At 48.3% G+C, this 268,347-nt stretch overlaps 8 protein-coding genes, 1 long non-coding RNA gene and 1 other non-coding gene across 22 annotated transcripts; 7 read left to right on the forward strand and 3 right to left on the reverse strand.

Moving 5' to 3' along the window:
• Nucleotides 1-5,241: 5,241 nt before the first annotated feature.
• Nucleotides 5,242-29,219, reverse strand: COMMD7 (COMM domain containing 7). 2 transcript variants are annotated; one of them, XM_043479107.1, is made up of 9 exons: nt 28,816-29,216; nt 20,266-20,319; nt 20,066-20,168; nt 8,662-8,718; nt 8,542-8,579; nt 8,021-8,111; nt 7,657-7,706; nt 6,985-7,033; nt 5,242-5,994 (listed from the first exon to the last, which is right to left on the reverse strand). In XM_043479107.1, the coding sequence occupies exons 1-9, from the start codon at nt 28,897-28,899 to the stop codon at nt 5,918-5,920; spliced, it is 603 nt and encodes a 200-aa protein (XP_043335042.1). In that variant the 5' UTR covers nt 28,900-29,216; the 3' UTR covers nt 5,242-5,917. The 2 variants fall into 2 exon arrangements, with proteins under 2 accessions (XP_043335042.1, XP_043335043.1); XM_043479108.1 differs by lacking the exon at nt 6,985-7,033 and having other exon boundaries at nt 5,242-5,977; nt 28,816-29,219.
• Nucleotides 29,043-38,437, forward strand: LOC122448103. Its single transcript, XR_006271501.1, has 4 exons — nt 29,043-29,170; nt 30,550-30,651; nt 33,437-33,493; nt 37,399-38,437. It is a non-coding gene; the product is annotated as an uncharacterized LOC122448103 (long non-coding RNA).
• Nucleotides 37,837-37,941, reverse strand: LOC122449010. The gene has a single exon (XR_006271831.1). It is a non-coding gene; the product is annotated as a U6 spliceosomal RNA (small nuclear RNA).
• A 2,635-nt stretch (nt 38,438-41,072) lies between the features above and the next one.
• On the forward strand, nt 41,073-76,050 carry DNMT3B (DNA methyltransferase 3 beta). 8 transcript variants are annotated; one of them, XM_043479100.1, is made up of 22 exons: nt 41,073-41,204; nt 53,448-53,628; nt 54,361-54,422; nt 55,884-55,991; nt 56,882-57,007; nt 57,641-57,850; nt 58,833-58,991; nt 61,283-61,390; nt 62,221-62,362; nt 63,933-64,058; nt 64,171-64,215; nt 65,306-65,385; nt 65,688-65,800; nt 66,160-66,343; nt 66,826-66,910; nt 67,783-67,928; nt 68,233-68,323; nt 68,635-68,783; nt 69,803-69,888; nt 72,310-72,379; nt 73,075-73,193; nt 74,481-76,050. In XM_043479100.1, the coding sequence occupies exons 2-22, from the start codon at nt 53,454-53,456 to the stop codon at nt 74,620-74,622; spliced, it is 2,526 nt and encodes an 841-aa protein (XP_043335035.1). In that variant the 5' UTR covers nt 41,073-41,204; nt 53,448-53,453; the 3' UTR covers nt 74,623-76,050. The 8 variants fall into 8 exon arrangements, with proteins under 8 accessions (XP_043335035.1, XP_043335036.1, XP_043335037.1 ...); XM_043479101.1 differs by lacking the exon at nt 41,073-41,204 and adding an exon at nt 41,309-41,502; XM_043479099.1 differs by lacking the exon at nt 41,073-41,204 and adding an exon at nt 52,839-53,282 and having other exon boundaries at nt 53,448-53,610.
• A 5,660-nt stretch (nt 76,051-81,710) lies between these two features.
• On the forward strand, nt 81,711-109,682 carry MAPRE1 (microtubule associated protein RP/EB family member 1). Of its 3 annotated transcripts, none has more exons than XM_043479125.1 (7): nt 81,711-81,824; nt 86,079-86,202; nt 96,593-96,738; nt 98,408-98,615; nt 101,176-101,297; nt 106,081-106,233; nt 107,970-109,682. In XM_043479125.1, the coding sequence occupies exons 2-7, from the start codon at nt 86,082-86,084 to the stop codon at nt 108,024-108,026; spliced, it is 807 nt and encodes a 268-aa protein (XP_043335060.1). In that variant the 5' UTR covers nt 81,711-81,824; nt 86,079-86,081; the 3' UTR covers nt 108,027-109,682. The 3 variants fall into 3 exon arrangements, with proteins under 3 accessions (XP_043335060.1, XP_043335059.1, XP_043335058.1); XM_043479124.1 differs by having other exon boundaries at nt 81,720-81,858; XM_043479123.1 differs by lacking the exon at nt 81,711-81,824 and adding an exon at nt 83,965-84,081.
• On the forward strand, nt 105,405-167,318 carry EFCAB8 (EF-hand calcium binding domain 8). The gene is made up of 29 exons (XM_043479122.1): nt 105,405-105,416; nt 107,571-107,578; nt 110,812-116,537; nt 120,813-120,864; nt 123,567-123,735; nt 128,204-128,322; nt 129,834-129,937; nt 130,410-130,545; nt 133,694-133,799; nt 134,032-134,116; nt 134,677-134,801; nt 136,727-136,800; nt 138,884-139,014; nt 143,554-143,621; nt 143,945-144,096; nt 146,001-146,138; nt 147,466-147,579; nt 148,730-148,957; nt 150,366-150,436; nt 151,468-151,672; nt 152,494-152,706; nt 153,646-153,780; nt 155,873-156,094; nt 156,638-156,775; nt 159,588-159,756; nt 163,317-163,449; nt 165,032-165,241; nt 165,326-165,419; nt 166,672-167,318. The coding sequence occupies exons 3-29, from the start codon at nt 116,449-116,451 to the stop codon at nt 166,936-166,938; spliced, it is 3,747 nt and encodes a 1,248-aa protein (XP_043335057.1). The 5' UTR covers nt 105,405-105,416; nt 107,571-107,578; nt 110,812-116,448; the 3' UTR covers nt 166,939-167,318.
• A 7,155-nt stretch (nt 167,319-174,473) lies between these two features.
• Nucleotides 174,474-196,609, reverse strand: SUN5 (Sad1 and UNC84 domain containing 5). The gene is made up of 13 exons (XM_043480458.1): nt 196,432-196,609; nt 194,605-194,663; nt 194,343-194,411; nt 193,308-193,374; nt 191,075-191,136; nt 187,428-187,477; nt 186,146-186,180; nt 185,224-185,332; nt 178,010-178,088; nt 176,982-177,097; nt 176,309-176,476; nt 175,719-175,805; nt 174,474-174,649 (listed from the first exon to the last, which is right to left on the reverse strand). Exons 1-13 carry the CDS (start codon nt 196,515-196,517, stop codon nt 174,518-174,520), a joined length of 1,119 nt encoding a protein of 372 aa, XP_043336393.1. The 5' UTR covers nt 196,518-196,609; the 3' UTR covers nt 174,474-174,517.
• A 4,736-nt stretch (nt 196,610-201,345) lies between these two features.
• On the forward strand, nt 201,346-219,503 carry BPIFB2 (BPI fold containing family B member 2). The gene is made up of 15 exons (XM_043479916.1): nt 201,346-201,457; nt 204,717-204,810; nt 207,098-207,202; nt 208,354-208,500; nt 209,912-209,972; nt 211,665-211,725; nt 214,262-214,353; nt 214,628-214,813; nt 215,044-215,097; nt 215,655-215,829; nt 216,318-216,381; nt 216,551-216,596; nt 216,898-216,961; nt 217,328-217,404; nt 219,354-219,503. Exons 1-15 carry the CDS (start codon nt 201,346-201,348, stop codon nt 219,393-219,395), a joined length of 1,380 nt encoding a protein of 459 aa, XP_043335851.1. The 3' UTR covers nt 219,396-219,503.
• A 2,226-nt stretch (nt 219,504-221,729) lies between these two features.
• Nucleotides 221,730-242,116, forward strand: BPIFB6 (BPI fold containing family B member 6). 3 transcript variants are annotated; one of them, XM_043479725.1, is made up of 17 exons: nt 221,730-221,783; nt 226,423-226,436; nt 227,102-227,209; nt 229,823-229,922; nt 231,008-231,112; nt 231,566-231,715; nt 231,874-231,937; nt 232,347-232,407; nt 233,213-233,304; nt 234,215-234,388; nt 235,525-235,578; nt 235,929-236,102; nt 236,846-236,913; nt 239,753-239,798; nt 240,385-240,448; nt 240,859-240,935; nt 241,916-242,116. In XM_043479725.1, the coding sequence occupies exons 3-17, from the start codon at nt 227,110-227,112 to the stop codon at nt 241,946-241,948; spliced, it is 1,362 nt and encodes a 453-aa protein (XP_043335660.1). In that variant the 5' UTR covers nt 221,730-221,783; nt 226,423-226,436; nt 227,102-227,109; the 3' UTR covers nt 241,949-242,116. The 3 variants fall into 3 exon arrangements, with proteins under 3 accessions (XP_043335660.1, XP_043335659.1, XP_043335661.1); XM_043479724.1 differs by lacking the exon at nt 221,730-221,783 and adding an exon at nt 221,991-222,085 and having other exon boundaries at nt 226,379-226,436; XM_043479726.1 differs by lacking the exons at nt 221,730-221,783; nt 235,525-235,578 and adding an exon at nt 221,991-222,085 and having other exon boundaries at nt 226,379-226,436.
• An 8,816-nt stretch (nt 242,117-250,932) lies between these two features.
• Nucleotides 250,933-265,380, forward strand: BPIFB3 (BPI fold containing family B member 3). The gene is made up of 15 exons (XM_043480373.1): nt 250,933-251,044; nt 251,763-251,919; nt 252,347-252,451; nt 252,888-253,028; nt 254,592-254,655; nt 256,738-256,798; nt 257,568-257,659; nt 257,785-257,964; nt 258,927-258,980; nt 260,163-260,333; nt 261,258-261,325; nt 262,741-262,783; nt 263,572-263,635; nt 264,241-264,317; nt 265,130-265,380. Exons 1-15 carry the CDS (start codon nt 250,933-250,935, stop codon nt 265,157-265,159), a joined length of 1,419 nt encoding a protein of 472 aa, XP_043336308.1. The 3' UTR covers nt 265,160-265,380.
• The last annotated feature ends 2,967 nt before the right edge of the window (nt 265,381-268,347 follow it).

Here is a 268,347-nt window from a genome sequence, read left to right on the forward strand (position 1 = left end):
TTTGGACTATTTGGGGATTCTCCTTGTTATCACCTTTTTTTTTTTTAAACATCACTAGAGGAAAAAGAAACAACGGTTTCAGTTCTTTCAGAACTGAAAGAACAGGGAACGCCCCCTTCCATCCCAACCAGGACAGCCTTTCCCGTCCAGGGAGAGAATACACGTCTCTCTGGTTGATCTTCTCTTGGCCTAACCACTGCCATTTTAAAGAACACCATGCTCCAAAAGTAAATAAAATATAAACGAGAATAACCTGCAGCCAAAAACTACCCTAACGGATAGCAGATTTCTAATAAGAATAGGAACAAGAGGGGATCAATGCAAAGATGAAGTGCTAACAGTGAAAAAGAATCTGCTCATAGCACTTCGGCGAAACCCCTGCCCTGCTGTCTGTGGCCTTGATCAATGCGCCTGACCCAATAGCTTATATTCGTGATGAAATTCCAATACAATCAAGGGATTGAAGTAGTTCCTGGAGTTCATGATGGAAACTGAACTACAAATGGAAGTGAGGATATAATCGCTTTCAGAGAAATAAGGTCGCTGAAAAGAAAGGGTCAGTTCTCTGTATGCACAGCTTATAGCTTGCTCCCACAGGGCCTGGTGGAACTCTGGCCCATAGGAGGCGCTCCAAGAATGTTTGTGGAGTCAGGGAACAAGGCATTGGAAGATGGCCCCCGGAAGAAGGGTGCTCAACCCAGCCTCTTCACGCTAAAGACTCATCTACGATCCATGTTAAAAATGATCAACAATCAAACGGGCTTCCCCTGATTTATTCTAAAGCCATGCAGGGAATTGCTGCATGGTCCAGGGGTTAAGATGCCATGATCCCACGGCAGGGGGTGTGGGTTTGATCCCTGATCAGGGAACCAAGATCCCACATGCTGCAGTACAGCCAGAAAATAAAAAATAAAGCCACGCAGGTTTGTTAACAGTCTGCCGTGGCAGGCCTACACAGCGTCATTTCAAGGGTCTACACAGCCTCATTTCAACTAACAACAGGTGAGGGGAGGGACACAGGGAGTTTGGGATTGACATGTACACACTTCTATATTTAAAATGGATAAACAATGGAGGACCTACTGTATAAGCCAGGGAACTGTGCCTTATAACGTAAGTTCCTATTCTACGTAACTGTTAGACTGTTACGTAACAATCTAAATGGGAAAAGAATTCGAAAAAAAGAATAGATACGTGTATGTGTATAACTGAATCATTTTGCTGTACTCCTGAAGCTAACGACAACGTTGTTAATCAACTGTACTCCAGGGACTTCCCTGGTGGCACAGTGGCCACTGCCGAGGCAGGGGGTACAGGTTCAATCCCTGGTCCAGGAAGATTCCACATACTGAGGAGCAACTAAGCCCAGATACCACACGACTGAGCCCGAGCTCTGAGGCCTGGGAGCCACAACTGCTGAGCCTGTGTGTCACAACTACTGAAGCCCGAGAACCCAGAGTCTGTGCTCTGCTGCAAGAGAGGCCACAGCAATGAGAAGCCTGCGCTTGGCAACGAAGACTGGCCCTGCTCAGTGCCACTGGAGAAAGCCGGCGCAAAGCAATGAAGACCCACAGCAGCCAAAAATAAATAAATAAAATAAAAATGACCCTCTAATATAAGTAAAAAAAAACTAACAACAGGGCCTGTTACCCCATTACCAGATAGGGGTAGGAGGGAGTAGAGCTGACTGATACCAGGTGTTGGCATGATTGAGCTGAAAAGCAAACTTCTTATCAAGAAGTTCACACACTAGTGGGCAAGAGAGTTCTGGAAGCAATGATATTAATTTGATAATGAAGAGCTGACCGTTAGTCGAGCAGACATTGTGCTAAGTGGCCTGTCCCATAACGTTGAAAGGTAAGAATCATACCCATTTTATTTTTCAAAAATTTTTGGCCATGCTGGGCAGCTTGCGAGGTCTTAGTTCCCTGACCACGGATCCAACCCATGCCCCTTGCAGTGGGAGCATGGAGTCTTAACCACTGGACTTCCCAGGAAGTCCCAGAACTGTACCCACTTTATTATTTTTTTTTAATTTGGCTGCACTGCGTCTTCGTTGCTGCATATGGGATCTAGGTCCCCAACCAGGGATTGAACCTGGGGCCCCTGCAATAGGAGCTGAGTCTTAGCCACTGGACCACCAAAGAAGCCCCATATGCCCATTTTAAAAAGAGGAAACTAAGGTTCTGAGCGGTTAGGAGCTTGCCTGAGGTCACACAGGCAGTGAGTAGAGGGGCCAGGAAAGGAACCCAAGAGACGTGACTCCAGGACCGGCACTCCTGGCCCCTGCAGCCAAGCGATAGGGAGCCGAGGCCTGGCACCGTCAGGGGAGGCCCTCAGACCTGTCAAGAATGCTACATCCAGAGGTGTGGGGAGGCACTGGATCCCAAGGGCCGATGGTCTCATGGTGGACCAGACCCTCTGGTGTAGGACCTTGCCAGGAGCCAGAGGAAGTGGAGCTGTGGGAGACACAAGCAGGGCCAGACTGCCAGGCTTTCGCACTTTATCCAGGACCCCAGCAGAGCCATGAGCTTTGGATCTGTTGGTTGTGAGTCTTGCCCAGGAGAATGCTCACATAGGGACAGGCCAGGGTATAGAAACTGGAAAGCTGAGAACTGGGGTGGAACCAACAGGAAGCCACTGTGGCGGTGCAGGTGGGCAGGAGAGCCTGAACTGGGCAGGGCCAGGAACTCCTTGGTCAGAATCCACCCAGTGGAGCCAGGTTCAGGTCTTACAGAGATGCAAACCAGCCCTGGGGAGTTTGCTGGGCTGATCCTCTTGGGTCTCTCAGGATTCTGCTGTTTCTGAACCAGGCAGACCCCATGGTTCAGAGGGCAGCCCAGACCACTGGCCAGCAACCAATTTCGCTCTCTAGTCTGTTTCCCCTTCTGTAATACGAATGGATTTAATTAGATTGCACTTTAGGTAACTTCCTGTTCTGACATTCTGTGAATTCTTTTTATATTAGATTCCTATGGTGTCAGGCACACGAAACCTCATGGACACATTTGTAAGTTCTGTTCAAAGGCACTGACTTGCTCTTCCTTGGGACCTGTGGGCAGTGATCTGCCATAAACTGAACAGGGCTTCCCTGGTAGTTCAGCTGTAAAGAATCTGCCTACAATGCAGGAGACCTGGGGTCAAACCCTGGGTCAGGAAGACTCTCTGCAGAAGGGAATGGCAGGCCACCCCAGCATTCTTGCCTGGAGAATTCCATGGACAGAAGAGCCTGGCAGGATACATACTGTCCATGGGGTCGCAAGGAGTCAGACACGACTGAGCAACTAACACACACACTGAAAAGGTGAGTTTGCCACTGTGATGGTTTGGTTTGTGTGTTAACTTGGCTGAGCCACTGTGCCCAGATATTTGGCCAAACATTATTCTGGATGTTTCTACAAAGGTGTTTTGGGGATGAGATTAACATTTAAATTTGTGGACTTAAAGTAAAGTAGATTCCCCTGCATAATGTGGGTGGGCCTCATCCGATCAGTTGAAGGTCGTATTAGACCAAAGACTGACTCCCATGCCTCCTCCCAGCAAGAAGGAATTCTGTCAGCAGACTGCCTTTGCACTGGATCTGCAACTCTTCCCTGGGTCTCGAGCCAGCCAGCCTACCCGACAGATTTTGGATTTACCAAACCTTCATAATCCTGTGAGCCAATTCTTAAAATAAATCAATCCTCTCCTTCTCTTTCTCTCTCTCTCTCTCTCACACACACACAGCTGGTTCTGCTCTCTGGAGAACACTGACTAATACCTGCACTATTTATCAAAATTGCAAATGCTGGTTATAACCCATCCACATATCAGAATACGCTGTAGTCACAGAAAACGATGCAGTCTATTTATGTACTGACATGGAAAGATCTCCAAGATATATTAAGAATAATGTGGAAAAAAAAAAAAGAATAATGTGTACAGTGTGCAAGCAACAAAAATATTAAAATTCCTATTGCTTACATGTGTGTGGAGGGGAAACTCTGGAAGGATAGCTAAGAAACTGACAGCAGGGTTACCTGTTGGGAGGACGGCAGTGGGGTAACTGAGTAATGGGAAACCAGACAGAGGGGCTTTTTGCTTTATTCTTTCTACCTTCTTTGATAAATGCACGTATTCTTTGACCCAGCAATTCCATATCCGTACGTTGGCGGCTCAGCTGGTAAAGAATCCACCTGCAATGTGGGAGAGACCTGGGTTCAATCACTGGGTTGGGAAGATTCCCTGGAGAAGGGAACGGTTACTCACTCCAGTGTTCTGACCTGGAGAATTCCATGGACTGTATAGTCCATGGGGTCACAAAGAGTCAGAAGAAACTGAGCAACTTTCACTTTCACTTTCATGTTTACCTTATAAATACACTTCGTCTCATGCAAAATGGTATTTTATGTATTAGAAAAAAACACCCAGGGGATTTCCTTGGTGGTCCACTGGCTAAGAATCCACAATCCCAATGCAGGAGACCCAGATTTGACCCCCGGTTTCAGGGAACTATTAATAGATCCCACATGCCGCAAAAGATCCCTAGTGCCACAACTAAGACCTGGTGCAGCCAAATAAGAAAAACAAAAATAAATATTTTTTAAAAATTCAGTGTAGCATCATTCATAAGAATGGAAAGCACCTAAATACCCCATCAGCAGGAAAGCGGTTAAATAAATCATCCATTTGTTACAAAGAATGAGGCTGCTCTCTTTGTTCTGATGTGATTTCCAAATGAAGTGGGAAAGAGCAAGATGCAGGATGCTGTGTGTATAGGATGCTACCATCTGTGTACGAAGAAAAGTCAAGCTCTGTGCCTATACATTTGCAAATGCATGATCACAGAATAAACTAAAGACAGGGCTTCCCTACAGGGATGGAAACTAGGTAAGTGGGGAGTGGGCAGGAGAAGGAATTACTTTACACTGTATTTTTCGAATCATGGGCATGTATTATCCATTCAGAACTTTAAAAAATTTCTGAGGCGGAGGGGAGAGGTAGGAGGAAGAGAAGTCACATGCCAGGTTGGTACTAAAGTTATCTGAACACAAAATATTCATCTACTCCACTTTTCATATTTTTGACCTGAGTTTCCCCTGAACTGCTCTTACAAACGCCCACTTGGGACTACAGTGAATTTCATGGAAGACCCAGGGCCCTCACTAAAACCAGGAAGATAATTTCTGAAGATGAGAGCACTAGTTCTCTGCAGGGCAAATGACTCTTTAATCCACGCATAGAGACAACCGGATGCAGACCTGTTCTTCAGAACCTTTTTTATTCTTCATCTAACCACCACAGAAGGTCAGCTTGAACCAAAACAAGCTGAAATAACCTCAAAAGGCCCGCCTCATTACACACAATGGGGCAAAACCTGAAGTGAAGCCTGTTTTTTTTCAGAGCAGACCCAGCCCATACTCTTACACAGGTGTCCACTAAAGACCAATCAGCAAGGCCCCACCACCACAAACTCCTGTAGGAACTCTGCTGGGACCTCCTTTTGGGTCATTCATGAAATCCACCTCTTCCTTAGTCATAAACAAGCCCTTGCTGTCTTGTGGGGAAGGTCATCAGTGTTGGTATCTTGAGCAACAGACTATTTGTGTACTCTGGAGCTTTGAAGGGGAGGTAACTTGGCTTACTTCCTCCCCTGCATCTGAGATGCAATCACCTTTCTGACTATCTAAACAGTGACCTGGGAGATAGGCGGTGGAGGGTGCCTCACGAAGACTCTTCAGGGTCATCCTGTCCGGCTCCTTAAGAATTTAGTCCTTTGTTTTTCAGAAACCTTTGCACCTGGGCTCCCAAGAAGCAGGAAGGCCCAGAGGAGAGGCCACAGGCCTGGGGGCCACGCAGCCTCTCAGAGCGGGTCACCGGGAAAGAGGAGGAGGGGGCAGGGAGGGGGCGAGGTGGAGATGCTAGGCGGGGACAGAAATCAGCTGAAACACTCCATGCTGGTTTTGACTCGCTCCATCTCGTGCAGGAAGCTGTAGAACTGGGGCAAGGTTAATTCTGGGGAGAGAAAACGCGGCTTCAGGTAAATGCTTCCAACTCCACAGAATCATCCAAGAAAACGAATTTCCACCCAGAGACTTCCTTTTTATTTTTTGACTTAATACTTCTAAGCAGTTCTGGATGGGTAATTGATCATAATAAAGAACTGAAGCCTTGAACACAGAAAGTTCTCAGCTCCATTAAAAAAAAAAAAAGTGGAGGAGGAGATTTAAAATGGCATTAACTCCCCAGCACAAAGGGATGAAAGAGTGCCATTCAGGACAGCTGATGTGATTCCCATAGCCCCAGAGCTTCTTGCTCTTAGAAATTCACCATTCCTACCCCAAGCTTCCCTGATGGCTCAGTTGGAAAAGAATCTGCCTGCAATGCAGGCGACCCCTGTTTGATTCCTGGGTCGGAAGATCTGCTGGAGAAGGGATAGGCTACCCACTCCAGTATTCTTGGGCTTCCCTTGTGGCTCAGATGGTAAAGAATTCACCTCCAATGTGGGAGACCTGGGTTCGATCCCTGGGTTGGGAAGATCCCCTGGAAAAGGGAAAGGCTACCCACTCCAGTATTCTGGACTGGAGAATTCCATGGACTGTATAGTCCATGGGGTCGCAAAGAGTCAGACACAACTGAGCGACTTTCGCTCACATTCCTACCCCATCCTTTCCTGTTAGCAAAAAGTTCATTGACTGTGGGGTCTCCAACTTGCTAATGGCTTATCATTTAGGAGAGCAAAGTTGGCAGAATGGAGATTCCACAGTCCGATTATAACTTTTTTTATGGAAAAATGATTAGTGGTGGGCTTCAGGAGCCTAAGGAGAAGGAAACCCACTCCAGTATCCTTGCCTGGAAAATCTCATGGACACAGGAGCCTGGTGGGCTGCAGTCCATGGGGTCGCAATGAGTCGGGCACGACTGAGCAACTAACACACACTCAGGAGCCTAATGACTGAAGAAAACAGAAAAAGTGGAAAGACTCAAATGGGAATTTGGACTCACCTATGTATACATTTTCAGTTTGATTTCCTTTCTTAATCACCAACTTTAACTGAGCCAAAAAAGGAAAAAAAGAAATAAAATATTTAAATTAAAATGATGACAACTGGGCAAAGAAATTCCTGAAACCTGAACTTTCATGGAAACATTAAAGCATCCAGTGTCTTGAGAGTTTTACTCGTGAGCAGTCTAGATTGTCCAACACCAAAGCTTCTAACAATTCCCATGATGACAGGAACAATCAAAACTTTCAAGAACAATATCCAGATCCTATTCATCTGAAAGAAAGCGTGTCAGTAATCACATCTTTGGCTGACCACATTGCTCTGAAATACACAAGGCACTTCAGTGGAACATCCGTTTAATTGGATATTAAAGAAACCCAAGGTAGGTTTGTTGGGTTAGATGGTAAAGCATCTGCCTGCAATGCAGGAGACCCAGGTTCAACCCCCAGGTGGGGAAGATCCCCTGGAGAAGGGAATGGCAACCCACTCCAGTATTCTTGCCTGGGAAATCCCAAGGATAAATGAGCCTGGCAGGCTACAGTCCATGGGGTCGCAAAGAGTTGGACATGACTGAGTGAGTAATTGTATTAGAATATTGTAGAATGTAGATTTAATACTTTATAACCAAGTCAAAAATCTCCCAATTTTCAGAGATCAGAAAAAGACTTACTTGTAAAAAAATACTTCCTACTTTTTCCAGTTCGCTGCTCCCAGACGTCACTGTGACACAAAAGAGAAAAATAGTAAGTGGCTGGTTGAAGACCAACTCTGAAGAGCCCAATCTTGCAAGTTGTAAAGTAGGAGACATGTGGGGGCCAGGATGAAGACAGCAGACTGTGCTTTTCAGGAAGTGAACTCACGGACAGCCGTGGGTAGAAAGAGCTGCTGAATGTGGACAGTGACACAGGGAAGCAGCTGCTGGACCCAACCATCCTAGGGGACCGAATCCCGCTTCCCCAGTGAAGTCATCTGAGAGCCTCTGCCACCCAACCCTGCATCACCCAAATGACCCAGGACTGGCTCTAACTGGTTACCTCCAAATTTCCATTCCATATCTACAAGCTGGTTAATCATCAGAGTCTGACCTATGGCCCATCGAGCGAGGGTGGGGGCATTCTGCTTCCACTGGAACAAAAGCAGAAAGCCAAAGTCATCACAATGGAAAAAAAACCCCTCTTCATACTGCCCCCAATGCAGCGTGTTTAGTCTTTACACAGACAGTGGGCAGAGTGTAGAGGCATGGGCTCAGCCTGTGTGCACAGATCCAGGTCGAGAGGGGCAGCAGGAATCTTCTTTTATTTCAAGATTTAATCCAGGTTGGAACAAAAACTGTATGATATTTATATTTAATCAAATCAGAGGGAAAATATTAGATGCACAGAATAGTTTTTCATGCATGTATGTCCTCTGCATGAAACCAAGTGAAAAACTTGAAGCTAGGAAATGACATATGATGATGGATGGTTTTTCCTTGGTCGGTGTTTTCCATTTGTATGTTTTCAGGAAATAAAAGCAAACAATCTTAATTCACTTTGATTAAGAGGGATCCTGATACCTTTTCAGAAAAGTAGATGGCTTTCTCCTCACTGAGACCTGGAAGAGAACAGAAGGGAGACATGACCACAGGGAAGGGCCGCAGGGCCTGTCACCTGAGCAACCTGGGGTGGTCACCTACCCAGAGTCATGAAGTCGGCCCGGACCTGCTCGGCTGTGAGACCCTTCTTCAAGGCACCTGGGAGATGAGAAAAATCAGTCAGAGAGGGCAAATCAATCAGTCTGCTGGCAGGAAGTATTTAATGGGCACAACTTAAATGACAGGGACGACAAAGGGAACACAAAGACTCAACTCACTCTGGCATGATCTCGGTCCAGCCAGGCAGGAAGGAGACGAGGGGGAACAAGGCAGCATGTTTTAGGGTGCGTTTTTGGCAGATTCCTGAGTAGCTCAAAACAGCAAAGAATCTGCCTGCAATGTGGGAGATCTGGGTTCAATCCCTGGGTCGGGAAGATCCCTGGAGAAGGGCATGGCAACCCACTCCAGTATTCTTGCCTGGAGAATTCCATGGACAGAGGAGCCTGGCATGATACAGTTGCAAAGAGTCAGACATGACTCAGCAACTTCCACTTCACTTTAGGTACCACACAAGCATTGGCCCCTGCAGAAAGTATAGATGAAGTTACAGACAAAACCAAAGACTGTCTGGACTTGGGGAGGGGGTGACTCATCTGAGGAAATAAGGCCACAGACTCCTGGAGCCAAGTGGGGGAGTTCAAGGTCAGACGGGCACAGGGGTAACAGCCCGAAGCTGGCACTGTGCCATCTGTAACCACCAAATGCACATGGCTCTTTAACGTTTTCTTTTTTGGCCTTGCCACATGGCTTGTGGGATTTTAGTTCCCTGACCAGGGATGGAACCCAGGCCCTTGTTAGTGAAAGTGCCAAGTACTAACCACTGGATCGCTAGGGAATTCCCCTCTTTAACTGTTAACGAATTAAAATGAAAGGAAATGGAGTGTTCTGTTCCTCAGCTGCACCAGCTGCTCCAAGTGCTCAGGAGCCACACAGGCCCAGTGGTCACAGCACCGGTTAGGGCGGATTACAGAGCATTCTTGTCTTCATACGGGACAGCCTGCCCCAGAAGGTCAGCCCTCAGGAAGCAAACCCAGATGGACTAAGCAGTTCAGCCTCTATAGCTGCCAAGTCACTTGCAGAGGGGCTTGACAGCCCCTCCCCTCAGGAGCCCTGGGAAACCCCACCCTCCTACTCCTGCCCTGCACCCACCTCCTTTGTTCTGCTCGTAGGCTCTCATTTCTGAAAATAAAGTGCTCCCAGCAATCTGGGTCTTCTCAACCTTTAACCTGCAGGCTACAGCCTCCAGTCACGATCTGGCAACAGCTTTAAAATTTTCCACTTCTTAGTCCTCCAGAAGATGACTAATCAAAGAATAAGAAGTTGTCTACCACGGTCCAGGGAGGGCCCTGAAGTAACACCCTAAACCCGAGCCCCTACCCCCATCCCACTCCAGAAAAACAATCCTAAAGGCTGTTGTCCCCTGCAAAATCAACGGTGTCAACAAAGGGAGGAAACCTTTTATCTCCAAAATCAGACTGAGCAAGGAAGCCACAGGGAAATAAAAAAAAAGGCGAGACCCCAGGAAACCTTGGCCATAAAAGCTCTCCAAGAAGGCTGTTACATCCAGTCACTCCAATCGACTCTTGGCATGCCGCTCCTTAGTTTATACCCAGTTCAAATCCAACATTCTGTCTGATGATCCCCAAATACTCCAAGGTGGAGAATACCATTGTAACTTTTAATTTACCAGGAAATTAAAGATGAGAAAGGTTAAGCTTTGCGGGGAGAGGATCTGGCAAATCCAGAGTTGACAACGGCACTGCCAAGAGCTCACTATAGCTCTGCCCCCCACCCCCACCCCCGCCCAATACACTCAGATCTGCGAGGGAAGCTCTTTAGCAGTGTGGGCAGGAGAGAGGAAAACTCAGGAACAGTCCACTGATTTTGGTGTGTCCACACGAGTAGCCTGGGCGGCAAGGTGCTTTTGTTAAAACTTAAATCAGACCGTGTCTCCTCTCTGCTCAAAACCCTCAGATGGCTCCTGTTCCACTCATTGTAAAACCCGAAGTTCTCACGACGCCCTGTGGATCTGTCCTTCTGTAGAACCCTCTGCTCTCTCCCTCTTACTCAGTTTTTCCCATTATTTGCTAGGCAGGTTCCTACCTCTATGCATTCACCCTTGCAGTTCCTCCTGCAAGAGACACGCTTCCTCAAATCTGCACAGGCTCACTCCTCACTTTCCTCAGGAATCTGCTTGAATTGCACCTCCTCTGAAAGGGTCCCTGACCAATTTTCAAGTATCCTTTTCTGCATGGCGTTTATAACTACCCAACTTCATGCTACATATTTATTGTCAATTTTCTCACAAAAGTCAGTTTGTTGAGAACAAGGACTTGGTCCGTTTTGCCCACTGCTGTGTCCCCAGTTACTAAAAAAAAGTGCCAGGCACTGTTCATTGGTTGGCCCTCAACTCATTAAACACATGCTGAATGAAAGAATCCGTACAACGGAATGCTATACAAGGTAGCTCCTGACCTGCCTATTTGCAAAATATAATTAAAAGAAAAGAAAAGCTAAAAACAGTCTGCTTAGTGTGGTCCCTTTTGCATAAACAAAGAAGGGTATATTATCTATTCTTACTTATAGCTTTAATTACATGCTTATCTTATGGCTAAATTGAGAGATGTAAGGTACATTTTTGGTGAAAATATCCACAAAACAGAGGATACCTTTGAGGAAAGGGACTGAGTGGGACTTTTTTTCCTTGGTGTCATTTAAAAACATCCTAGCTGCATGTTACTTCTTATTTAATAGGAAGGCAGTAGAACTGTGAGTCATTTTTGTTTTCTTTCCTGTGCTTCTCTATAATTAAAAAAAAAAGCCCTGCCCCCCCCCGCTCCAAGAAAAAAGGTTAAATGTATTGCCCAGAGCCACGAAGCAGGCAAGTAGCAGAGAAAGTAGCTTATGGGGCAGCTGATCCCCAAATTCAGGCTCTTTCCACTCCAGGTCATTCTGAGATGCTGTCGGGGAGTAAGACCAGGCCGCAACCAGACAGTGACTGACACCTGAGGCTACTGAGCTGCAGGGACCAAAGCAAGTTCTCTGTCCTGATGGCACCTCCCTACCTGAGACAGGTAGGAACCATACTCTAGAAACATACATAGAGGGATTTCCTGGGTTATCCAGTGGCTAAGACTCACACTCCCAATGCAACGACCCTGGATTCAAACCTTGGTCAGGGAACTAGATCCAACATCTTAACCAAGAGTTTGCATGCTGCAACTACAACCCAGGGCAGCCAAATAGATGAATAAAGATTTAAAAAAAAAAAGCCATGATCTTAAAAAAAAAGAAATACACATATCTGCATCATGTTAGGCCTCAAGCCCTTAGCTTCTTTTTCAGCTTTTTCCTTTGGTGATTCCCCTGTCCTGTAAGCACAAGACAGGGCTGCAGCCTTGACCCCATGTCAGTCCGAAAAATCTGAACTCCAGGGCTGTAGTCACTAGAACATGTCACTAGGGTAAATCTGAGAATGTCCTTTAAATACAGATAACCATCTGGGATGGTTTATAAGTCCTTGAGCTCCACTTTTCACTGGAACAGTTGCCTTAGGCAAACCCCCACTGCCATCAAATAGTGTGGGTGACAAAGCAGAGGGTTTCAGGAAACGGCTGGAAAGTTAGCAAACACTATTCTTCTAGCCAAAACCTACGTAACTTTTTCAGAGTAGTAAGGGAAGTCCAAGGAACAGAACCAAGCCTTGGTGAATCAGATGGGAGAGCACGTGAGTCCCATTCATTCAGTGATTACTGACCCTGAAGGCTCACCAGCTGAATCCAGCCCTGCGAGGTTCACGTGCAAACAGAGGTCACAGTCCCTGTATACAGATGTCCTGAGACTGCCATGTGCCAGCACTGAGCTGGATGTTGGAATGCATGAAAAACTGAACTCTATCCTCCTGAGGCTCACAATCTTTTGGGATATAACACATATAATACATTGTAACAATAAGGTAACAAGTAGGTAAGTCATACAGTGAAAGTGTTAGTTGCTGCTCAGTCATGTCAGACTGGGCTCCTCTGTCCATGGGATTCTCCAGGCAAGAATACTGGAGTGGGTTGCCATGCCCTTCTCCAGGGATTCTTCCCAACCGAGGGATCGAGCCCAGGCCTCCTGCATTGCAGTGGATTCTATATAGAGTATTATTCCATGTAGAGTATTACTGAGAAGTGCCACACAGAAAATAGAGCAGGGTAAGGTTGGGAACCCGCAGAGAACTTAGTCCAGCATTTGATTAAATACCATTTGTGACTATTGTTCAATGCTGACTGTTCCTTTTTTGGCCCAGCCAGATAGATTCCTTTGGGAGTGGGAAAAGGGAGTTATCACTTTTTCTTTAAAAAACAAAAACAAAAACCACCAACCCGTGGAGACTTCCCTGGTGGTCCAGTGGTTAAGAATCCTCCCGCAATCCAGGGGACATGGGTTTGATCCCTGGTCTGGGAAGATTCCACATGCTGAGGAGCAAATAAGCTTGCACGCCACAAGAGAATCCCTTCGCATGACGAAACTAAGACCTGGCGTGGCCAAATAAATAAATGAATAAATAACAACCAGTTACTGGGCACCCACAAGGGCCAGATATTAAAGTAGAAACCAGCTTAAATTATGACCCTACAGCAAAGTTATCTGTAACCTTTTCTAGGTGACAACTCACAATGATAATGACAATCAATACTAACAGCAGTAAAGCTACAACCACTTACTATTGAAGCAAGCACTTTACATTTATTATCTTTCTCCGTTTTTTTAAAAGAAATTCTTTAAAAATTATTTTTATTTTTTTTTGGTTGCATTGCACTGCTTGTGGGATCTTAGTTCCCTGACCACAGACTGAACGGGACCCCTGCCCTGAAAGTGCGAAGTTTAACCACTGGATTGCCATCTTTCTCCACTCTTGAAACAATATGAACTACTAGTATTAGCTCCATTTTATTCCTGAAGAAACTGATTCTCAAAGTGGCTACATGACTTGGCTCAAGGTCTCAGAGCTGTGAAGTAAGCATACAAGGGCCGCGTAGGAACCAAATGCAAGGTGGGGGCCTTATCTGGATCTTAATGAGAACACTTACAAACAAAATGGATGAGACAATGGGGAAGTTTGAACTCTGACTTTGTATTTTAATTTTAGATATGATCATTGCATAGTGGTTTGATAAGGAAGAGAAAGTCCTTTATGTTTTAGAGATACATAACTAGGAATTGAATGAAACGATAGGATGTCTGAGATTTGTTTAAAAATAATCCAGTTTGGAGAGCAATGAGTTGAAGTAGGCAGGGCACAGGTGAAGCAATCTGGATATGAGTTGATAATGACTGAAATCAGGTTTTTTTTTTTTAAGAGAACAATTCTTCATGGACTTATTTTTATTTATTTATTTATTTTAGTTGTGCTGGGTCTTTGTTGCTGCAAGGGCTTTTCTCTAGTTGCAGCAAGCAGGGGATACTCTTTCTAGTTGCAGTGCGTGGGCTTCTCATTGTGGTGGCTTCTCTTGTTGCAGAGCATGGGCTCTAAGGCACATAGGCTCAGTAGCTGCAGTAACCAGGCTCTAAAGCCCAGGCTCAATAGTTATGGGCACAGGCTTAGCTGCTCTGCTGCATGTGGGATCGTCCCAGACCAGAAATCGAACCCATGTCTCCTGCATTGTCAGGTGGATTCTTTACCATTGAGCCACCAGGGAAGTCCTCAGGTGCTTTTAAGAATTACATACTAAAGAGTAAAAGAAAACATTAAAAAAAAAAAAAAACAACCCCAAAACCCACAAGCTTTGAGCTAATCAAGGAGAGTGCAGCAACAGCTTTTCTTCTATAAGATCTAAAGCAAGTCACTTCCCCTCTCTAGGGCTCTGTTTCTTTATCTCCAAGGCAAAGATCAGACTAGATCAGCACTTTACAAAGCTTGTACTTAACCCTCCCCTTGTCCACTCACTCCTGCCCCCAAAAAGACGAGTTCCAGGGTTAACTGTTTTGCAGATACTGGTTAAGCAGGTTAACCAGTTTACTGCCGGGCTTTTCAGAGACTGAGATATGTTAATATGTGTGTGAATCTCCAAGATTCCAAGGCTGGGAGGTGCAGGGACAGAACTTTATGACCCTGCCTGGCCACTGAAGTCTTTCCTGGATGAAAACACCGATTTGGGGAAGACTGATCTGGAAGGTCTTTGGGGTCCCTTGAACTCCAACAAGCCACACCTCAGCGAGGTCTTACTGCACAAGCCACACCAGGATGCAGCAAGGAGAAGGCAAAGAGGGAACTTTCAGACTAGACAGGGGAAGGCCTCGAAGCCAAGTTAAGGACTGCAGAGTCCATTAGGCAAAGTAAACAGTTGAGAGGAGCAGCAGGGTCCAAGCTGTTCTGTATTCCAGGGCAAACTAGAATCTGGATGGGAAACAGAAGTGGAGAGGCTGCTGCCATAACAAGGCATGAGGCGCCGAGAATTTGTTCTGGGATGGCAGCCTTTGGGACTGAAAAGATAATCCCTCATCAGGCCAAGGGATGAGGAAGAGGCCAAGAGACTTACAAGCTACCTCAGATGATTAGCAGATGCTTTGGAAGAAATGCAGCATTCTTGAAGTCTGCAGGAAGGGGAAAGTCAGAGTGCATGAGAACAAAAAAAAAAAAAGAGTAAAACAAACAGAAATTGTTGAGAGCTACTGAGGAGTTCAGCAAACCTGAGACTTCAACTCTAGAACCTGAAAAGCTTGAAAAGCTTTGGGGCATGACATCACCAACTGGAAGGACATGAGTTTGAGCAAGTTCCAGGAGTTGGTGATGGACAAGGAAATCTGGTGTGCTGCAGTCCGTGGGGTTGCAAAGAGTTGGACATGACTGCCTGAATGAACTGAACTGAACTGAACTGAATTGAATTAAACAGTCAAGAGAATTCAGATCCTCTCCATTAAGGGAAGGGATGTTTTATCTGGTGATTTGACATCGAGGCACAGAAGAGAAACTAACTGAACTGTCAATAAACAATGCAGGGCTTTCCTGGTGGCTCAGTGGTAAAGAATTTGCCTGTCAGTGCACGAGACACCAGTTTCATCCCTGGTCCGGGAAGTTCCCACATGCTGTGAGCAACTGAGCCCATGAGCCACAACTACTGAGCCTGTGCTCTAGAGCTGGGAACTATAGCTACTGAGCCTGTGCTCTAGAGCTGGGAACTATAGCTACTTAGCCTGCTGAAACTACTGAAGCCTGTGCGCCTAGAGCCTGTGCTCCACAACCACAGAAGCCACGACAATGAGAAACCCACATGCCGCAACTAGAGGGTAGCCCCTGCTCACCCCAGCTAGAGGAAGCTTATACAGCAATGAAGACCCAGCACAGCCAAAAATAAATAAATAAACAATGTAAAGTTCAGTAGGCATGGTATAGGTGCTTTATGGATACTAACTCATTTATTCCTAAAGCCATCACCATAAACTGCCCTTACTACTCCGTTTTTCAAATAGAAACCAAGGTCCCAAGAGGCTGATTTGTCCAAGGCCGAATAGCTACCTAAAGTGATATGTCCAAGACTCAAATCCAAGTAAGCTTGCAAAGCCTGTCCCTGGAACTCAGCACACCTCAGTGTTCTCTGGACCTACAGAAAATGGTCTGCTATAAACAGTGCTCATCAATCCTGCTTGAAGAAGATACACCCAACATCCCCTGGGAGGGTCACAGGGTCTCCCAAGTTCAGCTCAAGTCACCCAGCATGAATCAAAAGCTCTTGTTCTATGTCATCATTTTACTTTTAACTGCGGCTTAGGAAAGTAGTACAGACCCGCCCATGACTTCAAGGAACTATCTGTTAGGGCCATGAGATAGATACATACAAAACAGCATGATCAACAGATGACTAAATGATTAAGCTTCAAAAAGGGCTGCAGATAAAAGAATCTATCTCTGTTGTGGAGCGGAAGGGGAGGTCAGCATGGATTGAGATGGTTTGGGAAGACTTTCTGCAGAGGTAGTACTGGGGCTGGAGCACAGAACTGAGCAGAATTAAGGCAGTCTGGCAGGAGTGAGTGGGGGCAGGGAGCAGAGAGGATGAAGACCGGAAAGAATGGAGGCAGGGACAACGGACAGAGGTCTCCTGAAAAGTCAGTGCCCACAACAACTCACAGGTCTCCTCATTCCCACAGGTCTAGGCTGGACAATGAGAATACAGAGGATAAAAACTCCTGGTTCTATAAGCTGGACACCTGTCCTACAGAAATGCTCACACATGCTAAATACATAGATTCCCTAAGGATTTTCACTGCGGTACAGTACAGTTCTAAGAGTGAAGGGTCAGAACTAAAATGTCCAGCAATAGGAAATGGTGTAAGTAAAAGAAGATTAATTCAGTTCAAGGTCCACTGCAGTCACCAAAAGAATGAAGTTGATGTGGGGACATCTCCACAATGTACTAGGTATGGAAAAATGCAAGCCGCACAGCAATTCTGTGGTTTATCGCCACTGATGAAAAACAAAACTACATGAATATATATGGCTCTGTCTGTCGGTGTACATAAAAATAGAAAAGGATACATGCCAAAATTATACTGTGATTATTTCTAGAGACAAGAGTCGGACGAGAGTAAAAAGGAAATTTCCCTTTTTACTGTCCAGAGCTCTGCAGTTTTAAGTTTGCAATGAAAATTAATTCTTGTGTTACGTGAAAGTAAAAGTCACTCAGTTGTGTCTGACTCTTTGTGACCCCACGGACTGAAGCCCACCAGGTTCCTCTGTCCATGGAATTCTCCAGGCCAGAATACTGGAGAGGGTAGCCTTTCCCTTCTCCAGGGGATTTTCCCAACCCAGGGATCTAACCCAGGTCTCCAACATTACAGGCGGATTCTTTACCATCTGAACCACCAGAGAAGACTGCAATTCCCATCCAGCCTGTGGTTCTGATGCTTTTAACTGCCCATGACTGCAAAGAAGGCAAGAATCTCACAAACAGAGGAGCATAAAATTCCACAGCTGGAAACCTCAGGGATCTTCTAATTCACACCCTGAACCCTCAGGAGCACAAGACAGGGCAAAGAAAAGGATCTGCACGAAGAATATACCAGAAGGTACAAACAAATCAAGTTCCCAACTTTTAATGCACCATTAGGCTGAGATCTTGGGAAGATCAGCTTATTACTAATTTTTAAAATATGCAAACTGGGGATGCTGCTTTACCTTCTCTCAGCCAGGTCAACATTTATTCATTCTTTAAGCCTGGGCTCAAATGTCACCTCTCTTTAAATAAAATTAACTTTTAATTAAATTGCCAAATTAATTCTAGCAACTTTTAAGACAATACTTAGCTAAAAATAAACAAGTAAAATAATCTGCAGTCTTATCACCCAGACAGAGCCACAGTTAACTTCTCTTTTTTTTTTATACAAAAATAGGACTGTGGCAGACAGAACTAAACAGAATATTGTGAAAGGTTTTCCATATCATTACATTTTTCTCAACAACATGTTAAAAAAATTAATATTAGTACATAACATGAAAAATAAGAACCTTTTGCTGAGGAACTGTGCTAAGCATTTTATTTCAGTTCAGTTCAGTTGCTCAGTCATGTCTGACTCTTTGCGACCCCATGGACTGCAGCATGCCAGGCTTCCTTGTCCATCACCAACTCCAGGAGCTTGCTCAAACTCAGGTCCATTGAGTCGGTGGACATTTATTTATTAATATTTTTTCAGCATTTTATTTCTATTATCTTAATTAATCTTCAAAACAACCCCATGCACACACCAAAAACAAGCTTAGATGGAGTGGAACAACTGCTGGGGGAGGGTTATTGCTAGGGATTGAAAGAGACTGGGTACCAAAGCCACACTACTTATCAAGGGTCAGACTGGGGTTCACACCCAGTTCCTACTAACTCAGACTGAATTCTTGATCACTACCATGCGTGTGTGCTACGCTGCTTCAGTCGTGTCCAACTCTTTGTGATCCTCTGGACTGTAGCCCACCAGGTTCCTCTGTTCATGGGATTCTCCAGGCAAGAATACTGGAGTGGGCTGCCATGTCCTCCTTCAGAGGATCTTCCCGACCCAGGGATTAAACCTGTATCTCTTACGTCTCCTGCACGGACTGGCAGGTTCTTTACTACAAGCACCACCACCATACTCCTCTGCAAAACTGGACCACAGCACATCACACCAATTTTCAACAGCTGGGTAACTGGACTGCTTCTAATTTTTCTGTGATAAACAGTGCTACGACAGATAACCCTGCAGTTCAACCTTTGTGATCACCTCCCTCCTGGCTAGAATCTTTCCCTGATTGCTCTAAAGCAAACCCCATTTCTCAAACTATCTGCATCAAAAAACCTATTTTAAAAATTTTCAATCTCCCATGGACTGATATTTTTGTACCATACAATGAAAATTAATTTCTAGAAATATGAAATGAAAAAAACGCTTACAAAATATAAGCCCCAAATAACTCTTAGTGAAATGTGAATACACATCACAGATTAGATAGAAGTGTTAAATCAGTATAAACTTCCTGCTTTTGGTAACTGCATTGCAGTTATGAAAGAAAATGTTCTTGTTCTTACAAAATATGTACTAAAGTCTTAGCAAGGATAAGGGTGAGGATAACTGAGCTAGAGACTCATCCAATAACTGGATCAAAAAAAAATTTTAAATTCAGATAAATTTCTATGCCATGATTACCCTAATAAATCATTAAAAGATTGTGAGACTCTCATTAAATGTTCAGGTTTTTGTTGAGCTGCATTTAACTTCACTTTTGTTTAGCAGGCATGCTACCCTGCTAGAAAAAACTTTATGTATCCAAAACTGGCCACAAAACATGTACTGATTAATGTTTACACTATGGGGAAACAAAAAAGCTCCAAATGGTTACAATGGTCAATTATATGTTACATATATTCTACCACATTAAAAAAAAATGCAAACCCCATTTTTTAAAATTAGTAGATTCAAGAAACTTTTTCAAGGGACTGCCCCTGATGGTTCAGTGGTTAAGAATCTGCCTTGCAATGCAGGGAACGAGGGTTCCATCCTCTGTCGGGGAACTAAGATCCCAGGTGCCACATAGCAACTAAGCCCGTGCACCACAGCTAGTGAGTGTGTGCCGAAATGAAGCTCCTGAATGCTGCAACTCGGACCCAAGGCAGCCAAAAATAAAATAAAATAAAATATTTTAAAAAGAGAGAAACTTTGTCAAATTGCTATAAAAGTTTAGAAACCCTTACTCTCAATCTTGCACCTACCACGTAGAGGAAAGGTAAGCCTGGGGACCGAAGTGGGGATGCAGACTACAATTATGCTCTCCCACGGCTGTCTGTTTACCTGGCTTCCCTGCCTAGACTGCAGTCCCGCCCATGTCTGGTTCCCTACCAAACGCTCTGGCTCAGTGCCCAGAGCATGCCTGCCAACTCGGTGGATTGAGGGAATGTTCAAACAATGTCTCTGGCCTCGGCTGCTAGGAGGGGCTACTCACCATTTGGAACCAGGAGGAGGCTCTTCACGATGCTTCTCAGGGGGCCAAGACTGATCTGGTTGGTGGTGGCAAATTCAGAGAGCTGAGCCAGAAACCTTTCCACCTGCAGGCGGGGGACAGCACAAACCAGGCCTTCACTTCAAGCACCTCAGGACCGCAGACCCACACTTGGGAACTCTCCTTATCACAAGATACTTTACCTCTTTTGGCTCAGTTAGAAAGTGGAAGAGCACTTCAGTCAGGGCTGAGAATTGCTGTGAAGAGAAGAACACAGAACATCAGAAAATTCTACTCCTGATCAGTGTTCCCTGTCCTATCCAACCACAGCCCCTTAGAGAAAAGGGAACTTCCATGGTGGCTCAACGGAAAAGAGTCTGCCTGCAAATGCAGGAGACACAGGTTTGATCCTTGAACTGGGAAGATCCCACATGCTGCGGAGCAACCAAGCCCATGCACAACTACCGAGCCTGTGCTCTAGAGTCCAGGAGCCACAACTACTCAGCCTACGTGCTGCAAGTACTGAAGCCCCCTAAGAACAAGAGAAGCCACCATAATGAGAAGCCTGCAAACTGCAACTAGAGAAAGTACCCACTGTTCACCACAACTCGAGAAAAGCCTGCTTGGCAGCACCACAGCCCCTTAGAGAAAAGGGAACTTCCATGGTGGCTCAGCGGAAAAGAGTCTGCCTGCAAATGCAGGAGACACAGGTTTGATCCTTGAACTGGGAAGATCCCACATGCTGCGGAGCAACCAAGCCCATGCACAACTACCGAGCCTGTGCTCTAGAGTCCAGGAGCCACAACTACTCAGCCTACGTGCTGCAAGTACTGAAGCCCCCTAAGAACAAGAGAAGCCACCATAATGAGAAGCCTGCAAACTGCAACTAGAGAAAGTACCCACTGTTCACCACAACTCGAGAAAAGCCTGCTTGGCAGCACCACAGCCCCTTAGAGAAAAGGGAACTTCCATGGTGGCTCAGCGGAAAAGAGTCTGCCTGCAAATGCAGGAGACACAGGTTTGATCCTTGAACTGGGAAGATCCCACATGCTGCGGAGCAACCAAGCCCATGCACAACTACCGAGCCTGTGCTCTAGAGTCCAGGAGCCACAACTACTCAGCCTACATGCTGCAAGTACTGAAGCCCCCTAAGAACAAGAGAAGCCACCATAATGAGAAGCCTGCAAACTGCAACTAGAGAAAGTACCCACTGTTCACCACAACTCGAGAAAAGCCTGCTTGGCAGCAAAGACTCAGCAACGCCAAATAAAACAATTCATCTTTTTTAAAAAAAGAGAAGTAAAGAGAACATTGATGTTGATATCAGTTTTGATTATCTTAGAGTTACAAACATTTGTAATTTGAAAAGATATAAGCACATTAATGTTCACTGCAGCACTAGGCACAATAGCTGAGATACTGAAGCAACCTAGGTGTCTATCAACAGATGAATGGATAAGGATATGCTCCATACATACAATGGAATATTATTCAGCCATGAAAAGAATGAAATCTTGCCACTGGCAGCAACATGGATGGATCTAGAGGGTATTATGCTAAGCGAAGTAAGCCAGAGAAACACAAATGCCATATGATCTCATACATAGAATGTGAAAAACCGAATAAAACAAAAATAGACTCATAGACACAGAGGGGAGAGGGGTGGGGTATGAAACAGGCTAAGGGGATTAAGAGGTTTGGACATTAGCCATAGGGATGTAATATACAGCATAAGGAATATAGTCAATAACACTGTAAAAAGTTAGCATAGTGACAGATGGTTACTAGACTTACCATGGCGATCATTTCATAATGTATGCAAATGTCAAGTCAGTATATAGTTCACCTGACACTAACATATTCTATGTCAACTATATTTCAGTTAAGAAAAGAAAAAAAAAAGTTACAAATATTCACAACACCCACCAGCAGTGTCCATCTAACCATACCACTCGATTATCTGAAAAACTCATGTATTTTGTTGGGATGCTTACAAGATAACATATTGAGAGACTGAGTGCGCACACATGTTCACACATAAATCTCAAGGGGTCAAATACCTTCTAACACCTCCCCCAAAACAAGATCTGAAAGGGAAAATCACTGAAATAGGTTTTTATTTTTTTTCTTCTCTTTTTATTTGATAAGGCCCAGGTGGCTCAAGTGCTAAAGAATCCACCTTCTAATGCAGAAGACATAAGAGACGTGGGTTCGATCCCTGGGTCAAGAAGATTCTCTGGAGGAGGAAATGGCAACCCACTCCAATATTCTTGCTTGGGAAATTCTGTGGACAGAGAAGCCTGTCAAGCTACAGTCCACGGGGTTGCAAAGAGTCAGACATGTCTCAGCGACTAAGCACATATACACTCGCTCTTTTTGCTTATACTTCCACATATTATTCAAACACAAATCAATCCAAATATATAATTTTTCCCATTTTCACTCTCACAAATGGTAACATACTACACGAACTTTTTCTCTACCTCACTTTTTTTTGAGGGGGGGTCCTGCATGTGGGATCTTAGCTCTCCGACCAGGGATTGAACACGAGCCCCCTGCACTGGAAGTATGGCGTCTTAACTACTGGGCCCACCAGGGAAGAGGGAAGCCCCTCTGCCCTGCTTTTGAAAGCAGTTGCTTCTGTGTGGCAAGATTTTAGGTGATTTTTATTTTCTTCTGTTTTGTCTATCCATGTTTTCTGGGTTTCTCTCCCCCACAACAAACATCTTGTTGAGTATGTGACAGAACAGCAAATTTTAACACGTTATTATACATTATCTTAGTGAGTGATAGTCACTCAGTCATGTCTGACTCTGCGATTCCATGGACTGTAGCCCGCCAGGCTCCTTTGTCCATGGAATTCTCCAGGCAAGAATACTGGAGTGGGTTGCCAGTCACTTATTCTTTTGCGCATGTGAACCTCTTTATCAGCACTATATTACTAAGAACTGAATATCTGTGTGCCCCAAAATTCATAGGTTGAAGTCTGAACCCCAATACTACTGTATTTGGAGACAGCACCTGTGAAGAGGTGACAAGGTTAAAAGAGGTCATAATGGGGAGGGAAGCGGGAGGGGGGATCGGGATGGGGAACACATGTAAATCCATGGCTGATTCATGTCAATGTATGGCAAAAACACCACTACTATATTGTAAAGTAATTAGCCTCCAACCAATAAAAATAAATGGAAAAAAAAAAAAAGAAAATATATGTGAGAGCCTCTTGAGAAGTAAAGTTAAGAAAATTCTTTAAAAAAAAAAAAGAGGTCGTAATGGTGGGGCCCTAATCTGGTAGGGCTGGTGCCCTTGTAAGCACCAGGAAGTTCTGAGGAAGTCACCCCAGAGCTCTTTCTGTGAGGCACACGTTATGAAGACACAGCGTGAAGAAGGCAAGCCAGGAAGAGAGCTCTCACTAGGAAATGAATCTGTGGGCATCCTGATCTTGGACTTCCAGCCTCTGGAACTTTGAGGAATAAATTTCTGTTGTCCAAGCCACCCAGTGTGTGGTATTTTGTCACAGCAGCTCACACAGACTGAGACATTTACCATTCCTTTCCCATGTTCTCTCCTGATGGACACGGTGTGTGTGGCATGGTGAAGGAAACCACGACACAAGAGTTTAAAAGGCCCAGATGTGGATCACTGTTCCTCTGATCATCCGGGTGACCCTTGGCAAGTCACTTAGCCTCACCGTGTCTCAGTCGCCATCAGAAAGACAGAGGTAATAATACATAGCTTCCAGAACAGTACTAATTGGCTCGTACAAAGCCTCCAGTACAGTGTCAGACGAGAGGTTCAACAAGCCTCTAGTATGTATGTATGTATGTGTAGCAGTTACCACAGCCACAGTTAAAGTCACTATGCCATTAGATCCACCTTTAACATTTAAACAAAAGAGACAACAGGCAGATATTGTGGCTCAAAGCCCCCAAAACTGTACATATGACTGTCAAATGCATTTGCCCCTTTTCCCATGACATATAAACTTTACACAAACCCCTGGCAAGGCTCTGTATTATTTTATTCTAAAATGTATTCTATTTTAAGATATAAAACTAGTCTTTGAAAATGTAAAAGTAATATACATGCAAGGTTCTAAAAAAGACCCACCCAGGTAGCATAAAAGAATATATAAATAAAATGTCTCACTCTCTCCCTGCCCCCCACCTCAATCCCACTACCCACAGGTAATTATGCTAACAGCCCTGTGGCCTTCCCATCATTTCATTTTTCTTTAGTTTCTTTTAAATATAAATGGGATCATACTGAACCCACTCCCTGCACCTCACCTTTTTTCCCACTCAATTACACTTTAGAGATCAATCATGTCAGCATATATAAATCTACTCAGTTCTTTTAACAACCGCATGGCATTCACCTGTTAAGACAGCAGAATTCAGCTCCCTAGAAATGAACATTAGTGTGTGTATGTGCTGATCTTATGTAAACGATGCTGCAATGAATATCCTCCCACATCTTTGTGAAATATGTATATGTATGTCTATAGGATGTATTCTTAAAATGTGTTCTAGGTGAAAGGATACGCTTTAAAAAAATTGTTTTTTTGGCCATGCCATGCCATATGGCAGGTGAAATCTTAGTTCCCCCGTGAGGGATCAAACCTGTGCCCACTGCAGTGGAAACACATTCTTAACCACTGGACTGCTGGGGAAGTCCTATATACATTTTAAAAATTGAGGTATAGCTGATGTAAAATATTATATCCGTTTCAAGTATACAACACAGTAATTGCTAAATTTTAAAGGTCATATCTATTTATAGTTATTATAAAATGTTGGCTATATTCCCTGTATTGTACATTATATCCTTATAATTATTGTTGTTGTTTAGTTGCTAAGTCATGTCTGACTCTTTTGCAACCCCATGGACTGTAGCCCGCCAGGTTGCTCTGTTCATGGGAATTCCCAGGCAAGAATACTGGACTGGTTTGCCGTTTTCTTCCCTGGGGGATTCTCCCGACCCCGGGGATTGAACCCGTATATCCTGGATTAGCAGGCGGATTCTTTATCACTGAGCCAAGAGGGAAGCCCATCCTAACGATCGCTTATTTATTTTTTACATAATAGTTTGTGTCTCTTAACCTTCTGTCCCTATCTCCCTCCCCACTCCCCTCTCCCCACTGGAAACCACTAGTTTATTCTCTAAGATACATGCATTTTAAAATCTGAGAAAATATTGCCAAATTGCCTTGTAGAGGAGTTGCATGGACTTACACTCCCACCAGCTAATGGTATCTTAGAAGTCTCTGCTTCCTCAAAACTCCATGGATATTCCACAGAAACACTTTAGCCTTGCTGGTCCAGGGTTTTTCTTTCTGTGATATTTATGATATTGGGTATCAGTCTTGCACAAATGTTGACAGAGTAAAAACAAAAATAGTTAAGACTAGTTTGAGAATGGGTTCTCAAACTGAGTTTTGCTCTATTCCTTTAATTTTTTTTTTTCTACAGATCTGTGGAACTGTCACATTTTTGGCCAACCTTGTTTCCTATACCACTAGGGCCTTTAAAAAAAATGGGGTGGCTGAGAGGGCCTCCAGCTGCTCTTTCATTTCCAGGCCTCAGCCTAACACTCAGGATGGAGCTTCTTGTGCGACCTCATCCCTGCCTTTCCTCCCATGAGCAGCCTCAAGCTACTCTGGTCTGTAGGCTGTTATCAACCCCCACCCCTATCTCCACTTTTCCAAACCCTCCTTATCCTTCAAAGCCCTGCCCAGATACCAGGACTCTCCCAACAAGAAAGGGACCTACCCAGATTCTTAACTTCTGAGGCTCCCTCTTGGAACCTCACCTGGGGGCACTTAGAATTTTCAATCTTGATAAGGAGTACAAACCTGTCTTAACAAAGAAGGTTTCTCCTCCGGCTTCTTAGGGTCATAGTATCTTAATTATTGTAAGTGCATAGTTAAGTATCTGTTGAACAAATCTTCTCTAAACACTTTCCCCATTCTTTGCCTTTGTACCTGCATAACTCTCTCTCCCTGGAATGCTTACCTGCTCAGGACTACCCATGAAATCAAAATCTTAACGAATTCTCACCAGTTAAACATATGAAAAGATGCCCAAGATTATTCCAGATGAGAAATGCAAATCAGCAGAAAAAGGAGATACCATTTTTCATTTGTCAGATCTTCAAAACTAATAGTCTGATGGCACCAGGGTTGGAAAGTAACAGATGTGATTGCACACTGTTGAGAAGATAAACTGGAGCAAACTTTCTGGATTACAATTTGGCAATCCATGTCTAATTTTTCAAATGATCAAACCCTTTGACCTAGTAATTCCACTGCATGAAGCATACTCGTCAGAGATGTCCCAAAAAGTAAACCCAGACATAAACAAGGCAGTTTGTTGACAGCAACAAACAAAAAAAAAAACTGGAAGCAACTGAAGTGACTATTAACAGGGGACTGGTTAAATTATGCTATATCCATTTCAAGGAATATCACAAAATGCCTTTACTGTAAAAAAAAAAAAAAAAGTTTTTAAAGGATACCCATAAATGTGATGGCAGATGCAGATTTTTTTCTTTAAAGATATATGAGAAACTATTAAAATGATGATTTCTGGAGACAAGAGAAATAGGCATTTTTATTTTAACTTTGTATCTTTCAGTACTCTCTGAATTTTCTGAACTTGTGTGCTGCTAGGTGAGAGATTGTCAACCATTTGTTTCCTTCTTTATATTTTTTCTTAATTTCCTCTGATAACCATGCTAAAAATGATTATTTTAATCCCACCTACTCTCAAGGCTCCATGTTACCTAGAACTGATCACAGCATCACAGAAAACATGCAGATTCACTTAGTAATGTACCATGTCTCCATTTTCTGACCTGCCACAGCAGATCACAACTTTCCCAGCACAACAGGCCTCATTCATCAAGACTTCGTAAACTTTACTGGGTTTAGCGGCTATTTGGTGCATAGCAGGCATTCAGATAAACATCTATCAAATAAGCAATAAATAGTGATGCGGACATTAACACAATGACTCTTTTTCTCCTTGAGGCCTAGGTCTCAAGTAAAAGGCTAATGAAAGTACTAGCTAATAGAAATAGCTAATAGCTAATAAGTAATAGCTAATAGAAATAGCCAGACTAGCAGCTAATGAAAGCCAGCTAATAGAGTGCCTACTCAGAGAAGTCTGACCACCCAAGAAAAGGAGGGAAAATGGCCCAAAGGGCTTTGATAAGGGCTGCGTGCTCTTAAACTGGTCAAATTATTTCCCTAAACCATTTTTTCTTATCTGTAAAATGGGAATGGTAATAGTACCTGACACCTAGGTAGTTGCAAGAACTCAGTGACTTGATACACATAAAAGCACTTAAAACTGTGCTATATAGTACAATGGTCACTAACCATATCGAGCACTTGAAAAAGGCTAATCCAAAAAAAAAAAAAAACCTAATCCAATTTGAGATGTGCTTTAAAATACACACTAGAATCAAAAACCTTAATACCAAAAAAAGTGAAACGTCTCATCACTATTTTTTTATGTGGGTTACACATTGAAAATGATAATACTTTGATATAGTGGATTAAAGAAAGCACATTAAATTCATTTCCTCTTTTAGTTTTTAAATGTGGCTACTAGAAAATGTAAAAGTAGACCTGCGGCTTGTAGTTTATTTCTCTTGGACACTATGGCCGTAGAACATGATTGCCATCACAGTTAGTGTTCCTTCATGAGAAAATACCAAGTTGTGAGGTGCTGAGATGATAGAGAGTGGCCCCACCTCCTGGGAAGTTACAACGCAGTGGGGGGAATAGATGCAGCTTTGCAGTGATCCTGAGACCTGTCATTTTAACTTGCTTAATTTGGCTGCCTTGGTGGTAGGAAAGGGACATCCCAAACAACACAGGGGCAGGAAGCCTTCAAGGTTGACTGGCTGGCACCTGCAGCCTGAAGAGTAAGAAAAAGCCTTTGACAGCTCCACTACCATCAAGGACTTGCCCTCCACTGTATAGGGTACATGGTTCTTTCCTTGGGGACTACAAGCGCTGTGCTGTGCTTAGCCGTGTCAGACTCTGCGAGCCCACGGACTGTAGCCCCCGCCAGGCTCCTTTGTCCATGGGGATTCTCCAGGCAAGAATACTGGAGAGGGTTGCCATGGACTACCAGTATCTCCCTTAACTGGGGGGTGGGGGTGGAGATGAGGAAGGGATGTCATCACCAGCCTGCCCACAAAGCCACTCTGGCTTGGCCATTACCTGCACCCACATCCCATCCCCAGATGCCACTCCAGGCAGCTTCTGCCCCCTTGAGATCTTAAGACCCCCCTCAGTCTCCCCCAAGATCCCCCTACCCCCGTCTTCCTACTAAACATCTCAGTCCCTCACCTGACCTACCAAATTCCACGGCTCTCCCAAACTCCATCGGCCTCCCAAAGCGCTTAGTGCATTACTTTAAACTCCTTTCGGTCACATCAAGACTCCCCTCAGCCCCTCTTCCGGGATCCTGCAAACTCTTCTCGTCCCCAGAACCCCCGGAAGTCTCCTAGTACCATTTCTGGGCCGCCGAGGTTTCCCTGGGACCCTTCAGCTTGGCCTCAGGCCTCCCTTAATCGACCGGCCCGTAAAACTGGCCTGAGACCCTTAACTCCCCTCCGCCCCCCTCCGAACCCCTCCGCCCCCGCAACCAGGATCACCCCGCACCGCGGCCTGCCGCGGCCTAACCCGCCAGCCCTCCCCGGGCACCGCCTCGGCCCCGCGCCGCGGCCGCCCGGCCCACCTGGGCGCCCAGCTGGTTCAGCTGCTGCATGTCGCCGCCCACGGCCTCGGGCACGGGGTCCTGTGTGCAGTGCAGCCGGCCCATGGCGTCCGCCCGGCCCCGCAGGCCCCAGGCTCCCGCGCCTCCCCCGACTTCCTCCTTCGCGCGGCCTCCCTGGCCGCGCTTCCGCAGTAGCACTTTCGCCACCGGCGCGGGCGCCGCCGCCGCGCTCCTCCCGGGCGGGTCCCCCGGGGGAGCCCTGGCCGAGCCGCGCACTCGCGCGCGGACCCCGGGTGGGGCAGGGCAGCGGCGCCCTGGTGGAGCCCAGGATACCAGCGATCACTGTGCCCAGGCCAGGACCCTGAGCAGCAAAGCGGTGAGACCCGGACTCCCAGCGGGGTCTTCTGCCGCCGCTGGATGACCCCTGTGCACTGCGCTTGCCCGTTTGGAACTTGCTTCACTCTCCGAGTAAACGATCGCGGGGGTGGTGCCCTAAATGAGCTAACCCTCCTAAAATATTCAGAAGATAGCCAAGCACACTGAAGGTCCCCAATCAATAGCTAGCTGCTATCATTATCATCGTTATGATGCATTCAGCATATATTCAGTGCATGCCTCCTCTTAGATGCCGGGCACTGGCCATAGAAAAGTGAACAGACAGGCCCAGTGTCCCTGAGAGAGCTTGGGTCAGAGCAGAGCAAAGCAATAAAATCTCAAACTTGGACTTGCACCAGCGTCATCTGGAGGGCTTGCTATAATGCCAATTGCTGGGACCCACCTCCAAAGGCTCTGCTTAGAAAAGCCTGGGATGGATCCTGAGAATTTTCCATTTCCAACAGCTTCCCAAAGACCACACTTGGGGAAACTCTGGCGTGGAGGAAATTGACCCACAGAAGAGGAAGGTGGTCAGATTGGTGGAGGGGAGAGTTGGGGGACAGTGACAATCACTGCAGTCCTTGAAACACTGTAACCCCCATGTTCTCTTCCCAAGGATCCCTTGAAGTCCCAGGTATTACCTGATTCCCATTGGGCAGATGGGAAAACAAAGGCATGCTCCTTGGAATCTAGGTCCTGACACCAAAGCCCCAAAGCATCTTCACCTGCCTCTTAGCCCAGACTTGAGAGTAGGGAGTGGGTGCCTAGAAACCTGGGTAGGGGAGTGTGGAGAAGACTGGCATTCCTCTACCCTTCCAAAAAAATCCCTTCTGGAAAGGTATGAACAAAACTCCTTCATGCATTTATTCAACAGATAATCCGAGTGAGTGCCACCCCTGGGGCACATGTCCTGACAGGTGCTGGGACTCCACAGTGACAAAATCAGATGTAGTGCATGACTTCTAGAAGAAGTCAGAGTGTAATCTGGGAGACAGACACACACGTGTGTGTGTGTGAAATTATTAACTGATGCCAAGAGGAACAAAGTGCTTTGAGAATGTATACAGGGCACCTGTCCAAGTCCGAAGTACCTGGAAGAGAGTAAACCTTCAAGTTACTGACAGACAGGGACTGAGCTCAGACCCCCTGACTCACCGTCCAGGAATTTTAATTTTAAAATAGTCTTAACCTATTAAAAATGATCCCTGTCAGGGCCTTATATTTATTCATATCTTTGAGTATTAAATCAACTTTGTTCAGGTGTAATTTATATACAGTGAAATGCTCCCATTTTAAGTATGTTTCTTTAAATTATTTTTAACTTAAAAAAAAAAGAACCTTGCGGAAACCACTAGATTTCCTTCATTTCTGCTTTCACAGTGGCTGGTGCTGAGGCACTCAACAAATATTCGTGGAATTGAATGTGACAGAAAATAGATAAAGGGAAAGACATTCACATGAAATTGCAGCCCAATACCATAGGTGAGACAATAATTGTATTGTTTTCCAGTCTTTTTCTACTTCACAGGTCACTGGGGCTTCTGTGATTTGTTTCGTTTTTACATATTTGGGGCTCTCCCACTTTGCCAAGCTATTGGATCTCTGGTACTCAGAGTGTGGTCCTTGTACCAGCAGCTAGGACATTACCTGGAGAGTGGTGGAAATGCAGATTCCCAGGCTTAACCCAGACCTGCTGATCCAGCATTTTAAACTAAATCCCCAGGTGACTCATGATCACATTCAAGTTTGAGGTACAAATAATCACCGTTTTAAAATGCCCACCACATGCTGGGCTTTATTTTAAGCCCCCAAAGACACACCTTGTATGAGATTAATACTTCCAATTGTCTACGTCGTGTCCCTCGTTTTATTTCTGCTTTAATGTTTATCACATTGTGTTTTTGCTATCATTTATACATCTGTCTCCTCTGTTTACTAATTATGTTGTCTTGAGCAAATTACTAACCTTTTTGTGCTTCCCTTTCTTTTTTCATTTGTACAAGTGGAGACAATGGTAGAACCTACTAGAAAAGATGAAATGAGATAATGCTTGTAAAACACTTGGCACAGCAACTGGCCTACAGTAAGTGCTCAGCAAATGCTTGTTAGGAATAGTATTCCAATTTTTGAATCTTATAAAAAGAACATGGCAATAAGCATGCTGGTACACATTCATTTTTCACATCTGATTATTCCAAGAGGAGAAATTCCTAGAAGGTCAAAGGATGTTATGCTCAGACGTTCAGGGTTCAAAATAGTGCTAGGATGACAAACTTTCTTTTTGTGTGTGTGTGTGTTTTTTTGACAAACTTTCAAGTAAGGGACAGACTAGACAATGATTGAGAACACCCGGAAATTAGCATTTCAGCCTGAACAGAAACCTGGCTTATTTCCCTGAAGAGGACCCTGCTTCCCTAACCTGCATCTCTCAGCCCTGAGAATTCCAAGTCCTCTAAGAGAAACCTCAAAACCTCACACAACAGCATCTTGGTTTCAATTATAAATGCTACAAAAACATCATCATAAAATGCGGCATAATATTCTACTGAGTGAAAATATGCTCGTAACGAATCCCCATTGGTTGCCTGTTCAGGTCTTTACAATTTTTCAATTTTATTAAGAATTTGGCAACTAACAAAGACAATAGATAAAAATTATCTTTCCAATGTTCTCCTTCACAACCCACTCAGACAGAAAGGAGTGGTGATTACTGTTAATGAGATAACTTTGTAGCAGGAAATGCAGACCTGGGGCCAAGCCTCCTTCTAGAGAACCCCCGCCCCAGCAGCTCCCATTTCAGCCTTAATGAGGGACCTTGCTCCCTCCATTCACTTTAAAATGTCCCCGCGGAGGGCAAAAGAGGCCCCCAACCCCCACCCCTGCAAGTGAAAGGGGTTCATTAAGAAGTCCTTTCTCAAGCTAGAGGATTCCTGCTGGGAATTTCACCAAGGGGCTAGGTTCTCCCCAGGAGAATGGTTGACACTTCAGGCTCTGATATGCCAAAAGGCATCTTTAAAAAAAAAAAATTAAACTTTTTATTTTGAGATAATTGTAGATTTACTTACACTTGTAAGAAATCATAGAGAGAGACCACTGTACTCTTTTCCGAGTTTCTCTCTGTGCACAGATCTCATCTTGCAAAGCTAGAGTGAAATCTCCCAAGCCGGATACTGACTTTGGCACAAAGATACAGAACATCTCCATCACCACAGGGATCCTGCATTTTAACAGAAGGAACAAACTCCAGATCCTTCTTCTACCAAAAACTAGGGGGAAAATGCTATGGATATTTTTATGTTTCCATTGGTGATTATCCTCATCATACTTTCAATATTATCTTCTTTATTATAAAAACATGTAACAAAAGCCACAAGACTACAGTTACCCTAGACTCTTCAAAACACCTATGTTATGAAAGTCATCAGCAAAGGAAGGTGCAGGAATTTTTCCATATTAAAAGACACTGAAAAATACAAAGTGATTACATAAATGCAATGTAAGACCCTGGGTGGAGGTAAATGATTGCTATAAAAGATATTATTGGCACAACAATGTGAATATCCTTAACACTACTGAACTGTACACAGAAATGGCTAAGGGAATCTCCTGGTGCTCCAGTGGTTAGGACTCCAAGCTTTCACTGCCAAGGGCCTGGGGTCAGTCCCTGGTTGGGGAACTAAGATCCCACAAGCTGCATGGCACAGCCAAGAAATATTTTAAAAGAATGAAAGAAGATGGTAAATTTTATGTGATGTGCTTTTCTTTTAACCACAATTTTTAAAAATGACATTATTGGAACAATTGATGAGATTTGAATACAACTTATAGATTGGATAATAATATTGTATCAATGTTTAATTTCCTGAATTTGATCTTTTTGTTTGATTTATGTAAGATAATGTCTTTTTTTCTTAAGAAATACAAGCTGAATGTATTAAGGTAAACAGGGATAAAGTGACTTAAGAAATGAGGAGGGGATAGTGCAAATATGTCAAATGTTAACAGTTGGTGACTGGGTAAAGAATATACATGGATTCTTTGTATTATTCTTGCAACTGTTTTGTAAATTTCAGTTTATTTACAGAATATATTTTAAAGGATTTTTTCTCACATCCTGTCAGATGATAAATTATTTTCTTTTTTAACTAATATATCTTTGAGTACTCATTCTGGGTGAGGTGCCTGGCATTTATGCATTTTCTTCTTTAATCCTCGCAGTAACCCCACCAGGAAGTCTTAACTTAACCTTGGTCTTTTTTTTTTGTAGAAGGGGGGATGCACTTAGAGAAGAAAGGAGCTAATCAAGGACACTTGCTGATTAAAGGTAGGACTGAGGTTGAAACCTCCCAAAGGTGTTCTCAGGATCCTTCTGGAATGGCCTAATAGACTTCTTTCTCCATATTTTTTTTTTTTTTTTTTAACCATGGACTCATATATACAGAGCTTGCTAGGTGGTGCAGTGGTAAAGAATCTACCTGCCAAGCAAGAGATGCAGGTCTGATACTCTGGAGAAGGAAACAAGCAACCCACTCCGGTATTCTGGCCTGGGAAATCCCATGGACAGAGGAGCCTGGTGGGCTATATAGTCCACGGGATCACAAAAGAGTCACAGTTTAGCGACGAAACACACACACACACACACACACACACACACAGAGTTTACAGCACTTAGCATCTTGCCTTTTCACTTAGCAGTATATCTTGTAGCTCCGTCCACATCAGCAGAGGAGCCTGGTGGGCTATATAGTCCACGGGATCACAAAAGAGTCACAGTTTAGCGACAAAACACACACACACACACACAGTTTACAGCACTTAGCATCTTGCCTTTTCACTTAGCAGTATATCTTGTAGCTCCGTCCACATCAGCATTTACAGACTTGCTATTTCCTTTAATAACAGCTGTATAGCCTGGATAAATCCTACCTGATTTAACCAGGCTACCACTGATGGACACTTAGGGTTTATCCATGTTTGCACTATTACAAACTTAAGAACAAAGCTAGAGGGGACATTCCTACATATACAGATAGCTGCTTTCTAATGAGTGGAATTGCTGGGTCGGTACCTTTTTTTTTTTTTCGGTCAGGGCACTTAGGGTCAGGCCCCTCAATCCCTGTGACCAGGGATTGAACCTGGGACCTGGCAGTGAAAGGGCCAAGCCCTACCCACTGGACGACTAGGGAATTCTCACTGGGTCAGTAGCTTCCATTTTGGAAGGATTTGCCAAACGCCCAAGAAGGTTTGGAGTCAGTTTTGTGAATACATCTGTCCATTCATGGGACACATCTTCACTGAACACCTATTATGCGGCATAGTGCTGGATGCTGGGGCAAAGCAGTGAGCTAGGCAAAAATGCCCTGGTTGGGAGGCTATTAAGGGCAGAGGAAATAAAGAGCTTAAAATAGAAAGATTTAAAAAATAGAAAGATAGTAAATCAGGACCAGGTAGGGAGCAAATTTACTAACACATGGGGCATTGGAGGCATTACTGATTACTTTTTAAATGGGCTCTGAGCTTGCTGGAAGCCAGGGGTGCATGCGTGCATGCTGAGTTACTTGAGTCTGTTTGCGACCCTGTGGACCAAAGAAACCTTGGGAGAGGAGTCATTCCACTTTTAGTTTTTTATCCTTATGCATGTAAATGAATGTAAACAATACTCTATTATTAGACTCCCAGGACAGTTTCAGTTTTTTTACTTTTATATAGGATGTGGTGATGTATTAATACTTAACTTGTCTGTTCAAAAATATTTCTCTAATAAATCTCAAGATTTTTCCTTGAGACAAATTTGAGAAGTGGAATTCCTGGGGTAAAGTTTAAACCTGTTTAAGATCCTCAGCATTAGCTCCAGTGGACATTTACACTGTCCCCTCCAGAAATTTGCTTCTTAAAGGGCCCTTTGGCACTTCCTAGTTTTGAGGGTGGGGGTGATAATGCCTCTACCCTTTCGGAATCTCACCACTTATTTCAAATTCAAGGTGGGATTCACTTTGCTTGAGAAAATGAGGCCTTGGATCCCTATTGTCTGCTTTATTTTTCTCCTCAGGATGATTATAAAGTGAATGCCTGGCCTGGGCCCCAATTTAGGACTGCAATGCAAATTGCTGCTGGGTGTTGTGAACACAACCTGGGTGTAACCTTGGAGGAGTCCCTGGGGAACTTTCTCTTCTAGACCATTTTGATTATCTGAAACCTGGAGGAGCCTACTGATTCTTTGAAGTAGCAGATACTCTTTTTTTTTAAACTTTTTATTTTATATTGGAATATAGCCCATTAACAATGTTGTGTTAGTTTCAGGTGGACAGCTAAGGGACTCAGCCATAAATATACATGTATCCATTCTTCCCCAAGGCAGCCCTGTGCTAGGTGCCCCGGACATAGCAGTGAACAAGACAGGCTACTGCACTGCCTCCGTGCAGCTCCCAATCTGATGGAGGAGACATGCTGTATTTTTGAAGAGTCACTTTTTATACAAGAGTCACTTCCTGGATAAATCCCAGGAAGACAGTAGGAACTTGTGGGCAGGTTCAGTGAGGACAGGGGTAGAAGAAGCCAGGCATGAGTAGACAGATGAAAGTTAAGCAGGGTCCTCAGGCCTTGAACATATGAATTAAACAACCCGATGGAAGTCCTGGGGCCCTAAGCATGTCACCCAGCCTTTTTCACTACTCCACAACTCACAGTCACTTTCCAAAGCCCAGCCTGCAGGCAGGGTTATCGCCACCCTGTATGTATAGACTTCCTGCAGATTGGAGGGAGAGGGCCTGCCCAGAAGAGATAAGGGCAGGTCTGGACAAGGGGATTCCATCTTTTCTATGCTTATCCTGAAATAAAAGAGGAGGCAGAGTCCAGATCCAGAGCAAACTCAGGAAGTAGAATTCTTCCTTTCCAGTCCCTCAACAGCAACAATAATTGTTATTATTACTACATATCAGATTGTGATGTTCTATATCTTGATAGGGGATGGGTTACACAGGCATGTGTGTGTGTATATGAATGTTCAGCAAATGTACATCTGAGATTTGTGTGTATCAGTGTGTGAAAAATTTACCCTGGAGACAAAGCAACTGTAAACAAAAATAAACTCCCGTTAGTGATATGCAGGTTGAAATGTTTAGAGGAAGTATACTGATGTCTGCAACTTATATTTTGAAATGCTTCTAAAAGTAAGATGGATAAAAGTATAGATGTGTAAGCTGGGTGGTAGATATAAGGGAAAGTGAAAGTGAAAGTCACTCAGTCTGACTCTTTGCGACCCCCATGGAGTATACAGTCAAGGGAATTCTCCAGGCCAGAATACTGGAGTGGGTAGCCTTTCCCTTCTCCAGGGGATCTTCCCAACCCAGGGATAGAACCCAGGTCTCTGCATTGCAGGCGGATTCTTTACCAAATGAGCCACAAGGGAAGCTTGGTGGGTATAAGAGTGTTCTTCATAATTTCTTTCAACTTCATTGAATACTTGAACGTTTTCATAGTAAAATGTCAGAACATTATAAAAATTAATAAATTGTTATATAGTCAGTCACCTGTGACAGTTTAACAGTAATTCTTAAAACTGAAAATGTCTAGGAGCTCCCTGGTAGCAGGTCAATCAGGGAAGAAGTCTGGGTGTTCCTGTTGAAAAGGGAAGGTGAGGAACCCACTTTGCAAATGAACGTGGCCTCTAATGACACTGCAATTAAGACTGAGTACTTTACAATGGGGTTCTTTCACATACATGGGCTCTGAGAATCCCCGCAGTCACTCCTGGAAGTAGGCATCACTATTATTATTATTCCAATTAGAAGGGGAAGACTGAGGCTCAAACTCCTTAGCATAGCACACGAGGAGTTGGGGGGGGGTCACAGTGAGTGGGGGTTGAGCGGGGAGTCTAGTCCTGAGCTGCCACCCACCAGCTGTGGCTCAGCCTAACGACCTCACTACGCAGTCTCATCTGTAAGATGGAGCTCATCCTACTAGACTCCGCTCGTAGAGGTGAACTGGGCTGGCCTCAGCAGCTGGGAGCCTAAGGGACTGGGTTGTGTGACCCTGAGGAGGAAGGATGGATGTTCATCTCTGTACCAGCCAGGGGCCCAGTGTAGCACATACTCATCATTAATAACAAGGTAGTTTTATAATTTAATAAGCACTTTTATGGTCGTTTACATGTTCAAAATGCCTCCCATGTATTAACCCATACAGATCTTCCAACAACCCTGTGAAGGAGTTACTACTTTCATTTTACAGGTGAAGAAATTGAGGCACACAGAGATGAAATTACTTGCTGATAAAAATACCGACCATAGGGACTTCCTTGGTGGTCCAATGGCTAAGATGCACCGAATGCAGAGGCCCCGGATTCCATTCTTGATCAAGGAACTAGATCCCGCATGCCGCAATTAAGACCTGGTGCAGCCAAATAAATAAACAAAAATAATATTTAAAAAATACCAACCAACCAACCAACAAACAAAAAAATACCGACCATATACGGAGAGCCTACTTGGCATCAGGCACTTTCATGTGTTATGGAAAAGCTGCAGCTGCTGAAAAGAGGATGGTACAATTCCACACATACAGAATATTTAATCTCAACACAGGCAAAAATCCATCATCCGTTGGTTTATTAGCATGAGGGCATTAAGGGTGTAAGGTATGTGTGTTTTTTTCTTTTTCTTTTTCTTATTAAATATGGAACGCTTCACGAATTTGCGTGTCATCCTTGCAGGGGCCATGCTAATCTTCTCTCTATTGTTCCAATTTTAGTATATGTGCTGCCGAGGCGAGCACTGTTTTTTTCTTTTTAATGTCAATTTTTTTAGGAGAAGGATTTTAAAAATTTGAGATAGTTCCTAATTTACAGACTAGCATAAGGAACTCAAGAATGTCTTTTTAAAGCAGATTTTCCATTTGTTTACATTTTTGCCCCATTTGCTATCCACTCTCCCTCTGCCATATATATGCATATTATTGTTTCTGAACCTTTTTATAGGCAAATTGATGATAATATTGTGCCCATTTATGCTTCAATACTTTCCTGTTTATTTCCTAAGAGTATTCTCTTCCCTATGTTATTTTGTTGTTGTTTATTTTTTTGACCATGCCTCTTGGCTTGCAGGATCTCAGTTCCAGGAGCAGGGATTGAACCCAGGCCAAGGCACTGGAAGCCTGGCTTTCTAACCACTGGACCACCAGAGTACTCCCTCTTATCTATCTATCTATCTATCTATCTTTTTGAAAACAAATGTACTTTAATCACAGAATTTTTGTTGTATCCTTAATAAATACTGATTGGCATCCTACTCAGGTGTGTTTTAATCATCTGAGTCAGAACGTGGCTTAAATGGGGACATAGCCACCACAGCTTGGCCCCTGTTACTTTTTCCCGCCTTACTCCCTATGCCCTGGCCACGTTGGCTTCCTGGCTGTCCCTCCCACACGCCAAGCTGGATCCTGACCTGGGTCTTCCCCTGGCTACATCATTCCAGTCTCCATTTTATCTTCTCCCCAGATTTAGCTACCCTCCCCAACCATCAGGTAAGCTCTGAACCTTCCCTTCTGAATTCCTAGTCAGGTAGTAGGTGCTCAAAGTCAGGCTGCATGGCTGACTCACTTCACACAAGTCCTTCTATTCTCTGGGCCTCAGTCACCTAATCTGAAATGAGCACCCAATTCTCTCTGCCCTGATTTCTCGTGGAGTGGCTGAGAGGCTCAAAGGAGGTAGTGAATATGATCAATGAACTTTGTAAACTGTAAAGTTCTGTGCCACAGGGAAACATGCCATTTTTGTTTCACTTCCTTTCCAAATGACAGGACAGAGACCACTTGCTTATTCAGACCTTGTCTGTTTTTCTTCCTGGAGTTAGGCACGTTGATGTCCCCAGAAATGTCTGCCATGTCCCCCTGAACCCTACTCTTTGTCATCTTAACTATACCTTCCAGGCATTCCCGGTGGTATACAGACATCCTTTGACACATGGAGGTCTTAGAGCTTATGGATCAGAAAACAGAGACCCAGCAGCCCTCCCCACAGACCCACCAGCTTCATATATAATTTCTTTCCTCTGAAGACTTACCCCAGATGGTGGTAACAAGCGACAGGCCCTCTTGAGAGATCTTCTTGCACCAACTGACTGGAACCCAGTTTTGGATGCTTGTGCCAGAAGGTCAAGGAGTTCCTGTCACTCATTTACATGAGGCTTGCCTGGTCACTGAGCCCATCTCACTTTCACATTTCCAACACCAAATAGCTATACGTGCTACAGAGAGAATGAAATAGGCGTGAATGAGAGGACTATTCAGGTTGCTTAGTCAGAAAAGTCTGTCCAGAAGGTGACATTTTGGGAGAAAACTGAATGGTAGAGATCTGGACAAAGAACACCCAGAGCCAAGCTAGATGCGTTTGAGGATCAACAGCAAGGATTAGAAGATTAGAGTGAAGTGAGGGAGGGATGAGGATAGGAGATGCCTGGGAAGGCAGGCAGGAACCAGCTCACCTAGGGCCTTTGCAGGCCATCGTGTCATCATTCATTTGCTCTCTCATTCATTCAACATTTATTTGGCATCTACTGTGTGCTAAGACATACTGAGACACTGCCCTCACGGTCAGATACCTAGACACATAACGCGCTGTGCGTAATGGCTCAGTCATGTCCGACTCTTTGTGACCCCGTGAACCGCAGCCCACCAGGTTCCTCTGTCCATGGGGATTCTCCAGGCAAGAATACTAGAGTGGGTTGCCTTGCCCTCCTCTAGGAGTTCTTCCCAACCCAGGGATCGAACCCAGGTCTCCTGCATTGCAGACTAACACAAAAATAAGCAGGTAAGTAAGTGCAGATGCCAGGTGTGGGAAACATTAGGAAGTGCGTTTTCCAATAGTTCAATGCCCCTTTTGGAGAAAGAAATGGCAACCCACTCCAGTACTCTTGCCTTGAGAATCCCTTGGACAGAGGAGCCTGGCGGGCTACAGTCCATGGGGTCACAAAGAGTCGGACACGACTGAGCGACTGACACACAATGTCCCTTAAAGGGCAGAGGCCATCAAGACCTGCTAACAGAGTGGGGCTTCTCCCTCAAGTAATGCCGACTGTACCCCAGAAGCCAGCCAGGGACCTGACTACCTTGGCTCCTCCGCTCTCCCTCCCCTCCGCTCAAGATGGCCGACAAAGGGCCAGCGCGGTGGGAGGAAGGGAGAAAGGACTAGTCTGAGGGTCCAGAGCGGGTTGACTGACCCGCGGGGGCACCGCAGCGCCCAGGTGGCCTTGCGACTGGGAGTTGGGGTAAAGGGGAGACCCGGCTGTTGTGTGACTCTGTGAGGGGGAGGCGGGGGGGCTCTTCCTTCTCCGCCCCCCACCCCCGGACATCCAGAACGGCGCGTGTGTCCGAGGTCGGGGTGGGGGCCGGGGAAGAGGGGCCCCGGGAGGAGTCTCGAGACTTGGGCGACGTCTGCGGGGTCCCCAAGACGCGCCTGTTATCCGGGTGGAGATTTAACCGACCAGTGTGTGTGTGGGGGTGGGGGGGGGCCGGGAGGCGGCGCCTGTGGAGGAGGGGCGAAGGGGAGGCCCCGGAGCGATTTCAAATTTCCCTCGTCCCCGCCCCCCGCCCCCCGCGCCCGAGGCCCGGCTCTGAGTGGCTGCGGCAGGGGCGCCCCCGGGCGGGGGCGGGGCGAGTGCCGGGCCGGGGTTACAAGGGGACTCGGCACCGCCCCCTCCCCACCCACTCCTGTTGCCGGGTCCTGCCCGCGCCGCTTCATCGCAGCAGCCGCACCCCCTCCCTAGCCCGGCTGCAGCTGCCCTCGTGGACGCCCCGAGCGCCCCCCGACGGACGCCACCGGCTCACTGGCAGGCAGGCAGGCAGGCAGGCAGGCAGGCGAGCGGGCGGCCGCGCCCGGCCGGCATCGCGGGGGTTAAGTGACCCAAGTAAACGTAGCTCGGCGATCGGCGCCGGAGATTCGCAAGCCGAGCGCTTTGCGCGGCCGCCCGCCGGCCTCCCGCCCGCCTGTCCGAACCCGCGGCTCGACCCGCGGAGCCGCGCCCGAGCCAAGCTCTCGGCAGGTGAGCGCCCCGTGGCCCCCGGGGAGGCTTGCCAGACCGAGGGCTCCGTGGGCTGGTGGGGGAAGGGACCGTGGAGGGGTCCCGGCACCGCAGGGAGGGAATCCCGTTCCGGGACGTCCTGGGGAGGCGGTTCCCGCACGACTGGAGACCGGGCATGGTTGGGGAGGAGAAGTCCCTGATCCTACTGCGGGGAAATGGGCAATGAGGATAAAATTGGCGACGGCGAAGGCATGTGTCTTACAGGGAGACCAGTGGAAGGGATACTTGCGGTGTTCCGGAGACCCAGAGGAGGAGAGAGGTTCGTCCCCAGGGAGGGCGCCGGGCGGCCTTCCCGGGGTCTAGAGTCGAGGGGAGGAGGTCTCCTACTGGTGAGAAGTGGACTTAGTGAAGCAGGGGTATTCTTACCTGGCCTCGGCTACAGAGGGAGTCTACTTGGGAAGGGGGACGGAGCAGAAGAGAGTTCTGCCGAGGAGACGAGCGTCCGTCCTTTACAACTGGGACTTGGGGGTTCAGCCAAGGACCTTTTTTTTTTTTCTGCCTCCCGGGGACAGGGGAGAGGTAGTGGATGGGCGCGGGAGAGCAGGTGGACCGGTATGTGCGCGCTTCCCAGGGGCATGTGCCAGAGGGGCGGGCTCGCGTGGTCCCCCCTGGGGGACCTACGGAGACCGAGGTGCGGCGGGGTTGCGGGGATGCCCTAGGGAGAGGCTGCCTTCACGCTTGTGCACACCTAGCCGGGGAGGAGCCGGCCCGGAGCGGCGCGTCCCTACTTGGCCACGCTGCCTGCCCTGGGGCCTCACTTTCCATTTTTCCCCCCTCTTCCAAGAGTCAGCCTGGTCCCACTTCGCAAACTTGCAAACTGAGGCCTGAAAGCCTCCAGCGCTACCTCGGTGCCCAGTGAGATTGTTTGCCGCGGGTGGGTAGGTTTTGAGTCCCACTGTCAAGAGGAGAAAGGAAGTTGGGGAAGAGCCGGCAGAGTTAGCAAGTTAGCAACAGAGTTGCTTGCTCTTGCGCCTGGGTTTTCCTGCTGGAGTCACTCACCTGTGGCAGGGAAGGGCTGCAGGAGTTCTGGGCCCAGGCCGGCTTGTCCACGCTGCCTCCTTCACTCCCAGGCTGAAAGAGGTTGGCTGGGCCCTGATGCTTCCCCGCCCCGAGCAGAGAGGTGTATCCATTAAAGAGAATTAAGGACAAGGTTACGATGTCTGACTTTCTGCCTCCTGATTTCTGGATGCTGTGAGTTTTGGCAAACTGGTGGCAGTTGTTTTAGGGAGCCAGATCCCTGCTGGGGCCCCCATTTCCAGGATCCAGGACACTGAAATGCCTCTGTTCACCAGGACTGCTGTGACTTCTTGCACCCCAGCCATTGGAATCCCCAGGTGCAGACTTGGTCTTTCCAGCTTTGAAATGATGCTACCTATTTTATAGGGCTGGCATACAGAAATCCCCCAATAAAGTCTTGCCACTCCTTATCTATCATGTGGGATAAGTAGGCTGCTACCTTTAGGGGGATGCATAGATCTTTGCCATGTGTTTAAGTCTGTCCATGTAAACCTGCGGCCCTCTGTGCCTATTACATTTGTGAAATAGGAACAGGCATATTAATATCTCCAAGTTGGGTAAGAAGGAAACCAGTTTTATACAATTTAAACTCTAACCCTCTGTGTTCCTCAGATGATGTGATAATTCCTATCACATTAGGCTTGGGTTAGGACTCAATACTTTAGTGCTTGGTATAGCAGGTGGTGAATGGTATTGTATTAACCATTAGCCCCTCTTTTTAGGGTGGCCATTAATGAGAATTGGGGAGGATGCAGGCCAACTCTGCCATCCCCTTCTTCTCTCCTCCCACCAAGGTACTCCTCTCAACTATGGAAGGTTTTCCGAATCATTGTCCTCGATTTGGAAGTTGGAGGAAAGTGTGCCTTTGTTCCTTTTTGAAAGGAGCAGGTTTTTGTCTTATGGGTTGGGGCCATTTTTACACCCCCACCCAAGTTTGGGACCTGCCTTGAGGGTGCAGAACCATGGGAGAGCCTTTCCTTTTCTGTTAGGGTGGAGAAGGCTGAGACAAGGGCTGGGGCTGGGGCCGGGGCCGGGGCCTGCTCCATCCCGCTCCTTAAAGCCATAAGCAGTACCTCCACCCCTGCAAAGTTTTCAGGGAGGGTAGGAGGATACTTGGGAGCTGCAGGGGGTGCAGGGGAGGAGCCAGGGAGGGGGCTGTGAGAAGCTGCTTCCCCTCCTTCCTTTCCTCCTGCGATGTGGGGCCTGCAGCCCAGAGGGGCCTGTCTCCCTTTCTCATACTACAGCTCCAAGCTCCTTGATGGAGGGTTTGGGTGAGTTCTTCCCAGAAAAACTTCCCCGGGACTAACTCCTTTGTCTGAGACCAACTCTCCTGCTTGCTGTCCCTCCAGGCTCAGATACTTTTCCATTTCACCTGAGATGATCCTCGCTAAATCTGAAAGGCTGCTTGGTCTGACACCATGGCAAGGGCCTATACCCCAACCCTTTGGAGGTACAGGCACACTCTTGGAGTTTTAAAATCGTGAATTTAGGGTGATTTTTTTTTTTCCAGTTTCATGGCAGATCAGGGCTGCAGGAGTACCGAATTCTCATGTTGTCAGCACTCTCTTTCTAAAGCGATGGGCTATGTTCTCACAGGGTCAAAAATTTGCCGCTGATGGAACTCGAGAGTTGCAGGTACTTCGGCAGCCTGCTGATGAGTGCTTTACAAGCTTTCACATCTGCCACTATCCCAGGACAAGAGTGATCCTCCAAAAGGGAACAAGCCAAGTCCAGGTGTTCAAATGTATCTGGCTGTGGCTAGCGGGAAGTGGCCTCCTAAATGCAGAGGGAGACCACATGTGGGGACCCAGTGCTGATTACTACCTGTATGTGAAGTGAGTGAAGGTATACATACCCCCAGTAGAGTTGGAAGGAGGATGAAATGGAATTCAGCAGCCTTTTAGGACTTAGGCCCTTTTCAAAATAAGTTAGGTGGGGGCCCCTAAGTATTGTAAAAAGTCTGTTATATTGTAGGTGATGTTAGTCATTGAAATCAACATACTCGTGCGGCCTGGGCTGCCGAATCAAATCAGGATTTATATCCAATTCACTACATTTATAAGCTAGTGACCTGAGCCTCAGTTGCTCCATCTGTAAAATGGGGATGCATTGTTGCCCAGTTAAAGGGATGTTGAAGTCAGTTGAGATCCTATTAAAAAGTGCACATAATGAGGATTTGATAAATGTCACATTGTGTAGTCAATATTGAGATGATGGCTAGTGGTCATTATTTACTTGCTGAGAGAAACAGTCCTAGTTAGCATTCCTGAGGAAGTAAGTGAAAAATGAGGAGGATCTGTTTTGTGTAGGGAATTGGAATATTTCATCAAAAGGATTTTCATTGTGTTTGATACAAATGAAAATCAAATTTGCCATCTTCAGATGTAAAGAAAAAACAGATCATGGCCTGTAATCTCACAGTTCCAAGGTAATCAATGTTTGGGGGCCTTCTCAGTTTTCTTCCAGAAGTGGAGAAAGCATAGAGAGAAGCAGCAGTCCATCCTAAGTAAAAAGACAAGAACCCAGGGAAAGTGCGGTGTGGGGAGGAAAGGCCCTCCACTGGCGAGGTTTCCCAGTGCACTGTGGTCATCTTTGGGGCCAGCTCCCCAAGTGAATGGGAGGACTTTTAGAGAACCATTGGCCTCTGCTCTTTTCCCTGCTTAGCCTGACCAAGTTTTTCTAAATAACTTCACCTGCAGAGGTTTTTCTCTCTTTTTTTTTTTCTCTTCTTTTTTTAGAGTAACTTTTTCACCTTCATATATATATTTAAAAAATTTTATTTTTGGTTGTTCTGGGTCCTTGCTGTGTCGGCTTTTCCCTATTGTGAGCGGGTACTCTCTTCTAGTTGGTGGTGTGGGCTTCTCATTACAGTGGCTCTAGAGAGTGTGAATTCAGTAGTAGTAGGGCTTCTGACTCAAGCACAGACTCAATAGTTGGGGCACAATGGGATTAGTTGCCCTGTGGGATCTTCCCGGACCAGGGATTGAACCTGGGTCTCCTGCACTGGCAGGCAGATCCTTTACCGCTGAGCCATCAGGGAAGCCCTGCAGAGATTTCTCCATTCAAAGGATGCAGTCTATGGACTGTGCCCCAGGCAAGCTGTTGCCTGTGGTGGTGTTCCCCCTGCCCCCCCTCCACAGCCTTTCAGTTTTTTGACACAGGGATCATACTTAGATCTTCTAGAAAAATGGCCTTTAATAGTCTATGAAATTTGTGGGTAGAGCATTAGTCATTGAGAAATTATGAGCAGGAAATTAAAAATGCATTGTTAAGAATTGATGGGTGGGAGAGGTCCTGGGGAAATGTTCTTAACCAATTAATTTCCTCTCGGGGATAGATGATGCTGACCAGGTGTGTATGAGGAGATGGTATGGGAGGAGAAGGGCTCAGTGTCACTGAGGGCTCCTATCCTAAAGTTGAGGGAATAAATTTCCTTCAGCTATCACACCCCTTGTTTTTTGTACTCTGTACAACTCATTCATCAGATGCAGCCCCTCCTGGCCTGGTGGCATTTTGGCCATTTGTTCTTAGTTCTGCCTTCTGGTGTCCTCAGCTTTTGTGTTTTGAAGGGTTCTTGTCCTAAGAATTTCATTTGTAATGGTTTCTTCATCTTGTTTTTGGACACATCCTTTATCCCCTTGTCTTAATTTTAGTGTGTAGAGCTCCATCCAATATTTTTTTTTTACTGTTTTTGTTTTTCATATTTTAGTCTTGAACTGTATCTCCATATTGAGAAGGGTTTAAAACTGGAGGCTTACTGTGGGACATGGACTGTAACTTGTCTCTGGGTCTCCCAAAATCTGAAGGTAGCTCTCTGATATTGGTTTGTCTTATTCCCCATTCCCTGGAGCAGAGGGATGGTCCAATGCCCTGCCCAGTGCTACAGGTCTGGCAGCTAGAAAAGGGACCAGGGAGTTCTCAGTCTGGCATTAATTTTTCCCCTCAGTCAGGTCTCTGGTGTTGCAGCCTGGGTGGAGAAATGACCACCTATTTCTTCTCCGTCCTTTCCTGTACTTCCACCTTCTGAGGTTAATGGGGCTTCCTAAGCAGCATTTATTTCCAGTTGCATTTGTTTCTGGTTGCAAATGGCTCTTCTGGGGTCAGAGCCAGGGCCTTCCACTGCCCTTCAGCTCCTGGAGAAGGGATGGTGCCTTCCCAGTGGATGTTCCCAGCGGCCAGCATGGTGCTGGGGCACTTGGCGTCCTGGCTCCGTGAATGTGTGCTGGGTGACACCCAAAGCAGGCCCTGGACAAGCCTGGGTGTCCTGTAGCTGAAGCACTGGAACCGGAGGAGACACTGCAGGTGAGCAAAAGGAAACCTCACCTGGGACATAGGGAGATGTGCAGTGTTAGGCGAGATGCCTGGATGGGCAGGTGCTGTCCTCAGGGATTTTCTTGGTTACCAGGGAGGCAGCGTGTACCTGGACAATAGGATATGGACAGTTCTGAGCAAATGTACATAGAGGTATGGGTGAAATTGAGAATCAATGAAGCTTTAATGTTGGCAGGCTTGTCCAAGCAGATATGAGCATTTATTGTAAAGGTATCGTGATTAAAAGAGGTGGCAAGGGCTAAATACCAAAAAGAGAAGGGAAACCAGAAACATCCCATGTATATAGGGGAATCATATAGAGGAGGTGGAGTTAGGTCATACTAGTCATTGTATGTCTGACTTTCCTTGTAGAGAAAATTGAGAGTTCTACCTTATACCATTCAAAAAAACTTCAGATTGACTAAAATGGTCATTTTCAAAAGTGACATCTTAAAGTTGACTTTTTGATTGTAAAAGTCACATGGGGATATGGTTGTCAGTTCTTCCACAAGCCACCTTCCTGAGAAGTTAAAAATTGCTGGAGGAGCATGGCTTAATATACACAGTAACCTATTAAATGCGATTGTATTGTTAGGTGGACTTTTTCACTTTACATGGTTTCATCTAGCAACAGCTGCCCTATTCTTTGCCTCTCGGTGGTCTCCCCAGTGTGGCTGCATGTAATTTAGACAGTCTCCCATTGATCATTTGTTGGTAGCTTTTACTTCGACAATGAAAGCAATGCCAGTCTTGCCCACAGATTTTGGGAAGAGCTTTGCGCTGAGTGGATTCCTAGCAGTAGCATTCCTGTATAACAGGATATGGACACTTGGCACTTGAGGTCATGCTGTCAGATTGCCATCTTCAATACTGAATCAGTATCCCCACAGCATACATACATTGGTATGTAGATGGGCTGAGGTTTTAGGCAATGGTAGTAGCAAGAGGTGCAGGCTGCTGCGAGGGGCAGAGCTGAGGGAGTGACCTTGAGAATAGCAGTCTCCTTTCTTCCATCCCTGCTGGGAAGAGGGCAGAGGACACTTTGGCTGGATTTTGCCTAGAGGAACAAGGCCACAGGAGTGGGTAAAGCAGCTCCCAAATCCTCGGCCTTAGGATGCCCCACTTGGCATTCTGGGTGACCCATGGGTTCCCTGTCTCCATCTGCATGACCTTCCTAGGGCTTCTCAAATAACCTGAAGGCAGAAGGGGCTAGTTGCTTGCAATTTGTTTCCATAGGGTAAAAAGTTTGACTCCAAACTCCAGTTGAAGCTCTCATTTCAGAGGTTTCTGTAAGTTCCTAGGTTTTCCTGTAAATTATCTAGAAGTTTAATGGTATATAATTTTATTACAGTCTATTGACAAATATCCAGCTGTACCGATGTTTCTTTATTATTTTGCTATTAATGAGCAGTGTTGCAAAGGAACATCTTCATAGACAGCTTTTCTCATACTTGCCCAGACTGACTACTGGGGTCAGTCCTTATGATGATTCTGATAAATATGCCCAGGCCCAACTATTACCGTACAATGGCAGTGGTGCATGTATCCATGACCCAGAGGCACTGAAAAATTCTCCAAACTTGAGTCATCATGGATGAAGGGATGCATCCCTTTGTGAGCCTAAACTGGGAAATCTGGCACGACAGTACACAAGACTGTGTAATCTCCAGGTTTTAAGGGTTTGCCATCTGCTTTGGGATCTGTAGCACCAACCACCTAGGGAATTAGATGAGGGCACTTCATTGCCTAGGCTGTATGACTGAGGCTTGAGAAGGACAATGAGGACATTTTCTCCCTGCTTCCCTATGAACCTGATCCTTTTTATGGAATTGACTGGAGATTCCTGATCAGGCACAGGGACCTGGGACCCTGTGCCCTGTCCCCAGCCAGGGGGACAGCTGTTTCTGTCCTTGACTCTGCACTGTCTCCCCTGCCTCCCTTCTCTTCACCCACCTGGACGAGCTGTCCCTCCCCGGCCTTAAGCTTTTTCAACTGTTTAAACTTAAAAACTGTGTGTACTGCATTGTTTTATGATGTCTTTAAGATCTGCCTCTTGGATTAAGGCCGCAGTCTCCATCACGCAGTCACTCTGGGAACCTCATCAAGGAAGCCACCTATCTCTTTCCTCTGAGCTTGATTCCCCATCTGCAGAATGGGGATCATAAGAGTAACTAACTCTTCTGCGATACATGCTGAGTGCTCTATCTCAGCCATTTTGGGAAACAGCTAAGAAATACTTGAGCATTTCAAGGGGAGGAGTCAGGAGTCGATTCCCTTCCCACAGCCCGAGGAGGAGCTTTTTAAATAGGGGAGGTGGGAATGTCTTTCACCCTCTCTCCCTTTTTTGCTTCACAAATCTTTAAACCCTGGGTGGACAGAGTGGGACAGGGATGCCCAATATCCTCCCCACTGACCTCGCCATCAAGCCCACCATCACCCCCTTCCTGCACTGTAAGTTTAATTAATGCAATTAACATTTACAGGGTGCCAGGAAATAGTTCTGTTGCTGGTACCAGCCTGGAGGAAATGAATGACATCACTTCTCAGGTTTATAGCTGGGTTGTGGGGAGTCCCTGGGCCTCCTCCTCCCTGAGTCTAATTGGGGGTGCCACCCACCCTTCTGTCTGCCACATTGCATTTGGACACGTCTGACCTGGTTCAGTCAGGACACAAGCATCCTGCACTAATGAGGCAGGGTCTTGCAGAGGGAACCTTGCCTGTGAGCCCACCCGGCACCGCTGACTACCCCGAAGTCACGTGCTGGACCCCAGCCTCTGGGAAAGGGTCAGAGTTCACCTGCGTCACGAGGTTGGACCACCACCTCCTGTGAAGGTGAACACTCAGCTGGTGTTAAGTCCCTCAGCCATACAGCTCCTAAAGCTCCTGGAACGGATGGTTCATTGTTCACAACTCTTCTCGGGCACAACAGTTCAGGCACGTGCCCTGGATTGCCTGGGCATGAGTTTGGCACTGCCACTTTGCTGGGTGACTTAATTCATCTGAGCCTGTTGAGAGCAGGTAGATGAGAGGACTTGCCTCGGGTTGGGGTGGGGGTTAAGAGGTGTCAGTTCTGCCTTTAGCAGACAGGAGGGGCCTGGGACGTGCTAACAGCCAAGTGGCAAGTGTCCTGGAGCTGGTGTGTCAGCCCCTCTGGGAAAATCCCTGGGAAAGATGCCACCTCTCAGGGTTGGGATCCCTCTAGATAAAGGAACTGGCTTGTGTTGGGGGCCACATTATCTGGGAAATACCAATTTTGACTCATTAGAAGCTAAACAACTTCATGAGGGAGATGTATTATCTACCATTACAAACCAATCCCTGGTGCTAAGATCTTCCTGTTGCCAAAAGCATGTGGTTAAAATTCACACCTTCTTCCCTGGGAGCATTCTTTTGAGTGAGTACGTATTATGTTGCCTAACCTCAGTTTGCTCATCTGTTATACAGGGATAACATTAATGTTATGTAAGGATTAAGTGAATTCATACAGGTAAAGCACAGAAGGGTGCCTGGCATATGGTAGTAAATACTGAGAAAAGTGATCAAGATTTGTGGATCTTCTTGAGGACCAGATGATTACTTATGGAAGCCTTTGAGAGAAGCCTTCCTTGTTTTGACCTGTGGTTTCTGAAATCTGAATATGTGATGGGGCTTCCAGGTTGAGGGCCTAACAGTAGCACATGCCTGCAGCTGTTTGGGTCATGTATATAATGTGGAGGAGATATATAATGTGGGTAAAATGTTGAGGAATCGAGCTGGGCATCTTTAAATCTTGCCAGTTCTGGACTCAGGTGTGTGTGTGTTGTAACTAGTGAAGTGAAAGTGAAAGTTGCACAGCCGTGTCCGACTATGCGACCCCATGGATTATACAGTCCATGGAATTCTCCAGGCCAGAATACTGGCATGGGTAGTTGGCTTCCTACTCCAGGAGATCTTCCCAACCCAGGGATTGAACCCAGGTCTCCTGCATTGCAGGTGGATTCTTTACCAGCTGAGCCACCAGGAAGCCCAAGAATACTGGAGTAGGTAGCCTAGCCCTTCTCCAGCTGATCTTCCCGACCCAGGAATCTAATGTCATTGCAAATTCTGGTTGGTGAAAACTACAGGGAAGGAACTTTTAATGAAATCACATTGAATGATGCCACTGGAAGTAAGAATATTTTACCTACCTAGCTCACCCCAGGGCACCCAGGTAGTTGGTCTTAGAGCAGGTTGGTTTCCTTCCCTGAATCTTCCTCCAGTCCCTGTGGGTTTGGTTCTAGGGGCAGAATTTTTCCTGACTGTTGAGATCTGGCTTTGGGAAGGAGCTCTGCTCACCTGTCCATCCCTCCAGCAGGCTGGCAGACAAGTTGGCACTGCTGAGGCCCCAGGGAAGCCTGAGGTGGTTAGTCATAGTTAATCATTGTCTGCTGTGGGCTGCAGGCTCCAGATGGGTCTGTCTAGGAGGGAGATTCCTGTTGACCCAGGTGGGGACTGTCTGAGGGAGCTCTGAGCCCCGCATAAGAGGGAAGCCTTGTCCCTAGACTTCAGCTGCTGACCTGCTCCCCGCTCCTGACCGAAGCCCTGTCTTCAGTCTGCCCCTCTCCCCTCCCCAGAGCTCGCTGTGGAGCCTCCTGCTGTCTTGCACCCCACAGCCAAGTCTCCCACCCTCTGCCGGGCCATCGAGGTGACTTAGTTCACTGGTTTGGCCTGAGGCAAAACACTGGAAATTAATGATTACTCTGAACTACACTCCAGCAGTTTTCCTGAGATACTGGCCACTTGGACTGACAGGAACTGGTCATGGGGTCAGACAACCTGTTCTTCCGGGTCAGGGCTTGAGAGTAAAAAAGGGCTAGAGAAGCAGCTAATCAGGCTGGGTCAGGCAGTCCTCCCTTTCCTTGGGGCTGGTAAGATTCCTTAATATGAACTGAGTGAAAATACACCAGGAACTGTGAACCTGCACACTCTGGACCACTTGGGTTAGTTAAACGCTCTATTATCAGTGTATGCGTTTGTGACCCAGGCAGTTTTGTTTTTTTTTCCTTTTCATTGATCTGCTCAAAATCCAGCTTGCAGAATTTCTGTCAAACCCCGGGCTCCACAGCGAAAGAACTAACCACTGGACTGCCAGGGAATTCCAAGGCAGTGTTTCTTTAACTTGCATATTGATTACCAAGGGATCCTGTGAAAATGTTGATCCTGATTTAGTAGGTGCCTGAGAATTCTGCAGGATGATTCCGTGGTCCCTCTGCCTTGTGGGGAGTATCAGGTTTACTTACCTGGGGGATGGACTGGTTCCCAGTGTGGAATTGAGAATCCATGGTGCTGCTAAGTCGCTTCAGGCGTGTCCGACTCTGTGCGACCCCGTAGACTGCAGCCCATCAGGCTCCCCAGGCTCCCCCGTCCGTGGGATTCTCCAGGCAAGAATACTGGAGTGGGTTGCCATTTCCTTCTCCAATGCATGAAAATGAAAAGGGAAAGTGAAGTCGCTCAGTGTCCGACTTGTAGCGACCCCATGGACTGCAGCCTACCAGGCTCCTCCATCCATGGGATTTTCCAGGCAAGAGAACTGGAGTGGGGTGCCATTGCCAGGACATTGCATATCCACCCGGGGGCGCTGAGAAGTTCATCAGTGAGCCCTACAGCGCCCCCTGGTGGGTGTGCTGGCAGCATCCCCACTGCAGCTCACAGCCCTGTAGCCTAGATGACGGTTCTAGAAGGTACCCTGGGAGGCTTGCTTGGGTCATTGGGTACTATGTGGTGAGTCTGTCTCCATGATAGGGAATACAGGCCAGGAGTGCTCAGCGCCCATAGGCAGCTGTTAGCTGGGGAAACTTCACAAGCAGGGTTCCAGGACCAGGAGGCTGTGGCACCAAATACTTCACCTCCATTTGGGGCTTCATCCTTCCTCTTACATGTGAGGTTTTTATTTTTGATGTTAAAGACTGACCAGGTCTGTGGGTCAGTTTACCTGTTCTATAAAATGGGCCCACAATCACATTAAGAGGAATAAATGAGAGCAAGGTGCATGTTCTTGAGGCCAACATGTTGCAGGCAGTAGGGTCAGGTCAAAGGTAGCCCTCCAATGCATGCCTGAAGACCTGGCTGGAGCTGGTCTTAGCTTAATAGCCTAGTGATGATGCACTTACCAGGGTGGACAGGGGAGGGGAGGCAAAGGCCCAGAGGTGGGGTGGGGTTGGAGCAGATGGGGAACATGTTCCTGGATAACCCGTCCCAGTCCTTCTCCCTGTGTCTCCTCCATTCCTTCCCTTCTTGGGAACTTGGGACTCTGAGCCCCAGCTGGTAAGGGAGGAGGAGAGTGAGCGACAGGCCAGCAGACCAATGGGCCCCCGAGGTTGTGATGGGGCGGGGCTTGTGCTGCCATGGAGAGGAGAGAAGCTGTTCTGTGGGGGAGGAGGGGACGGTGGGAAGAGGACCTGGAGATTGAGGGGAAGGGAGAGAGCAAACAAAGGGGTCAGGAGGGAAAATAATGCACTGACTTCCCGAGGCCCTGCAGAGACTGGGCAGGGAGAGCGCGCCAGGGGCAGAGGGGACCAAGGCTGGCGGCAGGCAGGCCGGCCTTAGATGGCATTGTTTGAAGTGGCCGGCTAATTGCACAGAGCAGCCTGAGCCTCAGACCACGGCCCAGCCCCCTCTTCTGTCCTGGGTGCTGGCTTCTGAGCCTTCGGGTCGAGTGGCCACATGGAACCAAGTCCCGAGCCTCCGAGTTTGGTGAGGGGGGCAGGCTCTGGGGGGCGGCCTGGGTGGGGTCCTGAGAACCACTGACAGGCCCTCTCTTGGCCTGAGGACTTGGCTACATTGGCAGAGGTTTGGGGGCACACTACCCCCTTCCACCCTTGCATCTCTGCTACCCTCCTCACTCTGGCCTTCCGACAGGAAACAATGAAGGGAGACACCAGACAACTCAACGGAGAGGAGGACGCCAGCAGGAGGGAAGACTCCATCCTCACCAATGGTGGCTGCAGCGACCAGTCTTCTGACTCCAAGGATGCGCCCTCGCCCCCGATCCTGGAGGCTATCAGCACCCCTGAGATCCGAGGTGGCAGAGGTGGCAGAGGTGGCGTGGCCTGTGGGCAGGAGGGGTGGGGAGGGTGGTTATGGTGGACCACAGCTGGGACACGGGCCCCTGAGCAGGCTCAGGGCAGGCTGTGACGACCTGTGCCTCTGACAACTCCTGCCCCAGCCCCAGGGAAGGTAAGAGCTGCTGCCTGTTCTCCTGTCCCCTCCGCTGGGACAGAGTAGGTGACCCCAAGCCAATGAGCCCTTCTGTTCCAGACAAGGGGGTGGACACAGCACAGGTAGACTGGGGTCTTTGACACTTCTGTGGGGGACACCCCTCTCCCCTTGCAGCTTGGCCTGTCATTTTTCTGGGAGGAAACAGGCAGCTAGCATCCCAGGCTTGCTGCCAGTCTCCCACCCTCTCTCTTGCCCTCCCCTCTGCTGCTCCCAGATCACATCACCTGGGATCCTCCCTGCTGAGATTTTCTGGCCCAGCTGGTTTGGAAATCCCTGTATTGTCTCATCCTGCTGTCAAGCGAACTCTTCAAGTTACGCCTTCCCATAGAACTTTCTAGAGTGTGAAAGTATTCTCTTTCTGCATTGTTCACACAACAGCGAGGAGCCACATGTGAGCACTGGGTTGCTCCTTTAGTAGAATTAGTGGCCACTGATTTGGGCAGCATAGGAAGGAACTGTTCAAGGGCTAGAAGTTAACCCCTGAGGATGTCAGTGGGTTTAGGGAGACCAGGAGAGCCCCTTCCTCACAACAGACTCTGGTTCTTTCTTCCAGGCCGCAGATCAAGCTCACGACTGTCCAAGAGGGAGGTCTCCAGCCTGCTAAGTTACACTCAGGTACTGGTTCTGTGGTCACGTTTCTGGGATTCAGGGGAACTCTATGGTTTGCATATTAAGTAGGGAACCTGAGGCCCACTTAAACTGGTGGCTAGCAAATACTTGCTGAATGAGGAATTTCAACACTGCTAGGTACACAGAAGACTTAGAACAACCTCACTTAGAATGGCATTTGCTGCTGTCACATGCTGAGTTTTTGAAATGAATGTTTTTCTCAATCTGGATGATCAATTGGACTGATAAATTTATACTGTAACAAGATTTTTTTTATCCCCGAAAGGAATCCAGCTTGCTCATGGTATGTTTTGAATTTGATCTATTTTGGAATTTAACATCTATTCATGAGTAAAATGAATGTATGATTTTATTTCTTATAATACACCTGTGTCTGGTTTGATAGCAAGATTGTGGCCCTGTGGCCTCAAGGACTTTTTTTCCTTTTGGAAAGAACCTGCCTGCCTTATTAGGGGATTTTCAATAATCACTGAAATCTTTTACCAATGTTGCAATGGCAAGGTTTCTACTTGATTACTTTTTTCCAAGTTGTAGCTTTTCCATGTTTTTTTTTTTATTCCTGACACTATTTATGCCTTCTGTTTTCCTATGAATCATATTAGAGTTTTGTTAATTCAGTTAATTTTTTCAAAGGATTGGTATCAGGCATTGGGGACAAAGTCACGGTTGAAAGTTTTAGACAATGAAAACTCCCCCTCATACGGCTTGTCTTGTCCTCATGGAGGACCACCAGTGGGCACCCAGATAATGAGGATCAGGAGCTGTGGGGACCCGGTAGGGACAGCACTGGAACAGAGGCTCAGAACAGCTATTCTGATCTTTTGGAACTTCCTCTGTGCCCTGCCTTGCCAAGCATGCATTACTTGATTCTCACTATAACTCTGTTGTGCTATAAGGGAAGAAACATTGTACTAGTTTTAAAGAGAGGAATGGATCCACTCAATACCTTAGTTGGCAAGGGAAAAGTCAAGTTCTTCACACGCTGGCCAGACATGGGGCCACTCCCCACCTCTCTGGCTCTTGTGCTCAGTTTTTGTTGGGTTTGGTGTGCAGCATGGGACGTGTACTTCACACAGGACTGGTGCCATTTCTTCTTGGTTATTGTATCAGGAAGCATCTTCCTCAAGCCTGTTTCTCCCAGATGCTGTTAATTGTGGAAACTGACCAGGTCTCCCTGCTGGGCATAGCAAGTTAGTCTAACCATGAAATCATGATTTTTGAATTCAGGAGAAACCCCAGTGGAATTAGAAAACTAAAGAAAAGGTGTCAATGCAAAGGGCATCGTGAAGCCTTTTGTGCCCATACCTATAAAATCTTTTGAACAAAATGAGGTTGCAGATCTTTAAAGTCACTCAGACCAGTATTGCTTTCAATATGATTGACTCTTCATTTTTAAACTATTTCGGTTATACGACACCTAAAATTCACAATTTTTCACTTATAAAGGACCTGACGGGTGATGGAGATGGCGAGGGAGAAGACGGGGATGGCTCTGACACTCCAGTGATGCCAAAGCTCTTCCGGGAAACCAGGACTCGGTCTGAAAGCCCAGCTGTAAGTGTCTACCCCTGAGCTGAGGCACTTCAAACACACACATGCCTGCATTGAAAGCCTTGTCTAGGATCTCCCTGAGGAACTTTGAACAAGTGTTCTGAAATTGGAAAATGACAGCAAACCTCATTAATTATGATGGTGATGGTTTTCACATGGCAGTTCTCTACTTTTCTGGGGAGCATTCTAAGAAGTGCCGAGGGGTATAGTTTACAGGTGGATGACTGTGGTGCAGTTACCTTTGGGACCGAGTTGCTTATGTAGGTGGATTCTATGACTAAAAAGTCTGGAAATGGGAAGGCAGTTATTGCTCATGGTCACCCAGCCTGCTGTTAGAAAGCAGACTGACACTTGGTGACCATGGCATGTGCCATTGATAATCTTATCCAGCACATGATGTGTATCGTCCTGTTTTTTTTTACAGATGACAGAAAATGTCAGTAGTTTACCCATGGTTAAGCATTAACTCTTGTGTGCAGGATTTGAACACGGTTTGCAACACTCAGGCTCATGCCATTTTGAGAAGAAAGCCTGAGGGAGTTCTCATCTGTCTTGAAGAATGCAACAATTGTAATAATGCTTGCAGAAAAGAAGTCTTTGGGAATAAATGTGGATTTTATTTGTCAGTTCAACTTGCAGGTGCCAGTTTCAGCTGTACCAGGCCAAGTGGGACCTGCTGTGGATTGTCAGGCAGCCCTGCCAGCCACGCTGCCCCCTTATTCCACTTACTAGGGTATTCAGGGGTGGGAAGTGACCAGACCAGAGCGACTCAACCACTGCCTTCACTCCTGTTGGCCTGAGGCGGCCTCTCAAGTCTAGTCCTCTGGGCCCACGGGCTGAGCCCCCTGCCTCCATTCACCAAAGGCCTTGTGCTTATCCGCTCTTGCTTCCAGGTCCGAACCCGAAATAACAGCAGTACCTCCAGCCGGGAGAGGCACAGGCCCTCCCCACGTTCCACCCGAGGCCGGCAGGGCCGCAACCACGTGGACGAGTCCCCCGTGGAGTTCTCAACTACCAGGGTTGGTTTCCCGGATGCTCAGATCCCTAGCCCCCCGCCCAGTCTCTTAACTGGAAACTCTGCCCCTTTCACCATGCCAAGTGGCTGCTATATATTTAACCTGCTTCCTTTCTTCACACTCCTCTCCCTTTCAGGTTCCTGCCTTTCCTTTCTCTCCTGGGAGCTGGCTAAGCTCTTCCTAAGCCTGATGACTTCTCTCCTGGCCTAATCCCTAGATGGAACCCTGGTGGGAAGTACAAGGATTTCCTGTGGACTAGGTCCTTACACTTCCTCAGAATAAGCTCACACCGCTGATTTCAGAACTATCTTGTCTCCCTAGTATCTTCAGTAACTCTTTTAGAGCCAACCCCATGGGTAACAGCAAGTCTCAACTCCTACGGCAAGGCTAGGCACCAGGAAGCCCTCTCTGAGCATCACTTGTTATCCTGTCTTGGTCCTTAATTCTGTCCTTGTTCTTCCGGAAGTTGTTTCTCTCCCCACCTAAGAGACACGTACTTGTTCCTGGGAAACTATCCCTGTTGGTCTCTGTTCCATGAACTTATGTCTTCACTCTGCTTCACTTCTGCTGGCGCCTCTGTCTTTGGTCACCGCCCCGGTCTGCTGTGGCCCATGCTGTGCGTCCTTGTGTTCACAGTCCCTGAGGCGACGGACAGGATCCTCTGCAGGCACGCCGTGGCCGTCCCCTGCCAGCCCCTACCTCACCATCGACCTGACAGACGAGGATGTGGTTCCGCAGAGCAGCAGTACACCCTACGCCCGCCTGGCCCAGGACAGCCAGCAGGAGAGCATGGAGACCTCGCAGGTGGATGCAGAGAGCAGAGATGCAGACAGCACTGAGTATCAGGTACTACTGGGAAGGGCTGAGTACAGCGAAAAGTTACCCAGAGGTGACTTATGACTTGTCACTTTCATCACAATAATTGATTCATTCTCCAAGTGTGTTTCCATGTGTTGAGTGGCCCTTCCTGTATCCTTATCTTGACATTAACTCAGGCACCAGATTAGTTTGCCTCCTATTTTTTTCTGAACATTATTACATCTTTGTGCTTAGAAATGTATATACATAGATAATTCATAATTCTATTCATCATGTATGTGCGTGTGTGTATATATATATATAAACACAGTTTTTGATTGGCTTCTTTTCCTTAGGAACTGAAGTTACCTCACTTTCATGTCTAATCCATCGAGTTTTGTTCATCATCAACCAGTTGAGCTTGTTGGCTTCACTCAGGCTTTGCTACATATGTATTTCCCTATGTATGTACATATAGAAATCTGTTTTCTGAGTACATGACTTCAGAGTAGATCTTAAACATTTTAATAGCTTGCATGATTCCATGGGCATCTCCCCTTTTTTTGTTGTAGCAAGTATTTTATGTGCAAAATTTTTCTTTTTTCATTTTAATGACTTGTACTATCCCATTTGATGGCCTTTGGGAATATCCAGGATTTTTGCTGAATTCTTCCTGTGAGTTTTCAGGTTTTTTTTAGTTTGCAGTTTAACATGTTTCCCAGATACAAAGTCAGATGTTACAGGTGACATACTGTAGGTCCAATCTGTAAAAGCCCATGTTTTTGTCATGCAACAAAACCTGCCCATCCTCTGCTCCTTATTTTCAGGCAGTTCTTCTGAGTTTTCAACCAGGAAGTATTGGAGGGGGTAGGGAATTTCCTGAGGAACTCTGCCTGCACTTGCAGGAAGCCCTGTGCTGGACTCTTAAGGCAATTACCATCAGGGTCAGTGGAACAGGGAAGGTTTTTCCTCAGTCCAGCCAATCTGTCTCATTGTGATTTTTTTGTTCATGTGGTGTTTCTTCTTGCAGGATGGGAAAGAGTTTGGAATAGGAGATCTTGTATGGGGAAAGATCAAGGGTTTCTCCTGGTGGCCTGCCATGGTGGTGTCCTGGAAGGCTACCTCCAAGCGGCAGGCAATGTCTGGCATGCGGTGGGTCCAGTGGTTTGGTGATGGCAAGTTCTCTGAGGTGAGTCCAGGGTGAGATGGACCTTACTTAATGGGCTGATGGACAGAGCCAGGGTTTCCTTCACTTACTTTTACAGTTGCCCTTTAACACAACAGCCTGCGCTCTGCGCTGGATGTGGCTCAGTGACTCCATCTGTCCAGAGGTTCACATCAGCTCAGAGCTCTGATCAATGACAAATTGGCCTCCGGTTTATTTCTCTGTGGCAGTCACCAGTATAGGTTCTGAGGGGCGAGAGTGGCCACCTGGGAAAATACTCTCAAAGTATTCCATCTGAGAAGCCTGAAAGAGATAGGAAGGGGGTGTCTCTGACTCATTTATCCCTGGGGTCCAGGGCATCCCTGGCTGGGTTTATTTTTTTATTTTTATTTTTTTTTTTAAGGGTTAATTTCTTTAATTTATATAAAGTACAAAGACAACCTATTAGGAAAATGAACAAAGGATAGCAACGGGAAATACAAAAACAGAGAAAAAATGATTAACAAATAAACATGCAGAAAAAATGTTCTGCTTCACACATGATTAAATACATGCAAATTAAAATAACTACAAAATGCCTCTTCAGTATGTTAGCTGCTTGGTCATGTCTCTTTGCAACCCCATGGACTGTAGCCAGCCAGGCTCCTCTGTTCATGGAATTCTCAAGGCAAGAATACTGGAGTGGATTGCCATTTCCCTCTCCAGGGGATCTTCTCAACCCAGGGATTGAACCCAGGTCTCCTGCATTGCAGGCAGATTCTTTACCAGTGAGCCACCAGGAAAGCTCAAAATACCTCTTCTGATGATTAGATTGGCAAATTTTTTCCCACTATTTTTTTGTTTTAGAATGGTATTGTTGTTGTTTAGCCGATAAGTTGTATCCAACTCTTTTGTGACTCCATGGACTATAACCCACCAGGCTTCTCTGTCCATGGGATCTTCCAGGCAAGAATACTGGAGTGGGTTGCCATTTCCTTCTCCACCTGGCTGGGTTTAGAGATGAATCCAGGGTTGCTTGGTGACAGTTATGGGAAAGTCGTTTGGAGATTTCAGCGTTTCTTAATTATTGATATTAGCCATTTAAAGCTTATTTTTCTTACTGAGAATCTGTGTTGGGGATGAATCAGGTTGATTTGATTCTTCCACCTTTGAAGACATCTTCTTAGACCCCAGGTTTTGATTAGAATGCAATGAACAATACTTTTCCTGTGATGTTGTCTTTAGCTCATCCCTCAGTGTGTCCAGAGGTTAGGTGAGGAACAAGTTCGCAGGTTGGCAGGGATGGAGGCAGATCTGGGAATGAAGGACCAGCTAGTAAGTTGAGACTCTGGTTTTCTCACTGGATCTTTCCCATTAGCAACATTGTTCTCAAAGGGTAACAATTATGACCTGAAGTCTCCCTGATAGGGAGAGTTCACATGTAGAGGTCCTCCTTGGCCAGCAGGGGGAGCCAAAGGACAAATATCTGGGACCTGTGCGCCCCCTGAAGCATCTAATTCTAAGAATGTGGACAATGACTTGTGTGAAATGAAATGAAAAGAAACATGGAAAGTTTGTAATTTCTTTGGCGAGTGAGACATAAAATCAGACACAACCGCATCTGATTCTAGTAAGATGCTGTTGTCTTAGCATTACAGGATGTGATTGCAATATGGGGCCTGCTTAGGCTGTAGGCTATATTGAAACAGTTTGGCCTTGCGGTGGCACCTGCATTTCCATGCACAGCTGTTGAACCCCAGTTTCTTTTCATCAGTGGTGATGACAGCCCTATGGGTGACCAGACTTAGAAATGTAAATAGAGGTGATCATGAGTGCCAGCACTGAGGAGAATGAGACATTTTATGTCTCTTGAGCTCTGAAACCTGAATGCCCAGTTTCATCTCATCATTGGCAACCTGAATGGTTCATGCATGACCTGGGGACGTGGGAATGAGACTTTTAGATCATTAGCCCCAGTGGAATTCATGTATCAGCAAATCATAATTACTAAAAAGAGCTTAACTGTGTGCCAAGTACTATTCTCTAATCCCATCCCTTAGCTCAATTAATAAATGGCTGAAATAAATAGTAAATAGTAATCATAGCTATTTGTCATGCTTAGGAAGGAGGTAAGAACATGTGCCAAACCCTTTGAAAGTTGGAGCATCCATGGCAAATAGTAAAACTGAGCTGCAAGGGGGCCACGCCAGGGACTATTTAGGTCATTTGCTCTTAAAATATCTGTAAACTTGATCCCCAGAGATAAACTCAAGAGAAACCAAGGGCACCCCAGATACAGGCTGTGGGTGGATGTTGATGACAACTTTCTCTTCTAGATTCCAGCAGATAAGTTGGTGGCATTGGGATTGTTCAGCCAGCACTTTAACCTGGCGACCTTCAATAAGCTGGTCTCTTACAGGAAGGCCATGTACCATGCTCTGGAGGTAACTTGGCAGTGGGTGGCTGGCCTGGCCCCAAGAATGGGATTAAAGCAAGAAACATACAGAAAGCCAACTCAATTCACAGTGTGGCCAAGAATGACTTGGAGGGGACCTGGGCAGCCAGTGGGAGGAGGTTAAAAGACAGTGGTCTAATGGGCTATGCTGAGAAGAAGGAAGGGGTTTGAGACTGTCCATAATTTCCCAGCGCTGCCCCTGTGTCCCGCTGGTGTCTGTCTGAACTGTGCTCAGAATGAGGAAGGAGGAGCCCTGGGAAGGAGGAGGCGATATCAGCATTAGTGAGCAAGCTTTTTCAGAGCTTGTGGTTCAAAAGGCCAAGACTATGCAGCTGCTGAGGTCAGCTGCTTCCTCCCCTTGTCCTTGGGACCCGTCAGGCTCTGCCTTTCCTCTACCTTCACTTAGGATTTGCAGGCATCAGAGTCATCTGTCCAGCATGGGTGAGACCAAGCACTAGGCTTAATTAGACATCATTAAGGCTTCACCTCCACACCTTCATTAATAACTTGGAGCTTTCTCAGAGACCATGAGCCAGCGCTGACTGATACTTCTCCTGTAGCGAAGAGTGGCCCAGCTAATTCTGAGCTGACCATCCAGTTCTCTACAGGGAAGAGATCATGTTTGGTGCCTCTGCGGGGACACTGTCCCTGCTCCTCCCTCCCTGTCACATACCACAGCTCAGGACAGCTGTCCGACTATGAAAGGGCCCAGTGTGAAGGGGAATGAGGCCCCAGCAAGGGGAGGCCTGGGTGGGGCAAGCCAGGCAAATACCCACCCCTCCTATTTATCAGATTCTATCTCTATCTCTATCTCGGCAGAAAGCCAGAATCCGGGCTGGCAAGACATTCAGCAGCCCTGGAGACTCACTGGAGGATCAGCTGAAGCCCATGTTGGAGTGGGCCCATGGAGGCTTTAAGCCCACTGGGGTTGAGGGTCTCAAACCCAACAACAAGCAACCAGGTGAGAGTGAGTCCCTGTGGCACACCCCGCCGCTGCTGGTGAGGGCTTCCTGGGCGGTGCAGCCACGCCTGCTGCCTCTCACCTCACCCCGGCTTCCCAGCAGTCAGCTATCCCTGGCTGGCTAGTTAGTTTTTTCCCCCAAAACAACCCAAACATTTCTAGTTTCACTGGCTACTTTTCCTGCTAAACGGTCAAGTACAAATAACAAAGATTGAATCTGTTCTGAAAGCTTCAGTAAACAGACTCAAGGTGGAATGTTCACTAGCACCTTATTTTTTTTTTTTTTAAGGGGAAAAAATTAAGCTCTGCATATTGGAGAAAACTAGACACCCCAAATCTAGGTCACCTCCCTTTAGGAAGGGGCACCATCTACCCTCATGTTGACCAATATCGCAGTGCCTCCATATTTAGACAGCTGCTTTCCTGTTGTCTCTCCAGAAATCCAGGATGTGTCTTCTCATCCTTCCATTTAACGCAGTGTTCTCTGTTCTGTTTTGTCCCTCCCCCCCAAAAAGTGGTTAATAAATCGAAGGTTCGTCGTACAGGCAGTAGGAGCTTAGAAGCCAGGAAACACGGTATTCCTTCACCATCTTTTGACTATGCACTCTTTTCTCTGCACTTTCTTTCAATCTGTTTGCACATAAAGTACTCTGAAAATAATCAAATCTGTTTAAAAGTCACCCTGAACTCTTACCTCCCCCTTCACTCCAACCCTCACAACTGCCTTCCAGGTGACTGTGGTTGGGTGTGCACCTCCTTCCAGCTCTTTCTATACACTGGTTGGATTCCTGCTTTCCCTTCATTTTTCAATATTTATGGTATAAGCACTGTTAAATGTCATTTTTTCACTGAAGTGTCCTTATGATATTAATGGCTGTGTAATTTTCTCTCCTAGGGACAGAGTCAAATTAAACTACGTCCCTTAATAGATTATGCTGTGTAGCTTGAATAAAACATAGAATTTATAGAAATAAAAACAGTAGCCACCTCAAAAAGCTTAAAGTGAAATTAATATTGATCATACACTTAATCTGTTTCCAGCATTTAGTATAAAAAATCATAGTCTATTTTCCATAGCTTATTAAGTGTCTTAGAACATCTCAATTGGGACACTTGAGTTTTCATCACAAACAGTTGATCTCTGTTTTCACCAATGTCCAACTTGTTCCAAATGGACTAGTTAATGGGATCTATCAAAAGTTTTAAAATTTGCATCAGAATTAAATTAAAACCCAGTCCCTCAGCCACACTGGTGAGATTGCCAGTTCTCAGTAGCTACCTGTGGCTTTCAGCTTATTAGAGATCTTGGGCAGAGTCGGTTACATCTGTAGACTGAGCTGTTTTTACTTCCCTTGTGCTGGATCTAGAGGAGGTATTTTGCACCTATAGCTGTTTGAGGTCCTGTTCATTGGTTAGGCACGTGAGTTTCAGATAACTCATCCAAGTTGTCCATAGAGGGGCCATGTGACACCCAGCGGGTCACAGCCGGGTGCAGCTAGCACACAGGGTCCTTTGCTCCCAGCACCCTCCTCCCACCCAGCCACGGCTGCCTTCTCCTCACCTTTCACAGAGAATAAGACGCGGAGACGCACAGCTGATGACTCAGCCACCTCTGACTACTGTCCCCCAGCCAAGCGCCTCAAGACAAATTGTTATAACAATGGCAAAGACCGAGGAGAGGAGGACCAGAGTCGAGGTGACTATGGGGCAGGAGGCTGGGGGTCCATCCAACCTCAGTTGGTTGTGGGCAGGTAGGGAGGAACAGCCCGCACAAGGCTCTCTGACCTTACCTTGTCTTTTCTTAACAGAACAAATGGCTTCGGATGTTGCCAGCAACAAAGGCAATCTGGAAGGTAACGCCCTCTCCCTTGCTGGCTTCCCTTCCTCAGTGGTGCTCCCAGCTAGTGCTCCCGTGCTGCTGGTCTGCCCTGCCCTGCAGAAGTTAACCCCAAGCCTCGACCTTGGGGCGAGGTGTAGACACCTACCTTACTCAGGTGCTACTTAGAGTGAGTTGCCCGATTTTCACAGAGGATGATTCACGAAGGATGCTTGGGGACAGGAAGGAAATGACACTTGGGCCAGGAGAGGCACAAACCTGAAACCACGATCTGTGGCCTCTTGAGCCCCCTGAATAAGCACTGCAACTGGCTCAGAGGTGGAAGACTGTCATTCTCAAACCAGCTCTGGTTCCTTTGCCCTGGCTGGGAACCCAGTACACTTCTAAAGGACCTCGGAATGTGTAAGGAAGGCTATCTGTTGCATCCTCAGCCCCATGTCCTTTAGTCAACATATGAAATGGTTAGTCACTTCAGGGTCAGAAAACCACAGTTGCTGACCCAGGGAGTCCACCTTTGGAGCAGACCCTGACAATCCTTAGGACGCGGACCCATGATCTTCCCTAGCCCTCAAGACTCCTTCGGCCATCTGTCTGCTTCCTGGACTGGCGTGGGGTGAGGGTGCTTGGTATTCGATAGGCCTGGCCCACTTGGTCAGATCTATAAGACCCGCTGATGGGACAGGAGGCAGGAAAGCCTAATAGGAAAAGGACCCTGGCTCTTGAAATCACAGATTACAGGCTGTGTGTAGGATTGGTCACAGGCAAGTCCTATCCTAGGACAATGGGCAAATTGGCATGACCACAAATTGAAGTCCCAGTCTGTGAAGATTTTCATACCAGACTCTCCAAGCATATGCCTCTGCTGGTGCAGCTACTTGTTCTTTGCCCCCCAGCACACCTAGGTACCCCCCCACCCCCGCCCCCTGCGTCTTCCTTCTGGGCCGATCCTTTGCCTGTCTTGTGGCACCTTCTGCTTGGAGCTGTTGATTTAGCCCTCTCCATGTGGGATCGAGGATGGTTCCAGAGACAAATTGTTGCATAATCCTAGCATGGAGTAAAGCGCAGTGAGACCCAAGGCTTTAGCAGCGGCCTTGTCTTTCTTACAGATAGCTGTTTGTCCTGTGGTAGGAAAAACCCCGTGTCCTTCCATCCTCTCTTTGAGGGTGGGCTCTGCCAGACATGCCGGGTAAGTCCAATCCCCACCCTGAACTTTCCTGCCCCTTGCCTGCTCCGTGACTTCCCACACTTACTCAGGAAAAGCCTCCCGAGTGTAGGCAGCAGGAAAGGTTCTAGGGGAGCCGATCTCCCTACCCTTCCCTCCCAGGGGTGCTGGCCTGCAGACCCGGCCAGTTGTCCCTGTAAAGAGCACCAAGCCGCCAGGTCACCAAGCCACTGTTGTGTGGCTGCGTCCGAGGGCAGCTGAGCCAGCCGGGCTTGGCTGGCTGTCCCCAGTCTCCGATTTCACAGGTGTTTCTCTCTGGCTGCCAGGACCGCTTCCTTGAGCTCTTCTACATGTACGATGACGACGGCTACCAGTCCTACTGTACCGTGTGCTGCGAGGGCCGCGAGCTACTCCTATGTAGCAACACTAGCTGCTGCCGGTGAGCCACAGAGCTCCCCCACCGGGATCCAGGCCTGGGGACCAGCGCCTCGCTAACCTGGAGCCAGGACCCGGAGGCAGGATTATTCTGTGGGGTCCTGTCCTTGAAGTGCTTGTGCATCCCTACAGTAGAACTAGGATGTAGGGACAGGCTTGGCATGACTCTCCATCAACCCCAGAGCTCAGCCAATTCTGGGGATGGCATGGGTCGCCAAGAAAGACACAGGCCTTCCCGCCCATGGGGAGGGCAGTTAGGGGCCTGAGAAGGTTTCAGCCAGCACGAGCCATCTCCATGGGGAGGGTGGGTTTGCAGGAGAGCCATCGGATGACAGGCACCCTCCTCCCCGCTGCCTGGCACAGGTGCTTCTGTGTGGAGTGCCTGGAGGTGCTGGTGGGCGCGGGCACAGCGGCGGAGGCCAAGCTGCAGGAGCCCTGGAGTTGCTACATGTGTCTCCCGCAGCGTTGCCACGGCGTCCTGCGGCGCCGCAAGGACTGGAGTGTGCGTCTGCAGGCCTTCTTCACCAGCGACCCTGGGCTCGAATACGTAAGCCTGGCGTCCGCCCCAGTCTGTCAAACAAAGCTCCGCTGTCCAAAGGAGCATCTGAGAGCTCAGGCTGGAGACCTGGCTAATGGTCCCGGGTACAGTTCCCAGGCGGCTCTGGGGTTCATCCCTCCCTTCCTTGGCTTGGGTTTTCAAGGGCCTGCTGAAGAAATAAGATGGAATCGACCCAGTCTTAGTTTTAGTAGAACTGCAGCGGGGAGGGAAGCCTTAGACTTACTCTCATGTCTGGCAGAAAGTGGCTTTTCCTGGGCTGCATGCTGTGGTTCATGGAGGAACACATGTCTGGAGTAGTGTCAAAGTATCATTACTCCATGTCCTAAGGGTAGAAGGGTCATCTGTGCTGAAGCTCCTCAGGGCATCCCAGCTCAGAAAGGTTAAAACACATGGCTTGTAGCCCTTCAGGAAGGCCAGCCCCACCTCCACAGCTTCACCTCTATGACCTCTTTTTTTAATTAACCTGGCAGGAAGCCCCCAAGTTATACCCTGCGATTCCTGCAAACCGAAGGCGGCCTATTCGAGTCTTGTCACTGTTTGATGGAATTGCAACAGGTGAGTTTAGAGTTCACCTAGAGATGTTTACCTGCCTCAGGTATCTGATTTCAATGTTAGGAAAGACTCCTGGGATTACCCATTGGTCACCTGTTCTGAGAAATCCATTGGTTCCTTGTTTCTCTCCTTGAACTTCTCCATCATTTCACCCAACTGGTCCTCCTTTAAAGGCATGGATTTTATTTTTTATTATGTTTAGCAATCTTGGGAAATTATTTTCTGTTTCATATCATAGATATATTGGAGATTAATTCTGAACTCATCACCTAGTATCTTGAGTCTTGGTTCCTTCCCATTTCCCCCAGGTTTCCCATGTGTAAAATTAGCATAGCCAACATGTGTTGCCTCTGGGGGCTTTGCCTGATTCATTTCTCAGAAGTGCCGTGTAATATATTGTTAGGAACATTTGCCTTTTACCAGAGTAGGAAGCAGTGGGAATCAGTTGCTGTGCATTTAGCATCACTTGTATCAATATGTATTTTTGTTCACCAGTGTCCCCCTGCCTAAAATACTGACAGCGTTAAAAGACTACCAGATCATCACCAGTGGCTTGTTTTCCCCTCCTATTTGTGTTTGTACAATGGCTTATTCCCACTATAGCTCGCCAGATTTGAGGCTTTGCCTTGCATTTGGCTATGCACCAGTCACTTTTATTACATAACTGCCAGTGGACACAGCAGAGGGTCTGGGGAGCCCAGTTTCATTGCTGTCAGCACGGGTTCCCTTGAGGACTGCCACGATCTTTATGTCTCTGGTCTGAGTTCTGAAGACTGTCTGGAGATGGCTTCCAGACAATCACTGGAAGGATGGGCCCTGGGCAGGACAATCCTGACTCATTTTCTCTCCCCCTTGACAACCCCCCCACCCTATAGGGTACTTGGTCCTCAAAGAACTGGGCATCAAAGTGGAGAAATACGTGGCCTCTGAAGTGTGTGAAGAGTCCATTGCCGTTGGCACCGTTAAGCATGAGGGCAACATCAAATATGTGAATGACGTCAGGAACATCACAAAGAAAAACGTGAGGGAAAGACCCTGTTCCTCTTCTCCCTGAACCCCACACATCCTTACAACCAACTGGTCACCGCCTACCTGCCCAGGGTTGTGGCAGAAGAGCAGCTTTGGTTACAACTTGAAAATCCTTCAGATGTAAATCAATCTCAGAGAAGCCTGAGCTTTTGGATTTCTTGGGTCAAAAGTGAAGTTAGGAAATTTAAATGACCAAGCAAGACTTGGAAGTGGGTTTTCTTGTAGCTAGTTACCTGGAATCCAGGCTGTTAATCTCTCCATCCCCAGCCCCAGCCCTGACTGTTTTTCTTCTGCAGATTGAAGAATGGGGCCCATTTGACTTGGTGATTGGTGGAAGCCCGTGCAATGATCTCTCCAATGTGAACCCTGCCAGGAAAGGCCTGTATGGTGAGCATCCCTTCTCACATAGACCCCAAGAGACCCTATGTCCCCTGACTGCTGGATAGGAAGAGTGCCCTGAGGAGGAACTGTTATCTTCTGGCCAGCTGTACTTGTTGGCTTTGTTCATGCCTCATTGTGACTCCTCAATTCCCAGAGATAAGAATGAGTCTCACACTGCTGATGTGTCTAGAGGGTAGCAGGGAGAGGGGACAGTAAGTCATCAGCATAGCTAGTCCTTGGGAATACATTGTTCTTACTATGGAAGACTGGGCTGAAGGGTTTGAATCTGGCTTTGCCCTTGTCTTTCGTGGACTCAGAGGGCACAGGCCGGCTCTTCTTTGAGTTCTACCACCTGCTGAATTACACTCGCCCCAAGGAGGGTGAAGACCGGCCTTTCTTCTGGATGTTTGAGAACGTGGTGGCCATGAAGGTTGGCGACAAGCGGGACATCTCTCGGTTTTTAGAGGTGAGGATGTCTGGAGTCTTGATTCTCAGGATAACACAAATGGGAAGGCCCTGCTGGCACTGGGGTGAGGGTTATTTCCAGGGTTGGAATTGATGGTTTCCCATGGAGGGCGTGGCTAGTTCTGAGAGTATGTGGGAAATGTTTGATCTCTCGCCTCACTCCAAACCCACTGAAGTCAAGATGATGAAACTAGCATACTTTTGGAGGCACCATGAGAGCGGACCAGACATTTTTACCAGAAATTTTCTCTCCTGTATGTTCAGAAATTCTGCTTTAGGGATCATAAGCAAGATAATTACCTACTGCTTAGTATGCATCAAGCATTGTAGTAAATACTATAAATGTATATATATATGTGTGTATATATATAAGGGCTTCCCAGGTTGTGCTAGTGGTAAAGAATCTGCCTGCCAATGCAGGAGGTTTTGATCCCTCAGTCAGGGAGATCTTGAAGAAATGGCAACCCACTCCAGTATTCTTGCCTGGAAAATTCCATGTACAGAGGAGCCTGGCAGGCTACAGTCCATGGGGCTGCAAAGATTCAGACAAGACTGAGCACACATACACACACACATATACACTTACTTCCCCCCGACTTTAAAGCCTCTGTTCTGCTAGGGAGGTTCTGGAATTGGTTGGTCCATTCCTCATGCCTTGTGAACGTTGGCCAATCAGTGACAGAAGGCAGATTTTGCCAGCACTGCATTTCCATAACCAGGACCGCATCCATTTTGCTGGATTTCAGTTTTGAGCTGCCTTCACCACCCATACCCAGAGCTTCTGTAATGATCTGACATGCCAAGGAAATACCGCCTCTTAGAGTAGCCAGCCAGTCTGATCTGGTCTCTTGCCGCACCATTAACAGAGAGACACAAGCTTGGTCCTTCAGACTTTGAGGGGTGGTCAGTCCCTTGCCTGGCAGGAGTCATAGCTCCCCCACAGTCAGGGACAGCCATGTCTCCAGTGCTGCCTGCATTCTGCCCTGGGCTCCCAGCAGCTGCCCTGCTCTCTCCCCACAGTGTAACCCAGTGATGATTGATGCCATCAAAGTGTCTGCTGCTCACAGAGCCCGATACTTCTGGGGCAACCTGCCCGGGATGAACAGGTAACAAGGGGCTCCCAGTGGGACCAGTAACAGCCAAGTTAAATATAATGGTTTGAGCCATAACCACCAACTCTTAGGAGAGAGACACATTGGAACCTTGTATAAAGAGCTGCTCTGCTGAGAAAGGCCTCACCCTCTGCTTCAGACCAACCCTTAGTGTTACTGTTGAAGCCTGTTAGGTTGTAGAGCAACTGCCTGAGACTCAGGCCAGGATTCCACAATATACTTTTCTCCTGCTCTGCCCACGAGCCTGGTGTTTAAACCTGGTAACTATGTGCTGGAGCAGGCTTTGTTGCAGCCAGGGACACTGATGCTTCTCCACTTCCCTGTTGTGGTCCATTGGGAAATGAACTTTCCCAGTCTCCTTACCTCCAGGATGAAGTGATAATCCCTGGACCAGACCTGAGGTAACCAATCAGGTGGCAGAGCTGAGCTGAGATAACCATCAGTAGCCCAAAGCCTGTCTTCTTTGGTTTTTCTTAACTGAGTTCTTTACCCAACTTTACATTAGTCCTGTCATGTTGAAAGCCAAAAAACAAGTGGCATGACTGACGATTAATTATCTCTTTCATGTAGCTTCAGGGAGAACAGTCTGCTAATTAAGATACCAAATGTGATGATGATAGGACTTGCAAATGAATTAGCTTCACAAAAAAGATTCTTTAAAAGGAAGTGTTGGAAGCATAACTTAGGCATTTACGCAAAGTGTGGACAGAGGTGAGAAGGTACTGGAATAGCTTGGAATTTCTATTGGGTATATTACATTTTCATTTGGCTAATCTGCCTGTCACATGGAACAGTGTCCAGGTCGGGAACTGCTTCTTCATTCCACTCCTTCGCTCTCACTCTGCCAGACGCTGTAGTCCCTGCTGCCAGTTGTTCAGTGACAATGCCAGTCTTGGCTCTAACAGAGCTGACCCTACCAGTGGGGTAGGCACAGGGAAGACAGATGAATTCAGGGTCAGGGCTGGAGGGGGCACTGGAAAAGTTGATGGGGAGGCTTCTTATCCCAGCAGGACCGGAAGAGGAGGAGCCAGAGGCATGAAGTTCAGAGTGAAAAGGTCAGGGATCGCAGTCCAAAAAACAGTGTTCTAGGACTCAGGAAGAGGAGGGTGAAATGGGCCAAATTACATGAGGCCTGTAGTCATGGCAACAGTTAAATGTACTCTGGCTCAGGGAGTTCAGGTGAGTTTTTCGGTGCATGAGATGTGTTTCTTGTTCTCTGGGATTTCTGGTGGAAGAATAGACTATTATGAGAACAGACGTGGGGAGGCAGCTCAGACGTGTTTCAGAGGAGGACAGCTCTGTGCTTGTGTCGGTACCAAGAAGTACCATCCACGTGCACTAAAATCGGTGAGCGTGGCGTCCTGTGCAGAGAGGGGTCAGATTCTAGATACTGGGATTTGCAGAACTTCGAGTTGGGATGAGCAGTGAGCTGCTACAGTTGGGATCTATAGGATCAGTGACAACATCAACCGTAGGTCACAGACCAAATCTAGCCCTTGGACTAAACACCTTGGTTTTTAAGATTTCAGTCCTAGAATCAACAGAATGTAGGGCAGGGCTGTGAACCCTTAGCTCCCTTAGTCCATGGAAGAGTTGGGAATGGAGAGAGGGTGAGGTCAGTGCGGTATTTCGTGTTCAGTGGCTCCTCTTGTGGACACCATGTCCAATCTGACATCTGATTTGTTTTTGGCCTCTTGAGTTCCTTACCCAGGGATGCTGTGGTGGTCATCACCCCTGTGCATTCAGACCTCTTCCTAGTTTTCTGCTTTGGACCTGCTTAACCACTTCAGTATCTAAAGTTCTATCCATTCTCCTTGTCAAGCATCTGTTTGCCTCTCTCTGCATTTGCAGGTTTCAATGGTGAAAGTTACAAGGGGAATTGTAGCCCTTAAGTGAACCTCTTAACTACTGTCCTTACCTGGGCCCCACTGTTAAAGCCTCCTGAAGCTGTGTTCCAGCAATAAGCCACCAAATCATGGGTTTGATGTGCTACTTGTAGTGAGTAGACCCACAAAGACTTCATCCAGGCTCCTGAGGCTCAGAGATGGCAGAATTTGCTCAGGGTCACTCATTCAGCCAGTGAGCAGTGGGGCTGAGACTGAGGTGTCTCCTGACCCCTCTAACCATATGCTTCACCATCCTGCTCTCCTCAGTGAAGGAGCTTGGACTACTGTTACCATTGGGTAGGGGGAACATTCACTGCTGCACCTAGGGCTCCCTGCCCCAAGCAGCTAGCCTGTCCCTGAGTTGACAGCCAGGCTTGTGCTCACGCCTGGGCCATTTTTATCATATATCTGTAGCAAGTTTACGGCCAGAGCACATTTTGCAGCTTGGGCTCTCACTCCCACCCTGGGAGGCACCAAGCCAAGGCCCTTTTCCAGGAGGTAGAAAGTAATGGGTTTTGGATGTTCCCAGGCCTGTGATAGCATCCAAGAATGATAAACTCGAGCTGCAGGACTGCCTGGAGTTCAATAGGACAGCAAAGGTAAGCAGTGCTCTGTGCCTGGCCCACCACTCGGTGACCTTTCCATGGGACTTGACCTTGGTGTCCTCCCCCCACACGACTCCCTGGTGCCGGGCTTCCTTCCCCACACAGTTGTTCTATCCCATCTTCAAATACAGAGTAGGAGAGGTTCTTGATAAACAAAAATGAGAGAAGGCAACTAGAGTTTCCTCTTGTGAATGCACACTCCATGGAGACTCCCAAGTGAGAAATGAGTACACTTTTGCAAAAAAAAAAAAATCTGCTATTAAGTTATAAATAATTCTATTAATATCTCCAGAAACTTAATTTTCAAAGCTTCCATTAAGCTAAGTTCCATTCATTCAAACCCTGCTTGACCATCCTCTATAATCTGGGGGAACTTTTCCTTTTGCTTAATCTTGCTTGATCAGTAACTGTTTCCTTGACGCCCATCTGATCTCATTTATGGTCACTTTTTGTTTATCTCTTTGTTCTCTCTGAGGCTGGTCCTTCCTGCTCATTAACTTCTTGGCTTTTGTGGGAAGCACAGAGTGTGTCCTTCATCTCTCAACTTTTCTCATTCCCTATCTGAGTCTGGCCCTGCCACCCTCTCTCCCCCACCTGCCCTCCCTCCTCCACCTTCCCTAGGTGCTTCTGAGCCTTGACCCAGAACCGTTCATTCTGTGCTCACTCCATGATGTCATTTTGTTCTCCAGTTAAAGAAAGTACAGACAATAACCACCAAGTCGAACTCGATCAGACAGGGGAAAAACCAACTTTTCCCCGTTGTCATGAATGGCAAAGAAGATATTTTGTGGTGCACTGAGCTAGAAAGGTGAGCAAGGATGTTCATGGAAAGGGAAATCAAGCAGACAGAGAGAAAAGGGGTAGAAACCATGGTTAAAGCCAGCAGCGTGTTCCACGTAGTCTTGCTGACCTTCTACATTAGCAGGGCTGGGAGTAACCTTTCCAGTTGGTGCTTATTTCCTAGCAGAAATGGCAAAGGGCTGTGGTGGTGAGGAATCTGAAACCTGAGGCCATGAGACAGTACATCTGTCTCATCTGGCTGTGTTTCCCTGGCATTTGCCTGCCCTAACATGCTGGGACGCTAGGATGTATGAGGATCCAGCTAAAGGAAGTTCTACCAGCAAGCCGTTGCTTCTTTCTCAGGATTCCTCCTGAGTTGCTTGTTCCCTTATCCGTTTATTTGGCTAAGTCGGAACTTTATCCGTTTTGAAGAACCAACTCTTTGATTTAATTTCTCCTGTTCTGCATTTAACTTTTTTCTTTCCTCGTTTTATTTTGTTATTGTGATGAGACTGTAGTAAGGGTTGTGAACACTACATTTTTGGCAGTGTCTTAGGGTTATTTTGATAGAGTATTTTCACTCCAGATAGTTTAGTTCTATAACTGGATGTATTTCTTGGTTTAATTTGTAGTATAGGACTGTAAACCTGGGAAAGAGTGAGGTCCAGTGTATCTGTAGCCTCTTTCCAGGCCTGTACCTCTTCTGTGGTAGAATTCCACTCAGGAGGCTGTTGGTATATTTCGTTGCCATCTGCCATTTAAGTCCAGCTTGGGCCTTGATCCAGCAATTTGCTTTGAAGAGGGAAAGAAAATGCAGAATGCTTCAGTTTACTCATGGTCAATTACCTGAGCATCTGATGATTGGAAATAAGCTCTGTTTTGTGAGAGTCCCTATTCCTTAGTAAGGCAATGGCTTAACTTTCTCACCTTTTGTGATGTGAAGATAGGTACTTGTCTGCTGGCTGGCTGGCCATCTTGGCATTCATTCAGTCATTCATACAAGAAAAGTCCAGCGAGCATCAGCTCTGTGGCAACAGTACAGTGCAAGTGTGGGGGCGTGCACAAAAAAAGGGGGGTCCTCAAAAGAGGGACCATGCCCTCCTGACGGGTATCTGTGAGCCAAAGACCTGGTGGACTTGACCTTGGGGGTCAAAAGGGGGCTCATGGGAAGGCCTGGCGGAAGGGAAGGGTCAAAGGGCAGGAAGAGCAGAGAGCTACATGGGCTGCCACAGCCAGGAGTCTCCCAGAGGCGCTAAGCACGCTGGTGGGGGCGCATCTGACTCCCCGTCTTTTCACTCTGATACCCCGCCCCCAGGATCTTCGGCTTCCCTGTACACTACACAGACGTCTCCAACATGGGCCGCGTGGCCCGTCAGAAGCTGCTTGGGAGGTCCTGGAGTGTGCCTGTCATCCGACACCTCTTCGCCCCCCTGAAGGACTACTTTGCCTGTGAATAGTCCCCCAGGCACCAGGGCGGGTGGGCAGAGCCACAACCCAGGAGGTGCAGCCTGGCTCTGCCCTTGCCAGCCCAGCTGTGCTTGCGGGGTCGCGCCGAGTACCTCGTTGGGAGCAGAGCTGCCTGTCCCCTTCCTGGCCGGGGGACCCCGAGGTGCCACCTCCTTCTGCACAATACAGACCTGGCCGCTCGGAGTGGCCAGACATGGTGCTCGTTTTATCTTCTCCTAAAACTTTAAAACTTGAAATAGGTAGTAAGATGGCTTTTTTTTTTTTTCTCCTTTCTGGGTTTACCGCTCAGAGAAACGATGGCTAAGATACCAAAACCACAGTGCCGACAGCTCTCCAAGACTCAGGTTGATGCTGAAAAATCACCCAAGACAGTTACTGCAAGACTTTAATTTTTTAAAATGTCTGCAGCTCCTTGTTTCCAGGAGTGTGCAGCGGTAGACAGGTAGCTAAGGGACCTTTGAAGGGCCCAGTATGTTTTTTTTTCTAGGGCTAGCATGAGAGGACATGATGTCCATGTCTGTCTTGAGTTTTCCCTGGCTCGTCGTCCACCCCTCTTCCCCCGCCCCCACCTCAGTGTAAAGGGCTGGGATCTCTGGCCCATTTAGAGTATTTTCCACAAGGATGATGATTTCAGCAGGGATGACATCATCATCACATTCAGGGCTATGTTTTTCCCATAAATCCGAGGGCAGGGCTACCCTTAGCTAAATCCCTCCCAGTGACTGCAATAGAACCCTCTGGAAACTCAGGAAGGGGTGGGCTGGGTTATAAGCTGCCATATATTGGTATAGACAGGTATGGCTTCTCACTGTCTTCCCCCTTTATACCCATGTGAGAGGAGGAGGAAGCTTACATAAGACCCTCCCCCCACCCCACCCCGCACCCCTCCAGGCTACTCTGCAGGCACAGGTCCCCAGTATGACACCCCAACTTCTCAGCCAGGGGCAGAAGCACAGTCTTCGCACTTTCCCCTTCTCTAAGAGACTGCAGGGGGAAAACTGCAATAAAAGCTCAACCCTCCCTCCCTCCTGAGATTTTAAAGTCCTTTTTTATTCCAAGGTGAATCGATAAATCTTTTTTTTTTTTTTTTAGGGGGAATGGGAGGTCAGACAAGCTGCATTTCAGAAATGCTGTCGTAATGGTTTTTAACACCTTTTACTCTTACTGGTGCTATTTTGTAGAATAAGGAACAATGTTGACAGGTTTTGTGGGAGGATTTTTTATTCACTTTTTAAAAAAAAATCTCAGACTTCTATTTTTGTTTAAACATTTTCATAATTTTTTTTTGTAACTGGAGCCACGTAACAAGTATGGGGAAAAATTGTGCCTTGTTTCAACAGTTTTGCTAATTTTTAGGCTGAAAGATGACAGATGCCTAGAGTTTACTTTATGTTGAATTAAAATCAGTATTTCTCTAACAATCTGGTGTCCCTTTTGTTCTTTTGCAGATCAAATGGGTGGGTGGGGCATGTGAGGGAAAGTGGAAAGATAGTTGGTTGAAATTACCTACCTTCAAGTCCAGTGCAGAAGTTTCATGTGCATGCGAGCTGAGTTGTGCATGCATGCTAAGTCGTTTCATTCATGTCCGACTCATTTGCCACCATATGGACTATAGCCCACCCAGCTTCTCTGTCATGGGATTCTCCAGGCAAAAATACTGGAGTGGTTGCCATTTCCTTCTCCAGGGGATCTTCCCAACCCAGGGGAGTGTCTCCTGCATTGAAGGTGGATTCTGAGCCACCTGGGAAGCCCTTTTAAGTACCACAGGTGCCCCCCAAGTCTAGTACAATGGTCCCCAAACTCCAACATCTCCTGTAAGGCTTGTTCAGTGGAGAACAAGACCTACCCCCAGAGTTTCTGATGCATTAACTCTGAAGTGGAGCCTGAGAATTCCTCTATGCCCAAGGATCAATCTGGGATAGTGAATGGATATCTAAACCTTGTTTCCCCAAATAACAAGTTCATTGAAAGCCTTGATGTCTGGAACAGTCATGTCCAGTTTACTTCTCATAGCTATTGGGTAGCTGGTTGAGATGAGTTAAATCCCAGGGTTGACCGTCCAGTTCCTTGTCCCTTTGTAGGCTTCTCCCGCAGTTTGTTCCACTGCTCCTAAGTTGTCATGTCATAACTGAGCCATGGTTAGTGAGGGGAGTTGGCTCCAGTGAGGGAAGACTCCTGGGGAATGACCCAGGCTCAATTTTTAACACAGCTGCCTGTGGCCCCCAACTCTTTGGGTGGACTGTTTCTTGCCGTTGTAAGCTTAACGTTGCAACTCCCTTCAGTAATTCACCTGGGCCCACCCAGCCAGGTTTCCCAAAGCTCAGAGTCCATCATGTCATAATTCTTTCTGTGTCACTACCTCTAGCCTTTGGTTAGTGAAACGGTCCTGATGAAGATTCCAGTAGCTTTCCAGGGGTTAATATTGGTCATCTGGTTCCTTTAAGAGGAAAGAGGGATGCCCTTGTGCATCAGTTGAATATCTCAGTTGGCATGACTGAGCCTCAGTATCTTCACATAAGCTTGGCTGTAATCACTGCCGTTCAGTTGCTAAGTTGTGTCCGACTCTTTTGCAACCCTCTTATTGTCGCCCACCTGGCTTCTCTGTCCATGTGATTTTCCAGGCAAGAATACAACAGTGGGCTTCCATTTCCTTTTCCAGGGGATCTTCCCAACCCAGGGAGTGAACCTGCATCTCCTGCATTGGCAGGCAGGCAGCTCCTTTACTACTGAGCCACCTGGGAAGCCCACTATTGGAGTGATGAGCCTTAATAACTCAAAAGCAAGTTCAGAAATAATCTGGCCCAGAGTTGGAGTGGAGCATGAGAAACTGTTTTTAGGCACCACTAGGCTAGAACATGGAGAAGGAAATGGCAACCCACTCCAGTGTTCTTGTCTGAAGAATCCCAGGGACGGGGGAGCCTGGTGGGCTGCCGTTTATGGGGTTGCAGTTGCACAAGAGTCGAACACAACTGAAGCAACTTAGCTTAGGCTAGAACAGCTGGGTGCAAGTCACCATGGTGAGACATTGGCAATTAGCAAGCCAATCCTGCTGGTGCTCTGCTCGGGTGTTCAGGCCCCAGGGGCCTTGGTTGCCTTATTAAGCCATCTTGTATACAGTGCTGCACCAAGTGCCAGGACAGGATGAAGCGAAATAAACAGCCTCGGCCTCGAAACCCCAAGAGAGGAGATGGACTAGCCCTCCAGGTGAGGGGTGTTGTGGCCTGCTTGTGAGCAGCCTTAAGGGGAGACCTTGGAGGGTCTGTGGGGGGAAGTTCTCTGTTTTCTCAAGATTTGGATCTCAGGGGCTCCTAGGACCAGGACCAAGTGGAGAATGTGATGGACATTCTGATCTTGGGGAAGCAGCTGGGGTTGATACTACAAGTAGACCTTTTCTAAAAATATCTTCTGGTTGCCTGGGGCTGTATCTGGGGGCTCACATGTTGTATCACTTTGGGCAGGTGACCCTTGGAACTTTCCATCTCTAAAAGGTGAGGATCATAAATCCTACCTGCTTCCTAGGGCTGCTGTGAATGTTCAAGGCTGTAACCTGGGTAAGTTGTTTTGCCTGGTGCCTGGCACACAGTAAGCCCTCACATGTACTGAATGGCATTGTGATAACAAAACCCTTATAGTGATGGTAACATCCAATATTAATTATTAGTAAAATCTTAAAAAAAGAAGGACAGGTAATTTTCATCTAGGTGTTGCAAAAGAGCTGAGCAACAGCTGTATTTAGTGCTGAAATTGTGTCCATCAGCCCACCCTCAACATGTTGGGGTCCCCTTGCCCCTTGTTAGGGAGAGTGAGTATGGGTGGCTTTGGAGTCTGGTACCCCAGAGATCTGTGGAAGGGATCTTCCCTGGGGGTGCTTGACTGACCTCTGAACAGTTCCATGGTTATTTGGTGGGGGACCGGCACTGGACAGAGGGGGTCCCCCACCCTACCTCAGTCCCTCTGGTTTTCCAGTCAACCGGCTCTTGAGTGATTTTCTGTTCCAGGCTTGTGCTTGGTTGGTCCTTACCTCCTTCCTGCAGCCAGACTGGATGCCTCTCCTCGCTTTACTTCCTCCTAGCTTGTGACCTTGAATGTGCTCCGTAGCCCCTCTGAGCCTCCGTTTATGCAGCTGTTAAGACAGGGATAATAACTTCATAAGGCTGATGTGTGGATCAAGTGATTCAGTGTGTGTGAAGCACATGCAGACTGCTTGTGGGTAGTGAGTGCTAAGTACACAGCAGCTGCTTTATTGTTTACTGTCTAGAGTCCTCCCAGCAACCCTGAAGTGAGGCAGTGGTTACCATGATCCCAGGTAAAAGAACTGAGACTCAGAAGTGAGTACCCAAGGTCACACAGCCAGTGCAAAGAAGTTCTGAGTTGAAATCTGTTTTGTGAATCCATTGGTCTCCCCTGCATCTGTGTATGTGTGTATGTGTGTGTGTCTGGATTCTGAAATTACCTGCTGCCCTTTGCAGCCTATGATACAATTGACCTTTCTTGCTTCCTTCTCTTACTTTTTTCCAACTTACCTTCCTTCTCTCCTTTCTGCCTTCTTTCCTTTCTTCTTTCTGTTTAACTTTATTAACTGGATTTGGTGGCTGCTTACTGAGTCTTTGCGCATGTTGTTCTCTCCCCAGAACAGCCTTCTCCCCTCTGCCTGGTCCTTCAGTTCTCACCTCTTCCAGGAAGCCTTCTTTGCCCCCATTCTAGGCAGCACTAAGAGACATCCTCTAATCTGAGCTGTCCTTCCCTGTGGACTGATAGAAGAATATCTCAGCACAAAGTACTCTGTATTACTTATTTTTGTACCCATCTCTTCCATGAGCTTGTGAGGTGCTCAAGGCAGATGAGCCCTCCTAACACCAGTTTTTAGTTCAATAAGCTTGTCATACATTTGGAAAACTCAGGTTTGAAGTCATAGTTTTTTATTTATTTTGTTTTCAGGGAGGATACTTACAGTTTAGAGATTACCACATATATTAAAAGTCACTTAAAAGCACATAGTAAAATCTCCCAACTTTGTCCTACTGGATGGAAATTCTTTTTTCTTTTTACCCTCTGGTCTTTCACAGTTAGAGCTTAATGTGACTCAGACAACCTTGGCTTAACCCCCTTCTCAGATAGGAGGGTGGAGCCTAAGTAGGTCACGTGGCCCTTTCTCATCTCTTTGGGTTGCTGTTGTCTGGGAGGGCAGATGAGTTTTATTTCTGAGGCTCTAGCTCAGAGACCTGTGATGTCCTGTGTCTCCAGAATCAGGTTCGAATGCTAGTCCGACACCTGAGGCCCTTCTTGACTTGACTTTCATCTCCCACACCCATTCCTCCCCCACCCCAAATGGCTTTCAGGTACTGCTGACAGCATATCAGTTGACAGAAATTGAATATTGACATCAACTGAAAGGGACTTTGAAATCATTAACATTGATTGAGCACATACTATGTGCTAGGAGTGGTCTAAGAACATTATATACATCTCATTTGATTCTAACCCCTAGCAGAGTCAGGATTTGAACCCAAACTTGGTGGCTTTGCTACTTACAAAATTTACTGAAAGCATTGGAAACTTAACATCCTTGTGTATAAGTTGGGGGTAATTAACACAAATGCCCAAATCACTTATGACTATCTTTATTCAATTATCCATATAGTGCTACTATTACTACTATTACTATAATCATTTGTTATAGGGTTCTTTGCTGCATCCTTTTGTTTGTCTTTCTATCCTAACTCTCGCTAGGTTAACATCTTATATTTTAGGGCAAGTATCATCTCTAGGAAGCCTTCCCACACTGTTTAGGTGAGGTCAGGTTTTTTCCTGCTATATACTCTTGGAGCACTACTAACCAGCAAGACAACCCAGCAGTACTGGTGGTTAAAATATTGAAATGCCTCCAGACCAGTTGATAAATAGCTCCTGCCCCAGCTCCCTAACCCAGTCTTCCCTGAACATTTCCCCCTGCTTCAGCAACTACTTGGGTGAGATCCAGCCCAGAAGAGGCCTCTAGGCCCCTACTCCTTGCAACGCAGGTGCTATCTCTCCTGCCACAGCCCGTTCCTGTCTAACTAAGTCTGGTTTGTAATTAAACACGCTCATTGTGCTTAGTGGTGTCTGACTCTTTGTGACCCTTTGGACCGTAGCCCGCCAGGCTCCTCTGTCCATGGCATTTTCCAGGCAAGGATACAGGGGTAGATTGCCATTTCCTCCTCCAGGGGATCTTCCCAACCTGGGGATCCAACCAGTGTCTCTTATGTCTCCTGCTTTGCAGGCTGGTTCTTTACCGCTGAGCCAGCAGGGAAGCCCTTGTACTTAAATAGTGATGTGTAATTAGTGATGTGCTTTGCCTTCCCTGACAGATTGGAAACTTTAAGAGCTCAGAGGCTATGTCTGTTTCTTGGTTACCGCCAAATCCCTAGGGTTTGATTAATCAGGGAAAAGAAATATTTGCTGAACACATGAATCAATGATACTTTGACAAGAAAACCAGCTGAAAACTTGGATCAGTCTTTGTGATGCAGGGCAACGGATCTCTCTGACACTCAGTTTTCTCTTCTGTAAAGTGGGTGTAACTCATTCTTTGAACAAGTCTCTAAGACTCCAAATATCAGGCTCTTGGACACCGTGGTAACAGGATTGAGAAGATTCTTCTTCCGTGGAACTTACGGAAATGCAGACAATAAAGGCATAAACAATTAAACGGGATGACTATACTAAGAAAAAAACGGATGATGAGATTACAGGGTCATTCTAGAAAGAAAAGTCACAGAATATGTCTCTAATGTGACTTTTAAGTCCTTCCTCAAAGCTACTATCGATTTTTTTTTTTATCTAATAATCCATTTTTTGTAGAAATTCATTGTAAAACCAATTTTTTGGCTACTGGGGTGGAGAATTTGTAACTGGATCCCGCCTTCTAGGCGGGGTCACATTTGCCCAAGGTGGGATCTCATTGGTTGCGGCAGACCTCGCGCAGTTGCAAGGCCCCGGCAGCCGGCGCCCCGCCCCTATGGCACTCCAGCCGTCGATCAAGCTTCGGGCTCCGCCCTCAGCGCGCGGCTTCGGCCCTCTCTATAAAAGGAGCCGGCGGGCGATGACGAGCCTTTACGTCGGCGCGTAAGGGGGGGGTGCGTGTGAGGTCATCGCGCGGGCGGGCGGGCGGGGTCAGGCGGTTTGAACGAGACGAAGACGGAACCGGAGCCGGGTACGGGCAGCGGACGCGGTCCAACGGAGAGCCGGTGAGCCGGCTAGCGGGCACGGGACGGTGGCTGGGGGGCGGCTGGGCGGGCCTCGAGCCGAGCCGAGCGCCAGCGGGTCTCGCGGGCAGTGCTCGGGCCGCTCCCCGCGGCGGTGCGGTTCGGGCCGGGTGGGGGAAGGGCGGGGCCGTGACCCGGCGAGCGCGGGCTGGGGGGCGCGCGCTCTTCGCTCCGCCGCGGGAGGGGGCGGGCGGGGCGTCGGGCCGGAAGTGGGGGCTGCCCCTCGGCGGCGTGGGGGCTTATGGGCCGCGGCCTAGGCGTGGAACCGGGACAGGAGGCAGGAGGTTCCGGGGTGGTTGGGCCGGGTAGGGGGCGTGTGTGGGGTTGGAGTGGGCCTGCTGGAAGTTCTGAGGACCCCCCCACTGTAGGAGACGGGGCCGCCTGATGATTTAAGAGTCCAGGTTTTGGAGTATTGACCTCCCTGCTGTGCGACCTTGGGCAGGTGCTTTAACCTCTCTGGGCCTCAGTTTCCTCATCTGTAAAACGCGGGAGAAAGATAATACTACACGTAGCAAGGTCTTGTCCCCGAGTATGGCGAAAAGCAAGCCGGCTCCCTGGACTTCTTCCTTTCTTCATCAGTATTTGTTGAGCGTCCATTGAGCTCTAGGCACTGTGTTAAGCACTGGCTATACCCCCAGGAGTAGGAGGGCAAAGACCTGCTTTCTAGTAGTCTACACGGTGGTGGGGAGACCGAAAATTAAAAAATACATGGAAATGAGAAAATTAATACATGGGAAAGAATTTCATATGATCACTGGCGAGACAGTGTAATAGGGTGATATGAACAGTGCTCTTTCAGTCCCTGTTTCACAACTGATCTGGGGTGCTGCAGAGCAGAGCTGGGCCTCTGCTCCATTTTGGGAATGAAACTCCTGAAGTCCATTGAAGGAAGATGCACCAGGCCTGCCATCCGCCTCTCGGATGGGGTATCTCTAAGAAAAGTGATAATAGCAGCTCTTTGCTAATTGGGCACTTGCTGTGTGCCAGGTGTTCTGTGGTTTTATGTCATTTAATATTGTGCTTGTCTTTTAACAGATTTTATCTTCATTTTACAAATTAGGGGACCGAGACTCTGAGAGGTTATTTGCTTTATGGTGTCCAGCAAGTGGCTGAACCCAAGTCTGTGACTCTTTGAGTCCAGGCCCTTAATCTCTGTATTACGCTGCTTCCCTGAGGTCCAGATCTAGACAATGTGTTTCCAGTGTGCCCTTTATGATGGTGTATATATGTATACAGTTTCTGTGGCTAAGAAATGTATAGCGGTTTCTGGCACATAGGGAAGCTTAGGACATGCTGTGTTTTTCACTTAGAGTCTTAGTTAATCCTCACTGCCTCCTCGGGATGAGCAAATGAGCTATTTGTGATCTGGAAAGGTGAGGTATTTACCTAGGGCCACATTGCTTTTTTTGGGGGGGAGGGGTTGCCCCCCCATTCTATAGTGCTCAGTATGGTACCTTGAAAGTAATAAGTGCTCATCAGCCAGCTTTGAATTGGAGTGGGCTTGGGAGCCTTTAGGAGAGGGTATATATGGAGAGGTAAGGGAATGCTTTTTCAAGGAAGTTTAAAGGTGGATCAAGGAGGGGTGAGGTTTGTGTGGTGATCATGGGGTCTTTCTTCCATTGAGGCCAAGCAGAGGAATCCTTATGAAGGAAGAGAGTGAGCTGTCGCTAGCTGTAGCTGAGGCTCTGAGAGCTGGTCTCTTTTGACTGCTTGGAAGAGCAAATTAAATAGTTGAGTCAGTGGATGTTTATTGCACATCCACAGGGTGCCTAGCCCCATGTATTTAGTGGCTGCTGAGTTTGCGGAGCACATGGGGCCAGGTATTAATGTGCTGCTAATGAAAGAGTTTTAAATTTATGATGAGGAAAGACCATTAATGTTTACTGAGCTGAGGTGTGGTCAAGAGACACACGTGGCTTTACCAGCTGCTTACATTTTATGGCAGCATGATACACACAGTATCTGATGGATGTATGTATGAATGTTGCCAAAATGGATTACAGGTGCCCACCCTGGGACTGTGGTGGTTTTTGTTTGCATGTGTCTCTCTTTGGTACCACACAGTCTGCATTTCTTTTCTTCCTTTAGGGATTTTAAACACAGGAGTCACTTGGTCTGATTTTCGATTCAGAAAATTCTCCTTGGCTGCTGTATAAAAACAGTTTGAGACAGAGGCTAATTTGACGTCTGTTGCAGTGGATGGAGGTGAGAGATGGTAGTGACAGGTCTCAGGTGCTGTTTTTGGCCCTGTAGATAGGATAAATGAGACACATCCCTCTCCTGGACTTGTTTGTTTAATACCAAACCATTTTTTGTGCCTTACCTCATTTAAACCTCACCTCAGATGGGGGGCATTCACTCACAAGATAAGTGAGGTGTATTGAAGCTAAGTAACTTGCCCAGGTTCATACAACTGAGTGAGAACCTCATGTTCAAACCCAGGCTTCAAATATTCAGCTCTTTCCTTAGTGCAAATTTCCTACTGGTTCAGATCCCATCTGGGAACGATTCAGAAATGAAGAGATAATGACAGTTGCAGAGGTTTGAATGAAGTGCTGTGGGAACATAGGGATTAATTTCCCAGTGGAGTCAGGAACTAAATTGTATTGACTTCTTGTATAACATGGTTTTATCATCTGAGTTTAGGTAAGAGAGTTGATAATTTGCTTTCTGAGACACATTTTTCTCTCTTTGACACTGGCCTGCGAGCCTGAAAACAAGTAGCCTTTACTGAGCCCACTGTGTGTAATGTGCTGTGCCAAGTCCTCGGGGGAAGGGGGAATGTGGGGTGTGAGGGCACAAACCTGATAAGTCAGTTATCTCTCCAGGCCTGTTGCTAAAGAGGAGGTTGTGTGGTAGATCTCCATCATTTCCGGCCCTCACATTCTGTAGCTGTTTGACTTGTGAGGTGTGCTGGAGACGCAAGGGAAGACTAGCTAGTCCCTTGGTGGAGGAATGAAGTGCCACAGGAGTGCTCAGAGTCCCATGGTGATTCCAAATTGTCCTGAGTTTTTCTTCCCCCATTGATCATATTGATGTCACATGAAATGAGGAAAATTACAAGTGTTGGTCATTGTGAAATTTAGTATTTTATAGCAGGAGTCCCCCACCTCCAGGATTTAATGCCTGATGATCTGAGGTGGAGCTGATATAATAATACTAGAAATAAGCGCACAATAATGTAATGCACTTTGAATCATTCGAAAACCATCCTGCCTACCCCCTCCCCCCTTTCCCCAGTCTGTCCATGGAAAAACTGTCTTCCACAAAACCAGTCCCTGGTGTCAAAAAGGTTGGGGACTGCTGTTTTGTAGTCATGAGTCCTCATGGTAATTGCCCAGGAATTTCATTTAGATCGGGATCCACCTGCCCTTATTGTTTGAATCTTCTCTTCCCATTATCTATTCACCAGCAGTCGGTGAGCTTTTTCAAACTTAAATAAGAATGTGATTCTCCCCCATTTAAATCCCAGCAAGGCATTCTTGAACAGTTACGGGATAACATCTGAACTCCTCATCATGCCTGCAGAGTCCTAACAGGATCTGGCTTCTTCACTTTTCCCACTTCTATTCCTCCTCATCCTCCTGCTCACAGGGCTGTAGCCACTCTGCTTAAGCTTCTCACTTAGCTTAGCCAAGTGTTTGCTAAGTTCCTGGTTCTTAGTAGGCCTGCAGATGGCCTCCTGTCCTCAGTAGGTTCAGCAGAGAATTTTACTAAGGACTCTGCTCTGTGAGGTATTTGCCACCACCTCTGTAGTACTTAGGTTATAGCAAAGGTTACTTTTTTGATTGTAAAAGTGGACATATTTAAGAAAATTTGGAGAACCTCGTAGTGGAAAATATAAAGAGAAGTTAATAAAAAGCCCACCATCTGAAGAAAACTGGTGTAAACATTTTGATACATTAATGGATAAATGAATTGACGTTTTCTAAGCAGAGCACATTTTTATACCAATCATATTAAAATGGGGCCTGAATTTTAGGCTGGCTGGTGTTGAGCCATTCATTTCAGGTCTTGTTTACTCCTGGAAATCTAGGCTCGTGGCTGGAATCCTAGGTCTTTGATTTGACGTCTTGGGGAAAAATGGGGGTGAGGCTTCCAAATTGAGTGTCGTTATACTTCTGCTCTGGTGACTCCAGGAAATGCTTGCGCTTTCTTACTGCCCAATAATGGGATCCCTTCTCTTTTCTCACATGCTGTAGAAGATGGCAGTGAACGTGTACTCAACGTCGGTCACCAGCGATAACCTCAGTCGACATGACATGCTGGCCTGGATCAATGAGTCTCTGCAGTTGAATCTGACAAAGATTGAACAGTTGTGCTCAGGTAAGAGAAGTTCAGTAGACCCCTTTCCCCAGGAAAGCCTGCGAGTCCTTCAGGGATGCACAGGTCGGTCCATGTTGATTGCAAAAGCCACAGGTTCGGGTTCTGTTTTAGGGCTGCTCTGTTTGTATCAGTCCTGCCTTGGTTACACTTGTGAGTGGGACTGCTTGAAAGGAGCCTGCTCTCTTCTGGCCTGTATGTCCACCGTCTTCCGCTGTAGCAGCTCCATTCCGAGGCCTGCAGCTTAGCCTCAGCTGCTCCATCTGCAATGTTTACATCCAGATTTGAAGTGACTTATTTGAGGACAATAATTGTAATTGTTCTAGTTCTGTTATTAGTTTATCAGTGGCGTTTCTTACTCCCACATAACTCAAGACCATAGTCAGGCTGGTTTGCCATTTCAGCCACAACTTTACTGAACTACTGTTTATTAAGAATCCGACAGAGAAGTGCTGATTTAAAACAAGAACATACATTATGTGTTAGGGTTATCAAAATTGGATTTACCCTAGATAGGAGGTGGGGTCAAGAATATGATGAAGAAGGAGGAGCTGTATATCCTGCTGCTACTTGAATTCTTATCTTGATCTTGGGGTGGAGAATTAGAATCTTCAGCTTCTCCTAGTAATCATAACAACAGTTACTTAATTGAACACTTGTGTGCGAGGGTTATGTAAGTGCTTTCAAATATCTTTTTATCACTGTACCTCTGTGAGGTAGCCTCTTGATGAAAGTGAAAGAGGAGAGTGAAGAAGTTGGCTTAAAGCTCAACATTCAGAAAACTAAGATCGTGGCATCCGGTCCCATCACTTCATGGCAAATAGATGGGTAAACAGTGACAGACTTTATTTTTTGGGGCTCCAAAATCACTGCAGGTGGTGACTGCAGCCATGAAATTAAAAGATGCTTACTCCTTGGAAAGAAAGTTATGACCAACCTAGACAGCATATTAAAAAGCAGAGGCATTACTTTGCCAACAAAGGTCCATCTAGTCAAGGCTGTGGTTTTTCCAGCAGTCATGTATGGATATGAGAGTTGGACTATAAAGAAAGCTGAGTGCTGAAGAATTGATGCTTTTGAACTGTGGAGTTGGAGAACTCTTGAGAGTCCCTTGGACTGCAAGGAGATCCAGCCAGTCCATCCTAAAGGAAATCAGTCCTGAATATTCATTGGAAGGACTGATGTTGAAGCTGAAACTCCAATAGTTTGACCACTTGATGCAGAGAACTGACTCGTTTGAAAAGACCCTGATGCTGGGAAAGATTGAAGGCGGAACGAGAAGGGGGCGACAGAGGATGAGATGGCATCATCAACTCAATGGACATGAGTTTGAGTAAACTCCGGGAGGTGGTGATGGACAGGGAGGCCTGGTGTGCTGAAGTCCATGGGGTCACAGAGTCGGACACGACTGAGCTGAACTGAACTGTTAGGTGGGGATGTTTATTAACCTTATTTTACGGATGAGAAAATGGACTTAGAGAAATTGAATAATAAGTATAGGGTTAAACAACCAAGAATAGATTTGAGGCTTGAACCGTGTTTGAAATCAAGAGCCCATGTCCTTCAGCCTCTGTACCGTACTTGTTCTTCAGACTTTTCTTTTACCAACTAGTGCCATTCAGATCTCCTTAGAATTATTGCTTTCATTTAAATGAAAATTTACTAAATGAATTCAGCTTCTGTACTTCCTTACTTTGTAGCTGAGTCTTGGTCTTAGTTTCATTTGCTGGTCTTGTTACTTCCCCTGTGAGATTTAATCCCAGTTTTATAGATGGTCAGAGAGGCTCATTGTGAAGTTGTACAGTGAGACAGGGGTGCCCAAGAGTCACGCCTACTAAACGTCAGTTGCACTGTTAGTCATAGGTGCTGTTAGATCTGTGTTGCTTTTCCTCTAGTTTCATTTCACCACCACATCCCCTTTTCTTGGAGGCTTTTAAAGCTCTTGTTTGCCCCGTGATTAATGACTAATGGGGGGGATGAGGTCATCTTAATTTTGATTGGAGCCAGCTTTTTCACCAGCAATTTTTCCCTGAAATTTGCCTCTTTCTATAAATACACTTCAAGATGTATTTCACTTAATTAAAAAATGAGGTCTCTTTTCATGTGTAGGTAAGGTGTACGTGTGCTGATCTGGCTCCAGGTTTCTCTCAGTCAGTCAGGGAGCTGTCGTTGGTAGTCAGGGCTGGGCACGAAGAGACCGCAGTCTGCTCTGAGCCATGTGACTTTGGATGGGGCCCTGATGTTCTGATTCTTCATCTGTAATCTGGGATAGTAGGATCTGATTCACCTGTTGGACTGTTGTGAGACTCACCTGTAAAATTAGCTCTCAGATACGGATTCTGCACCAGCCCCTGGGACAGGACACATTCTTGTTTTACAGAGGAGAGGAGCCTGCATGGGGCACAGCTTATGCATTATAGAGCCTGATCTTGCATCCAGATCTTTCTGGCCACATAGCTGGTACTCTTTCTGCTGTGTACATGCTTTATCTTTTTATTTTATTTTTTTGACTGCACTGGGTCTTCATTGCTGCCCATGGGCTTTCTCTAGTTGCAGTGAGTGGGGGCTACTCTAGTTGGGATGCACAGGCTTCTTGTTGCCATGGCTTCTCTTGTTGCAGATCGTAGGCTCTGTAGTTGTGGCACTTGGGCTTTGTTGCCCTTGGCATGTGGGATCTTCCCAGAGCAGGGGGTTGAACCTGTGTCCCCTGCGTTGGCAGGCGGATTCTTAACCACTGGACCACCAGGGAAGTTCATCCATGCTGTATCTTTTGAAAATAAGCATTTGGAAGAGAGGTGAACAAATGTAAAATATATTACCAATTATAGTGATATTGTTTCATTAAAGATCTGTGAAGAGTTTGAATTTTGCCTGCTGCCTGCCATTTTTCTTATTATAAAGTGCTTTTTCCCAGTGAAACATTCAGAATACTTTCTGTGATTTAAAAACAAACTTCTGTTCACAGCTTGTTCCCCCATTGAGAGTGGTGTGGGGCTTTTCTGAGTATGTAGAGGTTGCATTGTGTTTCATGTTAGTGTTTAGGAAATGGGGTCTCAGCTTCCAGTATGAGACTAAACAGGATGAACTGTGGACATTGTGTCCCTGAAGAAGGTCTGCTCCCAGGGGATTGGAATCAGAGAGAAAGTGAGGCTCCTCAGATCCTTGTGTTTACTGAGGCCTGAGGAGAATCCCAGGGACCTTTATCACAGGTGCCTGGTCCCTCCTGATCTTACCTTCGTTAAGCAGAGAGCCATGCACACCGGAATTCTCTGACCATGCACAAGCTTTGAGAGGTAGAAATAGATTTTTCCCTTGAGAGGGCAAAGCCCTGAGTTTCTACACTGTTCATGTGCTGGCTGCCTGTGAAGTGGCTGAGTTTTATCAGCGTCTTGGGCTCCCTACCTCCAACGATGAAAGGAACCTCTGCTTGGCTCTTGTAGTGAGATAAGGTGCAGAGGACTTCAGTGATAGGGTTGGCTGGTTGTTTCAAGGTTCGTTATATTCTGTAGTCTCTCTATTTTGGAGACTTAGTCATCAAGTATTTTGGAAAGATAGTTATCAAGAAAAAAGACCCTGATCACAGAGAGTGATTGCGATGAGGGATCGCTTATGTCAAAAGGGGGATTCAGGAAAGGAAAGAAAGAAAAAAATTTCCCTGGTAGATTAGTGGTTAGGATTTGGGGCTTTCACTGCTGTGGCCTGGGTTTAATCCCCGGTTGGGGAACTAAGATCTCACAAGCCTGGTAGCAAGGCCCAAGAAACGAAAACCAAAAAACTGGAGTGGGGAGAAGGGGTTGAAGAATGCTCATTGCTTTCCATTCCATTCCTGTCTCCTTTCGGTTCCAGTCCCTGATCAGGCCCCTCTGCACTTTTCCAAGGGCCCAGCGTGGTGCTCTGAGCGTGAATGTCCTCAGATCTCCCTTCCTTGCCTTCTGTCCGGGCCAGCCAGCTTCACAGTTCCTGCGCTCTGCTGAATGGGAGAGGTGTTCAGGTGCTCCCAGGCAAATGCTAGATTTCCTTTTTCCTTAGCTTACTGTGGGACCTTGGTGGCCCTTGAGTTTATATAAAACAGCTTGTCAGTCTTGTTCTGGAGCCGTTCTGAGAGTGAGACCGTGCCCCTGACCAGGCGTCTCCTACTTTGTTTTCTCCTCAAATTGACTCCCTTTTCCATTTTGGACCTTAATTCCACCATTCTTCCCATGTCTCAGGCCTGAGAAGCATCTTTTGAGGCTGACTCAAGAGTTCTCTCGGGCTTCTGCAGGGTCTTTTGGCTGTAGCCTTTTGTCAGTTTGCAGGCTGCTGCCACAGTGGCCCCCAAACTGGGCCCTACACACCTCTCTCCTTGTCCCGTGGTAGCCTGGGCCCTTCACGCCTGTCTCCTTGTCCCGTGGTAGCCTGGGCCCTTTACACCTGTCTCCTTGTCCCGTGGTAGTCTGGGCCCTACACACCTCTCTCCTTGTCCCGTGGTAGTCTGGGCCCTTCACGCCTGTCTCCTTGTCTCGTGGTAGTCTGGGCCCTTCACGCCTGTCTCCCTGTCCCGTGGTAGTCTGGGCCCTACACGCCTGTCTCCCTGTCCCGTGGTAGTCTGGGCCCTTCACGCCTGTCTCCCTGTCCCGTGGTAGTCTGGGCCCTACACGCCTGTCTCCCTGTCTCGTGGTAGTCTGGGCCCTTCACGCCTGTCTCCCTGTCTCGTGGTAGTCTGGGCCCTTCACGCCTGTCTCCCTGTCCCGTGGTAGTCTGGGCCCTTCACGCCTGTCTCCCTGTCCCGTGGTAGTCTGGGCCCTACACGCCTGTCTCCCTGTCTCGTGGTAGTCTGGGCCCTTCACGCCTGTCTCCCTGTCTCGTGGTAGTCTGGGCCCTTCACGCCTGTCTCCCTGTCCCGTGGTAGTCTGGGCCCTTCACGCCTGTCTCCCTGTCTCGTGGTAGTCTGGGCCCTACACGCCTGTCTCCCTGTCCCGTGGTAGTCTGGGCCCTACACACCTCTCTCCTTGTCTCGTGGTAGTCTGGGCCCTTCACGCCTGTCTCCCTGTCTCGTGGTAGTCTGGGCCCTTCACGCCTGTCTCCCTGTCTCGTGGTAGTCTGGGCCCTTCACGCCTCTCTCCCTGTCCCGTGGTAGTCTGGGCCCTACACGCCTCTCTCCTTGTCTCGTGGTAGTCTGGGCCCTTCACGCCTTTCTGCCTGTCCCGTGGTAGTCCGGGCCCTTCACGCCTGTCTCCTTGTCCCGTGGTTGTCTTCGGCCTTTTGGAGAGACCATTTTTATTGAGTTACTCTTCTGCTCACGGAACTATCTCTTTAAATTTATTTTTGCTTAATTAATTCTTCAAATACCTCTTTGTGTTAATTGAAGCAGAAGACAAACTTATTTTCTTCTGAGTATAAGTAATTAGGTCTTCTTTATAGAAGTGTATTAAAAAAGAAAGCTAGCTTAAAGCACAGCGTTAAAAAAGCTAACATCTTTGCATCCTGTCCCATTACTTCATGGCAACTAGAAGGGGAGAAACTGGAAGCAGTGACAGATTTTATTTTCTTGGGCTCCAAAATCATTGCGGACAGTGACTGCAGCCACAAGACTAAAAGATGCTTGCTCCTTGGAAGGAAAGCTGTGATAAACGTATACAGCGTATTAAGGAGCAGAGACATCACTTTGCCAATAAAGGTTCATAGAGTCAAAGCTTTGGTTTTTCCAGTAGTTACGTATGGATGTGAGTGTTGGACTGAAAGAAGACTAATGCCAAAGAATTGATGCTTTGGGAAATGTGCTGGAGAAGACTCTTAAATCTGTTGAAGTGCAAAGAGATCAAACTAGTCATTCCTAAAGGAAATCAACCTTGAATACTCATTGGTAGGACTGAAGCTAAAGATCCAATACTTTGGCCATGTGATAAGAAGAGCTGACTCATTGGACAAGACCCTGATGCTGGGAAAGATTGAAGGCAAAAAAGAAGAAGGTGGTGGCAGAGGATGAGATGTTTAGATAGTGTCACTGACTCAACGGACATGAATTTGAACAAACTCTGGGAGACAGTGAAGGACAGGGAAGCCTGGTGTGCTGCAGTCCATGGGGTTGCATAGAGTCGGACACAACTTACCACTGAACAACAACATAGAAACAAGAATAAAACTGTTATTTGTTTTATTACAAGTGATAATCACTGTTATCTTTTAACTGTATTTTTCCCTCTAATTAAGGTTTTATTTATTGAGCTCTTACCATAGGTCAGGCACTTTCCAAAGTGCTTCACCTGTGTAACCTGGAAGGTAAGGTCTGTCATCCCCATGTTATAGATAGAAAAACTGAGAGAAGTTAACTAACTTGTCCAAGGTTACTCATTTTAGCTGTATTTTCAGTATTTTCCATAATTTTAAAACATAATTGACATACATTTTGAATAACTAAGTCTCAAAATGCTTTAGAATTCAAAAGAAACAAAAAGGTAAACAGTGAAAAGCCTTCCTGTGAAAAGAAAGAGCAGAAGTAACCAGTGTCATCAGCTGGGTGGCCTCCAGAGAGAGTGTAGGAGCAGAAACATCCATCTGTCCACATCTTGTGTGCGTGTTCTTCTCTTTCCCCTGTTTTACACAAGCAGGGGCGTATTTGAGCACATTGGACATTCTGGAGAGTGTTCCCTTGTCCGTGCAGTGTGTCACGTTCTTTTCTTTTGTGGCTCTGTAGTACCATAATTTCTTTGAATCAGTCCCCTGTTAATGGACATTTCATGTATTTCCAGTCTGTTGCTGTTACAGACTGTTGTAGTAGGTATCAAATACAAGCACACAATGTTGTACATTGTCTTTCTTTTAAAATAAGGTAGTTTTTCTCATGTTAAGATGTCTTCAGAGCATTAATGACGCCTCACAGCCTTCCATTTCCAAATTGTTTTGGTTATTTATTTTTTTTGATGCCTGGACAGGGACTGTTTCCAAATTGTATTCATCGTTTAAAATGACTTAAGCTTCACCTACTCCTAAAGCCTGAAGGCTTTTGCATTTAAAGGAATGTGTTTCCTGTGTGTAAAACTTTGGAGAGTTCTTAATGTGGAGTTTTCTGATAGGGCATCTGTCTTATGTAGAATTCTTTTTTTTTTTAATCTGTTTTTCCCCTCACTCTTAGTTATGGTGATGACTCTTGGTCAGACTCTCAGACCTAAACTCATTTTAAAAAAATTAATTTAATTGGAGGATAATTAAAATATTGTGGTGGTTTTTGCCGTACATCAACATGAATCATTTTTTAAAAATTAATAAATTTTTGACTGTGCTGGATCTTCATTGCTGCTTGTGGGCTTTCTCTAGTTGAAGCAAGACGGGGACTACTCTCTGGTTGCCATGCAGAGGCTTGTCATTGCTGTGGCTTCTCTTGTTGCAGAGTATGGGCTCTAGGGTGCACAGGCTTCAGTAGTTGTGGCACCTCTCCGCATGCGGAATCTTCCTGGACCAGGGATCAAACCCTTGTCCCCTAAATTGGCAGATGGACTTGCCAACCCCTGGACAAGTCCTGGCCTGCATAGATTGTTGACTTCAGCTTCCATCTAATTCTCCAAGGGGCCTTGGCCCAAAATGGTTGCGAGCCTGTGCACTTGAGATAGTGCAGGCATCTGGCGCAGGGGCCGCATTGTGCCCGGTGTGTTCTCTGCTTGTAGCACAGATCTCCGTAGGACGGGGCTGTGCTGGTCAGCGGGGACCTGGTGGTTGATGTCATGACACATTGGTCCCACCCTAAGGCTGTCTGCATCTTCCAGCCACAGGTTACGTGAACCTGCTCTCCTGCCCCAAAGCATTGAGACAGCGGTCATCTGAGAGCAGTCCCCTTGTGCTACTTGTGTTGCCAGACTTTGTTATTAAGGCCGAGACTGGAAGGAAAACCCCTTTGAACCTCTTCTGTACCCAGTTGAGACATATACAGGTCAGGAGTTTTGAGCCCTTTTGTAAAAAACCACCTGACAGACTTTTTCCTTTTAAGCATTTATCTTCTTCTTTTGTGTGCTTATTATAAAAGTAATTTTCATTTTATATAATTAAAAAAAATAATATATTCAGTACCACCTCCCAGAGATGGCCATGTTCAGTCATATTTGATCTCCAAAACAGTAACCTTGTATGGTTTAATACATTGTGCTTTCTCCCAGTTTTTTTTCTATACATATAAAGATGAATGTTTTTACATATATGAAGACATGTTATAGATACGTTTTTGTATCTTATGTTTTCTTTTAACATTAAATCTTGAGCTCTTCCCCCAACCCCCGCCAAAAAATGGTGCTTTGATTGCTTGCATAATATTCTCTTTAAGAATTTATGTAACTGATTGCTCCTACTGTTGGACATACAGGTTGCTTCCATTTTTTCCTCTCGTGAATGAAGTTATACAATTTTCATGTGTAAATCTTTGCTAGATGTATTTTTAATGTGTATTACTTTATTAAATTTACTTTTTTTCCCCTTTCTTGGAAGTTTGCTTTTTTTTCTTTTTCTTGGCTGCACTGTGAGTCCTAGCTACTGGATTGCCAGGGAATTCCCCTTGCTATATTTTCAAGAAAAAGAAATTATTCCCTTAGATCCCTTAGGTTGGATCCCTGTGTGTTTATTAGGTATTTACATTTTTGTATGTGTGAATTGTCCAATTGATTTGTCTATTTTTATTGGAATCCTCGTGTTTTTCTTCATATATTAACTCTGTTTCAGCCAGCTAGAGTGTAGCAGCGTGGTATATACCTCTTTCTTCCCCGAGCCAGGAAATGCTTTAGTCTAGGGTAGGGTGTTCTAAGAAAGTATATAATGACATAGGAAAGAGCAGTGGACAGGGAGTCAGAATACCTGGGGTCTGGCTCTGAGCTTGGTCTCTGGCCTCTGTGGTCTTGAGCCACAGTTTTTGGTCCTCAGATTTTAAATTTATAATGGCTCTAAGGATTCTTCTAGCTCTAAAATAAAAACTGAAAGTTCTTCAGGCAGGTTTTTTTAGAGGAGCAGATGACTGACGCTTTTAAGTGGTTTTGAATGGAAAGTCTCATGAATGGTTTGAGAAAACTGTGTATTTAGTAAATGTACTTTATTTTGCTGGTTCAGAAAAAATACCTTTCATATGTGAAGCGGTGCTGTAGGTATAGATACTTCATAGATTATCTTCTTTGTATATGTGTGTTTTAAGTTGATTTGTATGTATCAGGATCCAAACCAGATCTATATATTGCAGTTGGTAAATTATTGCAGTCAACAAAAAGTTGACTTTTAAATCTCTTAAAACATAGCAATCATCTTCGTGCTACTAACTTGTTAAAGAGACTGGGTTGTTGTCTTATGAAATTTAGGAAGCTATTAGTGCCTCCATTTAAAAAAGCATAAATATTGCTAATTCACTGCCTGGTACATAGAATTCCCATAGTACATTTTTGTTGGATGAGTAAATAAATCAAGCCACCTCAAGAATCAGGCTTTCACTTTCTAGTGCTCCTTTCTACTAAGAATGTCACTCTGATCACTGAAGTGTTTCTGCTCTTTTTGCATCTTTCCAAAAATAATGATAATGGCACTCTTTGTGCCAGATCTGGCAGGAAGCCAGTTTGGCCTGATGTAAAATAAGTTGAATATGCTTATTAAGGCTGCCTCATTCTGCAGAACACCTATCGCGTAGTTGCTGGATTTTTTGCCTCCTTTTCCTGAAAAGGCAGTAAGTGTACATGGAACCTGCCCTGTATTAGGAGAGTGCATTTTAGTAGGCATTAGAGAAATTGCATTCCTAAATTTTAAGTGCCAAGAAAACACTTTTGGGGGTAGTGATGGATAAGAATGAACAAGTGGAGGAAGGAAGAAATTGGGGAGCAAATGGGATGAACTATATGCAGTAATTTCTTATAGTGGCCTTTAAAATAGAAAAAATTTAAATGGAAGAACACAAAGATTCCTTCTGTTCAACTTTGTTTATAAATTGATAGGTTAATTAAGTTTACTTAGAGATGTAAAAAGCCCAGGGAGGCAGAATCGTAGGAAAAACACATTTTTAACCTAAGTCAGAGGATGGATCTTTGATCAGAGGATGGATCTTTGCCATATTGGGGAACTCCTCCTCCTGCTGGCATTCATTTTTCTTTCAGTTGTCATTTTATTGTCATGCCTGTTTCTTACAAAGAATAGTGTTAAAATTTCATAGGAACATTCCTTTTCCCTTCATCATGGGATTTCAGGTTGCAAGTATGTTGTAGAACTTAAATAGAACCACAGTTCTGTTACTGATTTCAAAGTCAAGTGGAAATGACGCTTTGGGATTTTGTAGGTACACTTCCACAACTTTTCAAATTGTATGGGGGTTAAGCGAGTTGGTAACTTTTTACCCTTCTTCTTTAATAGCTAATGCATTTAATGTTCGGGTGTGTATTTTCTTCTTCTTTTACTCATTCAGGGGCTGCCTATTGTCAGTTTATGGACATGTTGTTCCCTGGCTCCATTGCCTTGAAGAAAGTGAAATTCCAAGCTAAGCTAGAACATGAATACATCCAGAACTTCAAAATACTACAAGCAGGTTTTAAGAGGATGGGTGTTGACAAAGTAAGTAAGCTTTATTCTTTCATTTAGGGTATTTCTTAACTCGTCATAATTACCAAGGCTACCAGTGCTGACCCATGACTTTGGATGTTTTGTTTTTCTTTTCCCAATTTGTATAGTTATCTTTTCTCATGTTAACAGTTTACCGGGAGCAATGTGTCCCTCTGTTGTCCTATCCCTGGTTTCCTTGTGGTCATCTCTTCATCGTGAAGTTGGCGGCTCTCTGGAAAATCAATCTGTAAATGTACCCATTTTTTTTTAAACTGTTTAATATATTAATCTGAGATCTAATTCTTTTAATCTCTGAATTTACTTCTGTAAAGCATACCATATGGTAGAATAAGTAATTCTAATAGAGAAGATTCTAGAACTACTTGACTTTTTTAGTGAAGTATAAAACCAAAGTATTAACTACAATATTTTTATAGCTAGTAGGTGCTGGAAAGTTCCCTCTTGCCCTCAAGGTTACATGAAGCTATAAGAAACAAGGTCCACCAGGCTTCATTGGAAAAAATATCTCTGTTTTAGTAGATAATACGTTATTGCACAATTAAGCAATTTCCCCCCCATTAAAAGGGCTTATCCTTTAAGCCATTTTGAGGGGGGAAACATTTTTCAGAAAAGCTTGTAATCACCCCCTAATTATCTTGCTTCTATATCTGATTTTTTATTTACTTTGAAATCAGTCTTAATTTTGTCTCTGCAATATATAAAATGTGCATTTGTATTGTAAAGATATCATTTAGTTATCAAGCATGGTTTAAACTAGGTTTAGCTTATACACAGTACTTTTTCTTTTTATGGAATTAATTTTTTTGAATAAGGCAGATTCCTAGAGTATATAAAAGTTGAGAGAATAGTGCAGGGATCCCCCATGTACCTCAGTGATTATCAACTCAGGGATATCAACTCATATATAACTCTATTATACCCCCTGTAGTCCTGGATTATTTTGAAATAAGTTCCAGATAAAACTTTATTTGTTAATGTTTCATACCAAAAAATTAAAAAAAATTTTTTTGCTCATAGGGGTGGATAGTTAGATTGTAACTGGAATCCTTGAGGAGTTAAAAGATAGTTAAGCTCTGACCATTTAAAGTAATACCTGATATCACAGTATTCTTATACAATAAAAACCTTAGAGGGTCCTTTAAAGTATGTTTTAATAGGATTGTAATTACTTGAAAAACATGCATTTTGTAGAAGTCTATCCCAGGATTGATTCTGTACCTTGACCTATTTTTAAGATAATTTTTTTTTTTAACACAGTTCATCATGAATGCTTGTTATTTTGTGCTCTGGACTTGGTACCTTGTGTCAGGCACTGTGGCCCTGCAAGTTCCATGGGAGGTTTACTTTTTACAGTGGAATGACATGTTTTAAAATGTGTTTGGATGTGTGTGTGTGACTTCTATATGATACTTGTTTCTTTTGCATTTCTGATTTCTTTTGATGGACTTGAACTGTGGGGATTGGCTGTTGTTAAGTTCTTTGTGGAAGGTAAATTGAATGAAACTTGCTCTACAACCTTCCAGGGGCTTACTGAACATTTAGTTCTTGCCTCTGTGTCTCCTTTTAGCAGACTTTATACTGATTTTGATGAAGGTGAACACCTTTGATGCTTGCCAGAAACCTCTTGCTTTGAACTAAAGAATCTTATGTTTTTCTGCAGATAATTCCTGTGGACAAATTAGTAAAAGGAAAGTTTCAGGACAATTTTGAATTCGTTCAGTGGTTCAAGAAGTTTTTTGATGCAAACTATGATGGAAAAGAGTATGACCCTGTAGCTGCCAGACAAGGTCAAGAAACTGCAGTGGCCCCCTCCCTCGTTGCTCCTGCTCTGAACAAACCGAAGAAACCTCTCAGCTCTAGCAGTGCAGGTAAAAAACAAACCAAACCGCCCCTGCCCACAGACAAATAATGCCATTTCCAAATAATGGTAGTCTAGGTATTTATTCATTCATTCAGTATTCACCCAGAAGTGTTTGGGTAGCCATAGGCTTAGGGATCTTAAGTAGCATAATCCCAGCCTTATGGCAGGAGCATGGATTGTGACATCAGGGCCCTGTGTTTGTTCTGAGATCTCTGGAGCCTCTATAAGCACTTCACCTCTGCCCTGTTTCCTCCTCTGTAATAGGGGAATTTCAGTACTGGCCCCAGAAGTCTGTTCTTGAAGCCTGAATGAGTTACTGTTCGCAGTTTTGCCAACACTCGTTGGTTGTATGGAATAGAAATCCCTCAGGTTAGCTCACGTAAAGGAGAGTTAGTTGGAACACAAGGACATTTCATCTTAGAGCCCTGGGTTGGGAAGTTGCAACCGGACCTGAAATCTCAGAAAAAAGAGCTTTCCAGGTCCCTCGGGGGCTGTTCTTGGTTCTGCATTGTCCTCCTGTCTGCAGAGCAGCTACCTGTGCTTACTCACGGCTTCCCTGCCCTTCCTAGAACCTCAGCTGCTAAGTTCTGTGATGCCAGCAGAATCTAGGAGGCAGGGGAAGGCTGTTTTTAAGAGACTATCTCTTGAAGTCCCGGCCTAGTGGGTTTTCCCAAATGTGTTTGTAGTGATACACTCACAGAACGTGTGTGTACCTTGTGGAGCGGTGGGTGTTCTACAGACGCTAACTCCTCTCCAGAAGGTGGTAAGAACATTAATTAAAGTTGCATAGTACCTTGAGAGAGGGCCTGATCTATCTGGTAGGTAGAGAGGGATGTTGCGTGCTTTGTAATTTTTATAGCTTTATTGAGCTCTTGATTGACTTACTATACAGTTCACACATTTAAAGTATACAAGTGTACAATTGAATGGTTTTTAGTACATACATAGGTAATGTTATACTATTGCCATGATCAGTTTTAGAACATTATCATTACCCCCCAGAAGAAACCTCATATGCGCCCAGCATTAGTCACTTGGCATTTCGCCCCAAAACTCCCTCCCTGACAGTCCTGAGCAACTGCTGATCCTCATTGGATTTACCTATTCTGAATATTTCTGAATGGAATTATAGAATATGTGGCCTTTTATGTCTGACTTTTTTCATTTAGCATAATGTTTTCAAGGTTCATCCGTGTTGTATTATGTTATCAGGACTCCTTTTTATGGCTAAATAATATTCCATTGTGTGGCTGTAGCACATTTTATTTATTCATCAGTTGATGGTGATTTGAGTGCTTTCCATTTTTAAGCTATTATGAATAGGGCTGCTGTGACCATTCATATACAAGTTTTTGTGTGGGCATATGTTTTTATTTCTCTTGGGTGTGTGTCCAAGAGTACATACTCTTGGAGCAGAATTTTTGGGTCATGTGATAACTCTGTTTTAACCTTTGGCAGAACTACCTGACTGTTTTCCAAAGTGGCTGAACCATTTTATTTTCCCAAGCAGAGTATATGAGGGTTCAGATTTCTCCAGATATTGAATACTTTGATTCTTCAGCTTCTTAGAATGGGGAATTGCATAGATAACCCTGTGCATTTCATATTTCAGATGCTGCTAACAGGCATGTGGAGACTTGGATTAAGTATTTAGTCTTCCGTTTAAAAACATATGCTAGAGATCCTCCAGCGGAAATGCCTGTTACTCTGGGTGGCCTTAAGGTCATATGGTTGTTGAATAGTTTGGAATGTTAGGAAGACTGAGATATTTCTAAACCTGGCATAATATATAAACTTTGCAAAATATTTGTTGAATGAATAACTAAAGTCATGAATGATAAATTTGCCTTGAGGTAGCCCATTCCTGATTATTCTTTATTATTTTAACTTATCAATAGATTCGCCCCTTTACTGTTTTTTCCTTGTCTTTGCTCTGGTCATTCTTACTGAGAGAAGTCTTTCCATCCCAGTCAGTGTGCTGCTTTTCTCTCCTGACCCTCTAAACACCTTCTTAACAGGAATCGGGAAGGGGTTTTGAAGCCATTAGTGGTCAGAGCAGTCTCTACCCGCTCGCTCATCTTCTCAATCCAAGGAGTGTGAGGTTCTGAGTTAGGAGACACCTTACTTTCCAGATGGGGTGTCATGGGTGCCCCACAGCTGGGGCTGTGAGCTCCTGACGTGAAGTTTCCTTTTGCTCTGTGAAGCTGCCTGTCTGTGCCTTTAGTTGGAGCTGGGGTTCAGGTAGTTCATCAGTTTGTACCAGGTTGACTTTGCCTTTTTCAGATGATAGTCCAGCTCACCCCAGCGGAAAAAAGACCACACCTAAAGACTTATTGCCAGCACGAAAGATCATGGCTAAAATTGGTACTTCCCTGTGCTGCCAGGATGCAGAACCACTTTGGGTGATCATGGGGTGTAATCTTGCATGCTGGGCTCTCAGCGGTGGGTCTCTTCACTGCATAGCTGTGGAGAGCAGTTTGTCACAACCTCCTCTTGTTGTCTGGTGGGTTCTTTTTGTCTTGAAATTTCTGCTCTTGGAACAAAAGCCAACTCTGTTCCTCTCTCAGCTCCACAGAGGCCCATTGCAACACACAGAACTACTGCAACCCCTAAGGCTGGCCCGGGTGTGGTGCGGAAGAATCCTGGTGTAGGGAATGGAGATGACGAAGCAGCTGAGTTGATGCAGCAGGTAGGCATCTCCTGTGTCCACAACAGGAACCCTTTGGGGGAAGGGGCGCTTGCTGCCCTGAGCGGGGAGCTTGGTCTGTGTTCTTGTGGGAAGACCTGCCTTGTCTGTGTATCACAGCAGTGCTCGTGACATGTGTCAGGGCTTTGGGACCTGTGTGGGGACTGTGAGTGTGGACATGAAGGTGGAAGAGGGGGGACTGGAAGCTGTTTCTAAGCTTGATTGTTTCTATTAGAAACCAGTATCTGTTTGGAAATGCACGCGTAAGGTAGAATCCTGTTGAAAGTCTCTGGAACACTGTCAGGGATCCTGGGGTTCAGAGAATGTCTCTTGAATTTTGGCTCTGACAGGAGATGATGTAGAGCTCCTTTCTAAGTAATAATTAAAAAAAAATATTCTGCAGTGTCCCTGCTGAAATCCTGGGTCACTGGAGAATCGAGTGGAGAGTGGCAAAGCCTATGGCTTTTCTGTTCTTAATAGGTAGATGATTTAAAACGTCTTCTTTTGACCTAGTTAAGTATCTGAAGACAGTCGGTAGAGGTCTCCGTAGATCAGAACAAATTTTAGATTTTTAAACATTTTCTCACTAATTCTTATAGTTGTTTTGTTTGCTTTTGGATGATCCTTGTAATTAATTCCAGATTTAAAAATCAAGGATGCTCTGTAATTCTTATGTTTGGGAATGAACCTTTTCACTTTGCTGAAAGCCAAGTCCTAAAGCTTGGGGGAATTAGCCTCACTTTAATCCAGAACCTCTTGTGACCCAGACCATACTCTGAGGAAATCAGGACATAAAAGCCTGCCCCCAAGATCACATTTTTTTTTTTTCGTTCTTTGATTTGTGTGTGCCCATGGCGTAGGTGCCTTGAGAGGGTGGAGGTGACTGGGTCGGCATCCCCGTTGTTGTGGCGGCCTCAGGCACGCGGTGGGCACTGTGGCTGTGAGTGCAGGAGTCCTTGAGGGTGAGGAAGCGTCCCCGGAGCTGCTGGTTTCCAGGCACAGGTGTACACAGAAAGTGGTGTCAGAAGTAGAGTAAAGGGGTGTCAGTACTGAGACTCGGTGGCCAGCACAGGGTTGGCCTCACGCTCTCCAGAAGAAGACGCAATGGATTCCATGGGACTGCTGTGTGAGCGAGCACTGGATTTAGGGGGGTGTAGATTTGCAGCTGGTCCTGACTCTGCCACTTCTAACTTGGGGCGGGCGAGTCACTTAACCTCTGAACTCACTCCCTCATATGCAGCGGGGCCAATACTTTACTCTCGGTGGTTGGATGGATTTTACAAGCTGTTGTTTTGCCAAGTGCCTGGAAGGGTTTGGAGTAAATGGGGTAAGTGGGGGTGGATGAAAGACAGTTGTGATTATTATGGTTCTTGTCTGTGGTCTTGATAGAGTGAAAAAGGTTTTGAAATATGTTTTCAAAGTTCACAGGAGTCAGATTTTTTTTGTGTGTGTGAAATATACAACTGTTAACAGCAAAAACAAAACTAGCATTTTTAGAGTGCAGGTGCCAGTGCTCTCCTAAGCATTTTGCTTTCGCTTTTGCAGCATTTCTGTGAGGGTTTCCAGAGAAGGACAGCAGTGCAGCTCACATCCAGCCTGTCCAGCCCTGCTTCAGAAATAACATGTGTGGCCAGCACAGGGCTTTGATTTTTATCATTATTATTTTCAATGTGAAGGATTTTAGGTTCTTTGCAGGTTATCAAAGTCCTGTGCACACACTGTTACTGACTCCCATGGCTCATATACATGATCTCTCTGACCCTGAGAGTATTTAAAGTGGTGCACTTGATAAAGGGATGGAGGTCTGGGGGACATGACCATATTGGTCCTGAAAAGTGGAGCCTCATGGGCTTGGTGGGCAGTGTTTTCTACACAAATTACCTTTTGGTGTTCATAGCCTTAGGAGAGCTTCAGTGATTCCATATTCGTTTTTTTAAATGTAATGAATTTTTATTTTTGACTGCACTGGATCTTCACTGTTGTGCGTGGTTTTTCCCTAGTTGCGGAGAGCTGGGGCTGTTCTCTAGTTGAGGTGCACAGGCTTCTTGTTGCAGGTGGCTTCTCTTTTTGTGGAGTACAGACTCTAGAGCATAGTCTTTAGTGGTTGTGGCACATGGGCTTAGTTGCTCCAAGCCATGTGGGATCTTCCCGGACCAGGGATTGAACTGGTGTCCCCTGCCCTGCAAGGTGGGCCCTTGACCCCTGGACCACCAGGGAAGCCCGATTCCACATTCTTAAGTCATCCTGGGGAAGTGTACTGTTAGTTGACTCTAGTCCAAAGTAACACAATTCAGTAGAAATAGAATTCAGTAGAAATAGAATGTAAACTGGAAATGTGAGACATACATGTATAGAACTGAAAGTTTTCTGGTAGTCACACTGAAAAAAGTAATAAGAAACAGGTTAATTCTAATAACACATTACTTGATATATTTAAAGTATTAGCATTCTGACGTGATCATTACAAATAATTATCAGTGAGATGTTTTACATTTGAACACTGTACTGGGTCTTTGAAATACAGTGTGTATTTGATAGTTACAGCCTGTCTCAATTGCACCGGCTACATTTCAAGTGCTCAGAACACCACCTGTGGTTCATAGCTACCGTATTGGCCAGTGCCAGGTCTAAATCATTCTCCTTGGGCTTCTTAGGTTCCAGCTGTTACTTCACTGTAAGAGGATTGTATGCTTGTTGATTGTTTCCTGTGGGTTCATGGTTATTGAGGGATGTCAGGGAGGGTTGCTGCCTTGGCCTTGTGGGTGGGGCCTGTTGGGCTGGTTTCTGGTGCCCTGGATGGTTTATGGGTGGGAGAAGGTTCCAGGGGGCTTATGGGGGAGGCACCGGTGTAACGTGCGTGTACACGTGGGCTCCAGGCTGCGCACTGTGTTAAGTGCTTCCCTTTCCTTCTCATGTGATTACAGGCCTCTTCTCTCACTCGGGGGCCTTGGGCTGAAGGTCCAAGCAGCTCTCACTGCTGGGGATAGTCACCTCTGATCCTTTTGTCCCCTTCTCCCCCTCCGCTTTGGGAGTAACTGATAGTTTAAGGAAGGGCTACAAACAGCACTTAAAGCAGGGGTGGGGAGAGTGGGGGCGGATGAATTGTTTTGCAGGTGACTAGGTGGTGTTAGTACTTTATTGAAACTTTTTCAGTTATTTTTATTTATTTTTAAATTATTTATTTGTTTTTGGTTGTGCTGGGTCTGTGTTGCTTTGTGGACTTTTCGCTAGTTTCAGAGAGCGGGGGCTGCTCTCTTGTTGGGCATGTGGACTTCTCATTGCAGTGGCTTCTCTTGCTGCAGAACACAGGCTTAGTTGCTCTGCGGCATGTAGGATCTTCCTGGATCAGGGATTGAACCTGTGTCTCTTGCGTTGGCAGGGGATTCTTTACTGCTGAGTCAGCAGGGAGGCCCCTCAGTTATTTTTAAAAGTGATTCCTGTGGTTGCTAGAGGAATAGTGAGAGTGTCTAGAACCTTGTTTCTAGAGCCTTGATTCTGGATCGATCTGTTCAGGCCCTTGATAGCAAACACTGAAATTAAGTCTGACAAAATGGTCCTGGTGGTTCCAGTCACCTGCTCCTCATCTCTGGATGCCTCTCAACTGCAGGTTGTGAGGGGGCGGGACCTGATTCCTTTGGTTGGGCCTGGCTGCTGCTTCAGGCGGTGGGGAAGCTGGATGAGCTGTTTCAGTAACTAGACGTTCAGAAGGTGGATTAGATGCCTGTAGTGCTTCTGGCTCTCAGAATTCCACTGCCCACATTGTTCTCAGCAGCTGCACCTTTGATTCCCTGGCTGGGCTTTCCATGGCCTTAGCCTCTAAGGCCTGTGAAGATTTTATATTGTACCATTTGCCATGTAATTTGCATTCAGTGAGAGTCATAGTTGAATATACTGGAATGAAGACACACTGGACAGTGAGAGTTGTTTTATGACTTTTATTACTCTTGGCTGAACAGAATCCTGACCCATTCACTGAGATGTGTTTTGTCATTGCCTCTTTGTGGAAATTAGAGTCCCTCAGTGGGGCTCCTGGAAGATCCTGTGGCATGAGTGGTGAGCTGACGATATGCTCAGGGATCTAGGGGTGGAATATGGTGGGGTGTGCCCCTTTCGTCTGCTCTTGTCTCTCCCTTTTGAGACTGTCTTGGGGGAGAGAGTGACGCAGGGACCCTTTCATCATAGGGTGCTTTTCTTTTGAGCCATGGATCACACCCTAGCCCCAAGATATTGGGGAGAGAAATAACTATTGAGTTTCTGTGCCCAGGTCCCCCTCAGTACTAGCTATCTTTGGCCTGTATTAGTTGTCTTTAACTAGTTTTGCTCTCCTGCTCATCATTTCTACCCTGCTCCCTTGGACCAGACCTTCTCTTACCGTTGACTTCAGCTTGCAGAAAGTCCTGGACTTGACTGACCAAGTGTCCTGGTATGGACTCAGTATATAATTGGCAGCCACTCTGCTGGGCCAGGTTGTGGATTCTGCTTCTATATTTGTCTCAGCACCCATGCCTTTTTCTCTTTGATCTTGTCTTAGTCTCTGAGAAGTGCCTGCATGTTTCCTCATGTAGCCTGTCCTTTCACGGGAATTGTTATAGTCAGAGTGCCATGAATAAGCCCATGCTATTGATCTGGGGCTGAAGAAAATTGACATCAAAATAAAATGGGAGTTTTGTCCTTGTTAGAGAATTTGATGAAAGATCACACATCTCCGTTCGGGTTGGAAGTTTAATCTGATGTCCTGTTGGTGTATGAATTCTAGGTGTCTCACCCTTTCTAATGTTTTGTGCAGGTCAACGTATTGAAGCTTACTGTTGAAGACTTGGAGAAGGAGAGAGACTTCTATTTTGGAAAGCTGAGGAACATTGAGTTGATTTGCCAGGAGAACGAGGGGGAGAACAACCCTGTGCTGCAGAGGATCGTGGACATTCTCTACGCCACAGACGTACGTGCTGACTTGGGGATGTTTTCTTGCCATTTTGCCACCTAAGAGAAAATATATTTTATCTGGTGGTTTTGGCAAGCTCAGTACTGATGCTTGTTGTGTTTCAGCATAGCATTCGTTTAAAGACTTCATTGTTGACCCTCAGAGTAAGCCAGAGGGGGGTACTTCACCCGCTGCCTTGAGGTCTGAAGCCTTTGAGGCTGGCACAGGACGGTGAGGTGGCCGGCTGCCCTGCTTCTGTAGCTTGTGGCCACTGGTAGGTCACGAGTGCCACCAAGTGCTCTTAATCCTGCCGTCCCCGCTCCACCCCGCTCAGCTTGGATCCCTCAGTCTGAGTTGCTGCCTCTTTTTTATATGGCCCCAGGTGTGCCCTGGAGAACCAGGCGCATGGCCCCCGTTTGATGTCTGCTGCCCACACTGGAATGTGCCTGGTTCCCATTTCTCCACACTGTCTTGTGGTCAGGTCTCTTGGGAGTCATGTGTATTCTATAGCTGAATAGGAAAAACTCATTTTCCCTGGATTTAGGATTTGACATTTTGCTCTGTCCACTGTTTAATGGCTATAATTACTAATAATTCTTTTGCCATGCCCATCAGTGTCTTGAGGATCAAGCTATAGTCTGTCTTATCTAAGTGTTTCACAGTATGTGGCCATGTACAAATACAAGGTAACATTAGTGTTATTAGCAATGTCCTCTAAATGTATTAATCGAATTTGGGGTTATTAAGACTGATGACTGAAAAGTTGATAATTTGTTCAATAAATCTGTATTTCAGGCTTGTAGTGTGCCAGATAATGCAAACAAAGGTAATGATGATATAGGTGTCTTTGGGTTTAGTCCAAGTATTATTTTAGTGGAGTTATACATTAAGTAGATTTAGCCATAGAGGTTTAGTTTAAAAAAAAGATAGTGGTTGAAGGGGGAGTCTTAAGTTTTTATGGTGGTGTAGCCATCAGCTCATGCCAGATGCCTGGAGTGAGTGTGAGGTGGGAGTCACACATCCGAGGTTTCCCTTGCTGCTCGTGTTTGGTCAGCCTTGTTAGTTGTGGGTAAACAGACCACCCACAGCACCTGCAGTAGCATGCAGGTTCCTTCTTGTTGTTCAGTCAGTCATGTCTGACTCTTTGTGACCCCATGAACTGCAGCACACCAGGCTTCCCTGTCCTTCACCATCTCCTGGAGCTTGCTCAAATTCATGTCCATTGAGTCAGTGATGCCATCCAACCGTCTCATCTTCTGTCGTTCCCTTCTCCTAAGGGGGATGCAGGTTCCTAAGTGCAGTCAAAAGAAGGCATGAAGGAAAAGCTGGCAGTGTGGACAGTTTATTGAGAGGAGATGATCTGGTACTATTATGGTGACTTAAGGGATTTTTGAGGGTCAGTTTTCTTAAATAGCTTTATTGAGGTTCATTTGGTGTAATGAACTACATGTATTTAAGTCCAACTTGATGTATGACATTGCCATCATCAAGCCAGTGGACACATCCATCACCCTGAACAGTGTGAGGGTGCGTTTGTGCTCAGTTTTGGCCTTCCGGGCGATGTGGCTCCACTGCCTCACTAATAGAAAAGCAGCCACTTGATCTTGTGCCATTCAGTGCCAAGTGTGTGGTAGAGACAGGAAGAACCATTGACTTTCAGAGGCTTCAAATATGAGGAAAGGGAACTTACAGTAGAAACTGATCTTTCATTCAGTGTTGAATAATCACTTTCCCCTCTCATCTTCCCATTTCAGGAAGGCTTCGTGATACCTGATGAAGGGGGCCCACAGGAGGAACAGGAAGAGTATTAATAGCCTGGACCAGCCGAGCAACATCTGAATTCTTCACTCCAAATCATGTGCTTAACTGTAAAATACTCCCTTTTATTATTCTTAGAGGACTCACTGGTTTCTTTTCATAAGCAAAAAGTACCTCTTCTAAAAGTGCACTTTGCAGAAGTTTCACTCCTTTTCCAATAAGTTTTGAGTTAGGAGCGTTTACCTTGTAGCAGAGCAGTATTAACATCTAGTTGGTTCACCCAGGGAACAAAGAGGCTGACCATGGGGCTCACTTTGTGGATGCTGGTAGCACTGATAGCTGGAGAAGGTGGAGACCTCAGTAGAGAAATGTAAAGACTGATTTGAATTTTAAGTTAATGTGAAATCTTGGCAGAGAACGTTTTAATAAATAAATGCCTTAAGAGTATTTAAAAGATGCTTCCATATTTCAAAATACAAAATGTGTGTTTGACATTGTGTCTGGGAAGTATGGGCTGGAACCTGGAGCCTTTGGGACCTGCTGTTCCCAGCCTTCGCAGGACTGCTTGATCCTCATAAGCCCAGACGTTGGCCCAAAAGCAAAATTTGAAAAGTTATTTTGTAAGCCATTTTGATGTCCTTGACCAATATAGCATGCCTACTAAGAAGCAAGAGGCATTGTTGCCTGGATGAATAGAGGGTGTGTTTCAGGCCTGAGACGTCTGAGTCAAAGAGCTTGATTTTCATTGAGCATTTCTCTGGTGATTTTTCCAGTTATCCCTGATAATTCTGTGTACTGTGTGTGTTTTTTTTTTTTTTTTGGAAATGAGGTGTGTCCAGTTTTTAAACCTAACAACTACTTTTGGGGACTTGCCCACATCTCTGGGATTTGAATGGGGGCTGTGTCCCATTTTACTGTCTTTTAAGTTTACATTTAACATGTTCCTCTTCTCTGCTCCCCTTGCCCACTGGGGACTCCTCTTTGGCTCCTTAAAATTTGCTGCTTAGAGTGGAAGTTCAGCAGGCAGGTGATCATACTGCAAGTTCTTTCTGGACCTCTGGCAAAGGGAGTGATCAGTGAAGGCCACCACTCCCTTGGGATCTGCAAGGCTGGGTGTTTTTTCGGTACCTGCTGTCCACAGCCCTCCACTGTTATCAGAATACTTTGCCAGTGCACTAATCTCTTTGGAGATAAAAATGTTAGCGTGTTACTAAATGTTAATTTTCTTTTGCAGAAAATATAGTACCATGTCTGAATTAATTATTAATATTTAAAATATTTCATTCCTTAACTCCCTCATCTGCTTTGCTCACAGCTGACTCAGTTCCTTTGGCAGAATTCTGCAACATGTGTGTCACCCACTACTGAGACTGTTCAGCCCCTGATGTATTTGTATTGATTTGTTTCTGGTGGTAGCTTGTCCTGAAATGTGTGTAGCAAGCAGGTATTTTATGATAAAATTGTTGTGTAGTGCATGCTCTGTGTGGAATTCAGAGGAAAACCCAGATTCAGTGATTAACAATGCCAAAAAATGCAAGTAACTAGCCATTGTTCAAATAACAGTGGTGCTATTTCTCTTTTGTGGCCTTTTAGACTTTTGTTGCCCTAAAATTCCATTTTGTTGGGAACCCATTTTCCACCTGGTCTTTCTTGACAGGGTTTTTTTCTACTTTTAAACAGTTTCTAAATAAAATTCTGTATTTCAAGAGTGTCATGTCTTCTGAAATTTGTCTTGCCCTGGGTATATTCTTTTAGGTTCAAATGATAAGGTAGCCGGCCATGCTTCTTCCTTAAATTAGGGCTGATCTTTTGAAATCCTTCACTGTTTTTTTCAGATGTGCTTATTTCTAAGGCTATTTCTTTTTTCTTCATTCAAACAGGACACTTCTAAGCCTCCTGCTGTTTTCACACTTTCATGTTACTGTGAGAGGGCTTTCAGAAGTGTGGGGCTTGGCCTCAATGCCATGAAGCTTTTTCAGGCTGTTTCCTTCAGAGAAAATCTTCAGGACCGAGCTTGGTGGATACCATGGGGCAGTACTGTTGTATTTTTTCCCCTGAAAGTGTGTTTCAAAGTCAGTAAACGCAGCCAATCTATAACAATCCAAAATCATCTTTAAAAATTCTGTACTCAGAAATGAGTTGAGAAGGTGATGTACTGCTATTTTCAGTATGAAATAAATGGGCAGAAGATAAGTTTTCTGTATGATCTTTAGGGTACCAACCACAGTTACAGATGATCTGTGAACCAAACTTCATGATTTTCACTAGGATTACATCCATGTTACTTCCTCTAGAAGTTAACAGTATGATATCTTCACTGAAATGTTACACACTTCTGTTACACAGAAGGAATTGGATACCATGTGTGTTGATTGATAATCTGTAAGAAGATATGTCCAGGAGTGCATGGAGTTTGTGAATAAAATGTTGAGTATTGTCAGCTGAGAAGTTACCTTGGAAAGAGTGAAGCTGTTACTGTGTGTACTTCTGACCTAGTAGGTCCATTGGCCTGGCTCTTTAGGCTAAGGCACGTAGTCTTTAAACCGGTCTCATTTAGGTTAGGTCCTGGGTACCGTGATCTTGAATAAGCTGCTTGGTTTGCTTGGCAAGGTCTGTGTTGTATGCAGGATAGGTAAACAGATGGCTGGATTTGGATTTAGGATTCACTCATGCTGGTGGTCCTCAGACTGATGGGTTTCAGAATCACCTGTGGAACTTGATTGACATAAAATTTCTAAAGTCCGATTGACAGAAATTCTGAGTTAGGCAATTAGAAATCTGCATTTTTGCCGGGTGCGGTGGCGCGGGCCTGTAGTCCCAGCTACTCGGGAGGCTGAGGCTGGAGGATCGCTTGAGCTCAGGAGCTCTGGGCTGCAGTGCGCTATGCCGATCGGGTGTCCTCACTAAGTTTGTCATCAATATGGTGACCTCCCGGGAGCGGGGGACCACCAGGTTGCCTAAGGAGGGGTGAACTGGCCCAGGTCGGAAACGGAGCAGGTCAAAACTCCCGTGCTGATCAGAAATCTGCATTTTACTGTGTGCCTCAGATGACATGGTTTAATGTAGTCTTCAGAGTTAATTTTCGTCTTAACATTTATCTCTGCAAGCTCAAATGTAACTGGCAGGGGGGTGTCAGGTTGGAGTCCTTGTAGATTCCTCCTAGCTTTGTGACTTTTAAGCTATTAATAATTGATCTCTTGTTCTGACCTGCAAAACAAGGATGGCAGTGTTGACTGCAGTGCCTCCCTCACCGGGTGCTTGTTGACATCAGATGAGCTGAGAACCAGAAAAGGTGACCACAGCGTTAGAAAGCGCTGCTTGGTTCTTCGGATTCAGTTTGAAGTTTATGATCAGAAAAGCTTAGGCCAGGGTTTTTGTATCCTGAGAATTCAAGTAGGAGGTTCTTCAGATAGGCTTTGAGTATTTTGTAAAAATTACAAGTAACAAGTTCTAATTTTTTTTATTTTCCCCCCAGCTTGGACAATTGATGAGTGCAGCTCCTTTCTTTTGAGATTATCATTTTCATCCCTTTTTTTCCCCCAAGTGAAATCATGGTCTAAACACACCTTTCACCTTTTTCTTTTGAAGGAAGATTCAGTGATTCAGTAATTCAGATTCATTGATTTAAAGATAAGTGTTTTCTTCAGGATATAATGTATTGGAAAGGAAGCAGTTTCATTTCGCTATACCAAGATAAGTATAGGGAAGTTTTTCTTTAAGGATTGTTTTGAGATTTGGTATGAAGAACTCCTTTTGTGATGGTTACCATAGTTCAGCATAGTCTACAAACAAAACCTTAGCTTTAGGCCTGATCAGCCTGATCAGATTAGCTTGCTAGTATGTGGGTGACCCAAATCTGACTGCTACCAGCAGAGTGGAAATGATTGCTTTGAGCCAAGCTGAACCTGAGCCTGAGCCTGTCTGTGGTCAGTGTTCTGAATCACCAGTCATTTTGCTGGTCTGGCACTGTTGCCATTGATTTAAAATCAGGCGTATATTGTAGTTTTGAATTCATACATTACAGTTACAGAGTTTTAAAACCTGATGAGTTCATGTTTATTTCGGACACTTGCTGCTCTTTTCTCAGTTTTCACATGTGAGATTTGAGTATGCAGAGTCCTTTTCTGAAGGAAAGCCCACAGAAGAATTCTGTGCTTTTACACTGAACCTGACCATTACCCCACATGCCTTTAGCCAGATTGTTAAGCAGCTATAATTTGTGAAGGTCTGTTTCCCTTTTGGCTTAATCTGAGTTGGAAAGCAGTGTTACCTTAGCCTAGCATACAGCTTTCTGTTGAGGTTGTGGTCAGGTTGCTTCACTAATTTCGTTATCTAGATAAGCAGGTCTAACCTTAGAGTTGGAATTCTGGGCCCCTTATTCCAGGACTATGTATATATACATATAGAAATTTAAAAAATTAAAATAACCTATATTTCTTTTGAATTGGAGGCTCCGAGGTTCTGAAATATGAAATGAACGTAGCCTTCACAAACATGTTTCTGGGGGTAGGGTGAGAAAAAAAAATCTTTATCTTGTGATCATAGGAAGAGCAAAGCAAGTTAGCCATCAAAGCCTAGAACTTCGTAAATGGCATTGAGAGACAGAATTACAGAGTGATCTGTCAGCAGTTTGAAATTCTTACCTTTAAAATTCAGAAAACAAATTGTCCCTTCTTCCTGGACGACTGAATATTTTTCACGGTGTGTGTAGGAATTGGTGAGGCTAGGCTGGATGCAGGTATGAAGAAGAGGAGAAAGAGCAATTTACTGTATTTGCTGATGTTTTTAATTTTCACTTCTAGTGGGAGAATGAGATTTGGGAAGCTGGTAGTGAGGTTCAGTCCACCAGGGTAGATCTTAACAAAAGCTGTCTTTATGTCTCTTACTAGTTTCCAGCAGGGACAAAGATGGGTTTCTTAAGACAACCTTCATGGATGATTCACAAACTGCAGTGTAGACTATTATAAAGTTAAGCCAGGCTCAAGCGTGCAAGTGGGTGGACTGAATATACAAAGGGAGTATGTGTCTGGAGCCCTTTTCTGATCTTTATCAAGATGGACGAAGGAGAAGTGCTGTGATCAGGAAGCCAAGGGCCAGGAGTTGAGACCAGTGTCCTCTTCCAGGCCCTGCATCCCTGGTCTGCAGAGCTTTTCTTTGCCTCAGTTAGGAGATGAGTGAGGATGGTTTCCCTGGGATCCCTTCTGAGCCAGGAAAAATTACTTAGATCTGTAAAAGCCAGCAGGATACCAGAGCCAGAAAGAGTGGGAGGCCAGGTTTCATCAGTTAAACAATTTTGGTTCAAAAAAAAGCACAATGTTTTTCAGCACCAATGACATTTTGTGTGTGAAATTTTGAAAAAACTCGCACTGACAATGAAATGGTTTGTAAAGTGTACATCCTTTTGTGTTTTAATAAAAGTTTTGACCCTGAAAGACAGGTGAAATAAAAAGTGGCTCAACACATGAGTTTGGCTCTCTCTCGCCCCCGCCCTCCCCCCATAGGCTGCAAGCTGCAGGGAAAGCTTTGCTAATATAGCCATTCCTGGCCCCCCATATAGTGCAGGAATCGAAATGTATTGTTTCCAGATCTGTCACGGTTTATCCTTGTCTAATCTTGAGTGACCTTCCTCTTTCTTTCCTCTCTTGCTTGCTTCACAGTTACTTTATCACCTTCTTATTTTATATTTCTCCTGATCGGGCTCATTTATATATTTTGGAGTAGTTCTAATGATTTTAAGATCCAGCATACCTCAGGGTCATCTGGGTTTTTCGCATTCTAAAGGTTTCTCACCTGATATTGCCTTTTTTTTTTTTTGTATTTTATGTGTTTTTCTACAAAATAATGTGAGTTAAATATGTGTAATTATATATGACTGCTGTTTTTACTTTGAAATTTAAACGCTACCAAGAAGAATGGAATAAACTTTTTTTTACAGGTAGCTGTAGGCAAATCCCAGCTTGCCCCTGTGTGTGCCCCTCCCTTCCTACTAATTTTAAAGGCGGAGAGAAGACACAATTATGTTGAATGAAATAAAGTTATTTTAAAAAAAATTCCCCAAGCATCTGTAGCTCTCTTGACTTAATTTTTGTTTTTCATTCTTTTTTGGGAGGAAGTGGGTAAGTAGGTGGTAAACTGCCCAAAGAAGCTACTATTTTCTTTTTTCTTTTTTTGAAGCTACTGTTTTCTTGAATCATGAGTGGTATTTTGAAATCTTTGGTATTTGAACTGGGAATTCTTTCTGGCAGTGGGGTGTGGTGGGAAGAGCATTGTTTTAAGTGGCATGTGAGCTGAGTTGTTGGTCTCAACTGAAGGTGTAATCTTAACATTCATTAATCCTCTGGGTCCTCTGCAGTTCCCAACAGTCACTGGCTTCTGTCTTGTTTATTTGATTTTGAAAAGGAAAAAGCCTCTCCTTAGCATCAAGTTGCACCTTAAAGCTTTTGATACATTTTATAAAGCTGAGGATACAAGTTTTCACTTTTGTTAGCTTTATTAAGGAATAAATTTTTTTTAAAAGTATGTTAGGATACAACTTTTTAAAATTAAAAATATTGTTTTGGGCCACACCGTGAATCATGAGGGATCGTAGTTCTCTGATCAGGGATTGAACTTGAGCCCCCTGCATTGGAAATGTGGGGTCTCAACCACTGGACCCCCTAGGGAGGTCCCAGGATACAATTTTGGACATTTTAAGAACCCACAGTGGTAAAGCTGAAGAGAGCAGAGTTGGTACCACTTCTGAGCAGAGCTCAGAAGGGCCACCTTCCCTGGATGAGTCAGCTGTGTCCTTGAGTGCCCTTGAAGCCTTCTGGCAGCACCCATCACATCTCCATTGTTAGGGAGCAGAGTAGGGTCTCCTTGGCATTGGCAAGTGATGCCTGAACTTGTAGGCACTGAGTAGGACTTCTCTCCAGGATTGTTTTGTACAGAGGTTTTATTTAGGAGATTTTTTTTTTTTTTTTTTCTTCAACACCTTCCCTCCTGCTTCTGTTTTTAAATGAGTTACTGGTTATCATGATTTTATTCTTTTTAGGTGGGGGTTTTCTGAAGTTTTTCTTACCTAAAAAATGGAATGCATCTTAACTAATTTCCCTGTTCTCATGTTTCTTGTTTGGGAAGGAAAATGATACTGTGAATGAATCTAGCATACCCATGTAAAAAATGTGGATAAACACGGACAGCTGTAAGTAGAAATGATAACATTGGATTGGAAAATGAAAGCCTCAAGTCAAAAAAACAGTGGGGAACAGTCAGATGTAGCACCATCAGCCTTGTTTCTGTTTTTTCTTTTTTTTTAATTTTAAATAAACCCTTCTAGTTTATTAATACCTAATTTAATAAAACTGGTTTAAAAGACCTGCGTCTTTTATGACATTTCATTGAACCACTTTACTTCTCATGTTTTACAATATGATGAAATCTTTTGTCTTCACTGTTGATGAAATGGGAGCAGGAATTTTTTTCTGTCTGCGGGTGGTCTCTATGTGGTGAAGGTCTGGGGAGGGGGGTCTTGGCTTGGTGGTCAGTTAACATTTTGGTAACATCTAGGTGATCATGAAATGTGACTCAGCGTGGAATCCGTGTCCCTGTTTGAATTCTCCCCCAAGAGATTTACCTTTGGCCAACTGATGTTGCTGAATTGTGCCAGGGGCAAGACTGAACAGTGCTGCCTCAAGTCCAGGCCTGCCATGAAGTCTGGGTTTATAAGACCCTCGTGTTACACACGTTTCTCTTGTCACCTTCCTCTGTTTTGGAGCTCGGGATTTCCCTGGTGGTCCAGTGGTTAAGAATCCTCCGTGCAATGCAGGGGACACAGGTTCAGTCCCTGGTTGGGGAACTAAGATCCCACCTGCCACAGAACAACTCAACCCACGTGCTGCAACTCCTGGAGCCCTTGAGCTACAATAACTAGAGCCCTCGAGCCGCGACTAAGAGAGTTGGTATGCTGCAACAAAAGATCCCACCAGTGGCAGTGAAGATCCCGCGTGCTGCAACTAAGACCCGATGCAGCCAAATGAAGACTTGGAGCTTGTGCAGCTCATGTTAAGAGGGCTGCTGGGCCTTCCACTGTCTCCCAACTGTGGGGCCAGTTGGCCTTCTGGATTTATCGTTAGACTTGCTGGCAGTTTTCCATGGTTTCCATGGCAGGTGGGTTCTCTGTGCTGCCTTTGTCCTGTAGATCATCCTCCACTCATGTTTGTCCTGGCTGCAATTACTGGAGCTCCTCCTGTCGGCTGTCTGCTCTCAGCTCAACTTCATCAATAACAAGAATGTCTCAGATTGGAGGAAAAATGGCCGCGTGGTAACTGTTTGTGGGATGGATTCTGATGTTCCATTTTGTGTTCTGTATGTGGAATTCTGTCTCATTTTCCTGGTTCTAAGTGTGGACAGCTGACTCTGCAGTCTGTGGAGGCCCTCGGAGTTCCACAGCAACTTCACAGAGGAGCCACTCTGGACTTGGGGGCGGCTGCTAAGATGTCTCAGTCGAGAAGGAAGTTGAAAACCGATAAGTCTCCGTTAAATGCAATGAGCAGTATTAACTGGGGAGAGCAGATTGGGTCAGGGTGAGTGTCTGGGGTTAGTCTCTAAAACACTGGACCCCTGGGCCCTAAGATCCAGTTGTTCAGTCACTCAGTTGTGTCCAACTCTGTCACCCCATGGACTGCAGCACACCAGGATTCCCTGTCCTTCACTATCTCCCAGAGCTTGCTCAGACTCCTGTCCATCCAGTCGGTGATGCCATCCAGCCATCTCATCCTCTTGTGTCCCCTTCTCCTCCTGCCTTCAATCTTTGCCAGCATCAGGGTCTTTTCTGATGAGTCAGTTCTTCGCATACCTGAGACTCAGGGCCAAACAGGAGAGCTGAGCCTATCTCAGCTCGATTTCCAGGGCAGTTTTACTGCCCTTGGTCTTCAGTCACCCGCTGCTACAGATTCTTACAAACAGGAAACCAGTTATTCTCCCATTCCCTGCCTGCTCCCCTAGAGGCAGTTCTAAGCTCTCAGCCTTGTTTCCAGGTTTGTACCAAAGCCCCCTACCCAAACCCAGCCACCTTCCCTTCAGAGCAGGCTTCCTCTCATCTGCTCTCATCCTATATGGATATTTAACTCTCCAGCTGAATCTTCTTTCCTGCCGGTACTTCTCTCTGCTTGTGCTTTGCTCTTGGGTATCTTTAATTGTCTTCCACCAGTGTTTTTTCCCTTTTGTGGCCTCAGTCCTTGAACACAAACAGAGCTCCCCTCTTCTGGTTAAACTCATATTTCTCATAAAGCTTATAGTTTTGAAATAATTAAGTTTTAAATAGATTTAAGAATAGTATAAAGAACTCCCCTTTACCCAGATCTTCTAATAAGCAGGAAACAACATCAATATCACCTAAAAATGTAGTCATGTTTAAATTTCACTGATGGTCCTAATGGCCCTGAGACCTTTTGCTCCCCTAGCCTATGATCCAGTTCAGATCACACATTGCCTCTAGTTGTTACCTGTCTCTCCAGTCACCTTCAGTGCGCTTTAATCTTTGTCCTTCATGACACTGAGATTTTTAAGAGTAAAGCCCACTTGCTTAGTAGAATGTCCTTCAGTTTGGGGTTGTCAGGTTATGGGTTTGTAGGGGATACCACAGAAGCAGTGGTCCAGAGTCCAGCACACCATGAGGCATGGCCTTTGGTTCCCTCATGAGTGATGTTGACTTTAGTTACTTGTTAACCCAGACTTTAAAGCAAAAGAAAATATGGTCATTTTCTGTATACCTACCCATGCTTGCCTTCTTAATATAGATGGGATGATACATGTGCCTTCTGTTAGTGCAGACTTTTTGTATTCCTTTATTTCTGGCCCACCTTTTTTTTGCCACATTGGACCCCTACTCTCCATGATCCATATCAACACCCTAGTTTCTATGCTCATAGTTTTGTGTGTACTGACAGTACAGGAGCCCCTTAGACCCAGGCCAAAAAGGCCCCTGCCCTGAGCCAGGCAGCCAACTCTGTCCGCTCTGACCGTGTCCCTTCCTACTAGATGAGGGAGGTCCCAGGGGCTGAGAGGATGGCTGCTCAGCCCTGCTGGTCCACCGCCCCTCTTCCCCACTGCTCTCAGTTCTGGAATTCCCTGCCCAAATCCCTTTGAACCGGATTCCAGAGTCTGGGGGCCTATTCCTCAGTGCATCATTAAAACCTTTTTAAAAAATTCTTTTTACTTTTTTGGCTGTTGCTTGTAGCATATGAGAACTTAGTTTTCCAACCAGGGATGGGACCTGCACCCCCTGCAGTTGGATGTGCAGAGTCCTAACCGTTGGACCACCAGGGAAGTCACTCAGTGCATCGCTTGAGGGCAGCCCTGCCTAGGCTTGCGGTGGCCGTGGAGCCATGGGATGTATGGGTGTATGGGTGACGGTGGCCGTCCACATGCCACCATTTACAAGCCCCCCCCCCCACCCAGCAGGAATGAGAGGGCAGCAGGACAGAGAGCTTGGAGGTCTTCCAGGTTGTTAGGAAAAGTATTTGTGAAGGCACATGAATGTATTTTATTTCACAGTATATTAATCTATGAACATTTTAAGTAACTAGACTTGCTGTGTGGACCAGTATTTGTTCTTTTGCCCTTAGCCCTGTAACAATTAAGGGTAGACCTGTTTACAGACGTGTGTACATGTACACGCACATTCTATGCATCAGCACGTACCTATTCATCATCCTTTTGTAAATATTGGCCTCATTCTGTGCACTCTTTTCTTTTGAGTATCTCCTGGAAATTCCCCCTAGTCATCTGCTGAAGGTCTGATTCATCTTTTTGGCTCCTGAGTGCAGGTGCCCTGACTTATTCAGCCATTCATCTACTAGGAGTCGTTCACCGTACTTCTTGGTGCTGTGAATGACGCTGCCGCCAGCACTCCTGTCCCGTGATCTTTCACAGATGCGTAAATTGTACCCACCATTCATTCTCTTGAAATAAATCTTCAAGATTACCATGAATCTTTTCTGAATTAAAAGCTAAAGAGAAATACATGGTTTTATACTGTAGACATTCTCTTTGATCTCACCTTCCAGAAATAGCTGCCATTACTTTTGGAGTATATTTTTCCAGGCTCTCTAGGCACGTGCCAACACCTACATGGAATATTCTTGACAGAAATGGACTCATGAATACACCTCTGCAGCTTTCTCACTGGTGACCTTGCGTCGCCATGTTCAGTGTCCTGCATTATCACCGTGGCTCATTCTGGAGCATCCCAGACTTCTAGTTGACCCACCCTGTCGTCTGTGTGGTCCCCCCCCCCATCCCCTCAGTGCAGCCATTTTTCAGTCCCCATATTTCTGGGAACTTGTTTTTTATTTCTAACTGGACGGCCTAGCCAGCATCACGTGCATTAAACCACTTTCCCTCATTGTCCCTTTCCTGGAAATGTTTCTGGCGTTTCCCTCTGTTACTTGGTTCCTGGCTTCCAAGTCTCCTTTCCTTTGGCTCTTCTCGCCCCTTTGGTCCTTATATCTGGGCTGTCACTGGGACATGGTTAGGTTAGGACACCATTGGCCAGTATCTAGTCTTCTTCCTCCTCACTCCGCACATCTTATGCTGGTGAGTTTTCATAACTGCCCTTCATCCTGTTCAGACTTCCTGGTGAAGGTATTTAAGATTCTGCTTCCATTTTTCTCCTCCTTCCTCTTGCACTATTCCTCTCCCCACCCCACCCCAGGAGCCATTTGTCAAGCCAGACTGGCTCATTTGCTCTGTCCCCCGAACCTGTCTGGGACTCATCTCTTTCCTGGCCATTCCCCTGCCGTCCTGGAATGCCCTCTTGATTCCTGCTGGTGGCACTTGCTGGTGGGGTGGATGGATGCTCCTAATAACCCAACACAACACTGTCTTCCATCCTCTGTGGAAGTCTGTTGACCCAGGGCAGTGTGCCCTTTATATTCTCAGAGCAGAGCTCCATGGAACAGACCTCTCCCACACACATCCAACCAGGGATGGGACCTGCACCCACATTCATGTGCCTTCACAAATACTTTTCCTAACAACCTGGAAGACCTCCAAGCCCTCTGTCCTGCTGCCCTCTCATTCCTGCTGAGGAGGGGAGCTTGTAAATGGTGGCATGTGGACGGCCACCATCACCCATACACCCATCCATCCCATGCCTCCATGGCTCCACGGCCACCGCAAGCCTAGGCAGGGCTGCCCTCAAGCGATGCACTGAGCGACTTCCCTGGTGGTCCAACGGTTAGGATTCTGCACATCCAACTGCAAAGGGTGCAGGTCCCATCCCTGGTTGGAAAACTACCCCCCATCCTGCGTGAGGGAGTCCTGTCAGCTCCCTAAAGATGTCCTGCCTCCAAGGACATCGAGGGCTGGGCGTGGGGGTGCCCATTGTGGAGAGTCAGGGGCCCTTCTTGTCCCACCTTTGGTGAATGGAAACCTTTGACCCTCTGGAAACATGCTTTCCCCGGACCTTATTTCCCTAATCTGTGGGATTACAGTTGGACCCCCGCATGACCTTCTAAGCCTTTTCCACTTCTGTAAAATGGGTGACTCCCTTTAGGAAGCTGCTGGCATGAAGCCAGGAGTATAGTAACCTGAGAAGCCTCAGGTCATCAGGAAGACAGCTCTCCCATCAGCGGAAAGAAGGCTTGCAGGTATAAGCTCTGGAAAAGCTCTGTATTGGAGGAGCCCCAGTGGGAAGTGGGGTGCTTGTCAAATGCTAGTTGGGGGTCCACAGGCCTAGGGCAGCCACCTTCTCCCTTGACCTTGACTTCTTTTCCATTCTCCTGTGATGCAGCTAGTTCAGCCTCATGGTCCTTACAGAGATCAAGAGTTAAAGCCACTATAATTCCCTATTCTAGGTCGAGACCTGTGTCTTCTGAGGACTTAAAAGACAAGCCTCTGCCTCAAAAGGTAAGAAAATCCTCAGAGTTGATAATGGGATGGGTATTCCAGAGATGCCAGACATCATCCTTGAGCTTCTCCGTCTGTTGATTATCAGGTTATCAGCCTCCGCACCGGGGGTTGCAAGCTTAGATATTTATGAAATGTTGATAATTTAAGTCTAAGCTGCAGTAGGCTGGTTTTGCCTTTTAAAGCACTTCATGAGCCAAATGCAATAAACCTGAGGTCACCAATTTGTAGTATCTACTTGGGCTCTACTTAATTTTGTCCAGCCAAGTTGTGATAATGGTGGGGTGGGCTGTACGGAGTACTATCAAGTCAGATGAGTATTCAGTGTCCATTGTGTGCTTGGGGCTGGGAAACAGAGAGAGAACTAATGTAGATTAAATGAAGATAAATTAAAATGCCCTGGCCTTCAAAGAACCCACTTTGGTACTTCCCTGGGGGTGTAGTGGTTAAGAATCCGCCTTTCAATGCAGGGGATGTGGGTTGGTTGGATCCCTGGTTGGGGAACTAAGATCCCATGTGTCATGGGGTATCACAACTGCTTGTGATACCTGCGTGTCACAACTACTGAGCCCATGCACCCTAGAGCTGGTGCTCCACAGCTAGAGAGGCCCCTGTGCACCCAAACAAAGAGCCCACGTGCAGCAGGGAAGACCCAGTGCAGCCAAAAACGAATAAATAAAGAGCTCACTGTGAGATGGAGAGAAATAACAGTTCTCATGGATTGTGTAATACAATGTGGTGGGGCTTCATGTGTGTTCAGGTGTCATTTTGTCTCACTACAACCCTGCAAGGTGGTTATTAGGGAGAGAGATTCTGCAGACAAGGCAACTTGTGGCTCAGAGAAGTGAGGTAATAGCCCACACCAAATGAGCCTGGGAGCAGGGAGCCAGGCAGAATCCTAGTCCAGAGATTTGGGACTCTACCATCATGTTTCCCATCATGTCTTGCTGCTACATGTATGGATAGACACGCACAGGAGTCATGCATGCATGGCAGATGGGAACAAAGAATTTGGGAGCACAGAGGTGGCAGTGATGACTTTCACCTGAAAGTCACTGAGGAGCTCCTCAGAGGAGGTGCATTTGAGCCAGACTTTGAAGAATGGGTGGGACTTCACCTCTGGAGGTGGTGGTCTGTGCCGCAGAGAGGGAAAGACATGAGTAGATGTGGAATATTGGCTGTGATTGTGGGGCGGTGGAGAGCAGTTGGTGTGCCTGAATCGTGGTGTGTGCTTTGAAACTAGAGACAGGTCAGAGCTGCATGGCAAAGGGCTTTTAGTGGCATGCTCAGGAGTTGATAGGGATGATGGGAGTATTCTGGAAAGCGTCAGCTGGGGTCAAGTCACGATCAGACTTGCCTTCCAGAAAGAAGATTGGCTCCAGTGTTGGGAGGTGGATTGGAAGGGAGAAACAAACTCTGGTCCCAGTTGGGGAAGGGCACTGCACTTGTCCCAGCAGAAGGCTAGGGCTTAAGGTGGGGCAGGGGTGGGGGAGAGGAGGGTTTAGATGTAGGAACTGGATCACAGTAAGAAGCAACACGAAGGTCAGTAAGAATGCAAGGGAGGCAGAGGGAGGAGCCAAAGATGGTGCTGGGATGTCTAATCTGGGGGCTGCATGGCTGGTGAGAGAATTAACCAGCTCATCTGCTGGGCTCCATGAAGGCAGGTCTCCACTCTGTTCACTGGTGTGTTCACAGTGTCTGGTACTCAACAAATGTGCACAGACCCTGAGTGAATGAGGGCAAGTTCACAGTTGAATTTGCAGTTGGATGAGCTCTGTGTTTGGTGCACTTGGGATAGGGCGAGTGAGTAATCCAACCTCCGCCTTGTCTTTTGACTTTCTGAACTGATGTCTCCTTGACTGCCCAACACCCAAAGCAGTGTATTTCAGTGGGCAACACTCAATGGTTACCACATAGTCCACACCTGGAGTCATCTGGGAGAGGCAGCCTTTGATGACCTGAGCCTCCAGTAACCTGAAACACTGTTCTGAGTGTCAAAATGAGTCTCGTGTAGGGGCTGCAGAGAGGAAACGTTGTGGAGGGCTGAGAGTCCCTGGTGGTGGGGACTGCGTGAACTTGGCTGTGTGCACAGGTGATCTGATCTGATCTAGGGTGTCTGGTCTGGTCAGGACAAGATTGTGATAGCTGGGGAAGATGGAGCTGGACTCTTTGGGGTCTTGAATTCTGACCACTGAAGATGTGGAACTATATAGTTACCAAACCGAAGCACCTTATAAATTAGAGTCCTGTGATGTGTGAGGTGGGATCTTGGCTGTGGGCACTAACCTCTAAGCCTCAATCACAGCACATGTGTAAAAGAGGAGCAACAGTTAACTCCTTAGAGTCAGGGGACGCAGTTAGATCTTCCTTGGACTTCTTAGGGCTAAAAGTGGTTCAGATCTACTTGTTTGCATCAGTAAGTAACACACCATAACACTATGTACCCCACAGATGTTCTCTTTCTTTTTTCTTTTTAAATAATTATTTTTATTTGGCTGCGCTGGGTCTTAGTTGCAGTATGTGGGATCTAGTTCCCCGGCCAGGGAACGAACCTGGGCCCCCTGCATTGGGAGCACAGAGACTTAGCCACCGGACCACCAGAGAAATCCCAGATGTTCTCTTTCAATAGATGTGCTTAAAACTGTTCAGCTCTGGAAGTCACCCCTTTCAGGGCCTGGTTCTTGTCATCATCTGTGTTCCAGGTGTCCTTTGCAGGTGGACCTGGGAAGAACAAGGAGGTTCTCAGCTCCCCAACACCATCCATCTCCGTTAGCCAGACGTCTGACTTCCAATATGAGTCTCAGCTGTTCACTGAGGCACACCTGGCTGAGATGGAGAAGACATTTCACAGCAAGGTCAACTCGACTGGAGGTGAGGCTATGTCATGGGCCCAGCCTCTGGCCTCTGCACAGGGTGGGACCCAGGACCCGGCCTGGGTGGAGGGTGTAGGCTGCATAAGCATTTTTGCACCCTGTATGTCCTTTAAAACTTTTCATCATTATGCTCTGTAAGTATTATAAGCCCACTAGAGGCTATTTGGGACTGAGGGAAAAAATACCCTTAATCCAGACACTTGGGTAACCACTGTCAGCATTTCAGCATGTTTGCAACTGAACAATTTCATATGCATGGCTTGCTAACTATTGCTGTGTAACAGTATTTCTACAAAATTCACGGCTTAAGTCAACACACTTTTACTATCTCACCATTTCAGTGGGTCAGGAGTCTGGGCACAGTTTAGCTGGCTCTCCTGCTCAGGGTCTCACTAGGCTGTGATCAAGGAGTCAGCTGGGGCTGCAGTATCAACTAGGCTTGAGTGGGAAGGAGTCACTTCTTTTTTTAAGAAAATATTTATTTGTTTATTTGGCTGTACTGGGTCTTAGTTGCGTCATTTGTGATCTTTAGCTGTGGCATATGAACTCTCAGTTGCAGCATGTGAGATCTTTAGTTGGGACATGTGGGATCTAGTTCTCTGACCAGGGATCAAACCCAGGCCCCCTGCCTTGGGAGGTGCGGAGTGTCAGCCACTGAACCACCAGGGAAGTCCTTGTGAAAGATCCACTTCTAAGTTTATGCAGGTTGTTGGCAGAATTCAGTTCCTTGAAGCTAAGGGACTAAGGGCTCTCATTGTGTCCTGGCTATTGGAGGGCGACTGTCTTCAGCTCTTAGAGCTGCCTGCTTCCTGGCTTCTGGGACTCACCAACATGGCTGACTTCAACACTCAGGCCAGGTGGAAACTCCAGCAGGAGGTGTGCTGCCATCGCGTAGTCCTGCATACACAGTCCCGAACATCCTGTCACCACTGCCGTCCTTTGTTGGTCAGAAGCAGGTCACAGGTTCCACCACACGCAAGGGGGCATGAATGCTAGGAGGTCTGCCATCATGGGGCCACCTTCAGTCTCTTTGCCCCAGATGACTACACGTGTTTTCACATGTCTGTAAACCATATTCTAATTTCACACCCTCCTTTTTCTCTTAATGTTAATTCCTTAAGGGTTTTTTTTCATATGTTATGTGATCTGCTGAACCATCATTAGCAGTGAATGCAAGGGCTCCAATGGTTGACTAAGACATTTCCCTGAATGAAACATTTAGTTTTTTTTTAAACACTTATTTATTTGTTGTGGCTCTTGGCATCTTTGTTGCGTCATGCGGGATCTTTCCTGGCGGTGCACGGACTCTCTAGGGGTGGTGTGCAGATCCTGGAGTACAGTCTCTGTAGTTGCAATGCATGGGCTTACGACATTCGGGATATTAGTTCCCTGACCAGGGACTGAACCTATGTCCCCTGCATTGCAAGAAGGATTCTTAACTACTGGACCACCAGGGAAGTCCCCAACTTTTAGATTTTTACTAAGTTTAAATAACATTGTGAAAAACATCCTTTGTACATGAGGTTTTTTTTTTTTTTTTTTTTTCTCTTCAGAGCTTGAATTTTCCCCTTGGGAAAATACACATAAAGTTTACTTATTATTCCTATTGGAGTTCTTTAAGGCATCTTTATTTCTATCCAGTAGACTCGGAGCACCAATGCTGGGGCCATGGCTACTTGCCCCGTCAATTTGAGTTTGACAGCCACACTGTGATGTGGGCAGGAAGGGTAACAAATGGCCTGTTTAAAAAGAGCAGAGTGAGGCTGGGGAGGGATGGTTTGTGTCTGACCTGAAGCTGAGATGCTTCATCCTCTGAGCTCTTTGAGTGTTGGTATTTGGCTGCCAGGAGGTGCCACCACTGTCTTGGAGGACCCAACAGTCCCAGTTTTGGCCACAATTTTTATTGTATTTTGTTTTGAACAGGTAATATATTTACACAGGTAAAAATTTAAAAAGTGCCATCACTTCACCCTCTTTTTGAAGTAGACCATTTTTTTTTTTAAACAATAACAGTAAAAATAACAGTATTTTTACAATGCTGATCCTAGGGAATGTATTAAAGGTAACCAGGCGTCCCTGGTGGCTCAGATGGTAAAGAATCTGCCTGCAATACAGGAGACCCATGTTTGATCCCTGGGTCAGGAAGGTCCCCTGGAGAGGGAAATGGCAACCCACTCCAGTATTCTTGTCTAGACAGAAGAGCCTGACAGGCTGCATACAGTCAATAGGCTCACAAAGAGTGGGACATGACTGAGTGACTCTCACTCACTCACTCACTGCCTCCCTCCCCAGGGACATGATATTTTCACTTTTGTGCTTCAAGAGCTATTTTTAAACATTATTTATTTATTTGGCTGCGTCGGGTCTTAGTTGTGTCACGCGGGATCTTTCCTGGCAGCACACAGACTGTCTAGTTGCGTCACCAGAGCATGCGGCCTTCAGTAGTTGCAGCATGTGGGACTCGTTGCTCCTCGGCCGGTAGAATCTTAGTTCCCCAACCAAGGATTGAACCTATGTCCCCTGAGTTGCAAGGCAGATTCTTAACCACTGGACCATAAGAGCTATTAATGAACCATTTGTTCATTATACGTGTGAGACTGGGTGAGCATTTCCTTTTAGCATCAATGTGCAGGGGACCTGACTGGCTCCCCACAGTGTACCCATCCTTTCCAGGACACCATTGTGTCTAGTCTTTTGTTCTACTCAACAGTTTTTTTTTTTTTCCAGTAAGCTGTTTTTAAGAAGAATATGAAAGTAATACGGCAGTGAACAATATATATAGGTTCTTAAAGAGCAATGAAAGGACTCTCCCTGTAGTGCTGTCAAGAGGAGTTTGTTCATTTGTTCTGCACAAAGGCGCTTTGACTGCCAGCTCTTTCCCGAGGGGACGGCTCCGAGCTCGTGGGCTGACATCCGTCTGATACACAGAGGGACCGTTACGTGTCACTCAAACGTGTAAGGCTCTTGGCTATCCCTTCAGATGAGCAGGCTGGATCTTTCTTTAAGCAGGGCACCTTTTGTTCAGCCTTCCATTTGTTCCTCAGTCTAGCCGTGAGCGATGACAGTTGTCACTTTAGCACAGAGCGGGTTGTTTTATGAGGAGCATGGAGCAGGGTGAGAGCGTGACCCCAGATTGGGGGAAATGGCTCGGTGCCACCACTCACCAGCTATGTGACCTTGGGCTCACACCCCCCCTCTTTGCGTCAGTTTCCTCATGCCCTCCTCACCCACGCCGCCACCATCAGGTGGTCAGTGTGAATAAACTCATGATACTGGTGCTCAGTCATCATCATCGCATCCCCCAGTGCTGAAGGAAACACTCAGGGAACAAACGTCTGCTTCGCACAAGGACTCGGTCATGGAGGGGACGGGTTTAGCCCTGTCCTCCCTGAGCTCATGGCCAGGGTGATAAGGAAGGTCAGGGGGGCAGTGGAACCAGGCAGGGTGGCGTGCCGCCTGCTTAGAGAGTCTCTGGGAAAAGACTTCCCTGTGGAGGAACCAGGCAGCGCAAAGGCCTTGAGGTGACAGGTGCGGAGACATGGTGACTGCAGCAGAGAATGAAGGGGACGGTAGGGGTGGGGTGAGGTCCTAGAGAAGAGCCTTAAGGCCGAGGTGAGAGTTCCATGTATTTGGAGCGGGTTTTAGAAGCACTTAAAAAAATGTTTCTACTTATTTTTTTGGCTGCAGTAGGTCTTAGTTGGGGCACTCGGTATATTTACCTGCAGCATGTGGGATCTAGTTCCCCGACCAGGGATCAAACTGAGGCCCCCCTGCACTGGGAGCATGGACCACCAGGGAAGTCCCCATAGGAGCGTGCTTTTTAAAGATTGTGATTATTTTTTAAAAACCTAGACAGGAGTAATCAATCCCTCTGCAGACAGATTCCCTTGTAGCCACAAAACCCAGCAGGGGAAAAAAAAATTGGTTCTTGTCCTTCTGTTCCTTGTCCCTCTCCCCTTTTCATCTTTCTCTCCAGCCCAAGGTTGTATTTTATTTTATTTTTATTTATTTTTTTTTCCAAGGTTGTATTTTAATTGCCTCTAAAAGATGCACATCTCTTTTCCCTCTATAGCTTTGGATTTATTTATGTCTCTTTGTTGCCATTGTTGAAGTTTTTCTCCTTTCCTATTTATTTATTTATGAGTTTTCATCAGTTTTCTTTGTCTCAATGCCTGGTCTGTCTTATTTGCTCAGAAATGGGATCTGATCTCAGATCTGATCTTTTTTAGTACCTGTCCCCCCTCACTGCTCTGGGGCCACCACATTGCTCTCATGCAGCAGGTATGGAGCCAGGATTTGTGGGTGATCGAATGTTGAACAGATAAGATGGAAAAGATGACCCAGCAGCGTGACCCTCTGTGTGTCCCGCCCCTCCAACACCCAGACGTCCAGGAACACTGTGGCTGGTGATGGGGCCAGGGGTCTTGCGATGAAGTGGACGGTGTTCTCCCTTCTCTCTCTTGAAGCCCTGGACATGAAGACTTTCATTAAGGCTGTGAAGAAGATTCTGAGCAATATGTCAGAAGAGATGCTGGAGGCGCTGTTTTTGAAGGTGGACTTGAACTGTAACGGCTTCATCACCTGGGTGAGGAGGGCGCCCCTGCTGCCTCAGAGAGCTGGGGAGAGGCTGAAGGGCATGGGCCGTGGCTGGTCAGAGGAGCACAAGGAGGGCTGAGGATCCGGGGGGCAGATCCTGGGGGACTTACTGGGTAGAGGGAACACTTGGAGCCTTCAAGGGAGCCCTCTTGAGACTCCCGAGAACTGGACTTGCTGCAGCTTGTTCCCCTCCAGGGGACAGGAGAGTGTGACAAAGGCCAATGACCCCTGCATGAAGCCGGCTGTGCCCCCAGCGGTGAGCAGCAGAGGCCTGCAGCTGCCATGTAACACGCCCGTTTGACTAAGGGGGCTCCAGCCAAGGCCACAACCGTCTCGTGGCCCTCGGTGCTCACTCAGTGTCTGTTAAATCACAAAAAGTCAGAGTTTTAGAGCCTAATATGCCCTCATGCAGCATACCTACCCCCTGCTCCAATTTTAGATGTTCTACAATGAGCATATACAACATTTAAGAATGCAAAACACAGTAAAGTACAAAAAAAAAAAAAATCAGTCTGATGTATTGATGTAGAAATGCTGACAATGACAACTAGCCTTTACAGCAGAATTTATCTAAGCAGTCTAAATATTATACTCAAACCTCGCGGGAATCCCATGGGGTAGGTGCTGGTAATGTACCTCTATTTGAGAGACTAGGACACTGAGGCAAAAGAAGAATAAACTGGCCCGAGCTTACAGAGTTACTTTAGCTGAGTCAGTCTTCAGACCTAGGGATTTTCCTTCAAGAGTCCATGTGTAGTCAGCTCTGTCATACCTCCCCCCAAGCATAGACGTACATTCTGTTTTTATGTGTGGTTTTTGCTTTCATTTCTTTTTTTAAATTTACTTTCAATTGGAAGATAATTGCTTTACGACGTTGTGTTGGTTTCTGCCATACAACAATGTGAATCAGTCATAAGTGTACATATGTCCCTTCCTTCTTGAACCTCCACTGCCCATTTCTCTTAATATTCTATACTAAGCATGTTTCTAGCACTCTGTCATCTACACCATGGTCTTTCCTCATAGCTCCCTGTGTCTTGTTATGGCTTCACTTGGTGGTTCTCTCTGGCCTTGGCGATATTTTCGTGAGGCTGCTCAATAGAGCCTAGAGTTGTTGTGGCTTAGGGGTGCTTCCCTGCTATTGACTTGATATAAGAGCTGGGGCAACTCATCTATACTTATGTGGGTCTCAGTCTTATTATCTGTACAGCGGGAGGAATAAAGGGACTCTGAGGAGATGCCAGCTGTGGAGCGAGGTGAGGATCATGTAGAATTACAGACACGAGATAAGGTGGGAGGTACTGTTGTGCCATCTTCACCTACATGTGCAAATAGGCCCTCTGCACAGTGTAGATCCAAGAACAGCACCGGTGCTTGACAGCCTCCCTCCACCAGAACCTCCAGGGGCTCCTGAAGGGGCTGGGGGAGAAGGGGAAGACACTGGAAGCCTTGGGTGGGTTTGGCTGACACCCACCCTGCTGGCGCTTCTTTCCGAGGCAGCAGGAGTACGTGGACTACGTGATGCGCGAGTTCCAGGGGAAGGAGAAAATGATGAGGGGCCAGTACCGCCTACGCTTCCACCTTCCCATGAGGATCATCCCCCTGTAAGGAGCCTCTCCCTGGGCTGAAGGGTGTGTCTGGACAAGGCTGGGGCCGGCCTGCACCTGCGCCCCTTCCTGAGTCCTCTCTCCATCTGTAAGCACTAGAGTTGTGGCTGGATACACTGTTATTTCGCAGTTTTCATCACAAGCCCACTCTACTTGCCCTCCGTGGGCTGTTTTTCCCTTAAAAGAATGTCTATTTCCAGTCTCGTCTGGCCCCTCCCATCATGAAGAAGCTGACTGGCTATTTCATGGGTTAAACTTATGACTTGGGATCCCCGTGTCACCGCAGCATCATTTGTGGGTCTCCTCTCTTTCTGGCCACCGTTGTTAGTGGTGACAGTCCCCTGGGGGAGAGGCAGAACCTGCGTCTCAAGGAGCGAGTTTCTCTGGGTGCGGGTGTGGGAAGCTAGCCTGTCCTCCTCTGGGCGTTTTCCCACTTTGGCCTGGGCTCCCCTCTCATCACCTTCCACAGGAATCACGGGTGTGAGATAGTGAAAGTGGAGTTCTTAGTCCAGCGGCTCAAGAAGATTGGGCATTTCCTGACTGTCACCAAGGACGGCATCCTGCAGTTCTGGTCGGAGTCTTTCACGCTGACCAGCTCCTTCAGGGTGAGCGGGGCACACAGGGGTGGTCGAAGAGCCTCTGCCTTCACGTCCAGCAGGCTCCTCTTCTGGGCTTGTGGGATAGGCATCCATGCTTGCGGGCTAGGCATCCGTGCTTGCTCTTGGGGGCAGGTCTGGCTTCCCTGTGGGGCCATGAGCCTCACACTTCTCTTCTGAGACTAGGATACCACCTGGATGTCCACTGAACTTGTATGCCCAACAGACACCCTCAACCCACTTGGTCCAAACTGACTGTCACTGTGGCCCACCTTATCCACCAGACTTCCTTGTCCTGTGACCCCAGGGCAGTGAATGGCATCACCATCCACCAAGGTTCTTGTGATCAACCTCCTGTCCCTGTCCCACCCGCTCCACCACCAAGTCCTGCTGGTTCAGATCTGCTTGGATCAGGGAGGAAGTCACAGTGACTACGAACATGGGCCTTGGAGCCCAACTGCCAGGCATAGAGCCCTGACTGCACCATCTCTCAGCTGTGTGACCTTGGAAGTGACTAGAGCGCTCTCCATGTATCAGTTTCCTCATCTGTCAAATGGGCCTAGTAATAGCAACCCCTACAAACAGGGCTGCCAGGAGCATTATCACAACATAATCCATGCCCGGTGCTTGGAGCAGGGCAAGGCACACAGCAAGCACCCAACCAACATAAGCCGACATTGTCATCACCACGGTCATCTGAGCTGTTGGCTCCCGGCCCAGTGCGGTGAATGATAAAACGCTCAGAAACACCCGCTGCGGACTTGGCATTGCCAGGCCAGTCCAGCCTCCTCCAGCAGACGAGGAAGCCCTGCTCTTCAGAGGAGGCTGAGTGAGCATGTTGTGTGCCTGCAGAGTGTTTCCTAGTTGCATCGGGGGTCATGTCATCCTTCGGGGCAGGAGGATTCTAGATCATCCCCCCATCCCTGGTGGCCGAAGGAGGGAACCGAGGTCTGTGGAGTTCCAGGAACTCTCTTGGGTGCTCCCGGAAATTTGTCCCTGTGTTCCTGAGGCTGGGGTTTCTGGCACATTCCACCCTCTTTTTCTCTTCTGTCCTTATTGGGGGAACATATTATAGCCTGAGATTCTGCTTGTGGCTCTACATGGTCACCTCAGCGCTCCCAAGGGCCACAGCCTGGGAGGGACAAAGAGGACAGAGGGAGGGTCCCCTAGAGGGCCGCAGACGTGGGTCTCCTTCCCTGAGGGGCTGCTTGGGCAAGTGGATGTTGGCAAGAGTAAGCCACCAAACACCAGCCTCACACACTCACTGTAGGTCCACGGTTGTACAGACTGAAAGCCCCAGAGTCTGGGCTTCACTTACCAGCTGTGCAAGCTTGGGCAAGTCTCTGAGACTTCCCAGGGGTCTGTTTCTAGTCTGAACACCAGCATGTGTGTATGTGTATGTAGTGGGGGGGTGTGTGTGATGGGAATTACCATCACCTCCATTGCATGTGGGTGAGACCCTAGCCTAGTGCCAGAGAGGGGCTTCTGGGGCCCTGGTCCACTCGCTGTCAGTGCAGGCCCCTGCTCTTGCTGCTCTGGGTTCTGATGGGACAGTTCAGAGCCTGCGTGGCATTATTCAGGGAGTAAAATACAGATTCCTCCTCTTCCCTGGATAGCGCAGCTCATTTCTGCTGACCCATCTTTGCATGGGGTGTCCCCCGCCGGGAATGCCAGCTCAGGTTCTGTCTGTGTAAGAGTTGTGCGAGGCTGGCACCAGGGCGGGAGGCACCCCTGCCTGGCCCAGCTCCCCCCAGTGCCAGGCAGCACTCAGATGCTTCATCTGTCATGGTTCCATTCATTCCTCACAACCTGGCAGGATGGTTTCTCGTTAATAAGCCAGGTGACACTGGCAGATGGTAAACAAGATTCAGGCAAAACAAACAGAATGAATACCAATGTTAGGAATCAATTATATCTCAGTAAAAATCGGAGAAAAAAGATTCAGGCATTGAGGGGCAGGTGTGGAAAAGTCAGTTTCTCTGTCTCTCTCCGTTCCTAATTCTGTTCACTGGAGGCAACTGCAGCGACCAGCCTGTACACACCCCCCACCTTTCTATTTAAATTCACAAACGGTAGCACATTAGAATGCTGCTTTTCACCTCACTTTTTCACTTAATAACAGATCTTGGTGACTTTTCTGCCTTGCATGTACACAGCTCCCTCATTCCTAATGTCTGGGCAGCGAGCGGTTGGTGTGTGGGTTTATGTAGGGCATCCTTTCCAGGCAATGTCTGGCCTGTTGCTATCATAGCTGGGCAGCAGTGCCCGTTCCTGCTTACACTTCCCTGTGAATACCTGCAAACACATCAGTAGATGCCTCTTGGAAATGGATCCCAGGATCACAAACTGCACATTTAAAACTTTGATGAGCTTGTCAAACTGCTCTAGAAAGGGGTTGTGAGGCTAAGTGTTCTGTAAGCCCAATTTTTGTTGTTCAGTTGCTCAGTTGTGTCTGACTCTTTGTGACCCTGTGGACTGCAGCACGCCAGGCTTCTCTATCCTTCACTATCTCCCTGAGTTTGTTCAGACTCATGTTCACTGAGTCGGTGATGCCATCCAACCATCATGTCCTCTGTCATCCCCTTCTCCTCCTGCCTTCAGTCTTTCCCAGCATCAGGGTCTTTTCCAACAAGTTGGCTCTTCACATCAGGTGGCCAATATTGGAGCTTTAGCTTCAGCATCAGTCCTACCAGTAAATATTCAGGGTTAATTTCTTTTAGGATAGACTGGTTTGATCTCCTTGCTGTCGAAGGGACTCTCAAGAGTCTTCTCCAACACCACAGTTCAAAAGCATCAATTCTTTGGCACTCAGCCTTCTTTATGGTCCAACTCTCACATCCATACATGGCTACTGGAAAAACCATAGCTTTGAGTAGAAGGACCTTTGTCAGTGCAGTGATGTCTCTGCTTTTTAATACACTGCCTAGGTTTGTCATAGCTTTTCTTCCAAGGAGCAAGCATTTTACAGACATGGAAATTGATTTTTAAATTGGAAGCTTATCCAAGGCCCCATCATTGTAGTTGGTGGTAAGGCTGGGCTCCTCACCAGGTCTGTGCCCGGCTCTGGGGCCTCAGGGGACAGGAGAGGGTTTGTGGGGATCCTGTGCTCTTCTGGTGAGCCGCCCCAGACCAGGTCTCCTCTGTCCCCCTCTGGCAGCTTTACCAGATCCATCCGTTCCACAGCCAGCAGATGTGGGTCATTGACATGGTGTGTCTGCACAACATGAACCTGGTGGCCATTGCGTCCACGGACCAGAAGATAGGTGAGTCCCCGCTGCTCCCCAGGCCTGCGCCCGGCCACTGGGAGCCATGCATTTGCACTTGGAGAGATCTGTCGCTCAGCCAACCATGAGCTGGACTGGAGTCCCCTGGGAGGACTGCTGAGTGGTGACTAGTGAGGCTGCTCACCATCACCAGAGATACCACCCCCCCACCCCCGGCCTGGGACACAGGTTTGGGTTCCCATGCGGGCCTCCTCCTCTGTCTCTTCCCCAGAGTTCTTTGATATCAGTAGCCACAAATGTGCCCGGGTCTTCACCTTCACCGATCTGGACAGCTGCGTCCTGACTATGAACTACTGGTGAGAATCCTGGGAGAGCGCTGCAGGGTCTTGGCAGCAGCCGCATCACTCAGTGGGGTTGGGGTCTCCAGAAAGCCTCTCTGGAAGCGGCTCTGGAGTGACCCCACCCTCTGTGCCTGTGTCCTCTTTCCCCCAAGCCGCTCCTCTTTTGGGCCCCTCTTCGGGGTCACTCAGACTGCAGAGTCGTCGTCAGCTCCTCTTCTTTCCCTCCCGCACCGGGTCAGCCGTCAAAGCTGGCCTGTCCTGCTGTGGCCTGAGGGCTCTGAGCACGTCATGGCCCATCGATAGGGTGACCTGGCAAAGAGCAGCCGAAAGACCAGGGAGCCATTTATTTTGCTTTTTTAAAAATGTGCTGATTTCTCTTGGACCTGGTTCCCTGATGGTCTGGATCCGGGTGGCTGGGCCCATGTTTGTTGGCTGTAGGGGTCCAGGCTGGAAAGCTGTGTGGGCTCTGCCCTCCCTCCTGAGGTGGAGGAGGGCCTCAGAAGCCAGGGAGGGGTGGGCGGTGGTGCCGGATGTGCTTAGCTGCTCCGCGGTCTCCTCTGTCTCCCTGTTCCCAGGTCGGACTATCATAGGGCTGTGTTCTGCTATGGGGACACCAAAGGCAATGTCATCATCTTCACCTCTGATGATGTGACCACCGGGCTCTTCAACCCCCGAGTCCTCCCCAGGACCTCCAAATGGGGTAGGGAGACGTGGGGAGTCGGAGGAGATGGTCCTGTCCTGGGAGCTCCTCCCTGTCCCATCCCTGGGGAGGTGGTACACCTGTGTGCTCAGCTCAGAACCACCTATAGGGGGTAGGGGATGGGGGACAGCGGGGCAGGGACAGGGCTGAGGAGACGGGCAGTCTCTCTGAAGGTGGGGAATTGTGCCTCTGAGAGCTGGTTTGGGGGCTGAAGCAGGGAGTCTTCAGAACCCTCCTCATCCCAGGGAGAGAAAACCTGTGGCAGCTGTGTGACCCCTCTGGGCCTTGGGACAGGGCATGCTTCCTCCACCGTGTGAGCAGAGTTCTGCTCCCTGTGGCTGGGAGCTGCCTGTGGGTGGGCAGTGGGGCAGAGCTGAGAGGCTGCCCTGAAGGTGGGCTCTGCGGGGCCCGGAGGAAAGCCCAGCTCCCCAGCATGAACCAGCACGTGACTTTCACCGAGCCCTCGGGGGCTGAGCACCTCCTGCAGTTCACCTGCGCCAGGAGGGGCTGATGTTTCACCGTCGGCTAAGGGAGGAGCAGGGGAGGCTAAAGGGGGTGAAGGCTTGCACAGGCCCCACAGTGACGACTGAGATCCCAGGCAGGCAGTCTGCCCCAGAGCTGGCACTTGAGCCTCTTGCTGGGCTGTATCTCAAGCTGACTAAATGCTGGAGGGTGCTGTTTGGGGATGCTCTGCCAAGTGGCAAGGGATCCCACGGCCTCGGAGCCTGGGGCTGTCCGGGGCTTGTCTGAACTGGACCCTGGCCAGGATTGAGGCTTCGACCCACAGTGTCAGTCCTCCAGGCCGCTCCACATCCATCTAGGGGAGGCGGAGGCCACTAGGGGCCCCAGCCCCCAGGAACACTGACTCCCCTCCATCCAGGACTCCAGAGCGGCCGCTTGGGCTTCCATTCGGAGTTTCTGAGCAGGACTCTTTCCAGGGGCTCCCAGGCCTTGGTGACACCTCCTGCCTAGCTTGCTGGGCAGCATCCACCACCGGCCAGGCAGAAGACGGGTCCTGCCCTGGACGCAGAAGGGGTCTGGCACCCCATGTGCTTGCCTCATCAGCTTCTACCCCTGCCCTGAGCCAGCCCACCCTGGTCACTCTATGCCACCCTGCAGATTGGCACAGGAAGCTGTGGTGGTCTTTGAGCTGAGTGGTGGACAGGAAATTGGAAGGGAGGCAGATGAGACTGGAGTGTTGGACGGGAGTCTTTCCACGCCACATGCTGCCTGGAGGCTGGGGACAAACAAGAAGGGGCATCCAGCAGTGTGTTGACTTGGGAGGGGCTGGACAGACCAGTTCTGTGTGACCTGGACCCTATTGCTTAACCTCTCTGTGCCTCGGTTCCCTTATTCGAATGGGGATGAACACATTCAGTTCATGGATTTGCTAGAAGGTGGAAGGAGAGAAAGTGTAGGGGCAGGGCTGTGCTCACCACACATGCTCCAGACATGCTTGCTTTACGACGCATGCATGCAACTTCTTCTTGGAACTTGTGTTTGCCAGACAAGATGGGGCATGTAGTTTGAAGCAGAATGACAAACTCCCAAATGACTGTTTTCAGAATGAATAAGAGCCCAGGATCTCAGTTCATTCTCTGCCCCTGCAGAGTCCGAGCTCTCTAATGGAGACTCAACAGGGGAGAGTTGAGTCTCTAAAATCTGGCTCCAGCTCTGCCAGGGGCTGACAGGGGGATTCTGGGCAGCGGTGTTTATCGGCTCGGGTCTGTTTTCTGGGTGCTGAGTTCAGTGTCTGCACTGAACTTGCCAGGACACAGGGAGGCTTGAGCGAGCCTTTGTAAGGGAATGCCTTTTGAGATGCATGGGAGTTGCAAACCAGCTCAAGGGGTCTTGCTTTTGAGGTCTTGTTTGTGCTGCAAATGGGAAGACCTGGTGACCTGGGCCTTGATTTTCTCCCCTATCAGATAACTGGACCAACGTTTCTACCCGGAGGCTTCTAAGTGAGAATTCCCCTATGTATAGAAGTTACCGGCTGAAGGTAAGGGGGCTCTTTCCTCGGCTGTTTCCATGGTAACTAGCTGTACACATGTACCACTCAGCAATAAACACAGCAGGTGGATCTTCCCTTGGGTCTGTGGCGTTGGGCACTGGTATCCGGGGAAGGAAGGGGTGGAGGCACCTGCTGGATCCCGCCCGGCTCTTTCTGCAGAATCCCCAGGCGAGGCTGGTCTCTCTCACCACCTTCCTTGCTCAGACACGCCCCTCCTGGGTGGCTTCTCACCATTGCCCAATTCCTTTCTCCACATGGTGCTTTCTGCATTCAGCAACTTCAAGAAAGATGAGCTAGAAATATAGTCAGGTCACTCCTTTGCTCAAAATCCCAGTAGCTGTCCTGTTTGAACAAAGTCTCAAGTGCACCCACGACCAGGACAGGAAGGGCTCTGGCCCCTGGCTTGTTTCTGGTCTTGCTCTCTACCCCGCTTCTCCTCCCTCTGCCACAGAAGTGCCAGCAAACTTTGCTGTTCTCTGAGTATGGAGCCCTTCCCACTGCAGGGCTTTGACACGTGCCATTCCTTCAGGCTACCATGTTCTCTACCCACTCACTATACGCACCCCTCTACTTCCTTCAGGTCCTCCCCAACCAGCCTCGCACAGCCCTGCTCGCCATCCGCCTCTGCCGTCATCCCCTCACTGCAGCGCTAATAGCAGTGGTCCCCAACCTGGCATGAGGGAATGGTTTCATGGAGGACAGTTTTTCCATGGACTGGGGTGGGGGATGGTTTCAGGGTGATTCAAGTGCATTACATTTATTCTGCACTTTATTTCTATTATTGTTACATCAGCTCCACCTCAGATCATCAGGCATTAGATCCTGGAGGTTGGGTACCGCCTGGCATATAGGATTGTGGCACCTGTTACAATGATTGTTTTTCTCCCATACCTCTGAGCTGTTCTCTGACATGAGCTGGCTTTCCTACAATTCAACTCAATCCTAACACTGTCTACCCAAAGATAGCGTCAGACCCTGCGGGTTAAGGGTCCCACGAGACTGCCCTTCACTTCCGATGCCAAGTGCAAGTTCAGGTTGTCACCTGTGCTTCTGACCCACCAGCATAAATGAGGTTTCCATGACCCGCCTCCTTGGGTTCAATTAATTTGCCAGAGCAGCTCGCAGAACTTGGAGAAACGTTTTACTTTACTAGATCAACGTTTTGTTTTTTTTTAATGAAAAGATGTAATTTAGGAACAGCCAGGTGGCAGAGATGCAGAAGGCACGGCAGAAGGGGGGTGGAGCTCCCACCCCTGTCTGGGTCCCCACTCTCCTTGTATGTGTTCTCCAGCCCAGAAGCTTTCTGAATCCTGTCCTTTTGGGTTTCTATGGTGGCTTCGTTACATAGGCGTGATTGACCGCTTCGCCAGCCGTTGGTAATCAAATCATCCTCCAGCCTTCACTGTGACAGGCACTTGGTGAAACAGCGCATGTGAAACCCAGCTGTGCCTGACGACCCCTCCAGTCACCTTGTCCATTCTTGTCCTGGAGAGGGAAATCTCCCAACTGGAAGGCCAAGCATGGGGCCAGACCTCAGAGTGCATCCAGCCAGGCCATGCCCTTGGCCTGTGGGTTGCAGCCTTTTTTCCACCCAAGTGGCACCAGATAACATCCTCATGTTCTGCATACCTCGTCCTGACAAACACGAGGGGGGTGTGGGGGAGCCGGGAAGCACTGTCGACTAGGGATGAGGGTGGATGACAGGGACTGTGGACTAGGCAGACTTGGATCCATCCTTCCTCCCACCTTCGGATGCGGCCACAGAGAATGGTATTAGTATGCACTTGACCTAGCCTGTCCTCTTAATCTGTAAACAAGAGTTCACGTGACAGGAGATTTCAGTGCTTCTCACCTGTTCCATGGACAACTGATGGCCATACTGTCCTGGTCACGACCCGGGCTAGAACTGCGGGGCCAGAGCACTTTGTTGAAGGCACTAGACTCGGGATCTCCTAGCCCCTCCAGCCCCCGATACCTGCCACTTTCTGGGAGCTGGGCCTGGACGAGGTGGGGCTGGGCCTGGACGACTGCGCTTGGGTTGTGTCTCCCACCACCACCGCTCTCTTTCCAGGCTCTCCACCTCAACTGGTGTCAACAGGTCAAGTTCATCCCCCAGCTGAACCTGGTGGCTTCCTGTTCAGCCATTGACAAGTCCTCTCTGGTGCTGACAGTGTTGCCATCCAAAGTCCCAGAGAGCCTCAAGTAAGGGGCAGCCACTTCCAGGCAGAGGTGGTGGGGCTGGGAGGGGGTGGGTGGTGACACTGACTCTGGGATGCCGGCTTCACTTTAGCCACACGTGGCCGTCGCTGCTGAGAGGTGGCCTGCCTCCAGGACAGTGGACTCTCCTGTGGGCAGTACAGAGGCCTGTGGATCAGGCTGGGTACGAAGGACCACTGTGTGTCCTGAGAGCCAACAGTGGGCTGTGGTGGTTGGAATGTGGGCTCTGGAGTCTGTTTTTTTTGTTTTTTTAATTGAGATTGTTAGTTTTGAAAATTGACATACAATATTATATTAAGTTTCAGGTGTGCCATAGAATGATTTGATACTCATATATAATTTGTGAGGGCTTCCCTGGTGGCTCAGTCAGTAAAGAATTCACCTGCAATGTGGGAGACCTGGGTTCGATTCCTGGGTTGGGAAGATCCCCTGGAGGAGGGCATGGAAACTCACTCCAGTGTTCTTGCCTGGAGAATCCCCACGGACAGAGGAGCCTGGCATGCTACAGTCCATGGGGTCCCAAAGAGTCGCACATGACTGGGTGACTAAACACATATGTTGTGAAATGATCACAGTCTAGTTAACATCTATCACCACACACAGTTACACCTTTCTTTTTTCCTTTCCTGTGATGAGAACTTTTATGGAGTCTGGTTTTAACCATTCTGGCATTGCCACCAGCAGCAAAAATATAAGGTCTCTTTTATCCACCTATCTATACACAAAATTCAGCACAAAGGCTGGCACATAGTATGAGACAGTCAGAAAAATGTTTTCTGAGTGAAGGGATGAGTGTGAGTTGCTTCACTTCTGTGAACCTCAGTTTCCTCCTGTTGTCAAAGGGGACAATAACAGCTCTTCACTTACCTCAAGGCTTACGTGAGTGAGTGCCGTACGTGGCCTGTGTTCAGTAGTTGGCCACACTAATTCTTTGGAGATGGTTCTAATATATTTCCTTCATTTTTTATTGCTTTACCCCAGAGGGAATATTTTCTTCTGCTGTCTTTTTTTATTTTTTGAAAATTAACTGTTAGGAATTACCTGGTGGTCCAGTGGTTAGGGTTCCATGATTTCACTGCTGAGGGCCCAGGTTTCATTCATGACTGGGCAGCTAATATCCCACAAGCTGCAATGTGTAGCCAAGAAAATAAAATCAACTGTTAGTCACACAGGTATATGTATATATGTAAAAAAGATTCAAACATAAATGAATCTGGAATCTTGTGGGGCCACCTCCCCATTCCCTTATCCAATCCTCAAGTCCTGGAACTAACTCTAGGCTGGAGGAGGGGAGCATATCCCTGAGGTGTTGCAGAGGCTTCCATCTTGCTTTTTGTGCTTTGAGGGGAGTGGTGTGGTGGCATTTTGCTTGGAGCTGGTTTGTTGGTTTGGTTCCTCTGATTTGGTGGGAGTATTACCTCATCTTGGTGATCTGTCTTTCATTCAGCTTCTTGTTTTATTGGGCCTCAATGGCAGGAGGCTGTCACGGGGCTGTCACGGGGATTACTGCGTTGTGGCCACGAGGGCCTCGGTGGCTGGCCCTGCTGCCTTTCCACCCCAGCCACACTGGCCCCCTCGTGGTTCGAGCATGTTCCTGCCCCCAGGCCTTTGCATTGCTCCTCTCTGCCTGCTTTTTTGTTTTTTAAACATTTTTCCTTTTATGAAAGATTTTAAACACATAGAAGTAGAGAAATAGTATAATGCTTTCTAAATTTAATCCCTAGGTTGAGAAGATCCCCTTAAGAAGAGAATGGCTACCCACTCCAGTATTCTTGCCTGGAAAATCTCATAGACAGAGGAGCCTGGTGGGCTACAGTCCATGGGGTTGGAAAGAGCTGGACACAACTGAGCAACTAACACTTTAATATTCCTAGTACTAGTCCAAGTTAATCTTTACCCAAGTGTCTCGAAAACATCTTTTTATTATGATTTGGAATTAGATGGGCAAGGTTCTAGGACGGTTCTGAGCAGAGGAATGGTGTGGTCTGACATGCGGAGCATCTTTCTGGCTGCTCTGTTGCAAGTGGTGGTCGTGGTGGTATTAGTCGCTAAGTCGTGTCCAACTCTTGTGAACCCATAGACTGTAGCCCGTCAGGCTCCTCTGTTCATGGGATTCTCTAGGCAAGAATACTGGAGTGGGTTGCCATTTCCTTCTCAGGGGATCTTCCTGACCTAGGAATCGAACCCGTGTCTCCTGCATTGCAGGCAGATTCTTTACCGACTGAGCTAAGAGGGAAGCCGTATATGGGCAGGAGGGGAAATAAGGACACCAGTAAGGACACCACTGTATTAATTCAGGGTACACATGATAGTGGCCTGGAGTCCGCCAGGAGTGGAAATCGAGATATATCTTAGGGGTGGATTGCAGAATATATAACACAAGTGCACAAACCCCATTTCATGTGTGAGTGCAGTTCACACTCTGGCCAGCAGGTGGCACCATTGACTGCTCTTGTTCAGTCTCTCAGTCGTGTCCAATGCTGCGAGCCCCTGGACTGCAGCACGCTAGGCTTCCCTGTCCATCACCAACATCTGGAACTTGCTCAAACTCACGTCCATTGAGTCCGTGATGCCTTCCAATCATCTCTTTCTCTGTCATCCTCTTCTCCTCCTGCCTTTAATCTTTCCCAGCATCAGGGTCTTTTCCAGTGAGTTAGGTGATACCCTCTTGGGGCATGGCCTCTGCAGGTGGGGCCGGCACTGTCAACTCAAATTCTGCCTCTGGAGTGGCCTTGTGGACTTCTTCCCTGAGTCCCACCCTGACCTTTCAGTCTCTTCTCCACACAGCAGTCTCCTGCAGACCTGGTCTCCTCCAGCTGTCTGTTTATTTCCCTGCAGGACTTGCCATGATGTGTATATGCCCACTTCCTTGTCTCTCTATTCTTTACTCGCTTAGGCGGTTTTCCTCTAGAAGGCAAGCTCCAGTGAAGGCAGGAGCATCCTGTCTGCTCATCCTGGAAGGGCATAGGAACTGGGAAACCTTGGTTGAATAAATGGGTGAATCAGCCTGAAATAATTTCTAGTAACATTTTGTGACAGTTCTTCCAGAATATTTCTTTGCACACATATGCATGGAGGGAGACATATGTGGTTTGACAACACAGGTGTTTCATATCCTTTTCTTGAACTTTTGAGTTTTAGAGGAATCCTTCTGGCTGTGGAGTGGGGAGCACAGGGAAGTGGGAGAAAGGCAGGAGGTTAAGAGCCCCCACCCAAGGAGGCTGATAACAGAAGTGAAGGGGGTCTGGGCCCTGGTGGGATGTGGGCAAAGAGGATTTGGGGCTTGGCTGAATAATGGGAATTCAGGAGAGGGAGCCTCTACAGTGATAAGCAGGTTTAGGCCCCTGGGTAGTGGCAGAGGAGCAGTTCAGGGTCCAGTTTGGTTGAGAACATGCTGGAGTTGAGTTTATTTACTTAAAGCTGTGCTGGGTCTTCGTTGCTGTGTGCGGGCTTTCTCTAGTTGCTGTGAGTGGGGGCTACTCTTCATTGCGGTGCGGGAGCATCTCGTTGCGGGGGCTTCTCTTGTTGCAGAGTACAAGCTCTAGTACATGGGCTTCAGTAGTTTCAGCACATGGGCTCAGTAGTTGTGGCGCATGGGCTTAGTCATTCCACAGCATGTGGAATCTCCCTGGACTGGGCATTGACCCGTACCCCCTGTGTCGTCAGGAGGATTCTTATCCACTGTGCCACCAGTGAAGGCCTGGAGTTGAGTTTTGAAGGGAGAGTTTGAGTGGAAAGAGTTGGTGGGGCAGGATGTGTGGACATGAGGGAACAGCATACGCAAAGGCACAGAGCTTCTAGGGCTCTGGGGCCTGTGAGGCCGTTGGGCTTGACTTTCTCCCTGACCTTCCCAGAACCCCTGCCTGGGCCAACCTGCCCTCCTGAGCACCCCCTGAACCCCCCTGCCCTCCAGCCCTACCGCACCTCTTCCTTTCCTGGGGCTCCGGTTCTGAGCCTCCTGCCTCTTCCTGTCACGCCCACGCTGGGTCTGAGTCCCGACACCCCGCCCCCACCCCCCCACCCACCTCCTTGGCCAAGCTCCTTCTTTCCATGTCCTCATCGTGGCTGCTGACAGTCTTCAGGGTTGTGTGAGGGTCCCGGTGACTCACAAGACGGTACCCCACACAGGGACCAGCAGGCAGCAGGAACTTTATTCTCTCCCCTGAGCCTTTGGGGGCCCTCCCCTCCCCCGCCTTTGGGTTTGCGTCCTGGGTGGGAGGACCCTCATCCCAGGAGAGTGAAGGTGCCGATGGAGTGAAGTCTCCTACTCTGGGGGCTGCTCTCACCTTCACATGCAGGTGGGGGTAGGCGTTTCTTCCAGGCGCTGCTGGTTCCCGATGAGCTGGGGGCTGCAGGGTGAGCCCAGGGCAGGGTCTCAGGGGCTGCTCCTCTCCTTGGATGGAGAGGTAATGACTTGTCACTGTAACCCCAACCCCCCATGGCCCTGCCTCCAGCTCCTCCCACCCCAGGCTCAGAAGCTCTCCCAAGGCCACTGGTCCCAGCCTGCCTCCTTTGCTGTTGTAGGGTTTCAGTGCTGAATTTGAGAAAAGGGATTCTTTGCTTTGATTATTGCCCAGGAAAGAACGTCCTGGGTAAGTAACCTTTGTATCACGTGGAAGGTGCTGGTCTGGCAGAACTAGGCTGAGGGCTGCTGAGGGTGTGGGACCCATCAGAGCTGAGGGGGAGGCCTCCTGGCACCTGGCCTCTGGCTGCTCTGGTGCCTGCTCTTGGGCACCTGGGGTGGAGTGGTGACACGGGCTTGCTTGGCTTGGTGGTGGAGGGGATGGGGCGGGGAGGGCACGGATGCGTCGTGACAACAGCTATTATCTGCCAAGACTGGCTGGAGTCTGAGGCCTGCCCAGGACAAGGTCCCAGCACAAGCCCCTAGTGGCTGATACCCAATTTTCAACTCCAGTGACTGGTGGCTATGACCCCCTCATCCGCCTGTGGAACCCCTTCTTCTCAAGAAAGCCTGTGTGGATGATGAAGGGGCATCAGACTTCGGTGACACACATCGTTGTGAACAACAAGGACAACAGCATCCTTCTCAGCGTCTCCAAGGACAAGGTGTCCCCCTCGGGGAGCCCAGCCCTGACGCCCCCCTGCCCATAGTTCCTGTTTCCCAAAGATGCTGGCCCATGGATAGTGAGCTAGCTCAGTCAGCCAGGGGGCTGCCAGTTGGCAGGGGCCTGAGGCTCAGGGAGTGGTGGGACCTCCCTGCCCATGGTCCCACCCCTGGCCGAAGGCCTAGAGGAGGGTGCCCAGGTGGCACCATGGGCCTCTGACCACCTCACCCCCCACCACAATAGAAGCCTGAGCCCAGCTATGAGCTGCTCACCAGAGCTGTTTCCATGTAGCCCAGCCTGGCTACTTAATTTGTGGTCCTGGGTGGGGCCCTTCGCTTAACTGGGTCTCAGCCTCCCCTCCAGAGAAGGGCTGTTGAGGGGTTTAGAGGAGGTCAGGTGGTAAAGGAGCAGTGGCCTGACTGGCACATAGTAGGTATACAACACAGGTGAGCCTTTCCCCTCCCCCAGACCCAGACTTGCTGCCCTCAGCTCTCCCAGTGACCTCTCTCGGCTGCCCTGGCTGTCAGGGCCGGACTGGACCTTTTTCAAATGCCTGAGCTCCTCTGCTCAGGTCCGTTATTCTGCTCCTCTGAACTATGGGTTCAGGGTCTCTCCCCACTTACTGGGGATTGCACATCAACAGTTGCAGGTGTCTTCCTGCAGGGGACAAGGTTGTGTCTTCTGGGACTCAGTAGATCAGGAGTGGGCAGGGCCCTTGGGTCACCAGGACATGCTCCCCAGCACACCCCACACTTGTTATTGTCTGGACTGCTGCTGGCAGTGCCGTGAGCTGGGCATCGTCACCTTTGATGAAGACTCTGAGGCTGGAGGGGTGGGGAGACAGAAACAGACGCTCACGGTCAGTGATGAGCAGAGCCAGGGTGTGGATGGGGTCTGTGGGTTCAAGCCCCTGCCCTGTCCAGCTTGCTGCCAATGCCCTCAGGTGAGGAGTGTCCTGCAGGGACTTCCATTGGCCCCTCTGGGGACACTTCCTCAACCTGGAAGGAACCCAGGGGGACAGGCTGGCCTTTTGGGCACCTATGTTGGCAGTTCTGTCTCTACCCCACCTGGCTTTATTGGAGGGAGGCCGGGGTGGGAGCTGAGTGTCTGGGGGTGGGGCACGGGCGGCCTGGTGAGGGCTCCATCCTCAGCTGATGAGCAGCAGGTGCTCAAGCAGGATAGACACCTTGGGAGGAGGAAACTGGGAGTAGTGTGTATCGCTCAGCTTCCTCATTTGACCATAAGCAAGAACTGATGCTGAAGCTGAAACTCCAATACTTTGGCCACCTGATGCAAAGAACTGACTCGTTTGAAGAGACCCTGATGCTGGGAATGATTGAAGGCAGGAGGAGAAGGGGATGACAGAGGATGAGATGGTTGGATGGCATCACTGACTCAATGGACATGAGTTTGAGTAAACTTCAGGAGTTGGTGGTGGACAGGGAAGCCTGGCGTGCTGCAGTCCGTGGGTCTGCAAAGAGTCAGACATGATTGAGCAACTGAACTGAGCAACTGAACTGAACCTGAACTGAACGATGTTTCTGGGCTTCCCAGGTGGAGCTAGTGGTAAAGAACGCGCCTGCCAATGCAGGAGATGTAAGGGATGCGGGTTCGATCCCTAGATAGGGAAGATCCCATAGAGGAAGGCATGGCAATCCACTTCAGTATTCTTGCCTGGGAAACCCAATGGATGGAGGAGCCTGGCAGGCTACAGTACGTGGGGTCGCAGAGAGTCAGACACGACTGAGCAACTAAGCACACATGCACGGTGTCTCTGTCATAGGCTTGTGGTCTGTGGCAGTGACTTAGCACGGTGGCTGTGCCCCCAGGAGCACCCCCAGGCCTCGGGCCAGCCACATCCCTGAGGACCCACTCTTGACCTCCCTGCCGATTTTCCACCCCCAGAATATTCGCGTATGGGACATGCAAGACTACCAATGCCTTCAGTCCTTCTGCGGGAAGCATTTTGCCCTGGGACATTGCCCCATCACCAGCATCTACTTCCACAAAGAGGACAATTCGCTCATCTGCAGCACCTATTCAGTGAGTGATGTGCGGGAGGGAGGCGGGCTGTGGCTGCACAAGGAGGGGAGGGGCCACGGCCATGGTCTCTGACCCACGGGACACCGAGGGGTGGTCACATCCTGTCCGGACCGAGACTGCCTTATGTCATGAGGACAAAGCTGCTGGGCTCTGTGGCCTGGCCCTCAAAGCGCTGTCCCCTGCGATTTCCTGGAGGACCGTTTCTAGGCCCCCAGTGGTCACCCTCTATGTTGCTCTTGCTGCTCTCTTGACCTTTGTCTCCTCCAGTCTCTCCTTCTGGAAGCCCACCTTGACTCCCAGGCTAGGTTAGAAGCCTTCACTCCAAGCTCCCTTGCCTGCCCTGGATCACAGCCCTTATAACTGTTCTGTCAGGGTTACATGACTGTCTTTCCTGCCAAATCGTGAACGCCAGGAGGGCAGGGCCCACACCCACACCCGAGCAGTCCCTCTGAAGGCAGGAGGGACCTACCGTGAGGCCTGTCTGTGAGCCATGACTTAGCTGGCGCCCATGTGAGGTCTGCCCTGAACCCCTCAGGACGGGACAGCCTGGGAGAAGCACAAGGGGCTGACTGTCCAGGGTGCCGGTTGGGGAGGGCTGTGACCAGATGGAGGTTAGGGGGCTACAGGGATGCTTGGCAGCCAGTAGAAGAGGTTCAACCCAGAAAGGGAGACGAGGGTGTCATCTGTGGCTGAGAGGAAGTGGTGGCTCTTCTTCCCTCTGTTGGCAGGTGACACACAGTGTCCTTGTGCCCTTGGCTGACTCCCCCAGATGGCAGGTGTCCTGAGAAGGGGGTTGGTGGGTTCCTTCCCCTCTGCTGAGTGTCAGGACGGCTGTCAGCGCTTGTTGAATTCAACAGACCTTTGAAGTCCATTTCAAAGCAGAGAGTATATTAATTAGGCACTGGCCCATCCCTCAAGGAACTCATGGGGGAGTAGCATAACAGATAATTTTAATAGAAAATGCTGTGCGTTATGATGTAGATGTGGGCTGGGTGCTTCATGGAGCACAGAGAAAGGATCTTGAGCCTGGCTGGAGGCTAAGGCAGTCAGGGAAGGCTTCCTGGATGAGGGGACATCAGATCAAGGCCTTGTGCTTTTCAGAAGTTATAAAAGGGACCTTCGACTTGGGCTTTGGGGTTGTAGGAGCTCTAGGGTTTGGAAGCTCTGATCTCAGGAAGTGCGGGCATGGAGTTGTGGTCAGGTATCAGCAAGCCTGCATGCAGTCGAGGATGTCTTGGTCTTGGTTTACTGGAAGTTTCTCCCTGGGGCCAGTCACTGACAGCGGGCCCTTCTGACTGCCCAGCCGTCTGCCCCTCTGCCCCTGCAGATTGGAATCCTGAAAGGGTACCTGGAGACACACGGGCCTGGGAGAGCAGAGGAGAAGACCACGACCTACAGCACGCCCCTGTGCGCTGTCCTCTACAGCAAGGTTTTCAAGCAGGTCAGCGGGCAGCAGCCCATCTCCAGGGCTGGCAGCAGGCACCGGGGGCAGGGTGGGGCAGCGCTCTGAGAGTGTGCGTGGTCATACGGAGCAGCGGGAGGTCGGCGAGCAGCCGTCTTGCACCGGGGTTGCCCTGGGGAAGACCGGAGCTCCACCAACTGGCCTTTGGGTCACCAAACTCCTCTGAGCCTGTGTGCCCCTGGCTGCCACCCCAGGTCACTTCTGGATGGGCAGCCTTCTTTCCATTGTGTGTGATGGGACACGGGGTGTGGGCTGCTCTTTGAGGATCCTGGAGTGGGTGTTGCCCCTGGAGGTCATTTCCAGAGAAACAGTGGTTCGACTTTGTTATGGAAGGGGGAGGGAGGCCCAGGCTGTGGTCCTGAGCAGAGATCTCTGCATTGGGCAGAGCAACTGGGCGTGTAGATTCTGACGCGTGGGGACAGGAAGGGCTCCTGGGCCCTCTGCCCCCTCCCACTGGTACCCATTTCCTGGCCCGGGCTCTGGGTAGGGCGGCTCTGTCGGCTGCAATGTGGCCTTGGCAGTGGGAGGCCAGCGCTTACCTCTTTGGGTTTCCCTCTTGTTCTGGCTCCTGTCACCACACTCCCCATACCTTAGGGCTCCTCAATGCCCTTAGACAGTTAAAAAAAAATCCCCCTTGTCCAGCTTTTCTAGATGTTCTCAATGGGAAGGTTAGTCTGAAGTAACATCCCCTGTTACTGTTTCATCATCACAGTCGTGATGTTGGTTCAAGTGGGGTGACCTATCTTTACCCAACATTTCCCTGCTTAGGGGGTCGTCAGTGTATTTCCTGTTGTTTTTTTCCTATCCTCCATTGTTAATGCTTTTTCAGTAAGTGTCTTTTCTGGATTAGATATGATTTTCTCTGGAAAGATTCTGATAAATTCCATTTCAGAGTTAAAGGGGATTTCACCAGAGCGGTTCCTTCTAAAAGAACCGTGCCAGTTTGCACAGGGCAGAGGAAGGCCTGTTTTCAAGAGAGGGTTGTCCTGCAGCAGGAGGGCCCAGAGCGCCTGTCTTCTCAGCACATTGAGTGGTGGCCGGGCTACCAGCAGTCATGCCAGCTGGCGGCTGCCCTTGGGAGTGGGGGCCTTCCCCTCCCCAGGAGCCCCGGCTGTGTGCTCCCCTGCAGGTGGTGAGTGGCTGTCTGAGCGGCATGGTGAGTGTGTGGGAGGTCGTGACAGGCAGGAGGCTGATGGAGTTCTCAGTGACGGGGGACCAGCAAGTGGAGCTGACCGCCATGTCCCTGGATGAGTCAGAGGGGTGCCTGCTCACGGGCCTGCGTGACGGCACCGTGAAGATGTGGAACTACAGTGTTGGCGAATGCCTGCTGACCTTCCCCAAGGCGGACCAGTTAGAGGTCAGTCTGGCCCATCAGCTGGGGCCGGGGGGCCCCTCACAGCTCCTGTGACCCCAGCACGTGCTATTTTCATGTCTCCCTGAAAGGCTGTGCACACAGACTCCCTGGCATTGTGCCTTCCTGAGCCTTTGTGCATAAAATGAAGATAGTTGAGACTTCCCTGAAGGTCCAGTTGTTAAGACTTCACCTTCCATTGCAGGGGGTGGGGCTTTAATCCTTGGTTGGGGAGCTAAGATCCCACATGCCTTGAGGTCAAAAAAACCAAGACATAAAACAGAAACAATATGGTAACAAATTCAATAAAGACAAAAAATGGTCCACATAAAAAAAATCTTAAATAAAATGAAGATAGATAATAGGGCCTGTCCTCCACAGACGTTCTTCAGATGTCAGCTACTCTTACTCTTTTAATGTGTTAGCACTACTCATCTTATATCTTGAGAGGATTTTCCCAGGTGGCTCAGTGGTAAGGAATCCACCTGCCAATGCAGGAGACTTAGGAGGTCCTGGGTCAGTGGGTTCGATCTCCGGGTCAGGAAGATCCCCTGAAATAGAAAATGGCAATTTGCTCCAGTGTTTTTGCTTGGGGAATTTCACGGACAGAGGAGCCTGGTGGGCTGCGGTCCATGGTGTCGGAAAGAGACATGACCGAGGAACTGAGCACACAGGCACCCCATCTTAGGGCTTTAGGTGGCATTGTTGGCAGTGGGGTCATGTGATTCAGAACCACCCATACCCCTGTTTGGGAAATGCTCACCAGGGTGGTGAGAAAGGTCTCTGGGTGTGTGGCAAAGTGCAAAGCCAGCAGTTCTTCTTTGGGACTTCAGCCTATTACAAGCTTGTGACATAGTTCTTTAAGAAACTCAGAAGGAGCAGTTGGCCAAGAAGCAGGGATTAGGGGCTGGTCCAGATCCTATTCCCTGGTGGCTCAGACAGTAAAGCAATGCGGGAGACCCGCGTTTGATCCCCGGGTAGGGAAGATCCACTGGAGAAGGAAATGGCAACCCACTCCAGTACTCTTGCCTAGAAAATTCCATGGCTGGAGAAGTCTGGTGGGCTACAGTCCATGGGGCTGCAAAGAGTTGGACACGACTGAGTGACTTCACTTTCACTTTCCAGATCCTATGACTCAGTTGTGTGACCTTAGCCAGGCTTGACCTTGGCTTCCCTCCTGTCCCCTATAAGATGGACATGGACACTTACCCAATCTGCCATCTCCAAGTCCATCACATGGATAATGGGATGTGAGAGCATTCTGAAAAAAAAAATGGTGGTTTCACTGCTAGGGAAAGTCTCATCATCATGGAACATTTGGATTTCTTGCTTGGTACGGTTAGGAAGACATTTGGGGCCTGGGGCCATTTTCTCTGAGGTACCTTAGAGTTCTGTTTCCTTTCCTCTTCAATAGATTAGTGGGATTGTCCACATGAACAAAGTGTTCTACACGACTGGATGGAGTAAGAGAATCACTTATTACACGTGAGTAGCCAGGGCGCAGGGCTTCCCTGATTTGGCTCAGACAGTAAAGAATCTGCCTGCAATGTAGGAGACCCAAATTTGATCCCTTGTACGGGAAGATCTTCTGGAGAAGGAAATGGCAACCCACTCCAGTAGTCTCGCCTGGAGAATTCCATGGACAGAGGAGCCTGGCGAGCTACAGTCCATAGGGTTGCAAAGAGTCGGACACGACTGAGTGAGGAAATCACTACCACCGGCCAGGGTGCATGTGGGAGGTGAGGGCAGCTGACCCTTCTCTCTTTACTAAAGATGGGTTCCTCCATCCCTAACTTTGCTGGCGGTTGGAACACCAAGAAGTTAGTGTCGGGTGAGGTTTACTGCTTCGTCCTCTCATCTATCTATTTATTCATCACTCCATGAGGCCAATAGGCTTTGTACTAGGTGCTGGGAATGGATATAAGCAAGAACATGAAGTCTCCATCCTCCTGGAACTCAGACACTAATCAAATAACTTAATTTATAGTGATAGTCTGCTCAGTGCTATGAAAAAAAAATACAGGTTTCTATGGGGAGGGGACGAAATCTGATCTAGTGTCAGGGGCCATCAGAAAAGGGTCATCTGAGGTGACATAGATGGAGTGGGATCTGAAGAGTGAGCAGGAGAGGTCTTAGTGAAGCAGTGAGGGGCTGGGGACAGGAGCGACATTATAGGCAGAGGAGTAGCAAGTGTAGGGTCCCGTCCTCTTCAGAGAGCCTTTCTAGAGTCATGGTTTCCCCTTCTTTCAGCCTGAGGTCTTACTCAGGTGTCTGAATGGGGCAAATCTGTAAGATTAATGTATGTGAAGCCCCTAGGACCGGGCCCTTACAGCAGGCACATAGCAGATGCTCAGTTAATGCGGTCAGCAGGGCAGAGCTCCAACTCTGCTCTACGCCTCCTCTGGAGGGGTCCTTCTCTGGGTCAGTGCTTGGGATCCTAGAGACTTCGATGTTCTTCTCCCAGGATACCAATAAAGCTGAGTGCTCCATCCTCCTGCCTCTGGGCACATGTGCAGGTTCCACAAGATCAAGCCGGTGCTCTTGTGCTACCACTGGCAGACCTTCCACACGGAGGATGTCCTGAGCATGGCCAAGTACCAGAACCAGTTCATCGCCACCTCCTCCTACAATGGGGACATCCTGTTCTGGAACATCGGCACCTTCAGGCCCATCCTCAATTTCAACGCCTCTCAGAGCCCCTTGCCCTTGCTGCCCAAGAGGGTACGGTCAGCAGAAGCATGCTGTCCTCTTCGCGCTCTCTCAGCTGTGGGCCAGAACCATGTAGGGCTGGGGGGTGGGTCAGGGACACCCTGGGAAGTGGAAGGGAGTGATGGTGACTTGTTCTGAAGGAGTTTGGGAGCTAGGGAGGTAGGTGGTAGTTCTTATAATTATCCTCACTTGACAGATGAAGAAACAGGCACAGAGAGGTTAAGTATCTCTCCTGAGGTCACATAGCCATCAAGTAATAGATCCAAATCCAGGCTGTCTGTCTCCAGAGTCTTGTGGCTCTAGTCCTATTCTCCCAAGGAGATTACTCTCTCCTTGAAGGTGGCTCACATTGACCCATCGCTACTACAGATTACTGCTCTGGGCTCACTGGGCTCTTGGTAGGACATGGGAAGCCCCCACAGTCTCTGAATGACTCTATCTTTGCAGATTAAAGCTGGAAGGGGCCTTCAGGGTCACCCCGTCCAGTAGTTTTCCAAACTTGTGGAGAGAGGCTTGGAGGCTATTACAGCAGCTTCTCCAGAACACTTCAGCTTTTTGTCTATTTTACACTTTGGAGTTTCCCTTCAGACTAAAAGCTACCTCAAAAATACTTGGAAAGCACTGTCCACTTACAGATGGGGAGACTGAGTCCTTATGGTCACTGTCCCCTGCCTGTGGGTGCCCTGGGGACAGGTTCTAAGCTCTGGTTTGATTCCCATCTGGGAAGCAAGCCCAATGCACCCGGAGGGCCCCATGGTGTTGGCATTGGGCGGGGAGGCCTCCCTTCCATCCAGGACGCAGCAGCGCCTCACAGGTCTCCCTCCCATGCACAGGTGAAGGATGTGGACGACTGTGTGTTCGATAGCCACAGGCCCAGCAAGCCCTGTGTCGAGCAGGAGAAGTGGGCTTACAAGCCGCACCCGCAGCCCCCGGGCCTCGGCACGAAGGCCACAGTTGATGCCAACCCGCGGCGGAACCTGATGTCAGCGCCTCCAGTGATGAGAGACCCCAGAGACAAGGAGCCGGCAAAGCCAGTGCCCCTAAAGGTAGCTGCCCTGTGTCCTCACCATCCGAAGAGGCGCCTTGGCCAGGCCCGGGTGGGGTCCCTTCCGTTCAGGCCCATGGCTGCCTTGGGCCTGGGCCCAGTCTCTTCCAGGAGCACGGCCAGTACAGACCTAGTGTCTGCAGGCTCGAGGGTCAAGGGTACAGCTGAGGTTAAAGCCTTTCTCTGTCCTTGGGCTCTCATCACCCAGGCAGAGATGAGCCACCATGCCTCCTGCCCCAGAGAACGAGCTGTGGGGGTCTGAAGCCCAGAGGCAGCCGCTACTTCCCTCCTCCTCTGAGTCCTGGCCTCTGCCCCAGGTTAACCTTCCCAGGCTTGTCTGACAGCCCTGTTTTGGAGTGGGGGAGTTGGAAGGAGGGGCAGGGGGTAGCTATTCTCTCCTGCTGACTCAACATGCATTGGCCTCTGACCCTTAGCCACAGAAACCGTGATCTCCAGTGAGGGGCTTGAGGGACCAGTCAGATTGTCTCAGCACCTGCAGTCTGATTCCCATTCCAGGGAGCTGGGCAGACCCAGAGGGCTTGTGTTGTGAGGCGCAGGACAGTCTGCACCTCGACCCACACAACCTGCTGGATACATGCACACCTGTCACTCTGAGGCTCTCAGACCATCCTTGAAGTGTCAGGGTTGCATAACTACATACACACCCCTTGATCCTCACCTCTAGCCACAGTGTCTTTCCCAGGATGAAGGAGGGGGCTTCCCCAAAAGCCAACTGTGCTCTCTGCCCAGAGAGCAGATGCTGCCGGTAACTTAAACCAGAGCTTCTCCAGCGTTGGAGTGTCTTTATGCCCAGGATCCTTTGTACACCCAGCTGTATCTTTTGGGGTGGGGTGTCCACTCTTTTCAGCATTTGCCTCTGTCTCTGTTCCCCAGAGATTGTCTCAACCTGAACTGAGAGGTCCATTTATTTTTTTTCCAGAAACCTCTCAGTGCTAACAGCCTCAGTCAGTCAAGATTATCCCTTGGCAGATACTTAACTCTCAAAGAGGTTGAAAGGAAAAAAGCAGACTTCCAGAAGACGATGTTGCTGCAGTCCAATGCATCGGTGGAGAAGGTTGGCCATGCTCAGGCAGGGGCTGGGTTGGAGCCAGGGGCTGGACAGTTGGGATACAGACTGGAGATGTGGCACCTGGAGGTCTGGGGGCCCAGCCTCATTCTCCCAGGACCTGGAGAGGCCTGCTGGAGATGATGGCAGTGCTCAGGATCTTGGCTACGGGGCTGCCATTTGGGGGGTGTCCCCAGTGTTGGGGGGCTGTCTAGGGAGGGGGGCAGTGTTCCTTCCTGGTTGGGGGGCTGGACTGGGAAGTAGGAGATGTGGCATTTTCAGAACCCACTGGTGAAATGCCCTCCTGAATTTTGTGTGACATGTGAGTGGGGACCGGGTTATCTCTGTTCTTCCTCCTCCTGTACCTTCCTCCTTTCTGAGCTTGGACACATCTCCGTTTGCTGTCACCCCTGGGTAAGGTGACCTCTAAGGCCCCTTCCAGGTTTAATCTGAAATAATAGGGTAATTCTATATGGGTCTCCTAGGTTCCTACCATGAGCCCAGTGAGAATATAATTAATAGCTGTAGGTTGCAGCAGGGCTGCTCCATGGCCCAGTTTCTGGGACTCAAGAACAGGGGAGCAGTGTCCTGTGGGACTGGGTCCTGTGGAATGGAGCAGAGAGCCACCAGTGGCTGGACCTTCTGTCCTTCAGGTTCTGAATGTACTCTCCTCTGTTTTAAAAAAATGGCTTAAAAAAACCCTCCAAAACTTAAAAAAGTAGTATTGGTTAAAAAAAAAATAGAAATATGTGTAAAGCAAAAAATAAAAGGTCCGTGTTTCTCACTGTGTACTCCATCTCATCCCCCAATAGCAGTAGTCACAATCACTGCTAACAGGTTGGTTTAGCTTTGTCTTTTTTTTTTTTAAGGCGAGTGATGTTAAATTATATAGCTATGTGTATTTGCTTTTTAAATTTAACTATACTACATTATAGATATGTTTTCTCATTAGTAATTTGGATTCAGCTTAATCCCAGGGATGGGGTCGCACAGAGTCAGACATGACTGAAGTGACTTAGCAGTAGCAGTAGCAGTATCCCTTTATTAGGTTAAAAAATTATTTTCATAAATTTCCATGTCTTTAATAGTACATGAATCTGCATTTGTCCTCACACTAAGCCAGTTCTAGACATCAGCCTTGTCTTCATTTCTGCCAGTCTGGTAGGTGGAAAATAGCATTGTCTTTTGATATTCCTTTGGTTATTTGTGATGTTGAGCTTTTTGTAAATTTGTTAGACATTTGCATTTCTTCAGTGGAATAAATGTATATTCATATCCTTTTCCATTCTTTTTTGTGTTAATTTCTTAGAGCTGTCTATATGTTCTGGAAATGAATCTTTTGCCTGTTGTGTCTTGGAAATATTTTCACCTTATCAGCCTTCATGGTGTCACACTGAGGTTTTAACTTTTTTTTAAATTAGGTAATTAGTTTTATTTTTGGTTGCTTTGGGTCTTCATTGCTGTGACACAGCACAGGCCTTTCTCTAGATGCGGTGAGCAGAGGCTACTCTTTGTTGAGGTGCACAGGCTTCTCATTGCATTGGCTTCTCTTGTTGCACAGCATGGGCGCTAGGGCACGCGGCTTCAGTAGTTACGACTCATGGGGACTAGAGCACGGGCTTAGTAGTTGTGGCGCATGGGCTGAGTTGCTCCGTGGCATGTAGAATCTTCCCGGACTAGGGATTGAACCCTGGCATTTCACTGTACAAATATATTAAGGGGAATGAGTTTGTTCTCTACATCATTCAGTTGAGTACAGGTCTGTAGAATATCTTGTTTGAGCCTTCGGACCAATCAAACTTGTATGTCTTCATTTGGTAACCATTCATCAATCTATTATGATGTGTCAGGCAGTGTCGTATGGGATAAAGTCGTGAACAAAAAAGATACAAATCCCAGTCCTTGGGGAGCTCATATTCTGGCCAAAAGTTCCTGGTCACCAACTAGGTAGGTAGGGTGGTATTGCATCACTGTTCTCACTGGGCGTCTAGGAAACTGGGTGACCAGGCGGGTGTGGCTCCTTGCCCGGGCGTCTCAGCACTGTGCCACAGGGGAGCTCCGGCTCGCAACACCCCTGAGCGGGTTCCCCTCTCTCGCATAGATAATCTTCTTACAGACCAGGCCCCGCTTGCCGCACTCGGCGGCCCTGCTGAGCAGCTGCATGGACGGTCACATCTATGCCTGGTCCATCCACGGGAGCGGAGGCCTGCTGGGCAAGTTCCCTGTGGACGCTGTAGACAAGGGGGACGTGGTTGTGGGTGCCATGGCCACGGATCAGAATGACTGGATTCTTGTCACAGGGGATTGCAAAGGATGCATCAAGGTGAGGAAGAACTGGCGCTGGGATCGAGGGGCTGGCGTGAGCCAAGCTCTGGCCACCTCTTTGCCATCTGTGGTCCTCGCCTAGTCCCTACGCCCTCTGGGCACTCGTTTCACTTGTGATGCAGTGGGCAGTGGGATGGGTTACCTCAGAGTCCCCTCCTGCCCTTGTGGGCCCAGGGAAGTTGGGGAGGGCTTGGTCAGGAGGCCCCCAGCCCAGAAGCTCTCCTATGGGTCCTGTGCTTTAGAATTCTCTTCCTGCTACTCCCTCACCCCCAGCTGTGCATCTGATCTGTGATCAGCTGTCTCAGCAGCTGATTTCGTGCTTTGTGGTGACGTGAGGTGTGACTGTCCCGTCCTTGGGTCGGTCACACTCTCCCTGTATGCTAGCTAAAGGTCTGGCCTAGAAGATGCTGTGGTCCCCTCAGGGGTGTGAGTAAGAACCAGCTCCCTGAGGTGAAGAGAAATGGTCTGGGAGGGATCCTCAGAATGAGGAGGTCTTGGGGGTCAAGGAGTGCTGGGCTACTAATCCACGCTTTGTGCCTAGATCTGGGACATCAAGGATTACTGCGCACATTCTGACAAGCAGACGAACCATCCTAGTGATATCAACAAGTTTCGGTTCTTAATTTCTGAACGGATTCAGGTCAGCCTCCCAAACTACAGTCACCCGGAGGAGAAAAAGGTAGGATGATTAGTGGACAGTTGCTGAGAAAAGTGCCTCTGAGCCCCACCAGAGTCCCACACTGAGATTCTGAATCTTTCATGTTTTTCTGTTCAAGGTTGTCTGGTTGGTGTGGAAAAGGTTTTCTACTCATCAGAAGTCACTATTAACCAGTGAAACATAAGTATACGCACACCAAATAGTCATGTGCATATACATGTATGCACACATGTATATACATATATGCATATGTACACATATGCATACCTTCCATGGGCTTTGATCTTTGCAATGAAGGCCCTGAGGTCATAAATTCCTTTAAAAAATAATGAAAATATTTATGTATTTTCTTGAGTAGGTAATGCATTTGCATGTGCGCTAAGTCGATTCAGTCGTGTCCCAGTCTTTGTTACTCTATGGATGTAGCCTGTCAGGCTTCTCTGTCCGTGGGGTTCTTTGGGCAACAGTACTGGACTGGGTTGCCATGCCCTCCTGCAGGGGATTTTCTCAACTCAGGGATCAAACCCATGTGTCTTATATCTCCTGGCAGGTTCTTTACCAATAAGGCCACCTTAGGAAGCCCAGATAACGCATCTACATAGTTCAAAAATCACTTGATATTTCCCTGATGACTAGTGAATTTGAGCACTTTTTCCTTAGTTGTCAGGAAAATGCAAATTAAAACCAAAAGGTGATATCACTACATATCTACCAGAATGACTAAAACTGAAAGGACAGGCAATGCCAAATATTGGCAAGAATATAGGTCAACTGGTGATAAACCATCTAATTATGTTGATGGTCGCAGCTCTGAATATATGAAAAGCCACTGAAGCCAGCACTTTAAATAGATAAGTTGTATGTGAATTGTATTTCAATAAAACTGTGTTTAAAAGCTATAGAAACAATAGGGCAGATATTCTTTTTTGTTTTGTTTTGTTTTTTTTACAAATCCTTGTTTGTAGTTGTTTATCTACACATCTGGTAATTTATCCCAAGGAAGAGTAGTATGTAAAAGGACATAAATCTAAGGCCTTTAATGTGTACTGCCATACTGCATTCCAGGAAGTTTATATAGGTTTTCACTTTATTAGTTTGTTTTGCTTTATCCTTGACAGCATAAAGTTTTTATCATTAACAGTGTTTATCTGAGTGAGTGCCCCCTGATAGATATATAAGGCATTCAATAAATAAATGTTTAAAGTAAAAAAAAAAACCTTTTAGCTGATTTTTAGATATAAATAGTTTCTTTTGATTTTATGAAAATAGTTTTGCTTATGTTGACATCTGCCCTTATTTTATTGGCTATATGTATTTTGTAAACTACCTCTTCATGTCCTTGGTCCGTTTTTCTTTTGTGGTGATCATCTTTTATAAATGATGTACAATCATCTTAAAATATATTAAAAGATATTAGCTCATTGCCTGTCATATCTATTACAAACATCTCCTCCCCCCAGTTTGTAATTTGCCTTTTAATTTATGATGAGTTTTAAATTACAACATATTTTTTGGTGGTCAATTTTTCTTCCCATTGTGATATTTCCTGTTGCTTATCACTTTCTTATCAGAGATAATAATTCAGAGATAATAGTTACTCATTCTTTCTCTTCAATGTTTTTTGGTTTCATTAAAAAGGATTCTTCAACCCTTCTAGTGTTTACTTATAGGGCAATGAATTAAGTTTTACTACTTAGTTTATCAGGACTTCCAACACTGTTGATTGAATCCTGTTCTCTATTACCACCAATTTCCTACCATTCTTGTCATTTATCAATGTTTTAAATATATATGTGGATTGGTTTCTGAGATATTGTCTTCCATTGTCTAGTTTTTATTACTGTGATATAAAGCACTTGAGTATGATAAAACCTGTCCTCCTTCGTTCAGTTCAGTTCAGTTCAGTCGCTCAGTCGTGTCTGACTCTTTGCGACCCCATGAATCGCAGCACACTAGGCTTCCCTGTCTATCACCAACTCCCGGAGTTTACTCAAACTCACGCCCATTGAGTCGGTGATGCCATCCAGCCATCTCATCCTCTGTTGTCCCCTCCTCCTCCTGCCTCCAATCCCTCCCAGCATCAGGGTCTTTTCCAACAAGTCAACTCTTCTCATGAGGTGGCCAAAATATTGGAGTTTCAGTTTCAGCATCAGTCCTTCCAATGAACACCAAGGACTGATCTCCTTTAGGATGGACTGGTTGGATCTCCTTGCAGTCTAAGGGACTCTCAAGAGTCTTCTCCAACACCAGAGTTCAAAAGCATCAATTTTTCTGTTTTATTTGAAAATAGTCTTGGATATTTACACTCGTTTTCCAATTAAGTAAGATTTTATTCTTTCATAGTGCAATGTGATATATCACTCCATTTCTCACCCTATTCCATGCCTGATGCCCACCAAATAGCTTGAAAAAAAGACCTGGGTTCTTGTCTAGCCCCATCACTTTCTAGCTGTGTGGTTCTGGACTGGTTACTGAATGTTTCTGACTCTCACTTCTCTCCGCTCTGCAGTGGTGAGACTCATACACATCCCATAAGGTTATTCTGATGTTCAAATGAAATAATCTGTACACAGGAAGCTGGCAAGCAATACAACAATATGCAATTTTTTTTGTTTGTGTTTAATGATTTTACCGAAGGGACCAGTGAGGGCCAGAGAAATGCTTGGATTTACCTAAGGTCACCAGAAAGTTCATGTGGGGGTGTATCTAGAACTAGAACCCTGGCCCATTTCCCAGCTCCTTCCAGAAGCCTCTGCTACCTCCAGCCCTGGGTGCCCTCTGATGAGCCAGTGTCTTGGGAGTTTAATTAATTCTCTTGCCCTGTCCCCTGTAGGTTGAGGCCGGCCAGACCATTTCCCTGATTCCACCCCAGCTTCTGGTTACCTGGAAGGCCCATTTGGATAGTGTGGCAGACATCCTATACGTGGACAGCCTCCAGCTGGTTATCAGTGCTGGCCAGGACCGGGATGTCAAGGCTTGGAAACTCTCTGGTGATGCCATTGGTACGGAGGGTCCTGCTGAAGCTCAGTCATGCCCCATGGCCCTTCCTGGCCCTGGCCCTGACCCTGTTAGAGCACAAGCTGGCATAAACCTCATATCCCATGGGGTGGGAGTTTCAGACCACAGCAGCTGTCTTTCCTCAAGTAGTATCACAAGGTGTGAGTCTGTCCAATTGTCCATTTAGCAGTCTGTCCATCTGCTCATTCACTCATCTGCGCAACACTATTTGCCTTTGCATATCAGATCATATATCTGATAAGGTACATTACAGTCTCTTTTTAAAAATAAACTTAATTCTTGAGGTATAACATATGTAATGAAAAGCACACAAACCAGGAGTGTTTTCAGCTTAGTGAATTTTCAGGAAGTAAACATATAGCCATATAACCACCATTGTATCAAGAAACAGAACATCACCAGCACTCAGGGCTTCCCTTATCTCCTGACCTCTACTGTCTCTACCTACTCCTTTCCAAAAGTAACCACTGTTCTGATTCCTAAATCCAAAGCTTATGTTAGCCTGGCTTGAACTTTGTCTAAATGGAATCATTTGACAGTTTCTCCTTTGTGTCTGACTTCTTTCTCTCAAACACCATATACTTGTGCTGTTTAGCCATTCATTGACTGTAGTCGCTCATTCATTCTTACTGCTGAGTGGTATTCTGTTGTTGGTACCATACTTTATCTATCTGTGCTACTGTTGGTGGGCATTTGGGCTATTTCAGGCTATTAAAAACAAACACTGCTATGAACACCCTCATACAGGTTTTTTTTTTTGAACAAGTGTATGCATTTCTGTTAGATATAATGGAATTGCTGAACCACAGAGTATACACATTCAGTCTCAGTAGATACTGCTAAACTATCTTTCAAAGTGCTTACCAGTTTTCAGTCTTTCACCAGCTGCATACAGCAACTCTTACTGTCTCATAACTTTGTAGACACTTGGTATTGTCATTGCATTAAATTTTAGCCATTTTGGTGAATATGTAGTGGCATTTTATTGTGGTTTTAATTTGAATCCCTGATGAGTAGTGAGGTTGAACATCAATTTATGTATTTATTGATCAATTATGTATTTTATAGTTGCCCCATGTCTCTCATTCTCTCTTCTGTTCTTTCCATTTTTTTTCCTATCTCTGCATTCCAGTTTGAATATTTTCTACTGATCTGCCTTCCAGCTCATTAAACTTGTCTCCTGTATGCAGCCTGCTATTAAATCCATCCAGATACTGTATTTTTTAGTTCTAGAACACTCATTTGATTTTTCTCTACAAATTTCGATTAATGGTTGAAATTCTGCTTCCTTTCCTCCATTCTGTTCATATTTTTCTTTATTTTATTTAACATTTTTACAGTAGTTGTTTTAAAGTATTTACCTATTAACTCCAATGTCTGAATTATCTGTGAGTCTGATTCTATTGCCTATTTCTTCTTTTGATTATTAGTTATATTTTCCTGCCTTTTCACATGTCATGTATAGAAAAACTCCAATGAAACCAAATCAAACAAAAACCCAACCCAAATCAAGCTGAACTTTCCTGAACTTTGTAGAAAAGAAACTGTCAAGACTGAAGCTGGTATGATTTTCCTCCAGTGCGTTGCTCTTTCCTCTGCGTAGCGCTTCTTGTCTCAATGCAGTTAGGAAGTGAGCTGGGTTGGGGCTGGGCTGCAGCTTCAGGAGCCCTAGTTTACTTCTGTGTTCAGTTGATTCCAGGGTAAAGCCTGTTGTGTTTGTTGTTGCCGTCTTCCTCCAGTGAGACTCTTGACTCCTAGTGAGCTCATTCTGTCTTTCTAGCCCAACCCCCAGAACTTAAGCAACCGCAGGCCCCAATCTTCTTTCCATGCGGCAACTGCTCATTTGTCCTATGTATCTCTAAGTCTGTTTTTGTTTGTTTCATTTGTTTGTTTTGGTTTTTAGATTATATAAATGAGATCACGAGGCATTTGTCTTTCTTTAACTTATTTTACTTAACACAGTACTTTCTAGAGTCACCCATGTTGTCACAAATGGCAAGATTTCTCTTTTTTTATGACTGAGTCATACTCTCTAAGCTCTCCTGTAGGGAAAACAACCGTGCCTTTGGGACTCCACTAGACTTAATCTGTCATGCCAGCCAGATTGGCTCTTAGAAACTCTGCTGGTTTCCCTATCTTCAGGTATCTTTCTTCTGCTAAACGGAGCCTGATTCTCACTCACCATGTGCCCATACTCAGAAAAATGCTCCCAGAGAAGAAAGCAGTTCCCAATTTTAGTTCTTCTGGAAAGAAACTTTCTTTTCTGTAATTTTGGTTTGTCTAGTCTTCTTTGCTTCTATAGCTCCCCAGTGATTTTTTTAAATACAGTTTTTAAAGGTTACTTTCTATTTACAGTTATTACAAAATATTGACGGAATTCCCTGTGTTGGGCAGCGTACGTCCTTGAGCCTGTCTTATACCCTATAGTTTGTACCTCCCCGCTGGTAATCACTAGTCTGTTCTCTGTATCTGTGGATCTGCTTCTTTTTTATTACATTCATTAATTTGTTATATTTTTTAGATTCCACTTACAAGTGACATAATGTTTGTCTTTGACTGACTGACTTATTTCACTTAGCATATAGCCTTCAAGGTCCATTCTTGTTGCCACAAATGGTGAAATTTTGTTTTTTCTTTACAACTGAGTAGCTTTCCATTATATATATTGATATACATACCACATCTTCTTAGGTTGCTTCCGTATCTTGGCAATTACAAATAAAGCTGCTATGAGCATTGGGCTGTGTGTATCTTTTTGAATATTTTTTTGGATGTATACCCAGGAGTGGAGTTGTTGGATTGTATGGTAGTCCTATATTTAGTTTTTGAGAAACCCCCATGCTGTTTTTCACAGTGGCTGCGCTCACTTAGATTCCCACAAATAGTGTACATGGGTTCCTTTTGTTCCAGATCCTCACCAACATTCATTATCTGTGTTCTTTTTGATGATGGCCATTCTGATTGGTGTGAGGTGATATCTTATTCTTCTCCAGTAATTTGTAAAAATATGACTTTGTAACACATCTGTTTTGCTTTTCTTAATTAAAAAGAATTCTGAAGCATGAAAATGGCCTACAACTCACTATACCCTGCCCAGAAGTAGGACTCATATTTCTCTATTCTTACTACCTACTTTTTACTCTAGCCTTGATCCTCCACAGACCCATTCCTAACTTCACATCTGATAGGTGAATGATAGATGCTTGACAGTCTTGTACCATTGCCGTTTTATATGTGAGCCAGTTAAAGCCTGTCTGAGGACTATTCAGTCATTGCCATAGCACCCTCTCCATCTTAGCCTATATGTGTGGCAGGATGCTTTAGGCCTGAACTCCAAGTATATCCTAGGGTTAGGGTCTGTCTCCTCCAGATATTTGCCAAGTAGCTAGCATAATGCCTGGGATATGTTGGGCAGAGTCAGATGTAGGCCAGGAATAAGGGATTGCTGGCTACCTCTTGAGGGTGGATGGTGAGGGACAGAGTGTTTAGAGGAGGGAGGGGCTGGCCAGTCCTTGCTATTGAACTGGGTCTGGTTAAATCACAGGGACGTTTGGCCTGAGTGTTTGGAAAAGGCTGCAGGATACCCCAATGATGACTGATGGCGAACTAAATGAAAGATTAAAGAAGGAGGGTGACTTCTTCAGCCCCAGTGAGAAGACTTTCCATCTAGAGCTGCAGTGAGTTATCACAATGGTCATTCATTGGTCATTGGTCAACTGGTCAACTCTGGTCTGGATCCCAGGAGGCATCCCTTGTAGGGTAGTACTGGGCATATTTAGGTAGGGCCTTCAGAATGTCACAGGCATGGGAATTGCAGGTAACTTGACTCTACAGGTGGTGGCTGTGGCCTCAGAGCCCGAGGCTCTGTTCTAGCCCAGATCAGCTGTGAGATTGAGCAGTGAAAACCAGAAAATATAAAACCCCAAGTCCTTAGATGGGGACCCTGCTCCAGAATCAGGCTCTGGAGGCTCCTGGTGGGAGAGCCCAGGGTTCTGGTCTTGACGTGTGTGTTATTTCTCTGAGTCAGGGGAGGCAAGTTGCTTGCTACATGTTCTTTCCTCTACAGGTTCCTCCTCCACCTATGCTATATCCCTATTCCTGACCAAGTCTCAGATAAATTTTTTGTTGTTCAGGTGCTAAGTCATGTCCAACTCTTTGCAACCCCATGGACTGCAGCACACCAGGCTTCCCAGTGCTTCACTATCTTCCAGAGTTTGCTCAAACTCATGTCCATTGAATCAGTGATACCATCCAACTATCTCATCCTCTGTCACCCCCTTCTCCTCCTGCCCTCCATCTTTCCCAACATCAGGGTCTTTTCCAGTGAGTCAGCTCTTTGCATCATGTGGCCAAAATATTGGAGCTTGAGCTTCAGTATTAGTCCTTCCAATGAATAGTCAGGACTGATTTCCTTTAGGATTGACTGGTTTGATCTCCTTGCATCCAAGGGACTCTCAAGAGTCTTCTCCAGCACCATAGTTTGAAAGCATCAATTCTTTGGCACTCAGCCTTCTGAGAGATGGTCCAACTCTCACATCTGTACATGACTACTGGAAAAACCATAGCTTTGGGTCATTCAAAATATATTTATTGAAGTCCTGCTGACTGCCAGGTTGTGCTAGGTTCTGGACATCCAAAACTATCCAGACATAGGTCCTTCCTCAGAGAACTCCCAGTCCTCTGAGGGAGAATATGTAACTCATGGCAGCAGTTCTATGTGGTGAACAACAGGACTATTAAGAGAGGCTTGGCTCAGAGGATAATCACCTGACTGGGTAGAGCAAGTAAGGAAGGCTTCATAGAATAGAGATTTTGGAGTTGGATTTTGACATGTAAATAAGAGTTTGGCAGGCACCATAGAGTCCTTGTGGCTCCTATGCTCCTATCAAGGCTTAGGCTTTCACAGTCCTGTCAGGATATATCAACAAGACAGAGGCAAGGTTCCCCTTGCAGGGAGAGGAGGTTTAGGTGTTCTGCAAGGGGAGGCCCAGGGGAAGTCTGGATGGGGTGTCAGGCCTCCATAGAAGAGGATGTCGGGTGGTGGGAGGTGTCGCAGGACTTGATGGAGGCCAGGATAAGCAGGGCTTTGTTAGTGTTAACTGAACACTTGCCCACTGATGGGCCCTGGGCTGTACAACCTCAGTGGAGGGATGAGAAGGTTGGAGAGGATCCAGCCCAGAAAGGAGAAACCCGCCTGGGGAGGGATGTCCCATCATGTGGTACAGAGGGCATCCTGTGATGGAAAGCCCCTCACATCAGGGAGGAGCGAGATCTTGCTGAGGCCCTGATGTACCAACGGCGGGAGCAGGTAGTCCTCTTGGATCTCCTGAATGGGAAGGCAGACACGGAGGCTAAAGCCTGGGCCAGGCTGCAAAAGATAACCCCGACATCCCCATGGATTGGAAAGCGCTCCCCGGAAGACATTGAGGATACCTGGTGCAAGTGGGAATCCAAGGGCAAGCAGGTGAGGCTGGGTGGGGCACTGAGTGGGTAGGGAAGCCCTCAACCCTCAGCCCCGAGCCTTTGCCCTTGCCTGGGACCCCTGCAGGAGAGCAAAGTCCTAGGAGCAGCATACAAACCCAAGGAGAGGTCACGGAGCCCCGGACTCCTGTTTACCAACGTGCAGTACGGCTGGATGAAGCACCAGGTGAGTCAGGGTGGAGTTCCTCCCTGAGAATGCTGGGCCTAGAGGCTGGGAGACCCACCTCCATCATGCCCACATGGCCCTCCAGTGGGGGTGAGGGGCGCACCTTTCCTTAACAGGATTCTGGGCCATAGGCAGCTCTGGGATGAAGCCGCTCTGGCTGGTTTGTTTGCCAAGGCCCCGCCTGAGGCCATGGACACAGTTTTTGTCCTTGGGGACAAACCTCATCGAGCCTATGGGAGGAGGTTGTTTGCGGACCTGGAACCTGTTGATCGCCTTCAAAGCACTTCCCAGAGTCTGCTTGTTTTTTGGGCTTCCCTTGTAGCTCAGTCAGTAAAGAACCTGCCTGCAGTCCAGGAGACCCCAGTTCGATCTCTGGGTCAGGAAGATCCCCTGGAGAAGGAAATGGCAACCCACTCCAGCATTCTCACCTGGAAAATCCCATGGACAGAGGAGCCTGGTGGGCCGCAGTCCATGCGGTTGCAGAGTCGGTTCACTGCTCGTGTCTCCACACTGGGTGCCATTCTGGAGCAGACACAGGGCCTCACGGTGCTAGGCACACAGTCAGCAAGAGACAGCGGGAGTGGAACAGGCCTGTGCTTGGGGAGAGAAAGGGACCAGGGACTTTGGAAAGAACAGCCTGGAGTCCCATCCTGCCTCTTGCTTGGGCAGATCCCAGCCTCTCCCAACCTCTCTCTCCTCCTCAGGGGAGCTCCCATCCTCTGGGGTATGGACTCAAACGCAACCTCCTGGCCCCAGGCTGGGGAGGGGTCAGTGCCAAAAAGGAACTTGGCTTCCTTGCCCTTTCCTGGAGACGGGCCTCCCAGCACATCATGGCGAGTGCTGCCGGGAGAAGGGTGGGCAGGTCTGGAGAGTTCCTTGCATTCGAGCCCCACTCAGGGTCCAGCTCGAGGCTTCACTGTAAGACGGGGATGGTCCAGCACTGACCTCACAGGACCGTTGGCAGCACCAAGAGGAGGGCGGGGGGCTGGGCCTGGTGCCCAGGGGGCTCACTGCTCAGCCGAGTGTGGTCATCACTAGTGTTGCTGTTCAGTCGCTAAGTCATGTCCTAGTCTTTGTGGCCCCACGGACTGCAGCATTCCAGGCCTCCCTGTCCCTCCCAGGTCATCAGTGACAGGCGTGCAACTCTGGGGATGGCTCCTCTCTCACAGGATGCCCCCAGAGTCCGTCCTCCCTGGGAACCCTGCTCTTGGTCCTTGCTGTTCCCCACGGTCCCCTGCTCTGTTCCCTGCAGATCTCACCTCAGATCTACCAGAGCCTGCACTTCAATGAGCTGGCATCCACCCAGAACCCTGCCTTCAAGACGCAAAAAGTCCTGGACCAGCAGAGCTGGCTCACCCTCCTGGTGACCCAGCGCATCCAGAAGGACCTGGGTCCCTACAGGGAGACCGCGCCTGAGCATCCGGCCAGCCCGACCACCACCACCGCCTCCTCTCCCTCCTCAGCCTCGCTGTCAGCCTCGGGCTCCAGGCTCCTGGCTTCCGGCCTGGCCCCGTCCTAATGGTCCCAGCCCTCCCGATCCTTATTGCAGCCCCCGTCTGCCCCCGCACCCTGTCTTTCCCCGCGGACCTGTCCCAGGTATCCCGGCACGTCCTGCAGAGACCGGTGACCTCCCTGCCCCATGGCCCCTCCCTCAGGCTGCTCTCCAGGCCTCTGAAGGCCCACCTTCTGTCCTCCTACATCAGGCTGTGAGGTGCCCTGTCCCCTCTCCAGTCCGCCAGCAGGGCCATCAGGCTCATGAGGCCCTGTCTGTCCCTGGCTTACCCTTTGCCAGGCCCAGAGGGTACAGACCTCGCCCTGGCTCTCCCCACTCTGCCATCTGGTGAAGTCAACCTTCTTTGCCAGAGTCCTGGAGAGGAAAATAAATGTTCTCAGATGTTTAAGTCCCAGCGGCCTTGGGATTGGGCTGTGTGTCTCTTGCCCCTTAGGCACCAGGCTGTGTCTCTGATTCGGGGTCATGCTCCCCTAGGCAAGGGGACGTGGGGAGGAGAGTCCCTCCTCTCAGGACACCTGGTGTGGCTGTCTGGCAAGTGACAGGCTGAAGCCTGGGGCGGGGGCTTCACAAGCCCTGGGGGTGTGATGGTGGGTGGTGTGAGTGAGTGAGGGAGGGGGAAACAGCAGAGGAGAGGAGGTCAGCCAGGCAGGTGGGACCTTGAAGACCAGGAAAAGGCATCTGGAGTAACTCTGAGTGAGACAGGAGCCATTGCAGGGGCTGGAGACAGAGTGCAACGTGGTGGGATTGAAGCGGAGCCGAGAAGAGGCTGTTCTGAGCAGTGATGGTGGAGATGGTCAGAGGGCGAGGGGGATGATCAGGAGGTGAAGGTGGGGGGTGCTGATGTGCAGAGTAGACTGTCGGGGAGAGTGTCTTGCTCAGCTCAGCTGGTTTTTGTCCAGAGGTCCCTGTACACGACAAGTCCTACTGAACTCCCAGGGAGGTAGTCATCTTCTCCCCATTTTACAGAAGGGAACAGAGGCTCAGAGAGGGGAAGTAACTTGCCCAGGGTCATCCAGCATAGAAGCCAGAGTGGGATCTGCACCCAGGCCAGAGCACACTTGAGCCCGGCTTCTCTCTCCTGGGTGCCTTTGTGTTCTCGCCCCACACAGGCTGGGTGACCATGTGCCAGGACTAAATCTCTTCCAGTCCCATCTGGAAAGCTAGGTAGACCCTCCTGGTGATTTAAAAGATTAAAATAAAAGACAGTGTTCTCAGTGGATGACACTCGATAGATAGTCTAGGATTGAAGACCTCTCAGAGTGGAGGAGGAAGGAGACACCTCTAAAGCCTGGTGAGAGAATTCAGGTCTCTCAATCCTGGTCTCTCAACTCCATCCCACCTGGCTTGCATACCTCCTGGGACAGGGGGCTCAGTCCTTGCGGAGTTGGGGACTGTTAGAACATCCTTCCTTGGGTGGCATCCATGTTTACTTCCTGCTCTGGCCCAGTTCTGTCTAGGAAGGTGATGAGGGGGGAGTCAGTGCGGATGCCAGACCGTGTTCCCCCAGCTTCTCACAGGGGCCACAGGAGAGGCCTGGTGCCCACCGCAGACCCCTATCACCAGCCCTTCCTTTCCTGGACACCCCATCACAGTGACTGCAGAGCTAGATAGCCAGGCCGGAATTCCTGCCCTGCAACTCTAGAGCTGCGTGACCACGTGCAGGCCATATCCCTCTTGTTTCCCAAAGCTGCACCTCTTTCGTGGGGCTGCTGGGAGAAGAGGACAGGGAGAGGTCTGATGAGTTCCCATCTACAGACCCAGCAGGGCAAGCCCTCCATGAAGGGTGCTGATGAGGGTCATTTTTATTTCTCCCCTCCCTTGCAAAGCCCAGGTCTCAGGTATCCTAGGATGTTCCGTGATGTATCTGTGCTCTTTTGAAGGGTCACCTGAGACCTTCCTTCCTGTCACAGAGGGATCTTCTGGAGGGGATGTCCTCACTTGGCCACATGGTGGGTTGGTAGCATTGATGGCAGACAAACTGGCAGGTTAAGGAAGGAGTGGTCGCCGGGAGGTCTGCTATTCTGAGCTCTGGGGGGTGAACGAGGCCTCCCTTTCCTCCCCTTTCTGACTCCAGACCCACTGCCAAAGCTGAGGGACACAAAGGACTTGGGGCTGAGTGTTGGGGACAGACCCCTCCTGGAGCCCAGCCCCTGGGAACTGCCCCAGGGCCAGTGTCTGAGAACCGAACAGAGCAGGAGGCTCTTTACCAGAGTGAGAGGCAGGACCAGGTGGTGTCCACACACCCAGGATGGAGGGGGTCCTAGGACCCCAGAGTCTGGGCTAGCCTTCCAGGCTACCTAGAGCATCCCATAAGCCTGTAGGCCCCATGATGGAGAAGAGGGGTGGATAGGGGTGTTCCAGTTTAGGCTCCCTGACCTTAACCATGACACATGGTGACCAGCAGTCTCAACCCCTCCTCTGTAGGGATGAGTCACCCCCAGAGCCCTGGGAGGGTGAAAGTGGCCTGAGAAACCACTGTGATCACTGTAGGGCTTCCCACTGGCCGAGACATGTGCGGCCTCAGAGATGGCTCAGGTTTGAAGAAGTAAAGGCTGTAATAGTTCCCCCACTTTGTGCGAAGGGCTCATAGCCATCATCACAATTGACAAGGGCCTTCCACACCAGGATCTGGGGGCCTCAGTTCGCTCTGGCCTCTGGGAGGAGGTGAGGAGTGCATATCTCCTGGGTGCATATCGGGAAATTGAGGCTAAGAAGGCGACTCTGTCCAGGTGGCAGGGTGAGGGAGCTCAGAGCAGGGGCAGGGCCGAGGATTTTGCCTCATCACTGGTTCAGGGAGCTCTGAGCCTTGCAGAAGGGAGGCCCTGCCCATCAGCCCCTACCTGGCCTGGCGTTCAGGGATTAGTAGGATTAATGAAAATCCTGGGGCTTGAGCTAGGCTTACTGGAGGCGCCACTCCGGGGGCCGTGGGGGGTAATTTGGCGCTCTGTACCTCCGGTTCTGTCTTGGTCACCGCAGAGAGCTAACTCCCAGCCTGGCTGGCTGCCCACTCCTCTGCTCCGGTCTAGTGGGTGGGCCCGGTGGCGGGAGGGCAGCCATCCTTGTGCACTGTGGGCCTGGAATGGATGTGGGGGGTGGGGGTGGGCCACGAGGCCGCTTTGTCCTCCTGCAGGATGCTGCCCCAGAGCCAAGCCCCTTCTGACCAGAGCAGGCCTCTGGTGTGGGCCTTGGATGGCTCTGGGTCCCTCTAGGGGTCCATCATGGCAAATAGATGGGGAATAAATGCAAACAGTGACAGACTTTATTTTCTTGGGCTCCAAAATCACTGTGGATGGTGACTGCAGCCATGAAATTGAAAGACGCTTGCTCCTTGGAAGAAAAGCTATGACAAACTTAGCATATTAAAAAGCAGAGACATCAGTTTGCTGACAAAGCTCTGTCTAGTCAAAGCTGTGGTTTTTCCAGTAGTCATGTATGGATGTGAGAGTTGGACCATAAAGAAGGCTGAGTGCCGAAGAATGGATGCTTTCAAATTGCGGCATTGGAGAAGACTCTTGAGGGCCCCTTGGACTGCAAGGAGATCCAACCAGTCAATCCTAAAGGAAATCAACCCTGAATATTCATTGGAAGGACTGACACTGAAGCTGAAGCTCCAATTTGGCCACCTGATGTGAAGAGCTGGCTCATTGGAAAAGCCCTTGATGTTGGGAAAGGTTGAGGGCAGGAGAAGAAGGGGACGACAGAGGGTGAGATGGTTGGATGGCACCACTGATTCAATGGACATGAGTTTAAGCAAACTCCAGGAGATTGTGAGGGACAGAGGAGCCTGGCGTGCTGCAGCCATGAGGTCGCAAAGTGTCAGACACGACTTGGCGACTGAACAACAACAAGGGGCCCGCCTCCTTGTCTGTGCAGTGGGGTTGTTCAAAGGCACTGGTGCATTTGCATTGTGCAAAGCACAACCCAGGGTCTAGTGATTTTGAAGGGTGGGTGCTGTGGGGCATGGAGGGGGCACTTCTGGGGCAGGTGAAGGGAGGACAGTGGTGAATAAGGAGGACCTGAATAAGGCAGAGGGCTGAGCTGCCTGCAGTGGGGGCGTCCTGGTGAAGAGCAGTCCCACCCCCACCCTGTGGGTGAGCAACCCTAGCTGTGCCCTTCCGTGCAGTCTGTGCCCTTCCCTGCAGTCTGTGCGCCCGCTCAGCATCCTGGGATGGGCGGGACAGGCAGGCGGCTCCCCGGGGCACAGTGGGGACAGACCCAGGAATCCTGCCTTCCCTTCCGCTTCCATAATCTATCCACCTGAACCAACTGGAATTTGAAATGACACGAGAAGGCTTGGATGGGTGAGCAAGCACTTTGGGCCAGGAAGGTCTGGGTTGGTGTTGCAGCTCCACCACGCCCCTTCTGTAACCTGAGGAAATGACTCCACCTCTCGGTGCCTCAGTCGCCTTGTCTGTATGGAGGCTTTGTCCCTGTGGTGAGGAGGAGGTGGGGAGATGAGTGTGAGCACACCTGTGCATTATGGAATGTTTGTGGACGATACACTTGTCCATCTAGAAAACTCAAGAGGAAGAGGACCATGGAGGAGTGAGGTTGCATGATTTTTTTGCACAGCAGCTCTGACCATAGAGAATGTCCCTGAGGGTAAAGATCCCATTTACAATCAGCCTAAAACTGATTAAAATATCTGGAACTAAAATCTGACCAGAAAGGAAAGGCAGAGAATTCATATGAAGAAAGCAATGGCACTTCACTAAAGGTGTTGAAGTAGGGTCCCATGTTCTGGAAGGAGAAGAGCTGACGTGTGGCCAAGACACTTATTTTTCATCCATGAATTTATAAAACCAGTGCAAGTTTAGCTGTTAAAAAATTGCAACTTGACAAGCTGATTCTAAAATTTGCCTTGACAGACTTCCCTGGTGGTCCAGTGGTTAGGACCATCTTCCAATGGAGGGGATGTGGGTTCAATCCCTTGTCAGAGAACTAAGATCTCACATGCTGAGAGGCAGCTAAGCCTGCATTCCACAACTACTGAGTCCACGAGCCTCAACTAGAGAGAAGTCTGCAGGCTGCAACTAAGACCTATTGCTGCCAAAAAAGAAAAAAAGGTTTGCCTTGAAAGAGAAGTGTATGAAAAACAGAAATAAAGAGAATGGTACTCAATATAGCTCCTGGAGGAGGAAATGGCAACCCAGTCCAATATTCTTGCCAGGATAATCCCATGGACAGAGGAGCCTGGCAGGGTACAGTCCATGGGGTTGCAGAGTCAGACGCAACTGAGCCACTGAGCACGCACACACACACTCAATAGAGCACATACCAACACACATTCCAAAGTTGGAGTAACTTGAAGAGTGCGGTTTGATACAGGACAAAGCAGGGAACCCAATGAAGGGGTGAAGCCCAGAGGCTCCGCACTGACTCTGTTTCCAAGCTACAGATGGATCATTTAATAAAGTATTAAATACTTTAAATACATACTCACAGTAGACACTGGCTTTAGCACTTCTGTCAGCTCTTAAATACTAGAACAGGTGGGACTCAGCTATGGCAAAGATTACACACATAAACTATGAGTGACTGGTTGAGGGGACAGAAACAAAAAAATATTTACATCTGCCTTTCTAATAGTATACTGAGATGACATGCTATCAGAATTTACAGAATTTTCTTTCAATGTTTTCAAAGTATCCCAGAGTCTCTCCTTTATGGGATTTAAGATATTTTATAACTTTTTTTTCAGTTTTTAAAATCATAGTAATATATATATAGTAATATATAATATATTTAATAGAATATATGTAATATAATATATATAAATAATATATATTATATATATAAAATGTAAAGTTTATCATCTTAACCTTTTCAAAGTGTATAGTTCACTGGTATTAAATATATTCATAATATTGTTGGAACCATCACCAACATCCATCTTCATAGCTCTTGCCATTTTGTAAAACTGAAGCTGTGTACCCGTTTAACACTCACTCCCCATTTTCCCATACCTTAGCTGCTGGCAACCCGCCTACTTTCTGCCTCTATGAATTTGACAGAATAAGTATCTCATATAAGTAGAATCATAGCATATTTGTCTTTTTGTGACTGGCTTATTTCATTTAGCATTATGTCTTCAAGGTTTATCCATGTTGCAGCATATTGCAGAACTTTTTTCCTTTTAAAACTGAATAGTATTCCATTGTATGTATAGAACACATCTGGTTTATTCATTCCTCTGTTAATGAAAACGTGTGTTGCTTCCTGCTGTTACGAATAATGCTGCTATGAACATGGGTGTACAAATACCTCTTTGAGACCCTGCTTTTAATTCTTTTTGGTAAATATCTGGAGTGGGATTGTTCAGTCATATGGTGTTTCTATTTTAAATCTTTTTTTTTTTTTTAAATGCCTTACTATTTTCCACAGTGGTCTACGTAAATTCCCACTAATAGTACACAAATTCCAACTTCTCTGTATCCTCATCCACACTTTTTATTTTTTTTAATGATATCCTAATGGGTGTGAAGTAGTATCTCATTACAGATTTTTAAAAATTCTTTTTTTAAAAAAGTGTTTATTTTTGGCTGCATTGGGTCTTAGTTATGGCACACGGGATCTTTCCTTGTGGTGTTCAGGCTTCTCCCTAGTTGTGGCACGTGATCTCCAGAGTGTGTGGGCTCTGTATTTTGAGGAATGTGGGCTTAGTTGCCCTACGGTATGTGAGACCTTACTTCCCTAACCAGGGATTGAACCCATGTCCCCTGCATTGGCAGGTGGATCTGTAACCACTGGACCACGGAGGAAATCCCTCATTGTAGTTTTGATTTGCATTTCCCTAATGATGAGTGATGTTGAACAAGTTGTCAGTGTACTTATTGACCATTCGTACATCTTTTTCAGAGAAATGTCTGTTCAAACGCTTTGCCGATTTTTGAATTGAGTTTTTTTGTGTGTATGTGGTTGAATTTTAGGAGTTCTCCATATATTCTGAATATTAATCTCTTATCAGATATATGATTTGCAAATACTTTCTCCCATCCTGTGGGTTGCCTTTTTTACTTTGTTGATATTGTCTTTCAATGCACACAATGGACTAGAAATGTTTACACCTGGAAAAACAGAGGTCCAGAGAGGATGTGTGTTTTGTCTAATGTCACACTGAATCATCTGTGCGATGTTGAAACACTCTGTGATGGTCACAGAAAGGATTTCTCATCTCCCACCTCATCTGATACAACAGCCATGATCCTGTCTCTATTGTACAGATGGGGGAACTGAAAGGACTGGGTCTTGCCCAGGGTCACACTAGGGTCAGTGGCAGAACTTGACTTGAAACAGAAGATGAGTCACATGTGGGTGTCAGATGGCTTGGAGTTGAATCCTGGTGCTGCCATTTGCTGTGACTTTTGGCAAGTCAGTTTTTTGGCCTGGAGACTTCATTGTCCTCATCTGTGAAATGGGGCCTCATGGGGCTGTTGTGAAGGTGCCCGGGTACCCAGGACAGGATTGATAATTGCTACACTGAGTTTCAGACATCAAGTCCTAGGCCACTCTCACTTTTTGGGGCCAAAAGACACTTGGAATTGGGCGTGAAGAATAAACTTTAATCTCTCTTGGGGTGGGGGCTTTAGTTAGGCTGCTCTCTGGGTAGAGTCACAGAGCCATGCACACGTACTCGGTACAGGCAGGTGAAGCGTGGGTTCCCCCAGTTGCTGGATATCTTCACCTTGACGGCCCCAAACGTCCTGGGAGGCTGGTTCTGAAGGACAGCCACAGACAGGGGCCATCTCACTCATAGCCCCTGATCTGGCCTGTCCAGAGGAATGTTTGGGAGTGGAAGGAAACCCTCCAATTCTGTAGGTGGGGAAACTGAGGCTCAGAGAGAGGAATGTCCCAAAACCACATGGCAAGTCACTCGGGCTGGGATGCAAGGGGTTGAAGCCAGAAGATAGATCGACGGTGATGGGGAATGCATCCTAGCCTTGGGGGCCTGGCACATTCGTGCTCTGGCACCCTGGGCAAACCATACCCTCTCTGGGCTTCAGTTTCTGGTCTGTAAGAGGAGCAAGGGTAATGTCTGCTTCCCAGCATTGCCGTGAGCACTGAAGTGAGATCTTGGGGCCAGATGGCTTACCAGCCCTGGGCATACAGTAGGTGCTATGTAAATGTGGCCCCCTCCCTTTCTTCCCCATAACCCAGAGGGGATGGAGCCCAGTGGCCCATGAGATCTCACGGATGGTCTCAACCTCCCAGGAAATTACACCAGCAGAAACTGAGGCCCAGAGAGGAAGAGAATGGTCTGTGAAACTTGGTCATAGAAACTTATGGTTGGGTCAGGATTTGGGCCAGGGTCAGCCTGATTTCCAAACCTGGACATTTTCCCGAGTCTCAGGGCCATTCCAGCAGCCACCCTCTGGTCATGCTTCTGCCTCCAACTCCCTCCCCTCCAGGCCTCAGCTTCCCCACCTGTAGTTGAACCAGGTATTGATCACGTGGTCTCCCAGTATGGAGACATTAAGTTCAAAGCCAGTGACCCTGGCCTGATGGGCCCTACCAGCTCAACACCTGCTGTCCCTTGGAAGAACCACAGCGGGCGGACTCCTCGGTGGGTCAGGGAAATGGAGGTAGATGAGTCTCCTCAGGGTTCCACTCTAGGCCCTAGGCAGTGGCTCCATCACTCTGGGCCTCAGTTTCCTCATTTGTCAAGTCAGTTAGTGACAACTGTGTACCACCTCGGGCTGCTGGGGCATGAAGTGGGGTCCCCTGCAAAGCCCTGCACACAGTGTGTGTTCAGTAGGTGCCCATCGTGGGCAGGGTTTCTCAGGTACCTGGAGCTGGAACGTCTGAATGATATTTTCTGGCTGAAACTGAAATGCCCCCAGGAACACCTCCTCCTTGGGGGAGCCTTCCATGCCCTGGAGAATCAGAACCAAGAATAAAGCATCAGGTACAGGCAGGAACTCCAGAAGGTGCTGCCTTTCCCCGTCGAGACTTGCACACCTCCCAGGATGGGGAGCTCTCTACCTCTTTGGGCACTGTTCCATTGCAGCACAGGTAAAGGATAGGAAAGAGCATTGGACTGGAAGCCAGAAGGTTAAGGGTCCACTTCTAACACTGCCATTGACTCTAGGGTTTGATGTGTCCCTGCCCTTTCTCTGAACCTGTTTCCTTTTCAGTAAAACGGGGGCTCAATTATCTTTGAAGACTCCATTGGCTCTGAAAAACTTGGGTTGTAATAGAGTACTGTTTACCCCCTATCCCAGAAGGCTGTGATCTGACCCTGACCCTGACTATCCCCAGCCTTAACATCCAGTCCCTCTAGGCTTGGTAGATTGTATGGTTTATCACAGTGCCGCAAAAGCCGCCATTATGAGCTGTCCCCTCAGCTAAGCATTCCTGCCAGCTGAGGTGTGCTCACGTAGATGACGAAGTCCTTGGGGGCGGTGTCCAGGCTGCCCGACAGTGAGATGGTCTTCGGGATGTGCTGCAGGGTCAGGTTGGACAGGTAGACCTTCTGGGCCAGTCGGATGGTCACCTGGCCGCGGTCACCCGAGAAGGCCCAGCAGTTGCCAGGTGTCACGTTGGGCTGGAAGCGGCAGATGCAGTGAAGGTGGGTGGTTAAAGAACAGATTCCTTATCCCAGCCGGGCTTCCCTAGACCTTCTTGACCCTCCTGGACAAGCCCAGTCCTTCCTGTCTACAAAGCTCGGCTCGAGTACCACCTACTCCAGGAAGCCTCCCTGACAGCAGGCAGCAAGGATGATCCCTCCCCTCAGCCCAGTGCAAAGAGGGTTCCCTGACCTGCAAGACTTGAGGGTTGGGGGAGGGGCCTCTTCTGGTGTGAAGGCAGGCTGTCCCTGCCCCTGGCCTGTCCCCTGCTCCTGCCCAGCACCCTAACTTCTCCCCAGACTACCACCCCCCACCCCACCAATTGTGCCTTTTTTCTGCCTCGGCTTCTCCCTCTCTCTTGCTCCTACTCTGCCCCAGGCCCCCACCCTCTGCACTCTCACCCCCACCTCTGCCTTCAGCTCCTGCCCCCAGGCCCCTGGCCACAGCCCGGCCACTCTCCCCCTGTCCTGTCCTTCCTCCTGCCTCGAGGATCACGTCCGGGGGCTGTGCGTAGTTCCACAGCCGGATCCAGTTCCAGTAGGAGCAGGCCTTGTCGTGGTTGTATGTGGCTGACGTCTGCTCAAAGTCGATGGAGGCCCCTGTGTGGGAGGTGATGGCAGCGAGGGGGTGGCGGGTGGGGGGAAGGGTCTCAGCTGAGCAACCCTGGCATCTGCCCGGTGGAGGGGAGTCTCACTAGGTGCCAGGGGAACACTTCAGAAGAGTCACTGGTCCTCTCTGGACCTCAGCGTTCTCCTCTGGGATAGGGGAGTAACAAAAGTAATAACAGCAGTAATGAGAGCATCCATTTCATGGGGTTGTTGTGAGGTTGAAAGGAGTTAATACAGTAAACGTTTTCCAGCGGTGTCTGGTGCAATGCAGGCGCTTGCTCACTTATGTCAGCCTAGTTATCATAACCCAGTTAGTATCACCATGGCCCTTATTATAGCCGTTTCTCAGAGGAAGAGACTCCAGGTCTGAGAGCTTAGACCGAAGCCCTCTGACCCTGCATCTCCTTGGGTAGGGGTGCCGGGGTGAACTGGTGCTGTCTACACCAGTCAGCCCGCCCTGCCCGCCCACCTCGCCCCCTCCCATGCAGCTCCTCACAGGGGCACCTTTCATATCACTTCCTGTGGTTTGATACGAAAAACATTTTACCTTCCTTACCAGACCTCAACCCAGCATACTCCTCTCTACCCCTCTACTGCAGCCACTGCTTAATTTTTCAAAGGCGTAATTCCTAACTGTAAACAGGCCTGTGGCCAGTCTCCCCTGCCCAGACAGGGACAACTCTGTGGACCCCTACATTTGGAGGGGGATGGGTAGATGATGGCCTCCCCTTCCCACCTCAGCCTCTGTGGGGGAAAATGGAAAACTGTAACAAGAACAGCAGCTGGGCAGCTGAGGTTAGCAGGATATGCCCCCGATCAGAGCTGAAATCCACCCTCTGAAGAGTTTCTCAGGAAACTTGGGCTGGGCTGGTTGGTGAGGCAGGGTGGTGGGGAGTCACTCACCTATCGACTTCAGGGCAAAGTCCGGCTTCTCAATGTAATCTCCTTGGATCATCTTTATTATTTTCTGGGTCATTTTTTGCTGCGAAGGCAGAAAACCCAAGCTGTGCACTGGCGTGTTCTTACAGATCACGGTCCACAGTTGTGTTCACACCAGGTGACAAGTGGCCTCAGGACACCTTCTTGTCCCTGCCTGCTGTCCCCTGTCTGGTCCACACACAGGGCTGTCACATGCTATGCTGTGAGGAGTTCCAGAGCTGCCCCCGGCCCATCCATGGGGTTTACTCGGTGATTTCACACCCTCTGTGATGCATGGTCATACATGCAGGACCAGGAGTCTCAGTTAAGGCCAGGGCAGGGGGCCTGGAGTCAGACAGACCTTTCCTGCTAATGGTGCCTAGGCTAGTCACTGCCCCCGTGCGCCCCCCTGCCCCGCCCCGCCCCGAGTCTTGATTTTCTTCTCTATGAAGTGAACGTGTTAGTCACTCAGTCCTGTCTGACTCTTTGTGCCCCCATATAGCCCAGCGAGGTCCCTCTGTCTTTGGGATTTCCCAGGCAAGAATACTGGAGTGAGTTGCCATTCTCTCTTCCAGGGGATCTTCCCAACCCAGGGATCGAACCCCAGTCTCCTGTGTTGCAGGCGGATTCTTTACTCTGTGAGCCACCAGAGAAGCTGGAACAATAATCACATCCACCTCCTACTCTCGTGAGGATTAGAGCTAAGACTCACAAAGCTGTGACTATATGTCAGGACTGTCTTCAGCTTCATATATGTTCATACTTATCCCCTCTCAGCAACCCTAGGAGGTATGTACTAATAGTGCCCCCATTTTAAAGAGGAGAATTTTGAGGCACTTGTCCAAGGTAACACAGCTAGTGAGAGGTAGATCCGGAAACTCTGGTTCCAGAGTTCAGGTTCTTAACCTCTACATTGCTAGATAAAGATCGCAAAGCATTGAGCACAGTTGGTGCTCAAAAAATCACTGGCCATTATTTGATTAGACTTTTCACAAGAGTGTTGCTCAGTCACTAAGTTGTATCTGACTGTGACCACATGAACTGCAGCATGCCATGCTATCTATCCTTCACTGTCTCCTGGAGTTTGCTCAAATTCATGTCCATTGAGTTGGTGATGCTACCTAACCATCTCATCCTCTGCCGTCTCCTTCTACTCCTGCCTTTAATCTTTTCCAGCATCAGGGTCTTTTCCAACAAGTTAGTTCTTCGCATCAGGTGGCCAAAGTATTGGAGTTTCAGCTTCAGCATCAGTTCTTCCAATGAATATTCAGGACTGATTTCCTTTAGGATCGACTGGTTGGATTTCTTTGTAGTCCAGGAGACTCTCAAGAGTCTTCTCCAGCATCACAATTTGAATATATCAATTCTTCAGTGCTCAGCTTTCTTTGTGTTCCAACTCTCACATCCATACATGAATACTGGAAAAATCATAGCTTTGACTAGACAGACCTTTTTTGGCAAAGTAATGTCTCTGCTTCTTAATATGCTGTCTAGGTTGGTCATAACTTTTCTTCCAAGGAGCAAACGACTTTTAATTTCATGGCTGTAGTCACCATCTGCAGTGATTTTGGAACCCAAGAAAATAAAGTTTCACAGAGTAGCAGATTGCATTTTCTTAAAATGACTGCACAGAGTTCTCCCATTCCTTGCTCTTCCTTCAGTGTGACTTTGACACCCTTCTCATGGACACATGGGACTTCAGCTCCCTCCCTATCCATCTGGGTGAATCTGTGACTGTGGTAGGACTTGTGGGCTCAGTCCTAAAAGGTGAACCATCTGCTTTTGGGGGGGTGTTCACTATTTGAAGCCAGTTGCCGTGTTGTAAGGAAGGCCATGCCATACAAAGGGACCACCTATGGGCACTTTAGTCAACAGCCCTCAGTTCCCAGCTGACAGCCAGCATCAACCTCCACACAAGTGAATAAAGATTCCTCTAGATGATTCCAGACCCAGATATTGGGTCACCTCCAGCCTTCATGTCTTCCCAGCTGAGGCCCCTGACATCGTGAAGCAGTGACAAACCATCTCCACTGCGTCCTATCTGAATTCCTGATTCACAGAATCTCTGGACATAATAAAATGGTTGTTCTGCACTACTAAGTTTTAGGATGGTAACTGGGTAACTAGCATAGTGTTACAGGGCAGTAATTATACTCTATTTGTTGGTGTGGCAACTGAGACTCAGAGAGGTAAGAACTGAGCTCCTAAAGCTAAGAAAAGACATTGCTTGTAAAAAGATAACGATATAGTATTCATAAAATAAGAACAGAATTATAGGAAAAGGAGTACCTAAAGAACAAAGAAAATTGTTAGGAATTCAGAATGTGTTAGCAGGAATGAAAAATTCAGTATAAGTTTTGGTAGATAAAGCTGAGAGTGTTTTCTCAATTGTAGAACAAAGAGATAAAGAGAGAAAAGTGGGAAGAAAAGAAAAAAAAGAAAAATGCAGGTGATTAGTTTAGGAGTTTGACATCCACATAGTAGGAGTTTCAAAAATGAGAATAGAGCAACCAGGGCCAGGGATAAATAATCAATTTAATCACCATTAAAGAACATTACTTTCTCTCTCTCTTTTTTTTTTTTAACAAGTGAAGTATAGTTGATTTACATTGTTAGTTTCTGGTATACAGCAAAATGACTCAGGTATACAAACATATATATACTGCAAATTATTTTCCATTATAGGTTATTACAAGATATTGAATTTAGTTCCCTATGCTATACAGTAGGATCTTATTGTTTATCTATTTATATTTATTGTCTTCTATGTGCTCAGTTGTGTCCGACTCTTTGCGACCCCTGGACTGTAGCTCGCCAAGCTCCTCTGTCTATGAGATTTCCCAGGGAAGAACACTGGAGTGGGTTGCCATTTCCTCCTCCAGGGCATCTTCCCAAGCCAGGGGTTGAAACCACATCCCTTGGGTCTCCTGCATGGGCAGTCACATTCTCAACCACTGCGCTACCTGGGAAGCCCCCCTATTTGTATATAGTAGTGTGTAATGTTAATCCCAAACTCCTAATTTTTCCCTCTCTCCTTTTCCTCTTTGGTAGCCGTAAGTTTATTCTCTATGTCTGTGAGTCTGTTTCTGTTTTGCAAATATTGATAAGTCCATTTGTATCATATTTTAAATTCCACATATAAGTGATATCATATGATATCTGTCTTTCTTAAAGAACATTTCTTAGGACTAAAGAATATGTTTCCACATTGAAAAGCTTTCCACAATGAAGGCCAAATGTGGCTAGCTCATAGGTACATTATTATGACATTTTAGATGTAAGGTAAGATGATGTAGGGCTTCTAGGTTAGATGCAGTAAGTTACAGAGAACCAATGATCCCACTAAAAACTACTAGAAAAAGCCAGATGGTTTGCTAAATCATGTTTTAATACCATCATTGAGCTATGAAAGAAACAGGACCAGATGGACTAAAATTCTAGACAGGGAACAACCACTCTGAAATATGCTGACATTCTTAATCCCTGGGGCATTTGATGATTCTGTGCTTGGGTTGAGGATCTGGGTTTAAGTCAGGCCAGGGGCTGCTACTGACAAAAGAGAAAGCAGCAAAGTTGTCAGCATTTACATAGAGCAGGTAGGACAGAATTGGATACTTAAGGAACCTTGACCATGGCTTATTTCCCTCATTAGATGTCAACTGAAATCCAAGACTATGTAAGAAACTAAAGGGCTGCTTTAAAAGCTTCTGAAAATCGGAATAAAATTTCTCAGTCTCACAGCGCTTAATAAACAAAATCCCTCTGAGGAAGGAGATGCCAAAACAAAACAAGCAAGAGATTAAAGACTTAGCACAGTGATTCTCCTCATTATATGTCAGAATCACTGAAGGACTTGTTGAAACACAGAAAAGTTGCTTCCCATCCTTAAAGTATGTGATTCAGTCGGTCTGGGTGGGGCCCATTAATTTGAATTTCTAACATTTTTCCAGGTAATGCTGCTGCTGCTGAAATGGGGGTCACACTTTGAGAACTGCTGTCCTAGAGGGAATGCTGAGTCAATACTGAGTAGCTACATCTGCTCTTCACTCGAGGGCACTAAACCAATTACAATTACGATGAGAGACTGAGAATCCAAGCTTGCCCCAGGGACAGAAGGCTGCCAGTGGGGTCAGAGATTTTGTATCCAAAATTGGAAATTCAAAGTCCAGAAATAAATCCATATGCGATAGTCAATTAATCTTTGACAAAGGAAGCGAGGATATACAATAGAGAAAAGAGATCTCTTCAGCAAGTGAAAAGCTGGAAGCCTCATTAAATCAATGAAATTAGAACACACTTTCACACCACACAAAAATAAAGTCAAGATGGTTTAGACTTAAATATAAGACATGACACCATAAAACTCTGAGGAGAGAACATAGGCAAAACATTCTTTGACATAAATCATACCAATCATTTTCTTAGATCAGTCTCCAAAGGCAATAGAAATAAAAGCAACCCCCCACCCACAAAACCCAAAAGAAAACCCCCTCAAAGCAAATAGAACCTAATCAAATTTATGAGCTTCTGTACATCAAAAGAAACCACATACAAAGTGAAAAAGCAACCTACAGGTTGGGAGAAAATATTTGTTAATAATATGACCAACAAGGGCTTACTTTCCAAAGTATACAAACAGCACATACAACTCAACAACAAAAAACAACCCAATTGGAAAATGAGCAGAAGGCCTAAAGAGGCACTTCTTCAAAGAAGACATACAGATGACCAACAGACACATGAAATTATGCTCAGCATCACTAATTATTAGAGAAATGCAAACCAAAAGTACAATGAGGTACCACCTCACACCAGTCAGAATGGCCATCATTAAAAAGTCTATAAATAACAAATGCTGGAGAAGGTGTGAAGAAAAGGGAATCTTCTTACACATTCGTGGGAATGTAAACTAGTGCAACCTTTATGGAAAAAAAGTTCCTCAAAAAACTAAAAATAGAGTTGCCACCAGTTCAGTTCAGTTCAGTCGCTCAGTCGTGTCCGACTCTTTGCAACCCCATGAATCGCAGCACGCCAGGCCTCCCTGTCCATCACAAACTCCTGGAGTTTACTCAAACTCACGCCCATTGAGTCAGTGATGCCATCCAGCCATCTCATCCTCTGTCGTCCCCTTCTCCTCCTGCCCCCAATCCCTCCCAACATCAGGGTCTTTTCCAATGAGTCGACTCTTCGCATGAGGTGGCCAAAGTATTGGAGTTTCAGCTTTAGCATCAGTCCTTCCAATGAACACCCAGGACTTATCTGCTTTAGAATGGACTGGTTGGATCTCCTTGCAGTCCAAGGGACTCTCAAGAGTCTTCTTCAACACCATAGTTCAAAAGCATCCAAGCGTAGGATGCTACAATCCCAATCCTGGGCATATATCCATACAAAACTATAATTCAAAAAGAAACATGCACTCCAACGTTTGTTGAAGCACTATTTATAATAGCCGAGACATGGAATCAACCTAAATGTCCATTGGCAGTTAAATGGGTAAATAGATGTGGTAAGTATATGTTCAGTCATAAAAAGGATGAAACTATGCCATTTGCAGCAACATGGATGGACCTAGAGATTATCATACTAAGTGAAGTCAGAAAGACAAACACCATACAATGTCATTTATATGTTGAATCTAAAGTATGACACAAATGAACTTATCTACAAAATGGAAGCAGACTCACAGACATAAAGAACAGACTTGTGGTTGCTCAGAGGGTGGGGGAGTTGGGGAGGGAGTTTGGGGTTAGTGGATGCAAACCATTATATAGAAAATGGGTAAGCAATAAGTTCCTACTGTATAGCACAGGAAACTATATTCAATATTTTCTGACAAACATATTGGGAAAGTTTGAAAAGAGTGTATATATGTGTAACTGAATCACTTTCCTGTAGAGTAGAAATTAACACAACATTGTATATCAACTATACTTCAATAAAAAAATTGAAAATTCAAAAGGCCTCAAACATGTTCAGTCTTTCCCATCAAGACATTTACCAGTTTTTGAAACTGCATGGGCAGGAGGCTAGAGGGCTAAGCCAAAAACCTTTGAACAAATCCTATAAAAATTGCAATCTAGATCTGAACCAGTTCAATGCATGTTTGCATAGAAGTGATCAGTATTCTTCATCTTCCTTACAAAGAAAAGGGAGAACTCTACCTAGTTGAAATTATAATTATCTGGAACATCTAGTTTTTTTTGTAAAAAAAAGTCCAGAAAACACTAAAAAATTACCAGATATGAAAAGACAAAACCATAAGATTGACACACCAAAGAAAAAACAGGCAATAGGAGATCATAGATGATCCAGGTATTAGATTTAGCAGACAAGGATTTAAAAATAACTGTGACCAATATGTTAAATAAAATAAAGGAAAAGATGGACAATATAGATGAAATGTTGGAGAATTCCACCATAGAATTAAAATCTATGAAAAATAATCAAATGTATATTCTAGAACTAGACAATGCAATATATGAAATTAAGAACTTAATGGAAATGTTTAGCAGTAGATTGGATAGAGCAGACTATAGCATTATTAGTGAACCTGAAGAAATATGAAGAGAAAGCATCAAAACTTAAGCACATAGAGAAAAAGAATGAAAAAACAAGCAAACAAGGAAAATATACAGGCATAACATGGAAAATACTCCAGAGATTAGGATAGTTATAATTGATGTCTCAGGAGAGGTGATAGATAATGGGTTAAAAACAATGTTTTAAGGAATAATAGCTAATAATTTTCCAAAACTACTGAAAAAGATCAACTCATAGAATCAGTAAGTTCAGGAATCCCCCAAGCAGGTTAAATATAGAACACTGGAGATAAAAAGAATATCCTACAAACTTAGGGATGGAAACAGACCACACTCAAAGGACAAATAATAAGAGTGATATTAGACTTCTCTAAAGCAACAGTATAAACTAGAACACAATAGTGGAATTCTTTCAGAATTCTCAGGGGAAATTTTTCCTATCTATAATTCTATACCCAACCAAACTATCAACAAGTGCAAGGGTAGAATAAAGATGTTTTCAAACATACAAGTTCTAAAAAAAAAAATTAATATATACATCTTATTTTACTCTTTCCCAGGAAGTTATCTGGGCATATGTTCCACTAAAATTGGGATATGAAGAGCTGGACATCAAACAGAGAAGTCAGGTGTTTCGGGGCAGAATGGCTAGCAACTCACCTCATCTGACATGGCTTCCATCTCTTGGAGCTTGGCAATGAGCTGGTTCAAGTGACCTCGGAGGTCCTGGATTTCCCCAGTATGATGTCGCACCTTCTCTTGGTACATCCTTATGAGGAAGGAATGAGAACAAAGAGCGACTGATTTGTGATGCTGCTGCTATCACCCTCAGCTTCTACCTCTGCCAGTCAGCACACAAAGAACTAGCTTCACATCTTCCCACTCTCATGGGCCCATCCCTAGACCTACCCCCCCAAAATCTTATCTCTAAGAATTTAGAGCAATGAGCATTAATCATACCCTTCCTTCTGCTTGGACTATCTGACTATCCTTAAACCCAACTCATTCCTTCTGAATATTTGAGAGTTTTTTTTTCATTTAAGGATGCTGCCATGGGTGTATCTTGGTTAAAATTTCTTCTCAGCTACCATTTGCTGGGGCTTTCCCAAGTGGCTCAGTGGTAAAGAATCCAGCTGCCAAGAAGGAGACACAAGTTCTTTGCCTGGATTGGGAAGATCCCCTGGAGAAGGAAATGGCAACTCACTCCAGTGTTCTTGCCTGGGAAATCCAATGAACAGAGGAGCCTGGCAGGATATAGTCCATGAGGTTGCAAAGAGTCAGACAGGACTTATAACTAAACAACAATAACAACCAAAACCATCTGCTGAACACTAACTATGGGCCAGGAACTATTCATGACATCTTCTTTAATATCCATAATTACCAAGAGCAAGTTGGGTGTTATGCTTTATTTCATAAAGGAGAAGTGAAGTGACTTGCATAAATTTAGCCATTTAGAAAGTATGGGAGCTGGGATTTAAGCCCAATTTGTTCTGGCAGACCCCGTATTCTTAGCCAGTAGATCTTGGCTATAGCTCTGGTTTTTAGGTAACAATAGGACTATTAAGCAGATTCTTCTTACCTGAAGCTTTGCAGTGGACTATCTATGCTGTCTTCCTGGTAGGAAATTGAGGAAAGCAAGGGATCTCCTTCAGATGGCCTAATCTGGGCCCAGCAGAATTTTATCAATCCATCCTCCCACAATCATAAATCCATCCATCCTTCCACTTTATTTCTTTCCACCTGCCATCCATTCAAAATCCAATTACCCTCCTTTTTGTTCATTCATCTGCATACACTTCCATCAAACCTCCCACCCATCTACCATCCTATTCATCCCCCTTTCCCATCCATCTGCTCCTTCATTTATCCAATCTTTCTTATCCATCCACCTTATCTTATCCATCGACCCTTTCATCAGTCCATGTATGCATGCATCCATCTACCCTCCTATCTATCCACTGTCCCACTCAACCATCCATTCATCTATCTATCCATCCATCCATTTACTCACCCTTATCCCATCTGCCCTCCCATCCATCCACTCTCTCATCTGTACCTTCTTCCACTCATTCATCCATCTATCCCACTATCCATTTCCTGCATCCTTACATCCACCACTTCCATCCTGCCTCCAATCACACCCCCATCTGGCCATCTAAATGTCCAGAATTGATCATGTTCGCCTTGTACCAGGCGTTGAGGTGGACTTTGCTGGAGTGAATCAGATATGACTCTGTCTTCAAGGACTCTCAATACAGTTGGGGAAGCAGTTATGATTACAGAAAATTGTGGAAGAAGAGGGGAATGTGGCCACCTCTGCTTGGGTATTTCTGGAGGAGAGGGAAGCATATGATGGAGTTCATAAGGGGAGAAGAAGAGAGGGAAGGACAGGTTCATCAGATCCCTTCTCTCTAGACTTTCTGAGACTCTGCTGTCTTCAGACAGGGAGCTCTGGCCACTGATTTCTCCTCCTTCTTCTCCAGGAACCACAAAGTAAAGGTCTCATCTCATTTGAGCAAAATAACAAACTGCCTTGAGTAGAGAGAGAAATTTGTTCTTTGGCCACGCCACCCCATTTTAGGTGGGGGCCTTGATAAAGGAAAGATGGGTCACCTCTGGGAATCAGTGACAGGAGAGGATCCCGGAAGAGGAGCTATGCATCTGGTCCTTGAAAGTCAGATTTTGACATGTGAGATGATTCCAGGTGGGGTACAAGACAAAGGCAGAGATTTGTATCTGGAATGAGTCAGCAATTGAATAGGGTCTAGAAGTGGTAAGAGGGAAAGGAACTTATGAAGGTGATATTGACTGCTTGGGGTGAGGCCAGTCAGGGGTGGGGCCTGAAGAGAGTATGCACTCACCTGCCAGATGTCCATTTTGGATGGTAAGTGCACAGAAAACATCCAAAATCCTGTGGGAGTGGGGGAATGAGAATGAGCATTTAAGATGAAAACTTAAGAGCTTATATGTTAGGCTTTGGAGTTAAGGCTTCTAGATTCAAATCCAAGCCTTGCCACTTCCTAGCATCATGCAGTTTTGGGAGAAGTTTACTTAATCCCTCTATACATCAGTTTACTCCTTTGCAAAATGGGAATAACAGTAAAATCCACTTCATGATCTGATGATATCATATGTGCATATCAGCTCACACAAACCAAGTAATCTGTTTCCTCTTCCTCTCCAGTCTTAATCTTACTGGGGATAATTGGCAAAAAGAAGGAAAGGGGGTGGTCTCCCTTGCATTTTACGATTTCTGTGCTGTCTGAAATCTCATTATTCAAGTCATTATTAAATACCTTTAAAATCTATTTCTTGCTTTTAAATAGAATAGAATGGAACTTCAAAGAAAAGAATGGAACTTCCTCAATCTGATAAAAGTTGTTTATGAGCCACAGCTAACATCATGCTTAATGGTGAAACACTGGAGTTTTTCTTCCTAAGATCAGGAGTAAGACAAGGTGTCTGCTCTTAAAATTTCTTTTTTTTTTTTTTTTTGATCCTATGAAGCTTGCAGGATCTTAGTTCCCTGACCAGGGATTGAACCCAGGCCCTGGCAGCAAAAGCACCGAGTCCTAACCACTGGACCACCAAAAAATCCCCTGCTCTTGCTATTTCTATTTAACATTATTCTGGGGATTTGAGCCAGGTCCATTAGTTAAGAAAAAGAAATAAAAGGCAAATGACATGATGTTACATATAAAAATCTTAAAGTATCCAAGACTGGGTGTCTTGCCCAGAGTTAGCAGTAACACATGAGTTCAGCAAGGTTGCAGGATACAAGATCAGTACACAAAAATCAGTTGTACAATTGACCTTTGACAACAAGTGCTTGAACTGTGGAGTCCACTTATATGCAGATTTTTTTCAGTAGATGAACAGTTGGCTCTCCATGTTGGAGGGTTTCACATTTGCAGATGCAACCAACTGCTGATTGAAATTTCCACCCTCAGTTGGTCAAATCTGCAGATGCAAAATCTGCATGTAAGGAGAACTGACTGTATTCATTGTACTACCTGATTTTATGTAAGGGATTTGAACATCTTTAGACTTTGGTATGTATAGGGGCTCCTGGAGCCAGTCCCTCGAGGATACAGTATTTCTAAACACTGGCAATGAATAATATGAAAATGAAATTAAGAAAATCCCATTTATAACAGAATCTCAAAGAATAAAATACTTAGGAATAAGTTTAACAAAAGAATTGCCAAACTATAAAGAGGTATGGAGAAGGAAATGGCAACCTGTTCCTTGGCAACCCAACTCTTGCCTGGAAAATCCCGTGGACAGAGAAGCCTGGTAGGCTACATACAGTCCATGGGGTCACAAAGAGTTGGACACAACTGAGCGACTTTGTTAAAGAGGTATAGAGTTATCCATCAGTAATGGAAAGACAGCCCAAAGCTCATGGACTGGAAGGCTTAACACTGTTCAGGTGACAGTACTCCCCAGATTCATATGTGGATCAATGCAATCTATATCGAAATCCCAATGAGCTCTTCAGAAGAAATGAAAAAGTCAATCCTAAAATTCATATTGTAATGTAAGGGATCCATAATAGTCAAAACAATCTTTAAAAAAAAACAAAGTTGGAGGACTTGCACTTCTAGATTTGAAAACTTACTGTAAAGCAACCAATCCAGGGATACTAGCAAACACAAAGACATATAGGTCAATGGAGTAGAACTGAAAGTACAGAAATAAATCCTCATGTTTATGGTCAGTTGATTTTCAATAAAGGTGCCAGGCAGTGCAATGGAGGAAAGAATAGTCTTTTCAGTAAATGGTACTGGAACAACTGTATACCTACATTAAAAAATAAAGTTGGTCCCTTACCTCACACTACATACAAAAATTAACTAAAAAAATGAACCATAGACCTAAATGTAAGGGTTAATATTATAAAATTTTATAATAAAACATGGGAATAAATCCTCATCACTTTGGGTGAGGCAATAGTTTCTCAACTATGACACCAAAAGCACATATCACGAAAGAAACAAGATAAATCAGACGTAATCAAAACATACAATTGGCCTTAATCAAAAACCCCATCAAGAAGGATAACCCACAGAATAAGAGAAAACATTTGCAAATCATATATCTCATAAGGGACTTTTGTATCCTAACTATACAAGGGATTTTTAGAACTCAGTAATAAAAAGTCAAATAATCCAATTTAAAAATGGGCAAAAATCTGAATAGACCTTTCTCCAAAGATGATATCCAAATGGCCAATAAGCATACAAAAAGATACTTAACATCATTAGTCATTAGGGAAATGAAATAAAAATTGCCATGAGATGTCACTTTGCATGCCCTAGGATGCCTAATATAAAAGACGGACAGCAATGATTGGAATCCCCATGCATTGCCAGTGGGAATGTAAAATGGTGCAGCCATTTGGAAGAGAAGTTTGGCAATTCCTCAGATAGTTATTCATAGAGTAATCAAATTACCCATCAATTCTATGCCTAGCTACAATATATACCCAATAAAATTGAAAACACGTGTCCCCACAAAAATACTACAGGAATGCTCACAGCAGCGTAGTCAGTAATAGCCAAAAAGTAGAAATAACCCTAATATCCATCAATTGATGGAGGATAAACAAAATATGGCTTATTTACACAATGGCTTTTCAGCCACAAAAAGTAATGAAAGGCTTGTGTATACTACAATATGGATGAACTTTGAAAACACTGTAAGTGAAAGGAAACGAAAGGCAACATATTGCATGATTCTATTTATATGAAATGTCCAGATCAGGCAAACCCATAAAGTCAGAAAATAGATTAATGGTTGCCTAGGTGTAAGGAAAGGGGATATGGAGAATGACTGCCAGGGACTGGGAAGTTTCTTTCTCTGGCAGTGAAAATATTGGAATTTGATAGTAGTGATGGATGTACTACTTTGTGAACACATTAAAAACTGCTGAATTATACACTTAAAATGGGGTGATTTATGGTGTGTGAAGTACACCTCAATAAAGCTATTATTTTAAAAAGTCTTATCTGTTGGATTATATTGTCCAGGAATTTCTAATTTCCTAGGAAATTCTCTGCTTTCCCTCTCCCTCAACCCCCACCTGGTGGTGTATTTAAGTAGAAGGAGGAGATTTCTTTGCTTGAGAAAGCAAAGCTGTGATGTGAGAGGTGGTGGTGTTGGCTGGAAGGAAGCCACAGAAACTGAGAGAGAAAGAGAGAGGGAGAAAGAGGGAGGGAGGGAGAGGGAAAAGAAGAAGAGGAAGAATAAGAATGTTATATAATACGGTTTGGGGAGAATCTTACAGTTTTCAAAGCTTTTCTTAGTTTTCAAACATTTTCCTTGGACATCATTTTGTCCTCACAGCCATACTCATTAGACAGATGAGGATACTGGGGTTCCTAGAGGGACAGTGTTGGGCACAGTGCCACATAGTTGGTGCCACAGCTCTTTCCCTCCTCAGGATGGGCATGGGCCCAGGGTTAGGGACCTCCACCTGGAATGAGACAGGGCCCTGGACACGTACCAAAAGCACAGAGGATCAGAACACCTGCTTTTTCTATCAGCTTGTGGATGAATAGCTTGTATCTGGAAGACAGAGAAGTGATGGTCAAGGTGAGGCAGGGCTTTGCACAGGCTGGACAGTCTCAGCCTGGCCCTTGCCCTGAATGCACCCCGAGAAGCACATTCCTATCTGGGCCATGATACTCTCTCCAAGATGCTGGCCATGTCCTGTGTCTCCACAGCATCTCCGAGGAAAGAAAGCCCTTAGTCCAGTATCTCTGGCCATCAGAGATCAACTCATAGTGTTCACCCACATCCTCCTCACTCTCTCCCTCCATGTACATACTGTTTGCCCCTTTCCAGCTTCTCCCCCAGTAAATGCATCCTTCAGGGCTTAGTTTAAATGTGCCCTCTGCCTACAACCTCCAGACTCCACACCCCCAGCTTTGTTGTGTTGTTACAATCGCTAAGTTGTGTCTAACTCTTTGTGACCCCATGAACTGCAGCATGCCAGGCTTCTCTGTCCTTCACTACCTCCCTGAGTTTGCTCAGCTCATGTCCATTGAGTCAGTGATGCCATCCAAACATCTCATCCTCTGTCACCCCCTTCTCCTTTTGCCTTCAATCTTTCCCAGCATTAGGGTCTTTTCCAGTGAGTCAGCATTTCACATCAGGTGGCCAAAGTATTGGAGTTTCAGCTTCAGCATCAGTCCTTCCAATGAACATTCAGGGATGATTTCCTTGCTGTCCAAGGAACTCTCAAGAATCTTTTCTAGCACCACAGCCTGAAAGCATCAATTCTTTGATGTGCAGCCTTTTCACGGTCCAACTCTCACATCCATACATGACTTTGATTAGATGGACCTTTGTTGGCAAAGTGACATCTCTGCTTTTTAATATACTGTCTAGGTTTTCCATAGCTATTCTTCCAACGAGCAAGGGTCTTTTAATTTCATGGCTGCAGTCACCATTGACACTGATTTTGGAGACCAAGAAAATGAATTCTCACAGTTTCCACTGTTTCCCCATCTATTTGCCATGAAGTGATAGGACCAGATGCCATGATCTTCGTTTTTTGAACGTTGAGTTTGAAAGCCAGCTTTTTCATTTCCCTCTTTCACCTTCATTAAGAGGTTCTTCAGTTTCTCTTCCCTTTCTGCCATTAAAGTGGTATCATCTGCACATCTGAGATTGTTGATATTTCTCCTGGCAATCTTGATTTCAGCTTGCGATTCATCCAGCCCGGCATTTCGCATGATGTGCTCTGCATAGAAGTTAAATAAGCGGGGTGACAATATACAGCCTTGACGTTCTCATTTCCCGATTTGGAACCTGTCTGTTGTTCCATGTCCGGTTCCAACTGTTGCTTTTTGTCCTGCATACAGGTTTCTCAGGAGGCAGGTAATGTGGTCTGGTATTCCCATCTCATTAAGAATATTCCACAGTTTTGTGTCTGCCTTCTCCACACATGGGAGCTCATGTGTGGAGGAGCCAAGACTGGGCCCTGAGAAGGCATTATAGAAATGTTTCAGACTTTCCTGGTGGTTCAGTGGCTAAGAATCCACCTCTCAATGTGAGGGACACAGGTTTGATCCCTGGTCCAGGAAGATTCCACATGCCGCGGGGCAACTAAGCCCTTGCACCACAACTACTGAAACCTGGGAGCCCTAAAACCCAAGCTCTGCAACAAGAGAAGCCAGTGCAACAAGAAGCTCATGAACCCCAACTAGAGAGTAGCCCACTCTCGCCACAATTAGAGACAGCCCACACACAGAACAAAGACACAGCATGGCCAAAAATAAATAAGAAATGCTTAGAATGTGAGCTTTAAATGCATGAATGAGGTGGAAAGTCTGCAGGAATTCAGAGGCATTTGCATGGGCAGGAAATGAAAAGGGAAAGAATGGAGCAGACATTCCAGGCAGGAAGAACAGCCTCTGCAACCCTATGCAGGTGGGAAGAGGTATGGTGGGTCCAGGGAGTGAGAATCCTAGCCATGCTGGCCCAATGGATCTATAGCAGAAAGCAGACAAAGGGGAGCTGGGAAAGGAAGGGTGAGGCAAGATTTCAGAGGGCTATAGCCTGAGGTGCTGGAGTGATGGGGAGCCACAGTGGATTCTGGGGTGAGGGGTCTGATGTAAACCAGATTTGATATAGCTTATCTGAGGAGAGGTCTAAGCCAGTGATGGAGTTGCCATGGTCACCAGTACGCAGCTCCAGTCCCCATAACCCTCCCGCTTCCTGCCCCAGCTCACCTGCAAGTGTTGAACAGAACCCGGTGAGCCCGAGTCCTCAGGAAGCAGGCCAGGCAGGTGATCCAGGCTGTGGAGGAGACGGGAGAGCAGCAGCAGCTGCATCCTCCTTCTCATCCTATGACAACTCACAGGGCGAGACCCTGTTGCTGGGAGATCCTCTCAATTTGCTAGTTGAGCCCAGGACAGTTCTTTGAGCTACTTATAGGTAAGCATCAGCTTGGACTGAGTACTAGAACTATAAACCCACTAGTGACTGGCAGGTACTAAATACTTAAAAGTGACTCAGGAGCAAGAAAAGTTTGAGATGTCCCTGCCATGTCTATTCCCAGACACTGAAAGCTTCTCAGTAGAAGAGTGCTTGTCTGGTTCATTACTATTGTGGTGCATGAAGCTAGGCAAAAAGTATGGGTTCAGAATGGGTGCGTAGGTGGGAGGAGGCAAGGATACACGGACAAATGGTTAAGAGAATGGCTTGGAAAAGAGGTGATTAGGAAGATGGATGAGAGGATGGGAGAATGAGAAGGGGGATAGAGGGGTGGATGGGTTGATGACTGAATGGATGTGAATGTTAACAAAAGTATGGGTGTATTGATGGATGACTCAGTGAAGGGCTTGGATGGAAGGATGAACTAATAGGGTGTATGGATATTCCAACAGATGGATAACAGACAGATGGTTGGATAAATGACTGAGTGGATCAATAGCGGAGGTATGGCTGGAGGAACACAGAAGACTGATCTTTAGCGTGTGGTCAGAACCATGTCCTCAAAGTGAGGGTGAGTTGCATGGAACCATTCGCATGAGTTCAGGGGCCAGGCTAGTGGCAGAGTGGGGGAGGGCTGGCAGTTAGCTGCTCCTCCAAACAGCAGATCTCCCTCCCAGTCCCTCTTTCCAACCCTCATTCCTCACTGGAATGACACCCCTGACGCCTCTGAAGGGAAGACCTCCAGAGCTCCACCTGCAGCCCAGCTTGAGGCTGGGCCCTCTTCCCAGGCCCAGGCTGACGGCCAAGGCAGCTCTTCCGTGCATACGTACACATACATCCCAGCATGCACTGGGTCAGGCCCGGGGCATTGGCGCGGACAGGCAGCAGGAAGGCGTCACCTGCAGAGAGCACAGGGCTGTCATGTCACCGCCAGCCTCTGGGACAAGGTGCCTGCAGACACCGCAGGAGCATCCCTACCCCCGGCCCTGTCCCTTGCTGGGGGACCCTGGGTTTCCCACTTGACATCTCTGAGCTTCAGCCCCTCACTGCCCACAAAGACCCCCAGGGCGCCCCCCTGCCCTCCCTTCTCACTTGCGTTTGACGAAGGCGCCTCTGTCGTCCTGCAGATGTTCCGGCCTCGTTGGATGATCCTGACAACGACAGGATTCACAATTGTATTTTACAGCTCACGAGGAGCGTGGCGTCCCCGTGCTCCAGATGGAGAAACCGAATTGCAGAGAAGTTTGCGCAAGACCACAAGGCTGAGAATCAGGGACAGACCGAGGTGTGGCTGACGCTCAGAGTGCAGGCCTCTTCAGAGGAAAGGACTCAGTTTGCTGTGGCAGTCACGGGTGGTTGGCATCCAAAAGCCACTCCTTCCTCTTACTGGCAGAAGACTGATTTTGGTCCCTTGTCCCCTTCTCCCCAAGTGATTAAGGTGGATCTGATTGATTTCTGATTGTTTCTGTCTCAGTCTGTTGGAGGGTGGGAAAGTCTGCAGGGGTGGGGTGTAGGGTAGATAAAGGGGTCTGGGACTTGGGGAGAAGGTTTTCTCATTGCTAAACTGAGACCCACAAGAGGCAACACCCTCCTCTCTGTCCACATATGGCCATGCTTCTGTGAGACCCCTGTGATGGTTGTAGCCATCTTGTAACCATGAGAGGAAGCCAAAAGGGAGAGCAAAAAAGATGGCAGGAACCTGGGGCATGGCTGGCACTGCAGAACCTCAGAGTTAACATTCTCTGGAGCCATCCATATCTTGGGATCTTTTGGAACGTGAGATAAATTTTCTTTAATTAAAAATTTTTAAAAATTGAAGTATAGTTGTACAATATTTTATGTTACAGGTATATGACATAGTAACTCACAACTTTAAATGTTATATTTCATTTATAGTTATTATAAAATATTAGCTATATTCCCTGCCTTGTACATTTTTCTTTATTTCTAAGGTAACGGTCTCTAATAGCTCAGTTGGTAAAGAATCTGCCTGCAATGCAGGAGACCCTGGTTTGAATTCCTGGGTCAGGAAGATCCGCTGGAGAAGGGATAGGCTACCCACACCAGTATTCTTGGGTTTCCCTTGTGGCTCAGCTGGTAAAGAATCTGCCTGCAATGTGGGAGACCTGGGTTCGATCCCCGGGTTGGGAGGATCCCCTGGAGAAGGGAAAGGCTACCCACTCCAGTATTCTGGCCTGGAGAATTCCATGGACTAGTCCATGGGGTCACAAAGAGTCAGACACGACTGAGTGACTTTCACCACAGGTCCACGTCAATGGTCTCTAAACTTTTATACTCCCAATGTTTTATATATATGTATATATATATATAAGTATATATACGTATATCTATCTCCAAGTGGACTAATATATTATTTACCCTTTCAAATGTATAGGCTTTATTTACACCTTCCTGAGGAATATAACTTAAAAGAGGATGAGCTAAAGAAAATGCATACTGAAGTTCTAATAGCATTCTCCTTACCCCAGCATGGTTGATCTGTGTACCCTCCTTTAGGGATAGACATCTGTTCTGGGGCCCAGAGGTAGGCACTGTTTTGAGTGGGAACTTCTACCACCTGCAAGCAGAGCCCTCCTACAGATAAAGACGGCAGAGAGGCGTGCTTTCTCGTTTACTATCTGTCTCCCTCACGTGAGCTCCACGGGGGCAGGGAGCACGGCCATCCGGTGCAACACCATCGTCCCAGCACTCTGCCCGGGGCCTGGCACACAGCAGGTGCTCAAGAAACACGTGCTGAACGGACGACCGCTCCTCCACTCCCTGGCTGAAAGCCACTGTTCAGTCTCTCTGACCTCAGGTGCTGCGTCTGTGGCGCAGCTGCTAACGCCGGCTGGCTTCCAAGAGAGGCCTGAGGGGCGGTGTTTTGTCAGGGCTGCGCAGAGGGGCTGCTGTTCTCACCTCCTGGGCCTGACCTCCCTGGGGCCGTGGGCCACATTTTCGGGTTGGTCACACGAGTCCCCAGGGCTCCTGGAGGACCGGGGCATCGATGTCCTTCTCTAGGACGGGGAATTGGCGGTGGGGATCTCTGGGAGTCGGTGAGGAGGAAGTGGCTGCTGCTGCTGCTCCCACCTAGCGTTCCCTGAAGGGTCCTGTGTGGAACCCTCCCCGGGTCAAGCGGAACTGTTGGCTCTGTGACCTCACAGAGCAGGTGTGGGTGGCCTTCCCAGTCTCCAGTTTGGCTCTGGAACTTCCCCCTCAGAGGAACCCATTCTGTCCAACTTTCCACTTTTCAGATGGCCTTGAAGGGCCATGCCAGGCACTCAGGGGCTGGACAGGGGCAAGACTTGGGGCTCCAAAATCCAGGCCATGCTTTTTTTTGCTCTCAGGCCCTTTCTGCCCCAGGCTTCCTTACCTTCTTAGGCTATACACAGATTTATTCTGTAATGCCAAGCTTCTCACTGGTGGACATTTGACATAATACAAAACAATGTTTGTGTGTTGTTGTCTTAGTAAATTAAAGTTCTACATTTTGCTGATGAAAAGTAAAAGCATGCAGAATGGGTCTGGGTACGGTTTTTCTACTTGGATTGTGGAACTAAAATGAATTCACTTTTGCCCCCTGGTGGCAGTTGGCTTCCCTGGTGGCCTAGACGGTAAAGCGTCCGCCTGCCATGCGGGAGACCTGGGTTCGAACCCTGGGTCGGGAAGATCCCCTGGAGAAGGGAATGGCAACCCACTCCAGGACTCTTGCCTGTAAAATCCCATGGACAGAGGAGCCTGGTAGGTTATAGTCTATGGGGTTGCAAAGAGTTGGACACAATTGAGCGACTTCACATGGACATGGCAGTTGCTCAAACTGCAGGCTCAGTACCTGTGGTAAACAGAGTAACTGTCCTCTAAAGAGGCTCATGTGCTAAAACCTGAACATAAAAATTTGTTAGGTAATGTAAGAGTTCAGTTCTGTCACTCAGTTGTGTCCGACTCTTTGTGATCCCTATGGACTGCAGCACGCCAGGCTTCCCTGTCCATCATCAACTCCCGGAGCTTGCTCAAACTCATATCCATCGAGTTGGTGATGCCATCCAACCATCTCGTCCTCTGTCATCCCTTTCTCCTCCTGCCTTCAATCTTTCCCACCATCAGGCTGTTTTCCAATGAGTCAGTTCTTCACGTCAGATAATGTAACAAAGGGGAACTAACTAATCTCAAATGAGATTGAGGTTGCTAATCAGCTAACCTTGAAATCAGAGAATATGCTAGATTATCCAGGTGGGCCCAGGTGGGCCTCTAATGATAGAGGTCCTTAAAAGTGTATGGAGGAGGCAGACGGGGAGAGAGATGGCAGCATAATGATCCTAACTTGCTGGTTCTGAAGATGGAAGAAGGGACCATGAGCCAAGGAATGAAGGCCAGGAAGTGGATTCTCTTCTATAGTTTCTAGAAGGGAACAAAGCCCTGCCAATACCTTGATTTTAGCCCAGGGAGACCTATTTTGGACTTCCGACATCCAAAATAGTTAAGATAATAAATTTGTGTTGCCAGTCACTAAGTTGGTGGTAATCTGTTACAGCAGTGACAGGAAGATAAGACAGTGCCTAGAAGAATATTCAATGAAGGAGGAGCTCTGAAATGCTGCCACAGTCATTATTACAGGGGCCATTCAACAGTACATTCTTTACTCATTGAACAAGTTTTTATGAAACACCTGGTATTTATTAAGCACAAGTGTGAGCAGAACCAGCTTTTATCCCTGGGGTGGAGGGTGATGTGGCTGCAGTCTAGCCTCCATGTGGCGGGTGCTCACAGGATGGTGCTGCAGGGAGGAGGGGCTGGTGAGAAGCCCCCTCCTTTGTGTCTACTGGCCGTCACCCAATGCCCCCTGGTGCTTGAAATGTGGAGGAAAAGGAAGTGTTCATGCGGAGAGCAAACACCGAGAGTGGCTTTGGTCAATATTTGTGCCACTGTCCGCTGAATCTGATCTTTGCCTCAGCTCCTGTGAGGACCAGGAGGGCTGGTCTTATGCATTAGTGGGTAAGTGGGGGCCAGGAGAAGGATGTTAGGGAGCATGCAGCCAGCTCCTGTCATTCCTTTGTGCCTCAAGAATGAGGCGGGGGAGCACGGACTCAAAGGCAGGACCGGTCCAGGGGAACTCTGGCCTCTCAGGGAAGGGCCTGATGGTTTCTACACTTCCTGTCTGCTCTGTGAGCCCTAGGGGAGGACCCAGCACAGGTCGGCCTGGCCTCTGGGCCTGAAATATGGGCTGGTGTGGAGCCAGTGGGAGCCATGGAGGACTCCGGAGTTGGGGAAGGCCCTGGGCCCCTTGTGCCTATTCTCCAGCAGAGCCATGCAGAGGAATGGAGGGGACTTCCCTGTAGTTCGGCCATCACCTCCTGTGCATACATGTATGGACACACACAAACACATATGCACACCCCTAATGTCAGGAAACAGACCACTAGACCCACCTACACATACATGTTCAGCCTCACAGACACCCTCAGTATATTAAGTCCACTTAAACATATTGGACACAGAACTCCCCACACCTGCACTCATAGAGGGTCATATAAACAGGCAAGAGACACCACAAACCAAGATGGCAACACACTCGCTTCATGTGCACACCCACACACAAACACACACTTTCCTCTGACATCAGTAATTATGACCTAGTGCAGTGTGTATGCATGACTACACACATAAATACACACACTTATAAACACACACATACCCCTGAGACACGCACGTATAGACAAACCCCTTCAGGAGCATTCAGTTCTTCGGGCCCCGTATGGCCAAGGTGAGGCTGCAGTTTGTAATGTGGACCCTGCTGACGGGCTCAGTCCTCCACGAGTGAGATGCGCCTTTGGAGAGAAGCTGAGTGTTAAGTAGCAGGACTGGGTCCTCCACACCCTCTCCTCTGTTGCCCTTTGAGTTTTGGCTCCATGTATGATGAGGGGGAAGTGTGTGACCAGGAACGGGGCTCAGCGGATGATGGTGATGGGACTCAGACCACCTCCTGCCCCTACTAGAAGAGCCGTGTTTCCACGTGGAGGTACAGGAGGGGAGGTCAGCCATCCTCCTGACTTATTTCTTTGCTTTTGTTTGCATCTTTCTATTGAAATGTAGTTGGTTTACAATGTTGTGACAATTTCTGCCGTACAGCAAAGTGACTCAATTATACACATATGTGTGTGTGGTAGTTGCTCAGTTGTGTCCGACTGATACGTTAGAACCTTGTTGTTTATCCATTCCAAATGGAATGGCTTGCATCTACCAACCCCACACTCCCAGTCCATCCCTCCCTCCCCACTGCCTTGGCAACCACAAGTCTGTTCCCTCTGTGAGTCTGTTTCTGTTTCATGCTGCTGCTGCTGCCAAGTCGCTTCAGTCGTGTCCTCTGTGCGACCCCATAGACGGCGGCCCACCAGACTCCCCGGTCCCTGGGATTCTCCAGGCAAGAACACTGGAGTGGGTTGCCATTTCCTTCTCCAGTGCATGAAAGTGAAAAGTGAAAGTGAAGTCGCTCAGTCGTGTCCGACTCTTAGCGACCCCATGGACTGCAGCCTACCAGGCTCCTCTGTCCATGGGATTTTCCAGGCAAGAGTACTGGAGTGGGGTGCCATTGCCTTCTCCTCTGTTTCACTGAAAAGTTTATTTATTTTAGATTCCACCTATAAATGATTATCTCCTTGATTCTGGGCACCTCCTTCCTCCTGGGCCTGTCTCCTGGGGCAGCCATCCTTCTACAAGTCTGCTTGTCTTTGAGGTTCCAGAGCTGCCCAGCCCCAGGGTCTTACAGCGGGTAAGCAAGCTTGGCAGTAAGCTTGCTACGTGGCAACCCCACTGCACACGTGGGGTGAGATACTTTGGCAAAGGTCATGTTTGCAGGGAAAACACTTGCAACCACAAGCAAACCTGCCCCTCCCTGGGTCCTCCCTGGTGGACCCTGTGCACTGGGGAGCCTCATAAAGCAGTTTCCACACCTGCTTGGGGCTGCGGAGGGCTTGGCTGGGGCTGAGAGTCTACCTGTCCTGGGAACCGCCTGAGGTAGGAATAGAGATGGGGCTGGAGCTCCTCCAGGGAGGAGCCTCGATTTCTCCATCTGTTCAATGGGGATGCTACTTCCAAAAGCCTTCTGCAGAAGGGTCCATCGCTTATCTTGCTGTGGGACCCTGGGCAAGTGCCGCCTTGTTGGGCCTTCGTTATCTATCTGAGCAGTAGCCCCCTACCCCCCACCCTGGTCCCCCCTGACTCCTTCTCCCTAAGTCCACTGAGCTGGGCTGGGTGGGGAGGGGCTGGGGGCCATGTGAGAGGCCTACACTTAGGACATTTCCTCGCCTGGCACAGGATAAGATGAGGATGGGAAGCACCCTGGATCCTTCCCTGGAGGGTTTGGACAGCTGGGCACAAGTCCAGGCTGGATTCCTAGCATCAGGCGACACAGCGCTGGCCTTGGGGCACTGGGCCTAGGCTCCCTCCTGGGGATGGGACGCTGCCCTCAGTCTCCCCATCTGGGAGTCCCCCCATCCTCCTCTGGCACGACTTGGGTCCTGCACCTGCTCCTAATTTGCTGCGTGGTCCTAGGCAAGGCCATGTCTTCTCTGGGCCTTGGGACCATGTCCAGACCAGATGCCACTGTGGTTGCTGAAGAAGCAGGCTGGGATGGGGATTCTTCTCAGAGCAGAGATGCAAAAACTGATGTGCAGGGTTGGGGGGTCATGGGCAGGGCTGGGATCGCTGCTCATGGTTTGCGACCTCCAGGTTGGGATGGGGTTTAAGCCACCCCGGGTGGGGCCATTCTGGACCAGTTCCCTGATGCTTGTCCCCACTCCAGCCCACAGATCCTGGGGGGAAGGGGCCAGGGCCACCATGCCTGGGGCGTGTGGGCTGGGCCTGCTGCTGGCACTGCTGTTGCTGCCCATGGTCAGCGCCTCCAGGCCGGGCACCGTGTTCAGACTCAACAAGGAAGTGTTGAGTTATGGTAAGAGATGTGCTGTCAGGCTGTCGGCCATGTGTGTGTGTGAGAGGGTGAGCTTGGGTGTCCATGCCTGTAGGTGTGTGTACAATCCTAAATGTACACATGTTATCTATGAACTCAAACCCCATGGGGACCTGGATTTCTCTTCTGTCATTGTGTCCCTAGGCCCCAGAAAGTGCTGCTCAACAAATGTTTATTCAATGAATGCATGAGTGGAGGTACATGCCTTGTCCAGTGTGCACATGGTTTCCATGCCCAAGTGATGTGAGGACGGGTTGGTTTGAGGGGCTCCTTTTGCTTATGTGTGTCTGGTATGAGTTTGAAAATCCATGGAGATATGATGTGCCCACTTGTGTACTTGAGGGTTGGGAGGGTGCCTAACCACTGGCACGTGTGCAAGGCCATGGTGCATACCTCGGGTTGTGTAGCGCTATGGCTCTGCACCCTGGGATGTGTGTGTGGTGGGGGGGCTGTGTGCACACATGTGCTGGGGAGGGACACATCTAGCACTGTACTTGGGAACATCCAGGAGCTAGGCCCTCCCTGCTGGGCTCCCAGTGAGAAGAACCAGCCCCTTTCTGGGCCCTTCTTTGCAAGGTATCTATCCCATGTCTCTGTTCCCTCCTTCCAAGTCCCATCTAATCCCAGAGCAGGGGGCAAAATGAGGACATCCAGGCCAGGGTGAGACAAAAACTGCCCTGCAACTGCCCCTGGGGAGGCTTTTGGGATCCCACCAAGGTTGGTGAGAGGTCAGAGGTGAGAGATCAGAAGCTCTTTACCCCAAGGCCAGACCACACTCAGATAGCAACATGAGGAACTCAGGTCAGACGGTGGAGGGGACTCTCAAGGGTTCCGGAACACAAATGGTTGTGGAGGCAGGTGGCTCAGGGAAGTAGCAGGGTCCCCCCTGGGGCGCACGGAGCTTTCCGGAACCTTGTATCCGGACAGATGGGCAGACAGTGAAAGCGCTCAGTGATCCGTGTCGGAGTGGCACAAGGATGACTGCAGGCCCACTCCCCCCGGCCCCCCTCCCGCCCCATGCTGTGTGAGCCTCCTTTGTCCCCAGGCAGCCCTCCCAGCTCACCTGCCTGTTTCTTCTCAGTGGAAACAAACTGCCAAGAACACACTGCAACACACCTCCATGGCCAGGCTGGAGGCTTTTCCTAAATACTGCGTCATCCTCTCTATCCAGTCCTGCAGGCCCCAGGGTTCAAGCCCATGTCAGGGGAGCACTGTGGACGGAGTCTAGAAGCCCGGGTGTGAGTCCAGTTCAGCCACAGTCAGGCTGGAGAGGGGCCTCGGGAACATGGAGACCACACCTTTATGCTCCAGGGTCTGTGGAAACTGAGGCCTCGAGGGACACAGGGACTCCCCAGGTCTTCCGCCAAGTCAGAGGGAAGTTCAGACTGGGCTCCTCCTCTGATGCGTCCTTCCTGCACCCCAATCTCTCCTTTTAATTCTACTCAGGTTTGATTGTTTAATTAGCACCTCCATCGGCCCAGCAGCCCAGGTGTGGGAGAAAGTCCAGGGCCTCGAGGGCTGGGTGTCTTGGCCCAGATCCAACTTCTTCTTGCCCAGGTCCTCAACCTCTTGGTAAACTGGGTATAATATTGCACTGACATCATAGAATTTTGAGGAAAGCTAAAGCCCTCAGAACAATACCTGGTACAAAGGAAGCATGATAAGAGTGCTAGCCATTATTACAAATAGCCTCGTGAGCTAATATTTATTGTGAACTGAGTGGATCTTTCCAAGGACCCCATGTGATGGGCACCATTTCTTTTTTTTTTTTTTTTTGAGTGCGTGATTTGAATAAGGAAAGTTTAATCTATATTGAGAGAGCGAACTGGAGTAACAGGGAGTTAGCTAGTAAGAGTTACGAAGAATTCTAAAGAACACAAGTTGTTGTTCAGTCGCTTAGTCGTGTCAGACTCTTGGCAACCCCATGGACTGCAACATGCTAGACTTCCCTGTCCTTCGCCATCTTCCAGAGCTTGCTCAAAGTCATGTCCCTTGAGTCAGTGAACAAAGAACACAAGAGTAGTAGATATAAGGGAAAACCAGTACCCTTAAGGCTGAGGTGAAGACCCAAGAAGAACCATCCCATCATGAGGGCAGAGATCCAGAGATCTTAATGGAGATGGCAGAGCATTGGCTTCTTGTTGTTACAAGGGTCACAGGGATATTTCACTGGGGACACACTCTCTAGAAAAGACTCTGATGCTGGGAAAGATTGAAGGCAAAAAGAGAAAGGGTGAGCAGAAGATGAAATAGTTGGATGGCCTCACCAACTCAATGGACATGAATCTGAGCAAACTCCAGGAGATAGTGAAGGACAGGGTAGCCTGGCGTGCTGCAGTCTGTGGGGTCTCAAAGAGTCGGACACGACTGAGCGATTGAACCACAACAATCCTTCAGGGACTTGGAAGAAGCAATTCATAGTGCGATGTCAAAGCCTGGAACTTGCTAGGTGCCGAGGAAACCTGCTGGCTGCCAATGGAGTTAAGAAGCTGTCCTCTGCAGGAGTCTAGTGTACGTTCATGTGCGTCCTGGGTCAATATAGCTCTCGACTGGTGCCTGAGATAAAAGCTGGGCAGCCGGCTCCCTAGACACTCAGCCTTATGGGCTCCCAGTAGGTAGCTGGTCTGGCTAAAGAAAGAGTATGGGGAGCGGTGACCTAGGCTGGGAACGGGTCCTTGATGTCTGTGGCTCCAGCATACACCACAGTTGCCCAAGTCAAGCTCTGGAGAAAGTGCAGGGGGCGGGGAGGTGCCAGTTCCTGAGAAAGCTGACAGCTACCGTTCTAATCATTGTAGATTGATTTGCAGGGAAACTGAGGCACGGGGCAGCCGCACAGGTAGTGAGTAGCAGAGGTGGGTCTGCACCTAGATTTTGAGGGGCTTCTGAGCCCTCAGCCTGCAGGAGAGACTGCTCCCACCCTCTCTCCGCAGGGCCGGGAACTGCTCCTTCTTCCTGGGGCCTTGTGGAAGCTCCCAAGGAGGTGGCGACTGATCAGGGCCTTGCAAAAGGGCAAAGGGTGTTACTGTTTTTGAGGAGAGAGTAGATACGTGGGATTTGGAGGGGCAAAGAGGAAAGACATGTCTGGAAGGGCCCGGTAGGGTCGTGCACCTCAGGTGGCCACCTGTGTGCCTGTGGACGAGCCCACCTCTTCCAGTCTCTGAGTGGTTCTCACCCAAGGTGTGGGGCAGATGGTGGGCGGCTCCTGAGGACGGCCTGACATCACCCTGCTCTGGCCCCTCAGCGGCTGAAGCCGGGAAAGCCCCGCTCCAGAGGGCCCTGCAGGTCACAGTCCCGCTTTTCCTGGACCGGAGTGGAGGGGTCTTCCAGCCCACCAGGTGAGTAGCTCACCTCCAGGTGAGTGTTTCCCCTCCCCACCAGCTAGATGAGTGCTTCCCTCACCAGATTAGATACTCCCACCTGCCAGGTGAGTGGGCACAAGAGGCTGTAGGAGCTGGGACCAGACAAGGGGGTCTGATGCCTCTTAATTAGTAGATTTCTATGCACGGAGTCTAAGACTCTGGTTCCTAGGTCCCCAGGGCTGGCAGGACTTTGGCTACTGCTTCCAAAAGCCTAATACTGAATCTAGACACAAATGTGAGTCTAATATACCCTTCCCCATAAAGTAGAGACTCAAAGGCAGAGGTAGGTGGGAGCACCTCAGACTCAGACACTTGTAGGAACTGGGCTAATTGTCCCCATCCAGTGGGAAACAGACTCACTATAGGCAAGACTCTGGATTTCCAAGAAAATCCATATGCATATGCATGTATATATACTATACATATTTAGGAACTCATACATGTATGTATATATGTATATTCTTATAAAAAGTCATGTACATCTTTTGACCGTTGCTAGCAGCAGTTTTATTTCTTCATCACCGACATCATCGTCATCAACAACAAACAGGTACTTTCCTCCTCCTGTGTATGTTGCATTGTGAGAATGGGTGCTACACTCTATGGTACGAAGCTTATAAATGCGGTATGCCGATACAAAGTTGAAGCCATTAAAAAGAGCTTAATAACAACTTCTTGGAGATAATTAAACCTGGTCAGGGATGTTGAGAGAATTGAGGAAGAGATTTTATTTGTTTGGTTTTGCTTTTTTCCTCTGATTTTATTTTTATATTTGTTATTATTCTTAATTAATTTTTATTTTTTAAAAATTTTTATTTATTTATTTATTTATTTTTGTCATACATTGATATGAATCAGCCATAGATTTACACGTATTCCCCATCCCGATCCCCTTAATTAATTTTTAAAACGTGGAGTATAACGACATCACAATGCTGTGTCCATTTCTGCTGAACAGAAAAGTGGCTCAGCTATCTGTGTACATACATCCCCTCCCTCCTGAACCTCCCTCTCTGTCCCCATCCTCCCCAGTGGAGAGAGTTAGAAACACACAAACTCAAATATTTAGTAAAGGGTTTACTTGGGAAGGAATGAAAGTGGAACCTCTCATGTCATGGGCTGCTGAAGGGTTCTCTCAGTTGCTCCCAGTGGACTTTCCTTCTGCTCCAATCTTTAAATAGTGCTAAGTATGGCAGGTTCCACCACTCTATGCATTATCACAGGAGAGCCCAGAACCATATCTCTGTATTTAAAAATCTAAAGTTTTGAATGATGACAACTCGTTTAAAAAAATGTTTAAAACTTGCAGATGCCAGGCAAGTGAAAATGCAGCTGGTGTGGAAGCCCCCAGTTTGAGACCCTGGGGTAGGGCTGGGCTGATGATGTCGGGCCTGGGAGCATCAGTGTCCCGAGGTCGAGGATCCCTAAATGATTTGCAGTCTGGCCACACAGAGGCTCAATCATGCGATTGTTGGAAAACAGCACCAGGATTCCTTGTTTGTAGATGTGGGAACACATCCAGAATGGTTGTCAAGTGAAAAGAAGCAGGTTATAGGTCAGCTTGTGTCCCAAGAATAGTCATGGAAAGATGTCACCCAAGTGCTAATAGACAGTGCTTTGATGTGACTTTTAACATTTGCCTGGAGAATCCCATGGACAGAGGAGCCTGGTAGGCTACAAAGAGTCGGACACAACTGAGTGACTAACACATTCACTCTAACATTTATACCACTTTGTAGTGCCCACCTCCCACAATTAACTACTGTGCAGGAGAAAAAAAAAAAAGAAGACTTTTATTCGGGAAAAAAGAAATCATAGATTAGCTGGAGAGTGCTGAGCAATCAGAACAAGCAGCTTTGAAATGAGTTGAGCTTTCCATTGCTAAAGTGCTACAAGCCAAAGCTGCTGACTAGAGGATTTCTGCCTTCTGTGGATCCCAAAGTTTTTCTTTCCCTACCTTCCCAGTTTTCCAGATCTCCATCAGAAACTAAAATCCCTCCAAGACCTGAGTAATCATCATCTCACTTAATTCATGCCTAAGGCTGGGATGCCCTTTGCATCTTTTCCCTACTGGCAGGTTGGTTAACCTTGCTTGCATGCCCCCTATGATGGTGAACTCACTACCTCTTCCTCATCCCATAGTTTTAGTTGTCAGAGGTCCTTTATAAATACCAACAATGTAGGTAGGCTCCGAGCACCCATCCCAGAGATGATGCCATGGTTTAAAGAGGATTTCCCTGTCACTTTGACTCCTACCCTGCAGGATTCAGATTCTGAACGTCGATGTGTCCCACCTCCGTCTGACATTTGTTGCCAATTTCGGAATACGCTTGTTGGCAGCCACCAATTTTACTCTCAAGATCTTCCGGTGAGTCAGTCTCCTTGTTGGGAGCGGGAGGATTTTCAAGGACTCTCTGAGGGTAAAACGGACGAAAGGGATTTAGCAACTCCCAAGATCCCAGCTCAGACCTTCTCACTCTGTTCAGCACCCTCTCTCTCCAGTGCCTTCTCTCCCATCCTCCATGGGGGAGTGAGACAGTGAGAGAATTTCTGAGAATCCAGACCCTGCTCAACAGTTATGCAAATGGAGAGAGTCACTTCTCTGATCTCAGTGTTCCCTCCTTTGTAAAAAACCAAAGCAAAAGAAAACAAAACTTTGCAACATGTCTATGGGCTTTCCATAGAAGCATGTTTGAGGGCTTCCCAGGTTGTGCGAGTGGTAAAGAACCTGCCTGCCAGTGCAGGAGACATAAGAGACTCGAGTTCAATCCCTGGGTTGGGAAGATGCCCTGGAGGAGCAAATGGCAACCCACTTCACTATCCCTGCCTGGAGAATCCCATGGACAGAGGAGCCTGGGGGGTTACAGTCCCTAGGGTTGCAAAGAGTCAGACACGACCAAAGAGACTTAGCAAGCCATGGAGGTTTGAGTGGATGGATTCACTGCTGTGATTAAAATTATATTACCCCTTTCACGTGCAAGGCACTGGTGCTCAATAAAATACTCGACTTGTTTCTATGCATCAGTCACTATATATGCATTTAATTTTCAAACTAGGGGTTGCGTGTTCTTATTTTAACTTCTCTGTCCTGATACTACCATTTTATGAGTGCTAGTGGGCCAGCCTTCAAGTAGGATGTTTTCACATGATTGTCTTTTAGAAAACTCAATATAGTAGCATTGTGAGATAAGAACCACCAATCTAATGTCCATTTTTACAGAAGAAGAATCTGAGGCTCAGTATGGGGAATGACTGGCCCAGGGTCTCACAGTAAGAGGGTGCAGGGAGCCAGAGCTCACAGCCATCAGCTGCAATGTCTGTGACCTTGAGTGGAGTTTGGGGTTGTGTCCTGCCTGCCCTGGGGGAGGGGGGGACAATCTCATGCTGAGTAGGGCCCTCGCCTGTGTTAAGGGGTCAGCAGGCGCGGGCCCCTGGGTGGGGGAGGTTGTGGGGTCTTGCATTGGTCACTGCGGGCTTGCTAGGCAGTGCCGCTCAGGCTCAGGACTGGTGTCCCCACAGTGACCCGGAGCCCCTGCACCTGCTGCTCCCCACAGCACTGCTGGCCGACACCTCCGTGGAGCAGGGCTCCATCGGGACCCCCCTGGTCAGCATCTCCAGCTGCTTCTCCATCTTCGACAAAGCCATCGTGTTTGATGGCCGCAACAGGTGGGTACTGGAGGCTGGGCTGCTGGACCAGACATCGAGGCTGTGGTGCCATTTCTTGAACTTTCTACTTCATCCAATCCCGATGATGGATCCGAGAGCTGGCCCCGCTCCTGCCCCACTCCATCACCACCAGCATCATACCTATTTTATGGCTGAAGACACAAGTTCAGAGAAGGGAAGGGACATGCCCAAGGTCCCACAGCGAGTGGGGAGCAGTGGGTTCCACCACTGCTCCGCGCCATGTGACAACGCACACTGCCCACTAACGTCCTATTTGGAGAGGGACTCTGGGCTGGCAGCTGCTCTCGGGAACCTCAGAGGGCTGCCCCACCCTGCGGAGATGAGGAGTCTGAGGCCCAGGGAGGGGCTGGGACCCGCCAAGCTCTCCCCGTGAGCCATTCCACCTCCAGAGCACCACTGTGTGCTGGACACGTTCTGGGCCCTTTCTGTGAGTCATCTCACAGTAGTCCTACCAGGTCGGTGGAGTCATTTCCCTCATTTTGCAAGAGAGCAAACGGAGGCACAGAGTGGTTAAGGGACCTGCCTAAGGTCACACAGCTAGCACACGGTTCAAACTTGGCAGCCTGACCAACCCCACTGCTATGAATTCCTCTCCCTTGTATCTACACTTTCCCGCCCAGGGGTGGGGACTCACTGTAAGGTGGTTGAGTATTTTATCTTAAAAGGGAGCAACATTTACCCAAAGACTGGACTTTTTCCTCAGACAAGGCTTGGGTATAAATCTATTCCCACTTGGGCCCCCTGCTCAGCCTGTGTAACTCACGATCCCCCACGGTCCCTCACGGTCCTCGCAGGCAGGGGCTGCTCATGGTTTATTGATGGGAAAACAGAAGTCCAGAGTTTGATGCCATTGAGAACATTGGTGCCTTCCTCCCCCCTCCCCAAGAGGCCATTCAGCGAGGCTGGGCCATGCCTCATGTCAGCGTGTTAGGGAACCAAGGAACCGTGACTTCTCATGGATCCCCATTCTGAAATACTGACTCAGACCTACAACTCAGTGAGGAAGGGACTGTAATAGGTTTGCCACAGAGAAATGGGGCCCATGCAGGGAGCAGACCTGGGCCCCGCCAGCCATAGCCCCGCCTCACTGGGCTCAGTGGCCCTGAAGCCAGCTGGCCAAGGACGTGGTCAAGTCCAGTTTTCGCAACACCCTCTGTCTCCCCACTCTGCTTGGCCTCATTCTTGGCCATTTCCAAATCTTGAGACCAATGGCCCTTTCTTGGTGGCTCGGCGTCTTCCACTATGGGGACAGTCGTGCTGGTTCCGTGCCTGGCACGTGGCAGGGTGTGGTGTGGGCACAGACTTTTCTCTGGCACCCCTGGCTCTGGGGAGAGACAGGCCGTGCTGGTGCTGCCCTGGGCTCAGGGGCCCTTTCTGGTCCCCTCCTCAGCACAGCCCCCGCGATGCTGGCCCCGCTGCAGAGTCACATCAAAGCTGTGCTTCAGAGCAAGGTAAGGACCTCCTGCCAGAGCCTGCAGGTTGGGGGGTGGCAGCGAGTGAAGAGGGGGGTCGCAGGCATGGAGGAGCGGGGGTTGTTAGTGCTCCTCCTGGGGTTCCTCCACTTTCCCCAGAAGGGCGGGGAGGAGGTGGGGCTGATGGTCCAGTGCAATGACCTGCGGTTGTGGGGCTGCAGGGGAGGGAGGCTCCTCCACTCAGACCCAGAGCCGTGTGGAGGGGAGTGCTTTCAGGGCCGTGTAACTTCTGAAAAGAGAACACAGCGGGAGTGGACAAGGGCCTGGGCACCAGGGGCGGATGTGATCCGGGTCCCCTCCTTCCCAGCTGGGACCCTGGACAAGTCAGCTGGCCCGCCGCCCCTCCTTCCACGTCTGTAAGGGGAGAGGACAACTGTCCCTACCTGGCCCCCGGTGGGCAGGCTGTGGGGCTGAGTGCATTACCACCCGTGCAGTTTACAGCAGTTTGGGGACAGTGAGCGTTGCTGTGAAGGCCGCAATGTTAGCTCCTGTCATTGTCTGCGGGTGGCTGACTTGGTGAGCGACGGTGTCCCAGGGGCCAGGGCCCCACTGTCCTGTCCTCGGGGGTCGCCAGTTCTCCCTCCCTGCCTCTTCCCACCCACCCTACCTCCCGCAGTGGCAGTAATGGAGACCAAGTCAACCCACTGTGTGCCATTTCACATGCTCAAAAGGTAAGCCTCAGGATCCCCATGCTGCAGATGAGAACACTGAGGCTGGGAGGCAGAAGGCAGTGTAGTCCTCTCCCCTGCTCCAGTAGTCAAGCATGGTTGTGAGGGTTGGGCCATAAAAAAGGCTGAGTGCTGAAGAATTGATGCTTTTCAACTCTGGTGTTGGAGAAGACATTTGAGAGTCCCTTGGACTGCAGGGAGATCCAACCAGTCAATCCTGAAGGAAATCAGTCCTGAATATTTTTTGGAAGCACTGATGCTGCAGCTGAAACTTCAATACTTTGGCCACCTGGTGCGAAGAACTGACTCATTGGAAAAGACCCTGATGCTGGGAAAGACTGAAGGCAGGAGGAGAAGGGGATGACAGAGGATGAAATGGTTGGATGGCATCACCGACTCGATGGACATGAGTTTGAGCAAGCTCCAGGAGTTGGTGATGGACAGGGAAGCCTGGCGTGTTGCGGTCCATAGCGTTGCAAAGAGTTGGACACGACTGAGCAACTGAACTGAACTAACTGCCTCTTGGCCTCGCCTTACCAAGTCCTCCCTGGATCAGCTAAGACCACCCCCGGCCTTGCAGTCTCTCCTCTGCCCCACCTTCTCTCACACTGACCCCAGCTTAATCCACTTCTGGTGGCCCACTGGGCTGGGAGGACTCCTGTCTCCCTGGCCCGGCTTGCTGACTGCAGCCTGCCTCCGCTGCAGGGAGCATCCTTCCATCAGCTGGGCCTCTGGGCCGGTATGCAGCAGGCCTACCTGCCTTGGTCTCCTGGACCTGGCTGTGGTCACTTCTGCTATGGCCCAGAGCCCTGTTCTTTCCTCAGTGCCCACAGGCCCCAGCATCCCCTCGGAGTCCCCAGCGTCCAGAGGAGGTGCTGGAAGAAGCCCACTGGCTGGTGTAGGAAGGAAGGGCTCCCAGGCCTTGGTGTCCAAGTTGGGCGAGTCTTCCAGACAGGGCCTTTAGACCCTCCCAGCCTTGAGAGCCGCCTCTGTCTTTCTGCAGCTGTGCCTGAGAATCTCCAACCTGGTGCAAGGTCTCAATGTCCACCTGGGCACTTTAATTGGTAAGACCGGGGAGTGTGGAGAAGGGGCTGGGGCCTCTGAAATCCTTTGGGATCCCCATGACCCTTCAAAGACCCCTCCTTTGCATCAGAGTTGACCTCTGGGAGATCAGTCATAGGATGTCTGAACAATTATTGGTGGAATTTGGGATTCTCCAAATTGTAGAACCAAGTCTTTAAATATGTGTGTGTGTGTGTGCGCATGTGTGCATGCATGTGTGCACTAAGTCACTTCCGTTGTGTCTGACTCTTTACGACCCATGGACTGTAGCCCACCAGGCTCCTCTGTCCATGGAATTTTCCAGGCAAGAATACTGGAGTGAGTTGCCATTTCCTTCCCCAGAGACAAGCCTCTGATAGGTCTTCAATTTACAATATGGAACTAAAAGCAACAGAAGTAGGTCAGCTTTATCTTTTTAGTGGTATTTATCAGTATTGAAGAACTATTGGTAATTACTCACCCATTCCCAGACTGATCAAAGAATGCATCTTCTGGTGATTCGGGAGGAAATCTGTGCTCAGTGAGCCCCAAGTAAATTCAGGGCATCCTCTCTCTCTTCACAAACCCATTTTCAAAGCTGCTTCTGTTTGAAGTGCACCTTCTCGTACCTGAGGGCTTCCTTTGCCTGGGACTCTGGAGTTTCTCCTGTGTTGCCATCACTGACTTTGCGGAATCCAGAGCTGTCTATTGTTGGCAGCTGCACTAAGCCATTGGTTGGTTTTGCCTTTGAGTTGGGGGTTGTATCTAACCCCTTACACAGCCTGGGACAGATGTGCAGGGCGACATACTGGTATTAAGCCAGGAAGTATGTCGGGCAGGGTCCACATTTATCTGTAGTGACTTCTTCAGTGAATGTTTTTATATCAGGGTAGCTCTTTGGCTTTCTTGGGCAAATTTTACCAGTCTTATGAGGTTGCATCATTATCCCCAATTTGTAGATGGAAAATCAGAAGCTCTGAGTTTAAAGTCCTCAGCATGGTACCAACACCCTGCATGAATCAGCTCACCTGGATTTTCTCCTCCTCACACGTCCACCTATCATCCTGTCCACACTTCACAGCCCAGCTAGAAGTCTGGGGAACATTTCTTGAACTCCCCCACTCTCTCACGACCCCAACCCCAATATTACCTTAACAGGAGGTACTGAGAGGCCAAGGAAAATGGACTTGGAATCAAAGGATATGAGTATGAATTCTAGCTCATTTGCTGTGTGACCTTAGGGAAGTCACTCCATCTCTCTGGGCTTAATCATTCCATCCAAAAATAGGAATCAAAATTTCTACTTTTCCAATGTTTTGCTATTGTACGAAACAGCATGGATTAGGTGCCTGGTATGCCATAAACTCAATAAGCCTTAGTCTTTTCTCTCCCTTCAGAGGAATTGTCTTCATCAAGATGCCTTGGACCCAGGTTCATACCAAAGATCAGCTCTTGCCCTTGTCTTTGCTTCCATCTTGCCTTGGTCAGGGGATGATTGTGCCTGGAATGACCCTTCTTTCTGATTTAGGGTCTTTAGTCTTCTGCCGATTGGGAAAGCAGAAACCCAAACTGTTAGAATGGTGTCTAAGAATCAGCAGGTTGTGAGCAGCTGACTCTTGGGTGTGCATTTTGCAACTTAAATTTGCTTACTCATGGGGCCTTTTCCCGCCTCTTTTCTTGGCCTGGGTCTGGCTAAATGAGGTGTGCGGACGTGTGTGTGCTCAGTCACTTCAGTCATGTCTGACTCTTCGTGACCCCATGGACCACAGCCCGCCAGGTTTCTCTGTCCACGGGATTCTTCAGGCAAGAATACTAGAGTGCCACTCTCTCCATTTATCTCACCAGCTCCCTCTTCTCCCCTACCCTTGTCCTAAGTTTGTTCTCCATGTCTGTGTCTCCACTGCTGCTCTGCAAACAGGTTCGTCAGTAACATCCTTCTAGATCCCATACACATGTGTTAATATATGATATTTACTTTTCTTTATGACTTACTTCACTCTGTATAATAGGGCTCTAGGTTCATCCACCTCATTAGAATGGACTCAAATGCATCCCTTTTTATGGCTGAGTAGTATTCCATTGCATATATGTACCGCAACTTCTTAATCCATTCATCTGTTGATGGATATACACTAACATATGTAAATAGATAGCCAATGAGAATTTTCTGTATGACTCGGGGAACCCAAACTGGGGTTCTGTAATAACCTGGAGGAGTGGGAATGGGTGGGAGTTGGGTGGGAGACTCAAGAGGGAGGGAGCATATGTATACTTATGGTTAATTCATGTTGATGTATGATAGAAATCAAACCAATATTGTAAAGCAATCATCATTCAATTAAAAATAAATAAATATTAAAAAAGAATACTAAAGTGGGTAGCCATTCCCTTCTCCAGGGCATCTTCCCAACCCAGGGATCAAACCTATATCTCTTATGTCTCCTGTGTTTGCAGGCAGGTTCTTTACCAATAGTGCCACCTGGGAAGCCTGGCTAAATGAGACATTGGTGGGTAATGCTGAGTATGTCATCTTTTGTTCTTCATCCTGGTTTCGTTCAGGCCTCAGCCCTGTGGGTCCAGAGTCTCAGGTCCGCTACTCCATGATCAACACCCCTACCATCACCAACGACTACATTTCCTTGGATATCAACGTAAGTGCCTCCAGCTCCACTCAGAGCTGGGGCCCTGTTGCCTCCAGAGTCCTTGATATTCTGCAAGATTCCTAAAGCGGCAGGAGAGTTGAGGGGAGAGGAGCTGGGATGGCATTCCAAGAGGCAGCGTGGCATGTAGGAAAAGGGGTGAGGCTGACAATACATGTGGCATCTTGGGGGTGGGTGGCATCTCACAGCCCAGGATCTGCCATGGAGTCGCCTGCCTATTGAGGCCCCACTTCTGTTCTCCTTCTCCTCACCCCCAATCCGACAGGCTGTTCTCTTCCTGCTGGGCAGACCCATCGTCCTGCCTGTGGATACTACCCCCTTCGTGCTGCCGCAGCACGTAGGCACCAAGGGTGCCATGGCAACCGTGGGCCTCTCCCAGGACCTGTTTGACTCTGCCATCATGCTGCTGCAGAAGGCTGGTGCACTCAACCTGGACGTCACAGCACAGCTGGTGAGAGCTGGTCCTGCCGCCCTGGGCACATGGGGCAGGAGTGCTCTGTTGCCCAGCCTGGGGAGACCCTGCAGAGGCCAAATCCTTGGTGGGTGGGGCAGTTGAAGCTTTGGGGCCACAGGGTGGCTATTGGAAGGGTTAGACAGACTGGTGGGGTGGGGAGACAAGAGGTGGTCTGGCTTGGGGAGTGACTGTTCTAAAACCTGCCATGTGTTGGGAGTTGATTTCAGAATTCGAGTAACAACCCGCTGAACACCTCTGTGCTGGGCCAGCTCATCCCCGAGGTGGGTGATGTTTCTGGTCATTCCACGGGCTGAGACCTGGGATTGGGGTGGGAGGCTCTCTGGGCTCTGGGGTCTCTGCTGGCTCATATCTGCTCTTAGTGGGGTTCAGCATCTGCCCTTCCATCTGGACATCCTCTGTCTTGGGGTGGCCCCTCCTTCGGCCCAGGCATCACACTATTTCCTCCGCTCCGTGCAGCGGGCAAGAAGTGCCTACACTGTCTCCTCTGCTTCCTTTCCCTGATCCATCCAAGTCCAAGCTCAGGGGTTACCTCCTACGGGAGCACTAGACCCCTTGTCTGGTCCGGGAGCCTCCTTGTGTTCCCACATCCCTGAGCTACCCTCCCTCCTGGCACAGATCACAGGCTGTGACTGTCTTCATGTGGCCACCCATCAACTGGGTGTCCCCGAGGGCGGGAGTCAGGGGTGGACCCAACTCTGTGGTCCGGGCACTTACAGCACAGCGGTGGCTTGATCAGCATCTAAGGAATGATGAGTGAAGAGCCCACCCAGTCTTTGCCCCCATGTGCCCTCCTCCCTCTCACCCCTTTGCTCCCCAGGTGGCCCGTCAATTCCCCGAACCCATGCCCCTGGTGCTCAAGGTGAGGCTGGGTGCCACGCCCACAGTCACGTTCCGCACCAACAACGCCACAATGAGGCTGCAGCCCTTTGTGGAAGTCCTGGCCCCGACCTCCAACTCGGCTTTCCAGTACCTCTTCTCCCTCAATGTGGTGAGTGAGGTGGGCTGGATGGGGCTGGCCAGGAGGTGGGTGACTCTCAAGGAGACCTCACTTCCTCCCACACACTTCTCACTTTTTATCCACACTGGTCTCCTTGCTGTTCATCAATGTGCCAAGACTTTCCTGCCTCAGGACCTTTGCCCATGCTGTAGCCTGTGCCTAGGACACACTTCCCTGACTCTTGGCAAGGCTAGCTTCTCCTCATCATTCAGGTCTCAGCTCAAATGCTGCAGTCTTCCTCCGGGCAGGCTTCTAGATGGTCCCCATCTCTCCACATACCACTCTTCCTTTGTGACACCCAGCACTCTCTGCAAAGATCTTGTCTGATTTCTTTGGTTGTCGTTCACCTCCCCAGTGGCCTGTGTTTCACAAACACCTGAATGGATGGGGTGTGGGTGGGAGACTGGGATATCTGGTGGCCAGCTGAGAGTTCCCACACGGTTCTGTGCCCTTTGACCTTGCTCTCCCCATGTGCCCAGGTAGTGAACCTGAGCCTCCAGCTTTCTGCGTCCAAGGTGAGGCTTCGGGGGACCACATCTGTGCTGGGGTAAGTGAGGTCTCCTGGACCCAGCAGCCTCAGAATGCTCCTCTGTGCAATGGGCCTGCAATTGCCTGTCACAGTGTCAGTCAGAGGAGCTGGGGATGCAGCTGGTATGGTAAGCAGGTGAGAGGCACTAGGCCCCATTCCCACCCCTCCCCTCTGGCTTCCCTTTCAGGAATGTCCAGCTCACTGTGGCCTCCTCCAATCTGGGCTTCATTGATGTGAGTATGGGGCTGGGGTCTCCAGAGATCCCCTCGCTGGGTGGGGCAGGCCCTGAGCCCGGGGAAGGGGAGTGTGTGCCCATGTCTCTCAGCTTACTCTCAGGCCAGCAGTTCCTGGGGGCCTGATGCTGACACGACCCTGGGAGTAGCTGGGCTCTGCTTGAAGCCCGGACAGGGGTGACCTGCCCTCATCCTCCTGCTATACCTCTGTCGGTTGATCTGTCTCTGTGTTCACATGTCTCTCCTGGCCCCTTGCCGGGACGGGCCCATGGTCCCCATCTCCCTGGCTCCATGGCTGCAGACAGACCATGTCCAGACAGTCATGGGCGAAGTGTTTGAGAAGCCCTTGCTGGATCACCTCAACGGTGAGCTCTGCCCTCTGCTCCGTGTGGCCCCTCTGGCCCCTTCCACCTGCATGCCTGCTCCAGGCTCTGTCTTGGCCCCTTCCTACATCCCAGGCTCAGAGGCTAAGAGGGTGGCTTTGGGAGTCCTGCTGCCTGTGCGTACATCTTAGCTCAGCTGTTTAGCAGCTGTGTGATCTTAGCTAAGTTCTGTTCCTTCCCCTAACCTCAGTTTTCCCTTCTATAAAGTGGGTATAGTAATAGCAGTTCCCACCTCCTGAGTATCTGTGGACCTCGGTGTCATGATGCATGTGAAGACCTCAGAGCAGGGCTGGCTCCAGGTGGCACTTCGTTACTGGCTGAACTTGATTTCTCTTTTCTCTCCTGCAGCTCTCTTGGGCATGGGGATTGCCCTCCCCCACGTGGTCAATCTCCAGTACGTCACCCCTGAGATTTTTATCCAGGAGGTGAGAGCCTTTCAGTGTGACCAGAGGGGCCTCCTTCATCTTTGGCGGGAGGCTGGGCTTGGGGAGGTTAGGGGTCACCTCTCTCCTTCCCTTTCTGCTAGAGGGCACACTGTGGGGCCCAGGGTCAGCCAGGCCTAGGAATGTCCCCTGCCCAGACCATGCCATGAATCAGCTGTGATGAGATGGGAAATTCTAAATGTAAGGAGACGTTGGAGCAAAGGTTTCACTCACCCTCATCAAATATCATACCAGGTCACAGTGGATTCAGACCAGTTGTGCTGTGACTCTGTGCCCTTGGATAGGCAGGACCCCTCTGGAGTCTGGGGGAGGATGAGAGAGGGAGTCTTTCCAGGGTTGTACACAGACCTCCACAGGCCAGATGGTAGGAAGGGATCCTGACCCTTCTAAAATGATCCAATGTTGGGATCAGACATTGTGGGCCCAGGATGACATCCTACCACTTCTTTCTGCTTCACCTGAGCTACAAAAGGACAATATTCTTCCTAACTCATTCAATAAGATGTGCATGGGACAGAAAGTTTAACCAAGGTCCTTCAAGCCCAACATCCGTGTCATTCACACTCCCTAAGAGGGACTGGCTGAGTGCTTTCAGGGAGGATGACCTCCTTGCTTGAGAACTATGGTCCCAAGGCAATTGGCAGGTAATAACCTGCGCCCCGCCCCCCCGGCCAAGAAGTAACCATCAGCACACGTGGAAGCAGGGCTTTTAGTGGGAATTTCCCCAAGACTTCCTTTATTGGGCAAGGTCAGTGGCTGACTCACCTTGGCACCCCCAAATCAGGCCACTTGGGACTGAAGTCAAAGGTCCCTAGACCAGCACTGCCTAATAGAATTTCCTGCAAGGATAGAGGTCTGCACTGTCCAAGGCAGTGGCCACTGTCAGCCATTGGGCACAGGTGACTATTGGGCCCTCAATATAGGATCAGTGTAACTGAGAAGGTGAATTCTAAATCTTACTTAATTTTACTTAATGTAAATGTACAGTAGTCTTGTGTATCTAGGGGGAGACACATTCCAAGATGCCCAGTGGATGCCTGAAACTGTGGATAGATGGTACGAATGGGTGGATACCACATACAGTGTAGATCCACTGGACAAAGGGATAACTCACATCCAGGATAGGATAAGTAGGATGGCATGGGATTTCATTATGTGACTCAGAATGGCATAGAATTTAAAGCCTATAAATTATTTATTTCTAGAATTTTCCATTTGATATTTTTGGACCATAGTTATACTTGGGTAAATGAAACCGTGGACAAGAGGGGGTAATTATAATTAGCCAGGTGCTAATGGCTACCTTATTGGACCATGCACAAGTTACACAAATACAAGGACTGGTTCGGGTTATTTTTCTGCTGGGTTCCCAACACTTGGCACAGGGCTTGGGTCGTAGTAGAAGCTCAATGAAGATTGAAGAAAGAAAGAGAAAGAGGAAGAGGAAGGAAGAAAGAAGAAGGGAGGGAGGGAAGGAGGAAGGAAGGAAGGAAAGAAAAGATCAGCAGGCCCCCAGGAAGTTTCTGCAGTGCAGTGTAGACAGTAGGGGACACTTTGAGGGGGGTATGCCTGGTTTTGCTAGAGAGGCTTGGACTTGGAGAAGATACTCAGTGGTCTAAACTCCAGGTCATAAAACAGAGGTGGTCCTGACCACGTTTGAAGCCCGAATCAAGCTCCAGGTCCACACTGAGTGCTTTGCCTGTGTGATCTGGCTGCATCCATCTATCAGTAGCAGCCTTGCAAAGTGGTTGCTGTTACTGTCCACAAGAGACAGCAGGAAACTGAGGGCTGGAGAGGCAAATGGCTGTCCTCAGGATACACACAGCAAGAGTGGCAGAGCCTGAACTTAGAGCCAGGCTGGTGGGACGGCTGGGGGTCCTACGGTCCCCGTGTGGCTTCTGACCTGGCCCATGGTTGTCTCTGTCTTTCAGGGCTATGTCGTGGTGTCCAGTGGACTCTTGTACCAGCGCTGATGGGGGACCACTGGGAGAGCTGCTCTGGGGACCCTTTTGCCTTGAGCCACTTGGGAAACTGAGTCAAAGCCACACTTTCATCACCACTCTTAGTCATCACCAGCAAGTTGGTTGGCCCAGCCGGGCTGCTTCATTCCATCCTGGCCCCTTCCCTCCAGACTCCCTTCCTTCCTTCATCCCCTCCTTGTGGGGAGCAGAGAGCTCCTCCAGGCTGTACAGATCTTGCATTAAACACCTCTTGAGCTGCAACTTCTAGCCAGGCTCAGCAAACTCTTTGCGTACTGGAGGCCAGTTCCCTACATGCAAGGCCTGGTCCTGTCTGTCCCTGGAGCCCCCAAAGTTGGCCTGGGAAAGAAAGAGGATGTGGCCATGTCCCTGCTGACCATATCTGTTGACAGCATCACCTCCTAGCCCAGGGGAGCAACGTGGATGAGCTGAAGTTACGAATGCCACAGTGGTACTTCAGGCGTGTGCCCTCACCTGGTGGCATTTCTCCTTTCAGAGTCACACCCCATCCTTCTCCTAGAACCTCATGAGAGCCCTGAGAGGCATGTGGGCAGAGCGTGCAGTCCCATCTCACAGAGGCAGAGATTAAGGCCCAGCAAGGAGGGGAGTGTGCCCAGAGTCTCCGAGCTGGGGGATGGCAGATCCCCAGGACTGCCACCTTCCTAGGATTCAGACCTAAGATGCCCAGTCCCCTCTTCCATCACCAGCATTCCCACCTGGGGTTGGACCTTAGGTCATGAGCCTCAGGTGACAGACACTCACTGTCTTCTCCAGCAGCTTTTCCATCTTGGTTTATGTGGCTCATAGGCGAGTTTTTATTCAAAGGAGGCAGGATCTGCTTCCTGGGCCTGTGTTAGACACTGACCATGTCTTATTCCTTTTTGCTCTGAAACCCCTTCAAACCCAGCGGGTCACAGGCGACAAGATGACCTAGGGGAGGCTGAAGGGTGCAAATGCTGGCAGGATGAAGCCATGTAATTTTTTTCTTTCTGATAAGCTAATCTTTTAGCCAGAGGTCATATTCTTTCCTTCCCAGATACACTGGATTCAGGTTATGTTTATGTTTCTCTGGGGAGTAAAGGTGTCCAAATTTCCACCATCAGTAAGCAAAGCCCTCGGTACAGCGGTACACTAACTATCCCCCTGTAATGGTTATAAGTTCAACCCTAAAGGGTCCGAGTGACAGGCCGAGGAGCCTGGAACAAGCCCGGAGTGTTGGTGGGAGGAGGTGGGGGTGGTGCTGAAAGCTGGAAAGGGCCAGGCTATAAAATCCTACCTCATGATTTCACCGAGGACAACATGGCTTTTATTTCATTCGGTTGTTTGGTGAATTAATTAATGAATCCTACTTCAGCAGGTCTTTATACAGGCTCAGCCCAAGGCTAGGTGGTATGGAATATGGGAGAGACAAAAATTTTGAGACACAGACTCAGCGCATATATTTAATACCTAGAAAAAGATCAATATGTGAGAGCTATTCATTAAGCCATCAGTCCAGTGGTCCAGCTATTATTCCTTTCTTCCTCCTTCTGTTCTTCCTTCCTTCTACCCACCCATCTGTCTGTCCATCCTCCATCCATCTGTCCATCCATCCATCCATCTTGTCATCCATACATCTACCTATTTATCCAATGATGTGGTCTAGATCTTATTTGTACCCATGATGCTCCTGGTTGAATAATATACATTCTTTTAAGACGAGGGGGATGAAACAGCTGAGTCAAGCTCTCTGCCCAGAAGGAAGCTGTGTTCTGTCTGAAGAGAACCGGTCTAGTCCCTGAGAGATCCCATTCAGCCCTTCAGTAAGGAGCCCGCTGGGCCCTGGCTACTGGGGGACACAGATGAGAATAGCAATCCGGGTCCAATCAGAAGGTAGAAGCCATGTAATATCTAAAACAGGGGACTTTCACTTTGAAGGATTATTAACTATGGTAAAAGAGTAACTTCGAGATCAAGGTAACTCTATACAGCTCACTAGGGCTGAGGGAGAGTACCCAAGGAAGGAACGACTTGGAAGCGCTCAGACCTCGATGGGAAGGGTGCTGTTCAGTTTACTGGGTAGCAGGGGGGCTCGCTACCAGGTGGGAGCTGGCCTGGGGTTGCTGGGCAAACAATGGCAGCGGAGACCTCGAGGAATTCCCTGGCGGTTCTGTGGTTCACGCTCTCACTACCAAGGACCTGGGTTCAGTCCCTCATCGGCGAACTAAGATCCCACAAGCTGTGGCGTGGTCACAAAGAAGACCTCCAGAGCCCCCTGGGCAAGCCGCGCGGGGGAGGGAGCGTGCGGGAGAGGTGGCGGTTGTGAGCTGCAGACGTGTAGGCCACACACGGAGCAGCTGCCCGAGGGACTGCGGGCACCGTCACGGGCCAGGGGCCTTCAGAGTGAGTGGACAGCGGGAGGCTGCGGGCGTGGGGAGGGCCCTGGCTTGTTTGGAACGGGCTGCAGAAAGGCTGCCCCCAGGCTGAGCCAGAGGGGTCGAATCTGGGCGGGTGGCTGAGACGAGCTTTGCTGGATGTTCTCCTCCCCACAAGGCTCACCTCCACCCCACCGGAAATCACAGGAAGCCCCTCCCTCTCTCATGCCTCCCCGCCATGCGCCCTCTGGTTAGCTGCACGCTCACTCTAAAGTAGACGTACTGAAAAGAATTCAGAATTGAGTCCTGTATACGGAACCATACTAAAGGGTGCGTTCTCATTTCTGGCTCCTTCACGAACCTTCTCGAGGCCCACCTTTCACCTTGACCCTGCACCTTGCACTCTTTCCCTCTAGGCCTCGGGCTGTATGCTCTGACTGGGCCACCTTAACCTGAACTGGTTTACCCTGCCCATCAGCTCATAGGCGCTCTCTCTGCCCACGTGCAAACCCCTCTGCCCTGGTGACTCTGATGCCCTTCAGTTTCTGACGACCGTGGCTAGTGTCTGCGGCTTCTCTCCCCACCACCCCTCTCTGACCCTTCCGGAGCCCTGCATACAGCAAGTGCATAATAAGCATGTGGTGAATGAGTGGTTTGTACTGTGTATATGCCGGAGCTCTGGCCCAGGCTTGCCCAGCCCTGAGCTTGGGAAGCCGCGTGGAGCCCAGTCCCTGTAGGCTCCGGTGGCTGAACTGGGAGTCACCCTTGCTGACCTTCAGGGCTGGTCTGGTCTTCAGTGTCTGAGGGATGGAGGGGGAGGTGGGAGAGGTGGGAGAGGAAGTCTCCCTGGAGGAAAAAGGTGCAGCTGGTCCTGGAAGGATGGCAGGATTTGGAGCTTTGGTGGGGGCCAGGCAGGACGATGCTGGGGCCTGGGGCAGGGAAGGGAGGTCAACAGGTAGGCAGTGCCCCCTTGGGTATGCCTTAGCAGGTCTTGGCCTGGGCTCTGGAGCTCCTGGCTCTGCTATCACTTGCTCTATAACTTGGGCAAATGGCTTGATCTCTCTGAGCCTCTGTTTCTCTGTCTGTAAAATGGAAAAAATTACCAAAGTGCCCACCTCACAGGGTAGTCCTCAGGATTAAGTGGACTAGTGCATATCAAACACTCAGCACACTGTCTGGCACAGGTCAGGAGCACAGTAAAGGGGCCCTCTTGTTACTATTGCTATCAGCATCGTGAGAGCTGAGTTGGAGGTGCTTCAGCGGCTCTAGCCACAGGTTGGCTGAACCAGGCTTCCCCCGGGACACTGAAGTCATGTGACGACCCAGTGCCCCAGGAAAGATTCAGTGTATCCCTAAAGGAATTTATTTCTAGGGAGCTTGCCTCCTCTCTGGCCACTTTCAACTTAGGGGAACAGGGGATGGTATGACTGTCCTTTTCCTTCTGAGCAATGCTATCATTATTTGTGCCCCCACATTATAAAGAGGATAAAACTGTGGCCCAGGGAGGCTGAGGGTGGTACCCAAGGACACACAACTTGTGAGCGCAGAGGCTGGGACTGAGGCCCAGATCCCCAAACCCATGCAAAGGGGTTTCTTCAGCCTCCCCCACCCCAACCATCCTATGTCTTTCCTGCTTCTGCCTTCCCCCCAGTATCCAGGATAGCCCTGGGGGAGGCAGGGAGGGCTGGGTGTTCAGAGGCACCCTCCCAGGTGGATTTACATTCAAGGAGGAGGCGGGGCCTGCTGGTCCCTCTGTCTGTAGGGGGTGGATCTGCAGGGATAAAGTGATGCTATCTGTAGTTTGGCTCCTCCAGCGCAGGGCCCACATCAGGATGGAGACTGGCTATGCTGACCTGGGTCGTCCTCTCCCTCACTCCAATCTGGCTTTGGCCCCACGGACCACAGGTCGGCCTTCACTCATCTCTGGCCTCAGCGGCCCCCTGTGCACAATGGACACAGAAGCTTCCTCGATCTTCCACACCTGTGAGCTCCCTGTAGGTGGAGGAGGAAAACCCCATTTCTCCAGCAGCCCCCTGGGACTCTTCATCACCTTCAAGGAGTCCCCATCTATGCCCCCCAAGGGTCTTGCCAAGAGCAGAGGCTGGGCACCCTGAGGCCCCAGGTCTAACTCCAGCTAGTCTTGTGGCCCTGGGGTCAACCTGCCTTTATTGCCCTCCAGATCTGGAGAAAGCCCTCATGCCAGCATTTACCACCTGCTGGCATCTCCTCCAGGAGGGTCTCCCTTGAGGACACACCACTGGGCCATAGCTCTTGGCCCCCTGTGAGTGTCAGGGGGCCCAGTTGTGATGGTCTAGCCCACACCTCCCAGGCCTTTGCACCCGCCAACTCCTTGCCTGAAACACCTTCTCTGCCTTGCAGCTAGCTCTGCTCACCCCTCAGGCATCAGTTCCGACACGCTCTGCTCCAGGGGTCTTCTGTTCTGAAATAACCCCCTCTTCTCTCCCTGTCCCATCTCCCAGTTCGCTGACTTCCGCCACCCTCGTCTCCCCAGGACTGACCTGGCTCTGTGCTGTCCGCTTGCAGATGGCCTGTCCCCCTGGGCTCCGGGAGCCCCCTTAGGATAGGGCCCACAGCTGCTTTGCTCCGTGTGGCATCTTTCGCCCCCGCACAGGCCTGGCACACAGTGGGTCCTAGGTTAACATGAAAGGAATGAGTGCCAACAGCGTGTCCAGCCTTGTGGGAGGCACTGATCTTGGGGAGGGGAAGCGTGAGCCCCGATGGCCACTCTGGTGACCACATCTCCTCCCCAGTGCCCGCCCTGGGGCAGCCATCCATGTCCTCTGTGCTATTTATGTTGGAACAGGTTGAATCGTCACGTGAGCATCGGGGCTCCTGTTCTCTGGGCCTCTAGATAATTATCTGGGCCTTATTAAACCCTTAATTATCCAAGCAGCTAATCAGGCTCCCAAATATAAGGGCTTCCTCATCCCAGGGTGGGGAGGCAGGGGCCAGTCATCAGCAGGACATCGCCAGGCTTGTCAAGGTAAGGACAGGCTCTGCCTGTGGGCCTCTCCCCAGTGTCTTTTGCAGCCTGGTCATTTTACAGATGAAAACACTGAGGCTCAGAGAGGGCAGGAGACTTGCCAGAGGTCACACAGTAACTGGGTAACAGGACCAGGGCTTGGATCTATGTCCTGACTCCCACCCAGTGCTCTGCACCTGACAGGAAGCCACCAGACATTCACAATCCTCAGATGCTGTAAGACTTGGGCAAGATCAAGGATACAGCAGATCTGAGGTGCCTCCCTGGGCTCCATTTGAGGCCAGTGAGAGACAAGGTAGGCTCTGCTTTGCAGGAGCTCAGAGCTGAGCTGAGGCAACAGGGGGTGGGGGGACTGTGATGGTAGGGGGCAGCTGGGAGCATCTGGCAAGTAGAAAGCGAAGAAGAACTCCAGATGGAGGAAATAGTGGGAGTAGAAGATGGTGCTGGGGCAGCAGGAAACACTCGTCTTGGGGGGATGGATCAGATACACACTCAGGTTCAAACTACGGTCTTCAAGACTGGAGGTGGTTGGAGGTTGAGGGGAGGCTTCCTGGTGGAGGAGGCAGGGGCTGAAATTAGGACTTGAGCAAGAAGCAAGGAGGAGGCAGGGTGTTGTTAGAGGGAGGGACTGTTTAGGCAAAAGCACAAACACAGCCATAAACAAAACCCTGGCATTGACCCTTTGTCCCAGAAACACCCATATGACTGTGTCCCTCAGTGAGTGAGAGTCGCTCAGTTGGGTCCAACCCTGTGTGACCCCATGGACTGTAGCCCACCAGGCTCCTCTGTCGTGGAATTCTCCAGGCAAGAATACTGGAGGGGGTGTTCCTCAAGCCACTTACTATTCTAAGAGGGCAAAAATCCCTGCTCTGAGCGACCTTGACACCTGACATCAGTTCTGGTCTGGGAATGGGGGGACTAGGGTGGCGGTCAGTCTTGGGGTTCGGTCTCCCCACCTTAGGGGTAGGGCGGTCTGGAGAAGACATTTACCCAGCCCTCTCAAGCTCTGCTGCCTGGTGCTGAACTCCATAGTCCTCCACAGGATGAACTTCAGAGATCTGGCACTAGGCGTGTTCACAGGGGTGGAAGAAACATCACAATTGATTATTTTCAAGCCCAGATAGATATCTAAAAATTGAATCGGACGAGAGGCAAACAGAGCACGGTTTCACTTAGCAAATATTGACTGTAGGCTCAATGGTCTCCTTGGCTTTTTATATACTGGCTGCTTTTCATCCTTTAGGTCTCAGTCCAAACATCTCCTCCTTAGAGAGTCCTTCCCTGATGCTCACCCCCTACTTCCTAATCCTCCATACACATTGTATCCCATTCGGTTGCTTCTCTCTAAGATTCAGGAGGAGCAGGACTGTCTCTGTTGTGTGTACGTTGTACCCCGGCCTGCTTGACACATAGTGAGGACTCAATAAATGTGAGTTGAATGAACAAATACACACAGGCAGGCATGGGCTTGACAAGAAAGAGGGCCCCCAGTAGGTGCCCATTTCTGTTTATGGGTCAGTGGCTGAGCCTGCCGTCAGCAGGCTGGAGTCCATCGGGAACTCTTCCTCTTTGGTGACGCAGACCAGCCTCAGTGGCTGCCCCACCTTGATTCTTTTCAGCCACAGCTCAAACCTGAAATAAACACTCGGCCTCTGATTGGAAGAATTTCAGGTCTCGGTAAGTTGTCCACAGGAAGAAAGGGTGTCTGGGAGTCCGGGGTTGGGAAGGGGCTTTCCTGGGAGTTTTGAAGGATCTGAGGTCAGAGGTCATCATTTGATTCTCTACTCACTGTGAGACCTTGGCTCTGGTTCAAACTGTGCCTCGGTTTCCCTATTGGTGAGGCATTGTCTCCAGGGGCCTTGAGGGGCTGTGAACTGAGATTTCTGGAAGGGAGGCTGAGCTGGGGGAGGTGGGGGATGCCCCGGGCTGTTGTGGGAGGGCTGGGGGAGTGGAGGGCTCCCCCATTCCCACGCTGCACCACACAGAGAGTTCCTCGATCAGGACTAGGAGGGAATTCCCTCTGTGGCCCCAGCACTGCTCTCTGAGCCGCACCTGAACCCATGAAAAATTGCAGCTAAATCTCCCATCAACCCTATCAGGCAGGCTGATCAGAATGCATCAGGCCCCCAGATGAGGAGGCTGAGGCTTAGAGAGGGAAGTGACCTGCTCGGGTGACTCCAGAAGGCCTGGTGTTTCATCTGGACACCCTTGGGCCCTTTGGGAGGAGGCAGGCATGAGTTTCTCTGAACTGGCTGGAGTCCAAAGGCTCTTAGACTTCCAAGATCACCCAGGGGGCTCCCAGGGCCTGCTGGGCTGCACCCAATTCAGGCCCTATGGCACAGGTGGGGCCATGCTGTGGATCCTGTGTCTGGCGCTCTGCAGCCTGCTGACTCCCGCGCGAGCAGACCCTGGGGTGCTGGTGCGGCTGGGCATGGACGTCCTGAGTCGCGGTGAGCTGGTGCTGGGTGCAGGCATGGGGTGAAGGGGAGGTGTGTGACTGGGGTTAGGTAGTGACTGCCTGTGTTTGCATAGACTTGAGTGCTCTGTGAACCTCAAAGTAAACTTATAAGTGATATGTTAGTTATTCTTCTATTTTACAGAGAGGAGAGGGGACTGAGACCCAGAGAAAATAGGGTGACCTTCCCAAGGTCCCCCAACAAGTTGAAGGCAGAGCTGGAAATTCTACTTCCTTGGAGCCTCTCCTTGGCCCTGATGGCAGGGGTTGGTGTCCACAAGTGGGTCATCATGGTGACAGACATGAGCCAAATCCCAGCTCTGTCAACAATTTACTGTGTGACCTCAAGCAAGTCACCTACCCTCTCTGTATTCCCAGTGTGCTCATCAGTAAATGTAAAATGTAAAGAAATGTAAAATAGTGGGACTTCCCTGGTGGTCCAGTGGCTAAGACTGTGAGCTCCCAAAGCAGGCAGCCTGGGTTCGATCCCTGGTCAGGGACCTAGATCCCACATGATGCAACTAAGAGTTTGCCTGCTGCAACTAAATATCCTGCACGCTGCAACTGAGAGTCAGTGCAGCTAAATAAATATATATATATATTAAAAAAAAAAAGAAATGTAAAGCAGGGTAAACTGTCCTTTTGGGGCAGGATCAAATGAAATTGTGGTACAAACTCCCCGTGGCTCAGATGGTAAAGAATCCACCTACAGCCCATGGGGTCGCAGAGAGTCAGACACAACTGAGAAAACACACTTCAGATGAAACTGAGATTAGAAGGCTCTGAGGGTACTTGACTAAGAGGTATTTTCCACCCCCAGCTCTATGACCCTCAGGGAAGTCATGTCCAGGTGCAAAGAGCTAACGATTTCATCAGCTCAGGATTTGTCCCCTCTCTGGGAACTAGCCTGTGACTATTATAGGATGTTTCTGGCACAGCATCATTTGGGGCGGGGGCCCCCAGGCCTGGGGAATCAGAATGTCTTGGCTTCAGGCGCAGTATCTCCACTTTAACAAGCTCCCAGTTGAATTCCCTAACCACCCCGGTTTGAGAGTGTCTGGGCCACAACATAAAGTCGGCCCTCTAACTTGAGGTTCAAGGCCTCCATGATGAGCCCTGGAAACTGCTCCAGAGTTCTGGTCCTGTCCGTCCCCACTCCAGCCACCTGTGTTCCTCTCTCCTCCCTCACCATGCCACCTCTTTCCCCTCTTCCCCACATCTGCCCTTGGTGCGTCTTCTGCTCTGAGCCACCTCCTTTACCCTTTGCTTCCTGATGAAAATCCTATTCTTCCCTTAAGGACCAACTGGCAGGTCACCTCCTCCTGGAAGCCTTCCCAGCTCTTCCTTTCCCGGCCCACACCTGTCATGTGGTTCGTCCAGCTGCCTGCACTTTTCATGGCTCTTATCACTTTTATTTACAATATATTTCTTTCTTGCTTTAAAAAAATTTTTTTTGCACCCCACGGCATGTGGGACTTTAGTTCCCTGACCACAGATTGAATCTGCACCCCCTGCAATGGAAGGTGGAGTCTTAACCACTGGACTGCCAGGGCAGTACTGGCTCTCATCCCTTTTTCTTCTTTTAATGATGAATTTTTTTTTTTTTAACCAGAGTTCTAGGACTTTTAATTTGTCCCAAAATTGCTGAAGCAAAAATCATGATAAAACATTCTGCTTTCCTTTACACCCCCCAATGCAAAAAAAAAAAAAAAAGCTCCGTAGGAAAAAAATGGTTTTGTACATGGGAAGAAACAATATACATTCAAAACTTACAGATAAGGGTTAGCTCTATCACTCATCTCTTTAAAAAGTTTATATGAATATCCAGTCAACACCAACAGGGTTATCTCCCTTGAAGTGTTATCTATACAGATTTCCTTAATGATGAATTTTTATGTAGTACTCAAAAATACAGCTATTTTGCAACGTCTAATTCCAAAATACACATTTTGTTGAACACGAGCACGTTTCTGTTGGGTATGTAATTAGTAGTGGAATTTCACAGTTATAGAATATGTATATCTTCAGCTTTCATAGATCCTGCCAAAATATTTTCCAGTAGAATTCACTGTATTGTTTATTTTATCTTTAATTGGAGTATACAATGTTATGCTAGTTTCTACTGTACAACAGCATGAATTAGCTATGAGCACACATACATGCCCCCCCACCCTTGGACCTCTTTCCCATGCTTTACCCCCATCCCACCCCTCTAAGTCATCACAGCATGGAGCTGAGCTCCTTGTGTTATACGGCAGCTTCCCACTGAAAAACGTGAAAGCTAGGCGCACAGACATGTCCAGCTCTTTGCGGTCCCATGGACTGTAGCCTGCCAGGCTCCTCTGTCCGTGGCATTCTCCAGGGGAGAGTCCCCACGAGCTATCTGTTTTACCACGGTAGTGTGTGTATGTCAATGCTGCACTCTGAATTCGTCCCACCCTCTCCTTCCTCTCGTCACTCTTTACTGTTATTGTTGGTGACTCTGTCTCCCTCGTGAGGCTGGAAGAGGGCAGGGTCTGCACACGACTTGTTTCTGGGATGCCTGAGAGACTGGCCAGGGAGGGAAGCAGTGAGGAGCCCAGGCGAGGGTCTGTCTACTCCTTTCCAGAGGTCCAGAATGCCATGAATGAGAGTCATATCCTGGAGAAGATGGCAGCTGAGGCGGGCCAAAAACGCCCAGGGATGAAGCCTATCAAGGGCATCACTGAGTGAGCAGGGGAGGGGCTTCATGGGCCGGGGGAAGGGGGTGGTGGTTAGGGCAGAGGGTGGTGGTAATGCTAAGCCCAGGACCTGAGTGGAAGAGCTGGTGCAGGACATGGGGCCTCTCTCTGGCTTTGCTGCTGGCTTGCTGTGTGACCTTGGGCAGGTCGCTTCTCTTGCCTGGACCTCAGTCCCTTCAGTCACCCACTGGGGACAATTCTAGTCCTGCTGTGAGCAGGGCCATGGGAAGAGGAAGTGAAGTTGGAAAGTCAGGCTCCAACACCCTGTATGCAGCAGGAGCTTGCTGAATGTACGTGAAATTGAATGAAAAATCCTCCAGTGGCTGAATGGAAACAATCATCTAAGGACAGGGGCAAACTAGTTTCGTTGCTTGTGTCACACGGGATTGATTAGTAGGGGCTGTCTGGAATGATGTACTGGGGAGGGTTCTGAGACACTTTCTGGACTTAGCAGGAAATAGCAGTGTGATCAATTAGCAATGTCTGCCAAGAGCTCTGGGTGGGCAGATGAAGTAAATGTGCCACAACTTTGTTATCCCGGATCTTGATTGGTGGTTCTCAGCCAGGAGTGGTTTTGCCTCCAGGGGACATCTGGCAGTGTCTGGAGACATTTTTGATTGTCCCAACTTGTAGAGTCAAGGGAGGGGGAGTGCATCTAGTCCCTGTAGTGAGCAGAAGCTAAGGTTTCTATGAAGCATCCTACAATGCACAGGACAGCCCACAACACAGGATGGTCTTGCCCCAAATGTTCATAGCATCACTGATGAGAAATTCGAATCTAAGCAAACCTCCTCTCTTTGTTAGTGGGGAAACCGAGGCCTACATCAGGGAAGGGAGTAGCCCAGGGTCACAAATTAAGCCACATGTCATCTCACCCACGAGGAGAGCTTTCTGTGTACAGACTGGTTCATGTTCAGCCTTTTGTTTGCATTTCATGACAGCCCCAGAGATAGGATTATCCCTATGACACGGGATGGGGGATTTACCGAAGACCTCCCAGCAAAGTGGTGGAGGAGTGTGTTGAGGGGTCTCACCTGTCCAGTTCTCACTGCTCAAATGTCTGCCCCTCCCAGTCTGAAAGTGAAGGATGTGCTGCTGCCCGTCATCACAATGAACTTCATGCCTGGGGTGGGCGTCTTCCAGTGTGTGTCCACGGGCATGACCATCACTGGCAAGAGGTGAGTAGGGCAGGGAGGTGAGAAGGAAAGGACAATGGCCTCTTTGTCTCACTCTTATATGCCCATTGATTGAGTACCTACTGTGTACCATGCTGTGGTCTGAGATAATGCAAAGTTGGTTCCTACCTTTGATGGGAACCAGACCTGAGCACAGTTGATCACAGATTGATAGATTGGCCTGGGACAGAAGAAATATTGACAGGGTGTAGGGGCTGGGGATTAGAAAAGGCTTTGGGGAGATGATGACAGCTGAGCAGAACAGGGTTTTGAAGGATGTGTAGGAGTTCACCAAAGCAAGAGAGGAGAGGAAAGGCTGGTTGTGTGAACTTGGGCAGGTCCCATCCCTCTTTCTGTCCCATGGCATGGTCTCCCACCCTTTCATCCTCTCAGAGATGCTGAGATTGTGGTCACAGTGGCAGTGATGCCCTGATGCCTGCCTGCCCCCTTCTCCAGCTTCATGGGTGGGAACATGGAGATCATCGTGGTCCTGAACATCACAGCCACCAACCGGCTTCTGCAGGACGAGGAGACAGGCCTCCCCATGTTCAAGAGTGAGGGCTGTGAGGTCATCCTGGTCAGCGTGAAGACAAACCTGCCTAGCAAGTGAGGTTCTCTGTGGTTGGGGAGGAAGGCTTGTTCCACCTTGCCAGCCCGACCCAGCATCCCACTTCCTGAGCCACTGAACTCCTCAGCCATGTTCCTGCATGTCCCGTGCCTAACTTCCTGCCATCTGTGCCTCTGTCCCCATCCTCTGTGTCCAGCATGCTGCCCAAGGTGGTCAACAAGTTCCTGGACAGCACCCTACACAAAGTTCTTCCTGATCTGGTGAGTGCCCAGAGTAAGCCTCCGCCCCTCATCCCTGGCACTGCTTAGACCAGGGCTGGCAAGCGCGTTTCATCTCGGCTGCTGATCTTGATCGACTGCTGGTGGCTGAGGAGGCTCTTGAGGCTGTGGCTGGCTCAGTGGGAGGAAGTACTGTGATCAGCTAGTGATGTCTGCCGTGAGCAGGGGAGGAGGAAACGGCAGCTGGCACCGAACAGCTTGCCATCCCTGCTGAGCATACCAGTCCCTGGGACTCTGCCATTGACTTTCTGTATGACTTGTGGCCTTGGTTTCCCCCTCCAGTCCCTATCCCACCAGGGCCCTTGAGACTCCCCATGGAGTAACATTCAGCTGTGAGAATGGGGCCCTCCACTCAGGGCCCCCTTCAGCCCAGGGCTTTCTCTTCTTCCAGATGTGTCCTGCCATTGATGCAGTCCTGGTGTATGTGAACAAGAAGTGGGCCAGCCTGAACGGTGTGTAGCCCTAGCTATGCCTTGCTCCTGCATGGGGACAGCAGGATGGCTAGAATTTTTTGATGTCCCACTCCCTATTCAAGTGCCTGCTCCTGGCCTGGCCTTGGGACTAGAGGAGGTCTGAGGTCATGGAGTCCACTCCTCCCTGCAATGCCCGGATGGGGATCCTTAGGCCCTGAGGGGCTCTGGGGTCCTTACCTCTCAGCCCTCCACCCAGTGTTCTATCTATCATCCTCCCAGACTCCAAGGACAGCACCGTTTGTTCACAACAGCTCATCCACAAACCTTGTACCATGAAGAGTAACCCCAGTAGTAACCCCACCCTTTCCTTTGCCAAGGGGAAACAGCCACCTATATCACTGTGGGGTCCACAGGGCTCCCCAAGACCAGGAGGGGAAACCCCAATGGCTGAGACTGAGGAAAACTGGTTCATGTGCCCTGCAGAGTGGCCCGGGACATTATTTCACTCCTCCAAGCCTCAGTCTGTTCATCTGTAAAATAGAACCAATAATCCTGACCCCAACAATCTGTTGTGAGAACTGAGCTGGAAAACACCTGGTGAACACTCGGGCTCTGTACTTGCAGGGCGATGTAAGGTGGCATGATTTTCTAGACCGGGCACCATTGCCTCCATTCTGCAGATGAAAATACTGAGGCCCAGAGATGCTAAGCAGTTGCCTTGTGTCACAGAGAGGGCTGGGGTCCTGGCATCCAGGCCAGGTTCAGGTGGCAGCTGGCTGGTGCTGGCTTTTCCAGGCTTTCCCTGGGCTGGTGTCTCTCTGAGTGAACCTTCGTCTTTGCACAGCTCCCATGCCTGTGGGCCAGGTGGGCACCGTCCAATATGTCCTGACATCCGTACCGACTACTACAGCCAGCTACATTCAAGTGGACTTCAGTGTAAGCACCAAAGGGTGTCAGCCAGCAGAGGTCTTACTGGCTTGAGTGGTGGGGTCTGCTTCCTCCAGGGCCGGCGGCTGGGCTGGGATTGTGGAGGGTGGGGGAGGGCCTCTTCCTCTTTCTGCTCTCAATACGAACCCCAAATCCTGAGCTGATTTCTGGGATGGCCAACTCCACACCCACACCCCTGAGGCTGCCTGCTTCTCCCAGTGAGTGGCTTGCCCACTGTCTTATAGAAGAGAGCACTCAGCCTAGCAGGGAGGCAGGAGTTGGCTAGGGCCTCACCCAGGACTCCAGAACCCTGGTGACCAGGTGACTGCATCTTCCAAGAATGAGAAGAAGAATCCCAAGCAGATGAAGTCTTCCTCCAGTGGGGCTCTTACAGACTGCACGTTGTCTTCCGTTTACCTCTTTCTCTGGAGGTTAAAATAGTAAACGAGGGCTCTAATCAGTTAGAGTCAGATTAACTGAGGTTACTTACACAATCCTTTGAGGAGCTGCCAGTGGTTTAGTGATTGACTCCATTATCCTAGTGGGCCTCAGTCTACCCATCTGTACACTGGGAGAGTTGAGCCACTGCACACTGCTCTGACTCAACCATCATATGACTTGCTGACTTGGGCACCACAGACTTCCCTGGTGGCTCAGATGGTAAAGAGTCTGCCTGCAGTGCAGGAGACCTGGGTTCAATCCCTGGGTCAGGAAGATCTCCTGGAGAAGGAAACCCACTCCAGTAATCTTGCCTGGAAAATCCCATGGATAGAGGAGCTTGGTGGGCTATAGTCCATGGGGTCACAAAGAGTCAAATGACTAAGTGACTAACACTAGGCTGGTTTGAGCACCATTCGTTTGGAGGACTGAGACTTACCCATGACCAAGGCTGAGTGTCTCTCCCCTGGCTGTCCTGCAGCCTGTGGTGCAGAAGCAAAAGGGCAACACCATCCAGCTTGAGGATGCCGGAGGGGCTGCGTTCCCTGAGGACTATGCTGAAGGCTCCTCGCAGCTGCTGCTCTCGGCCGCCTTCCTCACAGCAGAGCTTGCTCTTCTGCAGAAGTCCTTTGATGTGAAAGTCAAGGATACGATGGTGAGCTGCCCAGTGGCCACACCCCCCATATCTGCATCTGCCCCCTGTAATGACAGTCCCTGCCCAGACTGACAATTATCCTGGGGTTGTGTGTAATGCTAGGACTGGGAGGGACCAGGACGGATTTGGGTTTCTATCATCATTTCACTCTACCATCCACCATCTCTCTGTCCATGTAACCACGATGTATTCATCTATCCATTCAATTGTCCATACACCAAGTATTTATCCACCAACCTACAACTCTTCTGCATTGTCCATCCATCCACCTTCTTTATTTCCAGTCTGTCTTGCTACTATGTAGTCATGTCCTAGACTCTATCCTTTTAGCTAGAATCCACCCAACCCTCCATACCATCCATACCTAGAACAGGGGCTGATACTATTGAATGAATGAATCTATGCATCTGCCATTTACCACCTAAACACCCAGATACCCACCCATCTACTCATCCAGTTCTCCATTATCCATCCTCCTACTCATTTACTGATCCAGCCAGCCAACCATCAATCCATCCATCCATTCATTCATCCCCACTGATCCCTTTATTCATCCTCCCATCCATGCATCCACCATCCATTTGTGGACCTTCCTATTCATCCCTCCACCCATCAATCCATTCATCATCCCTTCTCCCATCCATTTACCAGACAATTCCGCCATTTTCCCACCCACCTATCCTCCCCTCTCCATTATCCTTTCATGCCTCCACACAGCCAGCCACCTGCCCATCTATCTATTATTTATTCTCTTACACAAACACCCATCCATCAATCCAACCATCCATTCACCCACTTATCTGTTTATATTTTTTTCCCCATCCATCTATCCATCCATGAATCCCTTCACCCACTTCCTCTGATCCATCACATCCACCCATTCTCCCATCTCTCTGTCTACTTTTTCATCAAACAAAATTTTCTCAGTGCATGATCTTGTACTCAGAGCTATGGGCACTGGAATGTGTGAGCCACAGTCTGGGCTATCCAGGAGCTCATTATCTACTTAATCAAAGAGTGAGAACTATTTTGATGAAGGCACCTCAGAGGGCATGCTTTTTTAAGTCAGAGGAGAGGTTTGTTAGGATGACTCAGGGAAGCCTTCAGTAATCCCAACCTTGACTATTATTTTGTAGATTGGTGAGCTGCCCCCCCAAACCACTGTAACACTGGCTGGCTTCATTCCTAAAGTAAGTGCCCCAGCTATCCATAATCACCATAATCACTTTCCCTGTTCTCCGGGCAAAGGGATTTTCAATACTGTGTCTCCCTTGTCCGGTGTGGCATCATCCCAACTTCTCCGTAAAGTAGTCTTCGGCTCCCCACAGAAATGCCCAGGTTTTGTGCATTGTACTTTCCATGTCCAATATAGAAATAGCCAGATTTTCTGTTTTGTTTCCTTTATTTCCTGATAGATATATCCCAGCCTTTGCATATAGTCCTTTCAAGGTAGAAATCACCTATTTCATGTCAGTCTCCTGGTTTCAATGGAAACCACCAGTCTGAGGATTGGCCCTGGGGAGTTTCCTGGTTTCTGTAGGTGGCTGAAGCCTATCCCAAGTCGAAACCTCTTGTGACCAAGATCAGGATAAACAAGTCCCCCAAGGTCACCATGAAGACAGGCAAGAGCCTGCTGCACCTCCACGGCACCCTGGAGATGTTCGCTGCTCGGCGGCGGGGCAAGCCGCCTGTATCCCTCTTTGTCCTGGAAACTGTGAGTGGACTTTTCCCCAGTTAGGCCCAACTCATGGATATTTGAAGCTGGAGGGTGGGCTTTTAGCTCATAGTCAAGTAATGGATTGAAGGGTGCTTAGTTAATCTTGATTATGTGGTTATAACCTCCTGGGCACTGTCATCTACTGTCTGACTTTGGGCTCTGCAATTGAACCTCTGAATGACTAGAAAGATCATTTCTTTCTCTTCCTTCCTTCCCTCCCTCTCTTTCCTGTTCAACTTCCCACCCTCTGACATTCATTAGCATCTATAAGGGCAGTGAAAGTCTCACTCAGGGGACTATAGGAGCCTAGAGAGATTGCAAATCTATTTTGAGGAAATCACAGAGGACTTCCTAGAGGAGGTGATGCCTGAGCTATGCTTTGAAAGTTGAGCAGGATCTGGCCAGGGAAATGGTTGATGTTGGGGAGGCTGGTGATGGAGGGTACTCCAGACAAAGTCACAGGACCTGGCCTGGAGCAATAACGTGGTGTGTTCAGGGACCCACAAACATGCCAGGATTTCTGATAGTGCTGTCGTGGGCTGGGTACAGGTGGGATGAGGATCCTGGCCTGGGGGCATGGGGAGGCTGCTGGGTTCAGTTCCTGAGGGTGGGCTGGGCAGAGACTCTTGCTCTGTCTTGGCAGTGGTGGTAGTTCTGGGAAGGTCGTAGAGCCCCTGGTTTTACCAACCCTGATGGGGGACCCACTGCCTACTTCTTGCTTTCCCCCTGCTCTGTGTCAGCGCTTCAACCTGAAAATCCAGTACTCAGTTCATGAGGACCGGCTGCAGATGACCACCTCTCTGGACAGGTAGGAGTCTGCTGCCCAGGTTGGCATCCCTGTACTCCTGCCAAGGCACCACCAAGACCACTTGGTTTCCTGCTCCAGGGCCTTCCTCTGACCCAGTCAGCACAGCCCACACTGCCAGGCTTCTCTGGTCTCTCTGCCTGCTCTAGAACCCTCAATGGCTCCCCATTGTGTGCATGATCTTTCGTCAAATCTTAGCCTGGCACTCAAGGCCCTTCTCAGATTCTCCCACTACTGCTGCTACTATTCCACTAGGCTCTTGCACAGTGAGTCTGATCGTGTGGTCAAGTTCCCTTTTTCATGAACAGGCTTTTACCCATGCCATCCAAATGCCACCTGCTAGTCAGTGCCCACCTCAAATACTACCTTCTCCAGGAACACTTTCTTTATACTGATAACAGTCAACATTTACAGAGCTCTGTCTATGTGTTAGGTCTAGTTTTGGATTCAATTGTTCAGTAATTTTTGTATTTGTCATAATTTCTTGTCTGATGTGTTGTGCCAAGATTCTATTGGTTGTAAGAGACAATTCTGACTTTAACTTGCTTAAGCCCCAAAGGGACTCTTGAATCATATAATTAAAATCTCTAGGGGTAGATCTCCCCTTTCAGGCATGGCTGGATCTAGGCGCACAAAAATTCTCAAAGTTTATCCCTCTCTTCCCTTGGTTTTTGCTGTCCACTCTGTTGAACATTCTCAGGCAGCCGCTCCCCAGTTGGTGGCAAAGTGACCCCAGTAAGAAGAGAGACCTCTTATTTAATAGTTCTAACAAAATCTCAAAGGCTGTTTTCATTGGTCTAGTGTGGATCACATGACCAACTCTAAGCTAATCACTATGACTCCTTATTGCAAAATTCAGACTGAAATTGAAGAAAATAGGGAACCACTAGACCATTCACGTATGACCTAAATTAAATCTCTTATGATTATACAGTGGAAGTGACAAATAGATTCATAGGGATTAGATCTGATAGACAGATTGCCTGAAAAACTATGGATGGAGGTTCATGATATTGTACAGGAGGCAGTGATCAAGACCATCCCCAAGAAAAGGAAACGCAAAAAGGCAAAATGGTTGTCTGAGAAGGCCTTACAAATACCTGAGAAAAGAAGAGAAGTGAAAGGCAAAGGAGAAAAGGAAAGATATACCCACCTGAATGCAGAGTTCCAAAGAATAGCAAGGAGAGATAAGAAAGCCTTCCTCAGTGATCAATGAAAAGAAATAGAGGAAAACAATAGAATGGGAAAGACTAGAGATCTCTTCAAGAAAATTAGAGATACCAAGGGAACATTTCATGCAAAGATGGGCACAATAAAGGAACAGAAATGGTATGGACCTAACAGAAGCAGAAGATATTAAGAAGAGGTGGCAAGAATACACAGAACTGTACAAAAAAGATCTTCGTGACCCAGATAACCATAATGGTGTGATCACTCACCTAGAGCCAGACATCCTGAAATATGAAGTCAAGTGAGCCTCAGGAGAAATATCAATAATCTCCTGGCAAATGACACCACCCTTATGGCAGAAAGTGAAGAACTAAAGAGCCTCTTGATGAAAGTGAATGAGAGGAGAGTGAAAAAGTTGGCTTAAAACTCAACATTCAAAAAACTGAGATCATGGCACCTGGTCCCATCACTTCATGGCAAATAGATGGGGAAACAATGGAAACAGTGTGAGAATTAATTTTCTTGGGCTCCAAAATCACTGCAGATGGTGACTGCAGCCATGAAATTAAAAGACGCTTGTTCCTTGGAAGAAAAGCTATGACTAACCTACACAGCATATTAAAAAGCAGAGACATTACTTTGCCACGAAAGGTCCATCTGGTCAAAGCTATGGTTTTTCCAGTAGTCATGTGTGGATGTGAGAGTTGGACTATAAAAAAAGCTGAGCACCGAAGAATTGATGCCTTTGAACTGTGGTGTTGGAGAAGACTCTTGAGAGTCCCGTGGACTGCAAGGAGATCCAACCAGTCAATCCTAAAGGAAATCAGTCCTGAATATTCATTGGAAGGACTGATGCTGAAGCTGAAGCTCCAATACTCTGGCCACCTGATATGAAGAGCTGACTCATTGGAAAAGACCCTGATGCTGGAAAGATTGAAGGCAGGGAGTGAAGGGGATGATAGGATGAGATGGTTGGATGGCATCACTGACTCAATGGACATGAGTTTAAGCAAGCTCTGGGAGTTGGTGAAGGACAAGGAAGCCTGGCATGCTGCAGTCTCTGGGATCACAAAGAGTCAGACATGACTGAGTGACTGAACTGAACTGAACTGATGACTCTAGAGATCAAATGCTCTGATTGGCCAGGTCTGGGTGATGTGCTCACCCCACTGTAATACCTTGGATAGACAGGATCAGGAAATAGAGAGTCTGTTATTGGAATAAAGAATAGATGTTGGGAAGATAGAACCAGCAGATGACCATCATGTGGCCTGTTCTGGTGCCAAGGTGGATTAGTGCCATCAGAGGCTGTGCAGAGGAGGGGCCCTGTGAAGGACCCCAGCTCTGTGTCCTGCAGAAGCCTGGAACTGGCTAACTGAGCTGCAAAACTCCGCATGTCTGGCCTTGGGCAGGGGCAATAGACAGAGCTTGAGTCCCAAAGAGAAGAGTCAGGACCAATGAGAGAAGTCAGTGGTTTGCTGTGGGAAACAACATGGGCTGTAAGGAAAAGCGTAAGTGCCCATCACAGGCGGCATGTAAACAGACTTAGGAGCACCTAGTGTGAAGGCTGTAAGGGGATTTCCCCATAAGAGAGGGGCTGGGGGTGTTTGAGATGCCTTTTCTCCAGTGCTCTGACTGCCCTTCCACCTCCCTGGTTCCCTCTCCTCTGCAGATTACTGAGCATGTCCCGGAGGTCCTCATCGATTGGCCCCTTCAAGGTAAGTATCCCAAGTACTTATGCCTGGTCTGGCTTAAAAGCAAAAAAGTGGACCTATTCACCTTGGAATTTCAGGGTAGAGTTCTGAAATGGAGGCAGAGTGAATAGAGTAGGTCATTGTGGGGTTTGGGGCTCCTGACTGTGTGACCTTGGGAAAATTGCTTTGCTTCTTTGAGTCTTTGTTCTCTTTTCTGGATAGAATCTGGACATCTCCCTAGATTGATTTTAAAAGCATTGCTGTGCATAGCAGCAACCCGAGCTTGTTTGCCCAGCCCAGGTGCTATTTTGATTAGTTTCTGTAGCCTCCGGGCCCAACACAGAACCTGATGTAGTTAGGAGTAGTGTGTGCTCAGTTGCTGAGTCCTTATCTGACTCTTTGCGACCCCATGGACTGAACAGGAGCTAAGCAGAAATGAAGGGCATCAGTCTACAATGTAACAGTCAGATGCAGTTTTGATGTGATTTGATGTTTCTAATATTTGTTCCTGTGGTCCTTGGACTCAGCTGGACTAAGAGCTGAAAAAAAATCTGTTGAATTAATGGAATGATAGGATGAGGGTATCTTCTCTTTCTCTTTCTCTTGCCAGGAGAAGAAATTGACTGGCTTCATCACTGATTTTCTCCAAGAGGCCTACATCCCAGTCATCAATGGTGAGGGCTCCAACAGGCTTGAGTTTTGCTGGTGCCAAGAAGCACTTTGAGCAGGAAGGGATGTCACAAGAATGGTCTCAAAGGCCCTCCACTGGCCCCAAATGAGGAAACCTAAAAGGGAGTGGATAGTCAATAGTGAATCTTTCAGGCTAATGTCATGTTAATGTCAATTGTCTGGGGACAAGGACCCCTTCAACAGCTTGAACTCTGACCTTTGACCCCATACCAGAAGTCAGATCTTGACCCTGCCCTGGGATGCCAGTCAGCGGTGATCCAGCTGATGGTGTCTAGGCCTGTGCAACTGGCAGACATCATGAATCAATCACCGCACTATTTCCCACTATGCTGCTCCAGGCAGCCACTTAATTGCAGAGCAGGTAGACTGAAATGACTCTTCCTATATTTCTCAGATGTACTCCAAGTTGGGTTCCCACTTCCTGACCTTCTGGACATGAACTACAACCTGGCAGGGCTGGACATAACTGAGGTGAGGAAAGGAGGTGGGAAAGGCCAGTTCAGCCAATGTTTTTGGCCAATGAGCAAAAGCCTGCCATTCTCAACTTGGAGGGCATTGGACTAAGGAGGGCAGCGGCCATCAGTACAGTCTTGCCAATCCCCTGAGCAAGACCCTGCCCCTCAGAATCTGGAGGCTGCCGTTAGCCAGGGATCCCCTGAAGGAAACATGAATTCTGCTACTGTCCTCCTCTGCCACCTTGGACGAATTGCTTCTTCTTTCTGGGTGCTTCTGTTTTTCTGTCATCTCAAATAGAATAATATAGTATCCACTCTGGAGAGCTGTTGTGATGATTTATGGAGATAATTCACTTAAAGGCATACAGTAAGTGCTCCATAAATATTAGCTTTGCCTTGCACACTAAGCATTGCACTTGGAGCATTGAATGGACATTTTTCTCATTTGATCTCTCTACTCTGGGACATAGGGGTGCTTCTCCTCACTTGACTGTTGAGAAACTCGAGGTTCAGAGAGGTGAAGGGTCATAAGGCCAGTCTTTCTTTTTTAAACATTTCTTTATTTATTTTTGGCTGTGCTGGGTCTTCATTGCTGCACGGGCTTTTCTCTAATTGCAATGAGCAGAGGCTACTCTCTAGCTGCAGTGCACAGGCTTCTCACTGAAGTGTCTTCTCTGGTTGCAGAGCACGGACTCTAGAGTGCACAGGCTTCAGTAGTTATGGCTCTGGGGCTCTAGAGCACAGGCTCAGTAGTTGTGGCACATGGGATAGTTGCCCTGTGGCATGTGGGGTCTTCCTGGACCAGAGATCGAACCTGTGTCTCCTGTATTGACAGGCAGATTTTTTTTTTTCTTTTTATCACTGAGCCACCAGGGAAGCCCCATCCTTCGTTCTCAAACACAGAGCTGATTTCCACATCCCTGTCCATCCCATTCTGTGTCTGGGTGGCCCCTCATTGTTCCCCACACCCACTCCTGGCCCTTTTTCTCCTGCCAGAATGCCCTGGTGCTGGACTTGAAGCTGGACTGACTGGGACAGGATTTGCCTGCCAGCTGCCTGCACACAGTCAACTAGTTACACCTAGAAGAGGAGCCTGATTGGAACTGGGTGGGCCTGGCCCCCTACCCCTGGGGCTGATGAGGAGTGAGCAGGGCAGGATGGGGCTGGGGACTTGGCAATAAACAGGAGAAAGGCCCTAATGAACACCTGATGTTTTGACCTCTTTATTTGTAGGAAATTGATGCGTGTTTTTTTTCCTTTTCAATGGGTTTGAGATCTAAGAGTAGCTTGGGTCTGAGAGGCAGGCTTGAGCATATATTGAGTACCTGCTGAATGCCATGCTCAGAGCTTTACTTGTACCATCTCATTTAATCTGTGCAATAACCCTCCAAGGGGAGGGTGACCATCCCCACTGTGTGTGTGTTTGTGCTCAGTCACGTCTGGCTCTTTGTGATGGACTATAGCCCACCAAGCTCCTCTGTTCGTGGGATTTCCCAGACAAGAATACTTGAATGGGTTGCCATTCTCTTCTCCAGGGAATCTACCCGACCACGGATGGAACCTGGGTCTCCTGCATTGCAGGCAAATTCTTTACCATCTGGGCCACCTACCGACACTGTTCTTCAAACTGACCCTTCTTTAAAGTGAATGTATTTTTATATATAACAAAGTTAAAAACACAATCTAAAATAAATGTATTCTAAGTGGATTCTCAAAATCAGTATCATTTGCTAGAATGTTGGGAAAAAAAAAAAACCCAAACCTGTAACTTTGAAGAAAAAAAAAAAAAGGTACTTCAGAGCCCCTCTGATTGGCTGTTGCTCCAGCCCTGGGAATTACTGAGATGGTGTTCCCACATACGTGTCCATGGTCCACATGTTGCTGTGTGCGTCTGTTGGAAGGTCTCCATCTCCATGGGTGGGTCTGTGTACCAGCCTGGCCCAGACCCATGTCACAGAGGAAGGAGGGCCCCTCCCTTGCCTTGGCCTGGGTGCCTGGGCCGTCCCCTTTTCCCTCAGAGTCGACCTTAATCCCATCACCCATCATCATCTCCCAGCTCTGGGACAATGGTGGCCTTGAGACGCTGGCACATACAGACGCCTGGATAATCTGTGGGTGGCTGATGCCTGATCCTAGGCGTGCCTAGGCTCCTCCACTCCCCTAATCCTGTCCTTAGATGTTCACACAATACACTCACTGCTCCCCTCCCTAGCCCAGTGCACAGATGGAGAAACCAAGGCAGAAAGGCTGAGTCAGGAGGACCAGATTCTTGCCTTGGCGCAACCATGGGCACGTTATTGTGGCCTTGGACAAACCATAGCTCCTCTCCAGACCTTAGTGTTCCCATCTGGGAAATGGGAAAGGGGTTGAGTATTTTGACCTCTAATCTCATCGCGTCATTCTTTGAATGATCAGTTACCCTGGATTTACTCTGGGCAGAAAATAAGGGCTGGGCTGGCAAGGGGAGCCCTGTGCTGTGACCCCAGCTTCTAGAGAGGCAATTATGGGGGTTTTCTGCCCATGGGCACAGCTCAACTTCCAAGACTCCCAACCCTGGGTGAGGAAGTGGAGGCTCAGAGAGATGAAGCCCGAGCCCAAGGGCACAATTGCATGTGGGGATGGGCTTGAACCCTGTCTGCCTGAGTCCAAGTCTCATTGCTTCTTCACACCACATTCAGCAGCAAGATGCATCACCATCCTTTAAAGAACTGGGGCCCAGAGAGGGTGTGTGGTCAGCTCAAGGTCACAGAGCAAGGAGGGAGGAGAGGCAGGTCTTTGATCCTGGACTCATGGCTATCGACCCCCAAAGCATGCCACGCAGCCCCCTGGGGGAACTGAAGACCACTCACCAATTCTCCACATTTGTGTCCACACCAGTCACTACCCAGCCTGCCTTCTCCCTTCCCAGCCCACTCTCAGCTGCAGTAACTTCGAGAAGGCCTCCCAGGGATCTTGCCATCATCTGAACTTCTCAGGCACCTTGGGCAGCCTTTCCTTAATGCCCTAAGGCCCATTTCCTGGACACCTGTACCCACAGCCAGACCAGTCGGGTAAGGGTGGACAATTTTAATTAACATCAGCCCATTTTGCAGGCTGGGGAAACTATGGCTCTGAGACGGTGATGATCAGAGTCAGGAATTGGACCCAGGAATTCTGGCTCCAGGGGCTTCACTCTCGGACCTAATGCCCAGGGGTACTCTTTCCCATTCAGTCCTTCCCCTGCTCTAATGCCTTCCACCGCTCTACATCACCCAGGGTTCTCAAAAGGGCTGCACATCAGATTGAAGTTAAGCATGCCAGTTCCTGAGCCCTCCGCCCCAGACTATTGAGTCAGGGCTGCAGGGTAGGGCCTGGAGATATGCATTTTCATTAATCCTTACCATCGAGGGGCCCAACCCCTGACGGGGTCTTGGTGTTTGAGGTGGCTTGCAGGTGCCTAGGGACCTGGGCGGGGGTGGGGGGAGGTTGTAGGGGTCTCCACAGGAGTGGGATCTGGAAGGAATTGAGGAAGATAAGGCAGACCAGAAAATAGGTAGCATTTTCTTCCCTTGAGGAGGGCTGGCCTGGGCAGTGGTTGAGAGGATGAGTGTCACTAACACAATATTGTAAATCTACTGTGTTAAAATTAAAAGGGGAGGGGGATGGTTAGTGTCAGAGTCAGACAGGTCGGCTGGACTCTAGTGTGACCTTGGGCCAGTGGCTTCTCCTTGGAGAGAGAGCCTTGGCTCCTTGAGTGTAAGACAGGAGCTATGATATGCTGACCTTCCTGGTCATCATGATGACTGGACCGATTTGTACACATCAGTGCCTTGCAGACAATAACTGCTCAATAAAAGCTAGGTGCTAGCCTTCCCTCCTCCTCCCTCTAACAAGAGTCTTAAGAATATTGGCAGTACCCAGTGCGCAAGGATATGAGCAGAAGCACTGGGATAGCCCTGGAGGCACCTAGGAAAATTCACTGTGCACATGTTCTACTTCGTTTTGTTGCCATTTAGTCACTGAGTCAGGTCCGACTCTTTCACGATGTGGATCGTAGCCCCACGGGCTCCTCTGTTAATGGGATTTCTCAAGCAAGAATACTGAAGTGGGTTGCCACTTCCTTCTCCAGGGAATCTTTCCAATCCAGGGATCAAATCTGCATCTCCTGCATTGGTAGATGGATTCTTTACTGTCTGAGTCACCAGGGAAACCCCACAGGCGCTACTGGGACCCAGCAATCCCTCTCCTAGTTGGCCACGCAAGAAAAATGAACAATAAACGCATGTCCACAAAAAGACTTAACAAGAATGCTCAGAGCAGCCTTTTTCTAATAGCCAACGACCCAAAGGCCTGCGTGCCTCTAGACAGGAGTGTGTTCACACAATGAAGTAGCACAGGGCAAAGAAGAGCAAGTCATTGCCTCTCACAACGTGACTGGACCGCATAGACACAAGGTGTGATGGAGCTTTTATACACAAAAGAGTACACATGTGCAATCCCATTTATAGTACCCTCAAGAGCAGACTGAGCTCATCACTGTTAGAGGTCAGGACTGAGGGACAAAACAGGGCTTCTGAAATAAAAGAATTTTGTAAAAGTTCATCAAGCTGTACACTTAGGGTCTGGGCTTTATATTTCAAGAAAAGATTTTTATCTCTTCTTTTTTTAAGTGATGTGGTTGGGTAACCTGGCTCAGTGTCTAAACTCATAGGATGAATATTGTATGGTTAGGGGTTCAGGGGTTATGAAGTGAATCAGGCAAATACTCCCTCTTCTCCCGTCTCACCAGATTGGGTCTCAGGGCCCCATGCAAGAGACAGACCCACAAGTACCCAGAAACATGGATACAGCCCTGCACGTCACAGATTCTGACAGAGGGGATCCCCGGAGGTTGTGGGTCACAGCCAGCTTGGGAGTCAGGAGGGCTTCATAGAGGAGGGAACCCCTGGCCCGGACCTGCTGAAGAATTGCAAACAAAAGCCAAAGTCTGTAAGTCTGTACAGTAACCTGCAGGGCTGCGTCACCTCCTTGACCCCATGGCTCCCACACCCCTCCAACTGCACAGCCCTCGTCGTGTTCCTAGAACATATCACCTCAGGCCTTTGAACGTGCCCTTCCCTCCATCCATGGGGTTCTTCCCTCCGTCCAAAAGGAGAGTTTAAAAACTGGCTTAAAACTCAACAATCAGAAAACTAAGATCATGGCATCCAGTCCCGTCACCTCATGGCAAACAGATGGGGGAAACAATGGAAACAGTGTGAGACTTTATGTTTTGGGATTCCAAAATCACTGTAGATGGTGACTGCAGCCATGAAATTAAAAGATGCTTGCTCCTTGGAAGAAAAGCTATGACCAACTTAGACAGCATGTTAAAAAGCAGAGACATTACTTGGCCAACAAAGGTCCATCTGGTCAAAGTTATGGTTTTTCCAGTAGTCATGTATGGATGTGAGAATTGGACTATAAAGAAAGCTGAGCGCCAAAGAATTGATGTTTTCCAACTGTGGTGTTGGAGAAGACTCTTGAGAGTCCCTTGAACTGCAAGGAGATCCAACCAGTCAATCCTAAAGGAAATCAGTCCTGAATATTCACTGGAAGAACTGATGCTGAAGCTGAAGCTCCAATACTTTGACCACCTGATGTGAAGAACTGACTCATTGGAAAAGACCCTGACGCTGGGAAAGATTGAAGGCAGGAGGAAAAGGGATGAGTTGGTTGGATGGCATCACTGACTCAATGGACATGAGTTTGAGCAAGCTCCGGGAGCTGGGTGATGTACAGGGAAGCCTGGCGTGCTGCAGTCCATGGGGGTCACAAAGAGTCAGACACGACTGAGCAACTGAACTGAACTTCCCTCCGTCTGGACAACCACCTGGCCCACTCCTTCTCCTCCTGCAGGTCAAAAGTCACACTTGTTCAAATATGAAAAGTGAAAGTGAAATAGCTCAGTCGAGTCCGACTCTGCAACTCTCTGGACTGTACCTGCCAGGCACCTCCATCCATGGGATTTTCCAGGCAAGATTACAGGATTGGGTTGCCATTTCCTTCTCCAGGGGATCTCCCCAAACCAGGGACTGAACCCAGGTCTCCTGCATTGCAGGCAGACTCTGCCATCTGAACCACAAGGGAAGCTCTTGGGGATCTTCCCAATCCAGGGATTAAACCCAGGTCTCCCACATTGCAGGTGGATTCTTTACCAGCTGAGTCACACATGAAGCCTCCCCTGACCACCATACTGTAACTGGACCCCCTCCCCTTTTTTATTTTTGTCATCGGCCTCTGACTTACTTCATCATGTGCTTATCTGTTCCCTCTAGAGGTATGCTGACCGGTACAATGACCAACAGCCAACAGCCATACAAGGAGACTGAACACTTGAAAGGTGGTGAATCCAAATTTGGTGTGCAGACTTAGTATGAGAAAACAGGTGTAGGGTATCTGTTGAGAATTTTATATTGATTGAATGTTAAATGATAATATTTTGGATATATTGGGTTAAATAAGCTATACAATTTTTTAAGATATTTTTTCCATTTTGGGTTTTGTTTTCAAATCTACAGAGGAGGGACTTCCCTGTTGGCTCAGATGGTAAATCGTCTGCCTACAATGTGGGAGACCTGGGTTCAATCTCTGGGTGGGAAAGATCTCCTGGAGAAGAAAATGGCAACCCACTCCAGTATTCTTGCCTGGAAAATCCCATGGATGGAGGAGCCTGGTAGGCTATACTCCATGGGGTCACAAAAAGTCAGACATGACTGAGTGACTTCACTCATTCACTCACAGAGGAGCTGAAAGTATAGCAATAGTAAACAGCCATATATGCTTCATGGACAATTTAAACTATACTATTAAAATTCACTTAAAAAAATGTGGCTATTGGAAGCTAGAACATGAAAACAACCTAGATGTCCATCGACAGATGAATGGATAAAGAAGTTGTGGTACATATACACAATGGAATATTACTCAGCCATAAAAAGGAACACATTTGAGTCAGTTTTAATGAGGTGGATGAACCTATTATACAGAGTGATGTAAGTCAGAAAGAGAAAGATAAATTTCATATTCTAACACATATATACAGAATCTAGAAAAATGGTACTGAAGAATTTATTTACAGGGTAGCAATGGAGAAACAGACATAGAAAATTGACTTATGGACATGGGGAGAGGGGAGGAGAGGGTGAGATATATGGAAAGAGTAACATGGAAACTTATATTCCCATATGTAAAATAGATAGTCAACGGGAATTTGCTGTATGGCTCAGGAAACTCAAACAGGGGCTCTGTATCAACCTAGAGGAGTGAGATGGGGAGGGAGATGGGAGGGAGATTCAAATGGGAGGGGATATATGTATACCAATGGCTGATTCATGCTGAGGTTTGACAGAAAAAAAAAAAACAAAATTCTATAAAGCAATTATCCTTCAATAAAAAAATAAATTAAAAAATGTGGCTATTGGAAAAAATTTTCATTGCACTATATTTCTATTGGTCATCAGGGTAAGTGGTTTGTTTCTTTTGTTTACAGGTCTTATCCCCAGCACCTCGCAGACAGTAGGTGCTGCACAAGTGCCTTCAGAAGAAATAATGAATGGATGGATGGATGGATGGATGGATGGATGAATTTCTCTCTACTGTCACCTGCACCAGACTCAGGAGGGGAAAACTGCTCTGGAACCCCAGGGGACACTGGGTCTTGGGAGATGGGGGTGGAGTTAGTAGCCCTCCCCATGTCCATCCAGAGTTCCTATCTCCAGGGCCCATGGCTGTCTCCATGAAAGACCTGGAGCAGGGGTGAGCAGAGGGCCAGAAGACCCAGCAGCCTTAAGCTCCTTCCTTCTCTCCCTGGGCCTCAGGTGGGGTAGGTGGGGAGGCAGGGTGGATTCTGCGCCATCAGGGCGCATGTGGCCATTAGGGAACCCTGAAGGGAGATCCCATAGGTGGGCTGAATGCCCTACTCCACCCCCAGGTCTAGGAGGAGGCGGCTGCCTTTGTAGCCCCCAGGCTTTCATTCCTGCCCCTGGGCACTGACCCCAGTCCTCCCCTTTCACTCTACCCCCAGAAGGAAGGCTTAGCCCAGGCCCGCAGGGAAAACCACAATTTGCTTCTGACATGACACATTGACGGGTTTCTGGCGGCTGCACCCCCTTTGTGTCCCCAGAGGCACTGTGGGCATATAAGGGCGGCCCCCGGGCCCGATAGGGTGGAGGAGCCGTCAGGAGGCTGGAAGCCCCCATTCACTCCTCGTGGAGCTGCAGGAGAGGGTAAGACAGCCTGCGGAGCCACAACTTTATCCAGATCCCCGGTTGTTGACCCTGTAACCATCCTGCTGTCCCATCTGAATAATGGGCCCCGAAAGAATTCTCCCTAGGAGAACACTGCGGGTACCTGGAAGATAATGGGAGAAAAAGTCCATTTTGCAGATGGGAAAACGGGGCTCAGCGAGGGGGCAAAGGCAGGGATTCATGGGCTGAGGGCAAAATTTTCCTAGGCTCAAGAGGTGCCCGTTTTTGCCTGAACCACTGATCCTGAGTGGTTTCCTGTTGTGGGAATATTTCCTTCTATGAGACAGTTGAGGTTACAGGGAGCCACTCTGGGACCAGCCCTGCTGAGCTAGTGGTTGGTCCCTATAGAGCCCGTAAGCACCTCTGTGCGAGAGGAAAATGTGTCTTCTTGGGGAGACAGAGCCTGCGCCAAGGCAAACAGTTGGCGAGTACAGTGGGGCTGGATTTCCATCTACTCTTGCCCCCTCAGCCAGCACCTGCTCCAACACACAACCATGCACAGAGACCCTAGAAACAGTCCCTGCCCCCAGGGAACTCACAGAAATGGCACATGAGAACACAAACACGATGCATGGTGGCAAACTGCCTTCAAGTATATATTCCGGGTGGTGTTTACTGACAGACAGATTTCTTTAGACAAAGTAAAGAAGGGAGGCCTCTCCAAGTAGGTGACATTTATTCAGAACCTGAAAGGTGAGGAGTCAGTCCAGAGGAAGAACCTCCCTAACAGAAAGAATAGCACGTGCAAAGGCCCTAAGGTGGAAGGAGCTTGTCATGGTTAAGACAGAGAAGGTAAAGAGGCAGGTAGGGTCCTTGTGGGTAACAGTAAGGAGCCTGGGTTTTATACCCAGGGCAGTGGGGGAACACTGAAGAGTTTAAGCAGGGGTGATGTAAGGGGATAGATGGGTATGTAATTGGGTTGGCAGATATGGAACTTCATACAGAAAAATCCCAACCTATGAAACTAATGTTAGCTATGCTGTCACCGCCTGTCTTGTTCCTTTCAACATCAGTCCAGGATAGAGGCAGGGTTTGCTGTTACTGTTCAGTCACTAAATCGTGTCCGACTCTTTGTGACTCCGTGGACTGCAGCATGTCAGGCTCCTCTGTCCTTCGCCATCTCCTGGAGTCCACTCAAACTCATGTTCATTGAGTCAGCGATGCCATCAACCACTTGTCTCCCCCTTCTCCTCCTGCCCTCATTCTTTCCCTTCACCAGTCTTTTCCAGTGAGTCAGCTGTTAGCATCAGGTGGCCAAAACATTGGAGCTTCAGTAACAGTCCTTCCAACGAATATTCAGGGTTGATTTCCTTTAGGATTGACTGGTTTGATTTCCTTGCAGTCCAAGAGGCAAGGGAGGCAGGAGTGAAACAGGACTTGTTAAATCTATCTGCTGAATGTCTCCAATCAGCCACACCTTCTGAAACGGCCCCCTGAGCCAATGGGAAAGTGGTCCAGGAAAGAGAGCTCCTGTCCTACTGTTCTGGAAAGGAAGGCCCTCTGTGGCTGTCTCTGAGCCAGGTCCAGGCTCCCTGGGACCACAGATGACTAAGACTTTAAATTCAGACGTGTTAGCTGCTGCTCAAATTGGAGGGAGAGGGCTTTCCTGCGAGTGAAGCTGGACTTGAGCTGTGCCAGGCGGGTGGGAGGGCCCCTGGCTGGTGAAGGGGCACAAGGAGGAGAAGGCCTGGGCACAAGGATGGCCCCAGGTTCCTGCTTCCGTTCTCAGTAGGTGTGATGCCGACAATGTTGGGCGTGTGGTCCCTGCTTCTCCTCTGGGCTCTGGTGACTCCGTGCCAGGGGCTGCTTGAGACAGTGGGCACCCTTGCTCGGATCGACAAGGATGAACTCGGCAAAGGTGAGCCCAAGGTGGGGCAGGGTGTGAGGATCCAGCTGCAGGGTAAACTGTCTCATAGATAGACTTACATGTTTATGCTTCAGGGGGTAGACGAGAACAGTGTTCTATTCCCAACTGTGTAGAGTTCAGGGGCTTAAAGGTTGGTGTGCAGGCTCCAGTGGGTGATAGTTCACTCTCTTCTGAGAGGGGAACTGGACTGGATGAGCAAGCAGGGTTTGAGTCTCCCTCAGGGATGGGGATGGGCAGGGTTGAGGAGGTCCAGGGGAGGGTGCTGGCGGGGCCAGCATTTCTGCTCCCCCATTTCTGTGGTGGGGGAACTCTATTAGGCATTTGGGGCTCCAGGGGCTCAACGGCCCAGAATGACTATGGCTGTGAAGAGCAAATGCTTCCCGGAAGCTCCCCTGGCCGTCCCAACCTCCACGAGACAGTCCCTTCCATCTTGCCCTTCTCACAATCCATGTAGAGTCAGGCCAGTCGTGTCCAGGAGGGGCTGCCTCCTCCCGTTTGCTCAAGCTCTGGTGGCTGGGTGCTCCCTCCTTTACTTTTGCTCCTCCCTTTCAATGCTACCGGGTGGTCCAATGTCCAGGAGCCCTTGTCCTACTGTTGGCCCCAAACCCGATTTGCTATGTGACTTTGCCCCTCTCTGGGCCCTAGTTTCCTCATCTGTAATATGAACCTTCCGTCCCCTCCCCCACGCCCCTGCCTGCCCTCTTTGCAGCCATCCAGAACTCGCTGGTCGGCGGGCCCATTCTGCAGAACGTGCTGGGGACAGTCACATCTGTGAACCAGGGCCTCCTGGGCTCTGGGGGCCTGCTCGGAGGAGGTGGCCTGCTGGGCTACGGAGGAGTTTTTGGCGTTGTTGAGGAGCTTTCTGGGTGAGTCCTCACAATGTGGCTGCGTGACTGCCTACCTCCTGTGTGCTGTACATGTAGTCTGGTCTTTTCTTTGCTTCAGGGAATAGAGAAGCGGTTGACTTTTTAAATTTGTTGGAAGGCGGTGGAAATGTCATGGGGAGCCTTAGACAGGGAGTCCTAGAAACTGAGTCAGAAAGAAGGGGTCTACTGAATGTCAGGCAGCATGTCCCTGTGGTTGAGGGTTCCAGCTCTGGGGTCAGTTTCAATGACTGTGTGACCTGGGGCAAGTTGCTCAATCTCTCTGGGCTAATCCTCTATCTCCATGGCTCCCTCCCTCCTCTTCAAGAGTCTGCTCCAAAGACCTCTGCCCTGAGCAGCCTGGTCTGGGTGGGTCCAGGCACTAAGGGACCGGTGCGTGGGTGTGTCAGTGGCCCTGTCCTCCCCGCAGGCTGAAGGTGGAGGAAGTCACACTGCCAAAGGTGTCTGTGAAGCTGCTGCCAGGGTTTGGGGTGCAGCTGAACCTGCACACCAAGGTGGGCCTGCATGGTTCCAGGTGAGTGTGCCCCTGGGCCTCTACCTACTGCTCCCCACCCCACCCCACTGGGGACCCACTACCCTATTGTCTCCGCAGGCTCACCCCTCAACCCCTATTTCCTCCCACCCTACTTCCTTCCCAAGGGACTCCTGCTTTCCTATTCCCTCCCTGGATCCCACTCTCCAGGGATCTCCATCCCACGGACGTCCAGAGACTTCCATCTCTCTCCTTGAGAGAGGTCACTGGTGGGGGTGACGGAGGGGGCGCAGGGGCGTGCGAAAGGGCAAGGAGGCTGTGGGGAGAGAAGGGGCGGGGACTAGACCCCCTTGCAAGTTTACCCCCTCCGCAGCCCATCAGATCCCTAGTCAGCTGCCCCAGAATGGGCGCGGCTGAGGCGGCCCTGGTGGGTGGGGCCTTGGCCGCCTAGTCACGCCCCCAGTTTCTGGTCTCGCAGCCCCCTGGGGGGCCTCCTGCAGCTGGCCGCCGAAGTGAACGTGTCATCGCGGGTGGCGCTGGGCGTGAGCGCGCGGGGTACGCCCATCCTTATCCTCAAGCGCTGCAGCACGCTCCTGGGACACATCAGCTTGCTCACGGGGTGAGTCCGCGGGCTGGAGCCCTAGTTGGGTGGCTCCCGGCGTCCAGACCTGATAGGACTCCTCGGGGTCTCCTTGGCTAGCTGGGCGGGGCTTGAGTTCACCCTGCCTCTGCCCCTCTCACCGCATCAGCCCATTGCACAGACTTGTAAACTGAGGCCCACCACGGACAAGGACTCTGGTCCAGTCCCCAGCTTGCAAGTCCCGCGCCTGAGCATCCACTTCTCCAGCCCTGGAGAGCCTGCCTCCCTTCTTCCAGATAGAACAAGAGCCAATGGGGGTCCCTCCATCTGTGGGGAATTGAGTTTCTGCTTGTAGCATGTCAGAGACCCAGCTCAGCCTCTGACTTGCTGTGTGACCCCAGGGGATCCCCGTCCCTTGTCTGGGCTTCCGTGTCCCTATCTGTATAATGAGCACCTAAATTTAATGATCCCAAAGTCTCTGGCACCTTTATATCCACCTCACTCCAGGCGTTTAGGTCACAGTGACCTTCCACCACGTGGCAACTGAAGCCCAAAGAGGGCTAGGGATTTGCCCAAGGTCACACACCTACATTGCAGCAAGTGTGGAGATAAACTGGTCTCTGGACTCAGGTCCAAGTCTTTCTTGCAGCACTCTGCTCCTGCCCCTACTGTCATCTGCCGTCTGCCCCTACCCCTTTCAACTTTGAGTCAGCCCCTGTTAGTCTCTCCATTCTAGACCAAACCCCACACCCACACCCCACCTTTGCTGGGTGGCCCCTGCACAGTGATGGGTGATCAGACAGCTCTGTGTTAGTTTCCAAGAATAGGGTGAACCAGGGTTGGTTCTGTCTGCTGCTGCTAAGTCGCTTCAGTCGTGTCCGACTCTGTGTGACCCCATAGACGGCAGCCCACCAGGCTCCTCTGTCCCTGGGATTCTCCAGGCAAGAACACTGGAGTGGGTTGCCATTGCCTTCTCTGGTTCTATCTGCAGAAGAGCCTTAATAAGGGGCTTCCAGACAGGGTCTTGGGCTCCTTAAATCCCAGTGGCTCCATCCTGTTCCTCTGGGCTAGAGGTGGCTTGGAGGGGGTGGGGCTCAGGAGGGTGCTGGTGTCCTGTGGTTGTGGTTCTGTGGTTGTCACCCTCCCCCTAGACACCCATCATCTCCAAACAGACCTAAGTCCATCTCCATGCACATCCTCAGGCCACCCCCTCAGACATTCATTCAACAAATACTTACTGAACCCTCACCCCAAGCCAGGTGCTGTTGTTGACCCAAATGTCACTTGTCTATACATACTGGGGGAGACGAAGGGAACAGACATTTATTGAGCGCTAGACACGTGTATGCTCCCATTTGATCTCAGTATCAGCAGCTCTCTCTCTAAAGCAGGCACTGTATGGATGGGGAAACTGAAATCCTCCTCTGGGCCCCATGGTGAGGCAGAGCCAAGATTTAAACCCAGCTCCCTAAGTCCCAGTCAAGCCCACCAGGAGAGGAGATGGGTGATGTCCTGAGCCCCAAGTGCCCACGCTTCCCTGTCATCCGAGTTGGCGCCATCCCTGTGTGGTGGCCACACCTTCGCGCATCTCATTCTGCCCAGGTTGCTGCCTGCACCGCTCTTTGGGGTTGTGGATCAGACACTTTTCAAGGTGCTGCCAGAATTGGTGAGTGTGGGGGCCGCAGACCAGGCACACGCCCTCCCCTGGGCCATGCCCCTCCTCCCTGGCCTTGCATTAATCTGGGCGCCAGGCAGGATTAGGCTGGTCTTTCCTTCCCCGCCTATCAGGTAATCCCATCCTGGTCTGCCCATGGGCCTCCCAGGTGCCGCCTGCCAGTCTGTAGGTGGGCTGGCACAGTCTGTCCCCAGACCTCTGAACCCTAAATGTACAGCTTCCGATGACCTGCTTTCCAATCCAAGTCCCTTTCTTACCCCCTGCTTTGTCTTTGCCACCTGAATTGTTATTGACTTTATATTTTCCTTTAAACTAGATCTGAATTAAAATTGGGTCACTCAGTGATTTTAAACAAAGCCCAGTGCTTAGCAAACACGACTAAGGAGACCACATATGTGTATATTAAGACGTGTGTGTGTGTGTGTGTGTGTGTGTGTGTGTGCGCGCGCGCGCACGTGCACGCTCAGTCGCTCAGTCAGGTCCAACTCTTTGTGATTCCCTGGACTATAGCCTGCCAGGCTCCTATGTCCATGGGATTTTCCAGGCAAGAATGCTGGAGTGGGTTGCCATTTCCTTCTCCAGGGGATCTTCCTGCCCCAGGGATCGAACCCACATCTCCTGCATTGCAAGCAGATTCTTTACTGCTGAGCCACCAGGGAAGCCCATATATTAAGACATCATGCAATGTTAAACACAATATGATGAAACTGCCCCAGGATGCTCCTGCCTGCCCCTGCCGTCCCTTGAACCACACTTAAGCTGGTCTGGCCAAAGCTCCATTTTGTTAAGGATGGAGAGGGGAGTGGCTTGCTGAGGTCACACAGCCAGCAAAGAGTAGTCAGGCTTTCTGATTGCCAGTCCTGGCTGGACCTCCCTTGTCAGTCCTTGTTAAGAACAGTCGTGGAGGTAGCAAGGGTATGGGAGACTGATGTTGACAAAACTGCCCTGGGCTTCAAGAATCCAATCAGAAAAGCAGCTCAGGGGGAGAAGGAAAGCTCCCGGCAGCCCAGGCCCATCTCAGGTCAATTTCAACAAGGGGTGTTGAAGCTACATTTAAGTCAGAGCCAGTAACTGGGGTCTCTGGACAATTGGCTTCAAGACAGGATTTATGTGACTCAAAGAAATTTTAAAAATAAAAGTTAAAGACTGGCATTTAGATACTAGAGGCTTCTCTCAGCAATCCGATTTCCGGCTTCTCTTTTGCTATCAGCCATCCTAGCTGCACGTACCTCCTTCCTGCAGGCGGCACACAGCTGGTCTCCAAGGGGCTGCTCACCCCCTCCCATCACAGCCCCTCTGGTCTCCTCTCCTTTCTGTGATGTGTCTGACCCCAGAAGCCCTGGAGTTAGGGACTCCAAGTTTAAATGAAAAGACAGCCTTCTCTTGTCTTTCTGAGAACAGCTGTGACCTTGGACAGGTCGCCTCTCTCCTCTGGCCCCAGCTGTAGAATGAAGGGGCTGAGTGAGAGAAGGGGCTGGGCTGGGCCTCCTTTGGTTCTTGCTGCGGTGGGCTCAGATTCCGTGATAGGATTCTGGAATCCAAACTGCTTGCTCCCTGTTGTCACAGCCCAGGGGTTTTTCAGGAAACCCAGGATGGTGTGTATAGCGGATGCCCTGGGCCAGGCCTGACTCTGGGTGGAGGTTAGGAGGTGCTGTTCTGTGGGATCTGGATTGTAGGTCTCTGGGCATTCACCTAGATGGTGGGGGTGGGGTGGGGGTGCGGGGCCCTGAGACCTTGGAGAAAATAGCCATTTGTTTCCTCTGGGGAGGGCCTTGTCCCCACGCCCCAGCGAGCCTTTGGAATGTGTCCCCAGGTCCCGCCAGCATCCTCCAAGGTGTTCTGAGGGGGCCCACGTAACTGGCCCTCTGCACCACCCACTCTGCCCTCTGACACTTCAAGCTCCAACCCATCCATGCCTCCCACCTGTGTGCCCCCCTATCCATCTCCATCATCTGCCATGCCTTGGTCCCCGGGACTCCGTAGCAAATAATTTAAAGAAAACGCGGCGATTCTCTGCACCATGCTGGGGCCCACTCTTATGCTCCTGTTAATTCCTGTCTCCTCTGGACACAGCTCTGCCCCGTGGTGGACAGTGTGCTGGGCGTGGTGAATGAGCTCCTGGGGGCAGTGCTGGGTAAGTTAGGGTCCGCCCTGCTCCTCCTCTGTACCTGCTCTTGCCTCTCCACCCCATTACCCCAACAGATGGAGTACCAGGGAAGAGGATGGGGCAGAATTCTGGGACCTTTCACGTCTTCCTCAGACTGACGAGGCCGCCATGATGAGGAGGCCTCATGATGGAGTTCTGGGCTGGGGCCGGTTCATCGGGGTGAGGAGACGCGGAGCCTTCCAGGTCTCCGTCTGTCGGGGCTTCAGGCCACTCTCTGAGCACCGGTGGGGTGTCTGGCACTGTCAGAAGTGTGAGGCAGATGTTATTATTATCTGAACAGAAAAGATGACCAAGGTCCAGAGCTTACATAAGGAACCCAGGACCCCTCAGCCACAGTGGCCCCGAGCCTCTCTGAGCCTTATGGAGACATGGATGCCTTTTGTATTCACAAATGGGCCTTGAAAAAAGTATAAAAATGCTTAACTAGGATTAGGATAGAAAACCTGGGGGCAGATATATCTCTGTATGTGGTGTTATATGAGAGGCAGGGCAATGACGTGGTTAGTGGCAGCAGCTCTGGAAAACAGGAAACTTGGCTTTGCTACTCTGTGGCTTGTGTGGCATGGGGCTAGTGACTTCCTCTGTTAAAGCCTCAGTTTCCATATCTGTAAAATGGGGATGACAGTAGTGCCCAGGTGAATACTCATTAGAGTGCTAGGCATTCAGCAGGCGCTTAATAAATAGCGGTAGGGCCTGGGCTCATGGGGCCTTTCTCTTTCCTCCCCTCCTCATCCAGGCCTGGTGCCCCTCGGGGCTCTTGGGTCTGTGGAATTCACTCTGGCCACACTGCCTCTCATCTCCAACCAGTACATAGAGCTGGACGTCAACGTAAGTCCCCACCAAGGCCCTGCCCACCACTGGGGGTGGGTGAGGTCCCAGTGGAGGCCAGGAAAGGGATGCTGAGTCAGAGCCAGGTGAGTGAGCTGCCCTGAGATCTGCTCCCACCTCTGCAGCCCATTGTGAAGAGCGTAGCTGGTGACATCGTCGACTTCCCCAAGCCCCGCAACCCCATCAAGGTGCCGCCCAAAGAGGACCACACATCCCAGGTGACCGTGCCTCTGTTCCTCTTTAACACCATGTTTGGGCTGCTGCAGACAAGTGGTGCCCTTGACCTGGACATCACCCCTGAGCTGGTAAGTGTGGCAACCTGCCCTGCTGGGTCTTAGTGATGTTAGCTGTCGCCTACCTGAACCTCGTCACTGTTCATCCCTGATGAGCCTCCTTCTTATAATCAGAGAGACTTGGACAGGTTTATAGCAGGTACATGTCCATGCTTGTCCTTGTGGCAGACATTGCTAATTGATAATGGTCTCTACTTGGCTAAACCTGAATGGGACTTCTGAGTCCTTCTCAACATGACTCTCCAGAAGTTACTTTGAATTGGTCAAAACTGGCATGTGAAATGTAGCCAATTTTCTATCCCTGCACCAGATGAGCTCTTGTAGAGTCAATGCTCAATTTTTACTGAAGTGTGAATGGCTAACGTTCCCACTACTCTCTCGAGAGCATATTTAAGTTGAAGAGAAGAAAACTTGGGTTGGACTATACCAAAGGTATATAGAGCCCAAACACAGTGTTAAAGAGGTACAGAGGCACGATCACCTGGGATGTGGGGTCCTAAAGTTAGAAACTGCAAATTTATATGAAATGTTCTGATTTGTAAATGATGGAAACAAGTTTATAGCATTTGAGAATATTTTGGGGTAAAAAGCAAAAATATGTGGGGTCAGATTCCTGAGCCTTCAAATTGGTAGGGCAGTTTAAAAGTTCTAGAATTAGCCTGCCCAGATCAAAGCCTGGTGCCACCATTTACCAACTTATGTGCCTGGACAGGAACCTCAGGTTTTTCATCTGTAAAATGGGAGTAATCATAGCACTCACTTCCTGGAGCAGTTATAAAGGTGGAATGAGTGAAGGCTCAGAAAACCCTTAGCATGTGTCTGGCATGTAGTAAGCACTCATCATTGGTTGCTAGAAGGAACATGAGTGTCTTTGGAACTGCATGTATGTAGTTGGGTGGGAGGAAGCTACTTTGTGCTGAGGGATCCCTCTCGGCTCTGTGTTTATCCCCCCTCCCATTTGGTCTCTGGTCCAGCTTCCCAGCAATGTCCCACTGACAACTACAGACCTGGCAGCTTTGGTCCCTGAGGTGAGTGACGCTCTCTTGGACTTTATTCATGGTAGGTCTTTCCTCATGACCCTGAATGGACTCCAGAATCTTTCTCAATACAGCTCTACAGGCAACTGAATGTTGAGTTCAAGTTCACACTAAAGTGTGATTGACTAACACCATATCCTTTCCTGATAGTAGATTTTGCTTAGAGAGGAAAGGACCGGGGTTTAACTTCACCAGAAGTCAACTGGGCATTTGTCCCCAGTCTGTTGCTCCTCTGTCAAGCAGAGGACAGGAGTTTCTTTCCAAATGACCCTAGCCCCCTCCCTCCAACTGTCTTAGTCTCAGTGTTCTTGTCCCCAGAGAGAAGACTCAGGGCAGTGACCTTGGAGAAGGAAGAGAAAGGAGAAGATTCAGGGAGATTTGACTAGTGGGCATCAGTCAGTACATGACCACAGGGCCTGGCCCTCAGTTCTCCCATTCCTCCAACTGGGGCTGAATAGCTTCTTTCCAGCTGTGGGAATCTGAATGATGTACCAGCCCTGTGCTAGGTGTTGGGCATGTGGAAGGGGCAGACAGTGAAAAGTAGGTAAAAGTCTTTGTGTTCCAGGTGCTGCCATTGTGATGGGAGGGACAGACATTGAGCAAATAAATAACCAGAATATATACAATGTCAGAAGGTGGAGGGTACCCTGCAAAAGGCCTCACCGAGGAGGGGACGTGTGAGCTGAAGGCTGAAAGAGGGGAGGGAGGGAACCATGCAGGTGTCTGGAGAAGACATTTCCAGCAGAGGGAACAGCAAGTGCAAAGGTCCTGAGGTAGGAGCCTGGCTGCTTGGAGGAACAACAAAGTGGTCACTGAGTCCAAGAGAGAAGAGAATAGGAGCCAGTGGTGGGAGGCTAGATAGGAGGGCAGAGGATGGATCATGCAGGGACTATGGGCATAAGAAGATTTTTTGTTTTCTTTTCTTTTTTTACATTGTGTAATAAAGTGTGTCCTAGGGGCGATTTTGACTCTGATTGGGCTGTTCCATAATGTCAGCCTCAAGGGGGCTGAGACCAGATCTGTCTGGTTCAGGTTGTTACCACAGCTCCCAGCTCAATACTGGTACCCACTAGGTGCTCAATGAGTGTTTGTTGATTGACTGACCGACCGATTCTATTAGTGGGATATCTAAGATGCCCCCATGCCCCCTGCTCTGCCCTTGCTTCTCTCCAGGCCCTGCGGAAGCTGCCCCCAGGCCAGCAGCTCCTGCTCTCCTTGCGGGTGAAGAAAGCGCCCACGGTCACGCTTCAGAATCACAAGGCCACGGTCTCCATCCCAACTACCATCCATGTGCTGTCCTACCTTCCTAAAGGGGCCCATGAAGCCTTATTCCAGCTGAATGGGGTGAGCGGCTGAGGGGTGGGAGCCAGCACTGGGGTTCTGAGTAGGGCTAACCCGCTCCAGGCTGCGGATCTTGGGGTGGGGGGCCCCAAGGGACACAGTATAGGAAGCCCTCCCCCACTGTTACCACCTGAGCGTTCGGACTCCCGCCTGCTTCCTCATCACACATGTGTCCCGGGTGCTTCCTGAGGATCTCAGGAATTGTCCCCGCCATCTATGGGGTCGCACAGAGTCGGACACGATTGAAGCGACTTAGCAGCAGCAGTAGCAGCAGCCTAGCCTCCCTGTGCTCAGATATCTCTTGGATGACCCTCCAGCTCCCCCTGGCCCCCCACCTCCAGTCTGCTCCCCTCCACCCCACCTCTGCTAGTTTCCCCAACCATACATCTGGGCAGAGGCAGTGCCTACCCTGCTTGCTCTCTGCCCTGGCCCACATGGCTCGACACCATTCCTTGCCCCGTCCCCCACCCCCGGCCTCACTCTTCTGCTTTTCCCAGCCTTGCGCCCTAGGCCAGTTACTCAGGGCTGCCAGGTTCCCCCACCTTGCCCTTGTTGGTGCAGGGACCACCACGTTTCTCCCCTTCCTTTGGCTAACTCCTCGTCTTCCAGGATTCAGCACAGGGGTCACCTCGTGGGCGATGCCTTCCCTCGCCCATTGCAGGTGGGATTGAGGGTCTGTCCAAGCGCCTGCCGCCCCAGGACTCCTTCGCATCCAACACTGATAGCCCTCAGTACCCCGGTTCCTGAGCACCAGAACCTTCAAGTGACCTCCTTGCAGCCCAGCATGGACACGAACACACAGTAGGGCCTCAGCAAGGGGTAGTGGAGGAAATGAATGTTGGAAAGTCACCTGTTGGCCAAGGCAGACCTGTCTTCAAACTCCTTTTGCCGAATTTGGCATAATCTCTGCCTGCTCTTCTTATGCAGGTGATGACTTTAAATGCCCAGCTGGCTCCCTCGGCTACCAAGCTGCACATTTCACTATCCCTGGAACGGTAACGTGGGATCCTGGGTGTTGTCTTTATGAACAAGAATTAGGGAGACTTCACTAGTGGTCTAGTGGTTAAGACTTCACCTTCCAATGCAGGGGATGTGGGTTTGATCCCTGTTTGAGTTACTAAGATCCCACAAGCCTCACGGCCCAAAAACCAGAATGTAAAACAGAAGCAATGTTGTAACAAATTCAATAAAGACTTAAAAAAAAAAAAAAGAATTAGGGACTAGCAAAAACCCCATTATTTATTGAGAGGCAACTGAATTGCAGGTGTTTGTTTTGCCAGCGTCTTCCTTGCCTCTGGAACCTGCTGGGAAGGGGTGGTCTTAGCCCATTTTACAGATGAGGCAACTAGGGCTCAGAGAATCGGCTCCAGAGTGGGCATCTTCCACTGCACCTGCTCAAAACCTGGCCCTGGAGATAAACCTGCTGCAGAGGTGGAGTCCAGACTTCTGAGTTATCAGCCCTAGAGGCAGGCCATGGAGATACCTGTCCTTGAATGTGGTCAGATGCTTTGTTATTCATGTGGACTAGCTATTTCTCTAGTTTCTCCTCGCCTCTGGTTACTAGGCCTCATGATAATCATAACCGAGATGGTGAGGTTGATGACAATCCTTCCTTACGCATTCACAGCACGTTACAGTTTGCAAAGCCCAGGCTCCAAAAATGCATTATTCCTGGAAGCAAGTCCTCTGTCTAGGCCTCTGTTCTCCAGGCTCAGAGCTCTCATCTTGGCCTGGGGCCTGGGGCCCCTCTGTCCCTCCCCTGGATGCAGGATGCAGGAATTCTCCCAAGGGACTCTGAGATCTGACTGCCCTGTGCCATAGGCACCCGGTGCTTACCTGATCCCTGCCGGCCCCTCGGGCTGTGACTGCCCCCACCATCGCCCCCCCTCCGCCCTCCACCCGCAAGGCTCTACCACCCCTCCATTTCTAAACTTGACAAAGACTTCACCCACTTTCAGGGTTCATCTCCTCTTCCTGGTGGCTGTTGAAGCCTCAGCTCTTCAGGAGAAGAGATGTGTGTCGGGCTCTGGCCCTGGACCTTTGTGTGGGCCAGCTGTGATCCACTGGTGGTTTATTGCTGTTAGTGAGCAGCTGTGGGGTGCAGCGCACCCTGTATCCAGGGCTCAGTCTGTGGGAGGGCTACTCCTCAGAAAGCGTCAGTCAAACAAGTGGGAGTCAGATAAAGGTTCCAGGGCCATGGAGTTGGAAGTGTCAGTCATGACATTTCAGAAGGAGGTTAGCTCCCTCCAAGCCCATTTTATAGGTAGGAAAACTGAGACCCCAAGTCAAGGCTGAACGGAGGCAGAGTTGGGCCTGTAACCCTGTTTCCTGATCCTGGAGAGCTAGGGATGGGGCAGGCTGGGGTGTGGTGGGTGCTGGGGCCCCTCAACATCTCTCTTCTCTCCACCAGGCTCAGCGTCAAGCTGGCATCCTCCTCTGCCCACACCTTTGATGTAAGTTCCTGGGAGGCTGGGCAGTTTGGTGGTGGTGAGGGTCTACAAGTGGGGTGGAAAGGAGGCAGGATGAGTCAGGCCATATGACTGAGCTAGCCCCAGTCTGGGCTCTGCCCCAAAAAGACAGAGTGGACAAACATCCGGGCCGGTGTGTGTCTCTATATGTGCATGCACACACGTGCACTCACTTGTCAAAGTCATTGTCTTAGGAAAGTGAACCTCACGATCTTTCAAAATCTTGGAACCTTACAAAGTTGCAAGTGTGTAGAACCTCACAAGGGCTCAAAATTCTGGAACTTCACACAAGTAATAAGGTCCCTGAACTCAGAAAGTTCTAACATTACAGAGACTCACGGAGCCTTTAGTTTCCTGCTTCTCACAAAGTCCTGAGGTTCTAGAATTTCATGATGGTTTCAGATTCTAGATCATTCTAAGGGTTTCTCAGCTCCTAGGAATCTAAGGTCAGACCACACAGAGTTACTGGAGCTGAACTCATTTCCTCCCTCTTTCTCAGACACAGGCCTCCACCAGGTGCCCCAGATCCTTCCTCCAGGAGAGCAGCCCTTCCAAGCTCATGGGGCCCAGAGTGAAGCCTGCCTAAATGAGAGTCCCCTTTGGGGTCACTGCTGGACTGCCCACCCCAGCAGTTCCTGTGCCCACTAGGAGCTATGTCATCAGGCTTGTGGGGAGGCTGGGGCAGCTGGACCTCTGGACTTTTCTCCCTGGGAAGGGTGGTACTGCTCCCTGCAAAGCCACCCCTTCCAGCCTGTCTGCATGCTCTGTTGCAGGCGTCCCGTTTAGAAGAATGGCTCAGCAACGTGGTCCGGCTAGCTTATGTGCCAAAGGTCAATGGTAAGCGCAGCCTTAAGTGTCTTCTTGGACACATAGAGTGTCTGAACTCAGGACTGCCAAATCCGTTGCCTCTTTCCATTATTCTTTTTATAAAAAATTGAAGTATGGTTAATTTATAATGTTGTGTTAATTTCAAGTGTACAGTAAAGTGATTTGATCATTCTCCATTGTTCTTAATAGACACTGAGGTTGGAGAGGGCTTGATCCCCCTTTCTAAGATGCAGAAACCAGGACTGTTTCCAGTCAAACAATATGGATAGCTACTACATCATGCCCAACTCTGGGCGTCAAGAGCTATCTGATGTGGATCGTGTCTTCAGGCTCACAATCCAGATGGAAATAGTTGTATAACAAATGAATAAAATATAAATGACCCAGAATGTGCAAGAGACTGAGAGAACCTCAAGGAGGCTCTGCTGAGGGAACCCCTTAAGACAATAGAGAAAAGGGGCATTTTTGTTTGGGTTTAGTAGGAAGATTAGGAGTCTCACGGGAACCTGCATCTCCAAGAAGAGAATTGGCTAGCTCAAAGTGGTGGAATAGGGTCAGCAGGTCCCACCTTAGCCCCTCACATATCTTTGCTTTCAACCACATCCTCTTCACAGTGAACCTAGATGTCGGGATCCCCCTGCCTAAGATCCTCAATGTCAATTTTGCCAATGCGGCCCTGGCAATCATAGAGGTGAGTTTCCCATGGTGGGGAGAGTAAGCCATGATGGGCCTAAAGCTTGTCTCTGGAGAGGGGACTGCTCTGCCTCCGACAAGGTCTGTCGCTGCTCCGTTTTCTAGGTTGCTCAGGGATTATAAACTACCTAACTTGGGAATGGCAAATATGTGACATATATTCTAGCACTCTTTTCCTTACTTGCCCAAGGCAGATATTGTCAAACAGTCACAGAGATCTTTCTTGTTGAATTCAGACACAGGACTGGCTTGTAGGTTGGGATCTCAGGTTTCCTCACAGAATCACAGTTCCCCTGGTCCAGGAGTAGCAAGAACACTTTCTGTTTCTCCCCTGTGCTGTGCCTGTGGCAGCCTTATCTAATAGATCAGGACATTTTTTCCTGCTGAGATTGGACATGGTCTCACAATCCTTTTCAGTCCAGTATGTCTTTGAGTCTTGGAACAGCTCTAGGAGGTGGGCAGATCAGGGAATGCTGGACCTACTTCTCAGATAAGGGCCAAGGCTGTAGGAGGCCCAGTTTCTGGTCCAAGGTCACACAATAAAGTCACAGGAAAAATGACTCTTGAAATAAAGTCTCTAAAATCAGTGACCTCTCCCACACTGAAGGTCATTTATTCCTCGTTCCTTCATTTGTTCACTCATTCACTTCCTAAGTGCCGGTTGTGTTCCCAGTACAGTGCTCGCCCCAGGGCATGGGGTAGGTGTTGGGGGTGGGGGATGCAGAGTGGCTGGAGGTGTGGGGGGGGGTGTAGCGGGGTGTTGGGCACAAGGGCTCAGAGGACCTAACCTAGAGCCATTGCTCCTTGCAGAATGCCGTGGTGCTGACCGTGTCATCCTGAGGCTGACAGAGGGCTGCCATCCCTCTGTGTTGACCACCAGAATCCTGCCCACCTGCCTCAGTTTCCCTCCCAGGCTCTAACCCATGTCTGTGACAGTACAAGTGTCCCTTATCCACCCAGGGCTCCCCAGGTGCTCCGGCCCTGCATCTCTGCCCCCAGTCTGGAGTGGGGACTGCAGGGTTAGCCACAAGACTCTGCTTTGGAGAAAGATCTAGGGCCTCCTTGGCAAGTCCTGAGCTTTCAATAAATGACTCGTCTCAGCACCTCCTGGCTGGCTTGTTTTCCAGTCACACTGGGGCTGCCTTGGCCTCTGCCTCCAGCGCCCTCCCCAGCTCCAGGCAGGGCTCCTGGCAGGTGAGGGGACTTGGGACCTAGTCATTGTAGCTTCGTGTCCCAAACTTAACTGGTTGACCTTGGCAACCTCTGTGTCTTGTCTTGCCTTTGTCCGCCTCTGTGTGGCGCTCCCTGTGTCCCCCTCCCCACTTCCTTCCCCTCTCTCTATTATTCTTTTCTTATTATTTTTTTATTGGCCATGCCATGCGTGGCATGTGGAATCTTCGTTCCCTGATCAGGGATCGAACTCATGCCCCCTCCCTGCATTGGGAGCATGGAGTCTTATCCATTGGACCACCAGGGAAGTCCCGTCCTCTCTCTGTTTTTCTAAACGCCTCCATCCTTCACTCTGTTTCTCTGAGTCTGTCTGAGTCTGTGTTTCTCTGACTTTGGGACACTTCTCAGAAGTGACGTCTGAGTTGAATTTTGAAGGCTGAGTAAGCGTTTTCCAGGGGGTAAAGGAGTCAGTACTCCAGGAAGCAGAGATGGGTGAGACTCCTGGAAGGTGTTGCCCTGGAGGGGTCACTTAATAGTTGCACACCTGCCATTGACACACCTCAGGACAGGCCTCAGGACAAAGCTACGCTGAATGCTCAGAGTGCGTGTGGGGAAACTGACGCCAGCAAGGAGCCTGGCTGGCCCGAGGCTGCACAGTAGCAGAGCTGGGATGGGAAACTGGGGATCCTGCCTCTCTTGCCCGGGACTCCTCTCCGCTGCTCAAGATGGGCCTCCTTGGGTTCTGGAGAATGGCCCCAAGTTGGTACAAATGGGTGGACTTGAGTGAAAAAGTGCCAATTAAGTTTTGGGAACTGGATTAGAGGATCTGGGGGTGCAGGGGGGAACAGAGGAGAGTTGGAACCCATCTAGAGGTTTACGCACCAATGGGAATGACCATCCTCTCATCCATCTACCCCTCCATCCATCCATTCATCCACCTACCCAGTCATCCTTCCATCTATCCATTTATCCACCTATTCACCCATCCATCCACCTACCACCCACCCATCTACCCACCCATCCATTCACACATCAATTCATCCTCTAATCCGTCCATCCGTCCACTGTTCTACCCTTTCTTCCTCCCTGTTCCCTTCTTTTTTCTTTACCTCCCCTCCACCCACCTGCAGCTATTGGTATGTACTACCTGCCAGACCCAGTGCTGAGTGACATGTGGGATTTATGTTTGACTCCCTTCTCACCTCCAGTGTCTCCTGACTCCCATCCAGGAAAATACAGTGAATATATGAGTAGCTTGAATTTTAGCTGCCTGTGTTCAAATCCCAGGGCTTCCCAGGTGGTGCTAGTGGCAAAGAACCCATCTGCCAATGGAGAAGACATAAGAGACTTGGGTTCCATCTCTGGGTCAAGCAGATCCCCTGGAGAAGGGCATGTCAACCCACCCCAGTGTTCTTGCCTGGAGAATCCCATGGACTGAGGAGCCTGGTGGGCTATAGTCCACAGAGTGGCAAAGAGTCAGACACGACTGAGGTGACTTAGCACACATGCGCACAGGTTCGCATCCCATCCCAGCTGCCATGTGGCCTTGGGCAAGTCATTGAATCTCCCTGACTCTCAATTTCTTCATCAGTAACTTGGGGATGATGGTTAGTATGGTTTTGAGGGTTAACCAGCACTCAGGATGTTGACTTACCCACCAGGTCCCGTTAGCTCATGTTACTGCCACATTATTCTAGCTCTCATCCTGCCTTCATCTGCTCCTGCCTCTCCACCCAGACCCCAGCACACCTTCCTCCTCTCTCACGAGGGCTGCACCTGCCTGTCCTGTTCTTCACACTCTCCTCTCTTCCATTCTCTCCTCTTTCAGCCCTTTCTTGACCTCGTCTGACCATCTCTCACCTCTGCTGACAGACTTTCCACGGCTGGGTTCTCACAGCCAGCAGAAAACCATCCAGACTCCCAGGTTTGGCATCAAGGCTGCCTGTGGCTTCAGCTGATCCTCTTGGAGCATGAAGAGGAAGCAGAGATGGTTCTGTGCCTTGGGCTCCTCGTCTGTGAAATGGGAATCATGTCTGCAGGACTCCTAGGTCATTTGAGGATGAAATGAGATAGTCCTCCTAGAATACAGAGGAGTGCCTCCAGCCTCACAGACCCTAGGCGGGCTCTGTTATTGTATTCGCCGCCCTGGATTGTCCCTGCCTCACCTTGTTCTCCCACTTGACCAAGAGCTCCCCAGGGTCAAGGTGAGGGAGGGTCTTTGCTCACCCTGGTGAGTCACGTGTTGCACAGAGTGGCAGTGAGAGCTGCTAACCTCTACTGAGCGCTTACCGTATACCAGCCTCTGCGTCAGAGGCTGATGTCCCTTCGCTCAGTTAGGTTTCATAGAGACCGTAATCAGTGGGTATTATCGCCCTGTTTTAAAGATGAGCACGCAGGCTCAGAGAAGTGGAACCGGATAGCTCCTAAGTGGCAAAGCCAGGGTTTGAACCAGATCCTTCTTCCCCTTGATCCGAAGCCTGGGCTTTTCATGACTGTGCTACAAAAACAATACTTTCTGTGTTTATTGTATGCTTCCTAAGTGCCAGACACTGTCCTAAAGACTTCTGATACTTTTGTCATCATCTCCTTGAATCAACCCTGCTTTCTCAGAACTGTTTTTACGTTCACTCTAGAGGTGAGGAAACTGAGACCCAGAGAAGTTAAGAGACTTGCCCAAGGCCACACAGCTAGGAAGTGATGAGGGTCAGCACTTGAACCCAGGCCCCTGACTCCAGAGCCCAGGTTCTGAGCTGCCACATTTAGGGTGGGCAATGAAACCAGCCAGACGTGCAGAAAGTCCCTAGGTCAGCGGTGAATCGACAGTTCATGAGGGGGACGGGGGTTGAGTTGGAGGGATT

This window comes from Cervus canadensis, chromosome 10 (genome assembly GCF_019320065.1).
Source record: "Cervus canadensis isolate Bull #8, Minnesota chromosome 10, ASM1932006v1, whole genome shotgun sequence".
In the NCBI taxonomy this organism is placed as follows: domain Eukaryota; kingdom Metazoa; phylum Chordata; class Mammalia; order Artiodactyla; family Cervidae; genus Cervus; species Cervus canadensis.

Coding starts and splice junctions, on each gene's coding strand:
- COMMD7 (XM_043479107.1), bottom strand. CDS start 28,899: ATGGGCCGGCTGCACTGCACACAGGACCCCGTGCCCGAGGCCGTGGGC. Junction 20,169..20,265: donor TTCTAACTGAGCCAAAAGAG/GTAAAGTATCTT, acceptor CCCCGCCTGCAG/GTGGAAAGGTTTCTGGCTCA. Junction 8,112..8,541: donor CCATCTACTTTTCTGAAAAG/GTATCAGGATCC, acceptor CTTTTGTTCCAG/TGGAAGCAGAATGCCCCCAC.
- DNMT3B (XM_043479098.1), top strand. CDS start 53,253: ATGGAACCAAGTCCCGAGCCTCCGAGTTTG. Junction 53,629..54,360: donor AGGTGGCAGAGGTGGCAGAG/GTGGCGTGGCCT, acceptor TCTTTCTTCCAG/GCCGCAGATCAAGCTCACGA. Junction 62,363..63,932: donor ACCCAACAACAAGCAACCAG/GTGAGAGTGAGT, acceptor CACCTTTCACAG/AGAATAAGACGCGGAGACGC.
- MAPRE1 (XM_043479123.1), top strand. Junction 101,298..106,080: donor CAGCTGAGTTGATGCAGCAG/GTAGGCATCTCC, acceptor TGTTTTGTGCAG/GTCAACGTATTGAAGCTTAC. Junction 106,234..107,969: donor ACATTCTCTACGCCACAGAC/GTACGTGCTGAC, acceptor TTCCCATTTCAG/GAAGGCTTCGTGATACCTGA.
- EFCAB8 (XM_043479122.1), top strand. CDS start 116,449: ATGTCTCAGTCGAGAAGGAAGTTGAAAACCGATAAGTCTCCGTTAAAT. Junction 120,865..123,566: donor ACAAGCCTCTGCCTCAAAAG/GTAAGAAAATCC, acceptor TCTGTGTTCCAG/GTGTCCTTTGCAGGTGGACC. Junction 153,781..155,872: donor CCAATGCATCGGTGGAGAAG/GTTGGCCATGCT, acceptor TCTCTCGCATAG/ATAATCTTCTTACAGACCAG.
- SUN5 (XM_043480458.1), bottom strand. CDS start 196,517: ATGCCCCGGTCCTCCAGGAGCCCTGGGGACTCGTGTGACCAACCCGAA. Junction 193,375..194,342: donor GTGCATGCTGGGATGTATGT/GTACGTATGCAC, acceptor TCTCCTCCACAG/CCTGGATCACCTGCCTGGCC. Junction 175,806..176,308: donor CCAAGGACTTCGTCATCTAC/GTGAGCACACCT, acceptor CTGATTCTCCAG/GGCATGGAAGGCTCCCCCAA.
- BPIFB2 (XM_043479916.1), top strand. CDS start 201,346: ATGCCTGGGGCGTGTGGGCTGGGCCTGCTGCTGGCACTGCTGTTGCTG. Junction 207,203..208,353: donor TTTACTCTCAAGATCTTCCG/GTGAGTCAGTCT, acceptor GTGTCCCCACAG/TGACCCGGAGCCCCTGCACC. Junction 211,726..214,261: donor CCACCTGGGCACTTTAATTG/GTAAGACCGGGG, acceptor GGTTTCGTTCAG/GCCTCAGCCCTGTGGGTCCA.
- BPIFB6 (XM_043479725.1), top strand. CDS start 227,110: ATGCTGTGGATCCTGTGTCTGGCGCTCTGCAGCCTGCTGACTCCCGCG. Junction 231,716..231,873: donor AAGACAAACCTGCCTAGCAA/GTGAGGTTCTCT, acceptor CTCTGTGTCCAG/CATGCTGCCCAAGGTGGTCA. Junction 240,449..240,858: donor CTACATCCCAGTCATCAATG/GTGAGGGCTCCA, acceptor TATATTTCTCAG/ATGTACTCCAAGTTGGGTTC.
- BPIFB3 (XM_043480373.1), top strand. CDS start 250,933: ATGTTGGGCGTGTGGTCCCTGCTTCTCCTCTGGGCTCTGGTGACTCCG. Junction 261,326..262,740: donor ATTTCACTATCCCTGGAACG/GTAACGTGGGAT, acceptor TCTCTCCACCAG/GCTCAGCGTCAAGCTGGCAT. Junction 262,784..263,571: donor CCTCTGCCCACACCTTTGAT/GTAAGTTCCTGG, acceptor GCTCTGTTGCAG/GCGTCCCGTTTAGAAGAATG.